The sequence below is a fragment of the Vidua macroura genome, chromosome 29 (genome assembly GCF_024509145.1).
Source record: "Vidua macroura isolate BioBank_ID:100142 chromosome 29, ASM2450914v1, whole genome shotgun sequence".
NCBI classification, from domain to species: Eukaryota; Metazoa; Chordata; class Aves; order Passeriformes; family Viduidae; genus Vidua; species Vidua macroura.
In genome coordinates, this window is record NC_071599.1 from 469,222 (window position 1) to 726,573 (window position 257,352).

Genomic DNA, 257,352 nt, shown 5'->3' on the forward strand with positions numbered 1-257,352 from the left:
CGTGGGGACGAGACGTGACCTCGCTTCCTTCCCCTTCATCCAAAGAGCTGCCAGCCAGGGGAGCGGTGGCCACAGCAGCCAGTGACAGCCAGTCCACATGGCTGGGGACAGCGGGATGGCCAGGAAGGTGACGCTGCTCCTGTGGGGTGAGTGCCCCGGGCACAGGTGTGACAGCCCAGGGATGGGCCCTGGTGAGGCAGAGACCAGTGGGGAGGGGGCACAGAGGGGCTGCGGGGTCCCCTGAGGTCCCCAAGGCCAGCAGTGCCAGTCCATGGGAGTTTGGTGTGACTGGGGATGTAGGATGGCTTTGGGGCCAGGAAGAGGGGGCAGGAATGTGGGGATGGGGATGTGGGGATAGGTATGTGGGGACTAGCACCTTTGGGCTCAGGTAGTTCTGGGCATGGGGACAAGGGAACTGGGATGCAGGGACAGAAGGGGACAAGAAGGGTGAGAATGTGGCCATGGGATATCCAAACAATCAAGGATATGTCGCAGACCCAAGCTGCCCCCACCTCAAACCTGTGCTTCCCTGACAGTCCCAAGAGCACCCTACAAACTCACATCAGGAACCTGGGCTGCTGCGTTTGGTTTCACAAGGTTGATATCTCTCATTTGTGAGCAGGGCCCGGCACTCTCCCTGGGGCGTCAGGCCCCGAGTGTCCTTTTGCCTCCTCCATTTCCAAATGGTGCAGGATTTCTCCGAGACCCAATCTGCCACCCCCAAATACTCAGGGGATTTTTTTGGTACTGAATGCCTCTTGGAAACTGACTGTACAAAGCTTGGCGCTTGATTTCTTCTGTGCTGGATTTCTCTTCGAGAAAGCTGCCAGCATGTAACCCTTACACCAACCACTTCGCTGGGCCCAGAAATCACAACCTTCAGACCAGCAGCGTGGGACCCTGCCCACTACCCCTCCACTGGCACCTTTCCAAAGCATTGCACTACATTCCAGTAATACTCCGCATTTCCAGCGGGCAGCCTGCCTGACCCTCATCCTGACACTAAATATGCAGTAAGGAATTCTAAAATAGCCCTTAGGAAGGTGTAACAATATCCTAAAAGACACCAGAAAAGTCCTAAAAAGCCTTAAAAAATCCCTAAATATTCCTAATAGTCCTGCAAAAAAACTCAAGGAAACCTGCTCAGCCTCCAAACCCTTCCTGTTGCTCTCTAGCCCACAGATGTCATCCCTACCTTTCTCCAGGGGGTCCTGTTGTCCTCTGAGGGTTCTGTCGTTGTCCTGGTGTGAGGGTCGCTGCCTTGTCCCAGCGGGAGGGTTCCGGTGTGCTCTCGCTGTTAGGGTTGCTGTTTGGTGCTGCTGCTGGCAGGGGTGAAAAGGGAAAAGGCTCTTGTTAGGGGGGCTGCTTAGGCTGAGGTTAGGGCTGGGGGGAGAGGTGGTGTACCTGTACCTTAACTTGCCTCCTAAGCTGTACCCTGTAGCCCTGATCTCCACTGCACTGTCCAGCCCTCAAGCCCTCATCCTTTACCCCTCAACCCCTCCCTCTGCCCCCCAGCCCTCAGGCTCTGTGTGTCACCCTCGAGCCCCCCCTTTGCCCCTCAAGTCCCCTCTCAGCTGCCCCTCAGCTCCTGTGTGCCACCCTTAATCCCTCTCCTTTGCCCCTCAGCCCCCAGCTTCTCTGTGTCATGCTCCAGCTGCCCCTGCCCCCCTCAGCATCTCTCTGTCACCCACTGTCCCCTCTCCCTGTGCCTCCCTCAGCTCCCAGCCTCTGTCACCCTCAAGCCCCCACAGCACCCCTCAAGCTGCCCCTCAGCCTCTATGTGCCGTGCCATGAAAAGACCCGAAAAAAACATAAAAATTCCCTAAAAAACCTTCATCTTCAAAATGTCCTAAAAGCCCCACAAAAACATAAAAATACCTCAGAATACCCTTAAAATACAATTAAAAATACCCTACTTTAAAAAAAAACCCTAAAACACACTTAAATATCCTTAAAGAACCTTTAAATAAATCCCTAAATATTCCTAAAAGAGCTCTAAAAATACCCCAAAAATCCTTAAAATGCCCTGATAAGACCCTAAAAAAACCTAAAAGTTCCCTCAAAAGACCTAAAAAAACCCTAGTCCTAAGAGTCCTCCACATACCCTCAATAGTCCTAAAAAAGCCCTAAAATTTTTTTAGTAGTCCTAAAAAAGCCCCAAGAACACCCAAAAAAAACCCCTTAAAATTCTAATTAGTAGTAAGAAAGCCTTTAAAATACCCTAAAAAAAAATCTTTTAAAAGCCCTGAAAAAGCCCTAAAAGTATCCTAAATATTCTCAGAAAATTCCTAAAAAGCTCCTGTAAAAAAAACCCTAAAATATCCTTTAAAAGCTCTAAAAAAAAAAAACCTAAAAAAGTGCTCAGTCCCCAACCTCTACCAGTCACTCTCTAGCCAGCAAATATCATCCCTACCTTTTCATTAGGGTCACTGCCTGCAGCTGCTGGGAGGGTTCTGGGGCTGTCCCAGCAGTACGGTTGCTGCCTGCAGCTGCTGTTGAGGAACACTGGTGTTCTAGGGGTGTGTTTAGGGTGAGCTTAGGGTTGGGGTGAGGGCTGCTGCTGTACCCTAACCCTTCCTGGTACCCCGTGCCCTGTCCTTTGTACCCCTAACCCTCAGTGTCAGCTCTCCACCTGTCAAGCCCCCCCTCTTTGCCCCTCAGCCCGCAATGTCTGTGTGTCACCCCAAGCCCCCCGACACTGTCCTGTGGCCCCCTAACCTCCACCGTGCACTCTCCACCTGGGTAGGGGTGGGTTTAAGGGTGGGGTTAAGGGTGCTGTGAGGGCTGGTTCACCTGTCACCCTCAGGCACCCCCCACTTTGTCCCTCAGGACAGCCCCTGCCTCTCAGCCTCCTTGTCCCACCCTCAGGTTCCCACCGCAGCCTCTCAGCGTCTCTGTGCCACCCTGGAGCCCCCCTTTTTAACTCCTAAAGACCCCTTCTGCCTCTCAGCTGCCCCCATGTGCTGTGTCACCCTCCAGCCCCCTCCCCTCAGCCCCAGGTGCCTTTGTGACACCGCGCGGCCCACAGACGCCGTCCCTGCCTGTTTTCTTTGGGTCTTGTCCTGCTGCGAGGGCCGCACTATCCCCACGAGTCCGGGCTCCCATGTCCTGCTGCAGGGAGTCACACCTGGGGCATGGGAGGAGTGAGGGATGGGGCAGGGGCGGGATGGGGAGGGGTGAAGGGTGGAGAGAGACTGGGGAAGGGGTGGGCTGGAAGGACAAGTAGGGGTGAGGGGTGGAGACCAAGAAACAGCAGAACAGGGCAGGGGGGAAGAGGGACATTTGGAGGGGGCATTCCACATATCCCAGACCAAAGCTGCAGCAAAATACAATTTTGGTTACCAGGGCAATGCCAAACACCACCTGCAAACTGACATCAGGAACCTGGGCTGGCCATTTTTCTTTCCCAGGGAAAAGGGCCGATCTTTGTCTCCAGGGGCCTGTGGCCCTGAGTGGCCGGACACCTCCAAAAAATCCAAACAACAAAGGATATGTTCCAGACCCAAGCTGCCCCCACCTCAAACCTGTGCTGCCCTGACAGTCCCAAAGGAATCCTACAAACTGACATCAGGAACCTGGGCTGGCCACTTTTCTTTCCCAGGGAAAAGCACCCCACAGGGTGCTCCAACGAGCCCCAGACTCACCAGCAGCACCCATTTCCTGAGAGCTGCTGGTAGCTCCAGCACCCCCCATCTTCCACGGTTCCCCCCTTCCTCCAGGACCCCCATTGCTCCCCAATTTTCCCCATTGTTCCCCATTTCCCCCATTGCTCCCCAATTTCCCCCATTGTTCCCCATTTCCCCCATTGCTCCCAATTTCCCCCATTGCCCCCTATTTCCCCCCATTTCCCCCACTACTCCCCAGTTTCCCCCATTGTTCCCCATTTCCCCCATTGTTCCCCATTTCCCCCATTGTTCCCCATTTCCCCCATTGCTCCCCAATTTCCCCCATTGTTCCCATTTTCCCTCATTTCCCCCATTTCCCCCATTGTTCCCCATTTCCCCCATTGCTCCTCAATTTCCCTCAGTGCTCCCTCATTTTTCCATAGTTCCCCATTCCCCCATTGCTCCTCAATTTCCCCCATTGCTCCCCATTTCCCCCACTGCTCCCTCATTTCCCCATAGTTCCCCATTCCCCCATTGCTCCCCATTTCTCCCCAGGGCCCCCATCGCCCCCCCCGTGTTGCAAACCCCTCCGAGGTGGCGGTTAAAGAACCGTTCTCGGCGGGGCCGTGAGGGTTCGGTAACGGCCCCAACGACCCCAACGAGCCCCGGGGCTCCGAGGCCGCCCTTAGGAACGACCCCGCGGCTTTCCCGGAGTGTTTGCCTCCCTGGTTTGTAACTAAGCGGGGCCGGCCGTGCACGGCAGCTCCCGGGGGCAGCGGTCAACTCCCGATCGCCGATTCCCGAGGGATTCATCCCCGATTCCAGAGGAATTCATTTATTCCTAAATTTCGGGGATTCCCTCCCCCCCACACCAGGACCGCTAGGGGGAGCCCGCGCGGGCGGCGCGCGCAGGAAGTGACGTCACGCGGCGGCGCGCGCCGGGCTCTGCTCCGGTTCCCCGGGACCGGCGGCGGTGAGTGAGGAGGGGCGGCCGGGGCTGAGGGGAAAGGGAGGCCTGTGAGCATCTGTGAGCGGGTGGTCTGGACGGACCGGGCTGGCAGAGGATGAGGGGGAAGCGGTGTGGGGTGCTGAGGGGACCTGGCGGGGCTCTGAGGGAACCGAGGGGGCTGTGAGGGGACATTGAGGCAGGGGAAGGTGGGAGAGGGTGGGGAAGCTGCCATGATCTCCCTCCCTTCCCTCTCCAACCTCACCTTTCTCCCCTGGCCTGGTGTAACCTCAGGTGCGGCAGAGATGGATTCCCAGGACATCGAGGAGCTGCAGCAGGAGGTGATGGAGGAGCTGGGAATCTCCATGGAGGAGCTCCAGGAAATTATCGACAAAGAAGTGGAGAACTCGGAGTGGGTGAGGCAGCGGAAGCAGCAGCTGGAGGAGCTGGAGCAGTGCATGAGGCACAAGGAGGACGAGGTGGCCCACGTTGACCAGCTCATTGACGATGCCGTGAGGTGTGTGGGCCTGGAGTGAGGCGGGATTCCGAGGTGGGGGATGTGGGGGGCCGCTCCCGTTCCCTTCAGGGCAGATGCATGGTGTGGGTGGTTAATGAGGCACGCTGGCAACTTTCCCCCCAAGGCTTTTAGACCCTTCCTGTAGGTGCTTCCCTCAGTGGCCAGGGGTAGTTCATCGCTGCAGAATTCGGGAGGCACAGCTGGTTTCCCTCCCCCAGGGCCATGGACAAGTGCGAGACGCTGGCCAAGGAGCTGTACTCCATGATGGGCCTGCCATACCGGGAGAGCAGCTCCGAGGACGAGGCGCCGGTGGCCACGGAAGTGATCGAGATCCCGGACGAGGAGGACGACGACGTCATGAGCGTGGACTCGGGCTGGAAGCGCAGTTCAGTGTCCCCAGCAGGGCCAGGGGAGGGCTGGGGATAAGGGAATGCTCTTAGCTCATGGGGAGCATCTGCCAGATCCTGTTGGTGTCCCAGAATCCCTGGAGTCCCAGACTGGGATTTCGCTCTTTTCCCACCTGCCTCACTGTTGTCCCCATCAAATAATCCCACGTGAGGCTGAGGAAAAGCCTTGTCTGGCTGGATTTCCTGGCAGGGATTTGGGATGGGCACTTTTCCTTTTTCCCTCTGCTTTCTGGATTTTTTCCCACAAAAAAGGGTTTTAAATTACTGTTTTCTCTTCACTCACAGGCAGCAGCAATCCTAGAATCTCCAGGGATCAGAGTCTGGTGAGTGGGGAGGCCCTGGCTAGAGATGTTTCCTCATGTGGGGTTTTCCTGAGACACAATGTTGTGCTAGGTGCAAAATACCAAAAGTTTTTCTGTGTTTGCCTTCTCTTTCCTCCAGCTGCGGGAAGCAATGGCTGCCATGAGGAAATCTGCCCGTGATGTTGCAAAATTCATGGATGCTGTAAACAAGAAAACGAACTTGCAGGAAGCACAGAAAGGTGTGGGAGCTTCCAGGGGCTGTGTGCCCTGGCCTTGAGCCTTTTCTTCCCAAAATGGGAAAACAAAGATCTGCTTTCCCTGCTGGAAATCTCCATTCATATTTATTGATCCCAAGCTGCTATTTTAATTTAGGGTATATTGGTTCTGAACGCCTGCTTTTTTTCCAAGTTGTTTCCATTTAGTAAAAAGGAGGCACTTGGGCTGCCTGAGGGGAAGGAAAGCAGGAATTCTTCTTCCAGAACTGAGCTTCCAGCTGTGTGCCAAGAAGGGAGCTTTGGGTGATTTAGGACTGACTTTCTGCTGTTGTTCCTTGGTAGATGCACAACCCCCTCAGGAATCTCCTGGCACTGCCCAGCCCGTCACTGTCCCTGCAGCCCCTAGCAATGATCTCAACACTGATGGGGACCTCAAAGTGGGCATGAGGATTTTGGGGAAAAAAAGAACCAAGACGTGGCACAAGGGGACGTTGATTGCCATCCAGACGGTCGGTATGTGCCGCGCACGGGGCTTTCCTGGGATTTTCGGTGGGAAACCTGGATTAGAAGGTGTCAGAGCACCTGTAAGGAATTGTGGGAGCAACACACCTCCACTGCTTCACCCTCCAAATTAAATCCTGAAAGGCTTTGAAGTGAATTCTGAGTTAATTCTGAATAAACGGATCTCAGAGCGACCCAGAGCGTTGGACTTCTGCTGTGAAACCATGTGGCTTTTGTTTATTTTCCCCTTTATTTATCTCCTGCTTGCCTTAAAATGTCTTTCCAGGTGCTGGCAAGAAATACAAAGTGAAATTTGATAATAAAGGAAAGAGTTTGCTCTCGGGCAACCACATTGCCTACGATTACCACCCATCTGCCGAGAGGCACCACGTGGGCAGGAGGGTGGTGGCCAGGTACAAGGATGGCAATCAGATGTGGCTCTATGCTGGGATCGTGGCTGAGACCCCCAACGTGAAGAATAAAGACAGGTATTCCTTATTTCCCATGGTCACACGCCCCCATCTCTGCTTTTTTTGTTTTAGGCCAAAAAAATAAAAGGGTTTATTTGAATACCCTTATTTATTTGAATACCCTTCAGGTGCTGAATTGAGCCCTCCCCAGGAATGCAATTCTGACTTTCTTCACCTCTCTTATCTCTGAAAACTCAGGGTGGAGCTTCCACTCTTGCTCATGGCCCTGAGTCAGGAATTAGATCTGCTAATTTATTCAAATTATCATCCAAATATTGAGTCTGGGCTCCTTGAGGCATGAAACAGTGGAAGGAAATAGGAGCCCTGGGAGGGTAGAGTGGCAGCGGTGATGCCAAAGCTCTTCAGGAGGAGAAAGAGCAGGTTTGGAGCAGCTTTTTTGGGAATAAAAAAAGGGCAAGGCTGCTCTGATCTATTAAAATGAAGGTTTGTGGTTTTCCTGAAGTGACTGATAAGGGATTTAATCCCCCTGGATCTGATGTCAATTGTGTTGGATTTTATCTGATTCGTTTAATAACTGAAAATGAACTGAATTTGATACTCAAATTGCAACTTTTCTCCTGGTTGTCATGCTGATCCCCCATCCTGCAGCTTTTGTACAGCTCCAGGACTTGGAGTCATTACTCAGAGGCACTAAGTGGGTGCCTTATCCATCTTCCCTGCAGAAACCAGCAGCAATTAAGCATTTTCTCTTCCTTTGTCTCCCTTTCCTGGGGCACAGAGGGGATTTGGAGCAGAGGAAAAGGGCCTGGCTGTTTGAGCAGCCATGGAGAGCACAGGGAGCGCTTGGAGCTCTTCATTCTGTCCTCACCCAGGACTGGGCTGTCTCCAGGAGGAGCAGGAAAGGTTCTCCACTTCCATTCCATGGTGTGAGGAGTGTTCTCTTCAGCTCCCATTCCTAATTCCTATTTGTTTTCCAGGTTCCTGATCTTCTTTGACGATGGCTACGCGTCGTACGTGAAGGAGTGGGAGCTGTACCCGGTCTGCCGGCCACGTGAGTCATCCCTGTTCCTCCTGGCCTGCAGAGCTTTTGGGTCTTTGGTAGAGCCTGGGTTCAAAAAAGGGCGTGTCCCTTGTGGTGCTGAGCCTGAAGACATCTGAAATCTTGGTTTATTGCCAGGGTGCGTTCAGGATGCCCCATCACCAACATTCCAGCCCTTGGAATCACCCCTTGATTGACCTTAGTAAAAATGCACCTGGGATATTCTAAAAAAAAAAAAAAAAAAAAAAAAACCAAAAAAAAAAAAAAAAAAAAAAAAAACAAAAAAAAACAAAACAAAAAAAAAAAACTAAATGTTCTCTCTGTTTTGTCCTATTCCTTTTTTCCCTTGTGTCCCTTTCCAAACAGTGAAAAAGGCCTGGGAAGACATTGAGGATGTTTCCTGTCGGGATTTCATTGAGGAATACATCACTGCCTATCCCAACCGGCCCATGGTACTGCTGAAGAATGGGCAGCTGATCAAAACTGAGTGGGAAGGGACCTGGTGGAAATCCAGAGTGGAAGAAGTGGATGGAAGTCTGGTGAAAATCCTTTTCCTGGTAGGAATTTCCCTTCTCCCATTAGGATTAAATTTGAGGCTGGGGATCTGATCAGCTGTTTTCCTTGCTAATCATGGAAATATTGAGGTTGGAAGAACCTCTGAGATCTTGGAGTCTGAGGCCCTGAACCATGTACCCAAGTGCCACATCCACAGGGGTTTTGGACATTCCAGGGACAGTGACTCCACCACTGCCCTGGTCAGCCTGCCAGGGCATGAACACCCTTTCCAGGAAGAAATTTTCCCTGATACCTGATAAGAGATTCCAACATAAATAATTCTATTTGACAATTTATTGTCTGTTCTGACTGCTGTTTGTCAATCCTCATTGTTGTCTCCTTGTGCTCTCTCTATGTCTCACTCCAGGAAGCTCTCCCCATGGGAAGTGCAAGTGTTTCCTTCTCGTTCCCACAAGAGGACAAACGTTGTGAGTGGATTTACCGAGGTTCCACACGCCTCGAGCCCATGTTCAGCATGAAAACTTCCACAGCTTCCACCCAGGAAAAGAAGCAAAGTGGGCAAACCAGGACTCGTCCCAATGTTGGTTGGTGGCATCTTTTATTTTAATTTAGATCCTGGGATTTAACTAGAGGGTGGTTTGGGTTTGATGGGTTTTTTAGCAGAATTCCTGGAGATTTCAGGATTCTAGGTTTTGGTTTTTTTCTTTTTTCTGACAGGAGATATCATATTTCCAGCAAGTCTTTTCCCCTGGCACAGGAGATTTATATTTCCAGGGGTTGTGTCCTTTGGCATAGGAGATTTAGATTTCCAGTGGGATTTTTTTTCCTGGAATAATGCCACAAAACCAAACTGCACTTGGGTGAAGTGACCAGAATTTTTGGGGGAGTTGCTGTGCTATGAGCTCGGTGATGATCCACCATTAATCCCAAATACCTCTGTTTTTGTTCCTTCCAGGAACAAGTCAGTGTCTTGGGGCCCATACAGCCAACTTGGGATAACATTAGAGATTTTTCCTGTTGACTCTCTGGTTTTTCACCTTCCCCACCAGGTGCTGTGAGGAGCAAGGGCCCTGTGGTCCAGTACACCCAGGATTTAGCAGGAACTGGTCCCCAGTACAAGGCTCCAGAGCCAGCTGCACGTCCCACGTCTCCTCAGCCTGCGGAGATGGAGTAAGTACCAGAGCCACCTCCAGCACCTTCTACCTCTTTGCTTATCTCCAGCACTCAGCTCTCTCAGGCATCACCTTTTCTGTGCAGAGGAATCCTCAGGTGCAGGTGTCCTCCATGGCTTTAGCCATGATTTTGGGGGAAAACTTTTACCTAAAGCTGCTGGATGAATAACTGGGGGCGGGAGCTGAGAGCCAACACTCCCCGAGCCAAATATTCCTCCTCAGGGGTAAAGCTTCGCACTTGCCTTTCCAAATTAGACCTTTGCTCTTTCTCTTCCTAAAATCTGAATTGCTCCCTCGTGTCACGATCCAGGCGCTGGCCCCCGGCTGCCTTGTGTCCCTCCACTTGGACTGACCTGCTCGCTGACCTCGCTGGGAATTCGGGATCAGTGGTCGGTCCCGGTGGGCACGGAGCAATCCACGGCCAAGCCGCTGCCAGGGGCCCAAGGGGGACATTCCCGGAGCTGCAGGCTGAAGGAGGCCTGGAGGAAGGAGGAACTCGGCTTGGTGATGAAGGGAGTGTGTTGGAGGACACCAGGGAACCTGGGAATGTGCTTGGGGACTTTTTAGGGGAGGGAGAGGCTCTCCCCGTTCATTTTTGCCAGCATTGTGGATTTCCCATCCGGATTTACGGCCGCCTGGCCCCATGCCAGCACATCTTCTGCTCTGACTGTGCCCTGCTAGTGGGGCACGAGGGAGGCAGGACATGTCCCAGGTGTGAGCAACCTGTGCAGGAGGTCAATCTTTACTCCCCACAGGCTCTCCAGGTGTAGCAGCAGCTCAAACCCCACCTGCCCCAGCTGGGGGTCTTGGTGGCTCCTCTCCAAGCAGCAGTGCAATATCACTCAATTTACTCCTGGAAATGCTCCCTCTGTGCTGGTCTGACCAGGATTTGGGAGGGGAAGCCACAAGAACATCACGTTTTCCGTAATGCCAGAGAGATCGTGGATGCTGAAGGAGGTCCTGGAATGCACAGCTGGGCCCCCAGCCCTGCAGGTCCCCCATGTGCAGGGAAGAGCTGGGCTGGGACTGGGACACGCCAGGACCATGGGCAGTGTCACAACACGAAGACAACCAAGCTGGACCTGCAGCCCCACGTGTCATCACCCAGTCCTTTCCCATTCAGGCCTTGCAGTGCTTTACAAGGAATTTTTTCCCTCTTGGGCTTGGCTTTAGGACATGGTTTTTGTGCAGCTGCTTCCCTGCCCTTAAATCCCAACTGCCCCTGAACAGAGGCAGGAGGCAGCCAGGCCTGGCCGTGTCCATGCTGATCCCAGGGATTCTGCGGGGTTCAAACACTTGGATTTCAGATTATTAAAACTAAGAACAGTCTCCTCACTCTGATGTCTTGTTTCCTCTGAGGAAAGCCTGGGTTTCTCCCCTCTCTTTCAAGTTCTTCTCGGTGTTGTCACCACTTCTGACTGCTTTAAGCCCATTTTTCCTCTTGCTCTTTTTGAGGTGTGTTTGAACACTTTGCTTTCAGGCAGCTGTTGGCAGAAACCCTCACCCCTTCCTCCTCTCTTTGTCTCCTCCCTTTGTCCCCAATAACTTCACTGTTTTTCCTCTTCAGCAGCTGGTTTGGTGTAGTTTTCTGTTTTATTGATGTAAATCAGTTGAAAACCTCCTGGAATGGTTTGGAAACCTGCAGTTGATTGAAAACCCCTGAAATGGGTTGAGAACCTGTTTTTTTAAGAGCCCCTACTAGCTCTTTCATCAGGGATGTTATTACATTCACTTGCACAATCTTGTCTTGTTCCTTAGTCCTTGCAAGAGAATTCTCTGGGTTTGTTCCTCCCACTCAGGCCTGGTTGAGTTTATGGAAACTCTAGTTTCTGCTAATCCAGGGGTTTCTTCATGGCCTGGTTTGTCCAGCTTCCTGGGATTAAGGCCTTGGGCATCCTTGTTACCCTTGCCTCATTTCAAAATCAGAAGTCACTTGGAGCTGTAGCTGAGTTCTGAAATTCAGAGTGGTTGTGGGATTGCTGTAGCAGAAATAGCCAGAAATGGGCTGATTTTCACACTTACTAGGAAAAAAAAACACTGCTAGGATTCTTCTGTGTTTCTGAATTCCGTGGGGCAATGTTATTTTGATTCCATGTTGCTTTTCCATATTCCAAATCAGCTTCTTCCCTCCTGCAGATGCTCCGACACCCAGCTGGCCCAGGGCAGAAAGCAGGTGGCCAAGAAAAGCACTTCCTTCCGTCCTGGCTCCGTGGGCTCCGGGCATTCGTCCCCATCCTCCCCTGTCCTCGGGGACACCCCGTTGGCCGGGAGGACCCTCCCAGCCCCGCAGCACCGGTGAGCAGAGCTCTGGCTGGGACACATCTGTGAGTCCTCCCATCTGGGATGTTGGGACACATGTGGGGCCTGTGTGTGCTGGTGGGTTTCTGGTGGGGATTCAGCAGCTCACATCGTGGAGTGGTGGAATCACTGAGGCTGGAAAAGCCTCTGAGTTCATGGAGTCTCCCTCAGCACTGCCAAAGCCACCACAGAGCCATGTCCCCAAGTGCCACATCCACTTGTGTTCTGAGCACTTAGAGGGATTGTGACTTCACCACCTTCCAAAGCCTGACCACCCAGGTCCTGCTGGTCACACTGTGTCCGGTCTAAGCCAGGTGCTGTTGCCCACCTGGCCTCGTGTCCAACCTCTGTTCACCCGCACAGCCCTTCCTTAACCCCGTCTCTCCTCTCTCCCCACAGCGCCCCCAGCAGCGGCCCCTCTCAGCCCTTCCACGGGATGATGGACCGCGTTCCCAACGAGCCATCCTACCGCGCCCCGCTGGAGAAGCTCTTCTACCTGCCCCACGTGTGCAGCTACGCCTGCCTGTCGCGGGTGCGGCCCATGCGCAGCGACCAGTACCGCAGCCGGAACCCGCTGCTCATCCCGCTGCTCTACGACTTCCGACGCATGACGGCGCGGCGCCGCGTCAACCGCAAGATGGGCTTCCACGTGCTCTACAAAACGCCCTGCGGGCTCTGCCTGCGCTCCATGCACGAGATCGAGCGCTACCTCTTCGAGACGGACTGCGACTTCCTGTTCCTGGAGATGTTCTGCCTGGATCCCTACGTGCTGGTGGATCGCAAGTTCCAGCCCTACAAGCCCTACTACTACATCGCTGACATCACCAAGGGCAAGGAGGACGTGCCCCTGTCCTGCGTCAACGAGATCGACAACACGCCGCCCCCGCAGGTGGCCTACAGCAAGGAGAGGATCCCCGGGAAAGGGGTGTACATCAACACCAGCTGGGAATTCCTCGTGGGCTGTGACTGCAAGGACGGCTGCAGGGACAAGTAGGTGACTGCTCCTGGGTGAGGGGGACAGCACTGTGGGGCTGTGTGCGGTGCCCAGGGAACACCCCGAGGTGGATCTGCTCTGGGATTTAAATCCATGCAGGTCAGTCCATTGAGGGTTTCGTGGTTTGGGTTGGGAGGGACATTAAAAATCACCCAGTTCCAACTGCTGACATGGGCAGGGACACCTTCTGCTATCCCAGGTTGCTCCAACCTGGCCTTGGATACTTCCAGGGATGAGAAATCCACAGCTTCTCTTGGAATGGAGTGGAATCAAACCACTTCTCTTGGTTTGACTCCAAGTCAAACCCTTTGTGCCCATCTCTGCCTAAAGATGTGATTTATTTTCCTGTCTCCAGACTGATCTCGTGGGTTTTTCTGTGTCTCTCTGCAGATCCAGGTGTGCCTGTCACCAGCTGACCATCCAGGCGAGCGGCTGCACCCCTGGAGGGCAAATCAACCCCAACTCAGGCTACCAGCACAAGCGGCTGGAGGAATGTCTCCCAACAGGGTGAGCAGAACCCTCACAAGCACCAGCCCCAGATCCATTGAGAGGGAATTGATTCTGGGTATCCCAGTGTGACCACCTGCCTCTGGTCTTGGTTCTTCTGCCAATTGTGGAATGGTTTGGGTTGGAAGGGCCTTGAGGATCATCCAGAACATGGGTTGCTCCAAGCCTGGTCCTCTGCAATCTCTGTGCATAACCCCAGCACTGCCAACAGCCGCAGACTTTGGGATGTTTCTTTATCCTGGAAGTTGTCACCCTTCTCCTTTCTTCCAGTGTTTACGAGTGCAACAAGAGGTGCAAGTGCAACGTGAACATGTGCACCAACCGCCTGGTCCAGCACGGCCTCCAGGTGCGGCTGCAGCTCTTCAAGACTCAGAACAAAGGTTGGGGCATTCGCTGCCTCGATGACATCGCCAAGGGCTCCTTTGTCTGCATCTACGCAGGTGGGAGCTCACCTGGCACGTGGAAACCTCTTCTGTGGAAAGAGGGGTAGCCAGAGATGGGAATGGATCTGGGGAAGGGGTTGGAGCACAGGGAGAAGGGTCTGGAGAACTCCTGAGGAAGCTGGGGGGACTTATCCTGGAGAAAAGAAGGCTCAGGCAGGACCTTTTGGCACTCTCCAACACCCTGCGAAGGTTTAAGTTGGACATTCAGGAAAATTTCATCCTGGGAAGGGCAGTCAGGCACTGGCAAGGCTGTCCAAGGAGGTGGTAGAGTCCCTATCCCTGAAACTGCTCAAAAGCATGTGGATGTGGCAATTGGGGACATGGCTCAGTGGTGGCCTTGGCAGTCCTGGAGGGAACAGTGGGACTCAGACGCTCTTCCAACCTCAATGATTCCATGATTCCAACGTGCAGCAGAAGGGGTGTAAAGCTCCTGCCATGCCCATTTTGGGGACTGGAGGGTGAAAGCTGAACTTGCCCAATGCTGCAAGAACCCTTGTTGTGGCAGTGCCAGTGTCACAAGACATCCCCCGGGCTGTCCTTGAGGTGACCCAACCCCAGCCCTGCTTCCTGTGCTCAGCAAACCGGCCGGGCCCGGCACAGCCCACGAGATGTAGAAGTTGCACTGGGGTTGCGTTGGCTCTGGAACGGAGCCACCCACAGGCACAGCCAGAGCCTCTGTGCTCTTCCAGCCCTTCCAAGGCTCTGCTTGAGCTGCTCTGTAGAGATTTCTGGGCTGAAAATCTTGATTTTAGCTCAACCACAAGCTTCAGGGTTTTGCTGCATCAAGAAACAGGGTTATGTTGTCTTTTCCCAGCCCAACTTTGGAATAAAGTGGTGTCATCCCTGTTTTCTCCTCCAAAGTGAGCTTTGGAGAGGATAAATGAGAAAACTCACCCTTTGTTTTCTGCCCCCCCCCCCCAGGAAAAATCCTCACGGATGACTTTGCTGACAAAGAGGGGCTGGAGATGGGTGACGAGTACTTTGCCAACTTGGACCACATCGAGAGCGTGGAGAACTTCAAGGAGGGCTATGAGAGCGATGCCAAGTGCTCCTCGGACAACAGCGGCGTGGACCTCAAGGATGACGATGACGACGACGAGAACACGGGCACGGAGGAACTGGAGGAATCCAATGAGGACAGCTCCGACGACAACTTCTGCAAGGACGAGAACTTCAGCACGAGCTCGGTGCTGCGCAGTTACGCCACGCGCCGGCAGACGCGTGGCCAGCGCGACCACGGCCTCTCGGAGACGGCCTCCAAGGACTCGGGGCTCATGCGGCCCCTGGGCCACGACGAGCCCGCCACGGCCCCCCCCTGCAAGCTGCCTGTGTCTGAGGAGATCTCCAAGAACAAAGTGGCCTCATGGCTGAGCTCCAACAGCGAGGGCTTCCAGGACAGTGAATCCTCATCGTTCAGGATGGGCGAAGGGGGAGAAGCCAAGGCTGTGAAGATGGAGATCCCTGCAGAGAGGGAGAAGGGCTGTGCTTCCACACGGGGAGATCTGAACGGAGAGGCAAAGGCAGCCAAGAAGGAGGTGAGGGAGAGATGACGGAACAGGAGAGTTAAAAGCAGGGAGGTGCTCCTGCTCCAGTGGCTTTTCTCCCTATACAGCACATCCAGGGGGACTGTGGGGCTGTTGGATGTCCTTGTGCTCAGCTCCCCTGGCTTCTCTGGTGGGTCAGGGAGGTGCTTTTCCTCTCCCAGGGAGGGAGTTTGTGGCACAAGAGGCTGCAGAAGTCACTTGATGCGAGCAGAGCTGAACATCCTCCTGCCTGGGGACCTGAGGGACATGGCTGGGGAGAGCAGGGACATGGAGGTGGTCCCTGTCCACCCTCTGCTCCAAGGGGGGCACTTGGAGTCCGCCAGGGAGGGGCATCTCCATGCTGGGTGTCACTGGATGTCACACTGAGTGTGGGGACAGGCAGCCTCTCTCTCCTGAGCTGGCATTTTGGGGAACAATTCCATAGAAAGGTTGGAGTGCTCGAGAAGGGAGAGATTCCAATCATCTGTGCTTCTCCCCTCTGCAGGAACCTGAAGAATCAACCAAAACTCCTGGGTAAGATTCCTTAAATCACTCTTTCTTGTCCTGTGGCACAATTTCCACCTGGCCTGTGGGCAGTTTCCCTGGAGATCCATGTGTGACCTGCTCTTGTTGTCCCAACCCTGCAGGCTGAGCAGCTTGGGAAGGAGGTATGGCTACAACCCCTGCCCACCCAGGCTGGAGGGGATCCGCAGGCCGGTGAGTGGGACGGTGCTCCTGCAGAGCCGCCGGCAGTCCCTGGCCCCGCCACCCTCCTCAGAGGTGAGCAGGACCCCCAGGCTGGAGGAGCCTCCCCCAAACCCCTTCCATAGCAACCTTATTTTGGGTTATTTTCTGCCTTTGGTTCCCAGTTGAGCACAGGGGGTTGTGGTTGTAGTTGTGATTTCTTGGAGGGCAGTCAATTTCCTTTGGATTTTTGGAGTCTTTTGTGGATCTGAACAATCAAAAAAAAGAGGAGAGTGTGGGATTTGGGTCAGAATTTGGCACCTTGGTTTGCACACCTGGGACCCATTGTTTGGTAGAGCCATCTGCAGGAAGCCATCCTGGTGAACTATCCTTGTTTTCTGGGGACTTCTCCCTTTTGAGCACCTAGTGCTCCAGTTCTGCTCAAGCAGAACTCAGCAGCCCCCCAAAATCCCACAGGTGTTCCAAACACTGACCTGTGGGATTTGGTGCCCAGAGGGGGGATCCTCTTCCAAAGGGTAGGAACAGAGGGAGTGAGCTGGAGGAGAGCACCATATTCCTGGGGAAAAGGGAGGCTGGGATGCACTCCAGGAGCTGTTCCTGTCCCCAGAATGTGCTGATGGTGTCAAGCAGCACCGACAGTGATGAGGAGCACAGGGCAGGGCAGGCCCCGGGCACCGCCAACGACAGCGACGACATCCAGACCATTTCCTCAGGATCCGAGGAGGAGGAAGGGGAGGACAAGAAAAATCCATCATCTGGGTCAGGTGAGAGGAGATGAGGGCTGAGGGTGAGAAGTTTTGGTTGGAAGGGCTCGTGAGGCTGTAGCAGCTGCTCCTGCTGTGTCCCACAGCTGAGGTTGGAACCTTCCCCATGTGTTTGGCAAGACAAAACTGCAAAATCTGCTCTTCAAAGCCAGCTATTTTTGGGTATTGTAAGAAAAAGCAACAGTGAGGCTTACAGTGGGTCTGCAGGCTGGGCTGGGTTGATTCCAGAAGCCATCCTAGAGCGGTGTTTTGGCTCTGAGGGGTTTGCCACCTCTTGAGTGGAGCAGCAGGGTCGAGGACAGCACTGCCCCACATTCCTCTGCTGGAAGGTCCCATCTCATGGCAGGTCCCGTGAAGAGACAGGTGGCTGTGAAATCCACCCGAGGCTTCGCCCTGAAGTCTACCCACGGCATCGCCATCAAATCCACACCGCTGGCAGCGGCCGACAAGGGCGAGAGCGCGGGGCCCGTTCGCCGCAGCACGCGGCAGTTCTACGACGGGGAGGAGAACTGCTACATCATCGACGCCAAGCTCGAGGGCAACCTGGGCCGCTACCTCAACGTGAGTGGGCCACAGGCTGTCTGCTGAGTGGGGCTGTTCCTCCCCAAGACTAGGGAGAAGCGGGAAAAAAGGAGGTTTGGGAGGATGATGCACCTTCCTGAGTGAAAGAGCAGCTGCTCTGGCCTGGTGGGAGCAGGAATGGCCCCATCAGTCCTTCCAGAGCCTGTTACCTTTGAGTGTGGATCTTATGACTCACCCTGGGCGTGCAGCCTGTTCCAGCAGGATTCCGCTGGATGCAGCGGGCAGACCAGGAATGCTGCTTGTTTATAAAGGCTGTGTTCAGTGCTGGCAGCTCGGCCTCCCTGCCCAGGCAGCAGCTCAGGCTCTTCCCTGTGTTGCCATTACAGCACAGCTGCACCCCAAATCTCTTCGTGCAGAACGTCTTCGTGGACACCCATGACCTTCGCTTCCCTTGGGTCGCCTTCTTCGCCAGCAAGTGAGTCCTGGAGTGCTGGGAGGGGCTGAGGATTCCTGGGCTTTGGTGGGACCTGGCTCCATGGCCAGGGCTGGGTGTTCTGCTCCTGGAAACTCCGTTCCCAGTTTCCCATCATTCCTGTGCAGAGAAAATCTTGGTGGCAGGTGAAATCCTCTCTTGTGCTGGAAATCTTGGTGTGATTTCTACCAGTTTTAGACCTTCCCAAAGTGCAGAGTGAGGCATGGAGCAGCCAATTTCTCTTCTTGTTTTACTCCCAAATCTTTGAGTCGTGGTGAATCCCTGCCGTGTGCCTCCCTGCTCCTCCAGTGAATCCTCACGGGAATGATTCATTAGGGAACTTTATCCCTTTCTCCCTGGCTGCCTCAGCCTCGTCCTGGAGCGCTCAACACTACAGCAATCCAATTTCTCCTCTTTTCTGGAATAGTCTCCTCACCCATCCTGTGTGTTTTTTTTTCCTTCCCAGGCGGATCCGAGCCGGCACGGAGCTGACCTGGGATTACAACTACGAGGTCGGCAGCGTGGAGGGAAAGGAGCTGCTGTGCTGCTGCGGGGCCATTGACTGCCGCGGCCGGCTGCTCTGAGCCACCCCTGCTCCCAGCAGCTCCCACTCCTCCAGAGGCCTGGTGCTCACTTTCCCTCAGTGAGGGTAAAGTTTCTTCTCAAGAGGTTCTTAGTTCTCCCGTTCACCTGGAAAATCAGATGGACACGGAGCAGGAACGGACTCTGGCTGTGCTGGGGGGTGATTCCCAGCCCCTGGGCTTCTCCCACCTTCCAGAGGCTCCAGTTATCCCACAAGACAACAGGCTCTCTCAAGGAATGAGCTTTTCCTGCTCTCTTCCATCTTTCCACCAAATGTAAGGCACAAACCTCCTTTTTCCAGCTGCAAGCACTTCCCCAGTATTCCCGGGAAGTGCTTCCCAGTTGGGACTTGAGGCCTTGAAAGTGAGAGGGAGGATGGTGGAAAGAATCCCTGGAAGACTGGACCAATCGGGATTTATAGAACTCAAGCAACAAAAGACAAAAAGTATCTGTCTTCACCTGTGAGCTGTAAAGAATGTTTTAGTTGCTAAAAAGCAATAAATGTGCATTTTTCTATTAAAAACAACCTACCCCGATCTTGAGACACAGCAAAGAGCCCTGAAAAAGCAGGGTTGAATTGCTGCCGTCCTCCTTGTTTCTGTGGGGCTTGCAGGAAAAATGCCAGACGAGGATGGGCCCAGGCAAAGGGATAAGGAGCTCCCACATTTTCACCTTTCCTCAAAACAAACACTCCTTAAAGCTTCCACTTGGGAAAATTATGGAGGAATGGGTTGGGATTTTTTTGAGGGAGCAGATCCGGTGCCTCTCCCCCATTTCCAACCTTCCCAGAATGTCACAGAGAGCCCCAAGCTTGGCTCAAACTCCTGCAGGGAAGTGGCAGCTGGGACAGCCCCAAACTGGCTTTGGGTACCTGGGCAGGGGACGGAGGAAGCGGCGCCAGCCCTGTCCGGCTGCTGGACACGAATTCACATGGAAAATCACCGGGCTCTGGCAGCCACAGGTGTGGGGCTTGGGTTTCTTTTTTGTTTGGGGGCAGGAAGGAGGGAAGGCACCAGGGCAGATCCAAAGGGTTCAAAAGAACCACTCTTGAGAACTAGAAAAGAGGTGAGGTTTGACAAACTGGGATCAAGTCTCACATTGTTGATGGGGAAAAGCCCAATCTGGGGGGTGGTGGAGTCGATTCCAACCATCCCAGCCCCCCACAACCAACACCAGCCCATTCAAGGCAGCCCTGCACAAGAGAGGCTTGTTGGGTTTTTTCCTGCTAAATAACCTTTTTTTTTTTTTTTCTTTGTAAAATAAAACCTTTCTGGGGCCTCCTGGAGCTCCAGTTGCATCCTGAGCGTCCACCTGAATGGAGGCTTTGTCATCCCAGCGGGGCTGCAACTCCTCAGGGAACCCAAACCCACGCTCCAGCCTGGCCTTGAAGACTTGGAGAACTTTTAGGAGAAAAAAAAGATATAAAAACCATCAAAATCCTCAACTCTGACCATTTTTAGCACTGCCTAAGGGAACTATGTCAAAATAACTGCCCACCCAAGGGCTGTTGTGCCACTCACAGAATATGCTCAAATCCTGTAATTTTTTTTTTACCCAAGTTTATTAGTTTTTTAACTTTTAATATATTTAACCTTTTAATTTTTTAAAAAAAAGGAAAAAAAAACCAAAAAAAACCAAGAACAACAAAACACGTTTTGGTCTGACATTGGTTAATGGTCCTTTTCCCCCCCCACCCTCCATGCTGGGAGGTCTCACAGCATCCTGGGGGATGCAGGAGACTGAGCCAAGCCCGGCTCCTTCTGTCTTCCAAATAAATAGAAAGGAAAAAAATAAAAAGGAAATATCAGTTGGAAATTTGTCCTGTTACAGCTGGGAGAGGCCATGGAGAGGGAGAGACTCAAAATCCATTTACCGAAGAGAAATGAGAGAGGATTAAACTCTGTGAGACACAAGGAGTGACTCAGCCCCGCAGCTTCCTTCCCCCAAGTACTTCCATAGTGTCATCCCATCATTTCGGCACTGAAACACCCAGGAATTCCCTGCTCCTCCCTCCCAGTTCGGTGGAGCAGGGGCTGAGCCGGCTTTTCCAGCCGGACACAGGTCAGGGAAAGGGGTTTTTCCCCTCCCTCCGGTGAAGGAATGGTTGGGAAAGTAGGAATAACACAGATCCCGGCAAGGGGCTGGGGCCGAGCTCTTTGGCCAGAGCCAGTCCGAGGGGCTGCGGGGCGGGAAGGAGCCGCCCCGGAGGGATGGGAGCCACCCCGGTGGGGTCCCCGCCTGTCCCGGGGAACCGCAGTGGATTAAGGCAGCAGGTGAGAGGTGGAAGGGCACCAGCAGTGAGTGTGAGGCAGAGCTGCGGCCCCGCTCCGTAGGGGCTGGGCCTGGCAGGCGCTCCGGGGTCCCGGTGTGGAGCGGCCAGAGGGGCCGGGCCGGTGGCAGGAGGTGGCAGCTCTCGGGTCCGGGGCACTCAGTCGGTTTTGCGGTGGTTGTTGTTGAGGACAGGGTGGCCATTGGAGAGGGGCCCGTTCTTGGCCACCTCCTCCTCCTCTGAGTTGTCCGTCTCCTCACGGTCACTCCGCTCATCCTCCACCACCTGTGGGCAGAAGGAAAAGGGGGTTCAGGCAGAAGACCCCCATTTTCCTGTGGTGCCTCAGTTTCCCTATTGCAACCACAGTGGTTTCTCCCCGAGGGCTCTCTGGGATCTGGGGGTCTCCCCTGCAAAGCCCCATCCTCCATCCACCCTGAGTGGGTCCTTCCCCCTTGATGTCCCCACGGCCCCCTCTCACCTTTCCAGTTATGAACTTCTGGGCCATGCGGATGATGAGGTAGGCCCAGAAGATGTGCAGCAACTGCAGCACCACCATCATGAAGTTGAAGAAGTAGTAGCCAAAGAAGGCGGGGTAGAGATCCAGCGGGTAAAACACCGTGCAGTGCATGATCCTGCCAGGAAAAGCCACTCCTGTCACCGGCAGAACCAGCATCCCACCCCCCGTGAGACTCACCCAGCCTCTGCCTCAGTTTCCCCCATTCCCCAGCGGAGCTCACCAGAAGGGCAGGATGACCAGGCGGGTGATGATGAAGACAGCGGCAAAGACGATGAAGATATTGTTGCAGGTGTTCCTCCATCCGGCGTAGTTGAACATCTTGGCAGACTGAGGGGGCAGAGGGGGTGAGCTGGGGAGGGGGCACAGGATGGGGGACCTGGTGACAAAAGGGGAGGGGGGGACACACCAACCTCCAGCAGATAATCCGAGGAGTCGTGTAGGGCCATGATGAGTGTCCCAGCACGGGTGTAGTTGGCAAACCAGGAGAAGCTGATGAGGATGATGGTGGCCACATGGTGGATGATTTGCTCTTTGAAGTCCTGTGCCCAAAAGCAAAGGGGAGCTCAGCAATGGGGGGGTTACAGCAGCTCCCATCCCATAGCCCCTGTGTCCCCCCACATCCTCCCAGCTGCTCCCTCCTGCCCACCACGAGGGTGAAGAAAACCCTGCCAAGATGTCCCAGTGTCTCCCACCCCCTCCCAGAGCCCCCACCTTGCGCTTGACATCGGAGGCGATGCTGAAGAGCAGGGACCAGTAGAAGGAGAGCTCGATCATGTAGTACCAGTACTGCGAGGGCAGTATGCTCTGGGAGCAAGGGACAGGTTGGAGGGGTCCTCTGTGTCCCCCAAAAGGGTTTGGTCCCCCTCTGTGGGCACCATCTGGGTGCCCTGAGGACCCCCAAACCCTCAGGGGTGCCAAGAGACCCTCCTGCACGCCCAGTTCCCACTGCTGATCCTGGTGCTCAGGAAAAGCCATGGGCTGGCAGCTGGGATGGGGTCCGTGCTCACCTGGATGGGATATCCCTTCCACACCTCCCGGAGGTCATAGAACCAGGGTTTCTGCAAGATCGGGAGGGGGAGACACAGGAGTCAGAGGGGCCAGGGGAGTTGGGGGAGCACGGGAGGGGGGGCAATACTCACATCAACTATGACAGCCATGCCAGCAATGAAAGCAATAAGGTAAAAGGTGAATCTCCAACTGGAAAAAGGAAGCAGACGGTCCTCAGACGGGCATCGGGGAGCAGGAGGGAGGAGGACAGACCCACTGGCCCCGGATCCCGCATCTCCCACCCTCTTCCAGGCAGCTCCTGTCCAAGCTGAGACGTCCAGAGCGCCCCCGGGTGGACGGACAGTGACACCAGGCAGGAAGGGGGGTCTCACCTGGCCTCCCGGAATTTCTTGAGCAGGCTGGGCCGGTCCTGGTTGCGGCGGCGGCGGAACCAGCGCTCGACCTGGCGCACGGTACAGCCGCTCTTCTTGGAGAGCATCTCCACGTCGGCCTGGGTACACCAGGGCAGCCCCGCTGTGTCACACAGCCCTGGCCCTGCCACCCTCACCCCCCACCCCAGGCACCTCTGGGGACCCTCACCTGCTTGGGGTGCTTGGTGGTGGCAGCATAAAACTTCTCCAGCACTGCATTGGGGGTGGCTTTTAACCGGACCTTCTCCTTGACATTCAGGAGCCCAGCCAGGGGGGTGGCCACGTACCTGGGGAAGGAGTTGGGGACATACACGTCCCCATTCCTGTCACCTGGATGATTTGGTCCCATCAAAGCCACACAGTGACCCACAACCACTCAGTGCCTTGGTCTCCCCATCCTGCTGCGCCTCCTCCAGGGTGGGTTTTGCCACAGGGGAGCCCCCTGGGTCCCTCTGTCACGGGCTGTCCCCACTCTGTTGAAAAGTGGCCCCCCCTTCTCTTGCCATCCCAACAAAGCCGGGTCTGTTCCCATTGTTTGCCCAACAAATTGCTCCCTAAAGGCCGTGTTTGTGCAGGAACGGGGAGCACGTGGGTTTGTGGGGGGGGGGATCAGGACCCCCAGCTCGGCTGAGCACAAGGTGCCACATCCCAGTGATCAGCCACAGCCCCCAGGGCACAGGGAGAGCCAGGTCAGGGGCTCAGGATCCGTCCCCACCCCCAGGGAAGGGACTCACGTCTCAAAGAGGTGCCGGACAATGAGGAAGAGGAAGGCCAAGGGGAGGGTGATGTACAGGTCAGAGGCTTTGGCATAGACTCGCCCATCCCGGTCCTCCAGGTCAGCCCAGGTGAGGTTTGCCGGGAGCCAGAGCCGTTCCCACCAGAAATAGCTGTACAAGGTCTGAAACATGCTGAGGGGAGGGAAAGGGGGAGAGGTGAGGGGGGCATCTCCGAGGAGACGGCTGATCCCACCCTGGCCTGTCTCCCACACCCCAGGCACCCCAATTTCCACCTCGGCTCCCAGGGAGGCCCCGGTGAAATCCCCGTCGTAGCGGCCGGTGCTCGGCTCAGGCACCGAGGGACTTTGCTCCCTGCAGCCCGGAGGTCAGAGGGTGATCATTAACAGGGGCCCCAGTCCCGCTTCCAACCGGCAGCCTGGATCCCTGGAACCAGCCCGAGGGAAGAGCTGGGCTCCCGCCTCCCCAGCCACACCGGGATCGCAACCCCGGCACTGCAGCGGGACCAGGAGCAGGGAAAAACCCCCGACTTCGGTTTCCTTCCCGAGAGCCGTGTGCGCATGCCACGGCTGATCCAAACCCGATTCCCGGTGGGAAACGGAGGCACGCAGCCCACCGCCAGCCTTGCGAGGCCAGGCACAGCACCAGCCGTGCGGGATTAGGGATTTGCTGGCGACACAATGAGCACCTTTGTGCCTTAAAAAGGCCCCGGACGGGCCCCGGCAGGGGAAGCGGGAGAGGCGCCCCTCGCCGCGGGGTCAGCGCATCCCGACTCCCCGTCCCTTTCCACCGGCCGCTTTTGGGGAGCTCCGCGGCGTCGGGATGGGGTCTGTTGGGATCCCAACCCCCGGGCAAGCGAATCCCCAACACGGCGCAGGGATTGCGGCGAGGGCCGGGGCGGCTTCGCTCCGCTGGGGGAGGAAGAGGAACCACCGTGGCCGGTTTCGCAAGGGCAGGCGGGAGGGACGTGCCGCAATTCCCGACTCCCGCGGCCGTGCCGCGGGCAGGTAACGGGAGGGGAGCGTGGGAGGACGGGGTGAGGCTCCGGTCAGGGCCGGCAGCTCCTTCTCCCCCGGGGCACCGGCAGCACAGCGCGATGTCCCGGCACCGCGGACACCGAGCCGGTGGAGGAGGGGGCACCGCCAGGCCGGACGCTTCCCCAGAGGTGATTTTTGCACTGATCCTGCTGGAAACCGGCAAAGCCCTGACGTTTTCAAGTCGTGGACAGAAAAACGGGACCGGGAGGGATCCGGGCCCGGGGGCTGCGCGCCCTACCGGGTCGGGGGGCGGCGACCCCGGCGGGGCCCGAGGCCGCTGTGGGCCCTCGCTGCGGCCCCGGGGGGGCCCGCCTCCGCCCGGCCCCGCCCGGGCAGCCCCGGGGGGCCCTGCCGGACCCTGGCCGAGGGCGGATCGAGGCCCGGGATGGCTCCGGTGCGCGCCCAACGCCCGCAGAAAGGCCCGGCCGCGGCCCTGGCGCGCGGGCGGGGGGGGCGAGCGGGAACCATCCCGCGGCCCCCTCTGGGCGGCCCCTCCCGCAGCGAGGAGGCCCCACTGGCCCCGGCCGCACTCACCCGCAGGCGCCGCCGGAGCCCTCACGGAGACGCCGCTCGGAGCCCTCACGGAGCCGCCGCTCGCCCCCTCCGTCCCGCGCGCGCCCCGCGCCAGGCAGCGGCGGCAGTGACGTCACCGCAACCCGGGAGTGGCGTCACCGCAACGCCGCGGGGAGCGGCGCCCGCCGTGGGGCGGGGCGGGGCCCAGGCGTGAGCAATCAACCGCCGAGACGGGATCCGTGCACCCCCTATAGACCCCGGAGTGCCCCATATGGAGCCCCTATAGACAGCCCTAAATGTGCCCCATATACCCCCCCCATAGACCCCGGGGTGCTCCATATCCACCCCCTATAGACACCCCTATATGTGCCCCATATATACCCTACACACAGCCCCCTGTGTGCCCTGTACACCCCACATACACATCCCTATGCCCCCCAATATGTGTGCTCCATCCACACCCCATGTGTACCCCCTTATACGTCCCTCTGCACACCCTTGTGCAGGCCCTGCGCCCCCACACACCCCTGTACAGCCCCGTGTGTGCCCCTGGCTCCCCCAAACCCCCCACACACCCCTGTACAGCCCCGTGTGTGTCCCTGGCTCCCCCAAACCCCACACACACCCCTGTACAGCCCACTGTGTGCCCCTGGCTCCCCCAAACCCCACCCGCGCCCCATTTCTGTCCCTGGCTCCCCCAAACCCCACACACACCCCTGTACAGCCCCGTGTGTGCCCCTGGCTCCCCCAAACCTCACCCGCGCCCCATTTCTGCCCCTATGGACCCCCACAGACCCCACCCGCGCCTGTCGCCGCCTGGCGGCCGCGCCGCGCCACTGCACCCCACGGAGGCGACCCCAAACTGGCGGAGGAACCGTGACCCCAAACCCCCCAAATCCGCGTGTCTGTGGAGCGCAGAAGCCCCCACTGGTGTCAGGGTGCCAGATCGGTGTGCAGGGGGACAAGTCCTTTACTTGCCAAGGGCTAAGGCCACATTTTGAACAGGGGGGTGCCCATGTCCCCGTCGGCACGTCCACCCGTGTCTCAGAGCACGGACTGAGGTGTGGGAACCCCCATGAGGGGGTTCCCCCTGAGTGGGACCCCCCTGTGTTAAGGCCACTGGGAAGTTTGGGGTGGTCCTGACGGTGGCCTCAGATGGTCACCCCTCATCCGTGTGTCCACTCCAGCCCACAGAGACCCCCGAGGATCTCCCTTGGGGACGCAGAGTGGGGACCTGGGGGGGCTGCGGGTGTGGGGACCCCATGGGCACGAGGTGCTACAGGAGGGTGCAGTCCAAATCCGGCCTCTGCCGCTGCCGCCGCTCTCCAGCCGGACGCCCGCCCGCCTGCAGGGACAGGGCTGAGCTGTGGGGGGACCCGCAGAGACCCCCCACACCCCCCTCAGGGCCATCAGCACCCCCTGGAGTGGGGGTTACCTCTGCTGGGAGCAGCTGAGGAGGAGCAGGATGAGGATGAGGATGAGGATGAGGATGGTGCTGCTGGTACTCCTCGTGCTGCAGCTGCCGTGCCAGCTCCAGGTCGCTGAGCACGGAGGGGGTGTCCAGCCCCTGCTGCAGGGACAGGGCCACCATGTAATCCTGGCAGGAGCACAAAGAAGGGGGGGAGTCAGCACCTGCGGGATCCCCCGTGGAGCCAGGACAGCACTCAGGTGTCCCCCACTGCCACCGTTCATCCCCCACCTGGTCCACTTGTCTCTGCTGCAGCCGGTGGTCCGGGGGGGCCACGGTGGCCCCCTCCTTGCCCAGTGGGTGGCTGAGGTGGAACTCAGCGTCACAGAAGCAGCTGTCCCCGTCCACGCTGTGCAGGCTCTCCCACACCACCCGCTCCTCATGTAGGAAGCCCTGGTCCGTCACCAGCAGGTAAAGGTGGCCCTGGGCAGAAGGGACAGGGGACAGTCAGCCCCGGTGGGCATCCTGTGGGGGGGGCCCAGCGGGGTCTGGTGCTGCACCTTGTGCTTGGTCATGGTGCTGAAGTGGTTGTTGCGGAAGAAGACACCGAGCTCGCCCTCGCGGGCATGGGCCGTGAGCTCGCATAGCCCGTGGAACGTCAGCTGCGACGCCGTGGACTCCAGGAAGTGCTCGGCCACCAGCCCTGTGGGGACAGCAGGGCCGTGGCGGAGCCAGGGGTACCCAGCTGTGCCCCCCCAGGGACCACGGGCAGGGACCAGGGGCGTTACCTTCGCTCACCAGGCCGGAGTCGCTGGCGTGTTTGCAGGTGATGATCTTCTCCACCAGCTGGTTGTAGCTGAGCTTGCCCACGGCCTGGACCTGCTCTGGGCTCTGTGGGATGGAAGGGGCAGGGGGTGAGCTCCTGGTGGGCATGGAGGGGGTCTGCGAGGGAAGGGACCATCCAGTGCAACCTACTGCCGTGGCCAGAGGAGTCAACCACTGGCTGAGGTTCAAAACCCCATCCCAAACATCACAGAGGGCTTTGGGTTGGGAATTTCTGGGATCATCTGGATGCCCCCAACCAGGACACCTCCTGCTAGACCAGGCTCCTCCAAGCCCCACCCAACCTGGCCTTGAGCACTCCCGGGGTTGAGAAATCCATCCTCAGCTGGGTCACCTTGGCCAGGACGAGCCCCAGCTCCTCACAGCAGAGTTCTCCAGCCCTGGGATCACTTCTGTGGCCCCACAGAAGCCACCAGCCAGGCAGGGGGGGTTCACCTGGGGGTCCACCAGCCAGCCGTGGTAGAGTGGGATGTTGAGGAGGTCGAAGACGATGCACTCGGGGGTGTACTCGAAATCTGAGACCCCTGTGAACCTCACGTTGACATCCAGCCCCGTCGATAGCTTCGGCAGGACCGTCATGGTGTCACTGATGTTCTGGGAGATAGCAGAAACACGGGGTGGGGGTCGCTCCTGAAGGTGCCACCCCAAACCCTGCAGTCAGCCGAGCTCCCCGGATGATGGGGTTGGATGTTCTGGGGTTGCTCCTCACCTGCTGGAAGTTCAGCTGCAGCCCCTCCGAGGTGTCCCGGGGTTGGGTGGCCAGGATGCAATTCCCTGCAAGGCAGTGGCGTCACCCCAGCCCCAGCACTGGGGCGGGAATGTGGGGGGTCCCAAGTGGACCCCCCACCCCATTCCTGGTGCCAGAGCAGGGCTGCGGGGTCCCCACTCACCCAAGTGTGCCATCAGCTCCTCAGCCGTGATCACCTCCTTCTGCGGGGGCAGCTTCACCTGGGAGCAGCCAGAGGAGGCTGAGGACCCTCCCCGGGACACTTCCCCTTGGGATTTGGGGCCCCCCCAGAGCCCCCCCAGCCCCCACTTGCCTTCCACTGCAGGAGGAGGATGTTGATGATGGCCAGGAGCGGGCAGGGCCCGTTCTCGCTCTGAGTCACCATGGGCGTCCGCTCCCCTTTCCAGCGGATCCACTTCACGCAGTAAAAATCCTCGGCCCGGGCAGGGGGCTGGGCCCGGGGGGGCTCGGCCACGGCTCCCGGGACGGGCTGGGGGGCAGCAGCCGCCGGGGACCCCTCCTCCTGCAGGGGCTGCTCCTCGGGGGAGTTTCCCGGGGGTCCCTCGGGGCCGGACACCCCTTCCCGCTGCCCGGATCGACCTCCGACACCTTCCCCAGCCGGGGCAGGGCTCTCCCGGCCGGTACCGGGGCTTCTGTCCCCTGCACCAGGAATTCCGTCACCAGTACCAGGAATTGCGTCACCAGCGCTGGGAATTGCGTCCCCAACACCGGGAATTCTGTCACCAGTACCAGGAATTCCGTCACCAGTACCGAGAATTCCGTCCCCAACACCGGGAATCATGCCCTCAATACCGGGAATCGCGTCCCCAACATCGGGAATTCCGTCACCAAGACTGGGGCTTCCGTCCCCAGCACTGGGAATTGTGCCCCCAGCACCGGGGATTATGAACCCAATACTGGGGATTCCGTCCCCGGCATTGGGAATTGCATCCCCAGCACCCGGAATTCTGTCAACAATATCGGGAATTCCGTCCCCAGCATCGGGAATTGCATCCCCAACATTGGGAATTGCGTCCCCAGCATCGGGAATCACATCCCCAACATCGGGATTTCCGTCCCCAACATTGGGAATTCCGTCCCCAGCACCGGGAATTCTGTCCCCACCCACACCCTCCTGCGGGGGCTGGGGGGTCCCCTCCTGCTCCATGGGACCCTCCAGCGCTGCTCCGGCTCTGATCAGGCTCCTAGGAATGCTCCGGCTCTGTCCAGGAGCAGCCGCATCCCAAACCTCAGCCTTAGGAGGGAAAATTAGGGTATTTCAGGAAAATACAGATATACAGATACACACACACACACACACACACACACACATATATATATATATATATATAAAATTTTATATAATTTTATATATATATAATTTTTAAATATATACATATAGATATTAAAATATTAAATAGATATATAAATGTGTGTATGTATATATATTTTTATATATGTCTATATATGTATATGTGTAAACATATATATGTATATACTTATGTATATATTATTTCTATATAAGTAATATATATTTTATATATTTGTAATAATTTATAAATTTATTTCTAGATATTACATTTATATGTAATTATATATGTATATATGTATTACATGTCTATGTAATTAATGCATTACATTACATTTTAAATATTTGTATTATTTATATATTTATTATTTATTTATAGATTTCTATATTTGTGCATATATATATTTTTATATGTGTATTGATGTATATATATGTATATGTATTTTATATATGTGTATATATGTATATATATATGTATTTATAATTTCTTATATGTATATATATATGAATAATGTATATATTTATATATGTGTATATAAAAATATACATATATACATATAAATATGCATATGTATATATACATATGCGTGTGTATATATGTCTATATATGTATATATATATCTATATGTGTATGTATATGTATATATGTATATTTTAGTCCAATTTGGCTCATCTAGGTGAGATTTTTTTTTTTGTCCCCCATTTCTTTACGGTGGCTTTGAAATTGTCTGGAGCTTTGGAAGATCCGTGGCTTTACCAGCCAAGAAAATTGGAAATTTGGCCTTTAAACGGACAAAGGAATTTGAAATTTTTGGCTTTTAAGCCGGGAAGAGGTTTGGAAAATCAAGAAAATTGCCAAATTCCACTTTCAAAGCCTGGGTTTCCAGCCCTGGCTGCCCCAGCAGCCCTCAGCTCACCAGGAATCTTCTGAGCCCCTAAATCCTGCCACAGCTGGGGTCTTGGGCCCTCTGGAAACCCCTGTGAACAAACAAACAAACAAACAAACATTAAATAATATAAATAATAGAAATTAATAATTGAAATAATCAATATAAATTAAATAATAAAAATTCTTTCTATAAATATAAAGAACATACATATAAATATATTTTAAATATAAATATATGATATATAGATATATTAAAATTTTATATAAATATAAATTAAATAATATCAATTAAATAATGTAAATAAATGTTTAAAATAAGCAAATAAATAAATAAGCATAGGTGAATAAAATAATATAGACAATAAATACTCATGATAGGGGGTTGACCTGATAAATAAGGTCGTAAATTCATAAATAAATTCAAGAAATAAATACCAGGAAAACGTTTGGATAGGGAAGCAAATGCATAAATAAATAGGGTTGATAATTAGATAACAGACATATAAACTTATTTGTTATAACTGGCAGACTGACACTAAATACTAAACAAATAAAATAGAAACTGGCATGAAATTCAATAAAATGACACGAACCAAGATCTGAAACGAGGAAGTGATAATGAAATGAAATTAAATTAAATGAAATTAAATTAAATATACAATAAAATTAAATATAATAAAATAAATAATTAAATTAAATAGAATATAATTAAATTAAATATAATAAAATTAATTTTAAAAAAGAATAAAAGGAAATAGAATAGAATAGAATAGAACAGAATAGAATAGAATAAAATTAAACATAAAAATAAAATAAAATATAATAAAATATAATTAAATTAAATTTTAAAATATAATAAATAAAATAAAATAAACCAAAATAAAATAAAATAAAATAAAATAAACCAAAATAAAATAAAATGCAGTGCCATCGAACAGGCACAAGGGAAGGCGAATTTCAATTCGCACCCTCGGCTACGCCCCGAGCCCGTGGCGGGACCGGCCGGCCCGGGGGTCCCGGGGCGTGGCCGCCCCTCGGTGTCCCCGCCCGGGGTCCCGCCTGCTGCCTTTCCCTGTTTGTCCTTCCTTTTGCTCCCCTAATCCTTGTTTTTCCTTCTTTATCCCTTGTTTTTCCTCCTTTTTCCCTCTTTATTCCTTGTTTATTCTCCTTTTCCCTCTTTATTCCTTGTTTATCCTCCTTTTCCCTTCTTTATTCCGTATTTATGCCCCTTTTTCCTGGCATTTCCTTCTTTTTTCCCCTCCTTCTCCCTTTCTTTTCTACCTTTCCCTTCTTTTTTCCTCCTCTTCCCCTTATTTTTCCACTTTATCCCTCCTTTTTAACCCTTTTAAAACCTCCCTTTACCTTTTTTCCTGTTTTTTTTTCCTTCTTCTTGCCTCCTTTAATCCCTTTTCCTTCTTTTTCTTTCTTCTTCCTTCTTTTTTCTCCCGCTTTTCCCTCTGTTCCCCTTCTGTTTTCCTCTTTAATCCTCTTTTTTTTTTTAATTCCTCCGCGCTCCTCTTTCGCTTCTCTCGTCTTCCTTCTCCCCTTTTCCTTTTTGTTTTTTTTTTAATTTTTTTTTACCTGCCCTTTCTTTTATCCTCTTCCCGTCTCTTTTTTTTTTTTTTTTTTTTGTCCCTTTTTTTCTTCTTTTTTCCTCTTTTTTTCCCTGTTTTCCCCCCTTTTTCCCCGGCTTCGTACGGGCCTGTTTTCCACCTCGCTCCGTGGGAAGGCGGATTTAGGGCGGGGGGAGGAGGAGGAAGAGGAGGAGGGGAGGAGGAAGAAGACGATTAAAGCTGTAATTTTGGGGGTGCAGTAAAATTTGGGGGGGGCTGTCACCCCTGCAGGGGGGGTGGGGGTTGGGGCGTGCCGGGTTTTGGGGGTCGCAGCAGAGTTTGGGGATGGCAGCGAGGGTTGGGCGGGGGGGGTATCTGGGGTTCCGGAGGGGTCACGGGAAGGTTTTGGGGTGGAAAAAGGGGATTTGGGGTCCCCCACAACCCCCCCAACGCGGGGGATGCCGGGAAGGGCCCCGCCCCCTCCCCAGCGGCCCCTGCGGCGCGGGGGGAGGGGCGGGACGGGCTGGACTGGGACGGGCTGGGGTCATACTGGGCTGGTCTGGGCTGGACTGGGATTGTCTGAGCTTATACTGGGCTGTACTGGGGTGGCTTGGATTTGTACTGGATTGTGCTGGGCCCTACGTGGCCGTACTGGGTCGTACTGGATTGTACTGGGTTATAGTGGGCTGTACTGGGTTATAGTGGGTTGTACTGGTTTATACTGGGCTGCACTGGGTTATACTGGGCCATACTAAGTTATATTGGGGTTTATACTGGGCTGTTCTGGGTTATACTGGGGTAGTACTGGGCCATACCAGGCCATACTGGGTTGTACCGGGCTGCACTGAGTTGTAGTGGGCTGTACTGGGTTCTACTGGGGTTCTGCTGGCCCGTACTGGGTTCTACTGGGTTCTATTGGCCCGTACTGGGGTTCTGCTGGCCCGTACTGGGTTCTACTGGGTTCTATTGGCCCGTACTGGGGTTCTGCTGGCCCGTACTGGGTTCTACTGGGGTTCTGGTGGCCCGTACTGGGTTATACTGGGGCCGTACCAGCGCCTCGGGCCGTGGATCGGTGCCGGCATGGAGCGGTTCGTGGCGGGGAACCGGGCGGCTCTGCAGGTACGGGGGCTGGGCCGGGGGGAATGGGGGCGGCCAGGCCCCCCCCTGACCTGGGGAATTGGGGTGCAGGGGGGAATTTGGGTGTAGGGAAATGGGGTGCAGGGGGGAGTTGGGGTATAGGGAAATTTGGGTGTAGGGCGGAAATTTGGGTGCAGGGAAATGGGGGTGCATGGGGGGATTGGGGTGTAGGGAAATGGGGGTGTAGGGCGGAAATTTGGGTGCAGGGGGGGAACTGGGATGCAGGGAAATGGGGGTGCAGGGCGGGAATTGGGAGTGCAGGGAATTGGGGGTGCAAGAGGGGAAATGGGGTGCAGGGGGGAATTGGGGTGCAGGGAAATGGACGTGGGCGGGAATTGGAGTGCAGGGTGGGAATTCAGGGTGCAGGGGACGAATTGGGGTGCAGGGAAATTGGGGTGCAGGGGGAGATGAGCGCCTCATGGATTGGGGTGCCGAGGGCAGCAGAGGGGCCAGGAAAGTGGGGTGCCCACAGGGAATGGGGGGTCGGGGTGCCCGCGGAATGGGCTGGGTGCCCACAGGGCTGATAGCCCCAAGTGTGGTGCTCCGTGTGAGGTGGTACAGCCGCACCAGGGACACCCCAAAATGTTTGCCAGTCCTCTGCTGCAGCCCCAGCCCAGACCTGCCAAGGGGGTTTGGGCTGCAGCTGCTCTCTCGGGACTTTTTTGGGTTTTTTTTTCCCCCTCAGAAATTATCGAATCTGGGTTATGGCAGCAGAGAATTGTCCCAAAAATCTGGGCCTGGGGACGGGGCTGCTCCCAGGGCATGACAGGGGCGGGGCAGTGACATGTTTTGCCTGCTGCTGCAGGCAAGCAAAAAGAGGGGTGAAACATCACGTTTTGGGGTGACAACCAGCCCCAAACTCTAGAACAAATGGGTTAAAGCACTCAGTGCTCCCAGGGCTGCGGGGCTGGCACAGTCCCTGGCCTCACCTGGTGGCTCAGGTGAGTTTTCCTGGTACGCTGACACCCCTCACTTCACACCCGCACCCCAAACCCCTGAGGTGGGTCCCAGCCAGGCCGGAAGCTGTGGGTGACACCTGTGATGAGCGGCTCCAGGGACACTGATGAGGGCAAGGGAGCAGTTTTGGAGGTTTTTGGAGGACAGGATCACGTTGCTGCTGTGCCTGACGCCGCCCATCCCCGCAGGATCACATCTGGCAGCACCGGGAGATCCACGTGGTGATGGGCAACGAGGCCTGCGACCTGGACTCCACCGTCTCAGCGCTGGCCCTGGCCTATTTCCTCGCCCAGGTGAGGCTCGGTCACTAGCCCGGGGACCACCAGCGGCCTGGGGGGACGCCTCACTGGGTGTGACACCCCCCCCCCCACCCCGCCACAGACCTCCCCAGCTCCCAAAGCTGCCTTTGTGCCGGTGCTGAACATCCCCCGTGCTGACTTCGCGCTCCGGACGGAGACGACGTTCCTGCTGCGGGATCGGGGAATCCCGGCCGCCTCCCTCATCTTTCGGGATGAGATCGACCTGGGGGGGCTGCACCACGCTGGGCTACTCTCCCTGACGCTGGTTGATCACCACGTCCTGCCCCGGTGAGCCGAGGGGTGGGGGTGGCACAGTGGGGACAGCCAGGGCCACCAGCCCAGAGCCTCGGTTGATTTTCCCACCCAGGGTGGGTGAAATTGATTCATTTCTGGGGAGTTTTCAGGGGGGGGAAAAAGGAATATGGGGGTTCCCAGGCTCTGGCGGGGTGACCCTTCCCGTTGCCCACCAGTGCCGACGCTGCCCTGGAAGAGGCTGTGGTGGAGGTCGTGGACCACCGGCCGCTGGAGCGGGACTGTGGTCCCCCGTGCCGGGTGACCGTGGAGCCCGTGGGCTCCTGTGCCACGCTGGTGACCGAGCGGATCCTGCAGGGCCCCCCGGGCGTGCTGGACAGAACCACGGCCGCGCTGCTGCACGGTGAGCATGGAGTGGGGTCCTGGCTGAGCCCCGGCCCCGGGGATGGTGACAGCACGGCCCCACTCGTCCCCGCAGGCACCATCCTGCTGGACTGCATCAACCTGAGCCCAGCTGCGGGCAAGGTGACACCCAGGGACGTGACCTGCGTGTCCCTGCTTGAGGAGAGGTTCCCGGAGTTGCCGGCCCGTGATGCCGTGTTCGGAGCCCTGCAGGCGGCCAAGTTTGACGTCACAGGTGTGTGTGCCAGGGCAGTGACACCCAGCTGTGTCCCCCCTCTCCTCGGGGACAGGAAGGTGCCCTGAGCCTCATCCCCTGGCCACCTCCCAGGGCTGACGACAGAGCAGATGCTGCGGAAGGACCTCAAAGTCCTCTCCAATGACAAGGCGGTCATTGCCATCAGCGGTGTCTTTGAGGATCTGGAAGTGAGACTTGGGGGTGAGGGGGAAACTGAGGTAGGGAGTGGCACACTGGGGACATCACAGTGACGCCGAGACCCCTCCCCTCTGTCCAGACGTTCCTGCTCCGGCCTGGCTTGCTGCAGGACCTGGAGGCTTTCTGCCAGGCCCGTGGCTATGCGGGGCTGGTGGCCATGACCGTGTCCTTTAACGAACGCCATGAGCCCACCCGGAAACTTGCGGTCTACAGCCCGCAGGAGCCCCTCCGCAGCACGGTGAGTTAGGGGGCCAGGCTCAGGCATCTCCCAGCTGTGCTTTGCCCCAGAACCTCCCATTTTTGGGGATGCTGGGCAGGTCCCAGCCCCACACTCGCTCCCCCGCAGCTGTGCCTGGCACTGGAGGAGGCGACGACGCCGTCACTGTTCCTGCGGCCGCTGCCGAGCCCCTGGCCCTGCGTGGCCACCTACGCCCAGGGCAACAGCGTGGCCGCTCGCAAGAAGGTGCTGCCCATCCTGCGGGCAGCGCTGGGGGGCCTGGGGGCTGCCGAGGGCCCCGAGGAGGAGGTGGTGCCCCCACCCACCCCCATGAACAGCCTGGTGGAGGAGTGTCCCCTGGCACAGGCTGTGCCCCCGCTGTGTCCCCAGGATGTCCTGGAGCGGGTCAGCCGCATCGCAGTGGGGCAGCCCCCCAGCTCCCCGAAATAGCAGCAGGCACGTCGTGGCTTTTTGAGGTGTGGATGAGAAGTTGGGGTCCCTGAGCAGGCCCCCGGTGGGGTGCCTGGGTGTGGAGGGGGGGGGTTGCAGCTGCCTTTGTTAGAGCTCAGCTCCTGGTCCTTGTCGTGGTTTGTCCCCCCCAATGGCTCCCTGTGCCCCAGTGGTCCCCAGGGTGGGTTTTTGGGGATGCCACGGGCAGTAGTTGCACCTCCTTAATGAAGGCGTTGGGGTGGAGGAGTTAATGAGTTCTTGATGCTCTTCCTTCCTTGGGGGGCAGCGGGGGGCCCCAGAGGGTGGGTCCGGACATGCAGCCATCCAGAACTGTCACTGTTTTCCAAGGATTAAATTTCCCTTTTCTTCCAGTTTTGGCTCTTGGGATTTTATTCTGGGACAGGGTGCTGCCCCACTCGAGCTGGGGGTGCACCCCCTCTTTCCCTGGGGTGTAATCCCCTCTAGAGTGGGTCAGAGGAACATTTTGGGGTGTCCAAGGAGGGGGTGTCAGTGCAGCCACACTCCCGAGTCCAGCCCAGCCAGGAGGAAACTGGTTGTGCCATAAAATGCCGTGGCCTCTGCCTGCTGTGAGTATCAGTGGGCTCTGCTTTTCCCTGTGGATTTGGCTGCTCTGGGAGCAGAGGAGGGAGCAAGGAGCCTGGAGTAGCTTGTGCACCCACCCCTTGGGCCAGCACAAGGCATTTATTTCAAGGGTGGTATGTTTTTTCCCAAAAACCCCTGACCTGAGCGTGACACAGGGCTGGAAAAGCCCGGCTGCCACTGGAGCATCGCCGGAGCACAGGGCAGGGGAAAGGCTCTGTCACCCAGCACATGCTATTTAATATTTAATCCTGGCGCTAATTAAACTATGTACACCCGCGCCTGAATTCCGGAGCCCTTCTCGGGTCAGGCCCTGTCCGGCCTTGGGGACAATCCCGGGTGGAGGGGACCCCGCCATGGTCCTGCCCGAGGCCACGGAGGCTGCTCAGGTGGGTTTTGGAGCTTAAAAATAAGAAGAGATCCTAAAAAAAAGGAGGGAGGTGGGAGTTTGGCGGTGGTGGGAATGCCGGCTGGAGGCACTGTGGGCTCGGTGACGCTGAGACACCTGAGCATTGGGGCTGGATCCTGGTTTGGCACCGAAGCATCAGGGTTTAATCCCGGTTTTGCTCCGAAGAATTGGGGTTTAATCCCGGTTTGACATCGAATCCTGGTTTGACACCAGAACATCTTGGGTTTAATTCTGGTTTGGCACCAGAATATCAGGGCTTAATCCTGGTTTTGCTCCTCTGTGATGTTCTGGGAGGCATCAAATCTGCCTCTGCACCATGACTGATTCCCTGGGGAACTGAGGCACCACCATGCAGCCCATGGGAGACACAGGAGTGGGAAAAGGGAAAACTGGGAGGATTTGGGACACCTGGGCTGCGCCTGGCAGCTCCTGGCATGTTTCAGGGGGGTGGCTGTGTCCTTTCCAGGCGGGGCAGGAGATGGGGGCTGCTGTCCCTGCTCCCTCCCCATGTCACTGGCCAGGGCCTCTGGGAAGGAGGGATTTTCCAGAGGGACGACGACCCAAAGTCACCGGGAGCTGGGTGAGGATGGTGCTGCATAAATACCGCAGGGTTAAAGCACTCGAGGTCGGCTTCTCCTCCAGCGGGGGGGGATCAGGCAGTTCAAGTTTGGGCTGAAAAAGCCAGGAATCTGCAAAATCCAAGAGGATGGGTTATGGGAGCACCCAAGTGGTGGCTTGGTTGGGTGTTCCTTCAGAGGTGGTAGCTCTGAGGGGATGCTGCGGGTGCCATGGCCTGGTACTCACACGCTACAACACATGGGAGTTGCTCCACTGTCGCTCCCGGCCCCCCTTGGACCTCATCTCCTGGACAGCACCAGTCTGCAGAGAGGACCTGTCACCCACCTGTGCCACCCCCTCACCCCACCAGGAGACCCAGCCCCCCAAAACAACACCCACCACCCCACCCTGAGACCCAGCACCCCAAAACAGCACCCACCACCCAACCCTGAGACCCAGAAGCCCAAAACAACACCCCACCCAACCCTGAGACCCAGCAGCCCAAAACAACACCCACCACCCAACCCTGAGACCCAGCACCCCAAAAGCAACATCCATCACCCAGCTGTGAGACTCTACCACCTCAAAACCAACACCTACCACCCCAAAATCACCACCTGTCACCCAACCCTGAGCCCCAGCCCCCCACCAAGCCCCCCCACAGCATGGGGTACCATGGGCAGCCCCTCTCCTGCAGCCATGTCTCCAGAGCCGATGTGTGTCAGGTGCACGAAGTTCATGGGCTCCCCGATCATGGAGCGGTCAATCCGTCTCCTCCTTTTCTTCTGCAACGGGAAGAAGGCCATCAGCCCCTGCTGACCCCATGGCTCTGCCCGAAATGGCTGCATGGGAGGTACTCACGGGCTGGGGCTTCTCCACGACGCAGCAGCCCAGCTTGTGCCAGAAGTCGCTCATGCTCGCGGTGGTGGCAGCCAGCGTCCCCCCGTGCTGGCACAGCTGCCGGGACCCCTGTGCAGGGTCACTCCATGGGGACACCTGGTCGGGGCAGCACAGCCTGCAGAGGAGCAGCTGGCTGTGAGTGGGAAGGGAGAGTGATGCTTCCAGGCCTGACCTCCCCGAATTAATCCTAAAGCAACTTCCCATCAACCAACAAAAAGCAGCAGAGAGCCCCCAGCAGACCCCTGAGGTCACACACTGACCACCCAAGGGGACACCCATCATTGCAAGGAGATCCCCAAGGAGTCCCAGAGATCAGAGATATACACAGAGACCCCCAGAGTTGTCCCCATGGCCAGGGCTGGATCCAGCCCTGGGCCTTGTCCCCCGCTCCAGGGCAGGACACAGCTGAAGGATGCTGCGGCAGGATGGGGGGGATAGAGGCAGCCATGGCAAATCCCAACTCCCTGAGCCAGGCAGCTATAAATATCCCGGCCTTTCCGAAAAGGGGCTAGAGCCTGAGCTCTTCCGCTCCAGCTTTTGAAGAGCAGACGGGGGAGAAATAAACTGGGACTAGTGGGATTTTATCCCAAACTCCCATGGTACTGCCTGGGGTGGGCAAGGAGGTGTGGAAAGGGGGGGTTCACCCCCAAAATGGGGGCTTCCCCTCATGCCAAGGAGAGACGACTCCTTTGCCGCAAAAGCACCCGGCGGCACCCAGGGAACTCACCCGCCCACGAGGGGCCGTGGCCTGAGCTCAGCCCGGTACCAGCCACGGGAGAGCCCCCACGCCAGCGGCACGGCCGGACGGAGCCGCGGCACGGCCGATGGGTGCCGGACCCCACCGCTCCGGCAAACACGACAAGTTCCTTCCTCTGCCCCTGCGCCGGTGACGCCGGATGGACCAAAGTCCGGCCGCACTTCCTGCTCCTGGCGGGGAGGAGCGGGGCCGCGGGGCAGCCCCCCAAGACGGGGGGCTCCGAGCCGAGCCTCGGCACGGCCCCCATCCACGGCACCATCAGCCACGATATGGCCCCAAGGACCTCACGGAATCACCCTGCAACCGGGCATTCCCGTGCACCCGTGGGGTGGGTGCCCCCTGCGCCAGGCTGGCACAGCCAGAGGACCCCCGTGTTCCCCGTCCCCGTCCCCCAGCGAGCCCCTCCTCGAGCCCGGACGCCGGGAACGGGCAGGCTGTGACACGTCCCGGTCGGTGCACACTGGCTCCGTGCCTACGCCGTGCCCCCTGCCAATCGCGGCCTCTCCCCTCGGTTGCGGGGCAGATGAGGAGGGGGGCTGCGTTTCCTTCCCAGCCTGATTTCCTTAAGAAACGCGGCCCCGGACGGCGCTGGGATCTGGCGGTGCAGCGGCGGGGCCTTGCTGGGGAGGTGCCCCCCGAACTCAGCACTGCAGCCGCTGCTGGGGCGCTGCGAGAGCCTCCGTGGGGAGCTCGGCCAAGGACGAGCCACCAGTGAAACCTCCAGGGTTCGCACGGCCACGACCCCCTGCCCGCACCCCTCCGTCCCCCAAAGCCCCTCCGGCACCCGCCAGGGCCTCACGTCCTCGAAAGGGCGACGGCGGGGCCGGCTCCGGCTTGCTGCCCCGGCTCCGGGCGGTTCTTGTCGGGCCCCGATCCCCGCTCTGAGGGGTCGCACGCCCCCCGCACCCCCTCAGCCACCCCTGCGATGACCCGTGCCTGGGCTCAGCCCACCTGGGCAGCTCGGTGGGCCCGGGCAGGGTGGCTTTGGGCCCGGCCCTGCCGGCACAAGCAAAATGACTTCCCGGTTGGGAAACCACCGCTGGGCTCTACGTCACCGGCGGGCTCCGGGCAGGGGGGTCCGCTCCGAGCCCCCCAGCACTGGGGTCACCCACTGCCAGGGTACCCGCTGGGGTCTCCCGAAGCTCGGAGGGAAGGCCAGCGTGTGGGGACAGGGGTGGACGGGGTGAGAGTCCTGGGGTGCCCCGTCTGCGGGCCCGGGACCCCGGGACGGTGCGGCAAAGTGGGACTTTACAAGAGACGGTCCCGGCTGCGACCCCCGGGGCAGCGGCTGCTCCGCGGGGCTCCGTGCAGTTAGCGGGTCCCAGCAGGGTTCGGGACCCCGGGGGTCCTGGTAGGGTTGGTGGGACCCGGCAGGCCTTGGGACCCCGGTGGTCCCGGTGGGGCTGGGGAGACCCGGGAGCGCTGCGGATCCCGGCAGGATTCCCCGGTTGCAACCAGCGAGCTGCAAGGGGGGTCGTCCCGCCGCCCCGCTCCCGTTCCGGTGCCGATCCCGGTGCCCTCTCCGCCTTCCTACGGCGGTTCCGGGGGCCCTTCCGAGGGGTCGCACCCCGCGGGGGCCGGCCGGTTCCCGTCCCGGTGACGGCCCCATTACCTGTCCCGGCGCGGGAGCGGGTCCCGGTGCCGGTGTCCGGCTCGCAGCCCCACGCGTGACTCGGAAGTCCAGGTCCCGGTCCCGCTGCTGGTGTCCGGCTGGCAGCGGCCCCAAGCGTGGCCCGGGAGTGCAGGTCCCGATCCCTGTGCGAGCCCCGCTCCCGGTGCTGGTGCCGGTCCCGGTGCCCCGCTCGCAGCCCAGGCGTGGCTCGGGGGTCCTGGTCCCGGTGCGGGTTCCGGTGCCGGTGCTCGCAGCCCCAAGCGTGGCCAGGAGGTGCCGGTGCCGGTGCTCCGCTCGCAGCCCCAGGCGTGGCCCGGTGCGGACGCGGCGCAGCTCCCACCGCCCGGCGCGGCTCGGCCCGGCCCGGCCCCGGTACAGCGCCCTCCCCGGGCACCGCCAGCACTGCGGGGCCGCGGGCCCGGGTCCCGGTAGGAATGGGGACTGGGGTCCCGGTAGGAATGGGGGTCCCGGTAGGAATGGGGGTTCTGGTAGGATGGGAACACGGAGACTCCCGGTAGGAACGGCGCTTGGGGTTGGTTTCCAGGAGTGCTGGGGGAATCCCAGGAGACCAGGTAGGGCTGGGGGTGTCCAGCAAGACTGGGGTCCCCAGCAAGTCCCGGTTATGCTCCTATTTGCTCCCGAGCCTCATGCCCGCTTTTTCTATGGCTACACCAGAGCCCGTGGGGCACCCAAAGACGTGGGACCCCCCGCGCCACTCTGCAGCCAATGTTGAGTGGTTTCACCATTTCCAGCTCGGTGCCCTTCTGCTTGCACAACATCTGGTGGGCTGCTGCCACCACCACAGTCCTGCCACTGCCACCACACAGGAGACACCCCTGTGTGAGCCTCAGAGTGTCCCTTCCTGTGTCAGCCCCCAAATCCCAAAATCCCAACCATCCCCACTGCTCCCACTCTAGAAATCCTGAACAAGGCAGCACTGTCCCCACTCAGTTGGGTCTCTGTCCCACGCCTGTCCCCAGCCATCGTGTGGCCCTGGCTGATAATACCTCAAGTGTTTGTGACCTCATTTCAGCTGAAGAGCCCTTTTTTTTTTTTTTTTTGGGGGTGTTTGTGCTGCCAGAGGACACTGTCCCCCTTGCAGCCCTCCCAAAACTGCGGAGCTCAGAGCAGTGCCCTCGTTGCTACGTCCCCTTGGGGGTTCAGCCCCAGGTCCTTTCTCAGAGAGGGACATCACAGTCTATGAGCTGTCAGGTGACAAGACCCCAAAGAGCAAGGAGATGGGTGACATCCAGCTTCTTATGAGGTTGCTCAGCCAAACTTCACCCCATGTCCCCGGAGACCCCCCAAAACACAGCAGCTCAACCCCTTGGAGGGATCAGCATCCTCCAAAGGGCTCCCAGATGGAATTTTCCCTGTGCTGAGTGCTGCAGGGGCCCAGCTGAGACCAAGGGTATATTTTGGAGCAGGAACTTGGGATCCTCTTTGCCCATTTGCTGGGAGGAGGAGGAGGAGGAGGAGGAGGAGGAGGAGGAGGAGGAGGCGGCAGAAATAGTGTGGCTGAAAGCTGAGCACTGGCAGAACAGCTTGGCACCATCAGAAATGAGCTCCATGCAGGGAACAGGGAGGAAAATAAAGAAAACCCCTAAAGCACTAAAAGAATGTTGATCTCACGCAAGCCCAGGGAGAGGAGGGCAAGGTCTGCCCTCAGCCTCTCAGGTAGATGGATGTGGCCTCTGCCCCCAAAAAAGGGTGTTTGGGGTCTCAGTGGTGCTGGGGCAGGGAGATTCCCTGCTCTGAGGGGTTGCATCGGGGTTTTCTTTGTTGCACCTCCAACACCTGGTGTCAGCTGTGGGGGAAAGTGGGCTGTGAGGTGCCCCCACTCACCCTGGTGAAGCCCCCCCTCAGCCCTGGCAGTGATTGATGCCAGTTTTGGGTGTCTCCTTCTATTTCTAGTTCCATGTCTGGCTTCGGCCACAAAGCTGGGATATTTTTGCCAAGTGGCCTTAGGACCAAATATCCTCAGTCTCAGATTTAAAAAAAAAAAAAAAAAATTTTTTTTTTTTTTGGGGGGGGGGGGTTCTTTGAGCCAAATTTCCCTGTGTTTGACCTGCACAGTGCCCTCCCAAAGTTTGGGGGTACCACAGCACCCTGTATCTTCACATGCACGTAAAATAAATATTTCCCAGCTTCTTGCAGACCGAAAATTATTCCCCCCAACACGGAGCTGAAGGCTTCAGGAGTGAACCGGGAGTGGCTGCAGGTTTAATATATCCTCGGCTTGGGGGTCCAGCGCGCAGGATCCCCCCCCTCGCCGCGCCTCCGCCCCTGCCGTCCTCCTCCTCCCCGGCGCGGGTGGGAGCCGCTGACTCATCTGCCATCATCATCCTCCCCCCCGCACGAGGAAGGGCAATTCGAGGGGCTGCATTGCAGACCCAACCGAGCCGGCAGACAAAAGCGACGCTGCTCCGCCCGCGGCTCACCGGCACAAAGAGCCCGGCCGGCACCGAGCTCACGGCTCCAGGCACCGCCCGCCCTCCGCAGGTAAGGGATGCGAGCCCGGGAGGATGCTCAGCGGGAGGATGCTTTTTTATTCCGGGAAGGATTTGGGTGGAGAGGGGGGGGGTGTTGGAATTTCTTTTTGATGGGGGGAAATGAGCCACAGCCAGCGGGGATTTAAGTGGAGAAAGGTGGTTTTGCTTCCATGGGATGAGCAGAGCACATTGAGACCGTGGGAAATGCTCTTTTTTAGGGGTGACAAGCGACACGAGAGGGTTTTTTTTTCCCCACATTCATTCCCTTTTATTGGATATTTTATTATTTTACTTGTTACTAAACTCTCTTTTCCCCTGTCTTGTCACTAAAATCCAATTTTTCACCATTTGGAGCTTAAAAATCCATGTCCGCAACACCCATCACCATTAATAATTCTCTGCTGTTGTGCTGCAAAAAACTCACGGATAGATCCCTAGGGATGGACCCCCCCAGGGATAAATTCCCCAGGAAGAGCCTATTTTAAAGTCCTGTGGCTCAGTTTACCCGGCGGGGGTGACACAGGAGCCTTTCACAGCCTCTGAGTGACATCCAGAACCTTAAATTTAGCAGCTGACCAGCCCTCATCGCACAGACAGGGCACGATCCAAAGAATGCCTGAATCATCCTCGAGAATTCTGATTCCCGAGATTTAAGACAGGGAATCAGCGGGGAAATAAGGATGGTTTGGGTTAGTCTGCTTTTTTTTTTCCCCACCTCCGGTGCCAGTCGAGGAGGTGAATGACACAACCCTGCCGGGGAGAAGCCAGGCAGTGACTCAGCTGCCACCGCCAAGAAGCTGATCCACGTCTTGTCCTGCTCTTTCCCAATTTTTGGTGGATCGGGGTGGGGCTGCAGTGGGGGGAATTCTGCAGCAGGGACGGATGGATGGCACTGCAGGGATGGGTGGGGTGTGGTGGGAATGCCGGGCGAGGCTCCTTCCAGCCCTTTCTAGAGGGTTCGGTCATGGGAGGGAGGGATGGGGTGGGATCGGGGGGGAGGGGGCTGCACAGGGACCCCCTCCTCACTGCCCACTCCACGGGGATTTGGCACAGGGAAAGGTGTGGAGGTGTGGAAAAAGGGTTTGTTTGGGTGCTGCTCTCCCACCTCTGCTCCCCAGAGCTGGCAGGATGGGTTTCAGGAGGAGCAGTTGGGAAGGGGATAATCCCCACCCTGCCCTCCCCTCCTGTGCTGCCTGGATGGGGAAACTGAGGCACGGCGTGACAAATCCCTTGGGCCCCTTCCGAATTACGGTGCAGAGAAGGGTGTGGATAAAACTGGCAGAGCCCAAGCCTGCAGTTAGACACAGCCTAGAGTCAAACCTCAACAACGCCATGCTCTCCTCCACCATAAACTCCTTTTTAGGGGATTATCCCCTTTTTAGGGGATTATCCTACGGGGCAGGGTCAACATGGCAACACCTGAGATTTCTGGCCACTTTGCGGGCAACTCCTGTGTCTTTGGTAGAGCTTTTCTCTTCCTCTTCTTTCCCCTCATGCCCTTCACAGCCTGAAAATGCTGGACACCATCAGCAGCCAGTACGACTCCTTCATCTACTGGAGGATGCCGATCCCACGGCTGGACATGGCCGAGCTGGAGGGGCTGGGGCTCGCAGACATGGCCCTCTACAAGCCCAAGGGAGGGCTGGCCAAGCTCGGGGACCAGGGCAGCCAGGACCTCTCCCAAGAAGAGGACAGTCTGCTGCAGTTCAACAGCTTTAACTTCTGGCGAGCTCCCATTGCCAGCATCAGCTCCTTAGATTTCGATTTAATCTGAAGCCCTCCCTGCCCCTCCTCACCCCCCTGCTCTCTCTTTTTCCGCCAGCCATGCCAGGATTTGGTTTTGTTGTCAGTTTGGAGGCTGTTGGGTTGGGGTTTTTTTGTTGGTGGTTTGTTTTTTTTGCCATTCCTCACTCACTCAGCGGTTCACCGCGGCCTCGATGGTGATGGGCTCCCTGAAAATCTCCAACCCCTCTCCCTATTTTCCTCCTGGAATCACAACGGTGCCAGTAACAGCACTGGGGGCAAACATGAGGGGAGGGGGCAGAAACAGCCCCCCTCATTGCCCCTCTCTGTTCCCAGAGGGTTTGGGAGGTGCCACCCCCCCTGTGTCAGCGTGACCATGGCTGTCCCCACCCTGTGTGACAATTTCTCAGCTCATTTCCCATGTGCTTTTTTAAGATACTTATTAGTGCAATGAAGAGCAATGGGAATCGCCCTCGTTTTGCAGAAAGCATCGACCCTCTGTGCTCCCCAGGCCCAATTTCTCAAAATTCTGCTTCGTCCCTTAACCTTCCCCTCAGGGATGCAAGGTGGAAGAGGCAGAGATGTGCCCAAGATATCTTGAGAAAAAGAATCACTTTGAGCCTTGTGGTGTGAGCCCAAGCAGAAAAAAATATGTCCAGGAGGGTAAATAGACATGGAAATGTTCTGACCTTGCTTAGTGAGGTCAAGGCTGGGTGTTTATTGCCCCAAATTTGATTTTTTCATCCTTTTTTTATGCCCCACGTGGTTTATTCCCGGTGCAACTCCTGACTGGGACAGATGCTGGGTACATTGTGGGGTTTGGAAAGGTAATGGGGCAGAGCTGAAAGATGGATCTTACCCCCAGATGAAAATATTTCAGGTTTTCCACCCACTTAATCAAACCCTTTAAAAGCAACAACAAACAACGCTGCATTCATTCAAGTAGAAGCCTTGAGTTTTCTCTGGGGAGATTTTCACCTGCTGAGGTTTACTTCTGAGCATCAGCTTAAAATTGGGGTAAAAAAAACCCAACCTGGAATAATTTTTGGCTTTTAAACAGGGGTTTTTTTTGTTTGTTTGTTTGTTCTGGGTTTTTTTTTTTTGCTTTTTTTTTGGTTTTTTTTTTTTTTTCTTCCCCAGGATTGTTTTCTGGGATTGATTTGTCTTCTTGAATGTGCTTTTTTTGGAGTTTGATTGGGATTAAGTGATGTGAAGCATCCCAAAATCATCCTGAGAGTTGCGGGGGTACATGGCTGAGGCAGCACTTAAAAAGTGCCAGAAATAGGCAAAAAATTGGAAAAATCTGCATTCTACTATGAAAATTGGATGCAGCTCTCCTGTAATCGGCAGAAATAATCAAGTGTGCTTATTTTGAACCATCTGTGTAAAACCAGAGACGAAAAATGTAAACTCTCCTCTGCAGAGCTGCTTGACTTCTTGTGTTCCCAGCTAGGAAAACCTGCCAGAGTAGTATTTATTATGAAACTTTAAATAAAATCCGTTCAAAACATACACAGTCCTGTGGACATGTAGACTGACATCAAGGTCTTTAGCATTAAAATGTCTCAAATCTCTTCATGGTGAGCTAGGAACTCACCCCCGTGTCTTCGCACATGCTGTGGAAGACTTAAGCGTGGAAAAACTAAGCCTAAAAGATTATTATAAGCACATTAAAGATATTATTTACACTTCGGCTTTTCCAAGCCTCGCAGGAAAACACCCCAGAGAAGAAATAGGCCCCAGAGCTCCAATTTTACCTCAAAAAAATGACTTTTTGGGCAAGTCAAGGGTAACACACCTTGGAGAGGGCGGTTTGGCAGCCTGAGGGGAGCTAAATCCTGGACTGGAAGGCACTCAGAGGTGACCGATATGCCCAACCTGTTGAAACACATACATCTAAACACAAATATATTTACAAACCCTGAACATGAAAGTTCCAAAACACATCTAAACCACCCCCCCTCAGCGAGGCACCGCCGCCATTTTATACTTGGCGCAAAAACGCCTCTGCCGGATCTAACTCCAGGGACCCGTCACGGCGCGCCAATCCCACTGATTGATATCCTTCCGCCAGAGGAAAACACTCCCCTGCCAGACCTCTCCCGACGGCCTCAGGGCGGGAAGGACGACGGAGAAAGGAAGGAGAAATCCCCGCATTCCGCACAGTTCCCGCTGTGACACAGCGATTGCGGGGCCAGCCCGGTCTTTCTGCGCCGCTCCGGAGGACTCTTTTGTCGAAGGTCCTATATCCTTCCGCCTCCTCACGGGCTCGCCGCCGGGGCCGCCATTTTGTGAGGCGGCGGCGGGAGGGGTGGCGGCGGGAGGGGCGGGGCGGGGCGGGGCAGGCACCGGCCCGGGAGGGGCCGAGGCGCCGTGGCGCCGTTAGGGAGGCCGGGACCGCTGGGGCGAGGGCGATCCTCGTGAGGGGCTCTGGGGACCCCTGTGAGGGGAAGGGCTGCGATCTTGGAGGTCTGAGGAAGGAGGACCCCTGTGAGGCGTTCAGAGGACTCCCAGTGAGAGAATGGTCTGGGCGACCCTCTGAGAGGGGCGATCTTGGGGGTCTGAGGAGGTGGGACCCCCGTGTGGTGGATGCTCGCCCAGAGAACAAATCCCATCACAAACATCCCATCTCGCCCTTCATTCTTAACACCGCGGCGAGTTCTCAATCTCTTCCCTTTAGCAAACGCCAAAACCACCTCAGGTAAGGTCTTAGGGGACCTCGAGTGTGAAAACCTTGGGAAAAAAAAAAAGTAAGATTGCTCTCCAGTAGAGGGCAGATGGGTATTTAGGAAAGTAAAAGTGCTGAAATGTAGCCAAACACGCCCAGCTGGTGCTTCCTGCCCCTGAATGTTTTAACTAGGCGAGGTAAGGGAGGAGGATCCTACTCCTGGTGTAAATAAAGGTGGTTCCAGTGCGTGTGGCTACTCGTGGGCCTGGCCAGGCCCTGCTCCAGGTCTGGAGAAAATGGATTTGGCTGATTGCAACAGAGGAATAATGAGAATTCCTGCCTGTGCCAAATCCTGAGAGTGGAACCGTGTTGCTTTGCTCTTTACCGCCAGTGTTGAGTGTTTTGCTTGGTGTAAACACTGAGTAAGGAAATTCCTGGGTAAGCAGGTCTAAGGATGTGTAGGTTACTCCTTATTTATTCTATCCCATATTAGATGGGAATAAATAGATTTCCCGTTGTTCCTTGAGCCTTATTTTTGGCTTATTTTTATTATTTAGCTTGGTTCTAAGTGCAAATTCTTTTTGAGTAATCCCAGTTTTTCTAATAACTCATCAGGTCAATTTTGTGTATTTGGGGAAACCCAAACTGCTGTTTCTCTGCAATCTTGAGGCTGCTGAAAAGTTTTGGGAAGCTTTTTGGCCTCATCCTGCAAACACTTCTGCGTGTGAGTAATTCTTCGGTTAAGTGGGACTGTTCACCTTTGTGAATGTTTGCGTAGTAATCAGAGAGTACTTTTGAAATCCCAGATCCTGCCATTCCCACCCAGAAAGGGCTCAGGAACAGCCCTGTCTGCTGCTCTGAGAGGTGAATTTTGTATTTCCCACGAGATGGCATCAGCAACCACTTTAATCGTAACAAAACCATTTAATTTAACACTTCCAGATAAAGACTTTTCTCGTCTCTTTTCCGTTTTTTAAACGGGAACAAGGATCTTAGCTGGGCTAAAGGGGAATCTGGTTACAAGGTGCTGAAAACTCCAGGCTTGGGCTGTTTTCACCTGCCAACCCAAGTATTCTGTGAAACAAAGCTGATAAACTTGCTAAATCAGGTAAAAGAGAGAGAAAAATCAGATTGCAAGGGTTAAATGAGCAGAACTTTAGGTGAACTTCCCTCTGTGTGCCTATAATCTGTTGATCTATGCCGGGGCTGAGGAACAGGATCTCTTTTTTTCCCCTTTTAAAGAGGAATTGTGGGTTCTCTGCACTGAGCTTGCGCCCATTTAGGTAATTTCCTGTCCCATTCTTACGGAGTCTGCATTGAATAGGAGCTACTATGGTCAATTGCAGGAAGAAACATTGTTTTTGGGGCTGAGAAGGCTTGTTTATCTCATTTCAGTCAATATCTCATTGGAGTGAGCGTGCTTTTTGGGTGATTGATTGATTGATTTAATCCCAGTTCAAACTTAATTAAAGAAACACTGATGGATACCAATAGAAAGAACTTAAGTCTTATTAAATTTTAAATGAATCACCATGTCTGATGTTGCAGCCCTTGATGTGCTTTAACAGTTATTTTAAAAAATAAATAATAAAAATGGAAACCTACTGCTGCAGAAATGAATTGACTGGTACATACAAACCTGGATAAATAGTTCAGACTGAAATTGTCTCAAATGTTTCCCGTCCCCATGTTGAGGCTCTGACAACTCCTTACAGAAAGGTTTGTGTTGGTTTGTTTTTTTTTTTTTTTATCATCTTTTATGCTGTTTGACCTTTAATTAACTTTGAATTTAGGAATTTGATAAAATGGAAGTTTATCTAATCCCCTCACTTCTCAATTCCGTTCTCTTCCCCAAAGCTAAGCATTTTTTTTTCCTGGAGTCTAGAGACAAGTAATTTAAATTCTTGAAGCTGCTGGTACCACAGCACTGATTTGTTGACCCGTGGTGCTCAAGTGTTTTCCTCTCTGGCACCCACCACAGGTCAGGTCCCAGTTTCCTGCACTGGGAGCAGGATGCAGCCAAGGGAAGGGGCAGGGAAGGAAGCTTAGCAGAGCCAGGGCTGCTGAACTGCTGCCTCCGATTCCAGGGCTTTTAATTTGTGTGCTGGTCCTTATTAATGTGCACAAAATAAAATTATTAAGGCTGGAAAACACCTCCGAGATCATCAATCCAACCTTCAAATGGACTTGGTGATCTTGGAGGTTGTTTGGGCCTTCCAACTACTCTGGGTTTACCCTGAAAACTTTGTTTTGCTGAGCTGTAGGGGTGTTATTTTCTTTCTCCTGCTAAAACCTACTGTATTCCCACATTGTTTTCCATAATCCCAGGAGTCTCAAGCCACACACTCAAGCCTTTCCCTTCAGTTTCTATTCAAGGAAGAGAGTAGGAAACCCTGTCTCTTTTCTCTGGTGTTTGCTTTATTTCCCAGGGTAAGAGGGAGGAAGTGGTGGAAGCAGAAGCTGTGGATTGTGCCACCCGAGTGCCACTGTGCCCAGAGCCACCTGTCCCTGCCAGCCTCTGGCAGCAAGGTGAGGAGCAGCCAGGTTCAATTCCAGAAGGAAAACATTCCAGCTCCTGTGAGCCTGTGGGGCACCGTGGGGTCTGAGGGCCGAGTGTCCGTGGGGCTTCTGTTGGCGCCACTTAAACCACGCTGGAATATTTTGGGTTTTTTCCTGGAAACCCAACGCCCTCAGGAGGAGAAATGCCAAGTTGGCCATTGTCTCTTTGGTAGAGACTTTTCCTTTATCCCGTGGGGATCGTCCCAGTCTGGGAGTAAATCATCCAACCGATGAAACTCCAACCTGTTACTCCATCATTTCTCTAAAACTTCATACTGGGCCATTAATATCAGCCTCAGTCCACCTTGTCCTCCCATTAAACTGCCCGGGGCACTGTAATCTCGTTATTTTATGAGGCAGATACAAATGGTGTTCAGCAAAGCAGGGCACAGCTCCAGAGCTCTGTTTTGTTTCCTCAAGGGATGTCATTCCCCAGCCTTGCCTACTACCGCCAATTCTTCCAGCGTGTCCCAGGGATACTCGATTATTTGGATTAACTTCGGGGCAGGAAAAGAGGATTAGGAAGCAGAGGAGCTCTTTAATGCATGCACGGAGATGGGTTACATCAGTTCTGTCTGTTTACAGACTTGCCCTGCTGAAAAACAATTTTCTAAAGCTGTTAATTATTCTGTATTATTTGCCAAATTACTACAAATCATTCCTGGCTTGGGACCCGCCAGGAAGACAAAGGGGAAACTGTTTAGGTGGTGCTACCTTCAGTCGCTCACATGAGCTTTCTTCTCCCTGCTTGGCCAAACTCTGCCTTCCCAAAGTAAAAACTCATGTTTACAGATTTAAAATATTCATTCTCTGGAAATTTGCAGCTCTTGCATGTGCTTAAAGCTGCTTGGGAGCTTAGAGATGGGAATTATCCAGGAGAGCTTTCTACTCCTTTCTGGGCTGGGAGTTCCATTACTGAGGCATCAAAATGATACTTTTTTTTCCTTTTTAAGATGAAAATTTTTGACTTTGGATTCTGTCAGCCCCATTGGGGTGAAATACTCGGGTATTTCAGACTTGGAATTGCCTCCTCCTAAGAGGCAAGGAGTGGAACAAAGAGTGGGTGACTCCAAGGAACACAAGGTGGATACTCCTGGCTGGAGCAGAGCTGAGCCCAGGGGTCTCTCTGTGACAAACCTGGAGCTCAGGGGTTTTACTGGGATGATTTAGGATTCCCATAATCCTAAATCCAGGTCTCAGCAACAAAGCAGGAATGGCTCCTCATCCCTCTTTCAGGAGGAAAAATGTTTTTCTCATTTCCCTCCCAACTTTTCGTCACTGGTAAATGATATATTTTCCTTGCACCTTGGTTCCACCTCTTTCCAACCTTTGAAATTCATTCAGGTAGGATCTCAGTTACCTTCCCACATTTCCCTACGTGGTGTGGGAAGTACCACCAGCTTGGATCCACCTAATGACACTGTCACCTCCTAATCCTGGCATTTAGAAAGGAAAATTCCTTTTTTTTCCTCTCTTTTTGGTCAAATCCGGGGCTGCTCCTGCAGTGCCCCCTCCAGCCTCCACTCCTTGTCATGCCAAAAAGTTCTTTGAAACCTTGACCTGCAGAGATCTGAAGCTTTTCCACAAAATTCCACCCAGCCAGGTGATCTGATGGCTTATTCTGGGATGTCAATACCTGCATTGTTGGGAATGGGAAGAAATCCCAGCGTGCCAAAGCAGCTGGATTAGTGCTGAGCTGCCTGGGAATTCCAGCCTGAACACAGACGTTGTGCAAGGACCTGCAAATCCCAGGGACCAGATCTGGAATGGCAACAAAGATATTCTCTTGGTGTGTTGCTTTAAACATTTACAGAGGTGTAGAAGGGATTTTTCCCTTTTATCCATCATTTTCTTCTCCCAAAATTGTTAATTTTTTGATTGAGGCAACATCGAATGTTTGTCACATGGAGCATCTCACACTCTCAGGGAAACCATCCTCCATCCTTCACCTGTTTGTTTCAGGAAGAAAACACCCGAAATAAAAATTCCCTGGTTTTACAATATTTAGGCAAATATTCTACTTTCCACACTGGCCAGTGGTGTAAACTGGTGGCACATGGAAATCCAGATATGGCAGTCTGGGAGTCTGCTTGTCTTTGGAGATACAGATGTCACTTTTTTAAACTAAAATTTCTATTTTTAAAGAACTAAAACTTTTCTTAACATGGAGCTGATCTGTATTGTGCCTTCCCCACTGCTACCCTCAGTTATTGCCATCCTTCTCCCCAAAACAGGTGATTTTGCCAAAAAATCCCTTCAGCTGGGAAAAAAACTTCCCCTTTGGAAGAGGAAATGAAAAATAAAAAGTCCGTAGGGCTCATGGGAACTGGTTTGGGTTATTTTTGGAGGAAATAAAGCTCAGGACGTTGTCACCTTTTGGAGGGGAATCCCCTGATTTAATTTCTGGAAATATCCATGTACCAAAACTGAGGAGGATTTGATCTCTGCCTGGAATTCACACCCAGCTCTTCCACAGAAAAACAACAGGAGCTTTTTCAGCCAAAAGCAGCATTTTTTTGGTCAGTAAATTCCCTCCCACGGGAGCCCAGGCCGGGCCGTGCCGTGTCAGGGCTTTTCCTGCCCGCACCTCCTCCGGCTTCGTGCCGTTCCCGAGCCTGGCATTGCATCTGTGCCTGCATGGGCTGGAGAACCTTGTCTGTCTGCCCTCTCATGAGCACAGTTTGGGGTTAATTAGCACACTTTGGGGTTAATTGGACACGTGTTCCCCTCCTGTCGGCTGTGAGTGGTTTCAGTTATCCCAAATCTGGCTGTGATGAGCGGGGAAGGCCACAGAAAGCCCAACTCTGACCTCTGCAGACACCCAGGAAGGGGGAGCACAGACCTGGGGAGTCGGGCTGAGCGTGGGGCACCCTCCCTTCCACTTCCATCCCCTCCTCGGGGCAAATCTAATAATTTGATCACCTTTATCACATTGTTTTGATCACCTTTATCCCATTTTTATCTTTGGACCTTTATCACATTGTTTTGATCACTGAAGAAATCGGTGACAGACTCCCTGAGTGCTGGGACAAGAACACAAAGGCTTGCCCCCCCACCCTTTTCTACCAAGGGAAAATGCTTTGGAATGCAGAAATTTCAACATTTATGCTCATTTTTTGTTCAGTATTTTTTATTAAAATCCTGTGCCACTGTTGCGGTGCCCTGGCCCAGCCCTGGTCCTACACAGTAGGATGGGCTGGGCCATGTGTCCCCCTTCCTGGTGTCCCCAAGGGGGGTGACAGCAGCTCCCATCCCCCCCCCCCCCCAACAGAAAATAAATTAGAAATAATAAAAAAAAAGCAAAACCAGGGGGATGGGAGACATGGAAACCTTGTCACTGGATTGGGGACACGGGGATCCCTCTCACCCTGCTGGGGGCTGTCCTGGTGACATGGGGATGAGAGCTGGGGCAGTGGGGACCGTGCACCCCGGGGAAGGTGACAGCTCGGGGTCCCCCCAAGCTGCGGTTGGGATGTCCCGGGAGGGTGTCAGGGCCGCCCCGGGGCTGCGGGCAGCAGCAGTGGCTTGGGGAGCACGGGGGGCTTCATGGACAGGGAGCGCTCCAGGGCGCCGGGCCGGGGTCCCCAGGGTGTCCCCCCCGGTGTCCCCAGCGAGTGCATGCGGGTGAGGCCCCGCGCCGGCCCGGGGGGGCTCACGGGGGTCCCCCCCAGCGAGTGGCTCTGTGCCAGCGGCCGCCGCGGAGCCGGGGGGCTGTCGGGGGGCACGTCCAGGCGCACCGGGGCCCGGTCGTGGGGGCCGAAGGGGGGTCCGGGGCCCGCGGCACGGGGCAGCACCCGGTTAGCGAAGGAGCCGGTGCCCGGCGGGGTCACGGGCCTCGCCGAGCCCCCGTGCAGCCGCTGCACCTCCTCCCGGGCCGCCCTGCCCGGGGGCCCCGGCCCGGGGGGCTCCGCGGGGCCCAGCGCGGCGCTGTGGCCGCGCCGGGGCTCCCGGTCCCGGGGTGCCCGGGCCGGGGGCAGCGCGGGGGGCTCGGGCTCGGGGCAGTCCCGCAAGGCGCCGGCCCCGCCCTGCGGCGGCAGCGCGGGGTACAGGCGGGGGACGGGCGGCTGGGCCGAGGTCCGAGGGGAGCACGGCGGCTCCGGGGGGGCCTTGGGGACGGCGGGGCGCTGGCAGCAGGTGGCCACCAGCCCGGTGGCCAGCGCGCCCAGGGCGAAGGCGCCCAGCACGCAGCCCACGAGCACCGCCACCGGCACGGTCGCTTCGGCCCCCGGCCCGGGGTGCCGCACCCCTGCGGGACCACCCGTCAGCCCGGTGCCAGCGGGAGGGCCGATACCCCCCCAGAGACCCCCTGGTCCCGCTCACACTCCTGGGGTTCTCCCTCCCGGAGTCCTCCCATCCCTGGGGTCCCCCCTCATCTCTCTCCTGTTCCTGGGGTCCCTCCTGGTTCCTGGGATCCCCCCACCCCAGGGTCCTTCTCCTTCCCTGTGGTCCCTCTTCCACCCTTGGGATCTTTATCCTACCCCTGGGGTCCCTCTTCTGTTCCTGGGGTCTCGTACTTGTCTCCGGCATCCTCCCAACTCCGCAGTCCCTCTCCAGTCCTTGGTGCCCCCTTCCCCAAACCCTGGGGCTCCCTCCCACCCCTGGGACACCCCTCCCTGGTCCCCAGGGTCCCTCCCCAGGGTCCCCAGACAATGTCACTGACCGTGGGCCAGGTCTCCATCCTCGTCACTGTCCCCTGCAGCCCCTGTGAGAGCAGAGCAGGGTCAGGCCAGGCCCCCCTGTGTTCTTTGGAGCCACCCGTGTCCCCTCCACGTCTTCCCCATCCTCTGGCATCACCCACGTGTGCCAGAGCCACCCCAGTGTCACCGTGGTACCACCTGCATCCCCCCATGACCTCGTGTCTCCAGACATCCCCAAACATTCACAGTGTCCCCCATGTTCCCCCACTTCACCTTGGCAGGTCCCGCTGATCCCGAGGGATCCCTCCATGTCCTGCTGGAAGCCACTCCTGGGACACAGAGGGGACATCACTGTGTGTTCCCGCACACGGGGCAGGGCCCCAGGAGGTCGGGGATGGGAGGGACACTCACGGAAGGTCCTCGGAGAAGGGGATGCAGCCCCTGGAGGGCAGCCAGACACAGTAGGGGTCTCGGGCAGCCAGGCAGCTCCTGCGGGGACACGGGGATGCAGCTGCCATCCGTGTCCCTGTGCCCGTGTGTGCCCCTGTCCCCTCCCCTACCCTTGTGCCCTTGGACACTTCCATGACCTTGCACATCCTTGTGTCCCTCACTCATGCCCTTGCACACTCTCCTGCCTTTGCACGTTCCCATTCCCTTGCACATCCTCGTTCCCTCGCGCCCCTGTTCCCTCACCCCCTGCACCCCGAGCGCCCGCACGGCCCCGAGCGCCCGCACAGCCCCACTCACCCTCGGCAGGAGCCGTGGCGGCTGCAGCGGCTCAGGGGCAGCCGCAGCAGGCACCCGGCAAAGGCCACGATGAGCTCCCGGCCCGGCAGGTGCAGCTCCAGCCCCAACACCCGGCTGGGGACCTTGGCGCCCCGTGGGCTGCGGCACCTGCACCCGAGAGCACCCGGGGTCAGCACAGCCCCCCCCTGACACCCCCAAACCCCCACAGCACTCACAGCCCCACAGTGCCCAAGAGCCCCCCAGCACCACCAGCTCCCACAGTGCCCTGAACCCACCCCCCAGACCCCCCAAGCACCCCCAACCCCTCAGTGCCCACCAGCTCCCCAGCACTCCCAGTACCCATGGCCCCCACAAGCCCCCAGCCCTCTCCAGCATCCCCCGAGATCCTCAGACCCCAGCCCTGGGCACCCCATGCCTGCCCCTCACCGCCCAGGGTCGTAGAGGCTGATCTCCTCCAGCAGCAGTGTCTTGGCACTGCTGTCCTTGCTGTCCCCCAGCTCTCGGGTGTCCCCCGGTGCTGCAGTGCCCCCGGGGGGCTGCATGGCCTCGGGGTGCTGTGCAGCTGCCAGGACCTTCAGCAGCCGCCCATCCTCGGCACCCAGGAACAGCACAGTCTGGTTCCCACGGGGCCCCACGCCCGTGTCCACGGCCAGCTGGGTCAGCCTGTGGCAGGACATGGCCTCGCAAAGCCAGGCTGGGGCTGGGCTTTGCTTGGGGGCTTTCTGCACCCTCCCGTGGCCCCACACACCCTTCACAGGAGCCTTGGACAAGGACCATCCCCACCCTGCTGCACCCTCAGCCCGTGCACACCCTGAACCTCCTCACATCGGTTATTCCCCATGGCCACTCCATGGCCACTCCATCCACAAGTCCATCCCACCCCCGAGGCCACCCTGTCCCCGAGGCCACCCTGTCCCTGCACCTGGTGCCGGTGTGGGTGAAGAGGGGCCGCCCGCCCGCGGGGCTCACAGCGCCGTGCAGCAGCGGGTGCTCCTTGGCAAACACCAGCGTCTCGTCAGGGAAGTCCCCGGAGGTGACAACACCAGCAGCAGGTCCCATCCCGGCACAACTGCCCGGCCTGCGGCACAGCCGGTGTGGGGACACGGTGTCTGCGGCACCCGGGGGTGTCTCGGTGTGGGGTGGGGGCTACCTGGACTGGTACCTGGGTTGAGGGACCCTGTCCTCTGGCACTGAGGTCCAGGTGGCCCCACGGGGCTCGGCAAAGGGACCCTCGAACGACCGCTCCACGTCTGCCAGGTAGAAGGCGCAGACGGCCGAGCCAGGGATGCTGCGGTGACAGCAGGGGGGGACAGAATGGCTTTGGTTTGACCAGGGCTCCTCCATGTCCCAGGTGTGTCCCCATGCTCTGTTTCCTTGTGTGCTGCCCCTCTGTGTCCCCACGTCCCCATTTGAATCCATCCCCATGTCACCAGCACCCTGTCCCCACATCCCCATGTCCCTATGACCCCATATCCCCATGTCCTCACATCCCCACATCCCCACATCCCCACATCCCCATATCCCCATATCCCCATGTCCCCACGTCCCATGTCCCCACATCCCCACATCCCCATGTTCCTGCCTGTTGGGTTGGGTGCCAAAGAGGGCGAGAACAGCGGGGCGCCCATGCAGGGTCTGGGGAGGTGTCACGGCCTCCAGGACATCGAAGTAGAAGACGGTGTCCCCAGGGACAGAGCACTGCAGCCGCACCTTCAGGAAAGACGTCCAGCGCCGCTCCAGCACCCGCGGGGAACCACCGTGGTCATTGCGGCACACCCGGGCCACCCGGGCCACCAACACCTGCACAGGAACCCGGGTCAGCACCTGGACACCTGAGGTCAGCACCTGGACACCCTCAGGGTCACCACCCAGGGGACCTGGGCACCTCTGGGCATAGGTGCTGTCCCTTCAGGCACCTCAGGCTGGCACCCAGGGGGTACCCACAGGCCTGACACCATGGTGAGGGGCTCAGGCATCTCCCCTGCCTCGACCCCCCCCGGCTGCTCCCCCTGTGCCCCCCATCCCGGCACCCACCTTGCCCAGGGCACTGAGCTCCACTGCCACCTCCCTGAAGAAGAAGTAGACGTAGGGGCCGTAGGGCAGCACCTGGACAAAGTGGGGTTCTGGGGGGGCCAGGGGAGGTTGGAGGGACCATCAGCCCCCGCCACCTCCTGTCCTTGTCCCACACCCTTGTGCTCAGCCCCTCCCCTGGATCCTGCCCCCCTGTACCCCCCACATTGCAGCCCTGCATCCCCAACCCCATCCCCACATCCCCCTGCCCCACTCTGCCGCACCCCTCCACACCTGTAACCCCCACCCCACACCCTCCTACACCCCTGTACCCCCATCCCATCCCCACAGACCCCCACAGACACCCTGTACCCCCATCCCATCCCCACAGACCCCCCACTTTGGGGTACCCTGCAGCCAGCGGGAGCTGTATTTGAGGGTGCGCAGGGGAGCCTGCCCGGGGCTCAGGCTGCGGTAGATCACGGCATCACTCGCCTGGAAATCGGCCACCGTGGCCGAGTACAGGCTGCCATCTGCGGGGGGGGGAACACGGGGTCACCCCTGTGCCCCTCCTGCCACTACCGTGTCCCCCCGCCTGCCCAGCACCCACCGACAAAGAGGGCGACGATGCTTTGCTTGGCGTCAAAGGGGCACCGGGCCTGGCCACTGACCTCGTCACCCTGCTGTGCCAGGCTGCTTACCTGGGGGGGGGACACGCCCAGAGGCCGTGAGACCCCCCCCAATACTCAGCACTCCCTTATGCCATCCCCAGCCCCAACACAGATTTGGCTGAGAACCTCCACGCTCATCACACATCTGGGAACTGCCCTGCTGGGGCTGAGACCCCCCAGTTCATCACCCCCAGCAGGCTGCGAGCCCCCCTCACCCCGGGGTTCCCCAGCCCCGGGGTTTCCCCACCTGGTAGGTGCGGCACAGGGGGCTGAAGGCGTTGGTGCCACAGGCCAGGAGGGTCTCGGCATCACGGGGCACCAGCACCCGGATGTAGTTGTGACACTCGTCCTGTGGGGGGGACAACAGGGGGACCCCGGCGTCACCACCTTCTCATACCCTGAGCCCTTTCTGCCCCACCCCTTGTACCTTCAAACCCCGCACCCTAAACTCCTGCACCCCAAATCCCCGCATTCTCAACACCGCTGCCACCCCTTGTAACCTTCGACACCCTCTCACCTGCCGCCGGCCCCGCATGGCGCAGTTCTCCCTGTCCTGCGTCTCCCAGGTGAGGTGCTGCCAGGTGAGACAGCCCGGGGGGTGGGTGGGTGGGCACAGGGAGCCTCGCCCTGTGTTGCCCCCCTTGTCCCTAGGGTCGCTGTCCCCGTCCCCCTTACCCGCTCCGGGTACAGCGTCCCCTTGTCCTGACGCAGGTCGAAGGCGTAGATGTGGTCCCTGAGGGGAGGCGGTGAGTGTGCAAGGGGACACGGGGGTGTGCAAGGGGACACGGGGACAACACGCCAGTCACGCGCACGGGGGACTGCAGGGTCACGCATGGGGGGAAGGAACAGGGGGAAGGAACAAGCACTGACAAGCGCGTACGAGTGTGCAAATCCTTGCACAAGCACAGATGAGGATGCTCAAGCACGGACGCGCAGGGGAGCCGTGTCCTGGCACACGCGAGTGTGCACCGGCGGGCCCGGTTGCGCTCACCGGGCAGCCACGAAGAGTGTCCCGTTGAGCCGCAGCATCCGCTGGAAGTCGAGGCCGAGCCGGGCCGTGCCGTTGTCCCCCCGGAGCCCCCCGAAGCGCGGGTACGCGGCGGTGACTGCGGACCGGGGGGACACGGTGAGACCCCGCCAGCCCCGAGCCCCCGGGCGCCCCCCGAACCCCGCTCACCTGCCAGCCCCACGGTGCTGCGAGCCACCAGGTCCCGCGGGAAGGGCTGGGCGGGGGTCCCGGCGAGGAGGACGAGGACGAGGACGAGGGGCAGCAGGACCCCCGACATCGCGGGTGGGGCTGAGAGCGACCCCCCCGCCCCGCCCCGGGCTGCGAGAGGGGGGAAACTGAAGCGCAGGGATGGGGGCGGAGGGGGGACAGTGTGGGGACAGTGTTCCCAGTGTCCCCAGTCCTCGCGGTGCTGCCCATTACCCCTTCCCAGTGTCCGTACTGCCCCTGCTCCAATGTTCCTGTCCCAAAGTCCCCAGGACCCCCGTCCCAGTGCTCCCAGTGCTCCGGGAGCTGCCGCCAACAGTGCCGGGACATTTCCCCCAGCACAGGAGCGCAGCCCCAGTGCCCCATTGTCCCAGCACCCCAAAACATCCCCCAACACCCCGACATCGCTCTCACAGCGCCCCAAAACACCCCCCAACACCCCAGCACCCTCACAACAGTCAGCGTCCCACCCAAAGCCCTAAAATACCCCAACCCCCCCCAACACGACACTCCATGGCCCCATACAGCACCCCACAACACCCAACCTACACCCCAAAGCCACCCTAAACCCACCCTGTCCCAACTCTCCACCACTCCCTGCCCCAACATCCCCCAACCCCCGCCCCTCCCGACCCCTCGGCGCTCGGTACCGGCTCCGCTCCCCGCTCGGTCCCGAGCGGCTCCGCCCCGGAACGGGCCGGGACCGGGCACCGGCCGGAGCGGGGCCGGGGGCGGGACCGGGGACCCCCGTGGGACTCCACGGCCCCCGCCGCGGGACTCCCCCCGCGGCCACCCTATAGATAGGCGTTAATCCCCGTTAATGAGATGATCCTCATTAACTGCCGAGGGGTGGGGGGGGTTTGCACGCGCGTGTGCGCGGGCACGGCTGTGACCCCCCCCTCCCCCTTGTCGGTGCGCGCTCCCGCGTGCAGCTGTCGGCGTGAGACCCCCCCCCCCGCACACGCGTGTGCGGTGTGGCGGCCACCCGTGTGTCCCCCCTCTCTCCCCAGAGCGGTGACCTGTCACCTGCACCAAAGTGTGGCCACTTGCCTCGCCCAAGTGGCGACCGAGAGCTACTGGGAGTTACTGGGACATACTGGGAACTGCCCCCGATGTCCCGCTCAGGCTCCGGTTCCCAAGTGTTATCGGCTGCTCCGGGGCGCAGAGGGGACCCCTGGGGACATGTCAGGGGTGGAGGACGCTGGGGACACCCCGAGACTCGCGGGGGGGGGGGGGGGGGGGGTGCCGGGGGTCCCGAGGGGGCGGGCAGGGGGTGACACCTGCTGGCATGGCCTGGAACGGCACCGCTCGGGGACCGAAGGGGGCGATGTCCCCGGACCGATGGTGGCAGCCCTGGGGACACCGCGGTGTCCCCGGAGTGTTGATCGCGTCCCCCTGAGGGGTGGCAGCATCCCCAGGGGTAGCCACGGCAGGTGACAGTGTGGCCAGTGCGGGAACGCGGAGGACATGGACACACATGGGGACACAGCGGGCATGCACAAGACAAACGAAGACACACACAGGACAAGGGGGGGACACACGCAGGACACGGGGGACACACAGAGCACGGGGGACACACAGGGCACGGACACACAGAGGACACAGGACCACAGGACGCATGGCGACAGAGACAGGACGTGGGCATGCAGCACACAGGGCGACATGGGACATGGCAACACAAAGGGCGCACACAGGACACACGGGGGACACACGCAGCACACGGGGGACACAGAACTGTCCCCGCTCTCCGGTCATCGCCCGTGGGCGGGGCCTTTCCCGGTGGCCCTGCAGGGGGCGCAATCGCCGGCGCGGGTGAGGTCCCGCCCCCGGAACGCGTCAGGCCCCGCCCCTTCTTATAGAGGCCCCGCCCCCGACATGGCGAGCGCGCGCGTGCTCGTGCACGCGCGGCGCGCGGGGGCGGGGGGGGCGGCGGCGTTCGGGCAGGTCCGGGGGGGGGACCGGGGGGGATTGGGGGGGATTGGGGACGGTGAGGGGGCTGGGGACTATGGGGGAATGGGGGGGGCCACAGTGCAGGGGAGGGGGAGCGGCCGCTGCAGCGTCGAGGCCGTCGCGGTGCGGTGACGGCGGCCGCGGTGTCCCCGCAGAGTGTCACCGGCGTGTTCTGCCCCGCGCACATGGACGTGGCCCTGGTGAGCTGCGGGCTGGAGCACGGCCACTTCCTCATCTCCGATGTCCCCTTCCCCGGCTCCACCGTTACCGTCCTCAAGGTGCGCGGGGCCACCAGCCCCGGTGTTTCCCCGGGTGCCACCGCGTCCCCCCGGGGAGCCACCGCACCCCTGATGTCCCCTGTCCCCGCAGAGACCCCCCTTCTGCCCCGCCAAGCTGGGAGGGGCCACGCCGGGTGACCGGGAGGGACAGCCGGGGGTGGCCGCAGCAGTGGCCGTGCTGCTGGAGGCTGCCTGCGGCCACGTCCTGCTGACCCGCCGAGCCACGACCCTGCGCCACTTCCCCAACGTTTGGGTGCCACCAGGTGAGTGCGAGGACGGGGGACAGGAGCTCTGAGGTCACCTGACCCCTCACTCAGGTGGGGGCAGGTGTTTTGGGGTCCTCTGACCCCTGTCCCCCCACACAGGTGGGCACTTGGAGCCAGGAGAAGAGGTGAGGTGATACCGTGGGGAGGGCAGGGGGTGCCCAGGTGAGTACGGGGACACAGGTATCCCCTGACACCCCGAACCCCCAGCTGGTAGCCGCAGGGCTGCGGGAACTGGCCGAGGAGACAGGGCTGCACCTGGAGCCCGGGACCTTCTCGTGGAACCTGCTGGGCCTCTGGGAGGTAATGACCACCCCGCACCCGGGGTTGGGCAGGGGGTGACATCCCCAGGTGTCCACCCTGCCCCACGGTTCACCCCTGCTCCCCACAGTCCCTGTTCCCCCCCTCACTCAGCTGGGGGCCACCGCGCTGCCACCACATCGTCGCCTACTTGGGGCTGCGCTCGGCCGAGCCCCGACAGCAGCTGCAGGTGGGGGGCACCTCCATGGGTGGGGCCCCTCCATGGGTGGGGGGCACCTCCATGGGTGGGGGCACCTCCGAGGGGGTCCCTCCATGGGTGGGGGGCCCCTCTTGGTGTTGCAGTCCCTCTCTGGAGGTGGGTCTCTCTGAGGGTGGGGGTCCCTCCATGGCTGGGGTGTCCCCCCTGAGGTTGGGGTCCCTCCAAGGTTGGAGGTCCCTATCGAGGTTGGGGTTCCCCCCCCATGGGGGTCCCTCCCTCCACGGGGATCCATGCCCAGGCCCGGTTGTGTCTGAGCCCGTGTGAGGTCAGTGCCGTGGCCTGGCTGGAGCCTCCAGTCCTGGAGGCCATCGCTGCCACCGAGGATGGAGCCGAGGGATCGAGATCATCCCCTGGAGAGCTGCCGGCCACTGTGGGGTGAGACACCCTTGGCACCGTGGGGACAGCGACACGAGGCTGGGAAACACCTGGGGCTGTCCAGCCTCCTCATGGCCCCATCCCTGACCCCGTTCCCTGTCCCAGGATCACAGAGCTGAGCGCCCACGGCTTCCGGAGCTCCCAGATTCCCACCGGGATCCTCCTGCGTCGGGCCCCAGCCCACGGCCCCGACCTGGAGCGCGTCAGCACTGGCACCAAATTCGCGCTGGGGAGGTGGCGGGCAGGGCCCGGCCAGGGGCAGCAGAAATAAATTTCCAGCAGGATCCCAGTCCGTGTCGGAGTGGGGCCGTGGAGACGCCAGGAATGGGTTTCTGTGGTTTCAGGTGGATTCCAGGGGAATGGAGCAGGGATGGGGGCACGGAATGGGACACGGAGTGGGAGCCACGCCACGCGTGTGCCGCAGTTTCCCAGTTTAATGCCACGGCCCCGCTCCCGCCTCGGCCCGCAGGATTCGCAGCAGCGCGGCGTGGACACCCTCGTCCATGAATCCCTGTGGAGGAGGAAGTGTGGCTTTTCCCGGGATCCCACCTGGGTGCCCGGCACCCAAAACTGTGCCCCCACCCCCCCCCAGAGACCCGGGGCCAGGGAGTCCCACCTGGGCAGCCTGGAGAAGGTGGCTCCGGTACACGGCCACGGTGTCCCGGTGCTGCTTCTGCTGGACCTGGGAGGGCACAGGGTGACACTGGGTGACTCAGAGTGACAAGAATTACAAAGGGTGACACGGTGTGACACCGGGCGCTGTCCCCACCTCCAGCTGGAGCTGGAGCCGGGCGCTCCGGCCCCGCAGCCCCAACACCTCGGCCGAGAGTTTCTCCGTCTCCGCCAGCAGCTGCTTCAGCTGGTGGGGGGGCAAAGTCAGGGTCAGATTTGGGGGACTGGTGGGGGGGAGCCCCCTTGGTCCCTGTCAGCCCTCAAGGTCCCGCTCAGTTCCCCCCTCACTCCCCGAGGTCCCCCCAAATGGGCCTGGGAGATGGAATAGGATGAGGATAGGGATGGGAAGGGGATGGGGATGCAGATGATCATGGGAACAACGGTGGGAAAGGGATGATGATGACGATGATGATGATGATGATGATGATGATGATGATGGAAAGAGGACTGGGAAGGGGATGGGGATGGGAGGGACGTGGGGATGGATATAGGAAGAAGAGGAAGATGGGAAGGGGTCGGCAGTGAGGACGAGGATGGAAGGAGGATGATGACGGGAATGGGACTGGTGCTGGGAAGGTCCCGTCCCTGTTCCCAGCCTGTCCCTCACCTTCTCGTCCTTGTCGCGGCAGGCGCGCTCCAGCCGAGCTGCGCGTTCCCGCAGCGCTGCCAGGCTGCGCTCCAGCCCCTCCGCCGTCTCCCGCAGCTCCCGCTCCCGCCCAGCCGCCCGCGCCTCGGCCGCCGCCGCCGCCTCCCGCCACCGCTCCACCTCAGACCCCGATGGGACATCGGCGGTGCCGCGCTCTGGGCCCTGCGGCACGTCGGCACCCACCGCCACTCCCCGTTCTGCCGGTATCCCGCCCTCCCCGTCGCTCCCGGGAGTTTCTCCGGCCTCTCCCTCCATCTCCGTGATGAGCTGCAGGGCCTCGTGCTGGGACCGCACCAGCGCGTCTAGCCGCCGGTGCAGGTCCCGGAGAATTCCGGCCCCGGCGTCGCCTCCCGCCTCCTGCACCCGCGCTCCCACCCCGTCCCGCAGCGCCCGCAGCTCCCGGCGCAGCCGCCATGCCTCGTCCCTCTTCCCCGGATCCCGCAGCTCCCGCAGCTCCTGCTGCAGCCGCTCCCGCTCCCGGCCCAGCCGCGCCAGCTCCACCAGGAGCTTCCCGTTGCCCTCCCGCAGCTCCAGCAGCTCCTTCTCCATTCTCCCGCCCTCCCTCGGGATCTCCTCCCGGCTCTTCCCGCCCGGAGCCGTCTCCGTGCCGTTCACCATGCACTGGCACACTGCCGCCGGCTCCCGCCGGAGCTTTTCCAGGAGGATTTGGGATCCCTGGAGCATCCTGGCATGGATCTGGTCCTGGTGGTCCAGCGCTTGCTCCAGCCCTGCCGCCAGCTGCTCCCAGGCAGCCGCGCTCCAGCGCACAGCCTCGTCCCGGAGGGAATCCTCTGCTTCCCGACGCAGCTCCTGGCTCCGGGAGAAGGCGCCAGCCTTCGCTTGCCGCATTTTGGAGCACTCCTCTCCCAGCCAGGCCAGGAACGGGATCAGCACCGGAGCCTCGGCGCTGCCTTGTCCTCCTTCCCACTCTTCGTCCCTCGTCCTCTTCCTCAGCTCTGCCACGCGCCGGGCCAGGAGCTCCAGGCAGGCGCCGTCATCCTCCTCATCCTCACCCGTATCCCGTCCCGGCAGGAGCCGCACGAGCTCCCGCAGCCGCCGCCGGATGCCCTCGGCGGCTTCCTCCAGCCACTGGCATTCCAGAGTCTTCCTCGCCAACTCCTCCCGCAGCCGCCGAGCAGCGCGTCCCTCCCGCTGCTCCTCAGCCTCCTCCTCCTCACCCAGGATTCCCACCTGTCCAGCACCATTCTCTGCTGGAGGGAAAAACACAATCCCCTTTTCCCAATTTTCCCCTATTTTTTCCAATTTCCCTCCGTTGTTTTCCCATTTCCCCTCCATTTTTTCCTTTTTTTGGAGGGGCTCGAGGAGGTCTCACCTCTCCTCCTGCAGTGCGGGACCTTCTGGAGAGCCCAGCTTGGGGCCTTCCTGGTGACATTCCCAGTGACATTCCCAGTGTCCTTGTCCCTCTTGTGGCCCTGCAGCAGCTCGGCCACTTCCAGGCTGCTGTGAGCCAGGGCCAGCTCCAGCGCTGTCCTGAGCCGGGGATGTGACACAGAGGACACGGGGACACAAGGAAACAGTGAACAATGGCAGGGGGTGGCACACCAGTGGCAAGATGGCACCGTGACACAGCAACACGGTGGCACAGGTGACCCCCATCCCTTCCCCACAGTGGTGACACACTTGGGGACACCACAGACCGGTGACAGGACATCCCAGTGTCCCCAGTGTCCCCTGTCACCCACCTGCCATCCCTGTCGACCAGCCCGGGCTCGGCCCCACGCCGCAGGAGCTGGGCACAAACGGCCACGTGGTTGCCCTGTGCTGCCAGCATCAGGGGGGTCTGGCCATGCTGGGGGGGACATGTGGGGTGACCATCAACCCTTGCTGTCCCCTGTCACCTCCTGCTGTCCCCCTGTCCCCACTCACAGTGTCGGGGACATCCAGTGGGGCCTCGTGGTCGCAGAGCAGGAGGACGCTGGAGGCGCAGCCCGAGGAGGCTACAGGGGGGCGGTGTCACTGCAGGGCCTCTGGGGGACCTCTGGTGTCCCCCACGTCCCGGGGCGTCCCCATGTCCCCCCCCTCACCGGCCCAGTGCAGCGGAGTCCGGTTCTGCCCATCCACATGGCGCTCGTTGGCTCCGTGCTGGGGGGACAGCAGGAAGGGAACGGGAATGGCACTGGCACCGCCATCCCAGCCCTGTTCCCATCCTCATCCTTGTCTTTGTCCCCATCCCCACCTCCATCCTCATCCTCCTCTGCATCCCCATCTGTGTCCTTATCCCTGTCTCTATCCTGATCTCCATCCCTGTTTTCTCCCCCAGCTCCATCCCATTCCAGTTCCCATTCCCATCCCATTCCAATTCCTGTTCCCATCCCATTCCAATTCCCACTGCCATCCCATTCCCATTCCTCTCCCATCCATTCCAGTTCCCATTCCCATCCCATTCCAGTTCCCATTCCCATCCTGTTCCCATCCCATCCCAATTCCCACTCCCATCCCGTTCTCATCCCACTCCCACCTTGTTCCCACCCCTCTCCGTACCTGCAGCAGCACCTTCACGCACTGGGGCTGACAGGCGATGGTAGCCAAGTGCAGGGCGGTGCTGCCTGTGGGGACAGGACAGGTGCTGGGGACATCCCCAGGGGAGACCCCACTCCCCTAAGGGACACCCCCAGGGGACACCCCGCTCCATCAGGGGACACCCCCACCTTGGGGACACTCCCCAGGGTGCTCCCAGGGGTCCCTGCCTTGGGGTGCAGGTCTGGACTCCTCCAGAGGTGACACAGGGACCTGCCTGGGTGTCCCCAGGTTCTCCCCAAGGTGTCCCCAAGGTGTCCCTACCGTCATCGTTCGTCTCGTTGACGGGGGCTCCGTGCTCCAGCAGCAGCGTCAGGCACTCGGTGAGACCCCCGGCCGCGGCCAGGTGGAGCCTGGGGGGCGAGAGGTGGCCGTGACCCCTGTGGCCCCCCCCCGGACCCACCGAGCCCTCCCCGTGTCCCCCCGGGGGTGACATACGCGGACTGTCCCCTGGCGTTGAGCTTGGCGGGGCGGGCTGCCTTTCGGGCGGCCAGCGTGGCCACCCGGGCCACGTCCCCACGTGTCACCGCTTCCAGGAGCTTCTGGTCCTGCCGCGTCCAGCTCTCCATCTGCGGGGGGGTGGGACCCCAAATCCAGCACAGGACCCCAAACCCTGGATGGGACCCCCCACCCCGCGACAGGACCCCCCAGTGTGGGTCCCCCCCACGCATCTCCTGCCTCAGTTTCCCCACCCCTTGGGGTTCCGTGAGGGATGCCGGATCCCCGGAGGGGGCGGAGGGGCTGGAGCGTGTCCCGGCCTGTGCCCGCCCGGCTGGTTTGGCGAGTGCCACCGAGCCGGGCTGGGCTCCAGCGTGGCACCGGGCGGGGGTGGCACCGGTACCGGGACCAGGGACTGGAAACGAGACGAGGGACCGGGACCAGGGTCTGGGAACGGGAACCGGGACTAGGACTGGGAGCAGGGATGGGCTGAGGGACCTGCAGCGGGGCTGGGGGCTGGATTCGGGTCAAGATTGGGGCTGGGATTGGGGTTGGAGGCTGGGAATGGGGCTCGGATTGCAGGTGGCATCGGGACCAGCATCAGAACTGGGATTGGGATTGGGGCTGGGACAGGAATTGCAGCCAGGATCGGGACCAGCATTGGCGCTGGGAGTGGAATTACATCTGGGAGCTGGATTGGGGTCGGGACTGAGGCAGCATCGGGGCTGGCACTAGGGGCAGTCGCAGTCCGCAGCGGGCTGGGATCAGGGCGGGCATCGGGATTGGGATCGGGATTGGGATCGCAGCCGGCACGGGTCCCCTGTTCCCTCCGGGGACTCACCGTCACCTGCGAGCTGGAGCAGGAGAACATCCTCTTCATGGCCGGGACCCCCGGCACCCCCGCCGCGGAAGCTCCCGGTCCCCCGACCCCCTCCTCGCTGCGGGACCCCCGGGAGCCGCCGCTTCGGGGCCGCGTCCTCCGCCCGCCCCGCCCCGCCCCGCGCCCGGTCCCACACCCGGCCAGGCGGGTCCGGCACCGCCCCGGGAACGGCCCCACCCTGCGGGTGCGCCCCAAACCCGGCCCCATCGCCCCCCGGCCCAGACCCCCCCCGGCTGAAGGACCCCCCCCCCACCACCGACTGAGACCCCGGACGCTCAGTGCAGGGCTGAGACCCCCGGCTGAGATCCCACCCTCACTGCACTGATGAGAGACTCCCGTCCCAGCCGGCCCATACCTCCCCCCCATCCCCTTCATTTTGGCTCCAAACTCTTCATTTTCAGGATTTTCCAAATTTTTTTTTTTTTTTTTTTAATATTTTTCATTTCTTTTGTCCTTTGTTTTTACAGTTAATCCGCGGGGACCCCATCCCTCCCCGCCCCACCCTTGGGCAGCCCCCCGACACCATGGGGGGGGGGTCACTGTCACCGCTGACCCAGGAACGGGAGGTTCACCCCCCTCCCGGGTCACCTCCTGCACCCCAAAACATCCAAATAAATAAATAAATCCCAGCGGGAAGAGGAGGGACACAATGTCACCCCTGCCCCCCCCCCGGGCTGGAGTAGGGGAGGGGGCGACTGGACCCCCCCATTCCCATAAGGCTCCCGTGGGAATAGCAGCATCCCCATCCCGCTTTTCCCAATGCTCCCGGCAGCTGGATCCAGCCCCCGGCGTGTCCTGGGGGGAATCGTGGGGGGCTGGGGGGGCTGCGGGGGTCCCTAACTGTCCCCGTCGCCCTCCTTCAGCTCCTGGCTGTTCTCCACCTCCTCGGGAATATCCTGCATCCTCAGGAAATCTACGGAAAAAACTCCAGGTTAACGCCCCCGCCCAAAATAAAATCGGGACCCCATGGTGGGATCTGTACCCCCCGCTCAAATCAGGGACCCACCTCGGGGGCTGGCGGGGGGGGAGTGGCGGCTCCCCAAGCCCCCCTCGTCCTCCAGGAGCACGTCCAGGGAGTCCTCACCCTCCTGCAGCCGTTCGGGGTCGGTTCCCCGGAATTCCAGCTCGTCCCGAGGGCTGGGGAAGGCGGGGGGGTGGTACGGGAGGCCGGGGGGGGGGCTGCCGTGGCTCAGCTGCCGGGTGGGAACAGAGATGGGGGGTCAGGCCCGAGCCCCTGCGCCCCCCACTCGTGTCACAGCCACCCCATCCCTCCCTCCCCGGGCCGTGCCGAGCCCGCCCACTCCCGGTGCCCCCGGTACCCCCGTGCTCACCTGCGGGGGGGTGAAGCTCAGGTACAGTGCGTCCCCGGCCGGGAGGCTCCTGCGCCGGGGCTCCGCCGCCCGCCGGCCCCGCGGCCCCGCCGGCGCACCCCGCGCCTCCTGCAGCTCCCGTTCCAACCGGGACCGCTCCCGTTCGCTGTCCCGCAGCCGCGACTCCAGCGCCGCCGCCTCCTGCGCCCGCTCCTGGCACAGCTGCCGGCAGCGGCTCAGCTCCTCCTGCACCAGCCCGTGCTGCCGCTGCAGCAGCGCCAGCTCCGCCCCGGGGCCCGGCTCCGCGCCCCCGGTTACCGGCACGGCCGGCTGGGAGCCCCGGCGGGGCCGCGGCCGCTGCAGCCCCTCCGGCAGCTGCAGCTCCAGCAGCACCTCCTGGTGGGTCAGCTGGACCTGCGGGGGGAGCGGGGTCAGGGGCACACGGGAGTGGGGGGAAAGGGGGAAAAGAGGATAAAAAAAGGGGGAAAAAAGGGGGAATAGGGCAAAAGGGAGCAGGGGGCAATGAGGGGAAAGAGGGGAATGGGAAGGGGACAAAGGGGGGAAAAGGGGGAGAAAGAGGACAGGGAGTAGGATGGATTTGGGCAGGGGTACCCCCTCGTCCCCGCTCCCTGTCCCCCTGTCCCACCTGGAGCCGCAGCAGGAGCCCGTACAGGTTCACCAGGCGCTGGTTGATCTCCTGTGTGGGACAAGATTTGAGGGGGGGGGGTGAACCCCGAATGCCACATCGGGGGGGGACACTGAGGCACCGTGGGGTGGGCACCATGCCCCACCCCAAAACCCTTTCCTCACCTCCTGGGATCCCCTCGGCGGGACCTGGTTCCCATTCCCGTCCTGCAGAGAGAGTGCAGGGACATTGAGGGTCCCAGTGTGGGCCGTGGGTCCCCAGCTGTCCCCCTGTGCCCCCTCCCCAACTCACCCGCTGCCCAGCATCTGGATCCACCCGGAATTCCAAGGAGCCATTGATGCTGCCGGAGTCACCGTCTGCAGGGGAAGGGTGGGTGAGCCCCAAGGGGGTCCCGGGGGTCCCCCCCAACCTAGCAAGCCCTCCCCGTGTTATCCCCTTACTGCTGGCGCTGGGGCTGGTGCAGCTCTCGGCCTCGGGGGGGTTGTTCTGGTTCTGATCCCGATCCCGGGTGCATCCCGTGAAAATCTCCTTCAGGCACTCCACTGTGGGGGAAAGGGCAGTGTGAGTCCTGCCTCAGTTTCCCCATCCTGAGCATCTCTATCCTGGAGCATCCCAGAACATCTGGGAGCATCTGGAAGTCTCCATTCCACCCCAGAACACCCCGTACCTCCCCTTCTCACCCTGGATCACCCCATCCCGGAGCTCCCGTACCTTCCCGGATGGCGTCGTGCAGCAGCACGTCCCCGCGGGGTCCCCGGGCGGGGTCCCCTGGGAAGGGGGTCCCGCGGGGGGCTGGGGTGGGCTCGGAGCAGCCGCTGCCCAGCGCCAGCATGTCGGCAAAAATCCCAACCTTGTCCTCCAGCAGTGCCGCGATCTGACGGTCCTGCTGCTCCATCCGCTCTGGAGAGGGGCAGTGGGAATTGGGGGTCAGCGGGAATGGGGTGGGGTGGGATGGGATCCATGGGATGGGATGGGATAAGTGGGATGGGATGGGATGGGGTGGGATCCATGGGATGGGATGGGATCCATGGAATGAGATGGGATCGATGGGATGGGATACACAGGATGGGATGGGGTGGGATGGGATGGGATGGGATGGGATGGAAGGAACAGGGATGAGCCCCCACCTTTCAGCTTCCGCAAAGACGCTTCAGTCTCCGTCTCAATCAGGGGAAAATCCTGGCGGCTTGGACAGCTGGGAGGGCCAGGATTGGGGGGGGGGGGTCAGAGCCAGGACCCCCCCAGCCCCACCACCCCACACCCATCCCCTTCTCCCCTCCAGATCCAAGCACCACCACCACCCACCCTGTAACCATGGGCCCCCCAGTGATTTCCAGACATCCTGGGGGTTTCCCGGCTGTCCCCAAATTCCCGAGGACACTCACAGGCTGACGGCCTGCTGAATGACCTTCATCCAGTGGTTGCGGTCATCCCGGGAAGCCGCGTGCACCTCGTACATCTCGGGCGGGGCCGCGCTGATCAGGAACATCCCCTTCTCCTGGTTGGCAATGTCCCGCACGATCAGGTTTTGCAGGGAGATGACAGCCGGCTTGTCCTGCAGGATTGGGGAGCACCAGGAATGGGGAATGATGCTCCAGAGCACCAGTGAGGGTGGGGATGAGGAGGGGGCAGCTCACCAGCATGGGGAAGGTGTATTTCTGGTCCTTCTCTTGCAGGAACACCAGCACGTCCGTCATCAGCAGCACCAGGACGTCTGGGATGAGCCGGGGTGAGTGGGGGGGTTCACCTTGCTGAGCACCCCCCGAGTCCCAGGGCTGACCCCAAATTCAGCCATGGCAAAGAGGGGCTCTGCCAGCATCCTGCTCCACGGGCATCCCCTATCTCTTGGGACCTCCATTCCATGACAGCTTCCCCAGTATCCCCCACTCTCTGGACGTCCCCCAATCCCTTTTTTTCCCCCCCACTTCCCACCTTTGAAGCGGCCAGCCGCCGTTTTCCAGAGCATCCCCCCGCTGTGCACCAGCTTCCTGCGGAGCAGCTCGTCCCTCCCGAAGGCTCCGGGGTGGTTGTCCCAGAGCAGCGGCACCTTGGCGCGGGGATCCACGCGCCGGAAAACGTCCCAGAGGCGCCCGCGGAGCTCCCACGCGTGAACCTCCTCGTCCACGGCCGAGAGCAGCTCCTTCACCAACCGCAGCGCCCGCGACAGGTCCGCGCAGTCCCCTTCGTTGTCTGCGAGCCGGGGAGGGGAGGGAAGCTAGAATTCCAGCCCCGCCCCACAACGCGCCGGGTCCCAGCCCCTTCCCACCCACCCCGGTACCTTTGGAATTCTTAAGGATGCGCTCGATGAGCACTGGGTACTTGGTGATGCGCTGCGTCACCAGCAGGATGCACTCGGGGACGCCGTGGCGGCGGAGGAGGGGGGACCGTGTCACCCGCTGGGGGACAGGGGGGACACATTGTCAGCAGGGCCCCCCAAAAGCAGAGACCCCCCCCTCCATCAGTGACCCCCCCAAAGCAGAGACCCCCAGAGCTCAGTGAGGGAGGGACACAAGTTGGGGAAACTGAGGCACAGAGCTGAAAGAAGGGTTTTCCACTGGGGCACAAAGCCTGGAACGCGCAGGGGGACCCCAACCCCCATCCCGGGGCTCCCTGCAGAGGATGGAGACCTCGATCCCCAGCCTGGGGTCCCCACGGAGCCCACCCGGATGAACTGCTGGAAGCGCTTGTCCCGGGCCAGCAGGTCCTTGTACTCCTTGAGTGCCTTGGTGTGCTTGCTGCAGAACTCGGCGTAGGCTTTGCGCAGCTGCTCCGCGCTCGGGCCCGAGAACTTGGCGGCGGGAACGACCAGGGGACATCAGTGAGTGCGTCCCCCCCTGCCATCCCTGGGCATCCCCACTCCAAAGCGTCCTGGTTTCCTGGTAACCCATTCTCTGTCTCCCAGGTCCCCCGCTATCCCCATAACCCCCAAAACCCTCATCCCCCTGTATCCCATCCCCCATATCCTGATTTTCCAGTCCCCCTGCCCATCTGGGTGACGAGGATGTTGGCATCCCCACTCCAAAGCATTCTGGTTTCCTGGTAACCCATTCTTTGTTTCCCAGGTCCCCTGCTATCCCCCTATCCCCCAAAAGCCTCATCCCCCTGTATCCCATCCCCCATATCCTGATTTTCCGGTCCCCCTGCCCACCTGGGTGACGAGGATGTCACCGAGGCGGTCGATGACGAAGTTCTTGTTGCTGTCCTGGGCCAGCGATTCCCGGCGCCGCTCCAGGAGCTGGGCCAGGAAGCGCTCGTGGATGTGGCTGAGCTCATCAAGGCAGGGGAAGATGCGCTGGACGGTGCCGGGGTCCAGCTGCAGCTCCTCCAGCATCGCCCTGCGGAACAGGGCGCCCATGATCTTCAGCGTCCGCACGTGGTGCAGCTCCGTCTGCATCAGCTCTGCGGGGGCATGGCGCGGTCACCACGGGGACAGGGACACAGCCCAGGGACAGGGACAGCACCCCCAGGAACAGGGCCACACCCTCAGGGACAGGGACACAGCCCAGGGACAGGGACAGCACCCCCAGGGACAGGAACAGCACCCTAGCAAAAGCACAGAGGGAGCAGGACCCCAGGGACAGCCCCCCAGCCTGGCCCTGTGTCCTCATGACTGCATCCCTGTCCCTGCATCCTCTGTCCTGTCCCTTTGTCCCCATTCCCGCTTCTCCAGGCTCTTCCTGTGTCCCCTGTCCTGTCCCCATGTCCTCCATCTCTGCATCCCCATCCTCGCGTCTGCCCCACCCTGTATCCCTCTCCTGTCCTCACATTCCCCGTGCCTTTATCCCTGACCTGCATCCCTGTGTCCCATGCCTGACCCCGTGTCCCCTGTCCCCATGTCCCCTCACCGTAGATGACATCCTGTCGCTTCATGACGTCCATGCGGTGCTGCTGCAGGAAGCTGTTATCCACTGCCAGGCTCCAGGAATCCGCCTCGAACTCCTTCCCATCCGCCTCCAAATCGCTCAGCAGCTGGCTCAGGATGACGTCAGGGCCTGCAGGTGACATTGGTGGGATATGGGGTCCCCGTGTGCCCCCACCCCCGCCGCGTCCTCGCATCCCTGCAGTGTCTCCACCTTCATCAATCAATGACTCCACCGAGAGCGTCCGGTTGCGCATGTTGAGGGAATCCGTGGACTGGGACAGGATCCGCCGGATGCCCAGGGGAGAGTCATCGTTGAACGTCCTGGGGGAAGGGGTGGGACGTGATGGGGATGCTGGGGACACCCCCGGATTCCCCTGTCCCCCTTGTTTCCTGCCCTTACCCCGAGATGTTGGTGGTGGAGACGCTCTTGGAGAGGGACAAGGAGGGGCGGCCACGGCGGGGCCCCAGCAGTGTCTGCCGGAAGCTCTCCGAGGGGTAGATGGCAGAATTGGGGCGCTCCCGGGTGACATCTGGGGGGGGGGACAGCGGGGGGTCGGTGTTGGGACCCCCCTGTCACCCCCCCAGGCTGTGCAGGGATGAAGGGAAGGGAAGGGAAGGGAAGGGAAGGGAAGGGAAGGGAAGGGAAGGGAAGGGAAGGGAAGGGAAGGGAAGGGAAGGGAAGGGAAGGGAAGGGAAGGGAAGGGAAGGGAAGGGAAGGGAAGGGAAGGGAAGGGAAGGGAAGGGAAGGGAAGGGAAGGGAAGGGAAGGGAAGGGAAGGGAAGGGAAGCTCCCCCCACTCACTCTTGTTGCGCAGGGACACCGACTGCAGGGCTGAGCTGTTCTTCAGCAGTGCCGCCTTCTGCTGCTGCGGGGGAGCGGAAGCGTCACTGTCCTCGCGTGTCCCCAATTCCCGCATCCCCCCCTTCCTTCCCTCATTCCCCACGAATCCCTCACCCGCTCGTGTCACTGCGCTCACCTTCTGCTTCACTTTGGTGCAGTTGGGCAGGGTGTCCTTGCAGCGGTTGTGGATGGTGACATTGCAGGCTGGGGGACACAGAGAGTTGACGGAGAGGCCACGGGGACCCTCCTGCCACCCCTCCTCCTCCCCCGGATCCTGGCAGAGCGACGGGAGCAGATGTGGTGGGAATGCGGGTGGATGCGGATCTCCCGGAGCTGCAGCTGCCAGGGAGCAGCTGCCCCAACCCCGAGGGCACTGCGCCAGACCAGGGCCACCAGCACCAGCCCAGGGCCACCAGTGCCAGGGAGTTGGGATGTGCCAGCGTGGAGAAACCATCTCCTGCTCCAGGCAACAAACCCAGCAGGAACTGGGCTCTGGGAACGGGCACTGTGGTGCCCATGTGGCAAAGCCACTGGGGAAAAGGCACCCCAGAAAAGGCATCTTGGAAAAGCCACTGTGGCACAGTCATCCTGGCAAGGCCACCCCAAAAAAAAGCCATGCCAAAAAAGCCGCCCTGACAAAGCCACTGCGGCAAATCCAATCTGGCAAAGCCACCCCAGCAATTCCGCCCCAGCAAAGCCACCCCAAAAAAAGTCATCCCAAAAAAAGCCTCCTCAGAAAAGCCACTGCGGCAAAGCCACCCCGGCAAAGCCGCCATGGAAAAGCCATCCCAGAAAAAGCCACCCTGGCAACTCCACGCTGGAAAAGTCACTGCAGCAATGCCACCCTGGCCAAGCCACCACAGAAATGTCATCCTGGCAAAGCCACCATGAGAAAGCCACCCCAGAAAATCCATCCTAGCAATTCTATTCCACCAATTCCACCCTGGCAAAGCCACCCCACCAATTCCACCCTGGCAAAGCCACTGCAGCAAAGCCACCCCAGAAATTCCATCCTGGAAAAGCCACCCTGGCATTTCTACCCTGACAGAGCCAACCTGGAAAAGCCATCCCATCATATTTACCCCAGCCCTGCCACCCTGGCAAAACCATGATGGAAAAGACACCCCAGAGGAGCCATCCCAAAAAAACCACTGCAGCAATGCTACCCTGGCAACTCCACTCTGGAAAAGCCACTCTGGCAAAGCCACCCCATCAAATTCACCCTGGCAAAGCCACCCCATCAAATCCTGCCCTGGAAAAGCCAACCTGGCAAACCACCCCATCAAACCCACCCTGGCAATGCCATCCCAGCAATGCCACCCTGGCAAAGCCACTGCAGCAAAGCCACTGTAGCAATCCTGCCGTGGAAAAGCCAACCTGGCAAAGCCACCCCATCAAACCTACCCTGTCAAAGCCACCCCAGCGATGTCACCGTGTCACCCTTGCCCTGGCACATTCCCCATGGCAAATTGCCCCTGGCAACCCCCTGGGGGCACATCCAGCTGGAATATCCCTCCCAGATCCCTCCCGGATCCCCACCAGGCACTCACTGGGGCACACGAGCGCTTCCTTGGCTGTGATGCTCTTGTTGCAGGCGAAGCACATGGTCATGCCAGACACGGAGATGGTGGTGAAGAGGTGCCCGTTGGTGTAACGCGCGTCCTTCTCCTTGCCCTCCTTCATCCTCTCCTTGTCCTTGCCCTGCCCGGACAGCGGCACCGGACGCCTGACGGGGCTGCGGCACCGCGGCCGCCCCGCGGCTGCCCCCGCCGGCCTTGGGACGCGGCTCATGGCTGCGGGGAGCCGGGCGGGCTGCGGGAGAGGCCGGTCCCCCGCGGCTCCCGGGGGGTCGCTGGGGAGCCCAGAGGACGGGGAGAGACCACCCCGCTCCCTGCGCTCGCTGCCGCTTCCCAGCATCCCATCTCCACGGCAACCGGAGGCTGCGGGAGAGATTCCCCCCCGCCCCGGCACGGCCCCCCCGGCATCAGCCCCAATGGGGACGGGGTGCGGGGGCGCAGCCAGGGGGTGACGCTGCCCCGTGGGGGTTGGGGACATCGTCCTGCACCCCTCACCACCTATTTTTAGACAATCCGGGGGGTTTCACCCTTTTTGCCCCACAAAACGGGGGGGGTCGGGAGCCAGCTGAGCTCCCACGGGGATGGTCTGGGGTGGGGGGTGGTTTGGCTTGGGTTTCCCCCACGGAAATGGGGAGCGAGTCGGTGTCACCCCGAGTGTCCCCGTGCTCGTTCGGACCCCCCCTCCCCGTACCCCCACGGGCACAGAGAGGCCTTTGTGCCCCCCCTCAACACCCCCGTGGCCCCGGCTGTGCCTGGCACCGGCGGGTCAGGGCACTTGGGGCGCCAACCAACTGCCGCCCAAAACGGCTGCGCTTTGGGACCCCCCAGTTCCCCTTCCCACTCCCCCATCCCGATGCCGAAGGGGGTCCTGGTGTCCGTCCCTGCTCCCGACCCCCCCCCCCCGAGGGCTGGAGAGAGGCTGAGGGGCTCCCGGGGGGAGCCTGGAGGGGAGAGAGGGAGGGGAGGAAGAACAGGGACAGGAGTGGGACCCCATGGGCACCTTTGGGACCCCGCAGATCAGGAGAGGGATCCCTCGGAGCGGGACTGAGACACCAGTGGGACCCCCCAGTGACGGGGATCGGGACCCCAGTGTCACCCCGCGTCCCCGGGGGGCGCGGGGGGCTCACCCGCTCTCGGCTCAGGGGTCCCTCCGCCTCCCCGTCCACCGGGAACGGGGCGCAGGAGCAGCAGCACATCCCGGACCCCTCGAGCCCCGGCGCCCCCCCGACCCCGGCGGCGCCTCCGGCCGCGACATCGGCAGCAACATCCGCCCCGCGCGCGATTGTTCCCGCCCGCTTGTTTGTTTTCCTTTGATTTTCCCTTTTTCTCCGCCGGTTTTGTTTGTTTTTCTTTTATTTTCCTCCGTTTTTTTATGATTTCTTTTATTTTCTTTTTTCTTTCCCTCCCTTTATTTACTTGCTTTTATTTTTCTTTCATTTTTTGCTTTTTGCTTTGCTTCCCTTTTATTCTTTTTGCCCTTTCCCCCCTATTTTTCCCTTTCCTTCCCTCCACTTTCTTTCCTTTATCTTTCTGCTTTTCTTTCCTTTTCCACCCCGATTTTCTTCCCTCTTTTATCATTCTCCCCTTTTTTCCACCTTCCCCCTTTTTTACTGGTTTTCCTTTTTTATGCTTATTTCCCCCTTCTTACTGCATTTTCCTTTTTAGCTGATTTTCCATCTTTACTGCGTTCCCCTCTCTTTTTCCCCCTGTTAATTTTCCCTCTATTACATCCTATCTTCCTTTTTTCTCTGCTTTTTTCCCCACCAATTTTTAATCTCTATTTTTTTTTTTTAGGACCGTTTTTCTCCTTTTTCCCCCTGACTTTTTTCCCCTGTTTCCCCGCTTTTCTCCCTTGCAGATTTCCGTGTTTTCCTCCCTGTTTTGGGCCCCCCCCCCCCGCCGCGAAGGAAACAGAATCGCGCCAGACAAAAGCGGGAGCCGCCGCCGCTTCCTGCCCGCCCCAACCCTCGTCCGGCCCGGGACCCCCCCGACCAAAACCCTCAGGGGAGGGGGGGGTCACACCCGCACAACCCCAAAAATCACCCTGGGAGAATTTTGGGGGGGTCCCGCATCCCCCCTTCTGCAGGGTGGGGGGAACCACCGCAAATTTGGGAGGGTCTGAGTGCACCCCACGCGGGACACGAACCCCTAAAAACCCCGGGGGGGGAAGAGGAGCGGCCGCGCCCCTCCCGCGCCCCGCAAAACCCCCGAGCAGTGGAGACCCAAACACAAAGACCCCCCCCTCCTCCCCCAGAACCCCAACCCCGCCGCACAAACCGGGGTGCCGGGACACGCGGCTGCTCCTTGCGGGGAATTTTGGGGTCCCCGCACTTCCGACCCCCCCCTCACCCCCCCTCCGGCGCTGGGGGCGGAGGAAGTTTCAGCGCTTTAAATAGAGACGGGGGTTTTTGGGTTCCTGTTCCGGCCCGGAGCCCCTCCGCACCCGAAAACTCCGCGCGGAGCTCGGGAAGAGTTTTTGGGGTGCTGTCAGACCCTTCGCGGCCACCCCCACCCTAAAAGCGGCATGGGGCGTGAAGGGGGGAGCCCCCACCCCAAAACCCACAGAGCTTTGAGTGAGCTGAACCCCGAAACGGCGTCACGGAGCTGCCGGGGAGGAGACTTCTCCTTTTTGGGGGCAGTTCTCCAGTTTTCGGGGACGGTCCCCCCGCTTTTTGGGGACAGCCCCCCCCTCCTGCCGCCCCGGCGGCGAACAAAGCCGAGGCAACAAAGACCCCGCTGGGCCGGGACGGGAAACACCGGGGGACTCCCAGCAGTGCCTACCCCCCCAAAAAAAACCACCCCCAGTCCCCTTGAACCCCAATTTGCCCCCTCGGAGGTTTGAAGCCCTCGGATTTAGGGGCGCAGCTGCGGAGGGGAGATCTGGGCTAGCGGGACGCCCCTGAGCTGTTTTGGGGGGCTCCGGCGAGGGTGGGGGGGGGTCGCTGCCAGGACCCTCGCCCCAAAGGCAGGTGGGGATCCCCCCGGAAAGCCGCGGGGGTGGCGAGGAAAAGGGGGGGTCCCCGAATGTCCCCTCCCAGACGGGGTCCCACTGCCTTTGGGGATCCCTTGGGGGCTGCCCCCTCCGCGGGGGGTATTACCCCGACCCCCCGACACCTCCCCGGCCCTGGGTGGGGCGAAAACGCCTCGGACGAAACTTTCTTTAAACAAAAAACCACCATTTCCCCCCCGCCCCGGGCGGCGCGGGGACCAACAGCCACTTCCCCCTTGCACAAAACCACCCCCGGCCCCCCTCAAAACCGCCCCCTCAGCCCCCCCAAACCGCCCCCTGTGCTCCCCAAACCCCATTCCGGGGTGGGGCACCTCCCACCCCCCCCCCCCCCCCCCGCTGCCCGCAGGGATCAACTCAGAGCATCCAAGCGCGGTCGGGGCGGGGGGAGCGGTGGCTCCGGGGTCCCGCCCTCCCCCCAAAAGTCCCCGTTTTGGGGTAAACTGAGGTCCCGGGGGGGGCACAGAGCATTGCCCCCCCCGCAGCACGGCCTTGCCCGAGCACGGCGGGCACACAAAGCCCCGCGGGTCCCCCCCGCCGAGCCCCCCCCGCCCAGCGTTTCGCCACGCCGGCATTGCCACATGCTCGGGCCCCCCCCCCCGCACCCCCGGTCACGGGGGTCGGAGCCGCGGACACGCTCCCGGAGCTCCCCGTGCCTCAGTTTCCCCATCCCCGAACTCCCCGCCGGGCTTTGTCTCCATGAAAAGCGATAAAATTGAGGTGGTGTAGGGGGGGTCCCTAAAATTTCTTCCCCTGCCCGACAGGAGGGGAAGGCGACTTCCTCATCCTCATCATCGCGTCACCCGGAGCTTCGGCCCCGGCGGAAAGGAGGATGAGGAAGAGTCGGGGCGAAGTTTGGGGCGGCGGAGAAGTTGGGGGGGGACACCCGGGGGTCCCCGTAGCTGCGGAGGGGGAGGGGTGCGGGCAGGGGGTCCTTGCACCAGCCAGCACCCCCCGATGCACAATGGGGAGCAGCTGGGGGGGCCCTTCCCCCCTCCCCGCCCTCCGCCCCCTTCGATCGGGATCCCCGAAGCGCGTAACCCCCCCCCAAAACACCCCGAGCATCGCCCCCCAAAAACCCCCAAATCCCCGCGGCCGCCTGGGGCAGGGCCCCCCAAATCGGCCTTAGGGATGGGGTGACCCCTCCCTCCCCCCCAAACAGGATCAGGGAGGGAAGAGCCCCCACCCCAAGACGGGCTGGAAAAGGGGGGGGACCCCCCTCGGGGGGGCTGCGCTCGCCGGGACCCACCTTGGCGCGATCGCTCCTGGTTCGCGACAGCGACTCGATACGGGACATAATCCAGGGAGCGCTCCCGGCTCCCTCGCGGTGCTCCCGGTGCCCTCCCGGTGCCCTCCCGGTGCCTCCCGGCTCTTTCCCGGTCCCTCCCGGTGCTCCCGGTCCCTGTCGGTCCCGCCCTCCCGGGGGCGGGTCGCGCCGCCCGCCGGCCTCGTGCTGCCCGCGGGGCCTTTGTTCGCGCGGGGTCCCCGGGGCCGGCCGGGAGCCCAGGGATCCAGCCGGGATCCAGCCGGGATCGGCACCCCGGAGTCACCCCGGGATCGGCATCCCCCGGGATCGGCACCACGCCCTCCTCCGGCATCGGCTCCCAAGAATCCCGAGGGATCAGAGTCTGGACTGACCCCAGCTCTGACCACCGCGCCAAGGGATCTGCAATCCAGCATCCCGAGGGATCTGTGTCCTAACATCCTGAGGGATCCGTGTTCCAGCATCCCGAGGGATCTGTGTCCCAGCATCCCAAGGGATCAGCCCCTGCAGCCACACCAGATCGGCATCCCTCGGGATTGGTCCCCAGACTCATCCCTGATCACTGCCCAGCATCCCTTGGAATCGCTCCCTGGAGTCACCTCGGACCATGCAGAGCATCCCTCGGGATCGCCCCTCGGAGCCCCCCCTGCTCTGGCCCCAGCAGCCCGGATGTGGCCCCAAGTCCAGCCCTTCCTCTCTCATGCCTCAGTTTCCCCCCTCACACAGTCCCTGGAAACCTCTGAGCTTTGGGAACATCCCTGTCCCATCCCCGTGCGGCACCAGGACTGGAATCCCAAAAGGAAGCAGCAAATCCCAAATGGAATTCCACCCCTCCCAAAGCCCCTGAGCCCTGCAAACCCCAAAGCGCCGTTTTGGGGGTGACACCAATCCCAAACCTGCTCTCCTCCATTTTGGGGCTTTTAGCTCCCAACTGCAGCAAATCCAGGCTGGATCCTTCCCGGGAGAGCCCCTCCACGGGTGCTGCTGCTTCCCTGGGGATGGAAAGTTGGGATAAAGGTGCTATTTCAGGAAAATGTTGCATTTCCCCGGTAAAACAGCGGCTTGGGAGAGGCCCTGGCAGCGGGAGCGGGGCTGGTGTCACTCTGTTGAACATTAACTCCACCACGATAAGCCAGGATTTATCAGATCAGTCCCGCTCCCGGTCTGAGATAACACTCCCGGTGCCAGCTGTGGCTTTTTGGGGATCCCAAAGTCCCCAAGTGTCACCTGGGGAGCCTAAGGACAAAGCCACTCCCCACAGTTCCGGGATGCAAAGGAATTAAATGTCCTTTTATCCCGCATTTCCCATCCCGGCGGCTCCAAGGGGACGGGGACAGGAGCGACACCTCCAGCGCTGGGATTAATGAATAACCAGGAAAAGGCTGCGGTGCACTTGGAGAGGCGTCACCGTTCTCGGCTGCCTCGGTTTCCCTGTGGAAAACAGCGACCGTGGAAGGGGAACTCCACAAATCCCCTGGGAGAGGGATGGGATGCACCATTGGGAGGGTGGGATGGCCTTTCCCGGGGAAAAGTTGGGATCCCGGAAAACATCCACCGTGCCAAGGCCAGGATGGGAGCAGATCCCTGGGAGCAGATCCCTGGAAGACTGGGCCTCATTTCTGACTCATTCCCACCTCATTCCCGACTCATTCCCGGCTCCTTCCCGGGCTGCCAAGGCTGGATTTTAATTAAACTGCGCATTTTAATTAACTCCTGGTCACCAAAGTGGAATCAAAGCCTCGGGGGCCCCCGGAGCTGGGGGTGGGGGAGGACGTGGTCAGACTCCCCCTTTCACCCACATTCCCGATCCTCATTTCCTCCCAGACACACCCGGGGCCGGGACTCGCTTCTCCTCTCCCCTTCCCGGCCGTTCCCCCAAAACAGCCCAAAAACCACCGGAGGAAACCCCCGGAGAGGCCTCCGGATGCACCGGGGAGACCGAGGTGGGGGGTCCGGCGGTGCTTCCCACGTGGATCCGCACGGGAAAATCCCATGGAGGCCGAGGGGAAGCCGTGAGAACGGGGTGGGGGTGGGGGGGTTCCGGTCACAGGGGACCCCCGGAGTCACCCCAGCACCGGCCCCTCGGCAGAACCTCCCACCGGGAATCCCCGGTACCGGATCTGGGGACTCCGCAGCCCCCCCGGATGCCCTGGGCTCAGAGGGTGACGCGGGGACCCCCCAGGACCCCGGGGGTAGCCGTTCCCACGGGTGAAGCCCCTCAAAGGGGATTATTGTTTCTTTTATTGTTTCTTCTGCCGAAATAGCCGTTTCGGGAAGAATTATTTCTCCACGTCCCGCTGACCGATCCCTTCCCGCCCCTATCCCCATCCCGAAACGGAACCGGAGCCCCCCCCCCAACCCAGCTCACCCCGACTTCCAGGCGCCTTTTCCCTACAAAACCCCAAACAAATAATCAAGTAATCCTAATAAACATCCCAGCGAATGCCGGATTTCAGCCCGTTCCGGCCCTGCTGCGATGCTGGGATGAGGCTAGGGCCATCCCGCCGGGCGGTTCCGGATGCCGCGGCTGCTCCAGGCGGGATTTGGAGCCGTGGGGGGACGCGGGACCCCCCCAGATGGGAACAGCTGGCGGCTAATCCGGCGGGAAGAGCGGGAGGAGGAGCGGGAGGAGGAGGTCAGGGATTAACGGCTCCGCATGGCGGCAAATCGGGGCCGCCCCGGGGGGGCCGAGTGAGGTTTGGCCCCCCAAAACCGGGCTGGGATGGCAGCCACGGGGACAAAGCTATCGCCGGCTGTTGTGTCCCCTCGTGCCTCAGTTTCTCCTCCTGAGCCTCCCGAAACGGGGGTGTGGAAGAGGGGACCCCCCGCGACACCCCCCCCCCGAATTACCAAAGCGTCTCAGGAACAAGCGGGAGATGGGAAACTGAGGCATGGGAGGGGAAGGAGGAGGAGGAAAACATTCCCGAGGAAGAGACGGCCGCAGGAAAGGCTGGGATGGGGCGGGGGGGGGATCCGCTCGGGATCCCTTCCCTGAGCACACCCCGCGTTTTCCTCTCTTTTAGATCGCGAAATCTGGCAAAGAGCGAGCGACGGAGCCGGGCGGGAGACGGGAAACTGAGGCACGGCGGAGCATCCATGAACGCATCCCGTTATCCCGTTGTCCCGTTGTCCCGCCGCGCCCGCGGAGCCGATCCCGCCCCGCTCCCGTTTTTCCCTACCTTTGTCTTCCCGGTCATCCTGCGGATGAAGCTGAGGGTCCTATCCAGGGGGGTCCCTTCCCGGCCAGGGGGGGTCCCCGCCTCCCCCGCCAGCCGCTCGCGGCTCCCGGCGCTGCAGGAGGAGGATCCCGCTGGACAATCCCGCTCTGTCCCCGCCGGGAACGGGGAGGAGCGTGCGTGTCCCCTCCCCGCTGCCACCACAGAGCCCCCTCTGTCCCCTCTCCCCAGCCCCCTCTGTCCCCTTCCGCTCCCCCCCCCACCGTGTCTCTGCCCCCCCATTTGGGGAGCGGGGAGGGGGTCCTGGGTTTGGGGGGGTCCTCCCTGCCCTGGGGGGTCCTGGTTCCTTGGGGACACCCTCGGAGGGGGACAAAGCGCCCTTGGAGGGGCCAAATCACCCCCGGGGGGGGGGACAAAAGCCACCCTTGGAAGGGAACAAACCCTCCTTGGAGAGGACAAATTCCCCCTGAAGGGGACAAATCCCCACTGGAGGGGACAAATCCCCACTGCGGGGGACAAGCCACCCTCGGAGATAAATCACCCTCAGGGGGGACAAGATGCCCTCGCACGGGAACAAATCACCTTCAGAGGGGGACGAGCCACCTTTGAAGGGGGAAAAGCCCCATCCAGCGTGTCCCCATCCCTGTTCCTGTCCCCAAACCCTGTCCCTGTCCCTGCGGGGCTCTCGGCGTGACGATTCCCGGGAACAGCCGCCCTAATGAGGACGGGAATGGGCTGTGACAGGCGCGGGGAGGGGACAGGACACTGCGGGGCCAGGCAGGGGGACAGGACAGAGAGGGGACACGAGGGGACTCACCCGCTGAGCAGGCTCTGCTGGGAGGCGAACGGGGGAATTTCGGCAGCTGGAAAAGGGAAAAGGAATTTTAAAAAAGGGTCGCGAGGAGCTGCCGGGGGTGGGAGGGGGGTGATAATTAACAGCGGTGGCAGCGCCATCGATTTTGGGTCGTTAGCGGGGAGGTCGGAGCGGGGACAGCGCCGGGGGACACGAGGGTCCCGCGGGGGACAGACTCACCCTCCTCGCCGGGGACACTGGCGATGACACCGAGCGACGCGGATTTGAAGCGGGACCAGCCCCGGGAGCGGGGCCCGGCCCGAGGCGCCGGGAGCCTCCGCGCGTCCTCCTGCCAGTGGGGACAGCGACAGTGGCACCGCCACCCTCAGCGGCCCCGTCAGGGTCCCTCCCCGACATCGGTCCCCAAAAGGAAGCTGCTCCCAGGGGACAGGGCTGGGAAGGAGCGTCCTGGTCCCAAAGAGACTCCGGACGGTGGCAAAGCCAATCGTGGTGATGGCAAAACCACCCAGGATGATGGCAAAGGTGCAAGGACAATGACAAGGCCACCAGGACAGTGGCAAAGCCACTCAAGATGATGACAAAGTCTCTCAGGACAATGGCAAAGTCACTCTGGGCAGCAGCAAAGCACCAGGACAATGACAAAGCCACCTGGGATGATGGCAAAGCCACCCAAAGTGATGACAGGCTCGCCCCAAATGGTGGCAAAGCCACTCAGGGTGATGACAAAACCACTTGGGGTGATGACAAAGCCACCAGGACGATGACAAAGCCACCCAGCATGGATGGCAAAGCCACCAGCATGCGACTTTCTCGCAATGCTCCCCTCCCCGGCATCCCCTGTCCCCTCCCCCAGCTCAGGTGGGCGGCAGGTGACCCCGGGGTGACAGGAGGGTCCCACCTGTGCCCGCCTCACATCGGCCTCGTCCTCCTCGTCCTGCGAGAGCAGCGAGTCCAGCTCGTCGTTGCTGTGCACCAGGGGGGCTCTCCGGGGGTCCCGGTGGCGCCGGCAGAGGCCCCCCAGCTGCTCCGAGCTGGAGCCGAGCTCGGGGCTCCCGCTGGGGGGGGGACACGGGGACCATCAGCTGAGGGGACACCCCCAAACCAGGACTGGTCCCCGAGGGGCGAGCAGGGACTTCGGGGTGTCCCTACAGAGGCAGGGATGCACGGGGGATCCCAATCCCCCAGTTTGGGGGGCTCGGGGACACAGGAAGATCCCCGAGCCCGCTGAATTTGGGGGTCGGGGTTGGGGGGGGTGGTGACACGGGGTTCCCCCTTACCTGAGCTGGTCGTAGCCTGGAATTCCCCGCGGGTCCTTCCCCGGCTCCCAGCTGTGCCGGCGGAAAGGGTCCAGGGAGCTCCGAAGCGTCCCAGATCTCCGCAGGGACACCCTGGGGATTCGCTCTTCCTCCTCCTCCTCCTCATCCCAGGCCGTGCCAGGCTCCAGGACGGACACACAGCGGCGCCTCGGGGGCGGGAGCCCCGCGGGGACCCCCCCGCAGGGCTCTGGGGTGACTTGGGGGGGCTCCAGGACGTGGGGGGGCTCCCGGTGCCGCTCAGGGCCAGACGCTGTGGGAAGGGGGCGCGGAGGGGCCGGGGGAGGGGCCCAGCCCAGCCGGGAGATGAATTTGGGGGGGGGGTCTCAGCTGAGCCCTGCTCCCCCCTCCGGAGCAGGGAGACATTCCCGTTCCCGGCCGTGTCCCCGCAGCGCCGGAGGGTCCGCAACACCCGCGGGGGACCGCGACATTCAATCCCCGCCCCCCTTCCCCACCGAGGCTGAGCTCTCCTGGTTACTCATTAAACTGCCAGGAATTTGGTTGGGATGAGAGCAGCTGGGAAGGGGGATGTGGAGTGGGAATGGGAATGAGAATGGGGAAAGGTGTGGGAATGGGAGTGGGAATGGGATTGGGATTGGGATTGGGATTGGGATTGGGAATGGGAATGAGAATGGGACTGGGACTGGGAATGGCAATGGGATCAGGAACGGGAACGGGAACGGGAATGGGAATGGGAACGAGAATGAGAATGGGAAAGGGATTGGGATTGTGAATGGGAATGGGATTGGGAATGGGAACAGGAAAGGGATTGGGAATAGGACCCCCCGCCCCAGGGAAACCCCGCAAGGATGTGGCTCATCTGAGCCCCCAGATTCCCACCTCCTGAGAGGAGGGATAAACCCCCCTGGAGTGGGGAGAGGGGGCCCAGGGGGCTTTAGAGGGACCGGGGGATCTGGGATGGGATCTTGGATGGGACCTGGGGTGGATTTGGGATGGGAACACGGCGAGGTTTGGGATGGGATCTGAGATGCGATCTGAGTGGGTTTTGGGGTGGGATCTGAGATGGGATCTGGGGGATTTCAGCCCCTAAAAGGCCACATGAGACTGGGAAACCCTTGGGAATACTGACCCCCTCCCCCTCCCAAAATCCCGACATCCTCTGAGAACCCCAACATTCCTCCCAGAAGCCCGACACCCCCTGAGCATCCCGAGCCGGCTACTCCTGCTGGGATCCCCTCCTCGCCCCAGTGCAGGTGGATCCCGGGCTGCTCCCGGTGGATCCCCCCGATCCCCGTGCCCCAACCCAGTCTCACATTCCCCAAATCCCGACAGCATTCCCGGGCTAGCACATCCTGCCCCAGCCCTGGCCAGACTCACCCCGCAGGGGACAGGGAGAGGACTGGGATGAGCTGGGATGAGCTCAGCCGTTTTCCTGTTTTTACATTCCCAGCCCAGTCAGCTGATTAAAAAAAAAAAAAAAAAAAATAAAATCGCTTTCCTTTGTGGATCTGCCCTTGGATCTGCCGGGGATCAGCCACAAACGTGGAATAATAAATATGGAAGCATAAAAAAAAAATGAGGAGCGGAGCGTGGCCATCACTCCAGGGGCAGCTCCCACAGGAAAACCACAGGCACGGCTCTTCCCGAGAACCCGCCAGGCCCCAGCAGAGTTTGGGGCTCATCCAGGTGCACAAAAGTAACTGGGATGTGCAGGAGCTTCCCAGAACCTGGTGGGAATCTCAGGATGCGAATCCAAGCTCTGGGGCAGGGAAAGGGAAATCCTGCAGCAGCTCCCCCCAAATCCCGATCCTAGGGGCAGCCCCCGAAATGTTGGTGGAGAGTGGCCGGGAGTGGCGGGTTTGGATCCCGAACGGGATGCGGGAGCAGTGGGATGACGGCGGACGGGGAATTTCGGGAGCTGCTCCGGGCTGGCAACGGCCAAACTCATGCCCGGGGTGAGGTGGGGTGCGCCGGGGTCGCTGTCCCCAGTCCCGGGGGAGGGGACCGTGGGGACCCATCCCGCCCTTCCCAGCGGCTCCGTGGGGCCGGCCAGGATTCCCGCCGGGAGCGGCGGCTCCGGAGGAGGCGGCTCGGAGCCGTTCCGTGGCCGGAGGTGTTCGGAGCCGGGGGTGACGCGGAAAGGGGGGGGGGGGCAGCGGCCGCCCAGGATCGGCCGGCACCGTCGGGGAACAACCGGCGGGGGATCCCCATCCAGGGGCGGTGGGAATGGCCCCCGCGGCCGGGACACGGCGCCGGAGGGACGAGGGACCGGCTCGAGGGCCGTGACCTCGCGGGGACCGCGGGGGGACGGGGACGCCCTCGCCGCGTCCCGTTGGAGCATCCGGGACACCGGGGAAGGGGCTGGGTGCTGGCCCTGGGGTGGCCTCGGAGGTGACAGTGGGGCCGAGGGGCTCAGGGAGGACCCTGGGGGGCTCGGGCCGTCCCGAGGTCACCCCGGGTCACCCCGGACCTACCTGCGGGTGATGGGGGAGGTGAGAGCTCCGCACAACCCGGAAATCCCCAATTCCCGAGGTGCCGGCCCTGCGATTCCCGACTCCCAGCCCGGAGATTCCCGGTTCCCGGGGTCCCAGCCCTGCGCCCCCTCCCCCTCCCTCTCCTCTCCCGCACTCCAAACAAACCAGGAGTCACTTGGCGAACCAGATCCTTTTCCCTGTTAACCCTTTTCCCGCAGATCCGGGGTGCCGCTCCCATTCCCCAAATCCGGAACCGCTCCCTCTTCCCCCCTCCCCCACAGCCCTCGGCACCCCCCGATTCCCTTTCCCAGCGGTTTTCAGGGATGAGGAACAGCCCCCACATCCCCCTCGGGTTCAAACTGCCCCTTCCTGACTCCCGGAGATCCTTCCCATGGGATTTATGGATAATTCAGCTCGGCACCCCCAAAGCACCGCAGGGCAGGGCTCCTTCGCCTCAGTTTCCCTGCCAGATGACTCTGCACCTCAGTTTCCCTGCCTCAAAGGCAAGAATTCCCACTATTCCCACTATTCCAACCCGCTGCCGGCAGAACCCTGCATCCATGGGGCTGAACCCCAAATCCAGGGGACTGCCCCCACATCCCCACCTTGTCCCGGTTCCAGACGGATCACACACCTTGGACAATCCCAGCACGGCCAGATCCAGGCGGGATTTCATGTCCTGGGAAAAACCAGCATGGAACGAGTCGATCCCGGCTGGATCGGCTCCATCCCGCTCCGGAGGCACCTGCGGGCCCTCAGCACCCCCGGTGGGGGAAGCAATTCCCACCTACCAGGAATATCCGGGAGCATGGAAAAGCTCCGGGAGCGCGGAAAGCTCCCACAGCCTCAGCCGGTGTGTCCCGGAGCCGTCCCCGCCAGCAGAAATGCCAGGAAAATCCCAAATTCCCCCCGCCCCAGAGCCAAACTCGGACTCCGTCTCCCTGCTGGATATTCCTGGGGGTTTGTCCCGCCGGGAATGTGTTTGTTTAAACAAACGGGCGGAACCGGGACCTTTGCGCAGGATTCGGGAGGTGCCGGGAGGTGCCAGGAGGTGACACCTCCTGGGACCCGGCGGCGGCTCCGAGCCCTGCCCACTCCCGAAGCTTTTCCAGGGATTTCGTCGGGAAATCCCTATTCCAGGGATTTTTTTTTTTTTTTCCCCAGGGCAGGGAATGAGCCTTTTCTCAGGTTTTTGGGTTAAATTTTGGCTCCGCGCTTCCTGGTTGCGCGGGTCCGCCCCGGAGACCTCCCCGCGCGGTGCTTGTGTGCATAAACCTTTGGAATTAGGGTGGAATTTGGGAAGTTGGGGCTTAAATTCCTGAATGGAGGCGGGAATGGGGTCTTTGGGTCCTTGCCAAGCCAAGCTGTGATTCCATGGCCGGACAAAAACTCCTTCCAAGGAGCCGTGATCCCGAGATGCCAGAAATATTCCAGGTGGAGTCAGTGATCTCTGAGGTCTTTTCCAGCCTAAATCATTCCATGATTTCCAATGGGATTCTGGAATTGGCTCCTCCTCACCAGGGTGCCCTCGGAGGTCTCATCCTGCCCGATCCCACAGCTCCACCTCCCGAAATCCAGGACCAACATTCTTGGTGCCAGGATTTGGGATACAACAGGGACAACTCCTTTTCCCAACAAAACCTGCCCTAAACCCCAACCCAGCTGCTGGGAATGAGCCACCCTCGCCCTTTCTTCCAGCTCTAAATCCCATGGGAGTGGCACCAAGAGCTGGATCCCGACAGGATAATCCTTACCCCTCATCCTGGTGAGGAGATTCCCAGCACTCCGATCCTCCCGGCACCTCGGATCCCACCGGCAAGGGAGGGGTGGGACCCGGGGGTGAGGAATTCCAGCCCCGGGCCGTTGTTCAGGGACAAAGGAACACTGTTCCCTCGGGATCTCCATCCACCAACACGGAATTCTTGGCTGTGGGATGACCAGAGCCACCAAATATTGGATTTTTTGGGGGGATTATCTCCAAACATTTGCGCCCAAATATCAGAATTTTGAGGCAGCGAAATGCAATCTTTTATTTGCCATGGAATATCCACAATTCCAGCAGTGTCACATGGAGGGAAATCGATGTCCGGCATCGCAGCAGCTCCGGAGGGAGGAACCCATGATCCCTGTGATCCCTGAGGTCCTGGTACCTGATCCAAATGATCCCTGTGATCCCTGAGGTCCCTGTGGTCCTGGCACCTGATCCCTGTGATCCAAATGATCCTGGTACCCCATCCCAATGATCCCTGTGATCCTGGCACCCGATCCCCCTGTGATCCTTGTACCTGATCCCAATGATCATGGTGATCCCAGTGATCCCTGTGATCCTGGCACCAGATCAAAATGATCCATGTGATCCTGGTAACTGATCCCAAGGATCCCTGTGATCCCTGAGGTCCTGGTACCCAATCCCAATGATCCCTGAGGTCCTGGTACCTGATCCCAATGATCCCTGTGATCCTGGCACCCGATCCCTGTGATCCTTGTACCCGATCCCTGTGATCCATGTGATCCTGGTACCAGATCCCAATGATCCCTGTGATCCCAGTACCTGATCCCTGCTGTCCCTGTGGCAAATCCCTGCAGGAATTGCCATTCCACTCCCAAACCCCCAAATTTCCGCCCCCCCCCAAAAGAATTCCCTGGATGCCTATCAACGACATTCCCACTTCCCACGCCCAGGATCCCCTCCCAGCCCATGGATCCAATCACCGGACGATGCCCACGGTGCTGGGAAACGACCCTGGAAGAGGAGGAATCCCTGCTGGGATGGAATCCATGGAAAACTGGAGCTTTGGGATGGTGTCTGGAGGGCAGGTCTGGCTAAATCAGCGGGTAGGAGGCGTAGCTGGCGATGCCGCAGAGGTTGGAGGCGTTCCGGGCCATGCGGATGTATCCCGCGTCTCCGAAGTGCACACCCCAGCTTTGGGAACAGGGAAAATCCTTGTTTTTAAAGGAGAAGGTGCCCCAGTCCTGGGATTCATGGAACCATTCGGGTTGGAAAAGCCCTCGGAAATCACAAAGTACAACTGTCCCCGAGGCTGCCGAGGCCACCATGGGACCGTGTCCCCAAGTGCCACATCCACACGGATTTGGGCAGCTCCAAACATAAAATCATGGAATTTTGGAGTGGGTTGGGTTGGAATGGACCTTATGGATCATCGTTCTAATCCTCCCATGGGCCAAGAAGCACCTGGACAAGGCCCTGAGGGACAAGGTGGGAGTTTGAGGCTGTCCACGGCTGGGAATTGGACTCTGATCCTTGTGGGTCCCCTCCAGCCAGGAATGTTCCAGAATTCCCTGTGGATGCCCAGGGTTTACCTGTTCTTCACCAGCCAATATTCTTTGTTTTCCAGGGAGCCATATCCCACCACCAGCACCCCATGGTTCACCTCCTGTGAGCACTGGGGGTCGTCGAACACCCCTAGGGAGGGAGAAAACCCAGAATTCCAACCGAGCCCAGCCTCCCTCCAGGAATTCACCACCAGCCTCCCAAATCCCACCCGAATTCCCAAGGATTCCTCTCAACAAGGAAGGCGAAAGAAAGGAAGAAGGTGGATTTGGAAGAGCCCTAAAGACCTCAAGACCATCCCACTCCAGCCTCCCTCCGGGAATTAACCCCCAAATTCCTGAATTCCACCCAATCCGGAGCCCTCACCAGAGCGGTACAGGAAGAAGCTGGGCCGGGTGGCGTCGATGGCCACGGCCACAGGGCCCACGGTAGCCACGGCGTCCCTGAGTGCGGCCTCGTCACCCTCGGGCAGCTCCAGGAACCGGGAGCAGGAGGCGGCACGGGCTGAGGCATTGTAGTGGCACGTCCCGTTCTGCTGGGAAATGGGAATGAACCAGGAAATGGGAACAAAATGGGAAACGGGAATGAACCAGGAAACGGGAATGAGCTGGGAAACAGGAATGCGCCAAGAAATGGGAACGAGCCGGAAAACAGGAACGAGACGGGAAACGGGAACCAGCCAGGGAACAGAAATGATATGGGAAACGGAAATGAGCCAGGAAATGGGAATGAGCCAAGAAACGGGAACCAGCCGGGAAAGAGGAACCAGTTGGGAAATGGGAATGAGCAAGAAACGAGAATGAGCTGGGAAACAGGAACCAGCTGGGAAACGGGAGCGAACAGGGAAACAGGAGTGAACTGGGAAACGGGAATGAGCCAGGAGTGGAACGAGCCAAGAAATGGGAATGAGCTGGGATACGGGAATGAGCCGGGAAACGGGAATGAGCCAGTAGGATCCAGAGCGTTCCCAGACCCCCAGAGCCGCATCTGAGCCCTGCCTTCCCTGTCCTTGGTTTGTTTCCCACAGGATTTTCCACCCTTTTTCCTCAAAAACATCACTCCAACCCCATCCTGGGGTTGGTTCGCCTTCCCAATTCCAACTAAATCCAGCACAAGCCTCCATCCTCATCCTCCTCTTCCCTGGAGCCTCCATCCTCATCCTCCCTATCCACAGATGCTTCTCATTCCCTCCAGACCCCAGGAACAGCAGCTTTTCATTCTGTAGCTCCACGTTTGGAGAGTTAAATCCCACTTTTTCTTGGATCAAGCTGTTGTTGCTCTGACCCCATTTCCTGGGATCGTGTTTTCAGGAGGCTCTTGACCCATTTTTCCCTCCCCTCCAGCTTGTTGCCTAAGAAATGGTGAAATAACCAGGTAGGAATTCCAGCTCCTGGTACAGTCACTCCCCTCCAAATAATCCCAAGGTTCCTGGGATGGGTTTGGATCCTGAGGTGCCACCAGGAAACCGGGACAGGGGGAATCGGCTGGGAGAGGAGGAAGGAAAGCAGGAACAGGGCGGGGTTTCCATGTGTTTTCCTGGAAAAGAGGTTTTCCAAGCACTTCCCAGGCCCACCTGAGCCGTGTAGGGATAGGACTCCTCGGACTCGATGCCGCCGTTGTCGATGATGTACTGGAATGCGCCCGTCATGAACCCCCCAGCACAGCCCTTGTTCCCGTACATCCCGGAGCAATCCACCAAATTCTGGGCGCTCAGGGACACCAAATTCCCAGTTTTCAGCTTCACCTGCGCTTCCAGCGCTCCCACGGCGCTGAAGGCCCAGCAGGATCCACAGGCGCCCTGGGAAGAAGCCGGGAGAGGCTCAGGAGCTGCCCCAGGGAGTTACCGGGAGGCTCCCAGGGCGAGGCTCACCTGGTTCTTCACCTCGGTCACGCAGCCCTTGTCCCGCCAGTCCAGCGCCTCCGGGATGTCACCGACTGGGCGGAATTTTGCTTGGAATGCAGAATTCTGACGGGGACGAGGACGGATCTGGAGCCTCGTCAGCGAAGCCGCCACCTCTTCGCTGGTCTGGTGGGAAGGAAAATCCCAGCGGGTGATTCCTGCTCTCTGTGAGCCCCACCTGAGGGTGTTGGGGGTACAGTGGGAATTCTGAGGTGGAATTGGCTTTGGGGGATCCTCAACTCCTTGTTTTTCCATGTTTTCATCAGAAAAGGAAAAGCTCAGCTCTAGCTCCCCAAATCCCTGGAAGCTGGGTCATAACCCTCCCCCCCCACAAATTTGGGATACAGAAGAGGGATGATCCATAAATATCCCAAACGACCACCCCAGCTCCCCTGCCCCAAATCCCACCCCAAGGAGTTCTTTTCTCACAGAATTCCAGAGCAGCCTGTCCCTGGCTGCTGGATCCCACCGAGATGGGCTGAAGGGGATGTCAGGAGTTTTCCCACCCTGGATCCACCAAAATCCTGATTCAGTCGCCCTCCGGGGCAATTCCAGAGGGCTGGAACCCGCTCCCAGCACCCACCATGTCCCCCAGGTGGTTCATCCCCAGCGTGTAGGAGTGGAGCCCCAGGGAGTGCTCCAGGTTGTGGAGTGTCACCAGCCACAGGTTCTTCTCCCACGTTAGGCGACGGAGCGAATCCTCCTGGAATTCCAGCGGGGCTCCGTGAGAGCCGGGCCGGCCCCTCCGGAGCCATCCCGCCCCAGTTCATCCCAGTAAAAGCTGTTGGGAGCCCCAGCTGGGTCATCCCTGGGGACGCTTGGAAGCGCCATTGGATCTTCTCCAACTGGTGGTCACCCCCCAGGAGAGCCCCAGAAAATCCTGGGATATTCCCAGCTCCCCCCTGTGCCATTCCCACCTGGGGCTGATATTTCTTCCCGTAGGATTTTTTCCAGAGCTCCCAGTGCTGGTCCAGCGCAGGGTCGGGGTGTCCCAGTGCCAGCACCAGCAGGGCCAGGAGGGCGACGGGAGCCAGTGGCTCCATCCTGGGATTCGGAGTGGGAGCCGAGGGTTTGGAGCTGGGGTTGACCCCTCAGTGACAAATCCGGTCTGGGCAGGGAGGTGACAACACCTCGGTGACCTGGTGATGCCACCGGCCCGCCCGGACATGCATCCCAAAATTCCCTGCAGGGGAGAATCCGGGAGCCAGCCCCGTGTCCATGAGGACAGGCCAGGACACATCTGAGCCACCCTGGCACATGCTGGGACAAATCCATGCCCAAAAATCCCCAAATTCCCCGGTTTTATCCAACAGCTGCCCTCCAGGAGCGACAATCCCACAATCCAGGCAGAGGTCCGGGATAAGAAAGACCCCAAATCCCCCATAAATCCGCTTGTCCCGGAGTTTTACTTCCTCAAAGTGCTCCTGGGGCGGGGATTGAAACATGAAAGCCACTCAAATTACCTCCAGAAGCTGCTCCGGGGTGACTCCGACCTCTGGCGGCAGCAGGGGGGGCTGGGGAGGGGGATCCGGGTTCGGATCCGCGGCGTTCCCAGCGCAGGAACTCCGGGATTTGAGGCACTCGGCAGTGGCGCCACGAGGAGAAATCACGAGACAGGAAATGAGGGATTGAGGAACCGAAACTCCGATTTCGATTTCGCTTTAGATCTGAGGGGCCAGCTGGGCTGGAGCCTCCGGAAAGCAGCTGGACAGGGAGGGGGCTCGTCCTTCCAGCGCCCCAAAAATCCGGGGTGAGGCTCCCACGAGAGCCTCAGAATGGATTTTGGGAGTTCCAGGTGGGAATGGGGAGAGCTGAGCCCCCAGTTCACCCCAGCCCTGATTCCCACCAGACCCAGATCTGGGGAAAACATCCCGGTTATTCCCTCCCAGAGGGGAGAAGAGGGATGGGAAGAGGATCCATGTTAGGATCAAAGCGCAGATATTCCCAGTTCTTCCAGTTAAACCACAGAGAGTCCACGTGGAATTCCCAATCGAGCCCAGCTGGAGCATCCCAAAGGTCTCCAGGACAGGAAGGTTTGTCCCACCCAGGGTGGTGGTGGTGGCACCACCTGCACCCGGATTCCTCGGGAATGGTTTGGGAAGGGATGCCCTGCTGGATCTCCCACAGCTTTAACCCACTCCAGCCCCTCACAGGGAAGGAATTCCCTCCCCACGCCCCCAAACCCCGCTCTCCCCGCAGCCAAGAACCACAGCTGACCCATTTTGGGTATTTTATCCAAAATTTATTGGTGGGAAGCGGAGGGGGCTACAGGGACTGGGCGGAATTCCCGTCTGTCTCCATGGCATCCCGGCTCGCTCAGTGCTGCTTCCGTCGGAATGAGCAGCCTGGGTGGGGGAACAAACAAATCCTGGGAATGCTGCGGGGTCCCTGAATCCGTCTGGTATTGGGAATTCCACATCTCCCAACCCAAATTTGGGGGGAATTTCGCTGAAGGCTCCCAAAACAGGCTGAATTCCAAAATTCTACTGGGAGGGGGGGGGGAATCAGCCCACCCTGGGATCCCAAACCCCCCCACGCCAAGGAAGAACTAGCCCCTCCAGGGCTTCCAACTCCCTCCAGTGGGATCCTCAACCTCCCCATACCCCAAAGATTCCCAGATCCCCCAAACCCCTCCTTGCATGGCACCTCCCCATGGAGCAGCCCCGGATCCCTCCATCCCCCCCCACGATTCCCAAATCCCCCGGGATACCCACCCTCGGTGAGCCGGGCCTTGCCCCCCGTGGGCTGGCACAGCACCGTGGAGCAGCCCACGCAGAGCACCACGGTCTGGGCGTGGCTGAACACGGTGGTGATCTTGTAACAGCCTGCGGGGACAGCGGAGTCACCGGGGGGACACGGGCGGGGGGACACGGGCAGGGGGACCCCGAGGATACCGGGGGGTACCCGACACGCCGAGGGTACCGGGGGAAGACACGCAGGGACGCCACGACACGTGAGGGGACAAGGGGACACTGGAACGCGGGAAGGGACACAAAAGGGGACCCTGAGGCAGCGCAGGGGACATAGAGGGAGAGCCCGGCGGGACACGGGGAAGGACACGAAAAAACGTCGGGACATGAGGAAATAAACACGTGGCAAGGCGCCGGGACACAAGGAAGGGCAACAAGAGAGCGGGGACAACACCGGGACACACGAAGGGACACGGGGAAGGACCCTGGAAGGCCCTCGGTGCCCACCGGGGCACTTGACGTCCATGAAGTAGGAGTTGGGGCTCTGCACCAGCCGCTTCTTCTTGTGCTTGCGCTTCTCCTCCTCGGGAGACGGGTGCAACAGGTCCTTGGCGAGCTGCGGGGACACCGCCATCGGTCAGTCCTGGAGACACCGCGACCGCTCCCGCTACCCCCCCCACTCCGTCCCCTCACGCCGCTGCCGCCATGTTGGAGCACCCCCCCTTCGCTCTCCTCGCCTGCAGCGCTCCGCGCGCCCCCGGCCCCGCCGCCCTCCCTGCGCCTTCCCCGCGCCCTCCCGCCCCTCGCTGGCCCCGCCGGGCGCGGTCCCGCGGCGCCCGCGGGGGCGGCGGCGCCCGGGCAGGGTCGGGCCGCACTCACGGGCATGGCGGCGGCGGCGTGAGAGACCGGAAAGGGACGGGCTCAGCTCCGCGCCGCCATTTCCGCTGCGGGGCGGCCCCAGGGGCGGAAGTGGGGCGGTGCCGTTTTTGGACTATGAGGGAGGGTGTTGACGCCATATTGGGAAGGTCGCTCGCTTAGCCGCCTTTTGGGACGGTGATTAAAGTTTTGTCACCTCGGGGAAGGCGCGTCTCATGGCAGCCATTTGGGGCGGGCATTTCAGTTGTTGGAATTTGGGAAGGTGCCTCATGGTGGTTTCTGTTTCCGCTATTTTGGGAAGGTCCCCGCGTTGCCGCCATCTTGGGGAGGCCGTCAAGCGTCTGCCATTTTGGGGAGGTCACCTGCGCTGCTGCCTTCTCGGGGAGGTCGCGCTCGCGCCATTTTGGGAGTGGCACCTCGGATTCGTGACGTCAGGCTACCCTCGGCTGTGACGTCACTTGGGCGTGGCATCACGGCGGGAGGGCGGGGCCGCAGCCAGGCCCCACCCAGGAGGGGCCGGCCCGGTCCCGGTGGCGGCGGGCGGTGGCGGGGGCCATGGCCAAGGCCTACGACCACCTCTTCAAGCTGTTGCTGATCGGGGACAGCGGCGTGGGCAAGACTTGCCTCGTCATCCGCTTCGCCGAGGACAACTTCAGCAGCACCTACATCTCCACCATCGGTGAGTGGGAACCCCCCCCCGGGATCCCCCAACCGGGATTCACTGGGACCTCCCCTCTCCGAAATCCCCCCGGGACCCCTCCCAGATCTCTCCGCCCCGAGACTCCACCGGGACCCCCACCCTGGGACCCACCGGGACCCCCATTCTGGGATTCACCGGGACCCCGACCCCGGGACCCACCGGGACCCCCACCCTGGGACGCACCGGGACCCCCGTCCTGGCACTCAGCAAGAAGCCCCATCCAAAATCCCCAGGACCCCTCACCCTGGAACTCACCAGAAGCCCCTACTGGGACCCCGGTTCTTCCCAGGAACGTCCACCCCGGAATGCTCCGGGATTCCCCTCCCGGATTTTGCCCCCCCCCCCCCCCCCCCCCCCCATTTCCCGGGGAGCCAGATGGTTACTTGGAGCGCTGGGAGTACTGGGAGCAGTTCTGCTCCCCTGCTCCTCCCTTTCCCCCAGGGATCGACTTCAAGATCCGCACTGTGGATATCGATGGGAAGAAGATCAAGCTGCAGGTCTGGTGAGTTGGTGGAGGGGGGGGGGGGAGGGGGGGGGGAGGGTGGGGGACCCCCCAAATTTCCCCCAAAATCCCCAAAACCACCCTATTTCCACAGGGACACGGCGGGACAGGAGCGCTTCAAAACCATCACCACGGCCTATTACCGTGGAGCCGTGGTACGGGGAGGGGGCTGCAGCCCGGGATGAGGCTCCAGGGGCGAGGACCCCACCCCAAAACCGCGGGCAGGGGGTCCCGACCCCCCCCCCTGACCCCCGATTCCCCCAGGGCATCGTCCTGGTGTACGACATCACTGACGAGAAATCCTTTGAGAACATCCAGAACTGGATGAAAAGCATCAAGGAGGTGGGTGGGGGGATTCCGGGGGTCGCGGGGGGGGGGGTGGCGGGCGGGGGTCGCGACGGTCCTGCCCGTGTTTTTCCCCCCATTCTCCCCTCCCCAGAACGCCTCGGCCGGGGTCGAGCGGCTCCTCCTCGGCAACAAGTGCGACATGGAGGGGAGGCGGAAAGTGCAGCGGGATGCAGCCGAGAAGGTGGGCGAGGGTTCGGGGGGTGCTGGGGGAGCCTGTGGGGGGGTCCATGGGGCTGGGACTGGGGGGGCTCTGTGGGGTGGGGGTGTCCGGGGGTGGCTCTAGGGCTGGGGGGCTCTGGGGACACTCTGGAGGAGTCTGTGGGGCTGGGACTGGGGGGGCTCTATGGGAATGGGGGGGTCGCAGGAGGGTTGGGGGGGTTAGTGTGATTGGGGGGGTCACAGGGGGCTGGAGGGGCTACGTGGGGATCACAGGGGGGGTCGTGGTCGCTCAGCTGGCGAAGGAACACGGGATTCGCTTCTTCGAGACCAGCGCCAAGTCCAGCGAGAACGTGGAGGAGGTGAGGGGGGACCCCAGGCCTGGGGGAGCTGCACTCCCAGGTTTGGCGGGACAGGGGGGGTCCCTCCTTCCTCCTGGGGGGTCCTCGGGCACTGCCCCCCCGCCTGAGCAGCCCCTGTCCCCCCAGGCCTTCCACACACTGGCTCGGGACATCCTGCACAAATCCTTCCGGAAAGCTGTGAGTGGGGCTGGGATTTTGGGGGCGGGGTGGCCAGGCCAGGGACCCCCTGCGCCCCCCTGAACCCCTCCTCTCTTCGCAGCCCCCCGGCAGCAGCAGCAGGGCCCTGCTGGAGCCTGGCCCCCCCCGGAAGGCCGGTGGGAGATGCTCCCTGGGATAGGGGCTCAGGACCTCCCCGAGACCCCCGGGGCAGCGCGGGCGCCTCTCCGGAGGGATCTGGGGGGGAGTTCGGGGGGATTTGGGGCTGCCCCCCTCTCTCCTTGTGCCATAAAGCCCCGCTGTGCCTTGTCCTGGCTCCAGAGTCTGTTTCACGGGGGTTTGGAGGGGACGGAACGGGGTCGGGATCGCGGTCCGGATCGGGACCGGGATCAGGATTGGAGTCGGGACCGGGACCGGGATTGGGACCGGGATCGGGATCGGGACTGGGATGGGGATTGCGATCGGGATCGGGATCGGGACCGGGATCGGGACGAGCAGCGGCGAGGCCGCGCCCAATCCACGCCCACAACACCAAACTTGGATAACTATCACGCCCACCCTCAGAGCCACGCCCCATCTCGATCCCATATCCACTCCCCTAATTAAATCAAGCTACGCCCGTTACGGCCAAACCACGCCGCTTTATGGCCTTCGAGTCACGCCCCTCTCTCCCATTGGCTGAGCCCGGCGCCCCCAGCCGGGCCCCACCCTCCCCTTCCCGGCACCCCCGACACTTCCAACATGGCGGCGCCGCGGTCGCGGCGGGGCCGGGCCCGGTAGTTTCCAGAGGATCGCGGGGGTTCCTGGGGCTTTCCGGCGGATCCCGGCGCCCCGATGGGGCCCGGCGGCCTCACGGTGCTGCTGGCGGTGCTGAGCGCGGTGCCGGGCGGGCTGCGGTGAGCGGGGACCGGGGCAGACCTGGGGGGTGAGAGGGACGGGCCCGGTGCGGGGCCCTCACGGCAGCTCCTCTGTGCCCACAGCCCGGCGGCGGCGGCGGCGAGCGAGGAACGGCCCGGTGAGCAGGGCCCTCACGGCGTTTGGGACGGTCCCGGGGGGCTCGGACCGGGGTGTGGGGGCTCTGTCCAGTCCCGGGGGCTCGGACCGGTGTACATCCGGGTCTGGGAGGCTCGAGACGGAGGGTTCTGTCCGCTAGCCGGGGTCTTGGTCCCGGTCTGGGGCTCTGTCCGGTGCCGGGGCGCTGGTCCCGGTCTGGGGCTCTGTCCGGTGCCGGGGCGCTCCTGGCCGGTTGCCCGGTAACGCGATCCCCCCGCAGCGAGCCCCGCGGTGGCCACGCCGTGCTGGCGAGTGGAGCAGTTCATGGTTGCCCAGGAGTGCACGCGGTGCTCCGGCTTCGAGATGGTGAGTGCGGGTGCCCAGGGCGGCTGCGGGGGTTGGGGTTCCCCCCTTGGCCCGGGGCGTGTCTCTCCCCGACCGATCCCTCCATCCCCCCGTTGGCAGAAGACGATCCCGGCCTGCGGCCCCACCGGCTTCATCGAGAAGATCAACTGCGCCTCGTCCCACCGGGATGAGTACAAGAGGTGGGGCTGGGAACTCCCGGGAATCGGGGCCGGGAATTCCTGTGGGATTGGAGCTGGGAAGTCCCGGGGAATTGGGGCTGGGAATTCCTGTGGGATCGGGGCTGGGAACTCTGGGGGATCAGGGCTAGGAAATCCCATGAGATTGGGGCTGGGAATACCTGTGGGATCGGGGCTGGGAAATCCTGTGGGATCCAGCTGCAAACTCCCAGGGGATTGGGACTGGGAACTCCCAGGGGATCAGGACTGGGAATTCCAGGGGGATTGGGACTGGGAATTCCCAGGGGATTGGGGCTGGGAAATCCTGTGGGACTGGGAACTCCCGGGGGATCAGGGCTAAGTCATTCTTGGGGGATTGGGGCTGCTAACTCTGTGGGATCGGGGTTGGTCACTCCCGGGGGATCAGGGTTGGGAATTCCCAGGGGATGGGGCCAGGAATTCCCAGGTGATCAGGCATTCCCTCGGGCTGTGCTGCGCAGCTGCCGCTCGGCCGCGCTGGAGGCACAGCGGTTCTGGCGCTTCGTGGGCTCCGCTCTGGGCGTGGCAGCCGCGGCGGCGGCGCTCGTGGTGTTGCGGCAGCGCGTGCTGGACCGGCGGGCACTGGAGAAGGTCCGCAAGCAGATTGAGTCCATTTAGCCAGAGGCTCCCGAGGGCTGGGAGCCGGGAATTCCGCTCGCCCAGAGTGGCGGGAGGAGGGGCAGCCTCTGCTTTGCTGCCCGGACCTGGAGTCCTGCTGGGATCTGCCTTGGGAGAGCATCCTGGGGATCCCCCGGAGCGGGATGTGGAATAAATCCTGGTCACTGCTCCGGAGTGATGCTGAGTTCATCCTTTGGGGGGAATCCCTGTCACCCCCCCAGCACTGGGATCTGCTCTGGGATCATCCAGGGTGTCTTCAGGGTCCCACTCCAGGAGAGGGATGTGGAATAAATCCTGGTCATCGTTCCTGGAGTGATGCTGTGTTTGTGTCCTGGGCGGGGGTCCCTGTTTCCTCCAGCACTGGGATCTACCCTGGGAGCATGCTGAGAATCCCCAGGAACCCAGCCCAGGAGTGAAATGTGGAATAAATCCTGAGTGATGTGGCTGGAGCAGCAGTGGGATGTTTGTCCTTTGGGGGGGTTCCCCCCATTCCCACCCCCCAGCATTCCATGGGGTGCAAACAGAGTGTGGGTTTATTCTGGAGTGTTCCCCCATCCTGAGGTCTCCCGGTCACATCTCATCCCCGTGTCCATGTGTCATGTCCTGCCTGGAGGAACTGGTGCCTGGATCCTTCTGGGGGGCGGGAATCCCATCCCCAGGCTCCCCCCCGGCTCCATCCTCCACACCGGATCCCGGCTCTGTCCCCAACATCCAGGGTGGGAACGGGGATTCTCCGGCCGTTCCCAGGTCCCGCCGCGACAGGGTCAGGATGTTCCTGGAGGTCACTGCGGGAGTAGGGACTGGGATGGGCGGTGCTGGGGCGGGCGGGGGGCTGTCCCCACCCCCGTCCCGGCGCTCCCGTTACCTCCGGTGGGCCCGAGGCTGTCCCTGCTGCCGCCCCGGTGGAACGGGCTGGAGCTGGGGAGCAGGATCAGCCCCAGCGACAGGAGCAGGATCTGGGGGAGGGATGGGAGCCGTGAGCCCTGGAGCGGGGCCGTGGCACCCAGGAGGGTCCCGGGAGGGTCCCAGAGGGGCCGTACCAGGACACAGGTGCCGGTCTGTGCGGGCTTGGTGGATGTTTCCTTGATGAGTGCCTGGAGCTGCCGCAGGAGAGACCTGCAGGAACAGGGGTGAGCTCCGTGCCCCTCCTGGTGCCCCCTTCCCAGCTCCGTGCCCATCCCAGAGCCCCCCGTGCCCACCCCGTGCTCACCCGTTACTATTCTCCAGCTCCTGGATCTTTTTCCGCAGCTCCTGGTTCAGCGCCGAGCACGCGGCTGCCCTGCCCGGACAGAGACGGGGACAGTGACCGGCAAGGGGACACAGCTGGGCCCGTCGGGATAACCGGAACGTCAGGATAAGGGGAACGCCGGCCCCACCTGCTCTCCAGCTCGTCCAGGTATTCCTTCTTCCTCCGCCGGCTGTCCTGCGCTGACTGCTTGTTCCGGATCTTTCTCCGCACCTTCTTCAGGAGCCGCTCCTCGGCCTGGGGCACGGGGGGGGTCACTCCTGTCCCCCCCCGGTCCCCCCGAGCCCCCATGTCCCTGCACACACCTGGGTGAGGGGCAGGTCCCCAGGCAGGGTCACCCCCTCCTGCGCCAACAGCCGCTTCTCCTCCTCCGTCAGCCGGAGCTGCAGGACAGAGATGGACTGGAGGGACTGGGGCGAACTGGGGGGGTCCGGGAGTAAACTGGGGGGGTCCAGAGGTGAACTGGGGGGGTCCTGCAGTGAACTGGGGGGGTCCGGGGATGAACTGGGGGGGTCCTGCAGTGAACTGGGGGGGTCCGGGGATGAACTGGGGGGGTCCTGCAGTGAACTGGGGAGTCCGGGGATGAATTGGGGGGGTCCGGAGGTGAACTGGGGGGTCCGGAGGTGAACTGGGAGGGTCCGGGGGTGAACTGGCAGTGCGGGGACTCACCGTGGGCTGGGGGTCGGGGTGAGGGGACAGCTGGATACCGGGGAACAGCGAGGGGTACAGGGGTGCGCTGAGGTCACAGACCACCTCCAGCAGCACCGGGGGGGGCTCCGGGCTGGTGCCGAGACCGCAGGCGATGTCGGGGTTCACCGTCAGCCTCAGCAGCTCCTCGGCTCCGCTGCCCTGCGGGGATACCGGGCCGGGGGACACGTGACGGGATCCCCGGGACATCCCTGTGTCCCCGTGAGGGTCCTGCCCACCCGCGCCTCTCCCACCCGCACTCACATCATCCTCGGGGAGCGTCAAGGGCTGGAAGCTGAGTACCTGCACCGGGAGCGAGGGGGGATCCGGGAAGAGCCCGTCCGGCTCCCGGAGCTCCGGTGCCTCCATTGGGGCTCCCTGGGGAACCCCCTGCGGGATCCCTCGTGCCCCGACGCCCGGGGATGAACCCCCTACGCCCCCTCCTTGGGATCCCCTGGTCCCCGGTGGTGCCGCCGCCTCCGCCCGGTGCCGGCGCTGGGCACCAGGATCTCCGGGATCCCGGGGAATCCAGCCAAGTCCCGCCCCGTGCCGGGAAGGGCTGGGATCATCCCTCCCCCAGCGGGGCTCGGGGCTCCGGCCGCCCTACCGGGGCACCGAGGCACCGGGGTGGGGGCTGCGGCTGCCCCGGTACCGCGTCCCGGAGGGTCTCGCGGGGGAACCGGGAACGGGGTCGGGCCTGGGGCGGCTCCGTTGCGGTCGCGGGTGGCTCTGGAACGGAGCCGGTGCCACCCTCACCCCCGGTACTGGAGTTCGGGGTGGAGGAACGGGGGGAATGCCCCCGGTAACGGGTTCCGGGAGCGCAGGAACGGGGAGATCCTGCCGGTAACGGCGTCCAAGGAGTGGCACAGCGGGGACCCGGAGGATTCCCCCGCCCCGCCCGGACACGTGCGCGCTCCCGGGGCCGCGGGGCCGCGCGGGCACCGCTCGCTCCCCATTGGCTGCGCCGCACGTCAATCAGTGACGCCACCGGGGATTCCGCGTCACTATTGGCTGGGTTGGCGGGGCCGGAGCCGCCCCCCGGAGTTCCCGGGACGCGGTTGGGATGCGGCGGCCGGTGAGTGCGGGGCGGCGGGGGCAGCGGGGGGTCCCGGCCTCGGTCCCTGTCCGCCCTGACCCTGATTCCGATCCTCGTCCCGGAAAAGCCGATCCCGGCCCTTATTTCCCGATTCCCGCTCGGTTGGTCCCGGTTCGCAATCCCGGTTCTCGATCCTCGTCCTAGTCCCGGTCCTTGATCCCCACTGCGGTCGCGGTCCCCGGTCGCGGTCCTCGACCTCTAACGCGCTCTGTGGTCCCCAGTTCCCCATCCCGGTCCTTGATTCCGGTCCCGGTCCTTGTTTCCACTCCGGTCCCTCCCCGCCGCCCTGTCCGTGTCCCGGGGCCCCCGGGCGGGGGGGTCGGCACCGGGTGAGTCACCGGGGCCGGGCGTGCGGCTCTGACCGGCCCGTCCCGTTGCAGCCCCGCTTCCCGGGGATGCGGAGCGCGGCTCGGAGCTTCCCCGGTGGCGGGCGCTGAGCTCCGGGAGCACGATGGACACCGGGATCGGGGCCTCGCTGGCCTGGAGCCCCGGGGCGGCCTCGCAGCCCCCGCCCGGGCTGGGGGTGAAGTTGGGGTCGCTGGTTCTGTTGCTGCTGCTGCCCCTCGCCTGCGGCCTCACACCCCTCTGGTGCTTCCGACAGCCCCCCGGTACCGGGAATGAGGGGGTCTGGGGGGAGTCTGAGGGGTTCGGGGGATCTCGGGAAATGGGGGACGCAGGGGTTTGAAGGGGTCTGAGGGGTTTTGGGGGTGTGGGGGATCCCTGAGAGGATGGTGGTTTCGGGGGAGTCTGAGGTGCTGGGGGAGTCGTGGGTGTCTGGGGCATTCCGAGGGCTCCTGGAGTTTGGGGGGTCTCAGGGTTCCCGGGGGTCCTGGGGAGTCTGGGGGTGTCCCGAGGGTCTGGAACAGGCTGGGACCAGGGCTGTCCCCACCTCAGGGCTGTCCCCAAGGGGCCTGTCAGGGTGCAGGGATGAGGGGGGGGGTCTCTTTGGGGTCTCAGCCCCGCAGTTTCCCCCCCCAGACCCCCGCAGCCCCGTGCTCAGCCTTGTGAGCTGCTTCTCGGGCGGTGTTTTCATGGGCACCTTCCTGCTCGACCTCCTGCCTGACTACCTGGGCAGCATCGCTGCGGCACTAGAGGGGCTGCGCATCACGGTGAGACCCCTGTCCCTGTCCCCACGGGTGTCCCTGTCCCCGGGATCGGGGTCAGCAGGTCCGGCTGTTGGGAAAGGGGCTGGAGGGGAGGGGATGGCTGGGATGGGGACAGGGGGGGATGGACGGTGAGAAAGGGACAAGGACAGTGGACGGACAGTGCAGGGGGGACAGTGAGAATGGGGCGCTGAGGATATTGAGGATGGGGAAGGACTGAGGGGCTGGGGCAACAGAGAAGGGACAGCAGGGCCAGACCGGTGCCAGCGGAGCAGCTGGAATGGTGACAACGTCCCCCGGAATGGTGACAACGTCCCCCAGCGGCACTGGGAGCCCCTTGTGTCCCACATGACGCATGGAAAGATCCTCATCTGCCCACAGCTTCCCCTTGGCACTGACTCCCCCCTTCCCGCAGCTGCAGTTCCCCCTGTCGGAGTTCATCCTGGCCATGGGCTTCTTCCTGGTGCTGGTGCTGGAGCAGGTGACGCTGGCGCAGCGTGAGCTGGCCGAGCCTCCCGAGGAGACGCGGGCACTGCTGCCCAATGGCTCCATCCAGGCCACAGCGCCCGGAGGCTCGGTGGGCTCGCCGGTGCCAGCGTCCGGTGGCCCCGGGGCGCTGCGTGCCGGGGCGCTGGCGCTGGCTCTGGCACTGCACGCAGTGCTGGAGGGGCTGGCGCTGGGGCTGCGCGAGGGCGATGCGGCCGCGCTGCGCGTGCTGCTGGCGCTGCTGCTGCACAAGGGCGCCGTGGCCTTCGGCCTCTCGCTGGAGCTGCTGCGGAGCCGCCTGCGCCCGCCCGCCGTGGCGTCGTGCCTCGTGCTGCTGGCCCTCATGTCCCCGCTGGGCGTCGGGGTGGGCACGGTGCTGGCGGCGGGCGCGGGGCCGCGGCAGCGCCTGTGCCGGGCCGTGCTGGAGGGCCTGGCGGCCGGCACCTTCCTCTTCGTCACCTTCCTGGAGATTCTGCCCCAGGAGTTGGGGGTGCCCCAAAATCGCATCCCCAAGGTCATCTTGATCCTTGCTGGCTTCGCGCTGGTCAGCGCCATCCTCTTCGTCAAGGGGTGAGATCCGCCAGCCCGGGATCCGCAGCCTGGCCTCCGAGAATCCCGTGGAATTCATGTATCCCCCCGCCCGCATCCTCTTTTTCGAAGTGCCAAAGTGCCTCTCCCGTCTCTGTGCCTCAGTTTCCCTGTCTAAACTGTCCTCTTTCTCAAGGGGAGACCCCGCCTGGCCCGGGATCCCCCGTTCTTGCTCCTGGAATTCCTGTCCCACCCTGCACGCCCTGTTCCGAAGTGCCAAAGTGCCTCTCTCAGCGCCGTGCCTCAGTTTCCCCATCTGCACAAGGGATCGGTGCTGTGACCCCCCCACACCCCGCTCAGGACCCTGGGAGGGGGTGAGTGTCCCCCCCATAACCATAAGTGCCCTTACGGACTCCCCCGGATTTGGGGGTGTTGGATGAAGCAAATAAAGAACTCAACCCAAAAGTGCTGCCTCTGCCTGGGGAGGGTGGGATGGAATTTGGGGTGTGTGTTGCAGTGTCCCCCGCTTCCCCCCCGCCCAAGATATATGGGCTGGGGGAGTCTGGTTCCCCCTGATTTTGGGTTGGGAGGGAGGGTGTCTGCTCTGTTCCCGGGCTTGGGGCGGGGGTGACCCCGCTGTAGCCCCAGAGCCCCGCCATTTCAGAGCCCCTCCATCCCCGTTCGCCCCATTCCACTCACGGCCGCAGACCACGCCCCTTACAGTGGCCACGCCCCTCTCGCTGCGCGCTGCTCTCAGGGATTTGTAGTCCCCACCTCCCTCACGGCTCAGTATCTCGTAACCCGGCGCCTCCGTTTCCCAGCACTCCCTGCGTAGCGCCCGCACAGACCGCTGGGAGTCGTAGTCCAAACACCTAGAACACCCTGCTGTTGGCTCTGCCTGCTGAACTACAGATCCCGGCGTGCCGCGCGGCGGCGGCGGCGGCGGAGCGGCGGAGCGGGGAAGATGGCGGCGGCGGGCGCGGGGGCCGGGCCCGGGCCCGGGCCCGGCGCGGGACCCTCGGCCGGCGCCGGTGCGTCCAACCCGCGCAAGTTCAGCGAGAAGATCGCACTGCAGAAGCAGCGGCAGGCGGAAGAGACCGCGGCCTTCGAGGAGGTCATGATGGAGATCTGCTCCACACGGGTGAGGACGGGCCGCCGCGCCGGATGCGCCTCGGGGCGGGGGGGGCCGGGGCGGAGGGGCCGTGAGGGGCTGGGGGGGACCGGGGCTGAGGGGCTGGGGGGCCGGAGGAATCATGAGGGGCTGAGTGGGGTCTTGAGGAACTGGCGGGGGCCGTGATTTGGGGGGGGGGTCGTAAGGGGACGCGGGGGCGAGGGTGTGGGGGGGTTGGAGGGGTCGTGATGGGATGGGGGGGCGTGAGGGATTTGGGGAGGGGATTAGAGGGCACTAGGGAGGCTGCAAAGATGTTGGGGCGGCGTTTGAGGGCTCGAGGGGTGCTCTGAAGAATTTGGGTTGGGGGTAGAAGGGTCCGGGAGGGCTCTGAAGGGTTTGGGGGTGTTGGAGGCGGCTGTGAGGATTTTGGGGAGGGGATTAGCGGAGTTCAGGGGGGCTCCCGGTGGATCCCGGCGTGTCCCGTGTGCCGGCGCGGCTTCCAAGCGCAGCTCCAGGAATTGGGGTGGGAAAAGGATCCTTAATCCCTCGGATCCCACCCCACGTCCCCTCCGCAAAGCTCCGGGCTCTGTCCCTGTCCCCGGGAACCCTCGGGATCCCGGGAGATGCTCGGGTTGAGCTCGTTTGGACCTGGGCAAGGCAGGGAGGCGCTCCCGGGATGGGATCTGGGATAAATCCCACTCGGCAGCTCCGGAAAGGGCGAATGCTGGCCCCGAGGGATCTCAGGGAATCGGGAAGGCCGGGAATGCCCCAGATGTGCTTTCCTAGGCAGGGAAAGCATGGTCAGGAATTGCCTCCCGGAACCTGTGGGAATTTCGTGTCCGCCGTCCCGGGGTTTGGTGGAATTTGGTCCTTCCCAGCAAAACTGCAGGATGGAGGAGTGTGGAACCCGGAGCGACACGGAGAGGCTCCTCCAGGGGATGGGGGCAGCTCTGGGCCTGGGAAGATCCAGGGAATACCCAGCAGAGCTTTAAAAACCGGGAATTTTTGGCTTGGAGAGCCCCGTGGCTCCCGGCTCTGCGGGGACCCGGGATCTGGGATGTCCCTGTGACAGTGACATCCATGGAGAGTTTGGGGATGGGCTGGACCTTTCTGTCCCTTCCTGGGGAGTTTAGGAATGGGGTGGAGCATCCCTGGAGAGTTTGGGAATGGGCCAGATCCTCTGCCGTGCTTCCATCCCCGGGGATTTTGGGAAGCCTCTGCCGTGTTTGCAGAGCAAACAGCTGGTTAATGTGCAGTGGGACTGTCCTGATCCCTGCCTGGAACCATTCCTCCGGGAATTCACTCCCTGATCCCTCTCTGGGATGGCTCCTCTGGGAATTCCTTCCCTCATCCCTGGTTCCTGCGGGCTCCGTTCCCTGCGTGTGGCATCCGCAGCCCCCCAGTCTTTGCTCCGTGGTTCCTGGAGTTTTTCCCGGCTGTTTCGGAGCTGCTCCCAGATTCCAGGCTCCCGCAGGGATCCTGGCTCGGAGCTCGGTGCTCCATCCCAAGACCTTAAGCCCCAGCGCAGCTCCGGGCGCTAATCCCGCCAGCTGCTGCCTAAATCTCCTGGTTTGTTGGGTTGTTTTCCTTGCTTTTCCCTCTGGATCTGGATTTCCGTGGTTTTGCGCTCAGGAATTTGGTGTTTCCCATTTCTCAGCTGGTTTTTGGGCTTCAGCTTCTCTTTCCCTGGGACTTCTCCAGGCGCTGAGGAGCAACAGCTCTTGGGACCCCCAGGGACCCACAGCTCAAGAGGGAAAGGGGATTTGCAGGGGTTTAGCCCAGGAAAATGCTTCCTCCCTGTGGCTTTGATCAGGGGAACTCTGCTCCGTCAGGATGGGGGGATTGGGCCATGCCCTGGTGCTGGAGGGGTGGTGGGGGCCGTTCACTTTCCCAGGAATCCCGGGTGTTTTCGGGGATCCCGTTATCTCCCGCCGTGCTTTGCTGTGACTCCTTCCCCCGGCCTTGAGTCCTGCTCTGCGCTGGAATCTCCGGGATGGCCTTGGCGTGGATGAGGTGGAAAATCCCTCTGGATCCATGGGGATGGGCTGAACCCGGAGCCTGTTCGGGACAGGGGAGACGCAGGGGCTTCCAGACTCAGCCTCTGCTCCAGGAATGTGGAACAGGGATCCCCTCTTGTGATCCTGACCCTCATCCGTCCCGCTCTGGAGCGCCTGTGGATGCGGGGAGGGGCCGGATCCGATGTGTCCCCGCTGTGGGGAGCGATGTGTGTGGGAAGGGGAGTCTGGGTGTCCCAGGGTTTGTGACACCCCAAGACCCCCCCCTTGACATGTCCCCCCCTGTGTCCCCCCAGCTGCAGGCGCAGAAGCTGCGTCTGGCCCACAGCCGGGGGCCCTTCTACAGCGGCTCCCTGCCCAACGTCAACCAGATCGGCACTGGGGTTCCCGAATTCCAGGTGACTCCACGGCAGCATTGGGGCCCTGGGGATGGACGGGAACAAAGGGGTGTTCCCCAATCCCTTCACCCACTCCCACGACTCAAGGGGGAGCTTTCCCGGGTGGGCTCACCTGTTCCCCCTCTCCGCAGGGCCCGTCGCCGCTGGATTCCACGCGGAGCACGCGGCACCACGGGCTGGTGGAGCGCGTCCAGCGGGACCCACGCCGGATGATGTCCCCCCTGCGCCGCTACGTCCGGCAGATATCCTTTGTCCCGTGTCCCCAGCACTGTCCCCGGTGTTCCTGCCCTTCCCCGCGGGATTCGGGAGCTCCCCGTGTGCTCCTTAACGTGCCCCCCACATCGACAGCTCTCCCTATGGACCCACGTACCTGTCGCCTCCACCTGAGCCCAGCTGGAGGAGGTAATTCCCTGCTTTCCCTGGATCCCGAGTGCTCATTCCCATCCTGTTCCCATCCCGGAGGTTTGGGAGTGGAAGAGGCTCTGGCACAGGCACCATTCCTGGGAACTGGGATGGAGGGAGAGGGGTGGGGGAAGCTCCTGCCTCTCAGATTTTGGGATTGTCCCACAAAGTGGGGGTTTGAGGAGGAATTTCATCCAGGAAGAGGGGTCTGGCTGAGGGCAATCCCCAGGGATGGACAGGTGACAAGTCCGAGCTCCAGCTCTGTCCCTGGAGTGTCTCTGTTCCAGTATGGGGCGTGACAGCTGTGTCCCTGTCCCCATCCCATCCCCCTGCCATTCCCAGCCCTTCCATGTCAGGGAATGGGGTCGTGGATTACTGAGGGGTGCCCTGCCTCCCCCTTGGCTCCTTCCCCACCCCACTGCCTCCCTTGATCCCACTTTCTCCCTTCTCAGGACCATGCCCTGGAGCAATTTCCCCATGGAAAAAGGACACTTATTCCGGCTGCCGTCAGCTCTCAACAGGTAATGGATGGATTTATTCCGTTTTCTCCTTCTTCCCAAGCTGGGGTCCAGCCCTTCCTAGGGACCCCTGCAGAGGAGATGGCTCTGGGGACCCCTGGAGAGGCCCCGGGACCCCCCTGGGGAGGAGGTGGCCCCCGACTCCCCCTTGGGGCCCCCCGCTGGAGGGGTCCCCTGTGCCACAGCTGAACAATGTCCCTCTTCGTCACTCGTCCCAGCGGCCTTTTCCCAACCCTTCCCTGCCATCGTCAGCCTTGGAACAACTCATTGGGAACACCCTGGGTGCCCCCAGCCCCTAAAGAGTGCCCAGGGTGGTCCCATTGTCCCCCCACGCCGGAGGAGACGGGAGTGGAGCCGGTCTGGGTGCACAGGGAGAGGGATTCCCCGTGGGGAGGGGGCACAGGAATGGCAGGGGGGGCTGTCAGTGGAGTGGATCTGAGCCTGGATCCAGGTGGTTCTTCCCGTTTCCAGGACGAATTCCGACTCGGCGCTGCACACGAGCGTGATGAACCCCGCGCCCCAGGACGCCTACCTGGGCCCCTCGCAGGCCGGGCCCCCCCCCGGCCGCCGCGCTGGTGAGCTCCCCCCACACCCCCTGGGGGCTCTGGGGGGGTTCCAGGGCAGCCCCCTCCCCTTTGTGCTCCCCTGACCCTTCTGCTCCCCCACAGGTTTCCTGGACGGGGACTCGGATAGCAAAGGTGAGCATGCCACCCAGCTGTGTCCCCAGGTCCTCTCTGTGCCAGGGGGGGGCTCTGATGTCCACCCCTCTGTGTCCCCTCCTCCCACTGACCCCCTGTCTCCTTCCCAGTGTTTCTTTTCCAAGTGCCTCCCATTGAAGAGAACTTCGACGACAGCAAGCACTCGCTGAAGCCCTGGGACACCAAGAAGGTGGGTGGGGATGTCCCCGTGTGTCCCCCACTTTGTGTCCCCCAGCCCTGTGGCCTGGCCTGGCCTCATTCCCGTACTTTGATCCCACAGCTCTCGTCCTCCTCGGCCCGGCCACGCTCCTGTGAGGTCCCGGGAATCCAGTGAGTGCTGGGAGGGGCTGGGATGGGGAGGGGGATCCCAGGGAGGGGCTGGAGGTAGGAAAGGGGGATGTTTGGAAGCAGGTGGCTACTGGGGAGGGGCTGGAGCTGGGTAGGGGACACTGGGCAAGGGCTGCTGGGGGAGGCAGCCCCGCTTCTGCCCTGACCCTGTCTCTCCCCCCTTCCCCAGCATATTCCCATCCCCGGATCAACCTGCCAACGTGCCCCTCATGCCCTCGGCCCTCAACACGGGGGGGTCCCTGCCCGACCTGACCACGCTGCACTTCCCGTCCCCCCTGCCCACCCCCTTGGACCCTGAGGAGGCCCCATACCCCCCCCTGAGCGGGGGCAGCAGCACCTCCAACCTGGCCACCACCATGACCCACCTGGGCATCAGCGGCACTGGCAGCGTCGGGCTGGGCTATGACCCCCCAGGTGAGCCAAGACCCCCTCCCTGCACCGGGGGCACACAGAGGGGCCAGAGAGGATCCCAAAGATGGGAACTGGTGTGGGGGACGCGGGGAGCCTTGGCCAGCGTCCAACAAAGATGGGGACACAAAGACCCGACCCCCCCCCCCCCCAGGAGGTGTCCTGGGGTGGCTGTGGCAGCAGTCGGCAGCTCCAGGAATCCCAGTCTGGGTTGGAGCCTCGGCAGTCTGGGAGTGGGGTGGGGATGGGGTCCGATGGATCTGGGGCTCCTATGGGTGTGTGGGCGGAGCCCAGCTCCCGCCCTGTTGCCCTACGGGGTTCAATGGCATTGTGGGTCCTGTGGGGGCCTGGGGGAGCCCGGCTCTCATTCCCTGGGGTCTGATGGTGTCAGGGGTCTCGCAGGGGTCTGGGAGGAGCCCATCTCCCACCCCGGTGCCCCCTCACGCCGCTGTCCCCCTGCCCGGGGTGTGTGTCCGTCCCTGTGTCCGTCTCCATCGTTTTGGTCGCTCTGTCCCCCTCCATCCCCCTCCATCCCCCGGGAGCCCCACCCGGGCTGTCCCGGGGCTCGGGGCCGTGCCGGGGTAACGGTGCTCTCTGTTTTTGTCCCCACAGGACTCCCCTCACCTCTGCAGAGCTCCCTGAGTAACCCGTCCCTGCAGTCCTCCCTGAGCAATCCCAACCTCCAGGCCTCCCTGCGCAGCCCCTCACTCCAGGCCTCCCTTAGCAACCCCTCGCTCCAGTCCTCCCACAGCAGCTCCTCTATCCCCTCCTCTCTCTCCAACCAGTCCCTGCCTTCCTCCCTGTCCTCCTCGCTCTCCAACCCCTCGCTGCCCACGTCCCCCCGCAGCCAGCCCCTCCAGTCCTCACCCAGCAACCCCAGCCTGCCCTCGGGGCTGGGGGGCTCCTTCGCGGCCACCTCGCCACGCCGGCGGGTCCCGCTCAGCCCCCTGTCCCTGCCCGTGGCCGGCGACTGCAGACGGCAGCACCCCAAACAGTTCTCACCAACAATGTCACCCACATTGTCCTCCATCACCCAGGTACGCATCGTCCCCACGCTCCAGCGCCGCCGCCTCCTCTTCCTTGGCCTCTTCCTTGTCCTTTTCCTCCTTTCCCCTTCCTTCTCCTCCTCCTTGTCCCCTTCCTCCTCGTCCTCTTCCCCGTCCTCCTTCTTCTCGTCCTTCTTGTGTTCCTCTTCTTTGTTTTCTTTTTCTTCCTTCTCTTTCTCCTCTTCCCCATCCTTGTCCTTGTCTTGGACCTCATCATTGTCATCTGCCTCGTCTTCATCCTCCTCTTTGTCCTGCTTGTTCTCAACCTCCTCTTCCTCGCCCTCCTCTTCTTTCCCCTCCTCTTGCCCTTCACTTCTCGTCTCATTTCCATCCTCATCTCACCCACACCCCAGGGCCCCCCTTCACGCCCACCCCCTCCCCATGCTCAGGGCCATTGGGGGGGGACCCCCGAGTCCCTTCCAGGCCCCCCTCCCCTAAGAGGGGACCCCGGCCCACCCTGGGTCCGGGTGCAGCCGTGGCTGAGTTTGGGGGTCTCAGGGACGGCTCCTGCTGCCTGTGCCAGGGGGGCTGGGGGAGCCCCCCACCCTCGGGGGGGGCCACGCTGACCCCCCCATCCTCTCCCCACTGTCTCTGCAGGGCGTCCCCCTGGACACCAGCAAGCTGCCGGTGGAGCAGCGGCTCCCGCCCTACTCCTACGGACAGCCAGGAATGCTGCTGGGCTCCCAGGCCCCCCCGCGGGCCCCCGCGCCCCCCCCGCGCCCCTACAACCCTCCCTACGCCCCCGGCACCGCCCTGGGGCAGCCCCTGGCACAACCCCCCAGCGACTTCGGCCTGGGCAGCGTGAGTGGGGGCACGAGGGGGTGTGGGGACGGGGACGCGTCAGGAAGGTCCTTTGGGGGGGGGGGGCGGGATATGGGGTCAGGGGACCCTGCATGGGGGACATGGGGGTGGAGACCCTCTGGGTGGGTCACCAGGGGAGAGAGATGGGGGCAGGGGACCCTCCGTGGGGGTCTCCTCATGTGTCCCTCCCCACAGCTGGAGCAGTTCGGGATCGGGGAGAGCCCCCCCGGCAACAGCGGAGGGTTCCCCGAGGAGTTGGGGGCCCTGAGTTACCCCCCGAGCGAGGGGGGCTACGACCCCCCCGGCCTGAACCGCCCAAACCTGAGCAACTGCAGCCGCCACGGCCCCATCCCCAACATCATCTTCACAGGTGGGGGCTCCGTGGGGTGTCCTGGGGGAGCTGGGGGGGGTCTCTGGGGTGTCACGGGTGGGTGGGTGGGTGGGCTGGAGGCTCTGTGGGGTGGCACAAGGGCTGGGCTGGGCTGGGGGGGCCGGAGCATCACGGGAGGTGGGCTGAGGGTTTGGCATGATGCCATGGGGGGTGTTTGGCCCTGGGGTCTCCACAGGTCATCCCGGGGCATGCTGACCCCGGTGTCCCCTCCCCCCCCGCCCTTCCCCGCAGGCGACTCCCCCCCGGGGCTGTCGAAGGAGATCACGACGGCGCTGGCGGGGGTCCCGGGCTTCGAGGTGGAGGGGGGGTCCCTGGGGGGACTGGGGGGGCTGGAGGAGGAGCTGCGCATCGAGCCCCTGACGCTGGACGGGCTGAGCATGCTGAGCGACCCCTGCGCGCTGCTCACCGACCCCGCCGTCGAGGACTCCTTCCGCTCCGACCGCCTCCAGTGAGCCCGGGGGTGCCCCGGCTCCGCGCCCCCCCCCGCCATCCCCGCCCCCGGGGCCACCCCCCGGCCCCGCCGCCCCCTGCGCTCCCGCTGAAACGCCGGGAAAGGCCTGGGAAAGCTCCGGGAGAACCCCGGGAAAGGCGGGCATGGGCTGCCATGCCCGCGCCCCAAACCCGGCTGGAGGGAGCTGCGGCTGCCCCGGGCGGGGGGCGAGCGCCGCGACCCCCCCCAGTCCCTGCCTGCAGACCCCAGCGTCGCTGTTCTCCCGGGAAAACTCTGGGAAAAGTGGGCAGGGAGCTCCGTCCGGGCGGTGCCGGCCCCCATGGACCCTCCAAACTGGCTGTCAAGGGCTCTGACTGCCTCCAGTGAGCCCGGGGGGGCCCCGTGCCGCGCCCCCCCCCCCCCCCCCAAAAATTCCCACTCCGGGACTGCCCCTCGGCCACACCAGTCGCTGTCATGCTGGGAAAATCCTGGGAAGAGTGGGGAGGGGGTTCCAGCCACGGCTGTCAAGGGCTCCTCCTGCTCCATCTGACTCCAACGAGGCTGGGGGGGGGGTCCCCAGCACCCCCAGGTTCCCCCCCCCCAGCTCCCACCAGGCCCTGTTCTCCAGGAAAACCCCGGGACCACCTTGGAGTGGGGAAAATTGGGTGGGGGGGAGACAATCCAGGCACCCTGTGCCCCCCCAAAACAAGCCTGGGGGGTTCCACCCAGCACCCCTCCCCTAATTCCCACCCCCAGACCCGACCAGGCACCGTTCTCCTGGGAAAACCCTGGGAAAATCGGGGGGGGGGGGGGGCAATCCAGGCACCCCCATACCCCGGCAGAGGGGTCCCGGCCCCCCCCCCGGGGTGGCTGTACATAACCCCGTAGGTAGAGACCCCCGGGGGGGCTGGGGGGGGGGCTGCTTCTGCCTTTACTTTTATCATTTTTCCGGCTAATCATCATGTTTAAGGAGAAATCCCGCTCCCCCCCACAATATGTACCCCCAGCCCGCCCCCCCCCCCCCCCAAATTACCCAGCTGCCGGGGATGTGTAGAAAGCACTTGTAACTTTGCCCCGCCCCCCCAAAATTGCCCCCCCGGGGGAGCACGGTGGGGGCCCGTCCGCGGGTGGGGGGCCCTGGGCCCCCCCTGGAGGGAGCCAGAGTGATTTATTATTATTATTATTTTTTAAAATATATTCTATGTTAATTAAATCCCCCCCCTGCTGGCGTGTGGTTGATTTTGGGGGGGTTAAAAGGGGGGGGTTCAGCCCCTGCCAGGCCCTTGGGGTCACTTAGTGGGGAGGGAACAAGGGGGTCCCTTAATGGGGAAGGGGGCAAAAGGGGTCTCATTTTGGGGGGGCAGATAGGATCCCTTACACGGGGGGGGGGGGGTGAAAAAATGGGATCCCCCACTTTCCTTGGGGGCTCCTTGAGTTTCCTGGGGCGGGTTGGAGGGGTCTCTTAAGGGTCCTGGCAGTTTCTTTGGGATCTGGGGGCTTCTGAGGATCCGGAGGGTCCCGGGGGGGCGGCGGTGGGTCCCGGTACCGAGAGTCCTCCGCGCCGGCAGGGGGCGCTGTTGCGGGCGGGGGCCGGGCGGGGCGCGCGGTCGCGGCCCAGCGGCGCCCAAAGACGCGGCCCCGGCCCGGCCCGGCCCGGCCCGGCCCGCAGGTACCGGGCGGGGGGCACCCGGGGGGGCCGAGCTGGGGGTCCCGCGGGGCTGCGGGAGCTGCGGGGCCGGGTTTGGGGCCTGCGAAGCCGAGGGCCGCCTGTGGGGCCGGTGTGGGGGAGTCACCGGGGGGGACACGGGGATGCGGACCCCGCCGGGGGGGCCCACCGGGGCGGCCTTGGGGATGGGGAACCCTCCGGAGGGACACGGGGACAGAGGATCCTCCGGGTTACCGGGCGGGACACGGGGATGGGGGACCCTCCCCGGCCCTCCGCAGGAGGTGACCCCCCAGCCAGGGGCTGTCACTGTCCCCAGGGGGGGTCTGACCTCCCCTTCTGAGGGGCTGTCACTGCTCCCAGGCGGTTGTGACCCCTCGGTCCGGGGACCGTGACCTCCTTACCGGGGGCCAGGGCCCTTCCGGGGTCACGGTGCCGGCCCCGTGGCCCTGCAGGGTGTCCGCGGTGGGGTCGCGGCTGTGTCGCCCCCGCGGTGTGCGGGGCCCGGGGTGACGTGGGCAGCCGGGGCCTGGCTCCCGCTTCCTTCCCCTTTCCTGCTCGCCCCCGTTCTCCGGCTGCCGCCGCTCCAGGGCCTCCCCGCGGGCAAGCCGGGGGTGCCGCAGGCAGCGAGCGGGGCTGGGGATACTACGGGGGCTCTGGGGACAGGGGGGACATTGGGCACGGGGCGTGCTGCTGGGGCTGGGGGTGCTGGGGACAAAGGGGGGGGCACAGGAAGGGACCAGCTCCCCAAAGCAGGGGCGCAGCCCCAAACCGGAGGTGCCGCAGGGTGGGGGTCCTTCCTCCGAGCACTGCCGAGGGGACCTGCCCGTCTGGAAGGTCTGGGGGGCTCCCCGTGTCCCGCGGCGTGACCGGAAACCTCCTCCCTTCCCGTGCCCCGGGGCAGCGGCGGGGCCGGCGGCGCGGCGGGGGTGGTGGCACGGCCCGTGTCCCCGCAGATGCTGTGACAGCCATGTCGGACGAGAAGCCCCCCCAGCTCGTGGATTACTTCGTGGTGGCCGGGCTGGCGGAGGCGTCGCGGGCGCTAGAGGAGGAGCAGCAGCCGCGGCCGGCGCGGCCCGGGGAGCCCATCACGGACGTAGCCGTGATCATCCGCTCGCAGGGCGAGGAGGTGCCCCAGGGCTTCACCTGCATCGAGACCAGCACGTCGGGCCACCCCGTGGACCTCAACGCGGGGCTGCTCAACAACCCCCAGATGTTCCTGTGCTACAAACGCGGGAGGGACAAACCCCCCCTGATCGAGCTGGGGTGAGCGGGGAGGGACCCGAGTCCTGCTCTGGGTCACAGTAGCCCCGTGGGGTGGCCCCAGGCTGGGGAAAGAGTTTGGGAAGCTGGGAAAGAACCCGGAGGTGCCGCTGACAGCTCCTGGGGTTCCCCTCACCCCTCTCCCCTCTCAGGGTGCACTATGAGGGCAAGGACCGCCCGAAGCCGGGCTACCAGATCCTGGACACGACCCCCTACAGCCGCTCAGCCAACCTGGCCTCGGGGTCCCCGGGCCACCAGCGCACGTTCCTGACGTTCCGGCGCGCGGCCGAGCCCCCCGGCCACCACACGCTGGGGGTCACTGACATCTGCCTGGTGATGCCCAGCAAGGGCGAGAGCACCCCCCACACCTTCTGCCGCGTGGACAAAAACCTCAACACCAGCATGGTGGGTTTTTGGGGGGTGCTTCTTGTCCCCCCCCCGGTGGTGCCCAGCCCCTGCTGACCCCCAAAACCTCCTTGCAGTGGGGCCCCGCATTGTTCCTGTGCTACAAGATCGCCGTGGCCAAGGACAACACTCTGGTCTATGAGGCAGGTGGGGAGCTCGGGATGAGGGTTCTGGGTCCTCCCAGGGGAGCCAGAGTTGCTTATTGTCGTTATTTAAAAAAAATATTTTCTGTGCTGATTAACCTCCTCCAGCTGGTACAGGGCTGATTTGGGGGAGGTGCAGGAGCCCCTGGGTCTCCTCAGGGGGATTTGGGGAGCACAAGGTGGGGCCCTTCAGCTGCCCCAGCACCCCTTGGGGGGGCCTTGCCAGGCTTTTGGGACTGGAGTCACTTACTAGGGAGGGGGGACAATGGGGTCCCTTACTGGGGTGACAATGGGGTCCATTACTGGGGTGGCCGTGGGGTCTCTTCCTGGGGGTTGGGGGCAATTGGATTTTCATTTGGGGGGAAATTTTGAGGGCTGGTTTTGCAGAGCTGTGGGCACTCACCTGGCTGCCCCCTCCTCACTGGGGTGGGTGAGATGACCTGGGGGGGCTGATCCCGGTGTCCATGTGTCTGGGTGTCCGTGTGTCCATGCAGGGCTGCTGAGCCGCTACCCCGAGCAGGACAGTGAGTCCTTCCCACTGCCCGAGTCGGTGCCCGTGTTCTGCCTGCCCATGGGGGCCACCATCGAGAGCTGGCCCGTGGGCACCAAATACCCCTTGCCCGTCTTCTCCACCTTCGTCCTCACCGGCGCCTCGGGGGACAAGGCACGGCAGGACGGGGGGTCAGGGGGTGTGGGATGGGGTCCCCAGTGCCGTGGGAGGGGTGGGTTCCCGGATCTCAGCACCTCGTGGGACCGGGATCCCTCTGCCAAGGATTCCCAGTGCTGTGGGACAGGGATCGCTGTGCCAGGGGTTCCCATCCCTCATGGGACAGGGATTGTTGTGCCAGGGGTTCCCACGGCTGTGGGACCGAGATCCCTGTGCCAGGGGTTCTCAGTGCTGTGGGACCGGGATCCCAGTGCCAGGGGTTCCCATCCCTCATGGCACAGGGATCCCAGTGCCCGGGGTGCCCTGACAGCCATGCCCCGCAGGTGTATGGCGCCGCTATCCAGTTCCATGAGGCGTTCCCGCGGGAGCGGCTGTCGGAGGCGCAGGCGCTGCGCCTGGGGCTGCTCAGCGTGGTGGACCGGCGGCCAGTGCCCGGGCGCTCCCTGCACACCCGCAAGAGCATCTGCGTCCTGTCCCACTGGCCCTTCTTCGACGTCTTCCGCAAGTTCCTCATGTTCATCTACCGCTACTCCATCTCGGGCCCCCACGTGCTGCCCCTGGAGACGTGAGCGCGGAGAAGGGGGGGCTCCGGGGGGGCAGGGGCCCGCGGTCCTCGCCCCGCTGACGGGGCCACTCCGCCCGCAGGCACATCTCCCACTTCATGCACAACGTGCCCTTCCCGTCCCCGCAGCGCCCGCGGATCCTGGTCCAGGTGGGTCACCTGGTGGGGGGGGACTCACAGCGACCCCCAGCGCAGCGCAGCGTGTCCCTGTGTCCCCCACCACGCCTCCGTGTCCCCGCAGATGTCCCCGTACGACAGCCTGCTGCTGTGCCGGCCCGTGTCCTCCCCGCTGCCCCTCAGGTAGGACTGGGATGCTGGTGTGGGGGGAACGGGTGGGGAGGGGGCCGTGGGTGACCAGGTGATGTCGCCGCCCGCAGCGGGGCCAGTTTCCTGACGCTGCTGCAGAACCTGGGCCCCGACAATGCGGTGGCACTGCTGGTGGCCGTCCTCACCGAGCAGAAGCTGCTCATCCACTCCCTGCGCCCCGACGTCCTGACCAGCGTGGGCGAAGCCCTGGTGGCAGTGAGTGACTGCGGGGACACCGTGGGGACGCGCTGCCGCGGGGCTGGGGACCCGCCGTGCTGGGGATCCTGGTCCCACAGTGCCGGGCAGCTGTGGCACTGGGGATCGCCACCCCCTCAGCACTGGGGATCCCTGTCCTGCGGCATTGGGAGCGCTGATCCCGTAGCGCTGGGGACCTGCTGTGGAGATCTCCATGCCATGGTGCTGGGGATCCCTGTTTCGTGGTGCTGGGGACTCTCGTGCTGAGGACCCCGATCCACAGGACTGGCAGTCCCGGTCCCGTGCCATCGGTGATCCCGGTCCTACAGCTCTGGAGACCCTACCCCGCGGCGCTGGGCCCCCCGTCCCGCCTGGCGGGGGTCCTGCGGCGCTGACCACCCTCATCCTGTCCCCAGATGATCTTCCCCCTGCGCTGGCAGTGCCCCTACATCCCGCTGTGCCCACTGGCGCTGGCTGACGTGCTGTGTGCCCCCGTGCCCTTCATTGTAGGCATCCACTCCAGCTACTTCGACCTCTACGAGCCCCCACGTGATGTCATCTTCATCGACCTGGACACCAACACCATTTTCCAGTGAGTATCCCCCGGGCTGGGGGTGGGTGGGCCGTGCCGACGGTCCCGGAGGGAGTCCCAGGGGGTCCCGCCCTGCCCTTGTGCCTGTGCCCCCAGGAGTGAGGAGCGGAAGCTGCTGTCGCCGCGTGCGCTGCCCCGCAGGCCCTGCAAGGTGCTGCTGGCCTCGCTGCACAGCCTGTCCCAGCAGCTGGATGAATGTGAGTGGGGATCCTGGGGGTGTGCTGGGGGGCTCCAGGGCATCCCGGGGGGTTTTGGGGTCACCACATCCCCCACCTCTACTGTTATCATGGAGTTCTCCAAATTGGGAGTGACCCACTGGGGTCAAAGCCCATGCTGAAATGCCCCCCCCTTGCCTGGGAGCATTTTCCAAGTGGGATCAGAGCTGTGGCTTCATTCCCTCATTCCCTGGGCGTTGCTGCCCAACTGGCCCCACCCTGGGGGGACTCATCCGGCTGGTGCCAATGCCGTCCCGTCCGTGTCCCCGCAGTGCTGAGCGCGCCGGGCGAGGAGGAGCCGCCGGAGCTGGTGCTGAGCGACGCGGAGGCCGCAGGCGCGCGCCGGGCGCAGCTGGAGCTGGAGGCGCGGGCGGCCTTCCTGCGCTTCATGGCCTGTGCCCTGCGCGGCTACCGCTCCTTCCTGCGCCCCATCGCCCCTGCGCCCTCCCCGGCCGGCCGCCGACGCCGGCAGCCTCTTCGCTCTCCAGGGTGCGTGGGGGACGGGGTGGGTGGCGTGGGAGTGAAGCCGAGGGTGTGTCCCTATGAGTTCTGTCCTGTCCTGTTCTAGTTGTGTCTCATCTTCACCCAGTCCCATTTTGTGCATCCCGTTCTGTGCATCCCGTCCTGTGCATCCCATCCCACCCCATCCCACCCCATGGATCCCATCCCATCCCATGGATCCCATCCTGTGCATCCCATCCCATCCCATCCCATCCCATCCCATCCCATCCCATCCCATCCCATCCCATCCCATCCCATCCTGTGCATCCCACCCCATGGATCCCATCCCATCCCATGGATCCCATCCTGTGCATCCCATCCTGTGCATCCCACCCCATCCCACCCCAATGACCCCATCCCCTTGTCCCCTTGTCCCCGTGTCCCGCAGGGTTCCTGCGCTCCCGGGAACGGGCGTACCAGCGCTTCTATGGGCAGCTGCTGCGCACGCAGCTCTTCACGCAGTTCATCGAGGACTGCTCCTTCGCCAGTGACCGCGAGCCCTGCCTCGAGTTCTTCGACACCTGCGTCGACAAGGTGTCCTTGTGTCCCCTGCATGTGTCCCCTGTGTGTCCCTCACTCCCTGCCTTGAGTTCCTCACACCTGTGTCCACAAGGTGTGTCCCTGTGTCCCCTCCGCGTGTCCCTTCTGTGTCTCTTACTCCCCTCCTCGAATTCCTCACACCTGTGTCCACAAGCTGTGTCCATTTGTCCCTGCCGTGCCCCCGGTGACTCCGCCGCCCCTCCCCAGGTGCAGGTGGACCTGGAGAAGCCCGAGGACACGCCCCTGATGGAGCTGGATGACCCCCGTGGTGGGGAGCACACGGTGTTCATCACCCCCCCGGAGCAGCCGGCGGGGCCGGATGGAGCCGAGCCCCCCGCACGCTACAGGTGAGACCCCTGGGCCCTCCCTGCGTCTCCCCCTCCCCAAACCCCCCTCACCCGTGCCCCCCCCCCCCCCCCCCAGGTATGACGGGTTCCCCACGCTGCGCCCGGAGCTGCTGGAGCCCCCCAGGGACCCGCTGGTGGCCCAGCTGTGCCAGGCCCGGAGCAGTGCCCCGAGCAGCCCCGCCCCACGCCGCACCAAGCAGGTGAGGCACAGCACCTGGGCATGGCTGCCTGTGACACCTGGACAGGTGCCCAGGTGGGACAACACGTGGCTGAGTGTCCCCATGAGCTGTGACACCTGGGCAGGTGCCCAGATGGCACAACACTTGCACAGGTGTCGACAGCTGGACGGGTGCGCACCTGGGCACGGTGCTGAGGAGCTCAGCTCCCATTCCCTGACTCTCCCTCGTCCCCGGTGTCCCCAGGAGATGAAGGTGGCCCAGCGGGTGGCCCAGAAGTCTTCGGCGGTGCCAGAGCTTTGGGCACGGTGCCTGCTGGGCCACTGCTACGGGCTCTGGTTCCTGTACCTGCCCACCCACGTGCGCGCCGCCCCCGCCAAGCTCCACGCGCTCCAGCTCGCCTATGACGTCCTGCGCAAGATGGAGCAGCACAAGGTGGTGCTGCCCGACGAGGTGGGTCAGGTCCTGCTCCACATCCTCCTGGGAAAGGGGATCTGCTGCTGGAATGGAGGTGCTGGAGTCACCGGGCCTGGAGGTGTGCAGGGAACGGCCGGTGCTGTGTCCAGTTCTCAGGGCAGGAGGGACATGGAGGGGCTGGAGCACGTCCAGAGAAGGAGAAGGGGCTGGAGCAGCAGGAGAAGGGAATGGAGAGCTCCTGAGGGAGCTGGGAAGGGGCTCAGCCTGGAGAAAAGAAGGCTCAGGGGGGACCTTGTGGCTCTGCACAACTCCTGACAGGAGGGGACAGCTGGGGGGCTGCTCCCAGGGAACAGAGGAGAGGGAACGGCCTCAGGCCAGGCCAGGGGAGGCTCAGGGTGGATATTTGGGAAAATTCCTCTTGGAAAGGGCGGACAGGCCTTGGAAGGGGCTGCCCAGAGAGGTTTGGAGTGGCCACCCCTGGATGTTGCTCTGGGTGACCAGGTGGGGATTGGGCACAGGTGGGTCCTGTGGTCAGGGACCACCACTCTGTGGTCCTGGGGCTCTTTGCCCCCTGGCTAACTGTGGGGTTCCGTGGCTGGAGCAGTGGCCGGGGTGCCCCAGGCTGACGTGGAGGTGTCCCCCCAGGTGTGTTACCGCATCCTGATGCAGCTCTGCGGGCAGTACGGGGAGCCCGTGCTGTCCGTGCGCGTCCTGCTCGAGATGAAACGCGCTGGCATCGTCCCCAACACTGTCACCTATGGCTACTACAACAAGGTGACCCCGAGGGGCTGCCCGTGAGGTGGGGAGGTCCTGGTGGTGGGGGGGGGGGGGTCCCCTGGCCACTCCTGACCCCCCCCAACCCGCCCTGTGTTCCCCTGGCAGGCGGTGCTGGAGAGCAAGTGGCCGGCGGGGACCCAGGGCGGGCGGCTGCGCTGGGCCAAGCTGAGGAACGTGGTGCTGGGGGCGGCGCAGTTCCGGCAGCCCCTGCGGCAGCGGGAACGCCGGAGCGCCGGCGGAGACCCCCCGGGTGAGGGGCGTGGGGGGAATGGGGGGATGTCGTCACCCCCTCTGGGTCCCCTCGCAGGTGATCGAGCCCCTCCGAGTATCTCGGGGGTTTGGGGGAGACCCCCGTGATTGTCCCCTCCTGCCAGGGCCTGAACCCCCCTGGGGTGGGGGAGTGTTATGGGGGTCGAGGAGGGGCTAACCCAGGTTGGGGGGGTGTTATGGGGGTCCATGGGGGGCTAACCAAGGTTGGGGGTTTTATGGGGGTCGAGGGGGGGCTAACCAAGGTTAACCAAGTAGAAACTAGAGAAAACGATATTTTTTAAACTGTATGAATTCGTTAACCTAACACATCTAAACCACAGGAATATAAAACTTTAGTCAGTACTAGTACAACAGTACACAGTAATGCCATCAGGATCCGTAAGAACAAAATCTGTTTCTATTACTAGTGTAACAAGAAGATCACAAAATTTCGCTTCAGTAAAAGCTAAAGTGAGCTAAAAATGAGTAAAAAAAAGGAGTAAAAATGAGTAAAAAACACACTCTTTTGTAACTAGCCCCAAAACCCCCATACATTTTAAGCATAAACTTCAAAAGTTTATGCTTGAAAGTAGGTATTTCAAAGTAGGTATTTCAAACACCCAAAAAAACTCAAGTAAGCATTTAAAATAACTACTATAAAACCAAAAGACTCCAAACAATTGAACAACTCACCTAGACTATCAGAAAACCCACCTGCAGTAAGACTCTTGAAAGCAGAGCAACTACAATTACCAATTACCACCTCGACAATACATCAACAGTACTGAACAGATCAAAACACCTTAATCCCCACTCACAAAATAACGGGGGGGGGTGTTATTGGGGGGGGGGGCTGCTGTCCCTGACCCCTCTGTCCCCCGCAGATGACCGGGTCCCCCCCACCCCGCGCCCCCCTCTGCAGCGCCAGACCACCTGGGCGGGTCGGAGCCTCCGGGACCCTGCCCCGGCGCCGCGGCTAGTGAAGAGCGGCAGCCTCAGTTTCCCCGGCACCGCCCGGGGCGAGGGGGCGGCCCGGGAGAGGCCGGGGGAGCCCCCTTTGCTCCCCGCGACCCCCACCCCGCCGCCCCCCCCGCCCGCGGGGCCCACCCGGCTCGGCCGACGGGAGCCTCTCGGACATCGCCACGGACGACAGCGGCGGGGACGAGGGTCCGGCCGGGGGTCCCGGGGGGGGTCCCGGCGGGGCGACCCCGCGCCGGGGGCTGGCGGCCAAGCTGCAGCAGTTGCTGTCGCCCGGCAAGCGGCCCCCCTCGCGGCCCGCAGAGCCCCCCCGGGAGCCCGGGGCACGCCGGGGGTCGGAGCAGCGGGACGGGGACCCCTCCTCACGCCGCAGCCCCGCCGAGAGCCTGCTGCGGCCCCGGGAGCGCCCCGAGTCCACGGCGTCGGAGGTAGCGGGGCTCCGGTTGTCACTGTGTGTTGCTGTCCTGTCTGTCCCTCTGTCCCCCCACGTGACCGCCGTGTCCCCCCCGCCCAGAGCTCCGTGTCCCTGGGCAGTGAACTGGACCTGTCTGATGCCTCGGGGGGCAGCACCGGGGCCCCCAAATCCACAGAGCCCTGCATGGATGGGGCAGCGGGGACAGAGCCCCCCGCCCTGGAGGTGAGAAACGGGGGGGGGGCACAGGGGTTTGGGGGGGCAGAGCTCACGTCTGGGGGGCAGAGCTCAGGTTTGGGGGGCAGAGCCCAGCTCGGGCCCGAGTGACCGGTGTCCCCCAGGTGCTGCTGTCCAGCTGCTCGCGCTGCCCGGGCTGTGCAGGGCTCGTGTTCGACGAGGAGCTCATGGCCGGCTGGACCTCGGACGACTCCAACCTCAACACCTCCTGCCCCTTCTGCTCACGCTCCTTCGTGCCCTTCCTGAGCATCGAGATCCGCGACTTCCGACGGCCCCCCAGGTGCCACCCTTGGGGACCCCCCCGGGGACACCCCCAGACAACCTCAGGGACCCCCATCCCCTGCCTTCCCGATGTCCCCGAGGTGTCCCCGATGCCCCTCTTTGCTCCCCTCTTTCCATCCACCCTTTGGGGGGTTCCCCAGTGCCCCCCATTCCCGTGACCCCCCCCCCCCCGTCTTTCCTGCAGCCCCCCCGGGGCCGGCCCGGTGCCCCCCTCCCCGCAGGGGCCGGTGCTCAGCGACCGCCGGCGCTGCCTCGAGCTGGATGAGACCCCCGAGCTCTGCAACGGCTGCGCCGACACCCCGGTACCGGGGGGACGCCGGAGTGGGGGGCTGGGAACAGGGAGGGGGGCTCCCTCACCCCTGAAATTTGGGCTTGGGAGAGTCCCAGACAGAATTTGAGGGCACCGGCGGTCCCTGACGGTGCTTTGGTGGTTCTGGGCTGGGCAGGGGGTCCCTCAGCACCACAGTTTGGGGGTCCCAAGTGCCAGTGAATTCCAGGGCTGGGCAGGGGGTGTCCCCCCCACTCTTAATTTGGGGGTTCCAAGTGTGTCCCCCCCATTCCCAGGTCCCAGTGCATTGCAGGGCTGGGCAGGGGGGTCCCTCATCACCACAATTTGGGGGTTCCCCCCGTTCTCAGGTCCCGGTACATTCCAGGCCTGGGCAGGGGATCCCTCAGCACCACAATTTGGGGGTCCCCATCCATTCCCAGGTCCTGGTGCATTCCAAGGCTGGTCAGGGGGTTCCTCAGCACCACAATTTGGGGGGTCCCAAGTCCCAGTGAATTTCCCCCTCTAATTTGGGGGTCCCAAGTGTGTCCCCCTCATTCCCAGGTCCTGGTGCCTTGCAGGGCTGGGCCGGGAGTCCCTCAGCACCACAATTTGGGGGTCCCAAGTCCCAGTGAATTCCAGGGCTGGGCAGGGGGTGTCCCCTTCCTTTAATTCGGGGGTCCCAAGTGTGTCCCCCCCCTGCACAGCCCCCGGGGCGCCAGGAGCGCGTGGCCTTCGCCTACCTGAGCCCGCTGGTGCTGCGCAAGGAGCTGGAGAGCCTGGTGGAGAACGAGGGCGGGGAGCTGCTGGCGCGCCCCGAGCTCGTGGACAGCCACCCCATCATCTTCTGGAACCTCGTGTGGTACTTCCAGCGCCTGGCCCTGCCCAGCAACCTCCCCCTGCTGCTGCTGGGCTCCCAGCACGCCCCCCGCGACCCCCAGGTGGGTTTTGGGGGTGCTGCCAGGGGCTGGGGGTGGATCTGGGGGGGTCGTTCCCGGTGCTGAGCCCCCCTCCCCACCCTGTCCTGCAGCCCTCCGAGCCGTCCCGTGTGCGCGTGCGGCTCCTGTGGGATGTGCTGAGCCCTGACCCCGAGAGCTGCCCCCCGCTCTACATCCTCTGGAGGCTGCACAGTGAGGGGGGAGAGGGGATGGGACTGGGGTGGGGGAGTGGGGATGTGGGACTGGGGGATGGGATTGGAGATATGGGATTGGGAATGTGGGAATGGGGATGAGATTGGGGGGTAGGATTGGGGATATGGGATTGGGGATATGGGATTGGGGGTATGGGATTGGGAATGTGGGATTTGGGATATGGGATTGGGGGATGGGATTGAGGGGATGGGATTGGGGATGTGGGATTGGGGGATGGGGGATTGGGGATTTGGGGACACTGGGGTCACTCTGGGGTCACTCTTTGGGGTCCCCCAGGTAACGTCCCCCCACGGCTGCACCCCTGGGGCCCCCCAGCCCCCCCATTCTCGCTGACCTTCCTCGAGGCCCTGCTGAGCCACGTGGGGCTCAACGAGGTGCACAAAGCCATCGGGCTCTTCCTGGAGACCCTGGCGGCGCCCGGAGCCCCCCGGACCCTGCACAGGTACAGACAGACCCCCCCAAATCCCCCCCCAAATCCCCCCAAAATCCCCTCATGGCTCCTCCTCCAGGAGCATCTACCGGGAGCTGCTGTTCCTGACGCTGGCGGCACTGGGCCGGGAGCACACCGACATCGGTGAGGGGGGCTGGGGGGCTCAGGGGGGGCTCAGGGGGCACCTGGGGAGGCTGGGGGCTCGGGGGGGCAGGGAGGGGGCACAGAGGGTTCCCCCAGTGGGTCTGGGGGGAACCATGGGGGTTCAGGGGGCTCAGAGGGACACGGGGTCTCAGTGTGTGGTTGGGGGGGGACACGGGGATCCAGGGGGCTCAGGGAGCACCTGGGGGGGTTCAGGGGGGCTCAGGGTATGTTCAGGGGGTCCAGAGGGGGCTCAGGGGACACCTGGGGGTTCAGGGGGCTCAGGGGGGGACACGGGGGGCTCAGAGTGTGTTTGGGGGGACACGGGGGGGCTCAGGCGGACACAGGGGGTGGCACAGAGGGACACGGTGGCTCTGGGGGGAACCACGGGGGTTCAGAAGGACACGGGGGGCTCAGGGGGCTTGGGGGGGACACGGGGGGCTCAGGGTGTGTTCGGGGGGGGGCACACGGGGGTCCAGGGGACACTGAGGGTCTGGGGGAACTCTGGGCTGAGCCCCTGCCCTGCCCCCCCAGCCGCCTTTGACCGCCGGTACCGCTCGGCGCTGGGGAAGCTGGGGGGGGCCCTGGGCCGGGACGAGCTGCGGCGGCGGCGGGCGCAGCCCCCCAGCGCCAAAGCCTCTGACTGCCGCCGCACCTTCGGGGCGCCCCCCGAGTGCTGAGCACCGAGAGACCCCCCCCGGGCCAGACAGCGGGAAAAGAGACCCCCGGGAACCCCCCCAAATGCACCGGGGTAGGAGGAAAACACCTCAGTGTTATATAGGAGCTCCCCAAGGGGACCCCAAAGTGCAACAGGGAATCCCCGAGTGTTGGGGGAGGGCTGAGATGGGGAAGGGACCCCCCAAGACCCCCCTCAAATGCTCCAAGGTGGGGAAGGGACCCCCAGGATCCCCCTCAAATGTGCCGGGGGGGAGGAAAACCCCCCAGTATTAGATAGGAGCTTCCCAGGGGACCCCAAAGTGCGACAGGGACCCCCTGAGTATTGGGGGAGGGCTGAGATGGGGAAGGGAACCCCAAGACCCACCTCAAATGCTCCAAGGTGGGGAGAAGGGACCCCCCCCGCAATCGCCAGGCTCACGACGGGTTTTATATGTCAGTGTTAATATATTTTTATTTATTTATTCAGCCCCCAGAGTGAGAGCGCGGGTGGGACGGGCAGGGGCGGCTCTGGGGGGGTTCCTCCTCCTCATTTCTGCCTCGGTTCTCACCCCGGGGGGGGGTTGGGGGTGTTTTTCCCCCTCCCTCAGTTGGTGCCAGGGCAGCTGCGGGGGAGTCTGGGTTTGTCCCCCCCGGGCGGGTTTGGTGGCCATTGGGGGGGGTTCGGGGCCGCCCCCTCCCCTTGCACTGTGCAATAGCAGCCCCCGCCCCAGGGGCCTGTAAATAAAAGCTGCTGCGGTATTTTCCTCGCTGCCTCCAGGACGGTTTTTCTTCCTGGGGAGGTTCTGAGGGTGCGGAGACCCCCGGGCGCGGCGGCGGGGGGGAGGTGAGGCCGGGTCCGCCATCTTGGACCCTGGCACGGCCCGGGCGCTGCCCTCAGGCCGCCATCTTGGAGCCTGGCACAGGCCATGAGGCCTCGCGGCCGCCGGGCCCCTCGCGCTGCCGCCTCGCCGGGCATGGAGAGGGCTCTGCCCGGTGCCCCCGGAGCCGGGATTCCCCCCCAGAGCCACGCGCGGCCTCGCACCGGCGCCACGTGGGGCGGAACCGGGCCGGTGATGGACCTGGGGCCGGTACGGCGGCCGCGAGGGGCCAAAACTCCCCCGCGGGCCGGGGGAAGAAGTCGCGCGCCGCCACCGCGCGCCGCTGGCGGTACCCGGATGTTCAGGCTCGGGGACCCATTAAAGGCGCCCCGCGGGGAAGCTCGGCGCGTTTCCATTGGTGCAGCGGGACGTCAATCTTTGCTGAGTCAGCCAATAGACTCTGGGAGGCGGGTTAAAAGCGGATTTCAGCGATTCGATTGGTGAGAATTCCTGCCAGTCTGGACGCCGCACCAATGGGCGTCGCGGCTGGGGTCGGGAGGCGGGGCGGGCGCGGCGGCGGCGGCGGCCAATCAGCGGCATTGTTTGTGGTGGTGCCGGTTGCGCTCGGCGGCGGCCGCGTCTGCTCCGCCCGCCCGGCCCGGGACCCCCGGGACCCCCCGGGACCCCCCGGGACCCGCCGGGATCCGCCGGGAATCCACCGGGAGACGCCGTGAGACGCCGGGAACCCGCCGCGACCCCCCGCGACCCCCGAGCCAGGTGAGGCCCGCGGGGGCGGCGGGGCCGGGCCCGGCGGGGGCGGGGCAGGGCCTGGCGGAGGGGGGGGGGCGAGAGCCGGGGGATGGGGGGGGATTTGGGGGCGCTGAGGGGCGATCTGGGGGGGGCTGCGAGCAGCAGGCAGAGCCCGCGGGGTTGCGGGCGGTCTGGGCTGTGCCTTGGGGGCGCAGAGCTCGGGTTTGGGGGGCAGAGCCCGAGGGGTTGGGCGGCGGCAGAGCGCGGGTTTAGGGGAGCAGAGCTCGGGTTTGGGGGAGAGATTTGGGGGAGCAGAACTCGGGGATTTCGGGAAGCAGAGCTCGGGTTTGGGGGAGAGATTTGGGGGAGCAGAGCTCGGATTTGGTGGAGCACAGCTCGGGAATTTGGGGGAGAGATTTGGGGGAGCAGAGCCCAGGAATTTGGGGGAGCAAAGCACAGGGATTCTGGGGGGCAGAGCCCAGGGATTTGGGGGAGCAGAGCTCGGGTTTGGGGGAGCAGAGCTCAAGGATTTGGGGGAGCAGAGCTCGGGGATTTGGGGGAGCAAAGCTCGCGTTAGGGGGAGCAGAGCTCCGGGATTTTGGGGAGCAGAGCTCAGATTTGGGGGAGCAAAGCACAGGGCTTTTTGGGGAGCAGAGCCGAGTGATTTTGGGGAGCAAAGCTCAGATTTGGGGGAGCAGAGCTGAGAGATTTGGGGGAGCAAAGCACAGGGATTTTGGGGGGCAGAGCTCAGGGACTTTGGGGTGGCAGATCTCAGGGATTTTGGGGTAGCAGAGCTCCGGGATTTTGGGGAGCAGAGCTCAGGTTCGGGGGTAGAGCTCAGATTTTGGGGAGCAGAGCTGAAGGATTTTGGGGGTGAGCCCGGGAGGTTTGGGGAGCGCCGGGGAATCCCCCGGGAAAACGGGGGAGGGGCGGGGCGGCCCGTGGGGTTCCCGATGGGATTTAGGGGGGCGGATGCCGGGAACCTCCTGGATCGACCCCCTGCGAGCCCCCCTTTGTTTCCTGCCGTCTGCGCCGGGATTCGGGAGCGGTTCCCGATCCTTTCCGCGCCGTTTCCCCATTCCCCGCTGGAAGCGGCTCCTGGCCTCATCCAGGATTTCCGCCCCGCGGGATTCTCCCTCTTTTCCTGCTGCCCCCCCCCATCACTTCCCGGTGCTGCTTCCCCAGCTCAAAGCCAGCAGGGAAACTTTGCCATCCCTGGAATAAGCAGGAGGCTCCGGCGATGCCCCGCGGGCACTGCCCGCGCCCCTTCCCGGTTTTTGGGTGGGATTGGGATGAAAACACTGCACTGACGTGGGGGTGGGGGCATGGACCCTTCCTCACCCACATCTGGGGAGTTGGATCCTCTCCCAGGAGGAGATCCGAGAGGATTTCTCCTCCCAAGGATGAGGATTTCTGCTGCCGAGGAGAATCCTTCCCCAGATTCCCAAAATTGAGGCGTTTGGGCGCTTTCCCCTCCCCTTGGAGCCTGGAAAAGGGATCTGTGATGGCGGGGGGAGGGGGTGGTTTGCCGGGAAGAGAGGAGGAGGAGGAGATTTGGGAATCTGGGAGCAGTGAGGAAGAGCGGCGGCGTACAGATGTGCCGGGATCAATTGGCTTTTCCAAAGCGCTTCTGATCTTCTTTTAAATTTTATTTAATTTTATTTTATTTTTAATATCCATTTGATTTTCTGGAGCTTCCTCAGCCGCTGCCGGGCGGGAGGAGGAGGAGGAGGAGGAAGGGGGAGCACGGGAATGGGAACAGCCTCCTCCTGGCAGGAGTGTGGGAGGATTTGACTCCTGTTCCTCGGTGCTCCCGGGTGGGGGATGGGGCTGATCGCAGAGGCAGCCGTGGGTTTTTTTGAGAATTTCAGGGGTTTTAAGGATTGGGGGGTGCCCACTCTGGGAGACCCTGGCACATCCCAGGATTTGGGACATCCATGACGCCGCAGTTGGTGTTGGGGTGAAACGGAGCTGGTGTATCCATCCCTAGGGAGTGCCTGCCAGAGATCCAGGATGGAATTCTGTCGGAGCCGCTGGGATCCATCCGAGGGCTCCGTGCCATGGCTCTGATCCTTTGGGATCTTGGTGCCACCTTCTCCTGGCGCCTTTCCCGGTCACGAGGCCGGTGCTGATGGGAGCATCCATCCATCTTCCAGCGTCCTCTTCTTGGAGCATCCTGCCTCCCCTCAGGTGTTCCTGGGACAGGAATACCTGCTTGGCAGGATTTATCCCACTCAGGATCTTCTTGGAAGCACCTTCCCCTCTAATGTCATGTCCCAAGGGGGGTCGGGATCCACCGCTCAGGAGAGGAATTTCCCAGATCCCTTCGCTCGCCGTGCCAGGATCTGAGGAAAATCAGTCACTTCAGCTTTTTCCTGATTATTTCCCAGTTCATTGACAGTTTTCCATGCTTGGCTCTTCCCTATCCAATAGCAAAATGCTCCTTGTTCCATCAGTGTTCCTGGTGGAAGTCTGTGGGTTTGGGTTTCACACAGATCTTGGAATTCTGCTCCGTAGTCCTGGGGAGTGCAGCCACGGACAGCTGGGGTTGTGTTTGCCGTGGGTTTTGTTGGTGCTTTAGGCTCTTTTCCAGGTTTTTAGGGATATTCTGCATTTTGCAGCATCTCGGGATGGGACGTGTTGGGAAGCACCCACATTTCTCTGCAGGAATTCCTTCCCAATATCCCACCTAAATCTCCCCTTTCCCAACTTCAAGCCATTCCCACTTCTCCTGCCACTCCATGTCCTTGTCCCTCACAGCCCTCGGAGCCTCTTTGGCTACTGGAAGATGCTCCAAGGTCTCCCTGGATATTCCCTTTTCCAGGCTGGGTAATCCCAGCTCTCCCAGCCTGGCTCCATAGCAAGGCTCCTTCTCCAATGGTTTTAACAGCTCCAGATGCTCCTTCCAGCAGGACACAGGGAACGTTCAAGGATATCCCGGCCCATTCCTGATAAGGAGCTGCCCTGTTGTGTCATCACCAGATGGAATCTGGGCACCGCTCCCCATCCTGCTGGTTCTGGGTTTTTGGGCACCTCGGTGCTGTTGCAGAGCTGGAGGAGCTCATCCCGATCCATGGGAAGTGGGTCAGGAAGAGGCTGCAGCGCTGGGCTCGGTTCTTTTTTATTCCCCGTGAATTTCCCGTGAACGCAGCGCTTCCTGGCGCTGGCGGATTCGGGATGAGCGGGATGGGCTGGGGGAATGGGATCACTCCCCCCTTCAGATCCCAGTGTTGCGTCTCTGCCCCTTGGACAGGGAATCTTACCCAGGCATTTGGGATGGTGGTATCTGGAATATGCCTGAAATCCCTCTGAAGAGCAGCACCAGCCTTTGGAATCCGGAGGGTGTTGGGAGCGGCACTTCCAAGCCTAAAATTAGCCCCGAGGAGGCCGGGTTTTATTTCCATGGATCCTTACTGCATCCATGTTCTCCCATCCCTGCCCCATAGATTCCACTCGGTGAGGTTTGAGTGTGGATTTTGGGGCTGAATCCTGAAATTGTCCCATTTTGGAATCCCGACGGAATCCGCGCCAGTTCCGTGGGTGATGGAAGGGTTGGATTTGTGTGCGTTTTCCACGCCTGGTGTGTTCTTCCCAATAAAATTTGGGCTTCATTTTCATGGAGTCTCAGAAGATGGATGCATGAATCCTGGTATTTTTTGGGATGAGACTGGGCCAAAGCCGTGTGTCCCTGTGGGAAGGGGAGGCTGCTCCTTGCCATCCATCCCAGGATCCAGTTTTGGTTTCTCAGTCGGTTGCAAGCAAGAAAAGTTCTCCAGAATCCACCTGAAGTTCCCCAGACTCCAGGACCAGACCTCCAGGTGTGCTCCCCAAATCCCGGTTTTTAGGGAGGGCCTGGCTGGAAAACCTGCTCGGGCTGTTCCCCGCAGGATCCATGGCCCCCAGGGAATTTTAAGGTCGATGCTCCGAGGATTCGTCCAGGTTGGGTCCTTGGCTGAAGGAAGGGTTGGGAATCTTGGCTGTTCCCAGTTTGCTCCCAGTTCCAACCCACCTCAAGGATGAGAGGTGCAGGTGGAGAAGCTCCTCCCGTATCCATGAGGAATTTCCCTGCTCCTCAAGCACATCCCAATATCTGCCCTGTGCTGCCTCCACAGTGGGGACTTGTGAGAGAAAAGGCGGCAATCGGAGTGATGCAGAATTCCAGGGAATTCCCAAATGATCCTGTGGTCCTTCTTGAGTAACTCCAAACTTGGTGGATTTTCCTCTTTATTAAATCCTGGATTCCAATTAAGTCTTGGAGCCTTGGCAAATTCCAACACCTCCTTGTGCGATGGGGGCATTCCCAAGGCTGGTTGGTTGTTCCTTACAAGAATTCCTGCAAATCCTGCCTTGGAGTCACCGGAGCATTTGGAATGACCCTGCCGTGGGCTGGAAGAGCGGGAAGACTCCCAGGCCTGGTTTTCCAATGGAAAGATTGAGGAAATCCCAGAACCCAACTCACTGGTTTTACCTGGAAGTGCTGCACTGGGAAGTTGGAGCTGCTGGATGTGGGTGGGAATGGCACCACTGTCCATTGGGATAGCGCTGGGATGGGAATCCCGAATTCCCATCAGGCAAAGGACACGTTCTGGAGGGATTAATCCCAGCTGGGGTTGGGATGAATCCATAGGAATAGAATCATGCATTCCCACGTTCCTGGGGTCGCATCCTGGCAATCCTTCGGCCACGTTGAGTTTGTGGTGGAACCTCCTTGAGCAATGCCTTCCCTGGAGATCAGCCGGCTTTGGATTCCCATTGGATGGCAATTTGGGGGAAAATCATCCTTTTCCCTGCTTAATCATCCTCCAGTTTTCCTGGAATCTCTTCCTGAGTACGTGGTGTCGGCCTGAGGCCAGATAGGGATGGCGCCGATGCCGGGTGCTGTCGGTTTAGGAGAAGGGAGTTGGATCCAGGAATTCTCTGTTTTGGGGGAGATGCACCAGCGGGGAAAATCCAGGAATCCTTTGGATTTGGGATAAAAGGAGCTCTGGTCGGACACTTCCTCAAAGACCTTTTCAGCCTGGAAACAGAAGCTCCCAGGGAATGGATCCATAGGGGAAAACCCCCAAATCCAATTAAATGAAGTTTTAGCTCTTCCTTTGCCTATCCTGGCTGGGAATATCCATTGGAAAGGTTGGAGCAGTGGGATGGCAGCCAGGGCAGGAGCAGGGATGGGAGGGATCAACCTCCCTGAGTGTGCTGGGAAGGATTCCATCCCTTCCCGAATCCCCAACCAGCAAAAACAGGGATGGAAGGGCCCGAGGAGGAGGGGGAGGATGGAAACAGCCTGGAATGGTCCTGAAAAAACAGGGAATGGAGAAATAAAGGAACTTGCTGCTCTCCTGTGCCCTCTGCATTTTCCATGGACACAGCCTGGAATAAATCATTCCAGGGCCCATCCCACCCCCTCATTAGCTGATAAATCCATGGAAACGAGCATGCAATTAAAGCTAATTAATCCTTTCCCCCTTTGGAAACCAAATTGTTCCATTTTATCTAATAAAGAGAAACTGGGGGTTCCAGTGCTGGAGTGCTACGGAATTCCCAGACTCCCACACCTCAGGGCTAGAATAAAGCCATGGATTTTGGGGATTATGGGATTATCGCGGTGTTTTGGGGGAATCTGTCACCTTCCATCCGCTCCAAGCCCTGTCTAGCCTGGCCTTGAGCACTTCCAGGGATGGGGCAGCCTCAGATTCCTGGGATAACCTCTGCCAGGGCCTCCCCACCCTCATAGGGAGTGCTGGAATAAGGGTAAGGATATTCCTTTGGCTAAGGAATTCCAAATATCCAGCCTCAATCTGCTGTGTTTTAGTTTAAAACCGTGTTTTCCATCTCCTGGCTTCTCCATCCCTGGGATTCTCCATCTTCTGGATTCTCTATCCCTGGGATTCTCCATCTCCTGGGCTCTCCATCCCTGGGATTCTCCATCCCTGGCATTCTCCGTCTCCCAGCTTCTCCATGTGGTGAACGCTCCAAGCACTCGTTAATTCCTTAAGAAGGCCCCAGACTTGTCCCCATCCTATTCCTGTTACTCCCTCCTTGGGACACACTCAGCCCCAGAGTGGGAATTGGGCACCTCTGGAATTGGGCTGGACCAGCTCAGATGCTTCAGGAGGTTCGGGACAGCCAGAATCCTGCAGGATCCTCCTCCAGGGCCAGCCCCGCAGCTGGCATCTCCCAGCCCCTCCTGACCGGGGGTTCTCCAGCATTCCTTGGCATCTTCACGGAATTCTGGGCATCTCCTCAGGCATCTTCACCTGCTCATCTTTGCCGGGACCCTTTGGCATCTTCCTTGCGTCCCTCAGCGTCTCCTCCATGCCTTCCTTTGGTCTCTTTGCCAGGATTTTGGCATCTTCATTGACATCCCTCGGTGTCTTCCTGGCACATTCCTCAGCATCTTCTCCAGCATCTTCATCAACATCCTTGGGCAAGTTCCCTGGGATCCCTCGGCACATTCCCTGGGATCCCTCTGCTCATTCCAGGATCCCTCTGCTCATTCCCTGGGATCCCTCGGCACATTCTGGGATCCCTCTGCACATTCCTGGACCCCTCTGCCCATTCTGGGATCTCTCGGCTCATTCCTGGATCCCTCTGCCCATTCTGGGATCCCTCGGCTCCTTCCCAGATCCATTGGCTCATTCCCGGATCTCTTGGCTCATTCTGGGATCCCTTTACACATTCCCTGGGATCCCTCGGCACATTCCCAGATCCCTCGGCATCCTCTCCCTTCCAGCGGCTCCACCGCTGGATCCAACCTCTGGCCGCGGTTTTTTTTTTGGGAACGGGAGGGGTGGATCCCAGATCCAGGCGGCAGCGTCGCGGCCCCAACCCTCCTTTTTGGGAGGGAAACAGTTAAAATTCCAGGGGAGAGAAGGAGCTTCCATGAATGAAGACAAAGTTTGGCGGGGGGCCAGGAGCGGGGGGAGGGGGAGCGGGGAGGGGGCGGCCGTGCCAGCGCCGAAATCCCAGGAAAAATTAACCCCCCCCAAAATCCAGAACCACTTCCACATCGGGAGGTGCCAAACCGGTCGCGACCGGAATAATTTTTTTTTTCTTTCTTCTTTTTTTTTTGGGGGGGGGGGAGGGGGTTAAATTTTTTTTTTCATTCAAAAAAAATTTTTTTTTTTAATTCCCTTTTTTTTTCCCTCCCTTCTCTTTTTCCCTGCCCCGCGAGGCATCATGGGAAAAAAAGTCAGCATCCCCCCTTTTCTTTTGTTTAATAAAACAGAACGCGCATGATTGGCAGGGAAGGGCCCGCTCGGAGCGCGGCTCCGGCTCCGGCTGCGGCTGCGGCTCCGCGGGCGATGGAGCGCGGGGCCCTCGCCGGCCCCGGCCGCCTCCCGCCGCTCCCGGGCCCCCCCGCGCTGCCCCCTCGTTTTCCTGGCAACTCCAGGCAGCGGGAATATTGTACCTGTAAGTATCCGTGTGAGACCATCCCGGGTTTTTGTCGGGAATTCAGACCGGACAAAAGGGGGGCTCTTTTACGGATGAGCGGAGCTGCTTTTTCTGTTCACTGCTGCTTTTTTTTTTTTTTTTATTATTATTGTTTTATTTTTTGGGAATGTCTCGAGGGAGTGTTTTAAGGAGAAAACGAGCACTGGTGCTGGGATTTGCTGTCAGAGTCGATCCGTGATTCCCTTCTCCCTTCCCTCCCCCTCCTTCCCCACCTCATCCATGCTCCCACCATCGCTATTCCTCCGGAATGCTCCAATCCCACCCTCCCCGGCGCTGACTGGAGAGGTGACAAAAATACCGGGAATAACCATGCCTTGGATCGATGTCACACCCCCCCTGCCCACCCCCCTTCCCGGTGGTGATGGATTTAATTATCGATTGGGTTATTAATTGGTGATCGATGGCCTGCTGGAGCCGGAGCGGCCGCACAAAGGCAGCTCCCGCAGTCGAGGAAATCGGGAAGCGTTATATAAGGAAGCCTGGGAAGTCTGCGTCATCCCGGATGGGGAGGGGGCCGGGGCTGGGCGCTCCCTCCCCCCCCCACCTTCCATCCCATCATTTTTTATCGGATTTTATTTTCCTGGAGCGTTTTCCAGCTGGCTTTTCCCAAAACAGGCCGTCCCAGCCAGATCCCCTGGAATTTTTTTTATCTGTCTTTCAGACTTTGTGGAGTTTTTGGGTCTTTTCCCCCCCATTTCAGGGCATGAAGCAGCTTCTGGAATTCCCACTCTCCTCCCACATCCCAAAAATCCTGGGGTGGGACGAGGTGTGAGGCCCGTCGTGCCGGACACGCCACCGGCATTTCCTGCTCCCAAGAAATGGAGTTGGACAAGAGCACAAACTTAGGAGGGAAGGGAAGCACTTTTTGGGAGGGAGGATTTTCTTCCTTTCCTGCTTTTCCTGCTTCCCATTGTTAGTTTTGTACTTGACCCAGAGTTGCAGAATCTGGGGACATCCCGAGCGGGTGGTGGCGATCCGGAATCTGGGAGATCCAGGGTCTGGGAGATCCGGAATCAGGGAGATCCAGAGTCTGGGAGATCCAGAATCGGGGGGATCCAGGGTCTGGCACTGGCGTGTCAGAGCAGGGACAGCTGTCCCCACGTTGGGATTCAGGAGCAGCAGAACTCCTGGAGCAGTTTGCTCCGTAGGAATTCCCACTCTGCCACATCCTGGTGCCCGCTCCCATCCTGACCCTTCCATTTGTCTTCCCAAATCTTTCGTTGTATTCCCGTTCCGTTTCCCTCCCGGGAGCAGCCGTGTGGGTTCTGGGGTGGCTCCGGGGCCGTTCTTAGGGCTTTTCTGGTGTTGCTTTAAACCCGGTGCTCCTCCTGCTCCGGAGAAAATCTCCACGAGCCACCCTCAGCCTCCCTTACCTGCCTCAGAATTCCTGCACGGAGCCGGGCGTTCCTTGGGATTCCTGGCCACGTCCCCGGAGCAGCAGGATTGGGAGCAGTGTGGTTTTTGTTCAGCCGTGGAGCCTTTTTCCCTTCCCTTTCCAGCGGCGTTCCTGGATCCCGCTCCGGACCCCACTCCTGGCCACCAAGCCGTTAAATCCTAATTACCTTTTTAGGTTATTATCCTTTTCCTGGCGTTCCTTGGGAATGCTCGCCCTGGGAGCCAGCCATTTTGTGTTCTGTGCCGGAACGCGATTTACGATGCCGACGTCGGGATGTGCCGAGCCCAGATGGAATCGGAGCCGCCTCGTGCTGGGCTCCGGGAAGCCCCCAGAGCAGGATTGCAGCCAGACGGCTCCAGATGAGGAGCCAGCCCTGTGGATTTCCCATGGGATCACCAGGGCTTGACACGGGATCCTGGGATTCAGGGGGGGGTCGGGCAGCGGGAGCGCACCCAGGTGAGCTGCAAGAGTTGGATCTCACTGGTTCCTGCTCCCTGATCCCGGGAAAACAGGATTTTAATCGGATTTGAACGGGTTTTGTTCTGTCAATCTCACATCCAAGTGATGCCCTGGGTTTGGAGCCTCTTGGAGCACCTTGGCTCTGGGGATGGATGCCCTGTGGAGCGTTAGGGGTCACGCTGGGTTTGGATTCTGGGTCTCTCCTGGGATTAATTCTGGCATTCCAGCCCCAAATGGAAATTGGGGGATGCTCTGATTCCCCTGAGCCCGCTGCAGGTGCCTCTTCCTGGGAATACCCCAGGCTTCCTAAGGAGCAGAGCAGGTGCTGGGTTGGTTTATCCCTGGTTTCTCATCCTCTCTCCCATGGATCCCAGGGATCCACCTCAGCTCCAGCGGAATTCCAGCGCTGCTGAAGTGGGGTTGGGAAACCGGAGGGGGCTGGGGAAACCTGGGGGCATGTGGATCCCTCGTGGGGGATCAGGGATCACTCCTTGTGGATCAGGGATTGTTCCTGGCGGATCAGGGATCGTTCCCGGTGCTGGATCAGGAATTACAACCCCTCCATGAGCTCCAGAGGCTCCGAGGCTGGGAATTGGGGCTGGAAGACCAACATGGGGATTGACCCAATGGAAAACCCTCCGAGAAGGCTGGGAAGGGGCTGGGACCTCCCTGGGTAAAACTCCGGCTGGAATGAACTCCTGGTGCTGCCAAGTCTTGGTTCTGGATTCCATCGGGTAAATCTCGGGATATTTTCCCTCCTGGCTGCATCTCTCCCTGGATATTCCCACTTCTTCCTGGAATATTCCTTCTTTTGGCCCAACTCACTGGTTCCAGCCTTTCAAATCCTCCCGCTGAGGAGGTTTTTTTTTTTTTTTTTTTTTGGTTGGATTTTTTTCCCTGTGGGCACCACATCCAATATCCATGGAAAACGGGGAGCTGCTTTGTTTGTCTGTGAACGCCAAACCCGTCCTGCCAGGCCCTTCGGAGCAGGAAAAGCGCCTGGAGCCAGCGGAACGTGCCGAGGAGCACGTGGTGTCGGAGCAGCATCCCCACGGAGAATTGGGAATCGCCGTCGGGACGGAGCGAGGCCGTGTCCGGCACACTGGGATTCCTGGAAAGCATTCCAAGGCCAGTCCAGCCGACCCTGCTCATCCCACTTTGGCAGCTTCTGGAATTTTGGCTCTGCCCCGGCTCCAGGTTCCTGTTTCCAGGCACTCAGGGAAGGTGCTCCCAGGGATGATCCCAGTCGGAGGCACACCATGGATTTAGCTCCTGTTTTCCATGAGTTTTGCCACCATTTGGGAATTTGGTTCCATTGAGGAGGATTTTTTTAGGTGAAGCTGAAGGGAGAGGCCGAGGCTGTTCCCTGGGATGTGCCAGATCCCCGGGGGCTGTGCCGGAGGAGGGTGGCGGGGCCAGATGATCCGGTTTGGGATGTGCCGAGACCGGAGCGGGGCCAGCACGGAGCCTCCCGCCTCTCCGACCTCCAGATCAATTCCTGGGATTGGAATCATTCCTGCTCTTTGCTGCGGATTTCTGGATGGAATCAGGAGCTCTCCCCTGGCTTTCCCAGTGCCCTGGAAATTCCCAGTGGATCCTCCCCTTCCCCCTCCAGCCAAAGGGCCCCATTCAATACTGAATCCGAAGCCTAATTTAATTTTTATTGGTTCTGGCTGAGCCTGGAAAACCTCTGGAGTGGATTAAATAGTGGTGGGCCCCATTCCCGGTAACAGCACTTTGGATTTGTTTGGAATGCCAGAGGGGAAGGCGTTGGGAGCCCTTGAGACCACCTTGGTGATGGAGCAGGGACTGGGGGGGGTCTCTGGAATTCCTGTGGGATCCTTCCACCCCTGGAGAGGACGAGCAGGAAGTTGGTCCAGGAGATCCTGGATCTCCCTGCTGGATCCCAGCTCCATGCTTGGTTCAGGTATCCCTGGGGAGCTCTTATCCCATGGGATGTTGGTCCTGTAGACCTCTCCCTCCTTCTCCTCCTCTCTCCTTCCCGGGAGCAGCCGTGAGCCCGTTCCTGGCTGCGCTCCCGCAATCCTGGTGTGCTCCCAGCGGCTCCAGCCGCAGCACTGGGCGTGGCTCCGAGCGCTCCCGGGGTGTCTGGAACATCCCCGATCCCCCCGGGGTCACTCCTGCGGGACGGGGGCGGGAGCAGCTCCCGCGGCCTGTCCCGGCTTGCCGGGCTAAATTTGGGAGACGTGTGGAGAGACGGGATGAGCAGGTAGGGAAGAGCCCTCGGTGCTCCCTTGGAGGCTCTGTCCAGCTTTTTTTCAGATCATATTTGGGATTTCCGTCCGTTTTTCTGCTGCCCTCCCCTGCTCCTGCTGTCTCCAGTGGGAGCTGAACTCGTGTGCCGATGGACGGATGCATCATTCCAGGGATTTGTACCCGAGCCATAGCCTCCTCCTGGAGGGAGTTTGGCTCAGGGGAAGCTTTATCCCGAGAATGACTCGAAGCTAGGTCCACGCAGGTGTGGAGCAGCTTCAGGTGCCCAGGATCCGGCCGCTCTGAGCAGGGACACTTTCTGTTCCCTGCGGAGCAAGGAATTCCTGATGTTCCCGAGCCGGCCACATGGAATTCCCACCTATTCCCCAGGTGTTTGTCCTGGTCCCTGGCCCTGCTCCGCAGGGAAAGGCCTCGCCCAGCTGGTTTGCAGGTGGAGCTCCCGTGGCTCTTTGTTGTTGGAGCTGGTTCCTTATCAGCCTGGGAGCAGGATTGGGATGGGATTGGGATGGGCTCTGTGGCTCCCGCCTGTTTTCCTGCACCTGGAGCTGAGGCGGGGGAGCCAGAGAGGTGGGAGGGCGGGGATGGACCTGCCCAAGCCTCCATCCCCAGAGCTGCTGAGCATTCCTGCCTGGAAAACCACGCGGTGGGGGATTTCCTGGTGTTCCAGGGCTCCTGAGGGGGTTCATCCCAGCTCCCCTTCCTTGCTGAGCCGCATCCATGGGGTTTAATCCCAAAGGAGGGATTGTGCTGCCATTCCCAGGAATTTCAGGGCCTTTTGGAGGGGGAAACTTCTCACCTGAATGGGGACTGGGAAGTCGGAGCTCTGTGAGGAGATCGGAGCTCTCTGAGGCGTTGGAGCTCCATGAGGAGATCGGAGCTCTCCAAGAGGTCGGAGCTCTGTAAGGAGATGAGAGATCTCCAAGGTGTTGGAGCTCCGTGAGGAGATTGGAGCTCTCTGAGGAAGCCGAGCTGAGCTCGGGGGGGGATCCTGGGGAGGGATTCACTGGGATCCTTGGCACTGACAGTGTCCCTGTCCCTGTCCCTCAGGATGGACCGGATGACGGAGGACGCGCTGCGCCTGAACCTGCTCAAGCGGAGCCTGGAGCCAGCGGAGGAGCGCGAGGACGTCCTGGCCAAGCGGCTCAAGATGGAGGGACACGAGGCCATGGAGAGGCTGAAGATGCTAGCACTACTCAAGCGCAAGGACCTGGCGGGGCTGGAGGTGCCCCACGAGCTCCCGGTGAAGCCGGATGGGATCAAGGGCTACGAGGAGAAGCTCAACGGGAGCCTGCGGCCCCACGGGGATGGGCGGAGCGCGGCCCGGCCGGGCAAGGAGAACATCAACGACGAGCCCGTGGATATGAGCGCCAGAAGGAGGTGGGTGCCAGGAATTCCGGGGTCTGGCGGGGTGGGAGGAGCCGGTTTGGGAATTAAATGGGATTTGGGAGGTCCTGGAGAGCCTGTTCTGGTGAGGCTGAGAGATGGGGAGGGACCTGGGAACAGTGGGATGACAGGGAATGGCTTCCCACAGACAGAGGGCAGGTAGGATAGCGGGAGGGAATCAGAAATTGTTCCCTGTGAGGGTGGCATAGGATGTCCTGGGATTTGTGGATTTCTCATCCCTGGAAGTGTCCGAGGCCAGGCTGGATGAGGCTTGGAGCAGCCTGGGATAGTGGGAGGTGTCCCTGAAGGGTCCTGCTCCGAGTGTGGAGTTGTGGGCTGCATCCTGGGCGGAATTCCTTGGGTATTGTGCAATATGAGGTTACCCAGTGGGTCATCAGCATGGCACATGGATACTTGGATCAGGAAATCAGCCCTGGAAAGAGGTGGGAATATTCCACTCTGAGTTGAGAAGTGAGACTGGGAATGTCTCATATTCCTGGATTTTCCTTGGGAATGTGCTCCACCTCTCCTCACCTCTGCCTGCCTCCCTCGCCGTGGCTCCTCCTCCAGCGATTCTGTTGGAGTTCTGCTCTTCCCTGGACAAAGGAAATCCGACAGTTGGTGATTCCTCATGGATGGGTCCATTTTCCCTCTTGGATTTGGACTCTGGCTCTGCCTTATTCCCCTGGTGGAATGTCAGTAATCCAGCCTGGATGTACCCAGATGCTCCTGCAGAATTATCCCCAGGAGCTGTAGGACAGCCCTCATCCAGGAAAGTGCCATCCAGATTTGCCAGCCCAGTTTGGAACTCCTGGGATGCAGCCTGCTTTGCCTGGATGTGCTCCCACTGGTTCCTTCTCCTCAGGATGCTCTGGAATTTCTCTGCTGGAGCAGGGGCAGCTCCGTGCCCCAGTGCTTCGGATTATCCACAAAAACAGCTGGAATGTTTGGAAGATGAAGGCAATCCCAGCTCTGAGCATCTTCCCACCCTCGGAGCAGCCAAACCTGGGAGCTGGGATTCGGCTCTGGGCTCCCTCCTGGGTGTTCAGAGCTCACAGTTTGGGATGAGATATTCCATGGTCTCCCCTCACTCCAGGGACCTTCCAGGGAGCCGGAATTACCTCTGAGCAGGATTATCCCACAGTTTTCCAAGGCTCTCCAGCAGCAGGAATGAAATCCAGGGTAGTAAAGGGCTTTTCTTGGAGTCTCCTTCCCCGGGATGATCCCGCCTGGATACTGCTGGACTCCACCACTGATTTTTGGTTTATTTCTTTTCCCTGCTGCTCCTTTGGTGTCCCAGTCCCGGTGATGGATCAGTTAGATATTCGTGCAGGTTTTCCTTTATGGAATGAGCTTCTCCAATAGATTTGGGTTGGGATAGGCTTGGAGTGGTGCCGTTAATGGAGGAGGCTCAGCCCCTTTTCCACCGCAGTGAGGACGAGCAATTCCAGGCTGGAGTATCCCTGCCATTCCCTCCCATCCCAGCACCAGGACACGCTCCTGATTCCCACCTGATTCCCAGGTGGGATTTGCATCCTGGAGGGGGACCTGGGGGTGAGGGAGTGCTTTTGAGGGAGCCCTTCCCTCCTGGTGTCCATGGGAGCCGTGCTGCTCCGGATCCATGATGGAATGAGGGGGGTTCTGCTCCCAAAATCCCACATTTCTGGCTCAGTGGAGCTCCCCAAGCCCCAAATTCCTGGTTCACCGGGATTCCTTTCCCCCCTGCAGTGACCAGGACCGGGGCCGGTTGACCCCATCCCCAGACATCATTGTCCTGTCAGACAACGAGGCCTCCAGTCCCCGCTCCAGCTCCCGCATGGAGGAGCGGCTCAAGGCGGCCAACTTGGAGATGTTCAAGGTGAGGGAACGGGAATTCTGTCCCGGGAAAGGCACGGGGTGAGGGGGGGTGTGAAGGATTTAGGGTGTTTCTCAGCAAATTCCAGGTGCAGCCCCCCCAGGTTCTTGCACCTGTGGCCCAAATTCCCGCTTGGATTCAGCTTCCCCCCGTCTCCCTTGCTCACGCTGTGCCCGGTGTCTGGCGTTTTCCAGGGGAAAAGCCTGGAGGAGCGGCAGCAGCTGATCAAGCAGCTCCGGGACGAGCTGCGGCTGGAGGAGGCCCGGCTGGTGCTCCTGAAGAAGCTGCGGCAGAGCCAACTCCAGAAGGAAAACGTGGTGCAGAAGGTGAAGGATGGGCATGGGCGGGATAACAGGGAAGGGGTGGACACGGAGCCTCCACTCTACCTGTGGGATTCCGTCACTGATCCCCACTCTGAGAAGACAAACCCACAGCTCTGCCCCTGGATTCCCACTCTGAATGCTCATCCTGGGTCTCCTTCCTGCCCCCCCAGACTCCCGTTGTCCAGAACGCCGCGTCCATCGTGCAGCCATCCCCCACCCACGTGGGGCAGCAGGGCCTGTCCAAGATCCCCTCCCGGCCCGGAGCTCAGGGGGTGGAGCCACAGAATTTAAGGACATTACAGGTGAGCATTCCCGTTTTTCCTGGAAAATGCTGATTTCGGTGGGTGCACAAAGAGCTGAGGGGCTTTTTCCAAGAGGCGGGGGAATTCCCTCAGTTCCTTGGGGTTGGATTTGGGTTTGTCAGGAATTAGACTCAGTGATCCTTGTGGAGCTGGATGTTCCATGATCCTCTGAATGTCTGGTGTCCCAGCTGGAGTGGGATGAGGATGGTGGAAATTCTCCAAGGCCTGCAGCTTTCCTACTGCTCCCAAAGGAAAAGCCCCTGGAAGTGTTTGCTCCATGGATTTCTGCCTCTCTCCTTGACCACGGAGGAATTCCAGCCTCCCACAGGAAATAAGGATGTGCCAGCTTGAGCTGGGGAAAGGGCCAAAATCCTGTAAAATCCAGGACAGTCTGGGGAAAAGCGAGGGATTTGGGGCATTAGAGGTTAACTGGGATTCTGGATAAGTGGGAATTCGTGGATGAGGGAATTTTGTTACTGGGCTCAGGGAGCGCTGGGAGGGATGGCTGGGGCTGTTCTGTGGGATCTGATTCCCTGATTCCATGTGGATTCCCTGGCAGGGCCACAGCGTGATCCGCTCGGCCGCCAGCTCAGCCCTGCCCCACATGTTGATGTCCCAGCGCGTCATCGCCCCCAGCCCCGCCCAGCTCCAGGGCCAGCGCGGGCCCCAGAAACCCGGCCTGGTCCGCAGTTCCACGCCCGGGATGAGCCCTGCCATCAACTACCAGCCGGTGGGTCACTGGTTTGAACTGCCTGGGTACTGATTTGGACTGGTTTTCACTGGTTTGGGCTGCCTGGGCACTGGTTTGGGCTGGTTGGGCACTGGTTTGGGCTGCCTGGGCACTGGTTTAGGCTGGTTGGGCACTGTTTTGGACTGCCTGGACACTGGTTTGGACTGCCTGGGCACTGGTTGGTACCAGTTTGCACCCGTTTTTTACCGGTTTGTACCGGTTTGGGCCAGTCGGAGCTGGTTCAGCACTGGTTTGAGCACTGGTTTGTACCAGTCTGCACTGGTTTGGACTGGTTTCCACGACCTCCACCCCAAAACCACCCCTGCTTACACCTCCCCTCCACAATTCCCAGGACTCCCCAGCCCTTGTGCCCCCCCTGACAGCTCCTGGCACTCCGAGGGCTGCCCGGCCCCTGCTCTGTGAGCCCGGTGCTCCCAGCAATCCCAAATTCCCATCCTAATCCCAAATTCCCTCCCAGCAATCCCCAATTCCTGCCCTAACCCCATCTCCTCCGCAGCAATCCGGCTCCTCGGTGCCGTGCCAGCGCTCGTCGTCCTCCGCCATCTACATGAACCTCGCGTCCCACATGCAGCCGGGCTCGGTGGCCCGCGTGTCCTCCCCTCTCCCCAGCCCCAGCGCTCTCTCTGACGCCGCCAATTCCCAGGCTGCCGCCAAGCTGGCGCTCCGGAAGCAGCTGGAGAAGACGCTCCTGGAGATTCCGCCGCCGAAGCCGCCAGCGCCGCTTCTGCACTTCCTGCCCAGCGCGGCCAACAGCGAGTTCATCTACATGGTGGGGCTGGAGGAGGTGGTGCAGAGCGTCATCGACAGCCAAGGTCATTGTCCAGGCTCATCCCGAGGATTCCGGGCAGTTCAGCCTCTGATTCTTGGCATTTCGGGATGAAGTTGTGGGGTTTAGGGCAAAGTTGTGGGATATGGGGGGTGCGTGGAAGGGTTTTAGAAGGAGGTGGTGGGGAAGCTGTGGAATTTTGGGGTGGGTTCAAAGGTTTTTAACAGGTTTGGAGGATTTCAGGTCAAATTTGTGAGATTTTAAGACCAAATTTTCAGGATTTTGGCCGATTCGCCAAAAACTTCAGTATTTCCGCCCAGTTTTTTGTGATTTCAGTCGGAATTTTTAGGATTTCAGCCCGACGTTGTGCTCTGGCTGGGTGCTGAGGCGGGGGGGGGCTGTGTGGCTGTGTTCCAGGGAAGAGCGCCCCGGCAGTGCCGCGCGTGGAGCCGTTTGTGTGCGCACAGTGCCGCACGGATTTCACGCCGCACTGGAAGCAGGAGAAGGGCGGGCGGATCCTGTGCGAGCAGTGCCAGACCTCCAACCAGAAGAAGGCACTCAAGGCCGAGCACACGAATCGCCTCAAGAACGCCTTCGTCAAGGCCCTGCAGCAGGAGCAGGTGGGGAGCGCCTGGCACGGCCCCTTCCAGTTGGCTCATCCCATCCCAAACCATCCCAAACCACCCTGTCCCATCCCATTCCATTATCCCCATCCTATTCCGGCCCATTGATCCCATCCCATGGATCCCATCCCATTGTTCCCATGGATCCCATCCCATTGATTCCAGCCCATTGTTCCCATGGATCCCATCCCATTGTTCCCATTGATCCTATCCCATTGTTCCCATTGATCCTATCCCATTGTTCCCATTGATCCCATCCCTTTATTCCCATTGATCCCATCCCATGGATCCCATTGATTCATCCCATTGATTCCATCCCATTATTCCCATTGATCCCATCCCATTGATTCTATGCCATGGATCCCATTGTTCCCATGGATCCCATCCCGCTCATCCAATCACCAGCCAGGTTGGCATTCCCAAGGAATTGAGCGGGATGGCATTCCCATGGGATTTGAATGGAATGGTATTCCCAAGGGAATTCAATGGGATGGCATTCCCATGGGAATTGAGCAGGGTTGCATTCCTGAGGAACTGAGTGGGGTGGTATTCCCATGGGCATTGATGGGATGGCATTCCCATGGGCATTGATGGATAGCATTCCCATGGGCATTGATGGGTGGCATTCCCATGGGATTGCAGAGGTGGCATTCCCCTGGGCATTCATGGGATGGCATTCCTATGGGGTTGTGTGGGTGGCATTCCTGTGGGATTGAGCGGATGGCATTCCCATGGGCTTGAGCGGATGTCATTCCCGTGGGCATTGATGGGTGGCATTCCCGAGGCACGATCCGAGCGGTGTTCCCGCAGGAGATCGAGCAGCGGCTGCAGCAGCAGGCAGCCCTGTCGCCCACGGCCGCGCCCGCTGTGCCCAGCGTCGGCAAACAGGATGGGATCCTGCGGCACCACACACTCCGGCAGGTGGGAGAGCGGGATAATGGGGATAACGGGATGGTGGCATCGCGGGGTGGCACCATCCCAACGCTTCCCCCGTGTCCGGTCCCGCAGGCCCCGCAGCCCCAGAGCAGCCTCCAGCGCGGAATTCCCACCTCCGCCCGCTCCATGCTCTCCAACTTCGCCCAGGCCCCGCAGCTCTCCGTGGCTGGAGGGCTCCTGGGAATGCCAGGTATGGCCCCACTCCCTTGGCATGGGGTGGGAATGGGGGTGGGATGAGTGGGACAGGCATGGGATGGGATGGGATGGGATGGGATGGGATGAGATGGGATGGGATGGGATGTACAGGATGGGATGGGATGTACAGGATGGGATGGGATAGGATGAGATGGGATCCATGGGATGGGATGGGATGGGATGGGATGGGATGGGATGGGATGGGATGGGATCCATGGCATGGGATCCATGGCATGGGATGGGACAGCTCAGGCCACGCCCACTGGATTTCAGGGCAGAATTTGGGAATTCCCACCCTGTACCAGCCCTGTTCTGGCCCTTCCTCCCCCGTGGGGGTTCCAGGGTGGTGGGATCGGTGGGATCCATAGGGTCTGTGGGATCACTGGGGTCCATGGGATCAGTGGGGTCCATGGGATCTGTGAGGTCTGTGGGATCCGTGGGGTCTATGGGATTGGCGGGATCTGTGGGAGGATCCGTGGGATCCGCCCGGTGCCGGAGGATCCGCGCTTTCCCCCAGGAGTGAACATTGCATACCTGAACGCCGGCATTGGGGGCCACAAAGCATCGAGCCTGGCGGACCGGCAGCGGGAATATCTGCTGGATATGATCCCGCCCCGCTCCATATCCCAGTCCATCAGCGGACAGAAATAGCCCCGGCTGCCCCCACCCTCCCGCCGGGCCGTGCCGGGCCGCGCTGGTGCCTCCGCTCCTGGGGAGAACAGACCACGAGAACCCAAGAGAAACAAACAGAAAACGTGGGAAAAAAAACAAAAACAAAAACAGACAAAACAAACATTTCAAATGGCGACCTGTCCCCATTCCCAGCCCGAAATTCCTTTGGTTTTCCAGGCCGGGAGTCGCTCCCCGCGCGGCCGGAGCAGCCCCGGCCCCGCCGCTCGTTTTGTAATGCCGCCGCTTTCTCCTTGTGTTGTGGGTTGTTTTTGGCCCCCTTTTTTCCTTATTTTTCCCCCCCCGCCTCCCTTCGCTCCATGGATGGTTAAAGCTTTTTTCTCCCTTTTCCAGAGACTTTGGCAAGGGCACCTTCCCCAATTCCCTGGGGGAGGATTTTGGTGGGGGGCAGCCTGTGCTGATTCCGGGGGGATTTGGGGGGCGCCTGCTGGGGGGAGGCACTGATCCCGGGGGGATGAATCCCCTTCGGGTCTGATCCCGGGGTGTCACCTCCCCCTGGCCCCGATCCTGGGGGGCCTCGTCCCCCTCGGCTCTGCAGGAGGATCCCGCAGACGCCGGCCCCAAGCCCTCGGCTCCGATCCCGATGTCCCCCGGGGGGTGACAGACGCTGCCAGACCCACCCCAGGAACCCCTCGGGGGTCCCTCAATGTCCCCAAGGATCCCTCGAGGTGCCCCCTTCGGGGATGTCCCCGCTGTCCCTTGTCCCCACGGTGGGGGGGACGCGGTGGCTCCAGAGCGGACAGCGGAGCGAAGGCACGGCCAGGGCGGGTGAGTGTCCCCTGAGCTGTCCCCAGAGCTGTCCCCACACGTGTCCCCGGTCCCTGCATGCTCCAGAGGCACGCTCGCCCCTCCCTGTCCCCTCTGTCACCCGCGGGTGGCACCAGGGTCACCAATGGCACCTGTGTCCCCCAGGGACAGTGGAGGGGGTCCCTGGGGGTGACAGGGGTGGCACCGTGGGGGTGGGATCTTTGATGTCCCCTCTGTCCCCGGGGGTGGCACTGGCTGGGCGGGGTCTCGGTGTCCCCTGGGGGTGTCGAGGACAACCCAAAGCAAGAAAATGAGCCGCGAGAAAATCTCAATTTGCACTTCAGCCTTCCCTTCCTTTCCCTTCCCTCCCCTCCCCCTCCCTCTCCCTCTCCCCCTTCCCATTTTTCTGTGCTTTCCATGAATTTTGCCAATTCTCTTTTCCCTGACTTTCCCCCATTCCCGCTCCTCTCGTGCAATTCCCAAGCGCCGCCTCCCTCAATTCGCGGGGGGGGGGGGGGGGGGGGACGGGATCCCAACCCACCCCTGATCGCCCCTCTCCAGCCCCCTTCCTAAAATTCAATGAGCACTTACCCCGGGGGGGGTGGGACTCCCAAAATCCCCCCCCCCGAGGCAAAGGAAAGTTGGGGTTTACTCTGATTTTTAGGGGGGTGGGGGTTAGTGGGGTTTTATATCCAGGAAAGGGGAATTTTGGGGTGTTTTCTTTGGCTTTGACCATTTCCAGCTGCTCCCCGCCCCCCCCATTTTCACCTTTCAATTCCCCCCTCCCCAAAATCCTCCCCCCCCCACCTCCCCTTATCTCACCCCGGGAGCACTTTGACAAATCGGGTTTTTGGGGCTAAAAACTGATTTTTTGGGTTATTTTAGGGGTTTCTTTTATTTTGGGGTGGGGTCATTCCCTCTCCACCCCGTGGGGGTCCCCCCCTAAGTGCCACTGTCCCCCCCCCCACCCCAAATCCAGGGCCCCTGGGCTGAGTTTCAATGAGAAAACAAATTTTAAAACCTAAAAAAAGGGATTTTCACCCATAAAAATGGTGAAAACCTGGAAAAAAAAAATCCCAAACCCAAGTGCAATAGACGGGGGGGGAGGGGGCCCGGGGGGGCCGAACTCTTGGTGCTATAAATGAAATTCGGGGGGGGGCGACAGCCCTGTCACCCCTCCCTGGGGGGTCTCAGCCCCGGGGGGCTGCGGGCAGTTCCCCCCCCCCCCCCCCCCCCCAAAAAATGATCCCGGGCAGTTCCCACCCCCCAAAAAAACGACCCCAAACCCCTTCCCCGGGGTCCTGGGCAGTTCCCACCCCCTCCCGGAATTGATCCCCCCCACCCAAAAAGTGATTCCCAGGATTTGGGGTGTGGGGGGGACATTCCCAAAATGACCCCAAACCTTTCCCGGGCTCCTGAGCAATTTCGACCCCCCCCCCCGACCCCGAAAAAATAAAAAAAATCCCCCCCATCCCAAAAATGCCCCCAAACCCTTCCTGGGATCCCAGGCAGTTCCCCTCACCCTCCCCTCACCCCAATCCCAGAATTCCAGGGGGATTTGGATCCATGTCCAGCCTCCTCCCCCCAGCATAGGTTTATCCCTATTTTTATTATTATTATTATTATAATTATTATTATTTTTGGCTTGCCCCCCCCCCACTGCCGCCCCCAGGGCTGTGATATCCCAGAAAATTCCCTTTTTTTATTCCCCCTGCCCTCCCCCTGCTCCAAACTTTGAGGATTTTTCCTGCTTTTTTTCCAGCTAGGGGTAGATCCGCTTGTGAAAATGCTTTTTTGGGGTTTCTGTTTTGGGGGAGGGGGGGTTTTTTTTTGGTTCCTCCAAAGGCATATCCCATTCCCATCCCGAATTCCCACCTGAATTCCCCCATCCTGCCCCGTTTTGCTTCCGCTCTCGCTGCCGATATAACCAGGACTCATCCATGTATATAAAACTGAGCTGTTCTTGACACATTAAAAGGTGAAAAGAAAAAGAGAAAAAAAAAAAAAGGACAAAAAAAGGTTAAAAAAAGAAAAATCCACTAAAAAAAAAAACAACCAGACAAAACAAAAAAAACCTGAAAACCTGTACATTGTGTAGGAAAACAAAAAAAAAGCAGAAAAAAAGGGGAAAAAAGCCACAAAAAAAAAAAAAAAAAAAAAAAAAAGAAGAAAAAAACCCAACAAAACAAAACAAAAAAAAATAATAATAATAATGGAAAAACCGGCAAAAATTCCCGGGTGTTGTGGAAGTGTCACGTCCGTGTCGTGTGACCTCGTGTGTGTGACATGAACCGTGCAAGGAGGGGGGGCCGGGGGGGCTCCGGGCTCCGGGAGCCCCGGCCCCACTCCCCGAATTCTGTGCCTTTCACACGGGGCGGCACCGGGACCCCCGGGGGGGGCCGAGATCCCTGTTCCTGTATTTGCACTGTTTTTATTCTGGATTGGCTTCCCGACAATACACGGCTCCAACAACCCCGGCTGCGCCTCTTCCTCTCCCCAAAATCCCCCGCGGGGCCGGCACGGGGCGGGAAATTCGGGATGGGGGTGTGGGGATGGGGGGGGGGGTGGGTGGGACGAAATTCCAGCATTTCAGCCCAAAATTCCAGCATTTCAGCAAAAAATACCCAGGATTTTAGCAAAAAAAAAAAAATCCACCCTGAAATTCCAGGATTTCAACCCAAAATTCCAGCATTTCAGCCCAAAATTCCAGGTTCTTAGCAAAAAAATCCAGCCTGAAATTCCAGGATTTCAACCCAAAATTCCAGCTCAAAATTCCAGGATTTTAGGAAAAAATCCAGCCTGAAATTCCAGGATCTCAGCCAAAGAAATCCAGGATTTCAGCCCAAAATTCCAGATTTTAGTCTGAAATTTCAGCCAAAAATGCCAGGATTTCAGGCCTAAAATCTAGCCCAAAATTCCAGGATCTCAGCCCAAAATTCCAGGATTTTAGCAAAAAAAATCCAAGATTTCGGCCCAAAATTCCAGGATTTCAGTCTGAACCATTGGTTTCCACTCTCCGTTTTCAGGATTTCACACCCAGGGTTTTATTTCCCAGCCAAATGTGGGGATTTTGCTAAAATTTCCAGCATTTCAGCCCAGTTTGTGCATCAGGAAAAAAAAAAAAAATCAGTATTTGAGGCCAAATTTCAGGCCAGAATTGTGGATTTTGGTCCCGGTTTCCGGGATTTTAGGCCAAATTTCTGCGTTTCTGATCCCAATTTGCAGCATTTCAGTGCCCAGCTCCTGCATTTGGGCCAAACTTTTAGGATTTGGGGGATTTGGGCCCCATTCGCAGGATTTTCATTCCCATTTCCACTGCTCAAGCCAAATTTTGGGGATTTTGGCCCCCGATCTGTTGGGTTTGGTCCGAATTTGGATGATTTCAGCCCCAGATTTTCAGGATTTTGGACCCCAATTTTGGGCTTGGGGGGGGTGGAAATGGGGTTTTTTTTGCACAAATTTAAGGGGTTTTCCCAATTTTTTCCCTGTTTTCCATCGGGTTTGAGCTCGGGCTGATGGCGAAGTGGGGTGGAGGGGGGAGTGAGGATCCCCCAATTTTTGGAGAAAGGCTTCAAAATAAAATAAATTAAAACTTTAGCCCTCAGTAATAATTATTTAATTAAGAGAGGAATCGTTTGGCAAATTGGGAGGGGGCGACCTCAAATCCAAATAGGGCCCCTCAAATTCCCTCCCCCGCAAAAAACCTCCAGGACATGGGGACATGGCTTTGGTGTCCCTGTCCCCAATCTGGGGGTGGCAGGGACCAGATTTGCTACAAAAGAGTTTTATTTGCCAAAAAAAGTCCCCAAAATGGGGATTTTTTGTGTACAAAGAGCCCCCGGGGTGGGGGGGGGAGGCACCGGCGGCTGGGGGGGGGGACAGGGTGGGAGGGACAGGGATCCCCGAGATGGGACACGGGCTTGGGGGGGGACGTGAGGAGCTGGGAGGTGCTTGGGGACATGGGGGGGGGGGGACACGGAGGGGACAGGATGGACTTGGGGACCCCCAGGATGAATTTTGGGACCCCTGGATGGACTTGGGGACCCCCCGGATGGATTTTGGGACCCCCGGATGGACTTGGGGACCCCCGGGATGGATTTTGGGACCCTCGGGGTGGACACGGGGTGCTCAGGCACGGCAGGACGGACGCGGGGGACCCCCCCCCAGGACACACCCGGGGACCTCCAGGACACCCGTGGGGGCACAGAATGGACACGGGACCCCCGGGATGGATTTTGTGACCCTCGGGGTGGATTTTGGGACCCCCAGAATGGACACGGGGTCCCCCGGGATGGACAAGGGGACCCCAGGATGGATTTTGGGACCCACGGGATGGATTTTGGGACCCTCGGGGTGGATTTTGGGACTCCCGAGATGGACACGGGACCCCCGTGTCCGCCGCTGCCGGGGCTGGGCCCGGGCCCGGGGCGCTCTGGATGGGCTCAGATGCGGATCTGCCCATCCCGGAGCCGCTGCCAGCGCTCGGCGTCCAGCGGGACGAAGGCTCGGGTGGCCTCGTCCAGCACGAAGAGCGGCTCCGGCACCAGCGCGGGGTCGCAGCCGTCCCGTGCCAGCCGCACCTTCTGCTGCTTGAAGGTCTCCGTCATCTCCAGCCGCTCCTGGGGGCCCAGCGGGAATTGGGGACCCCCCGGGACCCCCGAGCACCCCCCAAAAATCCAGCATTTCAGCCCAAAATTCGAACATTTCAGCCCAAAGTCCCATGATTTTAGCCCGAAATCCCAGCATTTGAGCACAAAAATCCAGGTTTTTAGCCCAAAATTACAGGATTGCAGCAAAAAAAATTCCAGGATTTCAGCCCGAAATTCCAGCCCAAAATCCCAGGATTTTAGTCCGAAATTCCAGCTCAAAATTCTAGGATTTCAGCCTGAAATTTCAGGATTTTGGCTCAAAATCCCAGGATTCCAGCCCAAAATTCCAGCATTTCAGCCAAAAAATCCAGGATTTTAACCCGAAATCCCAGGATTTTCAGCCCAAAATCCAGGGATTTTAGTCCGAAATTTCAGCCTGAAATCCCAGGATTTTCAGCCCAAAATCCCGGGATTTTCAGCCCAAAATCCCAGGATTTCCCCGTTACCTGAAGGCGGAGGAAGCGCGGCCGCGCGTATGGCGGGAGCAGCTGCTCCAGGTGCCGGTAGAGGCCGGGACCGTCCAGGGAGCGGCCGGGACGCAGAACGAGCGCGGCCATCCCGGCACGGCCCTCGTGGCCTGTGGGCGAGGGGATACTTGGGGACACCGCGGGGCTGGCAGGGGGACCCAGGAGGCGGCGCCGGGGCCAGCGGTACCTGGGACGGTGACGCCGTAAACGGTGGCTTCCTGCAGGGACTCGTGGGCCAGCAGCGCCTCGGCCACCTCCGTGGTGGCCACGTTCTCGCCTTTCCACCTGGGAGGGGACGGGGAGGAGCAGGATGGGGATGAGACCCCGCCCAGAATGTTCCACGGGGCTGAGACAAGCCCAGAACGTTTCCTAGGGCTGAGCCCCCCGGCCATGCAGGGAGGGGGCTCTGGGGGTGCCCCCGGCCCGGGAGGGGGCTCGGGTACCTGAAGGTGTCCCCAATGCGGTCCCGGAAGCGCACAAACTGCTCCTCGTCCTGCTCCACCAGGTCCCCGGTGTTGAAGAACTCGTCCCCCTCGGCGAAGACGCCACGGAGCAGCTTCTGCTCCGACAGCTCCCGGCTGCCGGCGTAGCCCAGGAACGGCGTCCGGCGCGTCACTGGGGCAATCAGCAGCCCCGTTTCACCTGCGGCAATGGGGACGGTGACGGGGGCGCCCTGGGCACCCCCCGGTGCCGCCCTGCGCCTGCTCCTCACCCGTCCTGGCACGGATGCAGCGTCCGGCCTTGTCCCGTTCCGGCGCTCCGGCCGCAACGTCGTAACGAACGACCTCAAAGGGCGAGAAGAGCTGGGGAGAGGGGCGGGGTGGGGGTCAGTGCCTGGGCTGGAGAGAGTTGGGGGCGCAGCCCCCCGTCCCCAGCACCCCAGACCTTGTAGATGAAGCTGCAGCGCCCCACGGCCCCCGGCGTGCCAGTGTAGTTGAAGAGGGTGACGTTGCCCTCGCTCATCCCGTACGTCTCAACGATGCGCACGGGCCCGAAGCGCTGCTGGAAGCTCCGCCAGACGTCAGGGCGGAGGCCGCTGCCCACCGCCAGCCTCAGCCTGTGCTGCCGCTCCCCAGGGCGCTGCGGGGCCACCGTCAGCTCCGGGGGTGCCCCCCGGGACCCCCCTCGCCCAGCGCCCCTCCCTGACCTGGGGCTGGTTCACCAGGTACCGGCACAGCTCCCCGATGTACTGGAAGACGGTGACGCCCTCGGCGCGGCAGTCGTCCCAGAACTGGCTGGCTGAGAACTTCTCCTTCAGCACACACGTGGCCCCTGCGGGATGGAGAGCGGAGGGATCAGCCCCAAAACGTCCCCGGAATCCCCCCCGGGGCCCCGTCCCTGCTCACCGATGCCGAGGCAGCCGACGATGCCCAGCAGGGACCCAGCCATGTGGTAGAGGGGCAGCGCCAGGTACACGACGTCCTGGCTGGAGGCTCCCACTAGCTCGTAGAAGCTCAGGCACATGATGGACTTGAGGTGGGACACGCGAGCGGCTTTGGGGAGGCCTGGAAGGGGAAAACAGAGTTGAGCCCCTCCCTAGGCTCAAACAGAACCCCCCAGACCCCCGGTGCCGGCCCCACCGGTGGTGCCCGAGGTGAAGATGTAGAGGCAGGTGTCGTTCATGTCCTCGGGCTCCCACACGTCCTCGGGCTCCAGCTCCTCGGAGGCCGCGTCCAGCAGCTCTTGCAGCGCCACGACGCCGGGCGGGTACGGCCCCGCTCCCAGCACCCACACGGCCACGCCGTCCTCCCGCAGGCTGGGCAGGAGCGGCTCCACCGACCCGAACAGGTCTGGGGGAACGGCACCTTGTGGGGACCACCCCGCCGGCCCCGGTGCCACCACCCCACCCCCGGTGCCGCACGTGCCACCCACCCCTTGTCCCCCTCGTCCCCAGTCCCGCCCCGTTCTTTATTCCCCTGGTCCCACTCCGGCTACCCGTCCTCTCATCCCCCCGGTCTCACCTCCGTCCCCGTTATACCCCGGGATCTCCCCACTCCGCGGCCCCATCACCCCCCCGGTTACCCCCGTTTCCCCGGTGCCTTTCCCCCGGCATTCCTCGGTCCCCTCCCGCTCCCCTCAGTGTTCCCCCGGTCTCACCGTCCGCCACCAGCAGCGCCCGCGCCCCACAGCCGCGCAGGCAGTGCCGGAGCCCCGCGGGGCGCAGCGCCGTGCCCAGGAAGGCCGGGCGGGCCCCGAGCGCCGCCAGCCCGAACCATCCCCACACGAAGCGGGGCTCGTTGCCCACCAGCAGCCCCACGGTGTCCCCGGGCCGCGGCGGGGCCCGCAGCGCCCGCAGCGCGTTCGCCACCCGCGCCACGCTCCGCGCCGCCCGCCCCAGCGGCTCCGCGCCCGCCCGGCCCCGCAGGAACGGCCGCGCCGGGGCCGCCCGGGCGGCGCGGAGGAACCGGGAAGCCACGCTCCCCCCGGGGCCGCCCCGCGCCCGCCGCCGGACTCGCAGCGCCCGCAGCGCGAACGCCAGGTCGGCCCAGAGGTGCGGCCGCAGCCGCCGCTGCAGCGCCAGCAGCGCCCCCAGCACCCCCGCGGCCAGTGGCCCCCCCGGGAGCCCCGCCAGGAGCGCCCCCAGGACCCCCAGCGCCCCCAGCCCCAGCGCCGCCGCCAGCGCCATCGCCCGCGCCCGCCTCAGGGGCGGGGCGGGGCGGACACGCCCACCTTGACCACGCCCTCCGACCGCGCCCATCTTGGCCACGCCCGCTCTGGCCGCGCCCCCCTCCCAAACCCCGACCCCTCTGCCAAGCCCAACCCCGCCCCCACAATGTCACCTCTGTCCCCACCCCGGCCCCGTGGTCCCCCCGGCACGGTGCCCATTGTCCCCTCCCCATTGTCCCCTCTTGTCCCCCCACTGTCCCCTTTCTGTCCCCCCTTTCTGCCCCCTCTCTGTCCCTCCTCTGTCCCCCACCTCTGTTCCCTTTATGTCTCCTTTCTGTCCCCTGTTCTCCCTCTGTCTCCTCTCTTTCCCCCCCTGTCCCCTCTCTGCCCCCCACCTCTGTCCCCTTTATGTCCCCTCTCTGTCCCCATCTCTGTCCCCTCCGAGGCCTCCCCGCTCCCTCCCTGTCCCAGATTCCCCTGCCTCGGGGGGGTCTGGCAATGTCACCGTCCCCGGGGGAGCCACGTGCCCCGGCCAGGCCACACCGGGGGGAGGGGGGGGGGGGGGGGGGGACACACACGGCCCCCGCCCTCCCCCCCCGCCACAAATTGGGGCCGTTTGGTACAAAACAGGAAGGTTTTTATTGCTGCTTTTCTTAAAAACATTTAAAAACGCTGAGGGGGTGGGGGGGCTGAGCAGGACCCCCCCCAAATCCTGCTGGCCACGGGTGATGACCCCCCCCAGGACCCCGGGGGGCTGGACCCCCTGTCCCCCCCTCCCCAAATCATCCTGGAGCAGCGACTCATTTCACCCTTTATTTACATTTCTGGAGGAAAATGGAGGTGGGGGTCCCCCCCTTCCCCACACCTGTGTCCCCTAGGAGGGACCCCCACCCACACTGGGGGAGGGGGGACACTGCGACCGCTCCCCACGTGGTGAAAATAGGGGAGGGGTCCCAAGGGTGTGGCGGGAGCCGGGGGGGCCCCAAGCCCAGGGATTTTCTGGCACCGGTTTGGGGGGGGCTCCCCGAGACGGGGGAGGGGTCCCCAATGTTGGGGGGGTCCCAGCCCTCAGTCACTGTCCGAGCCCACGGCGGAGGAGCCTTTCCTTTTCCTCTTGGCCGGTTTGGGTTTGGTGTCCTCTTCCTCCTGCAGGGACGGGGACGGGGGGGGGGGTCACCGCAGCCACCTCGGGGTTTTGGGGACCCCAGGGGGGTTCTGAGGGGGGGGCTCTCACCGAGGCGCTGCTGGAGCCCGACTCCTCCTCGTTGTTGGGGGGCTGCGCGGCGTTCTTGCGGCTGCGGGGGCTGGCCAGCGCCGTGGCTTTCCGGCGGCTCTTGGGGGGTTTGCTGGAGGAATCCTCGTATTCCTCAGCCAGGGAGAAGAGGTCGGAGAACCTGGAGGGGAGCAGAGGGGCTCAGGGGGGGTTTGGGGGGTCCCCTGGATGGGAGGGGAGGCAGGAGGAGGGAGGGCGGGGGTCTCACTTCATCTTGTGGGCCTCGTCGCAGCTGGCCTGGACGTGCTGCAGCGCCTGCAGGATCGGGGTCTGGCTGAAAACTGGGAGAGAGGAGGGAATGGGGTGGGAATGGGGTCAGGGGAGCGCCCCCGATCCCAAATCCCGCAGCCCAGACCCCCCCCAGAGGCACCCACAGTTCTGCTTGGTGTTGGTGAGGTTGAGGCGGAGGTTGTCCAGGTGCTCCAGGATCTGCTCCAGGGTCAGCTGGGCCAGCTTGCTGCTGGAGCTGCGCAGGCTGCGGGGAAAGGGATCCCAAAAAACAGGGTGAGAGCCCAGAAATGGGGATGAGACCCCAGAAAAATGGGGGTGAGACCTCAAAAAACAGGGATGAGACCCCAAAAATGGGGATGAAACCTCAAAGAACAGGGGTGAGATCTCAAAAAATGGGGATGAGACCCCAAAAATAGGGATGAGAGCTCAAAAAATGGGGGTGAGACCCCCAAGCCCCCCACCCCAGACCTCTGGCATTTTTGGGGCAGGTGAGAAAAACCTCCCCAAATCCTTCAGGAGGGAATTCCCAGGAATCAGGGAGCAGAATTCCAGCACTCCCAGACCTCTGGTGCTTGTGGGGCAGGGAGAAAAAAAACCCCAAATCCTTTAGGGTGTGAATTCTGTGAGAATGGGGTACAGGGGAGAAAAAACCCCAGTCCCTTAGGGAGGGAATTCCCAGGATTCAGGGACCATAATTCCCAGGATTCAGGACCAGAATTCCCAGGATTCAGGGACAGAATTCCCAGGATTCAGGGATTACAGGATTCCCAACCTCTGGCGCTTGCGGGGCAGGCTGTTGTTCTTGATCAGCAGGGCCTTGATGTGCTCGCCCAGGAGGTCGTCGTGCCGCAGCCCCCAGTGCCGCAGGATGCTGGTGGTGAACTGGTCCTCGGGGTGGCACGGCCGGCTCAGCACCATCTTCACCATCTCCTCGCTGGGCCTGGGCACGGCGGGCACGGGCAGGAAACCCCTCGGGACCCCCGGGAGAGCCCCCCAGATCCCTGGGACCCCCGGCACAGCCCCCCGGGACCCCCGGGAAAGCCCCCGGAGCGGGCACAGGCAGGAAACCCCCTGGGACCCTTGGAAAAACCCCCTGGGACCCCCAGGAGAGCCCCCCAGATCCCCCCCCCCCCAGCGGGGCCAGCGCGGCCCCACGACGTGGGGACAGCCCAGAGACCCCCAGAGCACTGCAGTGTCCCCAAGTCCCCTCAGTGTCCCCCAAAGCCCCCCTGTGCCCCCTAGATCCCCCCGGCGCTCACTTCTCCCTGCGGAGCTGCAGCAGGAGGCAGGACAGGGCCTCAGGGTGCTCTGCAAGGGGGGAAGGACAGGACAGTAATGTCACTGGGAGTGTCACTGGGAATGTCACCTGGGGATGTCAACCAGGAATGCCCCCCGTGTCTCCCCTGGGAATGTCCCCAGCAGTGTCCCCATGTACCCAGCCGTGTCTCAGCAGTCTCCCAGCCATGTCCCAGTGTCCTCATGTCCCCAACCATGTCCCCAGCCATGTCCCCAGTCGTGTCCCCAGCCGTGTCCCCAGCGGTGTCCCCAGCCGTGTCCCCAGCCGTGTCCCCATGTCCCCAGCTGTGTCCCCAGCCGTGTCCCCATGTCCCCAGCCGTGTCCCCAGCCGTGCCCCGCTCACCGCGGTACTTGAGGTGCTGCAGGATGGGGATGATGGTCTCCAGGGGGATGTTGTGCGCCAGGAAGAGCTGCCAGGTGCAGTACTGCTCAAAGGTCTCCCAGTCCAGGCTCTGAACTGGGACCGGGGAGGGGAGAGACAGAGGGACAGAGGGGACAGGGGGACAGAAGGACAGGGAGACAGAGGGGATAGGGGGACAGAGGGATGGGGGACAGGGGGACAGAGGGACAGAGGGGACAGAGGGACAGGGGGGACAGAGGGGACAGAGGGGACAGAGGGAGAGGGGGACAGGGGGGATGGCAGGGATGGATAATGGGGACAATGGTGTTAACAGGGATAATGGGGATTGGGATAACAGGGATAGTGGGGATGGATAACGGGGACAATGGGGACAATGGAGACAATGGGATAGTGGGGATGGGTAACGGGGACAATGGGGTTCACAGGGATAATGGGGATTGGGATAACAGGGATAATCGGGATGGATAAGGGGGACAATGGGATAATGGGGTTAACAAGGACAGTAGGGATGGATAAAGGGGACAGTGGGGTTAACAGGGATCTGTGCCAGCCCCTTCCCAAGCTCTGAGGACCCCCAAACCTGCCCGGGGTCCCCCCACCCCTCTGCGCACTGGGAATGGGGACAGAGCCCTGTCCCAGGCAGGGGCTATGGGGACAGACTTAATGAGGCTCCCTAATTAACGGGCTTATCCCGCTGCTCCCAAAGCTGATCAGGGAGAACGGGATTTGCTCTGGAAACACCGAGGGACCCCACGGAGAGGCTCTGGAGCCGGGGCAGATTTGGGGATTTTCCCCATTCCCTGCCTGGCACGGCGGGAGCTGCCGGGAATGGCACCCACGGGAGGGCAGGGGGGCACAGGGATAAATCCCAAAATCCGCCTTGGGGCCGCGATCCTTTTGTGCCCGTGGGGAATTCAGCCCCAGGGATCTTCCTATGGATTTGGGGCAGGATTTGGGGGCTGCTCACCCCTGTTCCCATGGGAATGTCACTCACTGAGGATGTTCAGCACAGAGTCCTTGCGGAACATGACAAGGTTTCCCATCATCACGTGGCACACGAGCTCCTGAAGCTGGGGTGGGGGGACAGGGAATGGGGTCAGGGGGGGCTCTGAGGAGCCTCCCCCAGGCAGGATCCAGCGGGAAAAATGCCAGCACCATCCCTGGGATGGGAGCTGGGGTAGGGGGGCTTCCCACTCCCACTCTGCCTCCCCTCCTCCCTGACCCTCTGGAGATCCCACAGGATCCTCTGGAGCTCTACAGGGAAGCACCTGGAGGACGCCAGGAAGGAATGGCAGCAGGGAGGGGAAGGAAAAGCTCCGGGGCAGGGTCAGGAGCCGCCAACCCTTGGGATTTGGGAGCATCCCAGCCCGGAGCTCCCTGGCACAGCATTCCCGGCCCGGGAAGGGCAGGAGGGGCCGGGAACGCCGCGGGGCCCGGGGTTATCAGCACATCCAGAGCCTGCTCCAGACATTCCAGAGGTGCCCCCGCGCCCCCACGGCTATTTCTGGCTTCTCATGGCAACTCTGGAGCGGGGGAAAATTCCTGCCGGGAGCCTCAGCCAGGGCAAGGCAGAGCCAGCGGGATCCCCCCGGGCAAAGAGGGGCTCATTAGGGGTAATTAGCGCTGATTGCCCAGGAAATCGCTCTGCGGGAGATCCCTTGGAAGCAGCAGCTCGGGATCAACCTTTGGACACAGCAGGAGAGCCGCGTGGAGCTTTTGGGGCTCATTCCAGTGAGGATTAGGGGAACCGGAGCCCGAGGGTGGATCATTTTGGGGTTAAATCTCCCGGGAATGGCGCAGAGGGGCCAGGAAGGGGCCGGGAATGCCCTGGAAAGGGTCGGGAATGGCCGGGAAAGGGTTGGGAATGGCCGGGAATGGCCGGGAAGGATCCCCCGTACCTGGAAGGAGTCGATGACAGCCACGATCATGTTGAGCAGCTCCCCGCTCCGCAGGGTCTCATCCGGAAACTGGGAACACAGAAAACACGGGCAAGGTTCCCAGAGAGCCCTCCCAAAAACTCGGATCCCCACGGAAAAGCTCCGACAGCGGGAGGCAGCCGTCAGCCAGCCCCGAGTGCCTGGAATTCCCTGTTGTGCTTCTCCTCCTGGCTCTGGAATTCCCTGTTCTCCCTCTCCTTCCGGTTCTGGAATTCCCCATTCTCCCTCTCCTCCCAGCTCTGGAATTCCTTTTTCTCCCTCTCCTACCACCTCTGGAACCCTGGGACAGATCGTGGGATGTGGGGAACAGCGGGACCCTGCCCTGACATGGATCCTGGGATTTGGGGTCAGTGTGGGAACAGTGGGACATGGATGGATCCCGGGATCGGGGGTCAGTGTCAGGAACACCCTGGGACGGATCCTGGGATTTGGGGTCAGCGTGGGGATTCTGTGGATTTAGAGAGAATTTTTGGGGATTCTCTGCTGTAGCACACCTGGGACAGGGCTCAGGACACATCTGGGATGGGCTTGGGACACACCTGGGACGGGATTTGGGGCACCCCTGGGATGGGATTTGGGGCACACATGGGACGGGCCCTGGGGCACCCCTGGGATGGGATTTGGGGCACCCCTGGGATGGGATTTGGGGAACCCCTGGGACAGGACCTGGGGCACCCCTGGGATGGGATTTGAGGCACCCCTGGAATGGGATTTGGGGCACGCCTGGGATGGGACCCGGGGCACACTTGGAATGGGATTTGGGGCACACCTGGGATGGGATTTGGAGCACCCCTGGGATGGGATTTGGGGCACACATGGGGCAGGACCTGGGGCACCCCTGGGATGGGATTTGGGGCACCCCTGGGATGGGATTTGGGGCACCCCTGGCACTCGGGGCTGACCCAAGCAGGAGCCCGGGCGCACGCGGGCAGGTGAGGCCTTACCTCGGTGTAGATGGAGGGCGTGAGGAAGCAGAGCAGGCGCACGTCGTCCTCCTGGCACGCCTTCATGTCCATCATCAGGCAGGTGTGCAGCTCGCCCAGCTGTGTGGCCTGGGCGAACGACTCGTACAGCCCCATCCTGCCCAGCGCCGCCTTGCTGGGGACACAGCGCAGCTGGCACGGCTGGCACAGCTGGCGCACACCTGGCACAGCTGGAGCACAGCTGGAGCACAGCTGGAACAGCTGGTGCACAGCTGGCACAAGTGAGCTATGCCACGACTGGGGACAGGGACAGGCACAGGCAGGGGAGGGGCCCAGGTAGGAAGAAGGTGCCCAGGTGAGAGGGTGTGGTCCAGGTGAGGGGGAGGAGTCACATGAGGGTGGGGCCCAGGTGAGGGGGAGGAGCCACAGGAGGGAGGAGCCACAGGAGAGTGGGGCCCAGGTGAGGGGGAGGAGCCACAGGAGGGAGGAGCCACAGGAGGGTGGGGCCCAGGTGAGGGAGGTGTCCAGATGAGAGGGAGGAGCCACAGGAGGGAGGGAGGAGCCACATGAGGGCAGGGCCCAGGTGAGGGGGAGGAGCCACATGAGGGCAGGGCCCAGGTGAGGGGGAGGAGCCACAGGAGGGCAGGGCCCAGGTGGCCCCGGGGGTCTCACCTGGCCCTCAGGTAGTACAGCAGGTGGTATCCGATCTTGGGCTGCTTCTGGTAGAGCTCGGAGAGCAGGTCCAGCAGCAGCGAGAAGCCGCTGTTGTCCTCCTGCATCTGGCACAGGTTCCTTGGGAAGAGCAGGAATGTTGGTAGGATAACAGCTCCTGAGGCACCTCCCACTCCCCAAAATCCCAAAAAAACCCCTGGTTTCCCACTGGAAATATGACAAAGGGAAGTGGGAAACTCTTTGGGATTTTGGGATCGGCACTGAGTGGGCGAGCCCAGAATTCCCGAGGATTTTTTGGGAACGTACCGGAAGATCAGGTACAGGGGCTTCCCCACGGACTCCTCCAGGGACCTGGGGACAGACGGACACTCTGAGCTCTCAGGGCACCCGCGCTCCGGGTTTTGCCAGGAATGGCATGGGAACAGCCCTGGATCCATCCAGGTTTTCCCAGGAATGGCACAGGAACAGCCCTGGGGAACAGCCCTGGATCCCCCTGGGTTTTTCCAGGAATGGGAACAGCCCCAAATCCCTCTGGATTCTCCCAGGAACTGGAGCAGCTGTGGCCCCCGTGGCCGCAGATCCTGCAGCAGCCCCAGCTCCCTGGGGGAGGAGCTGGCTGGGGTGAGGCCAGCAGAACCTTCCCAGGGAAGCTGTTTCCAAACCAGGAATGTTTCCCTGGGAATATTCCCCCCATTCCAAGGGGGATCCCGAGCCCTTACTCCTCCGTGATCTCCTCCGGCAGCACCTCCCCGCGGAAGTGAGCCTTGAACAGCTCCTGCAGGCATGAGGCGAGCACTGAGAGCTGCTCCGAGTCGAAATCCTCCTGGGAAAGGCACGGGAAGGGGGGAAAGGAGGAGCTCAGACCCTGCCTGGCACAGGGAAGGGACGCCGGGCTGCTCCGGAGGGGATTCCAGCACCAGGGATCCCCAATCCCTGCCAGGGATCCCAGATAATTCCCACCAATCCCAGACCACTCCCAGATCTCTGACATCAATCCCAGATCCACTCCCAGCAATCCCAGATCATTCCCAGCAAACCCTGATCACTCCCAGCAATCCCAGACCACTCCCAGATCTCTGTCACCAATCCCAGATAATTCCCAGCAATCCCAGACCCACTCCCAGCAATCCCAGATCTCTGCCAGCAGCTGCTGGGGACATTTGGGCACGGGGAACAGGGACACGGAGCAGGGATGGATCCATGGATGGAGCTGCCCAGGCTCTGAAGTGGATCCCAAACGGATCTGGTGTCCCCAGGCCCCCAGGGGCAGAGGTGATCCCAAATCCTGCCCAGGATGGATCCCAAATCCTGCCCAGGATGGATCCCAAATCCCAGCTGGAATGGATTACAAAACCTGCCCAGGACGGATCCCAAATCCCAGCCAGGACGGATCCTGAATCCTGACAGGGATGGATCCCAAATCCTGCCTGGGGTGGATCCCAAATCCCGCCCGCCCCCGGCTCCATTACCTCCAGGACCTGATCCACGATTTCCTGCATGACCTCGCACTGCGCCTCCGTGTCACTGCAGCACCACAGGGACAGGAAATCCTGTTACTGGGAGCACTGGGAGAGCGGGGATGGGCTCGGGGCTGCTTTTGGGGGAGGCCCAGGTGTGCAGATCCCAGGGTGGGATGAATTCCGGGATTTTAAGGGCACGTAAAGCCAGGAATTCCATGGAATTGCTGGGGCTGAGCTCTGTCCAACCTCCCCTGGGCGCTGGGAACTGAGGGTGGAGGTGAGAGCTCCAAGGCTCTCCTCCAGTTCCCTTTTCCTGCAGGAATTCCCTCTCCATGGGGACAAACCACGGGGCTGAAGGAGCTCTGGGAGCCCTGGAGACATCCATGGGAATGGGAATGGGAAGAAGGGCAATGGCCCCACCTGCCCTTCTGCAGCTGCAGCACTTTGTCCTTCAGGGACTCGTCCAGCTGCTCCAGGAACGGGGTGATGTCCACGGGCTCCTCCACGATGGATTCCTTGATCGGATGGAACCTGAACTCCCTCTTCTTCCCTGAAATTCAGGAAGCCCCAGTGGAATGAGGGATTTTCTTCCTTCCCAGCAATCCCTGTCCTGGATCCTTCTCCCCCCTTGGAGCCCGGATAAAGGTTGAAATGTCTGGGATCGTGGTCCCTGCTCAGTCCCCGTTCCCAAACCTGACCCTCCAACATTCCCAAGGTGTCTCCAAGGAGGCACAATTTGGGATTGGGATTCCGAGGCTCCCAGGCCACATCCTCTGCCCCATCCCAGGCCTGTGGGCACTTCCCACTGCTGGGAAAACACCCTGGCACAGCGGGAATCCCACAAGGATCCCACCAGTGAGGCTCCAGAGGGGGAGCAGAGGGGATCAGGGTGAGACCAGTTGGGATCTGAGGCTGGAAAAGTGCTCTGAGCTCCTGGGAACGGCCAGGAGATGGAACAAACCCTTCCCACTGGGATGTGGGATTTGGGAATCAGCCCCTCCACACCCTCCCTGCAGGAGGAAACCTGGGATCTCCCAGCGGGATCAGCTCCTGGGCAAGGGGCTTTGAGGGAATTGTGCTGACAGACGGGAATTCTGCGGTGTGGTGGGAGCTGTGTGTCCCACCAGGGGAATTCCAGGAGCTCCCTCACCTTTGCTGCTCAGCTCCTCCTCGTCATCGCTGAAGGCGGCCTCGGCGTTGTCATAGCAACCGTCATCCTTCTCCAGGTGATTCTCCATCTCCAAGGGAACCGGCTCCTCGATTTTCACTGGGAGCACAAATGGAGCCAGGTGAGGCCTCTGCCATGGCCTCTCCCAAAAAAAAGCTCCGGGAAAGGGCTGCAGGTGCTTTGGGAAGGGGTCCTGGGCAGCAGAGGGGACGCTGGAGTGACCACAATTCCTGAAATCCCATTTGAATTCCCTAAACTCCCAGCCCTGCTCTCCCTGGAGCCTCGCCCCACCCATCCAGCCACTGCTGCTGGAGGAATTCCTTGGAAAACTCCCTCAGAGGATCTGCCAGGAGCCCCCCCATTCCCTACCTTCGATGGGGGGCGAGGGAGAGCTGCAGAATTCTGGGAATTTCTCCCTGAGCATGGCCCGGAGCTCCTTGTCCAGCTTGGGGTTGTCGAAGAGCGGGGCCAGGTGCCTGCAAGGGATGGGACAGGGATCAGCTGGAGCTGGGATGGGGCCTCATCCCCATGGGAATGCTGGGGGCTCCTCCCCGGGCCAGGGTTTGTCACCTGCAGCTCCCTGGGATGCCACCAGAACACGGGAGTGGGACAAAGGGCTGGAATTCCTGGGAGGAATTCCGGGAAATCCCAATCCCCTCACCACCCCATCCATTTTCCCTCACGGGGCAGCCCCCAGGACACAACCCTGGCTGCTCCCAAGGTTTCATGGATAACAGCATGGGCTCAGAGCTCTGGGAGTGACCCAGGGGAGCAGGGGGCAGCTGTGTCCACATTGGGAATTCAGGAAAAACGTGGGAAAACCCGGGGCTCTTACGCCAGGACTCGCTTCTCCACGATGTGGGTGAGGGAGTTGAACACGCCCTGCCGGACGTGGGCTTCCAGAGGGGGGTAGAAATTGGGAATGATCTGGAAGAAATCAAGGGTGGAGAGTGGGGTTAGGGGTCTGCAAGCAGGAGGAAATCCCTGCCAGGGGCAGGAAATTCCAGAATGCTCGGCTCTGTCCAGGCTTTTGCTCCTGGGATTCCACCCTGGAGCCCAGGACATGCCAGGAACCTTCCCCCAGTCCTGCTGCCAGGAGCAGCCAGTTGGGACTGGGAGGGAGGGATGCAGCTCCAGGCCCTTCCCAGAAACACCCCCAGCCCTCCCTGGGACCCTATTCCTGGATCCAGCAGCTCCTGGCACTGCTTCCCTGCCCTGGCATGGGACAGGGATCATTCTGGATCATTCCCTGACACTCTGATCCCCACTGGGGGACGGGGCTGGGCCAGAATTCCATGAGGAACTTCAAGGAACAATCCAGAAGGTTTTTTCCTCCGCCACCCTGGCAGGGTTTGCTGGCAGCGCTGCCTTCCCACCAGTAACAGACGACACACAGCCCCAAAGTTCCAGGAACACTCGGGATTTTTCCCACCAAGTGCTGGGGATGATTTGGCAGGGAAGGGAAAATCCCTCCTTGATTTGGGATGAGGATGGGAGCTTCAGCTGACTCTGGAACCCAGAGGGATGCACTGGGAGGGGGGGTGAAATCCCAGGGGAGATCTTTTTGGGTGGGATTTGTGGAGCCCAGCAGGTCCCTCTCTCTCTCTCTCTCCCCCCGCCCCAGCTTTCCCCATCCCCAGAAATTCCCTGGGGAAGGAGGGGCACTCACCCGGCACATGAAATCCAGCAGCGTGGCCGTGATGGCCGGGTGGGGCTTCATGGAGTGGTGCATGACCAGGATGGCAGGCTCTGGGGGGAGGGAACAAGCTGAGAGACCCCCAGAGACCCCAGATCCCTGCCGAGGGATCCATGGGATCCATGGGGTGGGATCCAGGGGCTGAGGGGCAGCCGGGTCCAGAGCTGCCCGAGGGTCACACGCAACGACCCCATATCCCACCCCAGGGTCCCACCCCATATGGTGGATCCCCATGGATACCACCCCCAGGAACTGCCCATGGATCCCACCCCAAGGCAGATCCTCATGGATCCCACTCCCAGGAACACCCCAGGATTCCATCCCATGGTGGATCCCCATGGATCCCATCCCATAGTGGATCTCCATGGATCCCACTCCCAGGAACACCTCATGGATCCCATCCCAAGGCAGATCACCATGGATCCCTCCCCAAGAACTGCCCATGGATCCCATCCCATGGTGGATCCCCATGGATCCCACCCCAAGGTGGATCCCCATGGATCCCACTCCAGGAACTGCCCATGGATCCCATCCCCAGGAAGATCCCCACGGATCCCACCCCAGGATCCCATCCCCAGGCAGATCCCGGGGATCCCACGGCGGGCAGGCCCCACACACCGATGTTCATGATGCTGTCCTTCTCGGGGTTGAAGAAGAGCCAATCGTAGAACAGCGCCAGCTTGGCGTTGGAAGCGGCGACGTTTGACTGCAGGAGACCGATAAACCCCAAATTATTCCACAAAGACAACGCCCAGATCCCTCCAAGATTCCCTCAAGATTCCTTGAGATCCCTCCAAGAACCCCCTGTGATCCCATCCCGTGCCCTGGTTTTGGGATGTTCCCATTCCCAGCCCATCCCACACCCTGATTTTTGGGCTCTCCCTGCTCCCAGCCCACCCTGTGCCCTGTTCTTAGGATGTTCCTGCTCCCAGCCCATCCCATGCCCCATTTTTGGGATGTTCCCATTCCCATGCCCCATTTTTGGGATGTTCCCATTCCCACACTCTGTTTTTGGGCTCTCCCTGTTCCCAGCCCACCCCATGCCCCATTTTTGGGATGTTCCAACTCCTATGACTCGTTTTTAGGATATTCCCATTCCCTTGCCCCATTTTTGGGATGTTCCAATTCCCATGCCCCGTTTTCGGGGTCTCCCTACTCCCGGCCTACCCCGTGCCTGTTTCAGGGCACCCATTTTGGGGTGCCCATTTTGGGCTGCCTGTTCTGGGTACACATTTCAGGGCGCCCATTTTGGACTGCCCACTTCAGGGTACACATTTCAGGGTGCCTGTTCTGGGGTGCCCATTTCAGGGTGCCCGTTTTGGACTGCCCGTTTCAGGGTGCCCATTTTGGACTGCCCGTTTCAGGGTGCCCATTTCAAGATGCCCATTTTGGGGTGCCTGCGGGCGCTGACCGTGCAGGTGGTGAGCAGCCAGCCGATGATGGCCCAGCGGGGCAGGATGTCGGAGCTGAGCACCTCGTTGGAGGGGTGCACCACGCCGCAGATGTAGCGGATCAGGTCGCAGCGCAGGGATTGGCTGTCGGGCGTGGACAGGTACTGCCGCTGGAACCAGTCCTGGTAGCGCTTCTGCTGCCCGAAACGCACCTGGGGACACAACAGGGTTGGCAGTGGGGACAGGGACAGGGCTGGCAGTGGGGACACTCAGGACCCTGAGGGACATGGGACAGGGCTGGCAGTGGGGACATGGACAGGGCTGGAAATGGGTACAGGGACAAGGCTGGAAATGGAGACAGGTAGGACCCCAAAGGACACGGGACAGGGCTGGAAATGGGGACACGGACAAGGCTGGCAGTGGGGACATGCAGGATCCTGAGCCAGTGGGATTTGGGAGGGAATCCATTGGGAATTTGAGATGGAACCCATTGGGATTTCAGGAAGGAATCCAGGGGGAATTTGGAAGGGAACCCATCATTAATTTGGGAGGGAACTCACTGGGATATTGGGAGGGAATCCATTGGGAATTTCGGATGGAACCCATTGGGAATTCAGGAGGGAACCCAGGGGGAATTTGGGGATGGAATCCAGGGTGAATTTGGGGATGGAATCCAGGGGGAATCCGAAAGGCAACCCAGGGAGAATTTGGGATGGAATCCAGGGGGAACTGGGGATGGAATCCAGGGGGAATTACCCGTGAGGTCATGAAGAGCAGCTTGGTCTCCATGTCAGGGGTGAGGCGGCACGCCAGGAACTTGCGGGAGGTCCTGGACTGCAGGAGCTGCAGCACACCTGGGGAGGGACAGGCAACGGGATTTTGGTGGGAAAAGGGCTCCAACACATCCTGAGGAGTTTCCCTGAGCAGCATCTGAGGTGTTTAAGAGAATTTAACCGGGCCCCAGAGGGGTGGGAATACTTCCAAGCCCCATTTCCCTGGAATTGCTTCATGCAGAACCTGCTGGGAAGCGCCCAGAGAAGGGAACAATTTATAGGAATATCATTAATGTTAATAAAGCTGGTGAATCCATCACTCTTCCTATAGAACGAGGCTACTGGGAGGAATTAAATCCCATGGAAGTGCCACTTGCTGCAACTCCTGGAATTCCTGCTTTTTATGGAGCTTCTCCAGGCTCTGCTCAGCCACTTCAGAGTTTGGGCTCACCTTTTAAATCAATTAAGGGAAGTAGCTCTGATTATCCCGGAATTGCAGACTGGTTTGGGTTGGAATCACCCAGAGATTACCCAATCCACAAATAGGGACAATTCCCACTGGATCAGGCTGTTCCAACCCAGCTTGGAACAATTCCAGGGAGGAGAAACTACGGGAGTGTGGAGCCCAAAAGGAGCAGCACCATTTAAGGATCCCACGAGGTTTTCTGGGATGGGTCAGGCCTGGATGCCTCCGAGGCCTCTGCAGCATTGGAAAATCCCTGGGAAACGGTGCTGGGTGAGCACAGGGAATGTTCCAGGCCTGGTACCTGTGAACTGGGAGCTGAGCACCTGCGGGTTGTGCAGGATGTCCTTCCAGAGCTGCTCGAACTCTGGGATCCGCGCCACGTTCTGCAGCAGCCGCACCAGGTCCCGGCCGATCATGAAACAATCCATGAACTGGGGAAAAAATATGTGGAATTCACAGGAAAATGCTGGTCGCAGCAGGGGGATGGGAGCAGGGAAGGGAGGAACGCTCGGTGCTGCCGTCTCCCTGGGCACGTTCTGCTTCATTCCCCGCTGGAAGGCGCAGGTTGGGATAGGAGGGGGGACAGGCAGGGAAGGTTGGAAGCTATTTTGGAATGTTCTCCCTCCCAAAGCAAACAATCAGCCCATAAATCCCATAAATCTGCCACCTTCCCCCCAGTGCTGCAGCCAGATCCTGGCACTGAGCAGGCGGTGCTGGGAGCTGGGGGAGGATGGGGAAGGATGGAGGATTTGGGATAAATCCCAGCTCTGGGGGGGTTCTCCTGCTCCATCCAGAGCCAAACGAGGCCTGGAGCTGCTGCCGTGCCCCCATCCCAAACTGCCCTTCCCAGGGGAACAGGATCCCAGCCCAATCCACTCCCCTGCTCCTGGAGCAGGGAGATGCAGGATCCCAATCCCAATCCCATTCCCATGCACTCACCCTCTCCTGGAGCAGGGATATGCAGGATCCCAATCCCATTCCCACTCCCAATCCCAATCCCACTCCCACTCCCAATCCACTCACCCTCTCCTGGAGCAGGGAGATGCAGAATCCCATTCCCAATCCCATCCTATTCCCAATCCAATTCCACTCGCATTCCCATCCCATTCCCACCCCACTCACCCTCTCCCGGAGCAGGGAGATGCAGAATCCCATTCCCAATCTCATCCTATTCCCAATTCCATTCCCAATCCAATCCCAATTCCATTCCCAATTCCAATCCCAATCCAATCCCATTCCCATCCCATTCCCACTGCACTCACCCTCTCCCGGAGCAGAGAGACGCAGAACTCCACCTCCTTCTGGCGCAGCGCCTGCAGCGCGGCCGTGCCATGGTGGTCCACGATGAGCCTCAGGTAGGTGTACACGGCCATGGCCACCAGCAGGCTGCTCTTCAGCACCCACTCCCTGAAAACCCCAAATCCGCCCCAAAATCAGCGCAGCCCCCAGCGGGATGGACCCCCCCGGGCACCGGGGTTTTTTTGTGGGATCGGGGTTTGGGAACGCCGGGAACGGGCCAGCAGCAATGCTGGGAACGGGTTGGTGTCACCTGGAAGCATCAGGGTGTCAGCAAAGGTGTTAATTAATGAGTGTGTTAATTGGGGGATGTGTTAATTAATAACGATATTAAATAATAAAGATATTAAATTATGTCTTTGTGGGATCGGGGTTTGGGAAGGGAACGCCAGGAACAGGCCAGCAGCAAAGGTGGGAACAGGTTGGTCTCACCTGGAACCATCAGAGTGTCAGCAAAGGTGTTAATTAATGAGTGTGTTAATTGGGGGATGTGTTAATTAATAAAGATATTAAATGATATATTTGTGGGATCGGGGTTTGGGAACCCCGGGAATGGCGGGGAACGGCGGGAACCCCAGTTTGGGAATGCCGGGAACGGGCCAGCAGCAAAGGTGGGACCAGGCTGGTGTGTATTAATTGGGGAATGGGTTAATTAATGAAGATAATAAATAATAAAGATTTCAAATGATACAGATATTAATTGATAAATATATTGGTGACAAAGGTAGAATTGATAGACATTGGAAAATCCACCCCAAGTGGCTCCTGCTGGCTCTGGGAACAACAATCCCAGGATAAATCCAGCTGGATAAAGGCTGAGACACAGGGAAATCGTGGATTTTAGGGAATTTGCTCCATGGGGCAATCATGGATTTTAGGGAATCTGCTGCTATTCCAGCTTGGAGCAAAGCTCCTCCCAACCCTGCCTCGGGAATCCTGAAGCCAGGAATTCTGTGGATCCTTGCTGGCCAGCCTGGGATGAGCTTCCCAGATGGCCAAACCCGGAGCAGGAGCTGCCCAAACACAGGAAACTTTTCGGGCAATCAACTCCAGGCCGCTGCTCCCAAAGGAAAACCTCCCCCACGGCTCGGGAAGCTCGGGAAGGAAACATTCCCGGGATGCTGGTCCCGAGCCACGCACGCTCCTCAGCCCTGCAGAGGGATTTGGGGGGGATCTGGGGAGGATTTGGGGATGTTCAAGCTGCAGGAAGAGCTGGGAATTCCCAGTTTGGGAACGTGGGAAGGGCAGGAAGGTGTCCCACACTCGGCCTGGGGGGGGATTCCTGGCCATACCTTTGCTCCGTCAGGATCTCCAGGACGTTCTCTGCCAGCCAGATGTTCTTGGCAGTCACGTCCCCACCTGGAAAAACGGCAGGGAAAAACAGCTGGATTTGGCAGTGGGATGGAACAGAGGGATGGAGCAGAGGGATTTGGAGATGGATGGAGCAGTGGGATGGAGCAGTGGGATTTGGCAGAGGGATTTGTCAGTGGGATGGCTGGGAAAACCAAGAAAAACCAGGGAGAACCAGTGGGATTTGGCAGCTGGATGGAGCAGAGGGATGGAGCAGTGGGATTTGGGCACCCATCCTACACTCCCAGAGAGGCTCCCCACGGAATCTGCTCCATGTCTGAGCCCCCCACAAGTCCAGAACATTCCCAGGGATGGCTCTGAGGGATCGAGGGAACCGGGAGAAGAGCTGTGGAGGCAGCGGGGATCCCGCTGGAGGCAGGATGGGATGGGAAGCAGCAGCTGGAATGGGAAATACTGGAATACTGGTGGCTGCTGAGGCTCCCAGAGGGGAAGAGCACCGGGGGAAATGCCCAAACTCGGGAATGAGGGCCAGGTGTCCCCTTGGAGAAGGGCTGGAGCATGGAGACCAGGGAGAACCTGGGAGAACCAAGGAAAACCAGGGAGAACCATGAAAAACCATGGAGAACCAGGGAGAACCTGGGAAAACCAGAAAAAAAACTGGGAAAACCAGGGAGAACCTGGGAGAGGCAGGGAAAAATCTGGGAGAACCATGAAAAAACAGGGAGAACCAGGGAGAACCTGGGAAAACCATGGAGAACTAAGGAAAACCAGGGAGAATCAGGAAGAACCATGAAAAACCATGGAAAACCAGGGAAAACCTGGGAGAACCAGGGAGAACCATGAAAAACCAGGGAAAACCACGGAGAACCTGGGAGAACAAGGGAAAACCAGGGAGAACCAGCAGGTCCAGAGAATGGGATGGCAGTGAAGGGCGTGGAGCGTGAGCCAGAGGGGCCCTGCAGGGGAGAAGTGGCCCAGGGGACACTGGGCCTTTCCCAGGGACGCCTTTTCCAGGGCTTTTCCAACTGCTCAGCACTCCCTCCCTCCCAGCATTTCCCACCCCAAACGTGACACCGGGGGACAGGAGGACAGAATTCCTGCTCCGTAGATGTCAGCCCCGGCCCCGGGAACACGGAAGAGGCTCCGGAAAGGCGTGAGCAGGGCTGGCTCCGAGGGGCTTCCCGAGGGATGAGCGGTGACCCCGGGGCTGCCAGCCCGGCTCTGCTGCCCCCGGTGATCCCGGTGATGCTGGTGATCCTGGGAAAAGCCAGGAGCAACAGGAAGCACAGCACTTCCTGCCTGCTGCAGCCTCTGCCAGGAGCCTCCCAGCTCCGGCTGAGCCACGGGAGGATCATCCCGGGGAGATTTCCTGCCTGGAGAGGATCCGGGGACAGATCCTGCAGGATCCTGCTGGGATCCGGCTCCATGGGATCCGAGCGAGGGACAGACCCTGGGGTTGGATCTGTGGGGGTCCCAGCTGGGGACAGATTTGGGGACAGAGCCTGGTGGGCCCTGCCAGGCTCAGGCTGGGATCTGGCCATGCCCAGAGGGATCCCAGCTTGGATCTGGGAATGCTCCTGAGGATTCCCGGCTCAGATCCGGGGAATTCCTGGCTCAGATCTGGGGGATTCCCAGCTCAGATCCCGAGAATTCCCAGCTGAGATCCCAAGGATTCCTGGCTCAGATCCCAAGGATTCCCAGCTCAGATCTGGGGGATTCCCAGCTCAGATTCTGAGAATTCCCAGATCAGATCCCGAGGATTCCCAGCAATTCCCAGCTCAGATCCCGAGGATTCCCAGCTCAGATCCTGAGAATTCCCGGCTCAGATCCGGGGGATTCCCTGCTCAAATCCCAAGGATTCCCAGCCCAGATCCCAAGGATTCCCAGCAATTCCCAGCCCACATCCCAGCATTCCTGCCTCAGATCCCGAGAATTCCCAGCTCAGATCCAGGAGATTCCTGGCTCAGATCCTGAGAATTCCCTGCTCAAATCCCAAGGATTCCCAGCCTAGATCCCAGTGTTCCTGGCTCACCCGCGATCTGCTTCATGAAGGTCATGCAGACTCCATCAGCTCCCAGCACTCCGCTCTTCACCAGCTCCCGGAGCAGCCACACCAGCTGGGCATGGAGATTTCGGGATCAGAGCCACCCACGGCCCCATCCCCACTCCTCCCTCCCGCCCTCAGTGCTGGGACAGGGGATTCCAGGAGATTCCAGGTGGGATAGGAGATTTGAGGTGGGACAGGAGATTCTGGGTGGGACATGAGGTGCCAGGAGGGACACGAGGTGCCAGGAGATGCCAGGTGGGACAGGAGATTCCAAGAGATTCTAGGTGGGACAGGAGATTCCAGATGGAACAGGGGATTCCAGATGGAACAGGGGATTCAAAGAGATTCCAAGTGGGACAGGAGATGTCAGGAGATTCCAGGTGGGACAGGGGATGTCAGGAGATTCCAGGTGGGACAGGATATTTGGAGTGGGACAGGAGATTCCAGGTGGGACAGGAGACTCCAGGGATCCCTGACCTGGGTCCTGCAGGTGTCCTGCAGCTTCAGGTACTTCTCCATGAGGATGTGGTTGATCTTGTTGAGGACGATGTTCATCCCATCCCGGCTCACCAGCGCCAGGTCCCGGTAGCACTGAGTGGGGAAAAGAGGGAAAACACATCCTGAGCAGGGAATGGACGGCAAATCCACAAATTTCGGGGATAAAACCAGCCCAGGAGGAATGTTTGGGATGTGTGGGGTCCTTGCTGGCAGGAAACTCGAGGGAAGGGCTGGATTTGTGGGATTTCTCCTGCCATTCCCTGGCAGATCCACAGGGAAAGCCTGGAAAAGTGGGAATGAACCCCCCCTGGGAGGAAAACAGGGAATGTCACCAGCACAGATGGCACAGATGGAAAAATCCCCCAGGGGGAGAAGCTGAATTCCTCCATTTCTGCCAGGCTGGCACAATCCAGGGGCTCCTCCCTGCCCTGGGTGGTTAATTAACACTGAGTGATTAATGGAGGATCCAAATGAGGGGCCAGGGAGAGCAAACAGCCCTGGGGGGGTTGGGATGGACAGAGAGGGATGGCAGGGAAAGCTGGGATCATCCCTGGGCTCCCATCCGGAGTAATCACAGCTGGAGGAGGAGGAGGAGGAGCTGAGGGCAGCTGGAGCCAGCTGGGGGCAGCTTTGGGGGTCCCTGTGCCCAGGTTTGGGGCACATTTTAGGGCAGATTTTGGGGTCCCTGTGCCGAGTTTTGGGGCAGATTTTGGTCCCTGTGCCAAATTTTGGGTCCCTGTGCCCAGTTTTGGGGCAGGTTTTGGTCTTTTGGTCCCTGTGCCAAGTTTTGGGGCAGATTTAGGTCCCTATGTTGAGTTTTGGGGCAGATTTTGGGGTCCTTGTGCCCAGTTTTGGACCACATTGTGGTCTTTTAGTCCCAGTGCCCAGTTTTGGGGCAGATTTTAGGGCAGATTTTGGGGTCCCTGTGCTGAGTTTTGGGGCAGATTTTGGTCTCTGTGCCAAATTTTGGGTCCCCGTGCAAAGCTTTGGGGCAGATTTAGGTCCCTGTGCCAAGTTTTGGGGCACATTTTGGGGCACATTTTGGTCCCTGTGCCCAGTTTTGGGGCAGATTTTGGTCTTTTGGTCCCTGTGCCGAATTTTGGGGCAGATTTATGTCCCTATGTTGAGTTTTGGGGCAGATTTTGGTCCCTGTGCCAAATTTTGGGTGCCTGTGCCCAGTTTTGGGGCAGATTTTGGGGTCCCTGTTCCAAGTTTTGGGGCAGATTTTGGGGTCCTGGAGGGGTCCTTGGGCAGGTTTAGGGTCTCTAGGCCAGGCTTTGGGAATTTGGTTTTTCCCAGCTCAGCAGATCCTAGGAATCCACCAAGACCTCTCAGGGTGGGGAGTGTGGGAGCTCCTCGGGCAGGGAAGGGTTAACCCAAGCCCAAATCCCAAATCCCAGCTCCCAGCAGGAATCAGGAATCCCTGGCCAGGCTCCCTGGCTCCAGCAGAGCCTGGCAGATGCAATTATCCCAATTATCCCAATTAATTATTCCCTTGGAAAAGTGCCGTGCCCCGGGGAGCAGCCAAGGCAGAATCCTCCCTTTTCCAGAGGAAAATTCCACAGGAATCCATGGAAAAATCCCCTCCAGAGGGGTGGGATTGTCCCAACCTTTCCTTCCAGCTGTGGCAGCCCCTGGAGGGGTCATTCCATGGGGAGAAGGGGTCACCCTTTGGAAAAGCAGCTCTGGAAAAGCAGGAAGAGCCTTCCCGGCCTCGGGAACAGATCCTGGCAGGATTCAGCCTTTCCAGGGCTCTCTGGGAAGGAGCTGGGAATGCTCAGGTGGATCCAAGGAAAAAAATCAGATTCCCACCAGCACCAGCAGCAGGAGGATTCCCAGGAAAAGTGGGGTTTTGATTCCATTAAAGCCTGGATTTGCTCCCAAAGCTGGGATTCTGATCCAGGATGTGGAATTAATTGAGCTGGGAATTCGTTTTCCCTGGAGCTGAGCATGTTCCTCCCCCAAGGGATGAATTCCAGGAGCATCCACGCATGGCTTCCCTGAGAAAAACCCATTCCAGGCCTCCCAAGGCAAGGGAAAAATCTGGGAAAAGCCCTGCCAGACCCTTGGAAAAACTGGGATCTGCCTGCCAGGGAACAAACCCAAGGAATTCCTGGCGAGGGAGGCAGCCTGAGCTCCCCGCTCCCCACGGATCCTGGGATGTTCCAGGGCAGGGCTGGGCACCCAGGGAATTCCAGGCAGGGAAATTCCCAAATTCCCTCCCTTTTCCAGGTTTTTCCTCACCTTCTGTGCCTGGGTTGGGTCAGTCAGGACGAGGGTGAAGAGCCCCAGGCAGATTTCCTCGTGCTGGGGGGTCCCTTTGCAGATCTGCAGGGGGGGAAAATCCAAAAATCCAGGTGAATTCCAGCTGGGATTGGAGGGGAAGGGAAGGAAAAATCCCCCCCTCAAATCCCTGGATCATCCCTGGGAATCTGAGACGCCCCAGGAGCTCCTGGGGTTTATCTTAAATCCAAAATCCAGGTGAATTCCAGCTGGGATTTGAGGGAATTCCAGGCTCCAGGAGGGAATTCCAGGATCAAGGAGGGAATTTTGGGATTGCAGGAGGGAATTCCAGGAGCCAGGAGGGAATTTTGGGTCTCCAAGAGGCAATTTCAGGCTCCAGGAGGGAATTTTGGGGCTCCAGGAGGAAATTCCAGGATTCCAAGAGGGAATTTTGGGCTCAAGGAGGGAATTTTGGTATCCAGGAGGGAATTCCAGGACTCCAGGAGGGAATTCCAGGACCCCAAGAGAAATTTGGGGATCCAAGAGGGAATTTTGGGAATCCAAGAGGGAATTTTGGGAATCCAAGAGGGAATTTCAGGCTCCAGGAGGGAATTTTGGGATCCAGGAAGGAATTCCAGGATTCTAGGAGGGAATTTTGGGGCTCCAGGAGGGAATTTTGGGGCTCACGTGGGCGTTGAGGGCGTCGTTGGCCTCGCGCTCCGAGAGCCCGCTGGTCAGAGAGGTCACGATCCCAACACAGCGCTCCAGCCTCTGGAAAAACGGGGAAAACGGGGAAAAACGGGGGGAAAATGGGGAAAAGTGAGAAAAATGGGGGGGAAAATGGGAAAAATGGGGAAAACGGGGGGGGAAATGGGGAAAAATGGGGAAAAACGGGGGAAAAAAATGGGGAAAAGTGAGAAAAACGGGGGGGAAATGGGGAAAAATGGGGAAAAGTGGGGAAAATGGGGGGAAAATGGGGAAATGGGGGGAAATGGGGGGAAATGAGGAAAGCGGGGGGGAAATGGGGAAAATGGGGAAAAACGGGGGGGAAATGGGGAAAAGTGAGAAAAACGGGGGAAAATGGGGAAAAATGGGGGAAAATTGGGGAAAATGGGGAAAAGTGAGAAAAATGGGGGGCAAAATGGGGAAAAACAGGAAAATTGGGGGAAACGGGGGGAAAAACAGGGAAAAGTGAGAAAAAGTGGGGGAACCGGGGCAAAATTACAGAAAAAAAAAGTGGGGGAAATGGGGAAAAATTAGGGAAAAAGGGGAAAAAAGGGGGAAAGAGGAGGGAAAGAGGGTGAAAAATTAGGGAAAATTAGGGAAAATTGAGGGAAATGGGGAGGGAATGGGGGAATAAGGTGGGAAATGGGAGAAAACGGGGGGCAATTGGGGAAAAACTGGGAAAAATGGGGGAAAACCGGGAAAAACTCCACAGGGATTTGGAGAATTTTGGGGATTTAGGGGGATTTGGGGAATTTGGGGACTGGAAGAATTTGGGGGATTTGGGCAATTTGGAGAATTTGGGGGATTTTGGGAGGATTTGGGGAGAATTTGGAGAATCTGAAGAACTGGGGGAATTTGGAGAATTTGGGAGGATTTGGGACCAGGAGAATTCCAGGGAAGGTGTGTGTCCTGTTATCCCTGTTATCCCCGCTTATCCCGGTGTTCCCGGTTATTCCGGTGTTCCCGGTGATCCCGGTGTTCCCTCACCTCCTCCAGCTCATCCTTGGAGTCCAGCAGCGAGCACAGCAGCAGCTTCCCGCCCGCCGCCGCCCCCGCCTTGCCTTTGGCGAGCTCCATGGCCCGGGAGGGGCCCCGGGAGCGGCCCCGGGAGCGGCACCGGGAGGGGGCGGCCCCTCCCCGGGGGCTCTGACCGGAGACCCCCCCCTCGCGGGGGCCCGGGCGCCCCCTCCCAGCTCGGCCCGGCGGGATCGGGGGCGATCCCCGGCAATTCCGCGCTCGGGAGCCGCGGTGGGGGCGGTGATGGGGGGATCGGGGCGATGGCGGCTCCCCCGGAGGAGGCGGGGACAGGCCCGCGGAAGGTCCCGGTTGGGGTAACGGCGGCGGAGCGGCCCCGGGGACACCGGGGGGTTGCGGGGCGGTGAGGAGGGGGCGGTGCGGGAGGCGGGTCCCGGTGAGGGGGGTCCCGGGCCCGCTGGGTCCGGGCCGGGGGGAGGCGGCGGCGGCCGGAAGTTACCGGAGAGCGACGGAGGCGCTCGGCCGGAAGCGGAAGCGCCGCTCGGGAGGAAGGTCCCGCCCTTTTCGCAGCCGTGAACCAATGGGAGCGGCGGGATGGGCTTGAGTGACAGCTCGAGGGGCGTTGCTTGAGGGGCGGGGCAAAGGGGGAGGTTCAGCCAATGGTGAGGAGGGAGCGGGGCCTGTGCTGCGAGGAGGCTCCGCCCACCCGCGCCTGTGGGGGAAACCCCGGGAACCCCCCGGGAACTCCCCCGGGAACCCCCCGGGAACCCCCCGGGAACCTCTCAAGACCACCCCAGGAACCCCGAACTCACCGGGGAACCCCCCGGGAACAGCCCGGGAATGCCCTGGGAACCCCCAAGGAACCCCGAACCCCCCGGGAACCTCTCAGGAACCCCCCGGGAACCTGCCGGGAACTCCAAACCCACCGGGAGCCTCCGGGAACCCCTCTGGAACCCCCCGGGAACCCACCGGGAACCCCTCTGGAACCCCCCGGGAACTCCAAAATGACCGGGAATTCCCCGGGAATCCCCCGGGAACCCCTTGGGAACCCCTCAAGAACCACCCAGGGACTTCCCGGGATACCCGGGAACCCACCGGGAACCGCGAACCCACCGGGGAAACCCCCAGGAACCTGCCAGGAACCTCCCGGGAACTCCAAACCCACCGGAAACCTCCGGGACCCCCCCGGACCCCCGGGATGTGACTCACCGGGACCCCCCCAGCCCCCCCCGCGTTCCCGCAGCCGCACGGAGAGCCCCGAGCGCGTCCGCAGCAGCTTTATTACAAAAACGGCGGCTCCGGGGACGCCCCCGGCCCCCCCGGACCCCTCCCAGTGCCCCCGGGGGTCCCTCCGGAGCCACTTCGGGGGGTTGGCGATCCGGGGGTGCCCCCGCTCCGTGGCCGTGGTGCCCCGCGGTCTCCGGGTGCGGGTTTTGGGGCGCGGGTTTTGGGGTCAGCCCCGGGTGCTGCTCCCGCGCTCCCCCAGCAGCCAGTAGGTCCTGAGCTTGCCCTTGCCCTGCGGGGGGGGATTGGGGGTACGCCGGGGTGCGGGGGAGTCCCCTTTGGGGAGGCACTGGGGGGGTTTGGGGCAGTTTGGGGGGTATCAGGGCAGTTTGGGGGTGGGTTGGGGGTGGTTGGAACAGTTTGGGGGGTATCAGGACAGTTTGGGGGGGTTTGGGGCAGTTTGGGGGTATCAGGGCAGTTTGGGGGTGGGTTGGGGGTGGTTGGAACAGTTTGGGGGGTATCAGGACAGTTTGGGGGGGTTTGGGGCAGTTTGGGGGGGTATCAGGGCAGTTTTAGGGGGGTGTCAGGGCAGTTTGGGGGGTATTGGGGCAGTTTAGGGGGCATCAGGGCGGTTTGGGGTCAGGGCACTTTGGGGGGGTATTGCGGCAATTTGGGGGGGTCAGGGCGGTTTGGGGTTGGGGCATTTTGGGTTCAGGGCAGTTTGGGGGGGTTTGGGGCAGTTTGGAGGGGATCAGGACTCACCTTCATCTCCACATCTCCCCGCAGCTCCAGCTCGAAGCACCCGAATTCCTCCAGCACGGCCTTGGTGACCCCCGAGATGTGGATCTTCAGGGCTGGGGCGGGGTGGCACCCTGAGCACCCCCGGGGTGTCCCCAGGGTGTCCCCGGGCTGTCCCCAGCCCCCCGTGCTCACCCTCTCCGTTGGACTCCATGCGCGAGGCCGTGTTGACGGTGTCCCCGAACAGGCAGTACCGCGGCATCTTCAGCCCCACCACCCCTGCACACACCGGGCCTGCGGACCACCCGCGGCTGTCACCCCTGTGTCACAGCTGTGCCCTGAGGTGCCACTGTCCCCCTGTGCCACCCTGGGTCAGGGGGTGCCCAGCCCCCATCCGCTCTGGCTGTGTCCCTGTCCCTGTATCCATCTCTGTCCCCGTCTCTGAACACGTTCCCATTCCTGTTCCCATACTCGTTCCCGTCCCCGTCTCCATTCCCATTCCCATTCCTGTTCCCACCCGTGTGGATGCCGATGCCCATTCCCGTTCCCATTCCCGTTCCCACTGGTGTGGATGCCAATGCACATTCCCATTCCCATTCCTGTTCCCGTTCCCATTCTTGTTCCCATTTCCGTTCCTGTTCCCATTCCCGTTCCCATTCCCGTCCCCATTCCCGTTCCCATTCCCATTCTCGTTCCCATTCACGTTCCCGTCCCCATTCCTGTCCCCATTCCCGTCCCCATTCCCGTTCCCGTTCCCACCCGTGTGGATGCCAATGCGCAGCTCCAGCTGCTGCTGGGGCCGGTGGCGGATGCGGAAGGAGCGCACGGCATCCAGCAGGGCCAGCGCCATCCTGGCCACTTCCCGCGCGTGCAGCTTCCCGTTGCGCACCGGCAGCCCCGACACTACCATGTAGGCGTCGCCAATGGTCTCCACCTGTGGGAGAGCGGGAATTCCGGGAATTCCTCAGGGAAAGGCCTCGGGAAGGGAGGTCTGGAGTGCCCAGCCTGGGGATGACCCAGGAATGCCCAGAGGTGGCACTTGGGGCAACATCTGGGGTGGGGATGGGGCTCTGTGGGCTGAGGGGGCTTTTCCTGCTGCAGTGATCCTGGCATTCTGGGGTTTTGAGATTCTGGGGTTTTGGGATTCTGGGATTTGGGGATTCTGTTATGCTTGGATTCTGTAATTCTGGGGGTTTTGGGATTCTGGGGTATTGGGATTCTGGGATTTGGGGATTTGGGAATTCTGTTGTGCTCGGATTCTCTAATTCTGGGGTTTTGGGTTATTGGGATTCTGGGGTATTTGGATTCTGGAATATTAGCATTCCAGGAAACTGAAGCTCTGGAACTCTTGGGTTCTGGGATTTTGTGGTTCTGGGATTCCCTGATTCTGGATTTCTGGTATTTTCTGATTCTGGAATTCCGTGACACCTACTGGGGACATGCCAAGAGCATCCAGCGTGTCCAACACGTCCCTGTGTGCCTACACCTGTCCCCCCATGTCCCCAGGTGTCCCCCCTCACCTTGTAGACGTCGAAGTTGTCGATGATGGCGTCGAAGCAGGTGTAGAGGTCATTGAGCAGCGTCACCACCTGCATGGGGGTGCTCTGGGCCGACAGCGCCGTGAACCCCACGATGTCGCTGAAGTAGATGGTGACGCTGTCGAACGCCTCTGCCTGCACCGTCTCCCCCCGCTTGAGCTGCTCCGCCACCGAGCTGGGGGACAGCGGCGGGTGGGGGGTCAGGGCAGGCACAGCCCCCGGAGGTGCCCCCCAGGACCCTCCCGGAGCTCACTGGGGCAGGATCTGGTAGAGCAGGGCCTCGGCCTTGCGCTTCTCCTCCAGGTAGGCCTGGGTGCGCTCCTCCACCAGCTCCTCCAGGTTGTTGGCGTATTGCTCCATGCGGGACAGGAGGTTGTCCAGGATGTTGGTGCTGCTCTCCCTGCGGGAACAGGGTCACCTCCCGCCCATGGACCCTTTTCAGGGGTCACCTCCCACCCATGGACCCTTTTTGGGGGTCACCTCCCACTCAGGACCCTCCCTGGGGTCACCTCCCACCTGGGGACCCTCCCTGAGGGTCACCGCTCACCCGGAGATCCTTTCTGGGAGTCACCTCCCACCCAAAGATCCTCTCTGGATGTCACCCCTCATCCAGGGACCCTTCCTAGGGGTCACCGCCCACTCTGGGACCCTCTCTGGAGGCCACCCTTCACCCAGGGACCCTTTCTGGCCCGCGGGTTGGGGTCCACAGTGGCACCTGTTGAACTTGCGGAGCTGGACCTTGATCTGGTTGAAGTCGGGGCGCTCCAGGACGTCCTCGGCCCAGCAGTGCTGCATCAGCTGCCCCAGCTCCTCCAGGTGACAGCCGACGTTGGCCGAGGGCCGGAAGCTGGGCCGCTCCCCGCTCTTCACCCGCTCGATGATCTCTGCGGGGTTGGGGACCCGTCACGGAGGGCAGCACCCACAAGGACTCACCAGCGGGTCCAGGAAGCCATCCGTGGGTCCAAACACCCGTTGGCCAGTCCAGGAACTCATCAGAAGGTCCAAGAACTCATCAACGGGTCCAAAACCCCATCCATGGGTCCAAAAACCCATTGACCAGTCCAGGAACTCATCAGAAGGTTCAAGAACCCATCACCTGGTCCAAGAACTCATCACCTGGTCCAAGAACCCATCACTGGTTCCAACCATCCACACACATCCAAGAACGGACCAATGGATCATCCAAGAACCCACCAATGGTTCCAACCACCCATCCACACCTCCAGACCCCACCAGCCAGTCTGGCCACCCCCCAGCAGGTCCCTGCTGACCTTTGGGGCTGAGGTCCATCCCCTCCACGTAGAAGACGCCGCTGCGCAGGGCGATCTCCTGCAGGATGATGCCAAAGCTGTAGACGTCGCCCTTCTGTGTCCCCCGCGCCGGTGGCTCCTCCATGCGCAGCAGCTCCGGCGCCGTCCACAGCTTCTCTGCGGCACCGGGGATGGGGTCAGGCCAGGGGACACTCAGGGGACACTCGGGGGACACTCGGGGGATGTGGGGGGTTCTCACTGGCGAAGAGCGCATGGGTGTCATCACTGTCGGGGGCCACGCGGAAGCTCTCCAGCCCGTAGTCGGTGATCTTGAGCACAAAGCGTGAGTCCACCACGCAGTTGGAGGACTTGAGGTTCCCGTGGGAGACGATGACCCCGTTGTGCAGGAATTGCATCCCCTGCAGGTGCAGAGAGAGCTTGGACACGGCCGGACCCCGGTGAGCCGTGGGGTGGGGGGAGACCTGTGTGGTCAGGGAGACCTGTGGGGTGGGGGAGATCTGTGGGGTGGGGGATTCCTGTGGGATGGAGATCCTTGTGGGATGGGGGATTCCTGTGGGATAGGGGATTCCTGTGGGATGAGGGACCCCTGTGGGATGGGGGACCCCCACAGTTTGGGGAACCTCCCAGGAGCATCACCGATACCTTGACAATGTCATGGGTGAGGGAGTAGCGGAACATCCAGTCCAGCGTGATGCTCTCATTCTCCAGGATGTCCTGGGGACACGGGGGTGAGGGGCGGCCCCGGGCCGGGGGTCCCGGTCCCGGTGCAGCCCCAGGAGGGTCCCGGTCCCGGTCCCGGCGCAGCCCCGGGAAGGTCCTGGCTGTACCTGGAGGCTCCCGCGCGGGCAGTACTCGGTCAGGATGCAGATGTTGGGCGGGTCGGTGCAGGCGCCGACGAACCGCGTCAGGTGCTCGTTCTGCACATCCCGCATCTACCGGGGACAGCGTGGGGGGGTGGGCCGGGGTCCCGCCGTGTCATCACCCCCCCACCCCGGCCCGGGGCCTCCCCCTGGGGTCACCCACGTACGTGTTTCAGCTCAAAGCGGACCTTGCGCGTCAGCTCGATGCGTTTGCGGTTCACGTGCTTCACGGCCACCAGGTTCCCCTGGGGGGACACGGAGGGGTGGGGACACGGCAGGTGGGAACACGGCGGGTGGGTGTCCCCCCCTGCTCCCCCGCCCCCCCTACCTTGTAATAGGCGGTCTTGGCGTACACCTGGAACTGCCCCTCCGCGGTCATCAGCGAGCCGTAGTTGGAGCCCCTCTGTGCGCGGGGTGTGGGGTGAGCCCGGGCACCCCAATCCTCCTGTCCCACGACCCCGAGCAGGGCTGTGGGGTGATCCCGGTCCCCACGATCCCCGGTCTCTGAGCTCCGGGGTGACCCCAGATCCCACGATCCCCGGGCCCTGAGCGGGACTGCGGGATGACCCCAGTCCCCACAGTCCCCAGTTCCTGAGCTGTGGGGTGACTCCGGTCCCCATGATCCCCGGGCCCTGAGTGGGGCTGTGGCGTGACCCCGGCCCCCACGATCCCTGGTCCCCATGGTCCCCGAGCCCTGAGCTGTGGCGTGACCCCGGCCCCCACAATCCCTGGTCCCTGAGCTGTGGGGTGACACCAGTTCCCGGTCCCTGAGCAGGGATATGGGGCAACCCCTGTCCCCCGTCCCCGAGCGGGTCCGGGGCGTGACATCGGTCTCTGATCCCCAAGAGGGGCCATGGGGTGACCCCGGCCCCACTCCCCGCGCTCCCCCCGGTGCCCCCGGTGCCCACCAGGGACAGGGTGAGTTTGCTGCCGGCGCTGCGCAGATGTTTCTCCAGGCTGCTCATCTGCAAATCCTCCCAGCGCACCCGCCACAGCTCGGCCGCCAGCTCCTTCTCCAGCTGCAGCTTCCTGCGCCCGTGGGGGGGCTCATGAGACCCTGGCCCGTGCCCCCCCGCCCTGCCCTGGGGTCCCCACTCACCCCGCAGCCCTGCACCTGTAGATGAAGAAGGAGGTGACGGTGATGGCCGCGAGGATCAGGCTGACCACGAGGGACAGGATCTCCAGCGTGGACAGCGAGGCTACTGGGGAGAGGAGGGAGTGGTCAGGGCCCGGGGGGGGGGCCGGGCGGGGGTCTCGCGGCTCCCCCCCCCCACCTTTGCCGCACTGGGAGTCGGTGTCCTCGAAGCCGCAGGGAGGGACATCGGACGGGACCGCGTTCCCCGGCCAGTGGATCTCTCGCCCCGGCACCATCTGGATCTTCTTGGTGGTGCCGTTGTAGTTGGCCACGATCTTTGGGATGGGGGGGGGACAAGGAATGATTGGAGGGAAGCCCCCGGGCCCCCCCCGGGCCCGGCTGCCCCCGTGCCGGGGCTCACCTGGAAGTTTCCCTGCTCAGGATCCATGTCCCACAGGGAGTAGTCGCTCTCCCGGTCCCCCTGCTCGTCGATCTTCAGGAAGCCGGTGACACCTGGGGAGGGAGGGTGAGGGGCTGGGGCGGGGGGCTTCGAGGGGGGCTCTGATCCCCAAATATCAACCTGGGAGTGGGGCTGGCGGGGGGACTGGCAGGCGGCACCGGGCTGGGAGGGGGACGGGGCTGGGGACAAGGAGACGATGGGACAGGACGAGGAGGGGTTGGGCTGGGTCTCACCGTAGAAGGTGCGGTTCCACATCTGGCGGGTGATGGCCGAGGCATCGCTGACGGAGCCGCCGCGCTCCAGGGTCTCATTGAGGGCCTGGGCGTAGAGCAGGACCCCGTCGTGAAAGGCGGCGGCGATGAAATTCATCTGGGGACACGGGGACAGCTCAGGGGACAGGACACAGCTGGGGGTCCCCGTCCCCGGATCCATCCCGTGTCCCCCAGCAGCTCCAGCTCAATCCGGTGTCCCCATATTCCATTGTCCCGTTGTCCTCAGCTCCATCCCGTGACCCCCAGCTCCTCCAGCCCCACCCTGGGCTCTCCTTGTCCCCAGGTGTCCCCCGCCCAGTGTCCCCCCCCTGCCGCGGCTCCAGCAGTGTCCCACCAGTCCGTCCTTCATGGAGAAGTTGAAGTGGTCCCGTGCCTCCTCCTTGAGCCGCTCTAGGAAGGGCTGGTACTCGGGGTTCTCGGGCTCCTTGTAGGTGATGATGGTGACAGCCTGGCACGGGGACAGGGGCTGGAGGGGCTGGACGGACCCACCTGGAGCCATCTGTGCCCACCTGGGTGTGCCCCTGTGCCCACCTGGGCATGTCCCTGCGGCCTGGGGCTATCTGTGCCTGCCTGGGACTGTCCCTGTGCCCACCTGGAGCCATCTGTGCCCCCCTGTGTGTGTCCCTGACCCTCTGGAGCCATCTGTGCCCACCCGGGTGTGTCCCCGTGTCCACCTGGGCATGTCTGTGCCAGCCTGGGGCCATCTGGGCCCGCCTGGGCGTGTCCCTGCCCACCTGGGGCTATCTGTGCCCACCTGGGCGTGCCCCCGTGCCCACCCCGCTCACCTGGAAGGCACGGCGGGCGCGGGCGTCGTGCGGGTCCCCGCGGTGCCAGGGCCGCCGGGGCTCGGGGAAGCGCTGGCCCTGCAGGCTGGCCCCGAACGTGTCGATGTAGAAGAAGGCGAAGTCGCCGCCAGTGAGCCCCTCGTGCTCCGCCTGCAGCATCAGCTCCCGCAGTGTGTCCGGGGCGCAGCACACGTACACGACTGGGGGGACACGGCCCTTGGAGCGCAGGACCTCTGGCAGCCCCGAGACCCCAGCCCCACATCCCAGGGGTCTCTGGTGATTGTGTGACATGGGCTGGTGACCCCAACACACCTGGGAGACCCTTGGAGACCCCAGCCCCATATCCCGGGGGTCCCTGGTTACTCTGTGACATGGCCCCAAGACCCCCAACATGCCTGGAAGACCCTGGAGACCCCAGCCCCACATCCTGGGGGTCCCTGGTTATTGTGTGACACAGCCCTGAGACCCCCAACACCCTTGGGAGACCCCAGCCCCACATCCCGGGAGTCCCTGGTTATTGTGTGACACAGCCCTGAGACCCCTAACAGCCCTGGAGACCCCAGCCCCACATCCCAGGTGTCCCTGGTTATTGTGTGACATGGGCTGGTGACCCCAACACACCTGGGAGACCCCTGGAGACCCCAGCCCCATATCCCGGGGGTCCCTGGTTACTCTGTGACATGGCCTCAAGACCCCCAACATGCCTGGAAGACCCTGGAGACCCCAGCCCCACATCCTGGGGGTCCCTGGTTATTGTGTGACACAGCCCTGAGACCCCCAACACCCTTGGGAGACCCCAGCCCCACATCCCGGGAGTCCCTGGTTATTGTGTGACACAGCCCTGAGACCCCCAACACCCCTGGAGACCCCAGCCCCGCATCCCGGGGGTCCCTGGCCGTTGCGTGACATGGGAATGGGTCGCGGTGCCCCCGGGGCGGGGGGTCCCGACCCCGCTGCCGGCCCCCCGTGCCCTGCCTGGCGCTGCCCTCGGCGCCAGGCCGAGGTTTCCTGTTTTCCTGACTCCGTTTCCTCTGCCCCGCGGCCCTGATGGATTCCCGGCGACACCGTGACCCCGGGGGTGCCGCTGGGTCCCCGCCACGGCCCCTCCCGCCGTGCCACCCCCGGGGGCCCAAAACGCGCCCCCGAGTTTGAGCAGCCGGGGCTCCCGGTGCCAGCCGGGGCTGGAGCAGCGCCATGGAACGGGACCGAGCCAGCCCGGGACACTGGGACAGGTGACAACGCCCAGAGACCCTGATGAGACACGGAGTGGGGAGAGGTGCAGGGGTCCGGACGGTCAGCGTGGGGCAGGGGCAGTGTGGGGGACATGTGTGTGCGGCTGTGACAGACGTGGGCTGCCACGAACAACGGTGAACAACAGTGAACAGCCATGAACAGCTGTAAACAACCATAAACCACCATGAACAACCATAAACAACCGCAAACAGCCATGAACAGCCATGAATAGCCGTGAACAACCATAAACAACCATGAACAGCTGTGAACAACCATAAACAACCACAGAAAAACATGAACAACCGTAAACAACCATGAACAGCCATGCACAGCCATGAATAGCCATGAACAACCGTAAACAACCACGAACAGCCATGAACAGCCATGAACAGCTGTGAACAACCATAAACAACCACAAAAAACCATGAACAGCCGTGAACAACCATGAACAACTATGTACAACCATGAACAGCCATGAACAACCGTGAACAACCCTGAACAGCTGTGAACAACTGTACACAGCCATGAACAACCATGAACAGCCTTGAATAACCATGTACAGGCATGAACAACCATGACCAACTGTGTGCTGTGATGAACAACCATGACCAACTGTGAACAGCTGTGAAACAACCATGAACAGGCATGAACAACCAGAAACAACCGTGTGCTGCCATGAACAACTGTGTACAGCCATAAACAACCATGAACAAACATGAACAGTCATGTACAGCCATGAACAGCCATGCACAACCATGAACAGCCATGAACAGCCGTGTACAACCATGAACAACCATGAACAGCCATGAACAACCATGAACAGCCATGAACAGCCGTGTACAACCATGAACAGCCATGTACAACCATGAACAGCCGTGCACAACCATGAACAGCCATGAACAGTCATGTACAGCCATGAACAGCCGTGCACAACCATGAACAGCCGTGCACAGCTGCGAACACCCACAAAACCCCCGTGCAAAGCTCTGCCCAGCCCTCTCCGGCCCCAAAAACCTCGGCACAGCCATGAATAACCACGGAATCCCCGCATGAAGTTCGTGCATGGCCGGGCACGGCTGCAAACACCCCCACAAAGCCGTGCCCGGCTGTGCCCGGCCACCTGCGGAGCGCCTGTGAAAGCCCCATGTGAAACCGGGCACGGCTGGGCATGGCCAGGAGTGCCCGTGGCCAGCTGTAGGCACCCCCTGTAAAGTTGTGCACAGCCATGTATGGCCATGAACACCCGGGCACAGGCGTGCCAAGCCTGGCACACCCACGGGCACCGGCGTGGGGCTGGGCACTGCCATGTGGGGCTGGGCACTGCCGTGTGGGGCTGGCATTCCCGTGTGTGGTGTGCACACACGTATGGGGCTGGCACTCCCGTGTGGGGCTGGGCACTCCCGTGTGGGGCTGGGCACTGCCGTGTGTGGGGCTGGCACTCCCGTGTGGGGCTGGGCACTGCCGTGTGTAAGTCTGGCACTCCCGTGTGGGGCCAGGCACACCCGTGTGGGGCTGGGCACCGCCGTGTGTGGGGCTGGCACTCCCGTATGGGGCCGGGCACTCTCGTGTGTTGGGCTGGCACTCCCGTGTGGGGCCGTGCGCCGCCCTGTCCCCGTCCCCCCGCCCCGCTGGCCCCGTCCCCGGCACTCACTGCGCCCCTTCGCCTTGATCTCCTGGATGATGAAGGAGAAGTTGCCGCCGTCGCGGAACACGACGTCCATGACCGTGAGGTTGCGCAGGGTGGGCAGCTGGACGTACAAGCCCTCGGCGGCGAAGTAGTAGGGCCGGTCGTCCACCCGCTCGTCCCAGTAGACCAGCAGCGCCCGCCGCGTCCAGTTGAAGCGCCGGTGCAGCTGCACGCCCAGTTCGCCCAGTTTGCGGTGGCTGGGGCCGGCACGGGTGGTCAAGCCGAACTCCTCGCTCTTGTCGTCGAAGCCGTGGGCTTCGGCCCCCGCCGTGACCAGCGGCAGCTGCCAGTGGCTGGTGAACCGGGCCACCGGCGCCGCCGAGTAGACGCACCCCGGCCCCAAAAACGCCGCGGGGTGATGGGCGAGCCGCAGGTCCACGGCCACCAGCGGCGCGGCCATTTCCGAGCAGACCCCGTGGCGATCCTCGCTGTTGCCGAACACCCACCCGAGGGTGAAGCCGGGCAGCAAATCCCGCCGGGAATTCACGGCGGCCGCGGCCAAGCGCACGGCGGGTCCCACGCGCGGCCAAGCCCACGGGTAGGTGAGGTTGTGCTGGGGCAGCACCACGGCGAGGGTCAGCGGGGCCGGGGCCGTCACCGCGCCCGGGACCAGGGCCAGGAGCGGGGCCAGGAGCGGGGCCAGCACCGCCAGCATCGCCCACGGACGGAGAGTGGCTTCCCCCCCCCGCCCCGCGGCGGGGCTGAGCCCTTGCTCGCCCCCCCCACTGGTGACACAAAGGGCCGTTATCATCCACACCAAGCTTAACTCCTTCCTGCCCGCTCCCCCCACGGCATTCCAGCCGGGATGGGCGGCGGATGGGGCCGCCCGCTGGTGGGTGGGGACATTCCCACCCGTGGGGCGGTGGGACGGGGCTTGGGGCTTGGGGCGATGTGCGGAGTCTGTCCCCTCCGTGCGTTGAGTCCCGGCGGCCGCCGCCACCCACGTGCCGCTGCTGACCCGGTCACGCGTGGGGCGCTGAGACACGAGAAACTCATTAGGGAGCAGGGGACGTCCCGACCCACGGACCCCACGCTGTCCCCACGCAGCTCCGGAGCCTTCGCGCAGCCCTGGGGGACCCGAGGGGGCTCGGACACGTCTGGCCCCCCACCTCCGTGGGAGGTTCTGCCCCGTGGAGGGGTCACGGCAGCCCCACGGCAGCGGGGGTGTGACCCCGGAGGTGCCACTCGGGGGTTGCGCGGCTGCCGGGGACACTGGCAGCGCTCGGGGGACACGCGCGGATGGGGACACGGCCAGAGGTTGGGGACACGCGCGGATGGGGACACACACAGGGGGACGCACTTGGTTGCGGGGGCGCGCGCAACGGTCCGGCCGCGTCGCGCCCGCAGCTCCCGGGGCCGCGCGCGTGGCGCTCGGGGACGCGGGTGGGGTGACACCCGTGACCCCAAGCGGTAACCGCACGCTGCCGCTGCCGGCTCGGCGCGCGGGACAAGCCTGGGCAAAGCATTAGGGAGCGCTAAGAAATCAACGCAGCAAATAAGAAACGTTAAGGAGCAAAGCAAACCTCGCGCGGAGTCAAGTGGAAGGGGGGGAAAAAAAACAAAAAGCGCTGCTAGCAGAGGATGGTTTCGATCCATCGACCTCTGGGTTATGGGCCCAGCACGCTCCCGCTGCGCCACTCTGCTACTGTTTTACCCCTGCCGCCGGGCACCTTATGGCCGCGGCGCGCGCCATTCATGGGCCCCGCGCTCTCCATTCATGGGTTCCGCGCCCCCTCCAGCGGCTGCCCGGCGCGCGCCGCCATTGGCCGCTTCCCGCTCTGATTGATGCGCCGCTTCACCAATGGCTGCTGGTGGAGCGCCCGCGAGGGGCGGGTGGGGGGAGAGCAACGGCCAATGAACGGGCGGGTTGCTGCGGGGTCTGCGAGCGGCGCTTCATTGTCGGGAGCGGCGGCGACATGAGGTGGGGACAGCGGCTCTGGCACTGGGGCGACCGGCGGGATCCCGGGTTTAGGGGAGGAAGGGGGGAAGTGGAAGGAGAACCGGGAGCGGGAGGGACCACGGGGACCGTGGGGGGAGCGGCACCGGGGAGAGACCGGGACTGGGGGGGCCCCGGGACCGGGGAGACACCTGGAGCGGGGCGGAAGAACGGGAAAAGAGCGGCGGGAGCGGGGCGAACAACCGGGGGGATCAGGGCCAAGGGGGACCGGCAGTGGGGGAGACCAGCACCGAAACCGGGGATGGGGGACCGGGGAGGGACCGGGGAGCACCGGGAGGGCCGGGGCCCCCCGTCAGCGCCGCTCCCGTTCTCTCCCCGCAGGGGCGATCGAGGCCGCGGCCGCGGCGGCCGCTTCGGTTCCAGGCGAGTCCCGGGGCCGGTCCGGTGCTACTGTAGGGGCCCGGGGGGCCGGCTCCCTGCATGTCGCGACAGGACCGTGTCGTGACAGGGCGGGAGGTGGGGGGGTCTGGGGCCGCAGGGAATGAATTGGGGTTTTCTCTGCCCTGTAGGTTCCGGCCCTTTGTGCCCCACATCCCCTTCGACTTCTATGTCGTGAGTAACCCCCGCCCCCAGGGCGATTCCCGGGAATTTTCGGGGACTTTTCCCGGTTTAACGACCCCCCACCCCTCATCCCTGATTTGTGGGGGTTGGGTTCTCGTGGTGTGGCTGAACTGAAGGAATTCCCTAAAAACGCTGGTGGTTGAGTAAAAAAGCCCCACTAGAGGATTTTTCTCCTGTTGGAAATGGGATAACGGGGCCCAGTTGAGGAATAATGACACAAATCGCTCCAGGATTGGGGTTTTTGGGATTGTAACAGGTAAATCCTTGGAGTGAGGTTTCTCCCCCCTTCTCAGGGTGATGCCAATCCCCTCAGCTGTTCACATACCTGTTTCCCACCTTTCCCACGAGGAAATCATTCCCTCTTCCCAAATTCCCTGAGTTTCTGCCCTCTGCACAGGTGACTCCAAGGCCCTGTGGCTGCACATAACCGGGGGTTTAATGAGTTAATTTAATAAGTCCTTTAATAGACTTCATAAAACCCTCTGGGGGTGCACAGGTGGGAGCTGCTGCACACCTGTGCAGCTCCTGGAGGCTGACAGAAGCATGGAGGATGAGATCCCGGTGGGAATTCTGTCCCTTTCCAGTGTGAGATGGCTTTTCCCCGCGTCAAGCCCGCGGCGGACGAGACGGCCTTCAGCGAGGCCCTGCTCAAGAGGAACCAGGACCTGGCTCCCACTGCTGCCGAGCAGGTGCTGTGCCCAAAATTCCCCCAGCTCCTCAGGATGGGGCTTGGGGAATCCAAAGTTTTTCAGGAGTGGCCTAAAAATTAGTTAGTTGCCTGGAATAAGCACTCTGGGGGGGGAGTGGTTTGGAGAATAACATGGATTCTGTGCTCGGCAGATGGGATTGTTCCCGGATAACCCTGTCCTGTTCCTTCCCAGGCTTCCATCCTGTCCCTGGTGACCAAGATCAACAATGTCATCGACAATTTGATTGTGGCACCGGGAACGTTTGAAGTGGTGAGTGCAGACATTGGGGAAGGAGCTCCATGGGTGAGGCCCAGAGTGGTGGGACTGGAAAATGGGAGGGTGCTCCTGGCTCAGGGCGGGTTAAGGCTCAATGCTGACCCCCCAAATGCGGCATGTGGGTTGATTCCGGGGATTTGGGTTGTTTTTTCCGCCAGCAAATCGAGGAGGTTCGCCAGGTGGGCTCTTATAAGAAGGGGACGATGACGACGGGGCACAACGTGGCGGATCTGGTGGTGATCCTGAAGATCCTGCCCACCTGTGAGTGCTACCTGGGCGGCATCACAGCGGCCCTTGGCACCAAGCCTCGCTCCGACCCTTCTCCTCCTCCTTTTCCTTCTCCTTTTTCCCAGTGGAAGCCGTAGCAGCCTTGGGGAACAAGGTGGTGGAGAGCCTGCGGGCACAGGACCCCAGCGAAGGTGAGGCCGCGCTCTGGAGCGGCGAGGCGCAGAGATCCGTGGAGATTCCCGGCCCCTCCACGCGCAATTCCTGCTCTTTCCCTGCAGTCCTGACCATGCTGACCAACGAGACCGGCTTCGAGATCAGCTCGGCCGACGCCACGGTGAAGATCCTGATCACCACGGTGCCACCCAACCTGCGCAAGCTGGACCCGGAGCTGCACTGTGAGCGCCCAGCCATGCCTCCCGCCCGGAGCCGCCGTGGTGCCCGGGGCCGCCTGGGAAAACCGGGAATTTCTGCTTCTTGCAGTGGACATCAAGGTGCTGCAGAGCGCCCTGGCTGCCATCCGGCACGCACGGTGGTTCGAGGAGAACGCCTCGCAGTCCACGTGAGTCCGGTGCCCGCAGAGCCGGGGCTGGATCCAGGTCCTCATTCTGGGTCCAAATCCTCGTTCTGAATCCAAATCCTCGTTCTGGATCCAAATCCTCGTTCGGATCCAGATTCTCATTCTGGATCCAAGTCCCTGTTCCCAAAAACACGAAGAGCAATCTCAGTGTGGGACTGAGCCTCTTCCTGCCTCTGCTGCAGGGTGAAGGTCCTGATCCGGCTGCTCAAGGACCTGAGGATTCGCTTCCCTGGCTTCGAGCCGCTCACGCCCTGGATCCTGGACCTGCTGGTGGGGTCACTGATGCGGTGCTGATCCCGATCCCGGCAGGAGTTGGGATTCTTGCCCCAGGCTGGGATTCTTCTGTTCTTCCTGCCCTAATTCCTGCTCCTTTTCTCTGCAGGGGCACTACGCCGTGATGAACAATCCCACCCGGCAGCCCCTGGCCCTCAACATCGCCTACAGGTCTGCGGCATGGCTTCCCTCACAGAAATTCCCATTGTTTTCCTGATAAAACCATTGGAATCTCACAGGCTGACTGGGAGATAAATCCAGCCCATCCAGCTGGGATCTCCTGGTGGAGTTTTTGCTGGAAGAATCCAGTTTTTAACCCAGAACGTCCCTGTGCAGGCGCTGCCTCCAGATCCTGGCGGCCGGGCTCTTCCTGCCCGGCTCTGTCGGCATCACGGATCCGTGCGAGAGCGGCAACTTCCGCGTGCACACAGTGATGACACTGGAGCAGCAGGTGAGGAGGGGGTCCCTGAAGGGCAGGGGACTCGGGGAGGGGTCACTGACCCCACACTGACCCGTCCCCGTCCCCAGGACATGGTGTGCTACACTGCCCAGACCCTCGTGCGCATCCTCTCCCACGGAGGGTACCGGAAAATCCTGGGACAGGAGGGTGACGCCAGCTGTGAGTGGGGCTGGGGGGTGCCCAGGTGGCGACGGGGCTGGGGTCCCTGAGCGGGTGCCCAGCGTCACCTCTTGGGGCAGACCTGGCCTCCGAGATGTCCACGTGGGATGGGGTGATCGTGACGCCGTCGGAGAAGGCGTACGAAAAACCTCCGGAGAAGAAAGAAGGGGAAGAGGAGGAGGAAAACCAGGAAGAGCCGGCGGCGGGCGAGGAGGAGGAGAGCATGGAGACGCAGGAGTGACACCTGTGCTGCCCGGAGCAGGTGAGGGGACACCAGCCGAGGGACACCTGGGGGTCAGAGCCCCTCCTTGGTCACCTGACGTGTCCCTGTCCCTTGTCCCTGTTTTGTACGTTGCACATTAAAGTTGTTCCCCCTTTCCAGCGTGTCTTGCTTGTTCAGGTCCATGTGGGACAGATGGGAATGAGGCAGGTGGAGCAGCAGGAGAATGATCCAAGACTTGAAGGAGCCACCTGGGGCTGCCCAGACCCCACTTGGGGCAGCCCAAATCCCCCCTGGGCCTCCCCAGTTCCACCTGGGGGAGTCCAAATCCAACCTGGAGGTGCCCAGACCCCCCAGGCAGCACCTGCCTGGCTCTGTTGTCCCCAAAGCCCCTCAGGGACGTGGGAGCATCACAAATTCTCAGTCACTTTTATTCCAGCACCCACAAATCCGGGAATACGGCTTGGAGCGTCCCGGGTCCCTCAGCTGCAGGTGATGGGGGACATCCCCTCAATTCCTGAGCTGGGATAAACAGGGATTCCTGCTCCCCTGGCTGGTCACCTGCTCCCCTGGCTGGTCACTTGCCCTGGTAGCCCCCGGCCTCCAGCATGGCCCTCCTCCGCACCGTCTCCTTGGCCACGCTGTGATTCAGCCTCCGCAGCCGCTCCTGGACACGGCAAAAGTCACCTGTCAGCATCTGGGGGGGGCTCTGGGACCCCCAAAACCCCTGTGCCCCCTCACCTGGGCGTTCTGCAGGATGTTGTTAACCAGCACCACGCGGCGCCGGGCGTTCAGCAGCTTCTTCACGTAGGGGTCGAGGTCCAGCGCCACTTTCTGGTCCTCGTTGATGCGGCAGAGCTCTGGGGAGGGGTTTGGGTGAGCCCCCTGTGCCCTCACGCTGAGGGGGACAGGGGTGACCCCCCCCGGCTTTGGCTCACCTGTGGCCAGGCTGTCGATGTGCTCCCGCAGCTCCACCTGGCTCTCCCTGTGGAAGGGGGACAGGTAAAACCCTGGATCCACACCCCAAATCCACCTCTACATCCCCAATATGGAACCCAGCACCCCCCAGCCACCAACCCCAAGAACTGCCCACCTCACGTACCCCCAAAGCCCTTCAGCCCCAAAATTCGCCCTCACGTACCCCCAAAGCCCTTCAGGCCCAGAACTCGCCCTCACGTACCCCCAAAGCCCCATAAAACTGCCCTCCCCGGCTCTACCTGCCCCTCAGCCTTGCAGCCCGGCCCGCCGCGCCCCGCCCCGCCCCGCCCTGCCCCGCTGCCGGCCGCTCTCCGTGGCTGGACCTGACGCTGTGTACGTGGCGGTCGAGTTGTCGCACCGCGGGCCGCAGGAACTGCAGGAGCCCCTCAGCAAAGAGCTCCCGCGCCCCGGGGCCGCTCCCCGCCGCCATCTTGGCCCACAGGCGCCGCGGGGGCTGCTGGGAAACTGAGTCCGCGGGGAGAGGGAGAGGCCGTTTCCGGTGCGCGCCGCGGGGGCTGGTGGGAAATGTAGTCCCAACGTGCAAGGGCACAGCTGGATGCACATCTGGAAACTCATCTGGCGGCACATCTGCAGCGCTGAGCGGCCGTCAAAGGCGCCGGCACAATCAGGCCAGAGATTCCAACCCCATCCATTAAATAATGGTTAAAAACAACATGGTGTTGGTCCTTTCACCTTGTTGTTTCGGCTTTTAAATTTTTTTTTTTGTTTGTTTATTTTCATACAAAAGTTAAAGCAGGAGGTGAAAATCAGCGCTGAGGGCCGCACCACACCCAGGCCACAAACACCCATCCATTAAATAACCGTTAAACCAACACATTTTTGGTCATTTTGCTTCATTTTTTCTTTTTTGCCTTTTTTTTTTTCCTCTTTTTTGGCCGCTCCTTCCTGGAGTCAGGCGTGGGCATCGGGCAGGGCGTGCAGGACGTGGTCGAGCAGCTGCAGGGCACGGTGCAGGTGCACCTCGATCCAGCAGGGCGTGCAGGTGATGCTGGCCCGGGGGTAGTCAGGCCCCCAGCCCTTGACGAAGCTCAGCCTAACGAGGCACAGGCGCCGCAGGTCGTCCACGCCGAGCCCCGCGGCCACCGACAGCCCTGGGGGGGGTGGCACGGTCAGCACGGGGGTCCCAGCCCGCCCTGTGGGCAGCGGGGGGGGGCGTCACGGGGGTCCTGTCACCGCTGTGGTCACTCACCGATGGCCGGGGCAATGCCACCCACCGAGCCAGGCCCAGGGAGGCTGCCGGCCACAGCGGCGGCCTGGGCAGTGGCTGCAGCCTGGGCAGTGGCCGCCTGCTGCTGCATCTGCCGGTGGCACTGGCGCAGGTCAAATACCTGGGGGGACATGGGGGGCACCCCTGAGCAGGGTGGCTTTGGGGTGAGGGGTACCCCGGGGCCCACCTCTGCGTGCTCATGGGGGTCCCCCCATCCCTGGGGTCCTTCCACTCCTAAAATCTGGGCCCAGAACTCCCCCCAGCCCTCCTGGGCAAACCCCTGAGCAGGGGTGGGGGTACCTCGGCAACCCCTTGGGGGTGCCCGTGGGGGTCCCTCCATCCCTGGGGTCCTTCCACTGCCTAGAACCCCCTAAAATCTGGGCCCAGAACTCCTGGGGGGACACGAGGGGACCCCTGAGCAGGGGTGGGGGTACTTCGGGGCCCCCCTCAGCATGCCCATGGGGGTTCCCCCATCCCTGGGGTCCTTCCACTCCTAAAATCTGGTCCCAGAACTCCCCCCAGCCCTCCTGGGGACCCCCGGGGAGCCCGACCTTGATGTGTGCTCCGGGGTACACCTTGTGCACAGCATCCCCGGGGGCTCTGCCCGCCTCCCTGTCCAGGTAGAAGCTCTGCACGAACACGGCGTGGTCGCTGCGGCAGCGCATCCACACGTCTCCCTCTCCTCGCCGCTCCAGCTGCACGCCCTTCCCGATGTGCAGCCTGGCCGAGAGCCTCAGCACGGACCCCCCAGACCCCCCCTGGTCCACCTGCCCAGGCCAGGCCCCAGCTTCTCCCTGTTTTGCCCTGATTTTCCCTCATGTTCCTCACTTCCACCCTGATTATCCCCCCCTTCTGCCCTAGTTTTCCCTCCTGGCCCCCTCTTCTCCCCATTTCCCCCCTTTCTCCTGATTTTTCCCCTTTTCCTCCTCCTGCCCTGACTATCCCCCCTTTCCCCCACATCCCCGTTCCTCCCTGTTTATCCCCAACCCCCCCACCCTGATTACCCCCCTTTTGCCCCCCATCCTTCACCCTCACAGCCCCTGTGCCCCCCTGCCCCATTACTCCCCACCCTCCCCCGTGCCCCCCATTCCCCCCGACCCACTGTGCCCCCAGTGCCCCCCTCACCTCCTGCGCCCTCTGACCCACTGAGCCCCCCATGTCCACCGTGCCCCCTGCCCCATTACTCCCCACTCTCCACCCTCTGACCCATCGAGCCCCCCGTGCCCTCCATGCCCCACTGTGTCGCCCATGCCCCCCTGACGCCCTGTGCCTCCTGACCCACCAAGCCCCCATGGCCCTTGACCCACTGTGCCCCACTGACTCCCCATGCCCCCCCGATCCCCCATGCCCCCCATGCCCCCTCTGACCCCCCGTGCCCCCTGACCCACCGTGCCCTCTCGCTGGCCGCGCAGCGCTGCACGTTGGAGAGCTGCCCCAGGCAGAAGCGGGCACCCCCCGAGGGGTCCACGTAGCCGTCCACCACCACGGAGGGGCAGCTCGAGGGCACCTTGAAGATCTCCCCCACCTGCACATCCTGCTCGAAGTAGGCAATGGAGCACCAGAATTCCGGGCCTGGAAGGGAGCACATGGGATTTTTTGGGGGGGGGAGGGTCACGGCACCCATGGGTGCTAAGGAGGGAGGGGGGCACTCACCAGGGTGGGTGGACATGGGGGGCTGGAGCACGGGGGGCCCTGGGAGGGGCAGAGAGGGGGTCAGCACCCTGAGGATCCCCCCCCCCAGCCCTCGCTCAGTGCCCCCCAAACCTACAGCAGTGGTTGGGGTGGTGCTGGGGGGGCTGGGGGTGGCTCTGGCTGCTGGGATGTTGTAGTGGGGGGGCCTGCGACCCCCCCAAACTTGGGGTGTAGATGGTGGCACTGGTCCAGCTCAGCGGTGAACCTGCAGGGGGGGACACAGGGGGACATAAGGACGGTCCCACCAAGGGGGTCAGGGGGCAGTGGGGTACCCCCATACTCACTGTGGTGGGGTGGTTTGGGGTACCCGTTCTGCGGGGGGGGCTGTGCTGGGGGGCCCTCGGGGTGGGCCAAGGGGTCCTGGGGGGTCACTGTGGGGGAATATGGGAACAGGGGGGTCATGGGTGGTCATTGCAGGGTGGGGGGCTCAGGGTGATGCCCCCAAACCCTCGCAGGGTCAGGGCTAAGGGGGGGGGGGTCTCACCTTGGGGCACCATGGGGAGCGCAGGGTAGGTCCGGGGCACACGGGGGGGCTCAGGGGGCCGCCGGGGGGGCAGCGCTCGGTGGGGCCGGGTGGGGGGCTCGGCCCCCGGCTCCCGACGGGCCGGCAGCTCCATCTGCACACAGTCATGGACAAACTCCTCCTTCACCGGGCGCGGGGGGGGCACTGGGGAGGGCGGGGGACACACACCGGAGACCATGGGGGGATACGGGGACCCGCTGCGGGGGGCTGGGCTGGCTCCGGGGTGGCTCCCCGCCGGCTCCGGGCCGGGGTCTCACCTGTGCTCTGGATGCTCAGACCTGCGGGAGAGGGGGGGGGGGATTAGGGGTGCCGGTGACGCCCCCTTGGGAACCGCCCAACCGGGGGTCCCGGCTCACCGCTGTCGGGGGTCCCCACGCGCTCGTAGTGGTAGGGGTTGACACAGACGCTGTCGCACTTGAGGTCGAAGGCGAATTGGCAGAATTGGACGGGTTTCAGCTCGTTCTTGTGCAGGTCGGGCCAGCGCCAGAGCCGGGCGTAGATGACGTGGGGGAACCCCTTCCTGCCGGCCACCTGCGGGGAGCGGGGGGGGGGACACAAAGGGGGAATGAGGAGATGTGCCCCCCTCCCCGGGATCCCCTCCAGCCCCCGCAGCACGGGGCTGGCGCCAGGCCGGGGGTCCCCCCCGCGCCTCCCGGCTCCAGACATAACAAACTCCCCGTCCCTCCCCGATCCCCCCCGGCCCGAGGCTGCCAGACACTGACTCACCGGGCAGGGCGGCGCGGGGCACGCCGCGGAGGGGAGGGGGATGCGGCCAGGGGACCCAGCCACTCCCACAGCGTACGGAGGGGGCTCATGGGGCACCCAGGACCCCCAAACTTAGGGTGGGTTTACAGGGGGTGTCACGGGTCGCTTGTGTCCCCTCCCAGCCCGGGGGGTCCCCACGAGGGGCGGCCACGCCGAGCCCCCATGCCGGTGGTACCTGGAGCCGCCCGTCCAGGGTGCGCTGCACGGTGACACACTGGCCGGGCTGGGCTCCTCCAGAGGTGACAGCGGCCACGAGCGCGTCCAGCTCGTCCCTCTTCTCCTTCAGCTTCCTGAGCAGGCTCTGGATGGCGCGGCGGGCGAAGGCCTCGCTGTCCCCTCCCTGCCGGTGGCACAGCAGGCTGTGCACGATGCCGGGGCCGCTGTCACTGCCCAGGGACATGGCGCTGCGTCCCTGCAAGGCACGGCGTGTCCCCGCGTGTCACCCTGCTGCAGGGCATACCGAGCCGCGTGCTGGCACGAGGGACGTGTGTGGCACCGGGAAGGTGGCACTCTCCAGGTGACAAAGCCATCTGTCACCCAAAGCCTGGCTTCCGTGGTCCCTGGCTGATCGCACGACCCGAGTCCCAGAGTTTGTCCCCAGCTTGGGGAAGAGGTGAGGTGACGGGACACACTTGGGGTGTCCCCAGCTCCCCATAGCAGCAGAGCCACAGCTGGTGGTGGCACCCTGGCATCAGGCTCGGGGACAGCGGTGTCCCCAGCGCCTGGCAGGGAGCAGGGCTGTGTCCGTGCCCGGTGCCACGGGGACAGACCAGCTCCCGCTGCCGCCGCCGAGGCCAGACTAAACAGAGCCCAGCCTGGCGCCGCTCCTTAACCCCTCTCTCTCCCTGGCTTCTCCCTTTCCTGCCTCCCTGCCAGACCCTGCTCACGCCAGAGCCTGGATGCAGCGCTCCAGAGCTTTGGAAAATCCTTGGGATGGCGGCAGACACAACAAACCGCTGGTCCCTGCTCCTTATCTGGGACTGTGAGGGAGCCTGGCTGTCCTGCCAGCACCCTCCACGTGTCCCCCTGTGCCGAGCTCCTCCAAGATGCCATCTCGGTATTGGGGGCACTTCCAGGGATGCTGGAGGGACCCCATGGAGCCCCCCGTGGTGGGGGTGCGACCCTCAGCCCCCCGCTAGGCTCTGGGGTTCATCCCGGGGATCTCATCCCGGCTGCTGCCTCAATGCCAGCATTCCCTGCTCCCTGCCCATTCTCTGCCTCATGTTTCGGGGCTAAAAGCAGTGGAAGAGGGGACCTGGGGTCCTGCTCCCCCCAGGAGCTGCATCCCAAGGCTGCTCCAGGAAAGCCTGGAAGGGTCAGAGCCATCTCCGTCCCTCTGCAGAGCTCAGCCCGCTCTGGTTTTGGGGGAAGCTGGGGTGACCAGTGGGGCCAGACCTGGCCCCATCCTCACCCCGCATCGCCCTGCCAGGAGAACTCCCGGCTGATCCCTGTCCCGAGCCCCAAAGCCCGTCCCACAGGGATGCTCCTGGCACACCACGGGGCACGGGAAGGTGACAGGGATGGCGCAGGGGGTTTGAGGGGCGACGGGCTTCAAGGAGGGGACACAGTAGGGACCCCCAGGGGACCGATGATGGCTCAGGCTCTACTCACCTCCACTGCCCCCGGCTGCCGTCACTCGCGGCCCGGCTCCCGCCGCATCTCCTCCAGCTCACGGTGGTGCTGCCGTGCCTGCAGCCCCCTGCTTTTCCCTCAGCCGTTCCCTCAGCCCCCCTGCCCTTTTCTCCCTCCCTCAGCCCTTCCCTCAGCCCCTTCCTCCTGCCCTCAGCCTCCTCCTCCTGACCTCAACCCTTTCCCTCAGCCTCCCTCACCTCCCCCCAGCCCTCTCCTCCTCCTCCCAACCCTCTCCTCCTCCTCCCGGCCCTCTCCCCGGTCCCGTTCCCGCTCCCTCAGCCCTTTCCCAACTCCGTCCCTACAATAACAAAAGGAGCGGCCGGAGCGCGTGAGGCGCCGCCGCGCCGCAGCCAATGGCAGCGCCCGTGACAGCCGGGCCGCGCCCCGCCAGCCAATCGCAGCCGCGCTTTCACGGCGCGAGCCCCCAGACGGGCCCCGCCCCCGGCGCCGCCGGGCCCCGCTCCCTCCGGGAGCGCCGCGGGTCCCGACCCCGGTCATCCGAGAGGCCCGGTGCTGGTTATCCCCCGGGAACACTGCGGATCCCAGCCCCGGTCATCCCCCGGGAACGCCGCACCGGGAAGGAAGCAGGAGTTGGTGGATTCTCTCTTCCTTCTGCCCCTGCGGAGTAAACTGAGGAAAATCCCATTTCCAGAGAAAAACCCCACACACAGCTTTGGGAATTCTCTCTCCTTTAAGTAACCAGAAATGCAAGACTCCAAGGGAACAGGAAAACTTAAAGCGTGGAAGGGGTGGGTGATCAAAGCACAGACCTTTTAGTCACACTGGGTTTTAAAAATTCATCAGTTTTTTTGGATGGGGTTTGGAGCCTGTTCTGGAAAAGAGGCATTTTCACTTCACTGTCCTGGCTGAGTTTTCTGTCCCTGCCTCTCATTTCTTTAAACAAATGCTTGAACCACACAGAAACACGGCGCCAAAAGAACTCAAACTTCAACCCCTCAAAATCCACTAAAACAGGGAAGTTCTCCACCTGCCCCAACCCCACAGGGATTTTTGGTGCAGAACCAAAGGATCTGTGAGGAGAACAGCAGCCAAATTCAGGCTCTTCCTGCAGGGAAGGTGGTTAAACTGAACTCCAGCAGGGAACATGGACATTCCAAAACATACATGGGCTGATCCCAAATATCCAATAAACCCATCCCAAAACTCAACCAGAGAGCTACAGAGGCACACAGGGATCTGGTCCCCAAGCCACGGATGCATCCCTGGTGCTGCCAGCAGTAGATTCTCCATGGCAGATCCATCCCATCCGGGAAAAGCAACCAAGAAGATCCCCTCCAAAAGAACAATCCAAAAAAAGTTTAATACAACAGAGAGTATCAAAACATCGAAGAACACACTAAATCTGAATTCTCCATCGGGGATTCCCCCCGCAGCTCCCGACGGAACGAGCCCCCCTCCCCCGGCAGTCCCGGCCCCTCAGTCGGTGGCCTCGGGATCCGTCTGTGCCATGTACGCGTCCAGCTCGGCGTCCAGGTGTCCCTTGGTCTTGGACATGTAGGCGTCCAGCTGGTTGTCCAGCTGCTCCTTGGTGAGAGCGGGGCGTGCCGAGCCTCTGCCGCGGCCCCGGCCTCTGCCACGCCCGCCGAAGCCGCCCCGGCCTCGCCCGGCCATGCCGCGCCCTGCCCGGGAACAAAACACTTGTCACCGCCTGCGTCCCGGGATTTCCCACCCTGTGGATGACCACAGGGGTGTCTGACTCGTGGATACACTCCCAGCTCCTTCTCGTTCCTCGGAGCAATGAGGAGCTTCCTGAGAATTCCTCAATGCCAGCCTAACACCGACATCTGGTTGCTGCGTTTCCCCTCCCAACCCCTGCTGAGCTTCAGTTTTAAAAATAACCAAGTCTTGGATAAACGGTTTGAATTCCAGGCTTGGAGTTCTTGGGGCTGCAGGTTCCAAGCCCCAGCCTTAGCCAGGACAGAAGGATCCCAGCTGAATTATTCCTGTTATTCCCAGGCCCGGGCACTCACCTCTGCCACCGATCCCTCCCCGGCCCATGGCGCCCCGGCCCAGGCCGCCTCTTCCCGGGCCACCGCGGCCCCTGATCCCGCCTCTCCGCAGGCCCATCCGGGGGGCGATCCCTCTCCCGCCGCGCAGCAGGCCTTGACCTTCAGTGGAGAAGCCAGAAAAGCGGGATTTCAGCCCGCGGAACGGCGTGCAAGGGGATGGAGCGGGGATGGCGGTGGACTGACCTCGGAGCGCAACCCCTCCTCGGATCATGGCCCGGGCGCCGCGGCCCCGCAGGGCCCCCCGGGGCATCCCCCGCTGGCCCAAGGCCAGCCCCCGGCCCCCCAGGGCTCCGCGGGCCAGCGTCCCTGCCGGCCGGCCCAGCCGTGCCTGGATGTTGCTCTTCCCGAGGCGTTGCTTCAAGCTCTTCTGGAAGAGAAGATTTGGGAGGGACAGGAGTCATGCAGCAATCTGGGATTGGGGACACAGGAGGGACACAGTGCTCGCAATGGAGGGGTTGTGCCTGGAGTCCAGGCCTGCATTCCCAATCAGTCAGCATGGGAGCCGGTCCCGCTGCTCCTCGGGGAAAAACCACCACAGCAGCGGCTACCGAGGGAGGGTGGGATTTTAGGGGCTGTCGCTGCCGTGGGACTGCGAGGTGAAGCACTCGGCAGCTCCCTGACCCAGGGATGAGCCATTTCTCTGGAAAAATAGAGAGGAGACATCAACAGCCAGCACCCAACGCCCCCACACCAACGCCGACAACCAGGGAATGACAACGCGTTACCAATCTGAGGTAAAAAGCCAAAATTTTCTGCAAGTCCCTCCCAGGTACCTCATTTTTAGGATCATGGAATGCTCTGAGTTGGGAGGGATCCATCAGGATCATCCAGGCCAACTCCTGCCCCTGCATAGACACCCCAAAATCCACCCTGTGCATCCCTGGGAATGGTGTCCTGGAGCTCTGGCAACATTGAGGCTGTGCCCATTCCCTAGGGAAGCTGGGCAGTGCCCAGCACCCTCTGGGGGAAGAGCCTTTCCCTGATCTCCAACCTGAGCACAGCTCCAGCCACTCCCTGGATCCTGTTCCTGTCCCAGGGAGCAGAGATTTGAGCTGCAGATCCCCGAGTCTCCCCTCAGGCTTCTCTGCTCCAGCTGGACACACCAAGTGCCCTCAGCCACTTCAGACCCTTCTCCATCCTCATGTCTCTCCTCTGGACACTCTCCAACACCTTTTTTACACAATCCCACAAGTCTCCAGGTTGGAAAAGACCTCCCAGACTACTGAATCCCCACCTTGTGCCCAGCCCAGGGCACTGAGCGCCACATCCAGGCCTTGCCTGGACATCTCCAGGGGTGGCAACTCCAAAATTCCCTGGCCAGCCCCTGCCAAAGCCTGACAACCCTTCCTAGGAAAAAAATTCCTCCAACCTGACCCTCCTGTCAGGGAGATGTGGAGAGCCAGAGGGTCCCTCCACGAGCCTCCTTTCTTCCAGTAGCTCCCCACACTCACCCTCCATCCCCTTTCCTTCTCTGGCCTCTTTCTCTTTCCAGAGAAGCTTTTTCCACATCCTGCAAGGCCGAAATCCCTTTTCCTCTCACCTGTTTGAGCTTCAGAGCGGCCTGCACAGACGGTCTGTTCTCCATCTGCTGGGCCAGACGTCTGTTTCGAGCGCTGGCCAGCTGCTGCTGCTGCATGGTGGCCCGGATATTCACCGGCATCGGCTGTTTGTTCTTCAGCATGTTAGTGAAGCTTCAAGGTCGAATAAAACGGGGTTTAATTAAAGCTTAAAACACACAATTATCGGCATTTCACGGTGCTCGAGTGGGGCTCCAGCTCCCATGAACCTTATGCAAAGAGTGGCACTTATGGGATTACGGATCCCTCGCTGGCCGCGAGGCCCGGAGAGGCAGGAATGAGGTGGAAGTTTTCAGTGGGAATGAGAAAGCTGGAGGTTAGTGGGTTTAGAGATGGCAGAAGGGGTGACAACCAGCAGGAAGCGGGGATGGTCGTGACAGGAGGGGGAGAAACAGGACAGCAAAAGCCAAATCAACCCCCAAAAAAATCTGGGAAAAAGAGTCAAAATTCCAGGCCAGGAGGAAGGTTGGGATGAAGCCGTACTCAGCGTCCTCCAGCGCCAGGTTGGAAGTGATCATCTTAAAGCCTTTTCCAACCTCAGGAGTTCCATGATTCTACAAAATTCCACCACCCTGAGCATCTCCTGAATGCCACCCAACTGCTCTCCTGGAATCAGGCCACTTGATAATTTACGTGGTGTTTTTATTTCTCCATGGAAGAGCAAACACGCAGTGAGATGGTAAATAAAGCTCCTCAGCAGCACCCCAGCAGCTTCCTGGGAGCTGGCGAACAAAACCCACCCCCTAAAAACGAGGGGTTTGGGCTGACAGGGAGGGAAGGAGGCAGCAAGGTGTCCCTGAGCTCAGGCCACACCTCCCTGCAGCACAGCCGGAGCAGAAGCTGCCCCATGGCAGCGTGTTTAACCCCAAAATGCTCAGTGGGAGAGCAGGACACCCGTTAGTCATCACAGAGGAGCCACATGTGGAAAAACCCAGCGGAATGACCCACGGGAAGAGCTCGAGGACAGAGAGAGATGGAGGTGAAGCGAAGCTGTTGCCTCTTACAAGGCCCAGAAGGGCCTTCGGGCCGGTTCCGGGGCCGCTGCCGGCCTCTTACAGGGCCCACCGGGGCAGGTGGGACCCTCGGGCGCGGCAGCAGAGCCAAAATACCAATGTCAAAACATGTGGGAGAGACAGGGAGGGTGTGAGGTTGGTCTCTGCTCTTACAACACATCCCACCGGATTTACGAGGCGAATCAACACTAAAGACACGGAGAAATCCCTCCGGGATTTTTGGCCCTTTTAACCTTGCGTGCCGCAGGGGTCGGAGGGTAAGGCGGGTGTGTGGAGGCACCCGCTCGCTCGACGAGGTTAAAAGAGGGCGGAAACCACGGTGGGTTTTTGGATTTTGGATAGTGAGAATTAAGTAAAAAAAAAAAAATTATATGATTTCTTAGGAGCTGAAGGTGCCGTTGGCTTCCTCACCGCTCGTTCAGAGACATCTTGGTGGTGCTCTTTAGCACGACCTTCGGTGCTGACTGTGCAGCCATCTTCAGAGAATCTGCAAAACAGGCCCCAAAAGGGAAAATTTAGGCATTTGTTACATGTTTATACCACTAAATACTAAAAACCCCTTCCATTCTGCCTCCTTGGGTGGAGGGAATCAAGATTAGGGCAGGTTATGTGTAATATATTCTTTTTTTTCCAGTGATTTTTAGCCCTCTGCCAGAATTTTTCCATTTTGATTCTGGGACTTTTAATCCTCTCCCAGTTTCAATAAATCAGGGAGTTCCTTTATTTGTCCCTTACCAAAAAATTATCTTTTTACAGTGAATGCTTCAGCAATATTAGGAGGAAGAATACAAAAATCCAGGAGCAGGATGGCAACCAAATGCCACCTTCGGAGCAAAGATGCAAAACAGAACCCAAGACATCAAATTAAAACAATTATTATGCATTTACATGATTAAACATTGAAAAACTTCTGTTCTCTGTGTAGAGAACTAAGAGTGAGGCAAGTTATAGGTATTGTATTTATGCATTTTTAATGTTTTCTAGCCCTCTACCAGGTTTAATAAAAATGGGGGTTATTTTAATTTACCTTTAGTAAAAATTTATCTTTTTACAGTGAATACCTTATCGGTTTTTTGAGTAGCAACATAAAAATCCAGCTGTAAATAGCATCCAAATGCCTTTAGCACATTGACACCTCCACATCTCCCGTGTTCTTAACATGACCAAGGTGCAAATCCCAATTTTAAGGGCACGGGGAATAAAACTGGGAATAAAAATCTTAGATGATGCTACACAGCATCGTATCCTTTAAAAACATCGAGGTTCCACCTCCCTCAGGGCAGGGATTTAAATCCCCCCCCCCCAGTGCTGGATGCTACAGAAACACGCTGGGTTCCAACCCCTGAGCTCTGCAGATCGATTTATTAATTTAATTTATAATTAGCAGCAAATTTAACGGGTGGATGACGGCCGGGATGCGCTCACTCTGTAATACCCTCAAAAAACCGCTTTATTGAGAGGATTTACACCCAGAAACGGAGACAACAGAAAGCCTTATTCCTGTTTTAAATTAATATTAATAATTTTATTTTAATATACAGCGGCTTTTCCATTTTGAAGTGGTTTTTAAAGCGTTTTTCTTCCTGAGGAAAAAAAAACAAACCAAAACAAAAAAACAACCGCTCCGGCCCCCTCAGGCTCGGCTTCGGAGCCCGGTCAGGGGAAAAGCCCCGACCCTGAGGGGGCTCCCCCGGGCTATGAGGAGACCATGAGGGGGCCATGAAGGGACTCCCCGGGCCTTCAGGAGCGCCCCCCCGGCGCCCCGCCCCCGCGCAGCCGGGCCGGTCACTCACCGAAACACACGGTCGCCAGGTCTCCGGTGGCTCCGGCGGGCGGGCGGGTGAGTGCGGGGCCGGTGTGGGGCCGGCGCGGGGCCGGGGCTGGCGCTGAGCTCCGCCCGCTCCCGCCGTCGCCGCCGCTTCTCCCTCAGCCTCCCGCGACAAAATGGCGCCGGCGCCGCTCCCGCCCCCGCCGAAATGGCGGCCGCGCTCTCGGCCACGCCCACTGCTGCGCGAGCCCCCCCTCGAGGGGGCGGTGGTTGGTGGAGCCGCGGAGGGGGCGGGGAAAGGGGCGGGACGGAGGGAGAGGCGGGAACGTTCTGGCGGGAGTCGGGGTGGAGTCCCCGTGGCGTCATAGAGAGTGGTGTCGTCATGGAACCGTGATGGAATCGTCATGGAACCGTCACGGAGCCATGGGACGAGGGAGTCGTGGGGTCAAGGAACCGTGGAGTCACGGAGCCGTGGAATCACGGAGTCTCGTGGTGCTGGAATCCCCGAGTCCCAGGGAATTGTGGAATTGCCATGGAATCGTCATAGAATCTTGGAATTATGGAATCACAAAATACTCCGTCATGGAATCGTATAGGATCCAGGTGTTTGGGAGTTGTGGAGCTGGAAGGGGTCTGTAAGAACTGTGGAGTGCCCTGCCCAGGATGCTCCCAGTGTCCCACCATGACCCTGGGAACACTGTCCAGCTGCTCCTTGACCCCTTTCCCGTGCCCCTTTCCCGATGTCCATCCCAGCCCGGGCAGGGCCGATCCCGAGCCGGGATGGCAAGCGGATGATGGCGCTGGTGGCCCTGGTGGGGCCCTTGGCCACCGTCCCATCCCAGTGGGCTGGGAGATCCCAACCGGTTCCTCCAGCCCCGCGGGCGCCGTGCCGGCACCTCCAGAGCCACCTGCAGCGAGTCCCAGCCTGTCACCCCCTTCCCAAATCCTGGTGCTCCCGCATCCCACACCCCGACACCGGCGGGGATCCCCCGCCCCGGGGTCACCTTGCCCCGGGCGCTCGGGGTGGATCCCAGGGTGGATCCCAGGGTGGAGCCAGGGCTGTCTCCAGGCACTTGGGGTGACCCAGGGTGGCTTTTCCCTGTGACCCCAGACTGGGATATTCCCAGGGGGACAGGGCAGGAATCCCGAGCAGGAATGAAGGAAGGAGCTGACAAAACATTGGGCAGGGTCGGTGCCTTTATTGTGCAGCTGGATCCCAGTGGGATCCCCTGGGAATGCTGAGGGGGTGAGCTGGGGGGTGGCGGGGGGGGGGCTCTGGATTTTGGGAGCCCACGTCCTGCTGTGGCAGGAGGGGGGTCAGGCGTTCTCCCAGAAGAAGTTGTTGCAGGCCACGGTCAGGGCGGCCACCAGGACCACAAATTCCTGGAAATCCACCTCCCCATCGCCGTTCTCATCCAGGTCCTGCATGATCTTCTCCACGGCCCCTGCGTCCTTCTGGGTCTGGGGGGGGGGGCACAGGGTGAGCCCTGGGGCTGGGCAGCCCCCGGGGAATGGGGAAAGGGAGACCCCTGCACCCCAGACTGGTCCCAGTTACCTCCAGGAAACATCCCAGCTCGCTCTGCAGCAGCTCCTTGAGCTCCTTCTTGCTCAGCTTGTACTTGTCCCCCTCCTTGCCCGAGTAGTGGTGGAACACATTGATCAGGGTCTCCATGGCCCCTTCCAGCTGCGATCCCATGGCTGCGGCTGTGGGACCCCCAGCATGTCACCCACCAGCCCCCCTGTCTCGGTGCCACCCCCAGATGTCACCCACCCCCCGGCCGTGGTCCCCCTGGGCAGGACTGGGGGGTTCCCAGGGGCTGGGCGGGGAGGTTTGGCAGGGGGGACAGAGACACCTGTGCTCACCTGAGCTCCCCGTGCTCCGAGTGCGCCCGCCCGGCCTGGCCGGGCACGTTAAATAAGCTCCAAGCCCCCTCCCTCCGGGAGGATCCGATACCGGGGCTGGACAGCCCGGCTGGCACCGCCGGCCAGCCCCGCGGGGGCCGGGCGTGGGGGGCACAACCCCCGAGGTGGCCGCGGGCAGAGCCCGCGGGCACGGCCGGGGTGACAGCGTCACTTCACGGGGGGCTCCCCGTGCCACCCCCTCGCGCCCCTCGCCGCCCACCCGGGATGCGGAAAAAATCGGGGACATTGGGACGCTTGGGACGGGCACCGGGGTCCCTCGCTGCGGTCAGTGCCCGGGGACCCTCGGGTGACCGCGGTGGCCACGCCGTGACCCCGCGGGGGCACCGGCGGCATCCCCCATCTGTCAGCACCGCGGGGCCGGATCCGTGGCCAGCCCCGCTCCCGGGGCTGATGAAGGGATCCGGTGTCCTCGGAGCGGCCACGGGAGCCAGCGGGGCCCGGGGGGAGCCGCGGGGGCTATCGGGTGACTCCACGGGGCCCCCCGCGCGCTCAAAGGGCTCTTGTCCGGCTGAAAAGGCCCCACAATGCCGAGCCCGACGTTGCTCCAGCAACGCCTCGGCCAAGAAACCGGACTCCGAGCCGGCCCGGGTGATGCTGATAATCCCGCGGATCCCGTTACCGGGCCCCGGATCTGCGTGGGATGGAGCCCGCAGCCTCCCCGGCTCCGGCATCCCCGGGGAGATCAGCCCCCAAATTCCTCAGCCCCCAAATTCCTCAGCCCCCCAAATTCCTCAGGCCTCAAATTTCTCATCCCCAAATTCGTGATCCCCCAGATTCGTGATCCCCCAAATTCGTAATCCCCCAAATTCCTGATCCCCCAAATTCCTCAACCCTCAAATTCCTCAGCCCCCAAATTATTCAGTCCCCAAATTCCTGATTCCTCAAATTCCTCATCCCCCAAATTTCTGATCCCCCAAATTCCTCAGCCCCCAAAAGCTTCAGCCCCCATATTCCTCAGGCCTCAAATTTCTCATCCCCCAAATTCCTGTTCCCCAAAATTCCTCAGCTCCCAAATTTCTCAGCCCCCAAATTCCTTAGCCCCCAAATGCTTCAGCCCCCCTCTCTGGGACCCACCCCTCCAGGAGTTGGGACCCCCTCAAACAGGAGCTGCATTTTCAGCAGGGCCGGGTGGTGCTGGGCTCCTCACGCCTGGTTCCAGCCCTAATTTGGGGCTAATTACATCCTGCTGCCTCTGCTCCCACCTCCTGCACTTCCTGTCCCCGCGGCTGAGGATGGGCCCTGCCTGGGCACCCCAAAAGCGGTGGTCCTGTGGGGCCAACCCCCCTCCCCACTGCCCTGGGAATGGGGAAACTGGGGCATCCTGGATGGATGCGGGGGGGGGGGTCCCCAAACAGAGGAGGGGTCCCAGCTGGAATTGTGAGTCCCAGAGGGCAGCGGGGATCCCAAAGGGCAGCTCAGGATCTGCTTCCCAGCAGGACACGGCTCCATTCCTGGGGCTCCGGGAGGGGTTGGATCCCGAGATCCCGAGCCTGGGGATGGGGGCACTGGGAGGGGCCCCGTGGCACTCACTCGCAGTGTCCCCGTCCCCTGAGTGGTTCGGCAGCGGGCAGGACTCTGGGAAAGCCCAGAAACGTCACTGGGCCAGCAGCTGCTCGTGACAGGAACGGGCATTGCCCAAAAATAACCCCGACCCCACTCCCTGCCAGGGGACAGGGCCAGGACTGCCTGGCAGTGGCACAGCCGGAGCGTCCGAGCGCTCCCGAGGGACAGCAGGACCCCCAAACCCTTCGGGACAGCAGCACTGGGGTGCCCCAGGGTGAACCCCAACACTGGGGGGGTCCAGGGGGGATCCTGGGGGGTCTCAGACCCTGAGGCCGGGGCAGAGCACGCCCAGCATGGCTGGCAGATTCCCAGGACAAGCTCTGGGAAGCGGGAGCAGCGAGGGACATGCCAGGAGCTTTACACACAGCTTGGAACAGGTTTCAGCCACTGCGACTCCCCTGCTCCACTTTGACCCAGCTAAACCAGTTGCTCCAGTTCCCGGTGCTGGGCTAGGCCGATCTTGTCTCCCCATCCCATCCCAAAAGAGGCTTTTCCATCCCCGGGGTTTGGAGAGGGAGGAGCTGCAGTGGCTGGGCTGGGGACACTGTGGTGGCTCTGGGCACCTGCTGTGGGCCCCACGGTCCCCTCCAGCGAGCCCCGATGGGGCCAGCAGGGGCCACTGCTGGGCTGGTCACCGTGGTGGCCATGGTGACCATCCTTAGTTGGGGTTCCCAAGCCAGACAGGTTGTGGAGAGCCGCAGGACCAGGATGTGGAAGTGGACACTGACCCCCTGCACATGGTCACCCTGTCACACAGGGTCCTGTGGTCTTATATGGCCCAAGTCCCTGTCTGATCCCATCCCTGACCCTATATGGCCCAAGTTCCTACACGGTCCCTGATCCTATATGGCCCAAGTCCCTATATAATCCTGTCCCTATATGGCCCAATTCCCTATATGGTCCTGTCCCTATGTGGCCCAAGTTCCCACACGGTCCCTGACCCTGTGTGTCCCCCGTCCCTGTCCCTACACGGCTTCAGTCCCTCCATGGTCCCAGTCCCTCTATGCTCCCAGTCTCAGTCCCTTTATGGTCCCCTCCTGGCCATACCGGGGTCCTCGAGGCCGGGTCACCACCCGCTGCCCATGGGGACGGTCCTGAGGGGGATCCCAGGCTGATAAAAGACCTGGAGGTGCCTTTACCGTGTCCCCTCCTGTTGTGGGGTCACTGCTGCATCTGCCCCTTCCTCACCCCATCCTGGCTCCCCAAATTCCAGGGCCAGGGAGTCATGGGCCCGCCTGGCTGCGGGGCCAGTGATTCACCCCAAACCTGTCCCGGTCCCTGCTGGGCCTGACTCACCCGGCGCTTTCCCAAGAGACCATCCCGGTACCCTGACGTGGGGCTCGGTGAACGTCCCAGCCCCGTCCCCCCGTCATCCCGGGGCCGGATGGGGCTGCAGGAAGCCAATTCCTGCCCCGTGAGCTGGTGTGACGGCTGTGGGGTGGGGACAGGGCCACCCCGTGCCTGTGGGAGCCTCCCCGTTCCTGCCCCTGCGTCAGGGCTCAGCACAAACCGGGCCGGTGACGTTGTGCTGGGGACCCCCCTGCCCTCGGCCCCCAAAACACCGCTGGGGCTTTGGGACCCCAAATTCCCACGTGTGGCCCTGGGGGGGCTGCTTGCTGCAGCCTTGTTGTTTGTTACAGCCGTGGGTGAGGTTGGGGACATCGGGGACAGTCCTGAGGCCGTGTCCGGGGTCCCCTCAGGGTGTTAGGCGCAGCTCGGGGTCCCCGTGGGAATGGGGGTGCCACCGGGAGCTGCTCCGTCTCCCCGGTGGACACGTGCCAGGGCTGCCATGTTAGAAATAGCCACTGATTAAAGGGGAGCGCTGGGGCTGTTCCAACCCCCTAATTAATTTGGATTAATTAATTTTTACAGAGCCCACTATTAATAGGGATGATGTCATAGGCGGCTGAGTCACAACTCTCACTCGGTGCGGGCCGAGCCGGGCCCTGGGTTGGTGACACTGCCGGAGCCGGGATGTGACAGGGATGGCACCGGAATGTGACCAGGGCTCTGGGGTCACCTCCGTGTCCCAGCCCTGCAAGGAGGGAGCTGGGGGGTGATACCTGCCCTGCACCCCCGGAACGGGGCTCAAAGTTTGGATTCAATCATCTCGGAGGTCTTTTCTAATCAAAACGATCCCGGCGATGTTTCTGTGCAAGGTCCCGTTGATGCTCCAGCCCCGGGCCATTCTCTGCCCGCGGTCCCCTCCTGTCCCCACAGGAGGTCCCCGTGCGGCGCCGCTGAGGCCGCGGCGAGTTAAGGCCGAGCTTGGTCCGGTGCCCGGGCGGGGAGGGAGCAGAGGACGGAGGGACGGACGGACGGACGGACGGCGGCGCCCGGGCGGTGACTGCGCGTCCGTCCGGCCGCATCAGGAAACTCAACACCGGCGCGGGGGGGACAAAGGCTGCGCTGTCCCCTCCTGCGGCGCGGCTATAAAACCTCCTGAGACCTCCCCAAACCTCCCGAACCCCTCGAAACCTCCCGGGGGCCACGACCTGCCCGCAGCCAGGGGGTAAGTGGGGCATCGCTCCCCGCAGCTCCGGCCGCACCCCGGCCACGGCAGCGGCGCTGGGGACCCCTGATGTCCCCCTGTCCCCTCCCCGTGTCCCCGCTCCGGGGCCGGGCGGCAGCGGCATCATCACGGGGACCCGCTGCCCCTCGCCGTGGTCCTGCACAAGCCCCGGGACCCTAACCCTGAGCCCTGCGGGGCTGAACTGAGCCCTCGCTGGGCTGGGGAGGAGGCGAGGGTCCCCCCTTGGGACACGCCTCTGCTTCCGACCCTCTCTGGGCTCCTGTCCCTGCAGCCCCGGGCTAGCGGCGTGTCCAGTGCCATGGCCGCGGCCGAGGTGCCCGAGACGACCGAGCCGACCGAGCTGACCGAGCTGGAGGCGGCCATCGAGCGCATCGTCACCGTGTTTGTCACCTTCGCCGCCAAGGAGGGCAAGAAGGGGACGCTGACGGCCGGGGAGTTCAAGGAGTTGGTGCGGCTCCAGCTGCCCAACCTGATGAAGGTGAGGGGAGCAGCAGCAGCATCGCGGGGTCCCCGGGGGTCCCCCTGAACCGTGGGGGCTGCTCTCGGTCCCCCCGGGGTTTGCAGTCGGGAGCAACCCCTGCTCCCCTCGTGCCCGTCCCTCTCTCTGGGGGCTGACAAGTGGCCGAGCCTCCCTGGCGGGTGCTGCCCGCAGAACGTGCCCTCCCTGGAGGAGAAGATGAGCGAGCTGGACGTGAACAACGACGAGGAGCTGAGATTTGGCGAGTACTGGCGGCTGATTGGGGAGCTGGCCAAAGCCGTGCGGAGGGACAAAGCGGGGAAGAAGTGACGGGGCCACTGCGGGGACTCGGCCGACGTGCGGCAAATAAAAGAGGTTTCCCTGAGCCTGAGCATCGCTGCTGTTCTTGGTGGGGGGCTCCTGATTTGAGCCCCCATCTCGTCCTCTCCCGTGGTGGCCGCGCTGGGGACCGGCCCGGCCCCGGGGTGCTGGCTTGGGGTCACTCCGTGGCTCCGGGCACCCCGTGATGGACAGGGCCATTCCCAAATTGCCCTTGTGCTGGTCTGGCTTTTGGGGTGCCACCCTGCGCCCCACAAACACCTTCCTGCCGCGCTGGGGGGTGCGTGGGGGGCAGAGCTGTGGCTGTGGCCGGGGTGGGGCTCGGGAGATCTCCGGCAGCGATGCCGCGCTGGCCACGGTGGCCACCAGCTCCATGGCATCAATGCCCGTCCTCTGCAGGGTCTTGGGTAGCACGGGGTGACACATCCACCAGCACATCCCGGCTGGGGAATATCCCCATTCCTAGCGTTCAGCTCCTGAATCCCGGCTCTGCTGGCTGGTGAAATCGCGCTCTGGGCAAGCAGCCGGGCCCGGTGCCGTTCCCACGGCGTGCTGGGCCCGCTCGGATGGGGAACCGTCAGTGTGGCCGGGAAGGAGGCGTTTCCCGGCCCCACGCTGGCGCCGGGCCAGGCTCCCAAATGAGACGCCTTGCACCACGGAGCTCCCACTCACACCTCCCCGGTATAAAACCCCGGCCCGCCGCAGCCCGCGCACACCTGGGACAGCCCGTGCTGCAGGTAAGTGGCCCGGCCGCCCCACGGCACGGGGGTCTGCTCCCCCCACGGGCCCCTCTGCTCCTACGCTTGGCCCTGCTACGACTTGCGAGGACGCCGGGGACGTGTCCCGGCAGCTCCGGCGCCGCATCCCGGGGCTCCTTCCTCGCCCTCCGCTCGGGGATGAGGAGGAGTCCTGGCGCTGGAGGAGGGGAAGCTCCCCCCGAGCCGAGAGCTGAGCTTGGCTTCCTTCCCCCGCCAGCTCCCCCGGACCCTGCGGCAGAGGAGAGACCCCCGGAGAGAGAGAGAGAGAGAGAGAGAGAGAGAGACCCCCGAGGAGCCGCGAGCAGCAGGATGGGCCAGTGCAACTGCCGCAAGAAGCGCAAGGTCCGGCGGGGACACCGCGGCACCGGGACCCCCGGCGGGGCGGGGGTGACCCCGCACGGCCCCGGCCTCGGAGCCCTGTGCGCAGCGTGACTCAGAGCGCCCCGGAGGAGCCGGGGGCTGCTCTGGGGTTTGGCAGCTCTGGGCATGGGTGCTGCGGAGCCGCTTGAAAGCTCGGGGAAGCAGGCAGCTCCGTCTGCTCCCGCGGATCGACCTTCGGGAGCCGCCCGCGCTCCTTGCAGCCTCTCCAAAGATGCCCAACGGCAGCAAAGCTCCTGCTCTCCTCGGCTTTCAAACGGGAGGTGCCCACCCCGCAGCCCTTTGCACCTGTGGAGGATTTGGGGCGCGGGGCTGAGGCTCTGGAGGTTGTCAGGCTCTGCCCAGTGGGCATCGCTGGCTGTGGTTTCACGGCGTTCCGAGGGGAAGCCGCAGATTTGAGTGAATCACCGTCGTTTCCCTTAAACGGAGCCGCACGAGCGGCCGGGAGTGATCGGGAGTGACCGGGAGCGGGGGTCGGGCTGTTCTGCGCCCCCCACACCGCCGGGCACGGGCTCTGCGAGGTGGGAGAGGGGCTCCACGGAGCCCCACGCCGGCGCCACCGCGGGCACTGACTCACGCTGCCATCGCCACTCGTGCGGAGGAGAGGAAGAACCAGTCGGGACGGGCCCGTGCGCCGGGGGTGGCGAGAGACGCCGGGGTGGCTGAGCCTGGCGGCCCCCGGGCGGGGACAGCGCGTCTGGGGGTTGACAGCTCGGGGGGACAGGCGACGGCAGCTGGAGGGGCTGTCACAGCCGGGCAGAGCAGCTGTGGAGGGGTGCAACAGCTGGATGTGGGGGTGCAACATCAGTACGGTCTCACATCTGGGCGCAGTGCTCTGGAAGCCGCGTGGAGACTGCGGGCAGGGGGGGCTCACAGCTGGATGGGGAGGTGTCACAGCTGGACGGGAGGGTGCCTCACATCTGCACAGGCGGGCCAGGTGCTGACGAGGAGATTTATGCCGTGCTTGTGGAGGGATGAAATGTTTGCTCGGGGAACGTCCCACCTGCTTGGGGCTTGTCCTGTCCTACCCCCCACGGCATGTCCCACCCCTCCGGGGAGCTGTCCCACCCCTCCGGGGAGCTCGCTCACCCTCTGTCCCCCCCGCAGGACTGCCAGGAGCTCACGGACGTGGAACGGGCCATCGAGACCGTCATCAGCCAGTTCCACTGCTACGCAGTGAAGGGGCAGAAGGAGTACCTGACCCCCAACGAGATGCAGGAGCTGGTGGTGCAGAAGCTGCCGCACCTGGGCAAGGTGAGGGCAGAGCCTGGGGGTGGGCAGGAGGAACTGGGGGGGCCCTGGCTGCTGGTGGGACCCCCCAGCTCCATCACGTGTTCTCTCTGCAGTGCGTGGGACCCCTGGAAGAGAAGATCGAATGCATGGGAGACCCTAACGAGGCCAAGCTGGAGTTCGGAGAGTACTGGGACATGATGGGGGATGCGGCCAAGGGCTGCCGGAGGAAGTAGAGGGTGGTGGGGGACGGGAAGGCGCCCGAGGCCTCAGGCTCTGCTCCTGGAAGCGCGAGAGGCCGCTAGGCCCGGGGGATACGCCTGGGAAAAAGTGACCTCACTCCTGCCGGAGGATTCCCCCTCCCCGGCTCCATCCCTGCCCTCCTCGGCTCTCCTTCCCGTCAGGATCGCTCCCTTCCCACCCCCAGCTCTGCCCCGTGCCCGGGGGGCACGGGGGGGGGGGGTTCCTGGCCCCGGAGCCGCCTCTCTCCGTGCGCCTCCACCCCCGGGCTCGTCCCACCTCCGGCCCCCGAAACCCTCCGGGTGCAGCTCCCCCAGCCCCGGAGCATCGCAGCGAGAGGAGCTCGGCTCCTTTCCCCCAACCCCCCTCGGATGTGGGGGCTTGTCCCCCCAGCCCCGTGCCCTGTCACCCTGTGGCACCTCCGGGGGCAGCCCGGGCTCCCCCGCAGCTGCGGGTGGGTGCACGCGGCCCGGGAGCCTTCCCTGCCGTTCCCTCCCGGTTTTTGGGGGGGCTATTCCGGGATGTGCTGCCCTCCCGGTGCTCCCCACCCGCAGGGATTCCGGCCCTCAGCCGGGCACGGGGCCGGGGCGGGTTGGGATCAGCTTGGGCCGCTCGCAACCATTTTTGTATAAATTAATAAAGGAAAACACTGGGAAAAAAAAACCCCCAAAAAAAAAAAAAAAAAACCCCAAACAAACCGACCAGGATGGGGTGACCTTGTTTGTCTTTGGCGGGAGAGGGGGAGTGGGGGGCGAGGGGGGGCTGCAGCGGTTGTGGGTTGGGGTGATCACTTTGGGGTGTGCAGAGGATGGGGGTGCAGGAGAGGCTGGGGGGGTGCAGGGGGTGCAGGGGATGCTGGGGGGGTGCAAGGGATGCTGCAGGGGTTATGGGGATGCTGCAGAGGTGCAGGGGGTGCAGGGGATGCTTTGGGGGTTCAGAGATGCTGTGGGGGTTCAGGAGATGCTGCAGGGGTGCAGGGGATGCAGGGGCTGTTGCAGGGGTGCAGGGAGTGCAGAGGTGCAGGGGGTGCAGGAGATGCTGTGGGGGTTCAGAGGATGCTGTGGGGGTGCAGGAGATGCTGCAAGGGTGCAGGGGATGCTGGGGCAGTGCAGGAGATGCTGTGGGGGTTCAGAGGATTCTGTGGGGCGTGCAGGGGGTGCTGCAGGGGTGTGTGACCCCTGTGGACATCTCAGGGCTCTCCACACCCCCAATTCCCAGGTGCCTGCTGGTCCCCGTTGTGGGGACCCCACAGACAGAGCCAGGGCCGTGCTCTGGGGACGCAGCTCCTGGGCTGGAGGGAGCTCAGGGGAGACCCCAAAATCCTAGGAGACCCCAAAATCCAGGGCTTGGAAAGCCCCAAGGGCTGCGAGGCCATGTGGGGAGAACGTGGGATTTGGGTGCAACTACAGCAAATTGCGGAAGAGTAAATGACACAAAGCTGCGGCTCATGGAGAGTGAGGAAACAGGATGGAGGACCCAGTTTTCCCACTTTTCCTTTGCCATCCAGGCCCTTCCCACCGAGCTCCACCTCCTGGAGGAGGCTGTGGGCACCCCAGAAACGCAGTGGGGACCCTAAAAAGGAGTATCTAAAAAGGGAGAAGGCGTGGGCGCCTCAGCAGCACCCGGGTCACCTCGAGAGGGAGAAAAGCAAAGCCAAAAGTGCTCCCAAGCTCGGATGAGGTGATAAGAGGTGATAAGAGCCGGGGCTGGGCTGGGGACAGGTCCTGCAGCTCCGGCATCGCGGCTCGGCCACAGGCAGCCTCTGTCTGCTCTCTCGGGCTGGATTTCACAACGGGAATGACTATTTATTGTCCCTTGCCTGGAAATAAATACATGGGAATTAAGCAGAAAGGTGTGGCGTGGTAATTGGAGACAGGAAATGTGTCAGGTTGAGGTGATGGAGGGGAAAGGGGAGCCGGGGCTCCCCAGTCCTCTGCCCTGCACCCGGCTGGGAATGTGGGGACTCCTGGCTGTGCCTGGTGTGACACTGAGGGCAATTCCTGCGACGTGAGCCAGCCCTGGGTGAGTCTCTGGCGTATCTGGAATGTTCTGGAGGTGACAGGAGCAGCTCAGCCTGCCCTGGGACAGCCCCTCGGTGAGGACACCACACTGGGATGCCCATCCCGGAGGTCACCAAAGACCCCAAATCCAGCTCTTGGCCCCTCTGGAAATGCTCCCGTGGTGCTGGAGACATCAAACACATCCCAGCCCTTCATCCGGGGTGCTGGATCAGGGGGGACCCCGACCTCCCCGGGGTCCAAAGGGCTGGGAATGGTGCTGGGCCGGGCCGGGCCAGTTGGTGGCTGCTCGGGGCACACGCACACACCCTGGATGCCTTGTAAAAATAAGGGCCTGGATGTGGTTGTGACATCTGCCAGGGGAGCAGAGCGATGAAAGGCCGTGATTCAGGTGTGAGCTGTTTGCCTGCAGGCTCCGGGAGGGATTCCCACCCTCCTGGGATGTTGCATCAACACCACGACACCAGAGCATCTCGGCCCAGAACAGGTTTGCTTCCTCCCGACCGAGATTAGGAAGAGACCGGGGCGGGGGGAGAGCAGGGATGACACGTTTTTTCCGGGATGGGAGCTCCAGAGGTGCTGGGAGCAGGTCAGAAATCTCCTCCTGCTTTGCATCCTCAGATGTGCCCTCCCCGATAAGGCCGGGATCTGATCTCGGCATCGGATCGCTCCGGGAGACACCAGGCCTGCAATTTGCAGGGGTAATTAATTATGGATGGGACTTCAACAGCCCAGCTCCCAGCTGGGAAGAGCCTCATCCATCCCAGTGCAGCCAGAGATGTCTGAGTGCTGCACAGGGCCCCAAACCTGTGCCAGCCTCTTCAACCCACCAGAATGAGTGGTTTTGGCTCAAATAAAGGATTTTATTTGCCCCAAACCTGTGTCAGCCCCTTGCACCCACCAGAACAAGTGGGTTTGGCTCAAATAAAGGATTTTATTTGCTCCAAACTGATGCCAGCCCCTTGCACCCACCAGAAAACTCATTTTGGCTCAAATAAAGGATTTTATTTGCCCCAAAACTGTGCCAGCCTCTTCAATCCATCAGAATGAGTGGTTTTGGCTCAAATAAAGGATTTTATTTGCCCCAAACCTGTGTCAGCCCCTTGCACCCACCAGAACGAGTGGTTTTGGCTCAAATAAAGGATTTTATTTGCCCCAAACCTGTGCCAGCCTCTTCAACCCACCAGAACGAGTGGTTTTGGCTCAAATAAAGGATTTTATTTGCAACAAAACCATGTCAGCCCCTTGCACCCATCAGAACAAGTGATTTTAGCTCAATAAAGGATTTTATTTGTTCCAAAACCTGTTTCAACCCCTTGCACCCACCAGAAAAAGTGATTTTGGCTCAATGAAGGATTTTATTTGCCCCCGGTGCCTGGGGTGGGTTGGAGCTGGGATGGGTGGATTTCCAAACCCCAGGATCAGGTGGGAATTCTGTGCTGGGAGCCCTCGGCCCTGTGCCTCCCGTAGGGCCTTTTGGGGTGTTCTCCACTCCCATGCCGTCACCCCAAACCCCAAAGGTGTCCAGCAGCCCCCGGGAAGAGCCAGAGCCGCTGCGGGTCCCTGCTCGCTCTAACCCGTCCCAGTGTTGCAACCCCCAAGGAGCCATTTCCCAGGTGAGCCCCGGTCTGGGAACGCCCTGGGAACGTCAGGGAGGGGTGGGAGCCTCCTTAAAAACCCGGCTGGGCCGGCGGGATGGGTGCAAGGTAAGGAGAGAGCAGCGACATCGACTGCGAGGCCACAGCGGTGACAGACGGACACAGCGGGACCCCCAGGAGGATGCAGGTGGGGCTCCCGGGGAATTCCCGTTCCCCCGGCGTGAGGAACCTGGCCTCGGGAGCCTCGGGCTGAATATTTGACTGGGAAGAGCCCTGGGATGTCTGGCTACAGGTTGGGAGGTGGAAATTCCTGGAATCCTTCGGCAGATCCGGGAGCGGGCCCGGCTGGAGGGACCAGCCAGGGTCACCGGCGGGGGGGAACCGGGACGAGCCGGGGTGTCCGGGAGGGGATCAGCAGCACCCACGGACCGTCCTTGCCGCTGGAGAGCTCGGCTTGGGGCTGCCAGTGGGGTCTGGCTCCTGAAAAAATGGGATTTCCCAGTGGAAAAGGGGATTTGCTAGTGGAAATGGGGGATTTCCCAGTGGAAATGGGCGATTTACTGGTGGAAAAGGGGAAAAGGGGGATTTGCTGGTGGAAATGGGAGATCAGTCAGTGGAAAAGGGGGGTTTGCCAGTGGAAAAAGAGGATTTACCGGTGGAAAGGGGGATTTGCCAGTGGAAAGGGGGATTTGCTGGTGCAAAAAGGGGATTTACTGGTGGAAAAGGGGATTTACTGGTAGAAAAGGGGATTTGCCAGTGGAAAAGGGGGATTTCCAGTGGAAAAGGAGGATTTGCTGGTGGAAAAGGGGGATTTGCCGGCGGGGATGCCGGGCAGGGGGCAAGCAGTGCTGGGGCCATGTGTGCCTCTCTGTCCCCACTCTGGGCACTGGTGAGCAGGCAAGGAAGGAGAGGGAGAGGGGGAAGAAGCGGTGGGACCGCGGTGGTGGCAGTGGAGCTGCTGGAGAGCCCTATCGCACCCAGCTGGCTCTGTGTCTCACCCCAGCGCCGGTGTGCCCTCGTCCCAGCGTGGCACCAGTGTCCTCATGTCCCACTGTGGCACCAGCGTGCCACCCGGCGAGTGTCCCCGTGCCCGCAGCTGGCCCCGGGGCTGTGCCGTGAGTCAGCGGCGGAGCAGCAGCTGCGGTGCCCCAAGGACGGGCTGGGTCTGCTGGCAGGGCACAGGTGACACCGATGTCACCCCGGGCGAGGGCAGGGGGAGACGAGGGGGGCTTTGGTCCCGCTGCTGCCAAATCCCTTCGGTTCCTGAAGGGGCTGGAGCTGGAATCCCTGCTTTGGGACAGCCCCAAAGCCACCCCGGTGCCACAATCCTGAGAGCTGGGGACAGTCCCCAGCCCTGGGGTGACGGAGTGAGCCCATCACAGCAACAGGGATGGCTTGGGAGGACACAGGGCCACGCTGAGGCACGTGGGGACAAGGACAAGAGTGTGGCTGAGCCTGGTGTCACCTCCCTGGGGCTGGACTGGGGAGGATCAGGGTGAGGAGAGGGGACAGGAGCCAAGTTGTGGCACGGAGCAGGTCCTGTCTGCTCCCAGAGAGAGCAGCCGGGCTGGGGACACCCTCTGATGATGTCCCCAGAGTGGGGACAGTGCTGGGGCCACCCCTCAGCACTCCAAGGCCCCACGTGGCAGTCGCTGTGGCGGTCGCTGTCGTCCCCTGGGCTGGACTAAACCCGTGTGGAATCAAAGGGACCAACCGAGCCCAGCTGTCCCCACTCCCGGCCACCGACGGGGCAGGAAAGAGCCAAGTCCGGCCAAGGTGACGCAGTTTCCGTGCCCTCGTTGCTGGGACGTGACGGGGCCCATCCTGCTGGGCCCATCCATAGGAAGGAGCTTCCTGGCTGGGGACAGGAGGGACACCCGGAGCAGCCAGGAGGGGACCCTGGGCCGTGGGGCCGCCCTAGGCCGGGCTCGGGGGGGGGCTCGGCAGGCCGGGACCTGCCCCGCCGGGCTGTTCCCGGAGCCGTGAAGCAACAGGAGGGCTGGCTGGTAATTCCTGCCCCTGCGCCGCCGCCGCTCGGCTCCCAGCCCCATTCCTCCCTAATGAGCCCTGGGAACGCGCGGCCGCGGCCCTGGCGCTGCTCAGCCCCGCGGGCCCGGGGCCGCAATCACCGGCCGGCCCACGCGCGGGGGCGGTGGCCCCGGGGGGCGGGCGGGGCGGGCACAGGTGGCACCGAGGAGTTCCGGGCTGGTGCAGGTGGCACCGAGGATTTTGGGGGGCCATGCGGGGAGATGAGAACCCCACCAGTCCCGCGGGCCGCTTGCCTTCCCGCGGGGATGGTTTTTAACCTGCCGAGGGGGGAGAGGGTTGCGGTGGAGACCCCCGAGCGATGGCTGCGGGGAGGGTCTCACCCGACTCCCGACCCCGCAGGGAACCATGGCCGAGTGCACGGAGCTGGAATGGGCCGTGCAGGTGCTGGTGAACAACTTCGACAAGTACTCGAGCCGCTGCTGCTGCTGCAAGAACCCGCGGCGTATCAGCAAGAAGGATTTTCGGAAGATGCTGAGCCGCGAGCTCAACCACATGCTGACGGTGAGCCCGGGGGCCGCGGGGCCGGGGTCCCGCGGGCTGTCACCGCCCCGAGTCCGGCCTGAGCGGCTCCGCTCTCCCCGCAGGACACCGGGAACCGCCGCGCCGCCGACAAGCTCATCTGCGACCTGGATGAGAACAAGGACGGGCGCATCAGCTTCGAGGAGTACTGGACCTTGATAGGCGGCATCGCCAGCCCCATCGCGCAGATCATCCGCCAGCAGGAGCAGAGTGTCAAACACACCAAGTAGCCGCTGCTGGACCCTGCCGGAGCCACTCCCGCTCCTCCACGACCCCCGCTTTGTGTCCGCCCCGAGCCTCCGGGATCCCCCCCCGCGTTCCCACGAGCGGGATGCGGCTGGGACGGGCAGGCCCCGGGGGTGGGATTTGGGGTGCGAGGCCGTCGCAGCCTTGGGGGGCTCCTCCTTCTTGCCGTGCCCCCCTCCTCTTCCACAGGGAGCGGAGGGAGAGGCTCTCCCTGCTCTGGGACGGGAATTCTGTCTGTCCTCAGCCCTCCGCTGGCAGAAATCCCATCACGAGCAGCACCTCCTCTGCCCTTGGGGCTCCCCCCCAAACTGGGGGGGGGGGTCTCCTTGGGCAAAGGGTGCTTTTTCCCCCCTTCCCGAGCTGGTGAAGGCGCTGCCGTGCCCGGGGCTCGGGGAGCGGCGCGGTCCCGGCCGGGTGCCACCACTGTGGTTATTTATTGCAGCAATAAAGTTCGGAGGAGCAGCGGGTGTCGCTCAGGCTTTGCCGTCGCGGAGGGCCCGGGGTGGGGGCTGAGGGAGGGGGTCCGCCCTGTCCCCGCCCGCCCCCGAGCGGCCACGCCTCGCCTGGGCTGGCGACAAGGCCAGTTCTTGTCGCCCCGGAGCCACCACGGGGTGTCAGCAGACACCGCGGCCGCCCCGACCCCACCCCAGCCTAGGGCACGGGGTGGTGGCCGCTGCCACGTTTGTCACTGGAGGCCTCTCCACGTCCCCATGGGGGAACCACAGCCGCACATCCGCGGCTGCCCCGACCCCAATTCCTGTCCCGGCACATCGCACGCCCCCCACCCGCGATGGGGACAAAGCTCCGCGGGACCCCCGGGCTGGGCAGGGCCGGGCTCCCGGTGCTCTGCAGGACGCCCGGGCCGCCAGCTCTGCCTTTTCCTGGGGATTTTCCACCGGGAAGGGACTGAGCCGTGGCCCTGCGAGCGCGGTGGGGGCCCCCGAGCACCCCCACGCTGAGGCACGGGGGTGGGACCGGGAACCGGGACCGGTGGAACCGGGACTCCCCCGGCTCTGAGCCCCTCCCGCAGCCCCCCAAAGCAGCCGCGGGCTCCGGTGCGAAGCAGAAGCGGGGTGTCCCGTGGGAGCGGGCGGGGCTGGGCTGAGTCACGGCCGAGGAATCCCCGCGGGGCGAGGCCCGGCCGTGACTCAGCCCGGGGGGTGCGGGGCGAGCCGGGCTGGGCCGGGCGCGGCTCCCGGCGGCTCCTCCGGGACCCGGGAGATCCGTGCTGGACCCCCGGGGGTCTCTCCGCGAGGGACCCTCCTCGGGGCGGGGACAGCCAAGCCCCAGGGTCCCAAAGGGAAACAATTCCGGGAATTCCTCCCGCTCGTGTCCCTTTCCCAGCCCTGGCACTGGGGGTGGTGGGGGCAGGGAAGGTCTTGTTTTCCCTCAAAGGGGACGCCCCCGTGTAGGATCGCAGAGAATTTGGGGGTGGGGGGTTCCCTGTGGGGGTGGGACAGCACTAAGTGTCCTGGGGGTACCGGGGTCCCCCACAAAGCTGGCACGGGGCAGTTTTGGGGTGGCCTGGTGAGCCAGGGGACGGTGCCAGGGCCCCGAGGGGTGCCTGGCACCCCGCACCTCCGGGTGCTGGGGATCTCACAGCTCGTTAATGGGATCACAGCTCATTAATGGGATAACACCTCGTTAATGGGATCACAGCTCGTTAATTGGATCACACAGCTCATTAATGGGATCACAGCTTGTTAATGGGATCACACACCTCATTAATGGGATCACAGCTCATTATTGGGATCACAGCAATTGTTAATGGGATCACAAGCTCATTAATGGGATCACATCTTGTTATTGGGATCACAAGCTCATTAATGGGAACACAGCTCATTAATGGGATCACACAGCTCATTAATGGGATCAGATCACACACCTCATTAATGGGATCACAAGCTCATTAATGGGATCACACAGCTCGTTAATGGGATCACAAGCTCATTAATGGGAACACAGCTCATTAATGGTATCACACAGCTCATTAATGGGATCACACAGCTCGTTAATGTGATCACAAGCTCATTAATGGGATCACATCTCGTTAATGGGATCACAAGCTCATTAATGGGATCACATCTCGTTAATGGGATCACACACCTCGTTAGGCAAAAATGAGGCGCGGGCGAAACCGCGGGCTCGGAGCGGCCGGGAGCGCCCGGGGGCTCGGCGCTGCCCGGGCAGTGCCACCCCTGCCGGGCTATAAATGCGCGCCGTGCCCCGCTGCCGCATCCCGAGCTCTGGGGAGCCGATCTGCGCTGAGCCGGTGAGTCCCCGCTCCCCTTCCCCCCGGAGCACCCCAAAAGCTGCTCTCCGGACGGGCAGAGGCTGATGCCAGCCCCGCTGTGCCCGCAGGCTGGCGATGGCGTGTCCCCTGGAGCAGGCCATGGCCATCATGGTCACCACCTTCCACAAGTACTCGGCCAAGGAGGGCGACAAGTTCAAGCTCAGCAAGGCGGAACTCAAGGAGCTGCTCAACAAGGAGCTGCCCGTCTTCGGCAGTGTGAGTGGCCGCGGGGACGTCCCCGGTGTCCCCCCGGTGTCCCCACGGTGTCCCTCGAACCAGCCCCTCGTCTTTCTCCCGGGCCAGGGGGGGGTCTCTGATGTTCCCCGGGTGGAACCTGATGGATCCATCCCTCAGCGATGGAAAAAGCCCTGGGGAAGGGGAGGGACGAGGCCCCGAGGGGCTCAGCCCCAAAAGGAAGGAAATTCCTTTTCCCAAAGGAAATTTGGCTTTTTTTTTTTAAACCCGCAGAAATATTTTGTTTGGTGAAGGAAATCACGCTCCAATTTCCATTTTTTTTTAAATAATTTTTTTTTAACCCCCGCTTCCCTTTCTTGGCTTGTGGTTTCAACTGGGAGGTGAATTTTTTTTTTTTTTGCCAAATTTTTCCACATCCCGGAGGCACTTTGGGTAATTTGGGCACTGCCCAGCTCACCCACCTGCAGCTGCCAGCTCACTCTCCTTGCAGAGACCAAGGAAAAACCCTCCCCGAGGCAGAGGAGGGGAGAGGGGCAACCCCTCACCCCAAATCCTCCCCCCAAACCCTCTCCCCATGCAGAAACAAATGGACGAGGCAGAGTTCAAGCGGCTCATGAACGACCTGGACCACAACAAGGACAGCGAGGTGGATTTTAAGGAGTATGTTTGTTTCCTGGCCTGCATCACCATGGGCTTCAACGAGTTCTTCAAGGACGACCCCAGCAAGCACCAGCGCAGGAAGTGACCCCTCGAGTGACCCCTCAAGTGACCTCTCGAGTGACCCTTCAAGTGACCCTTCAAGTGACCTCTCAAGTGACCCCTCAAGTGACCCCTTCCTGTGTCTATCCCAGCCCTGAGTGGCTTTCAATAAAAGCTTTTCCCCAATCCTGGCTGAGTTCTGGGGTTCTCTTCAGGTTCTTTCTCATCCTGGCTGAGTTCTGGGGGTTCTGTTCAGATTTTTCTGATCCTGGCTGAGTTCTGGGGTTCTCTTCAGTCTCTCCCCAATCCTGGCTGAGTTCTGGGGTTCTGTTCAGACTCTCCCCAATCCTGGCTGAGTTCTGGGGTTCTGTTCAGACTCTCCCCAATCCTGGCTGAGTTCTAGGGTTCTGTTCAGGTTCTCCCCCAATCCTGGCCACCTCCTGGGCTCTGTGGCCACAAGCAGCGGGCCCAGGGTGACTCACACCTTCCTCCAGCTCCGTGGGATTTTCCACAGCACGGCTCAGCCCCAGGAAGTTTTTTTTTTGAGAAATTTGAGCGAAATCAGCTCTTGGATGTCCCTCCTGAATGTTCTGGCTGGCTCGGGGAGGGTTCAGGGGTGGGCATGAGGTGCCCTGGGTGCCACCAGGCTTGGGGCCACACCAAGCCTGGGCAAGGCACAACAGCCAGGTGGCCACAATCCCCTGGGTCGGGGCTGGCATTGGGGAGTCGCGGGGCTCCCCCCTGCAGCAGCTCTGGGCAGGTCGGGGCTGGTTTGGGAAAAGTCCCTTGGCTGCTCTCTGCCTTTCCAGAGAAATAATCCCGACTGGGAAAACCCCCACAGAGCACGACAGAGCCTGTCCCCAAAGCCCCCAGGTCCTCCCCGAGCCCCCTCGGGTCCCTCCAAGAGCTCCAAACTTTCCCCTGCCCCTTCTCAGACCCTTTATAAAGAAACCCCGGCGTTTCTGCCCCTCCTGGCAATTCCCCCAAATTTCCAGTCGCTGATGGGGTGGCGAGGCTCAGCTTTGGGGGTTTCTTCTGCCAAAATGTAAAGACCCCCCCCGATCTGGGCTTTGGTGAATTTCCCACTCCCCTGAGCGTTGGAACAGCCGCACTTTCGTCCCCGTTTTTGGTTACTGTACCCAGCTGAGGGGGCTGGGAGACGCTCGGGGGTTTTGCCAGGCCTGGCCCAGGGCTGGGGGTTGGGCAGTGCCGGTTCCCGGGCCACGCCGCCACCGGAATAGCTCCGTTACACAACGGGGCCTTGCGACGCGCCGCCCTCGCCGTTAGGAAACACAAATCGCTGCCAGGCGACTGGAAAAGAGGAAAAAAAACCAAACCAAACCAAACCAAAACAAACCCTCGGCACAACCCCCGGCTCGGGCGAACCCCGCTGGGTGCCGGCCGAACCTCGGGATGCTGCCAGGGTGGCACCGGGCACCGGCGGGACGCGGTGCCCACCGGGACATTCCGAATCCCGAGGGATTCTCCCGGCCCGGGTGGTCCCTGGGCAGCCCCAGGGGCACATTTTGCTCCTCCTAACCCAAACCAGTCCCTTGGCAGGGCGGGCCGGGGGAGCTCCGGGTTTTTTTCCTTTCTCCTCCTTTTCTCCTTTTCCAGCCGTGGCCGGGCGGGCTCGGGAGCGTCGCTGCCTCCCCGGCCGGGTGCGGCCCGGGCGGGGCTATAAATGCCAGGGCCTGAGACTGGCTCCTCTTCCGCCCTGCCCGTCCTCCTGTGTCCCGCCTGAGCTCTCGGTGAGTTGGTTTCCCCCCTCTCTTCCCACTCCAAATGTTCTCCAGATGTTCCCGAGGCGCGGCTGCCCCACCACCCTGCGGGGCCCTGGCAGAGGTTCCTGCTGCAGGTGCCGAGCTGAGAATGTGGATTTCACCTGCGAGGGCTGGGAAAGCACCTGAGCCCCTTCCCTGCCCCTTCCCCCCCTGTTCTGGGGCTGCCCAGCCCGGCCGGAGCGGGAGGGTGGAGCCGGGGAGGGAACGGCGCATCCCGGGACGTGCCGGGGCCTGGCAGGGGCCGTTCCCCCGGCACGGGGGGCGCCTGGGGACGCCGAACTCCTCTGTCCCCTCCCCGTGTCGCCAGGCTTGCCGCTGTCGCCATGGCGTGTCCCTTGGAGCAGGCGCTGGCCGTGGTGGTCGCCACCTTCCACAAGTACTCGGGCAACGAGGGCGACAAGTACAAGCTCAACAAGACCGAGCTCAAGGAGCTGCTCACCAAGGAGCTGCCGAGCTTCAGCGTGAGTGCCGGGGCATCCCGGGCTTCGAGGACGTGCAAACCCCGATTTTAACCCCCCCTTCCCCCCCCCCCCCCCCCCCCCCTTTCCCCGGGCAGAAGCAAACCAGCGAGGCGAGTTTACAGAAGCTGATGAGCAGTCTGGACTGCAACAGCGACAACGAAGTGGACTTCCAGGAGTACGTGACCTTCCTGGCCTGCATGGCCATGATGTGCAACGACTTCTTCCAGGACCTCCCGGACAAGATGCCGCGCAGGAAGTGAGGGCAGGGCCCGGCACCGCCCCGGGACCCTCTCGTGGTCCTCTCGATGCCATTTCAATAAATCTCCTTTCAAACGAAGCGTTTTGCCTCGGGGGTCTCTCTGCCCGAGCTGGGGGAAGCCGGGGGCGATGGAGGCTGGTTCTGGTTCTGGTTCTGGTTCTGCCTCTGCCTCTGCCTCTGCCCGGGGGTTGATGCTGCGTTCCCCGAGGCCTCTCGAACCTCCCCCGGCGGCAGCCACGTCGGGCTGAGTCAGCCCTGCCCGGCCTCTCCTTCCCTGGAGCTGCTGACATCCCGCAGGGATGCGGGAACAGCTCTGAGCTGGAATTGTGCCCGTTCGGCTCTGTCGCTCACCTGCCTCACCCGCGTTTGTCGCGATTGTCCCCTCCCCACCGGCCGCGTTCCTGCCCGGGGTGCGGCTGTGCGGAGCAGCCACTTCCCGGTGCTCCGGGCCAGCCCGGCCCTGCCGCTCCGTTCCTCCTCCGGTGCCCTTTCCCCTGGCAATGAAAAGCTTTGTCTTGCTCCGGGCTCCAGATGTGCCACACTCCCCTTCCAGATGTGCCTGTGCCCCCTCCATCATCTTCATGCTCAGCTCCTGGGTGCTCCCAGGTGCCACAAAGGGACAAGGAGGAGAGGGAATGGCCTCAGGCTGTGCCAGGGGAGCGTCAGGGTGGATAGTTGGGAAAATTCCTCTTGGAAAGGGCGGCCAGGCCTTGGAAGGGGCTGCCCAGGGAGGTTTGGAGTGGCCACCCCTGGAGGTGTCCGAGGAAGGCCTGGACGTTGGTCTGGGTGAGTGTGGGGGGGTTGGGCACAGCTTGGACTTGGCGATCTCAGAGTTTTTCCAACCTCCGGGATCCTGGGATTTTAAGATTTAGGGAAAAAAAGGTCTCCATCCCTCCAGAGTCAGTGAGCCCACAGAGAACTGGGCTCCACCGCCCCGGCACCCCTGGTAGGAACCCCAAAATCCCAGACCTCACCTGTTGGTTGTCTGAGGGTGGAATGATGCTGCCCAAACGGATCCACCCTCAATTCATCCCCCCTCACAGGGATCCACCCTGAATTCATCCTCACTGTCAGAGATGCACCCTAAATTCACCCCCCCTGTCAGGGATCCATCCTGAATTTATCCTCACTGTCAGGGATCCCCATGAATTAATCCCCCCTCACAGGGATCCACCCTGAATTCATCCTCAGTGTCAGGGATCCACCCTAAATTCATCCCCCCTTGCAGGGATCCCCATGAATTCATCCCCACTGTCAGGCATCCACCTTAAATTAATCCCCACTGTCAGGGATCCCCCCTGAATTCATCCCCCCTCACAGGGATCCACCACCAGGTGGCTCAGCCACCCCCATGGCACACAGGTGGCCTTGTCCCCCTCCTGTCCCCATGGCACTCACCTGTCCCTGTCCCCATCCCCAGGTGCCCCAGCCACGCCCTCTGCCATCCCCAGGCCTGTCTGAACCCGTGTCCCCGTCGTGTCACCCGTGTCCCTCTGCCCGGCCCACGCATGTCCCCTTCCCGTTGAGGACGCACCCGTCCCTGTCCCAAAACCTGTCCCTTTGTCCCCCTCTTTTGCAATTTTGGGGTTTTCTGGCACCGGTTCCGGGATTTGGAGGCTGGCAGGGAGATGTTTCACCAGCGTTGTCATCATCACTTCCCAAAAGCCTTCATCACCAGCTCAGGGCTGGACTCGGGGTGGAGGCTCCTCACCAGCCCCCTCCAGCCACTTGGGGTTCTGCAGCTCATTCTGGCCACTGGGAACACTGGGGGGGCTCCACTGGGAACACTGGGGGGGGCCCCAAGCCTGGGGGACAGCTGGGGGTGGGCGGCATTTGCCAATGCCCTGGGTTATCCTCGGGCAGTGATTCCAGCTGCCGGGAAGTGGCGCCTCCTAGGAGCGGCTGGCAGAGCTCCAGGTGGCAGGGCTGTGCCCAGGAGTGACTCCCTGGATCCAGGGGGAATGTCCTCCTGGAGGGGGGGGAATGTGCTGCCCACCCCTGGCACCTGGGAAGTGAATTGGTGGAGAATTTTCAAAGCCTGACGAAATGAAATTGAAGTTTTTCAAATGCCTCTCAGTTGCCCCATCTGTGAGTCAGAAAAAGGATTAACCCGAGACCTGTCCAGCAGCCAAATTCACCAAAAACATCAGTGACAAAGCACATCCCCACTGGGAAAAAACCGCTGGAGACCCCCACCCAGAAAAATTCCTCTTCCATCATCTCCACCGAACACTTGGGGAACCTTCCACAAAATCTCCTGCGCCATTGCTGACCGCCGATGTCATTTTTGGTGTTTCCTTGTTTTGCCCGATGAGTCTGGGGCTTCCCCTCCCTCGATAACAGTTCCTGGATGGGGCGAGGAATCCGAAATCCTCACCTGGGCGTGCTGCGCTGCCTTGCACAACTCCTGGGGTGACCGCCCCGACGGCAACCGAGGCTGGCGCAGCTGGCAGCTCAGGGAGGGTATAAAAGGTGCCGTCCCCAGCTCAGCACCACCCGATCCTCCTGCTCCTCTCGTCCCTCTGCAGAGCCCAGACCTCCTCCAAAGGTGAGCAGCTCCTCCCAGGCACCGCGGGATGAGCGGCCGCTCCCGGTGCTCAGGTTCCGTTTGGCCGGTCCCGGTTCTCGGGTTCTGAACTGCAGAACGACTCAAACATTTCATGGTTTGGGACATGGTTTGGGATGTTTTGCTCTTTGTCCCTTCCCAGCAGGATGAAAACCGACCTGGAGCTGGCGCTGGAATGCGCCGTCAACGTCTACCACCAGTACGCGGTGCAGCGCCCCATGGACGATTACCTGAGCAAGAACGAGTTTTCCAGGCTGCTCAAGGAGACGGCCGAGCCCTTCCTGCGGAACACGGTGCCGGTGAGAGCCCGGAGCCGTGGGGTGGGTGGGAAGGGGTCTGGGAGATCCTCTCATTCCGGGGATGTTGGGCACCTCCCGCCGGATTGGGGTGCTCAGAGCTCATCCTTGGGCGCTTCCAGTTATCCAGGGATCCTTCTGGGTCACAGAGTCACAGAGTCACTGGGTTGGAAGAGACCTTCAAGATGATGGAGTCCAATCCAGCCCCAACAGCTCAACTCAACCCTGGCACCCAGTGCCACATCCAGGCTTTGTTTAAACAGCTCCAGGGATGGTGATTCCACCACCTCCCCTGGGCAGGCCACTCCAGAACTTTATCTTGGGAGCTTCCCAAAGGGAGGGAGGGTTTTTTGGGGTTCAGCCCTGGCTGGGTGAGCCTCGTGCCACAGCTGGGGGTGGGCAGGGTGACCCCGAGCTGACTGTGCTCCCCCACAGCCCAACACAAGCACGGACAGCTACATCCAGCAGCTCTTCACCAAAGCCGATGCCAACCATGATGGCCGCCTCAAGTTCACCGAGTTTCTGACCACGTTGAGCCTTGTGGCCATCGATGCCCACAACAGGTCCCACGAGGGCCCTGGTGATGGCCATGGCCACGGCCATGACCACGGGCATGGGCACGACCATGGGCATGGGCATGACCACGGGCATGGGCACGACCATGGCCACCGCCGCTGAAACGGAGACATCGCCCATGGTGGCCATGCCACGGGACTCTGCGTCCCCCCAGGAGCCTCAGCCCTTGCCTGTAACCAAACCTTTGTCACCTGCTTCTACTTGGTGGCATTGAAATAAAATCTCTTCCTTTGAGCACCAAACCCATCCATGTTCCGTGTCCTGGGGTCTCCCCTGGGGAGGGGGTGAAACCCAGATTGAATGGGAGAAGCAACGGGGAGGGGAGAGTGGCACGGGGGGACATTGGTCTGGGCAGGGAGAGGGGCCAGGACAAGGTATTGGGGGGTCTCCAATGGGCAGGACAGGCTGAGGGGGCTCCTGGAGGGTGTCAGATGCCAGGGTGAAGCTCCAGGAGGTGCCAGAGGTGAAACACAGCTGGGGGGGGGGGGGTGTGTCCTTCCTCAGGTCTCCTTCCGCAGCCCTGGAACTGGGGGTGCAACATCCTGGAGGTGCCACACTCCGAAGATGCCGCATCCCAGGGACACCAGATCCCGAGGGTGTCACATCCTGGGGGTGCCAGATCCCAAGGCTGCCACATCTTGGGGGTGCCACACTCCGAAGGTGCCACATCCCAGGGACACCAGATCCCAAGGGTGTCACATCCTGGGGGTGCTGCATTCCGGGGGTGCCACTTCCCAGTTGTGTGTGAGATGTTTTGTGACCCCCCCCCAAAACAACCCAGCAGCCCCAGCAGAGCAAAGAACGAGGCTGAGGGGCTCCGGGGGCTCCGTCCTGGGTGCTGCTCAGAGGAGTGGCTGCTCTGCAGAACGAGTCAAACATTTCATGGTTTGGGCCACATCCCCTAGGTCACCACACACCCAAAAGCCACCGTGGGCTCCTGGGGGCTGAAACAGGAGGGGAGAAGAGCTCCTGGATCCATCAGTGAGGGGACACTGAGGGGGAAATTCCTGGGCTCAGGAGGCTCCAACACCAGCCCAAACCCGGAGCTTGTTCCGGGTGAAACCAGGGGGGTTTGGGTGGTTAGTTGGTGACACAGGACAGCTCTGAATTTGGGGAGCCACCCTTGTCCCTTGAGGGAAATGTCACCCACTGCCACTGCCGTGTCACTTGGGCATCGCTGCCCTTGCAGGGCTGGGCATCACCAGCTGCTCCCCCACAGGTTTTAGGGAAAAACTGGGAAAATTCAGAACTGCACGAGAGCATCAGACAATTTCCCTGACAGCTGGGGGTCGAGGATGCAATTTGGGATGGGTGACCCTCCAGTTTGGGATGGGTAACACTCCAATTTGGGATGGGTGACACTCCAGTTGGGATGGGTGACACTCCAATTTGGGATCCCAATTTGAGATGCGTGACCATCCAGTTTGGGATCCCAGTTTGGGATGGGTGATACTCCAATTTCGGGATGGGTGACACTCCAGTTTGGGATCCTTATTTGGGATGGGTGACACTCTGCAAGGAGCGGGTGGGAAACAAAAGGAGCAATAAAGTGAGTCAGGGATGCGGGAATAAATCCGTGCAATGCCCCGGGGACACAGGAGCATCCTCAAACAGGAACGGGCACCTCCAGTTCTGCTGGTCCTTCTCTCCTCCTCCTGCCCATTGTCTGATTTTAAATCTTCTCATTGTCTGATTTTAAATTTCCTCATTGTCTCATTTTAAATGTCCTCATTGTCTGCTCATTGTCTCTGACATGGGTGACACAGAGGTGACATTTGGCATGTGGCAACATGTGGCATTTCCTGCACCAGCCAGAAAAGACCCTGGCCTTGGGTTTTCTCCTGGTTTTGTGCCCAGTTTCCTCCAGAAAATCTCTGGAGCGAGAGCAGAGGTCTGCTACAAGTAGAAAACAATGGAAAATATTCTGGAAAACAAGTTATAAAATACAGACACTGCTTTGTCTTGGGCAGTGTCCAACCAGTTGGGCTTGTAGAAAAGAGAAATTGCATTAAAAACTCACCTAGGGGACAAACTTATCTCTGTTTCCATGCGGAACAGCCCAATATTTGCTCCTACAGCAGAAGGAAAATGTGCAAATTTTTCGCTGTGTTGCAAAACTCCCCAAGTTTTGGCAACTTCTGCTCGGATGGCCTTGCCCTTGACATCGAGGTATAACAAAGCTGAGGTTTTTCCCTTCCCTGAGCCCTGTCAGAGGTGATGGAGGGGGCAAGGACAACATTTCCAAAGCCTGGTGGGTGCAACCAGGAACTAGAGTGGAGGAATGAGGTTGGGAGGGGCTCAGGGTTCCCACCTGGCAATTTCCAGGTGCGGGAAATGTGAACTCAAGCCAATGCTTGTGGCAGGTGTGTCACCAGCTCTGATGAAAGAGGACCTCAGGCAGGTATAAAAGGGCTGCTCCAGGCTCCTGGGTCACACCGACGGATCCATCCACTGCAAACCCTCCTCGGAGACCAAGGTGAGTAGGACAAGAATGGTCCTTGCAGGGAAAAGGATGAGGGAGAAGCAGTTTGGGATCCACCAGCTCAGGGCAATAGGTTCTCCTTGGGGTAGAGCGGGAGGTCGGTTTGGGTTGGAAAATGAGGACAAATTAATGGGATTTTGGTGCCATCTTTGGTGGAGGCACCACTAATTCTGTGCCCTCTGCCCTAAATGCCTGTGCTGGTGGTGCCCCGCTGGCCTGACCCTGCTCCCCTCACCTGAAAAAGGTCCCCAGGTTTGTTGGAACAATCTGCTTCCTTGGCAAAGCCAAACTGGAGCCATAACCCAGCAAAATCCCGAAATCTCCTCATTTTCTGCCCCACACCAAGGAGCTGCAGGTGGCCCTGGGCTCAGGTGCAGCTCAGGGATCCCAAACTGGAGTGTTACGCATCCCAAACTGGAGTGTCACCCATCCCAAATTGGGATCCCAAACTGGAGTGTCACCCATCCCAAATTGGGATCCCAAATTGAAGTGTTACCCATCCCAAACTGGAGGGTCACCCATCCCAAACTGGGATCCCAAATTGGAGTGTTACCCATCCCAAATCGCATCCTCATCCCCCAGCCGATTTTTGGCCCCTCTCACGGCTTCGAGGTTTGTCCCCAGCCCCTGCAGGTCCCTCCGGAGCTCAGCCATGTCCACCAGCACCCACAGCCACGCTGGGAGCCAGCAGTTCCCGGGGAACTGCACCTTGGAGAAGGCCCTGAAGACCATGGTGGACGTGTTCCACCAGTACAGCATTCGCCAGGGCCAGATCGACCTCCTGAGCCTCGGCGAGTTCAGGACGCTGCTGACGGAGAATGCGCCGTCCTTCCTGGCGACCTGTGTGAGTGCCTGAGGGACAATCACAGGGATGGGGCTCCTGGGGGACGGGGGCCCTGGGGGGGGGTTTCCATCACACCCAGTTTGGGGTCACCCCTGCTCTTCCTCCTGCTGTGTGTGGTGTTGGAAATTGAATCAAACACACACATCGCTGCAGAGCCCAGCGATGCAATTTGTGATTATTCTGATTTTTGCAAGGCTCAATCGAAAGATTCCACATATGTGATGCTGGAAATCAAATCAAACACAAACCTGAACAGCCCAGGGATGCAATTTGTGATTCTTCTGATTTTTGCAAGGCCCAATCCAAAGATTGTCTTTTCGATGGCAGATAAATTGTTGTGGAGTCTTTGTCAGCAATCTCGCTCTGGCTCTGATTACGATCCAAGCTGTCGTTTCTAATGTTGTAAAAATTGGTTTTGGAGATCTGTAGGATGAGAAAATCCATTTGATTTTCAGCAGAGGATCCCTCTTTGAGGTGTCCCATTGAAATATGAGACCATAAAATTGCATTTTTTCTCCTAAAGCTGCAAGAAGAAACGACTGTGGCATCGATGTGCTAGTCTTTGTTGGAGGGCCTCAGCAACTTTCTCAACTTTCTCCCAGCTGTGAGGGTTCTGGGAGATCTGATGTTGCAGTCTCCTCTCAATGAGTTGAAAAGTGGTGCAAGTCCATCCTTGGTGATTCTGAAAACTGGCCTTGTCCAATTGATTTCTCCTAAAAACCGCTTTGTCCCCGGCAGCAGGGGTTTGGGACAAAATCCTTGGGACAAATCCTTTGGAACAAAATCAGGCCACCGTCCCACCTTGGAACCCCCTGTCCCACCCCCCTCATCCCCCTGGCACCTTCAGGGTGATCAAAGCCACCCAAATTAAACCTCTGGGGTTTATTAAATTAAATTAAACCTCTAGGGTTTAATTTGGGACTAAGGGCCAGGTAGGGGAGGTTTGGGACATCCCGCAGCTTCCAAACCCTTCCCAGGGCAGGGAAGGGGGTGGAGCCAGGGATGTGACCCCTCCTTTGTGTCCCCAAATTCAGAACAGGAACCAGGCTGGCTACTTGGACAAGCTCTTCCAGGAGACCGACCTGAACAAGGACAAGGAGCTGAGCTTTGAGGAGTTCACCATCGTGCTCAGCAAGCTGGCCGACGACGCCCATCGCATCAGCCACGGCTCCGACCGCTGCGGGCCGGACAAGGACTGAGCCTGGCGTGGAAAACGGGAGAGGGAACCTTTGGGAATTGGGCTCTGGCTGCTCCCTGCCTGCCTGGAACAGCCCCTGGAACGGACCCTCCAATTTGATCCTAATTTGGGATGGGTGACCCTCCAATTTGGCATAATGGCACAATAAAGCATCACTTGAAGTTCTCGGAGCCTTTCCTGTCTCCTCATCCATCCCGGGGGTGGGAGGAGGGACAGCTGGGGGTGGCTGGGGTCATCTGCAGCCGTGGTTTTGTTGAGGAAGGATGGTTTTGTTGGGAAAAATCCTCATGAAGCACAAAATGTTCCCAGTGCCCGAAATCCTGTGGTTTGGGATGTTGGGATTTCAGGATGTGTTTATGATGATTTTCTGCCGTTCTGGGAGAGACGTGGAGTCCAGACGCTTCCATATCCCAACACTGCAATATCCCAACATCCCAAATCCTGGATCTCAGGCACTGGGAATGCTCTGCTTGATGGTGATTTGGGAAGCTGGGGTATTGGGGTGTTGGGATATGGACCCTAGGGGGACAAAACAGCTGCTCTGCCCACACCAGCCACTCTCCTGCCCCTAAAAGTGTGTTTTGAAAGAATTTTACAACTCCAACCTTGGGGTGTCCCTGCGGGCACCTCCCAGCAGATCCTGAGCTGCTCCTGCTCCACTCCATGGATCCCTGGCCAAGCCCGGGCCTTGGGGACAGCTGGACAGGGAGGTTGCCCTGCAAGAGCCACCAAAGGGGTGCCAGCACCCGTCCCTGTAACCCTTAGCACCGCCACTTGGACCTCATTCTAAAAAACCCCAAAATTCTACTTTTTCACCCTGTGTTAACTCAACTACCACACTACTCAACCCTTGTGGCTCATAATTCCTCACACAAAGTTGGCAGCTTTTTCCACGGGCTCAAATCGAAGCCACAGGTGTTTTTGACTTCGTGCCAAGGTCTCCAAGCCCCTGCCAGGGTCTCGAGACAGCCAGGGCAGCCAGAGGGATGTCCTGGGCTCCAACACCCGCGCACCTCAGTGCCTGCAGTGACCACCCACACCTGGGGGTCACCCCTGGCTCAGGCCACCATTCCATCTTGGAACCCCCTGTCCCCCACCCTCATCCCCCTGGCACCTCCAGGCTGATCAAAGCCACACAAGGAGGTTTCCTGAAATTGCACCAATCCTGGACGCCCCGGACGTTGTGAAACATCCCCGAGGTGCCCGGATGTCCTGTTCTGCAGCAGAACCCGCTCATTGTGAAAGCAGAGCGCCCCAGCAGCCAGGGCTGGGGGCTGGGGGTGGAATCCCAGCATCCTGGGCTCCTTTCACTTGGGAAAGGCCTCCAAGATCAAGTCCAACCCGTGATCTGGTCACCCAGTGTCGCCCTGATTTTTAAAAGTGTTAAGTTTTTTTTTATAGTTCTTTTGAAAGTTTTAAAGTTCTTACAAAACTTCTTTAGCCTTCTGATAATGTTTACAGATTTAAGAGTCAGAGTTCCCACACAATTTCATGTGGAAATAGAATAGTTTACATATTTCTCTGTAAATAGAGAGAAATGATTGATTGATCTTTGGACCAGTGTGGTTGGAGAGATGGTAATTCCATCCTCCAATCCATGGTCACCTTTAAAATTCTATAAACACCAGATGTTTGAATAAAACTGGGTCTTTTTCTCTTTTGAACTTCCCAAACTTCTGTGTACTCATTGTGTGTCCAATAGCAACAGTCCAGCCCTTCCTTGGACACCTCCAGGGATGGGGACTCCAAACCTCCATGGCCTGGTCGCCCTTTCCAGGAGGAAATTCCTGCTGAAATTCCTGCTCCTTGCTGGTGTTTCCCTGCGCATATTGAAAATGCAGGTGAACCCGGTGGGAAGAAATGCTGATGTCTGACTTCAGTTCAGAAGGCTGAATGATTTCTTTATTATAACTATGCTATAATTCATTAATAAACTATTTAATGGAGATACTAAAACTACAAACCTACTTTTTCTGACTCCCATATCTAACCCACTCACAACTCGTGACCCTCTCTGAGAGTCCAGACACAGGTGGATTGGATTGGCCATCAGGCTCAAACAATCCTCTCCAGGATCCAATCAAGCAATCAACCCAGGTGAGCATTTCTCCAAGCACACTCCACATGGGAAAAACAAGGAGCAGAAATAGAAATTGTTTTCTCTTTCTTTCCTCTGTGCTCCTCTATGAAAAAATCCTGAAAGAAAGAAGAATGTGCCTGTGACACATGCCAGCTCCTCTGGAGCTCCTGAAATCGCCCCAGGCCTTGTTTTGGCCTCCACTTTGTGCCCGAGACCAACCCGAGCTGGGCAGGTTAAACAAAGCCCAGAGGAGCGTGCTGAGTCAGCAGGCAGCTCATTTGAATGAGGGAACGCTGGAAGATCTTGTTTTGCTCCCAAACTTGGCAGCTCGGAGCTGCCAGGGCCTCTGCCATGCCGAGAAACAGCAACACAAAAAAGCCACAAAGCCAGGAGAGAGCCCTGGAAAGAGAAATCCAAATGCTCCTTTCAGCCACACCTGGGCTCTGCAGCTCAGGGTGTTGCTTTGATTTTTAAAAGTTTTAAGTTTTCTTTTATAGTTCTTTTGAACATTTTAAATTTTTTAAAAAACATCTTTAGCCTTCTGATAATGTTTCCATATTTGAGAGTCAGAGTTCCCACACAATTTCATGTAGAAATAGAATAGTTTACATATTTCTCTGTAAATAGAGAGAAATGATTGATTGATTTTTGGACTGGTGCGGTTGGAGAGGTGGCAATTCCATCCTCCAATCCACGGTTACTTTTGGAATCATATAAATACCAGATGTTTGAATAAAACTTGCTCTTTTTCTCTTTTGAACTTCCCAAGCTTCTGTCCAATAGCGACATCAGGGCACACCTGGGGTGGGGACAAGCCACCCTTGGCACGGATGGAACGGAGCTCCTGGAGCTGTGTCAGGCTGGGAACACGCCCAGATCATCTTTCATGGGTGCCGCAGGCAGGGGACGGTCCCGGTGCCACCTGTGCCCCGCTGTCACACAGCCAGGAGCGGGTGGCACTCGGCTTGGTGATTTTGGAGGTTTTTGCCAAGCTCAGGGATCGTGGGATGCATCAGGGTGGGGACATTTTGGGGACGAGCAGGGCAGGAACGGCGCCATGGGTGCCCTTCACCCCCTGGCATCAGAAAACAGCCCTGGAAAGGAGGAAAATGTGGGAAAATCCCAAAGGAATTTTTTTTTTTCCCCAGAGCTGGTGAAGAATCCCAGCAGGTGAAGGGACAGGGCCACCCCCGTGGCCACCTGAGCCTGTGACACCCCGAGCTTGCGGGAAAAGCCACAGAACCCCTTTTGGGGAACTTCCCGGAGCCTTGAGCAACGCCAGGGGCGTTGTGAGGCCAGCCTGGAACGGGACAGGGACGTTTCACAATGGGCCAAGGCCCTGCTATAAGAGACCCCGGGGTGGCACCTGGCCCCGCGCCCGCCCCAGGGGACCTCGCTGTGGTGACAAGATGAGCAAGGCAAGTGCGGGGGGCATTGAGGGTGTCCGTGCTCTTTTCCAGGTCATCCGAGGTGTGAGGATCCTCAGGGAGCTTCTCTTGGTCTCAACCCCGCGTCCTGGCGGAGCAGAACCATCTTCCCCGCTCGTGAGGAGAGAGGTTTCCTCCTGCAAGAGCTTCCCGACCACCAAAGAGGCTGCTGGACATCAGATCTAGTGCTCTGTGTCCCCACAGAGCATTTTTGGGGTGTTCTAACCTGCTCTGTGTCCCCACAGAGCGTTTTTAGGGTGTTCTAACCTGCTCTGTGCCCCACTGAGGGTTTTTGGGGTGTTCTAACCTGCTCTGTGCCCCGCTGAGGGTTTTTGGGGTGTTGTCACCTGCTCTGTGTTTTTGGGGTGTTATCAGCTGCTCTGGTTGGTTTATCAGCAGAGCCAGGCTTAGACCAGGCCCATTTTGGGCACAAATCAGCTCTGAGCTCTCATTTGTTGCTTCACGGAGGCTGCGAGGTCCTTCAGCCTCCTTGGAGAAAACCCCAACAGCTCCAAAAAGGAACATTCCCCCCCACAAAAAAAGAAAGGCTGGACCCAACTTGGTCATCCCAGATTTTCCTGGACCTTTGGTGTGACCGTTTCTCCTGCAGGCCCAGCAGAGCCAGGAGCCGCTGTCGGAGCTGGAGAAGGCCATGGACGTCATCATCGATGTCTTCCACCAGTACTCGCGGCGGGAGGGCGACAGGGACACCCTGACCAAGAAGGAGCTCAAGCTGCTGATTGAGAAGCAGCTGGCCAATTACCTGAAGGTGAGGGGCTAGATCCCAGGGCCTGGATGTCACCAGGGTTTGGGTTCCTGCTCTGCTCTCCCGCCCAACCACCCCGTCCCAAATGTTCTGCGTGAAGGAACCCTCACAGCTCTCCTCCCCTCATCCCCTTCTCTGCAAAAACCAGATTTCTCTGCCCGAAATCTCCTTTTCCCCCTGGAAGCCACACCAAAAACTCTCCCTATTGAAAATGCAGGTGAACCCGGTGGGAAGAAATGCTGATGTCTGACTCCTGTTCAGAAGGCTGAATGATTTCTTTATTATAACTATACTATAATTCATTAATATGCTATTTAATGGAGATACTAAAACTACAAACCTACTTTTCTAACTCCCATATCTAACCCACTCACAACTCGTGACCCTCTCTGAGAGTCCAGACACGGGTGGATTGGTTTGGCCATCAGGCTCAAACAATCCTCTCCAGGATCCAATCAAGCAATCAACCCAGGTGAACAATTCTCCAAGCACATTCCACATGGGAAAAACAAGGAGCAGAAATAGAAATTGTTTTCTCTTTCTTCTCTCTGTGCTTCCTTATGAAAAAATTCTGACAGAGAGAGAATTGTGCTTACCACATCTCCCCAAATCCCATTTTCGTTTGGAACTCACCTCCCTAAAAACCAAGGCGATGTTTTTTCCACCCGGGGGATGGGGGGAGAAACGAGGGGATTTTGCCCTCACCTCGCCCCCTCCTCCTTCGCAGCACGTGAAGAACAAGGCCACCATCGACCAGATCATGAAGGACCTGGACGTCAACAAGGACGCCCAGATCAGCTTTGGGGAGATGATGCTGCTGGTCACCCGTGTCACCTGCGCCACCCACGAGCACCTGCACGAGGTGGAGGACCACCAGCACCACCACCAGCACCAGCACCACCACTGAGCTCCTTCTCTCCCCTCGGAGGAGTCCTGGAGCTTGGAGAAGGTTCCAGAGCTGAACCGGGCCTTAAATCCTCCTTCCTCCCCTTCCTCCTCCTCTTTCTCCCAGCACCGTCATTTTGCTGCCAAATAAAGATTTCCAAAGCTCTCCATGGGTTTTCCTGGGATTTTCTCTCCTAAATCCACCTTTAGGACAGGTTGCAGGTTCCCAGGGGTGGGGTGGGTGTTCCAGAGGCTGGGATTGCACCAGGATTTGTCAGATTTTTGCATTTCCAACTGGAACAAAACCCCGTATTTTGGCCTCAAAACTCTGCACAGGTGCCCCAAGCTTGAGCTGTGGTGTTGGGCAGGAGCTGGGAGGAATGATGGGGAAGGATGAGCTCAATTTTCTGCAGGAAAACCCTTTTTAGGGCATTTTTGCTCCACAGATGGTGGTGGACAAATTAAGTTTTGGGCAGCTGAGCTCTGTGTGGACAAGAACGGGAAACAACCCAAATCCCTCACTCAGAACAGCCCAAATTTGCACCAAAAAGGTTCATTTGTTAAAAATCAGCTGTTTCCAGAGGGAAAAGCTGGCTGGGAACATCGATGTGGCTTCCCAGGCTCTGGATTCCCAAACCACTTTTGGGGCAGGAAAAGCACCAGAGCTGATTTCCCAAGGGTGACTCAAAGCCCTGAAACCGCCCAGCTGCGGGAAGGAACCTTCCAGAAGCTTCCCCAAAGCAGCAGAGCTGAAGCAAGACACAATTAACACAAGACTTCCCCAGGTTTGCTTCACCCCCAGGTTGCTTCAGCTTCCTCTGAACCAGGTTTTGACACCCAAAATGTTAAATTCCTCCTAATGGGGGCAAATCTGCTGCAGGAATAGGTTCCCTCAGATCTGTGCCCCAAAACAGGTCGGGGTTAAGCCTAAAACTGAACCTAACCCTAAACCTAACCCTAACCCTAACCTTAACCCTAACCCAAATCCCTCCTAACAGGGGCAAATCTGCGGCAGGAATAGATCGTGTGCCCCAAAATAGGCCAGGGTTAACCCTAAAACTGAACCTAACCCTAAACCCAGACCTAAACCTAACCCTAACCGCAAACCTAACCCAAACCCGAACCCTAACCCTAAACCCAGACCTAAACCTAACCCTAACCGCAAACCTAACCCAAACCCGAACCCTAACCCTAAGCACTGCACTCAAAATAGGCCAGGGTTGACCCTAAACGTGACCAAAACCGTAAACCTAAACCCAAACCTAAACCTAAACTTAAATCTACCCCTAACCACAAACCTAAACCCAGTCCTAAATCTAACACTAACCCTAACACTATCCCTAAAATTGACCTTGACCCTAACCTTAATCCAAACCTAACCCTAACCACAAAACTAACCCGAACTCCAACCCCAAACCCTAACCCTAAACCTACATCTAACCCAAAAACCTAAACCCAACCATAAATCTAACCCTTACCTTAACACTAACCCTAAAACTGACCCTGACCATAAACCTAACCCCAAACCTAACACTAAACCTAACCCTAATCCCAATCCTGACCCTAACCCTAACCCTAACCTGATTGTTATTGCAACATTGTTATTACAATAATGAGATTGTTATTATAATAATCAATACATACAAATTAATGTAAATTTATGTAAATTTTATGCAATTTTTTTGGTGGTAACGTTTTTTTTAGCTAAGGTGTAAAACCACCCCGCAGCTTTGGGGTCTCTGGAGCAGGAGAAGCCTCCACATCCCATGGGGGTTCATAAATTTACACTTTACTCATTGGTCAGGCGAGACAAAGAAAGTGTTCATTGGAACAGGCAGCTGCAGGTTTCTATTTTCTCTTATTTTCTCTTATTTTCTCTTTTTTTTTCTTATTTTCTCTTATTTTCTCTTATTTTCTCTTATTTTCTCTTATTTTCTCTTTATTTCTTATTTTCTCTTATACTTTTTGTCTTGGTTTCTCCGTCAACGACCTTGGCAGAAAATCCTTTCGGGGTGAACACGGATCCTCTCCTCAAACTTCTCTCTGCCTCGCAGAAATCGCTGTAAAACCTCTCCCACAAACCCCCAAATCCTCAGGGATCCTCTCATCCTGAGCTCAACTCCCCGATCCTGGAGATGTTTTCCAGCCCTAGAAGATTCCGGGATCCGGAGGCGAGGACCGGGCTCCTGCTGCCACCTGGTGGGATGTGACATGGCGAGGATGCGACACTTGGAGAGGCCACCAGGACCTGCCTGAGCTCGCCAAGGACGCTGCGACCACCCCGACCCCCCGTCCTGCCCTCCCCGCTCCTCCTCCAGCGCTGAAATAAATCGGATTATTTGGATTTATGTGTCGGAATTTTGGGCCGAGCTGTTGGTGTGAGACCACCCACCCATTTTCAAATGTCCCAAATTCCTCTCTCGTCCCCTAAATGTCCTTGGAGTGGCCCCGGCAGCTCCTCACCCCTCCCGAAGCTCAGGTACCGACCCCAAAGTTGTTCCCAGAGCCACCCACAAACACAACCCTAGCGCTGGCTGTCTCTGCGGGGTCGGTGCTCAGCAATCTGCCAAGGCTGTGCCCCAAAAGTCTGTGGGGTCAAAGGTGCTGCTGCCTGTGACCGTCCCAAACCCAGCCCCGAAGGGAATCCCCGCCCTGGGGCTCCCCCAAAAGCTCCGGGGGTCCCCAAAGAGGGAGAGCCGCCAGGGCTGATGAAGCTTCCCCAAAAAGCAGCCAGGGGCCTGCAGGGACTTGCTGCCTCTTGCCTCACTCTGCTGGGGAAGGAAAATTGTAATCGAGCCCGTGGCCTGATCCCATTTCCAACCCACCGCTGGCGGTGGCACCGGGGGACGTGGGTGGCTCTGCCAGCCCCTCCTATCCCAGCCACGGGGAGATGCCGAGCGAGATCTGCTCCTATCTGGAGATCTCGGCCGGTGCCGGAGATGCTGCAAGCGGCACGCCCTGGGCAGGGGGAGGGCTCCGCAGAGCCCCGCGGCTCCTCCGGGGGACGAAGGAGCTGGGCTGGGAGTGGCCTCGGCCCCCGAGCCCTTCCCGAGTCCTGGGGATGGGTCAGAGCCTGGGCCCAGTTCCATCGGGGCAGGATCAGAGCCTGAGCCCAGATCCATCGGGGCAGGATCAGAGCCTGGGCACAGATCCATCGGGGCAGGATAAGAGCCTGGTCCTGGCTCTGTTGGGGCAGGATCAGAGCCTGGGCCCAGATCCATTGGGGCAGGATAAGAGCCTGGTCCTGGCTCTGTTGGGGCAGGATCAGAGCCTGGGCCCAGATCCATCAGGGCAGGATCAGAACCTGGGCACAGTTCCATTGGGACAGGATCAGAGCCTGGTCCTGGCTCTGTTGGGGCAGGATCAGAGCCTGGGCCCAGATCCATCAGGGCAGGATCAGAACCTGGGCACAGTTCCATTGGGACAGGATCAGAGCCTGAGCCCAGATCCATCGGGGCAGGATCAGAGCTTGAGTCCAGTCCCATCGGGGCAGGATCTGAGCCTGGTCCTGGTCCTGGCTCTGTTGGGGCAGGATCAGAGCCTGGGCACAGATCCATCAAGGCAGGATCAGAGCTTGAGTCCAGTTCCATCGGGTTATGATCAGAGCCTGACCCTGGTCATGGCTCCAACAGAGCCTGACCATGGGCACAGCTCCATTGGGGCAGGATCAGAGCCTGGTCCTGGCTCTGTTGGGGCAGGATCACATCCTGAGCCCAGATCCATCAGGGCAGGATCACATCCTGAGCCCAGATCCATCAGGGCAGGATCACATGGCGATCTCGGGTGTCCCTGGGTGTCCCCACAGTGCCACCACTGCCCTGCCTGCTCAGGGCTCCTGCTCCTTTCTCACCACAGCAGCCCCAGCTTTGCTGCCCTTGCCTGAGCTGGGCCAAGGTGCCTCCAGTCTAGGCCCAGTGACATTTGGGACAGCCTAAAAATAAGATTAAACCCCCTTTTCCTGCAGCAATTCTTCTGGTCTGTGACATTTTCTAAACTTTGCCCGTGAACTCACAAACGCCTTGGGTTGTAGAGGAAAAAAAAAAACCCATTTAGGGGATGTGAAATGCAGAGTTTTACGTAGGAAGGGAACTTTTCTGGGCATCCAAGGAGGTGCAGAGCCCTTTGTTCCTGACCTACATACACCTCTCCAGGTGTGCTGTAAACATCCTCGGAGCAGCAGAATAATGAGGGAGGCTCCCCTGGGAAGAGGCAGCCAGAGAACAGGACTGACCGGAAGGAATCCTCTCCTCCTCCCACTCCCGAGCCCTCCCGGAGCTGCTCCGAGCTGCTCCCACCACTCCCACCCCGGCCCCGGCGGATGCAGGTGAGTCTCTGCCGCTTCTTTTCGGCTTTGAAATGAGCTTTTGTGTTTCCTTGGAACTGGTTTTACCTGGCAGGGCTCAGCTCTGGCAGCAGCAGGACGGGATCAGCTCCCAGGCAGGAGGCTGGATGCACTTTCTGCACCTGCAGGAGCTGATTCATTCACCCCACAAGTGCCCGGGTGCTTACAGGGAGCAGCTTCCCTTTAATTGAACCAGGGAAAGTGGAGAAATGAAGGGAATCAAGGGGAAAGTCCTCAGAGAAGCTGGGAAAGAAAAAGTTTCTTTTTATCTCTGGTGAAATCGAATGCAGGAAGGCTGAGGTAGGATGTTTGGGATTTTTGGAAGGGATATTTGGGATTTTTGGAAGGGATATTTGGGATTTTTGGAAGGGATATTTGGGATTTTTTGGAAGGGATATTTGGGATTTTTGGAAGGGATATTTGGGATTTTTGGAAGGGATATTTGGGATTATTGGAAGGGATTTTCCTGTCACCCTGACATGGCTGTGGCCTCAGGTTCTGCTCCTCTCCAGGACTGGAGCCATGTCCAGGCTCATCAAAGCCATCACTGACATGATGCAGAGTTCCCAGGGCAGCCCCAGGAAGGGCAGGAAATCGGAGACCTTCAGCAGAAGCGAGTTCAAGAAGCTGATCCAGCAGGAATTCGTTCCTGTCAAGGTAAGAGCAGGGGCTGGAGGGGAAAAAGCGGGTGGGAAAGGGATGTAGAATTGTTGGAGCGAGTCCAGAATTTGATAAAGGGACTGGAGCCCTTCCCTGATGGATCCAGGCTGGGAATGTTGGGAATGTTGAGCCTGTGGAGACCCCAGAGTCCCTCCAGGATCTGCAGGGGCTCCAGGAAAGCTGGAGAGGGACTTTTCCTCAGGAACTGCAGGGACAGGACACGGGGAATGGGGTCAGGGGGGTATGATGGACACCCACAGCTGGGAACTCCCGAAATTCGGGAATTTGGGGAACCCAAAATTTGGGATGTGAGAGTGGCCTGCCCTGGGGATGCTGCACCCACCGGGGGAGTCGTTCCTGCTGTCACCACAGCCCCCTCTGCCCTCTGGGGTATTTCGGGCTGGCCGGGGGGGTTGGGGGGTCTGCAGCAGCCACCCCACACCCTGGGCTGGGCTGGGGTCTCTTCACTCTTGGGGTTTTTTCCCCGCGGAGCTCCCCTGCCCCCTTCCCTTTTCCCGCAGGGAACAGGAGGCCGAGGGCGTGGAAGGGGCAGCTCCAGCTGTGCCCCAGGCTCTGCAGCCCTGGCAGGGGGTTTGGGCATCCTCCAGCCCTGGCTGCTGCTCAGGCTGAGGGCTCGGAGGGGCTGACGGAGTCGTGTCCCCTCAGAGGTCCCCGAGCAGCAAGTACAGAGCCATCCCCCGGCCCTCGGAGCCCGACACGGAGCCCATGAACAAGGAGAGGGCTCCCACCAAGCCCTGCGTCTACTGAGGGCTCTCTGCTGCTCCTGGCACGTGGAGGGGGCAGGTAAGGGACAGCAGGGAGATGTCACCCGTGGGACACCTCCTAGGGTGGGGACAGAGCCGTCTCTGGTGTCACCCCGGGGTGACGAGGGTCATCAGTCCAGTGGGGAGGGTGGGATGGAGCAGGAGCTGAGCTCTGCTGGGTATTTAATCAGCTCTAATTAAACTTGCGCAGTAATTAGGCACCAATCAGTGCCAAGCAGAGCGGGCTGGAGGGAGGGACTCGAGTCCTGCCAGGTTTTGGGGTGGCCATGGGTGAACCCCGCCATGCGTTTTCCTCCCTTTCTGTAGGATCCCTGGATTGCTCCGGTGCTGGGATCTCCTTCCAGGCTTTCCCTGCTTCTCCTTCCAGGCCAGGCACATCCTGGGACAAGTGAGGACCATGCCCAGCTCCACCAATTTACCTCCATGAGGCAAAAATATCCCCAGGTCTCCTTCGGTCCCGACGCTCCAGCGGTGCCTCCTTGGGATGCTTTAAAAATGCAGCTTTGAAGGCTTGTGTGTGTGTGTGGGGGGGGTGGTTTGGGGCAGATTTTCTCCTTTTTTTTCTGATAAAAAGCAAAAATCTCAACCCTGCTGAAATCTCAACCCCTTCACCCCGGTTATTGATGGGGTGAAAGTGAAAAAATCCCTGGTTAATAGGGCTGGGATAAGCAGGGTAATTATTTGAGTCAGCACGTACAGCAATAACGAGCCCAAAGTGGCAATTCCTGGCGGAAAATTAAAGGTTCGTTGTTGGGAGCTCATCTCCAGCTCATTTGAAGTCGACAGCAAAATTCCCACGGGTTTTTGGGGGGATGGACACACCAAAAATGCACCTCAGCTGCAGCCAATCCTTCAGCTCTGGCTGAGGGGGCTCATTGTGGTTTTCACTGAGATCTTTCTGCACTGTAAATATCCCAAAGACGTTTTTTCCCGGCTTATTTTTCCTCTTCCCACATAAACGGTTGAACACCACAAAAACCCAATAAAAACTGTCCAACCTGGTGCCTGCCTGGATTTTAGGAGCCTCCCGAGGCAGGAGGGTGCTCAAAGCTGTGCTGGGGAAGCTCCGTTGGGTCAGGAGAGGCTTGGGAAGCCCTGGGGGTCTGGGGGGCTGTGGGGTCCAGCAGGAGACGCTCTGGGGAGAGGTTTTTGGGATTTCTGCAAGATTGAGATCCCCCAGGGATGGTCCCCCAGGGATGATCCACAGCCACCAGAGCATTCTGAGGGTTCAGGGGTAACGCAGCTCTGGCACAAACCCTGCATCAAATCCATCCCGATCCTCCCAGTGGCACGGAAAACACGGGTGAGAAGTTTGGAATCAGCGATCTCAGAGGTCTTTCCCAACCTCTCCCATCCTGTGACTCTGAGTTTAGGGAAACACCAACGCCAGAGGGATTTAGGGAATGTGACTCTCCAGGAGGGCGCCGGGGAGGCTTTGGGAGCCCCGGGGAGGTGGGAGGGTGCTGGATTGTCAGAGCCCAGGACATCCCTCTGGCTGCCCTGGCTGTCTCGAGACCCTGGCAGGGGGCTCGGAGACCTTGGCACGAAGTCAAAAACACCTGTGGCTTCCATTTTAGCCCGTGGGAAAAGCTGCCAACTTTGTGTGAGGAATTACAAGCCACAAGGGTTTGAGTAGTGTGGTAGTTGAGTTAACAGAGGGTGAAAAAGTAGAATTTTGGTGTTTTTAGAATGGGGTTGAGGGGGTACAAGATGGAGGGATTTGGGCGTGTCCTGGCCTTCTTCTCCTTCTTCTTGCCCTCCATGTCTTGGTGTGATGGTGATTGAAGAGAGAAACTTCTGGGCTTTTGTCCTTTTTAAGGAGACAAAGGGTAATTTTTTACTCCATCAACAGGGGGCACATCCCTACACAGGGGTGGGAGCAGCTCTGTAGGGGCTGTCCCTCCTTTTTCCGGGAAATGAGACAGCTCGGTGTCACTGATCTGTCACTCCAACCCCGATTCCCGAACTGTGTTTACAGCTCCCTGACTCACCACGATGGATATTGCTCCGTCTTTATCTGTTTCCTGTGCCACGGCAGCTGCTAATTTCCAGCCTCACCTGCCTGCAGTGGGAAAACCCGTGAGTGCCTGCTTCTCCAAAAGTTCCTCTGCTCGGGCTTTGCTTGGTAAAATTAAGCCCAGGTTTAATTATAGCCCCTTCTGCTCCCAGAGCTTAATCCATGCTCTGGAGCTGGCACCAGACAAAGCCAGGAATGATCTGGGTAAAAAAGAGGGGAAAGTGGTTTTTTCTTCTCCATGAGATCCCAGCCCTAAAACCCCATCCTGGCTCTGGAGAACCTCCCAGCCCTAAAACCCCATCCTGGGCTGCCTCTCTGGCTCTGGAGAGCCTCCCAGCCCTAAAACCCCATCCTGGGCTGCCTCTCTGGCTCTGGAGAACTTCTCAACCCTAAAACCCCATCCTGGGCTGCCTCTCTGGCTCTGGAGAACATCCCAGCCCTAAAACCCCATCCTGTCTCTGGAGAACATCCCAGCCCTAAAACCCCATCATGGGCTGCATCCCTGGCTCCGGAGCGTAAGGAAACACTGACACCAGAGGGATTTATGGAATGTGACTCTTTATTGGGCACAGCCCAGGCAGCACAAGCCCGGCCCTTGCCAGGCTCCGGAGGGCACCGGGGAAGCTTTGGGAGCCCCGGGGAGGTGGGAGGGAGCTGGTGCCGGCTTGGCCTCTGCTGCTGGGACAAGGCGAGGGCCACGCTGTCACTTCATCTTCTGCTGGGGCATCTGCAGCACCTGCTGCTGCTGCTGCTGGCCCTGCATCTGCGGCTTCCCGTGGCAGCCACCACCTCCCGAGCTGTGACAGCCGCCACCCCCCGAGCTGTGACAGCCGCCACCTCCCGAGCTGTGACAGCCGCCACCCCCCGAGCTGTGACAGCCGCCGGAGCTGCCCCCAGAGCTGTGACAGCCCCCGGAGCTGCCCCCGGAGCTGTGGCAGCCGCCACCCCCCGAGCTGTGGCAGCCGCCGCTGCTCTGGCGCTGCTGCCGGTGGCACTGGTCCTTGTCCTGGCGGGAGCACATGGTGCTGTGCTGGGTGACCTGTGGAGACACAGCAGCTGGCAGGGGCTTTTCCTTTCTGCTCCTGCCCTTCCAAGCAAGAGGAATCCGGGTGTTCCTTTTCCCAGTCTCAGCCAGATCCCATATTTCTCTTTAAAGCTTGCACTGGATCCTTTTCCCCCCTGGCATTGTCCCCCAAGGCGTTGGGGACACCCAAGCCATACTTGGCTTTCCAAAGCCAGACCCAGCACCCCAAACCCTCCCTCCACATCCCCATCTCTGCTCCCTCTGAACCCCTGGGCTCCCTCCTCATCCAGCCCAGAACAAATCCCAGCCCTGTTCCAGGTGTGGGGATCCAAACTCACCCTCCCCACCTGAAGGTTCTGGAGCCCCCCAGCTCTTACCTGAGCTGCTGGTGCAGGAAGAGATGAGGAAAGATGAGAGGGAATGAGGCTTTTGGGGACAGGAGCACTTTTATACCCTCTCTGCACACCCCACCTGGAGAAGCCCCTCCCTGTCCCACAGCTCTGCCCGTTCATTTAATTCGTCGGTGGCTTTTTTTTTTTTTATTTTTTTGCCTCCCCATTCCTCGGGCTCCTGGGGTGACTCACCTGATCCATGCTGGGATTGCCTCTCCTTCTAGGTCGCCCTTCCTGTCCACAGAACTTTAATTGCCGGCTCTGCCTGCGCGGGGCTGGGCTGGGGGAGCCGTGTGGGTGGCCCTGGTTTCCTCAGCTCGGGTTTAGTGTTGATCACACCCCGGGAGTGCTTTGGGTTCAGGGGGAGATGGTGTCTCATCCCCAAACCACAACTTCCCTCCAGAATGTCCTGAGGTTCTCTGGGCCTGCAACTCCACTAAAAACGGAGATGGGCCTGGAAGTACCAAAAACAGCTTTGGGAAAGGAGAAAACTCTGCTTTAGCAGGAATTTCCTCCGTGCTGAGCACTGGTGAGGGGAACTGTGTCCAGCTCTGGTCTCACATGGCAAGAAGGGCTGGAGTGGGTCCAGAGAAGGGAACGGAGCTGGGGAAGGGGCTGGAGAGCTCCTGAGGGAGCTGGAGGGGCCCAGCCTGGAGAAAAGGGGGCTCAGGGGAAATTTCTGGCTCTGCAGAACTCCCTGACAGGAGGCTCAGGTTGGAATCGGGAGGATTTTCTTTCCTGGAAAGGGCGGCCAGGCCTTGGAAAGGATTTGGAGTCGCCATCCCTGGAGGTGTCCAAGGAAGGCATGGCCATGACCCTCTGGGCTGGGGACAAGGTGGGGATTGGGCACAGCTTGGACTTGATGGCCTTGGGGGGCTTTTCCAGCCTCAGGGATTTGGGGATTTGCCTGGAATCACCGTTGGCTTGTTCCTCTTAGAACTGATCAAAACACGATGGGGCAATGAGGAAACTCCAACATTTCCTGCCGTTGCCGCGAGGACCACAAGCAGCTGGAATTCTTATTTTTGGAAGGAATAAGCCCTGCCCTGGGTAATGATCCAGGATTAGCAAGGTGATTAATTATGTGGTTGAGTCTCAGCCTGGGAATAATTCTGGAACAGCCATGCCATGGTTTTATTCCAGGTGAGCAGAGGAGGAGGAGGAGGAGGAGGAGGAAGAGGAGGAAGAGGAGGAGGAGGAGGAGGAGGAGGGGAGGAGGAGGAGGAAGAGGAGAGATCCCACAGGAGCCCTCGGTCACACACAGCTGTGGGCAACTGGCAGACTGGCAGACCCCCGGGACTTTCTCCAGAGCTGCAGGAACACCCTTTTTGCATTTCCCCTGATCCCCAATTAGCTCCTAATTGGCCAGCAAATCCCGGTGCTGTTCCGACAGGAGAGCTCATGAGAGGTGATAATTTGGGATACTCCCTGTACCTTTCTGCTGCGTGGGCTGGGAATTCTTTAGGACCATGGAGATTGTTTGGCTCTTTTCTGTCACTGCTTATGGAAGACATTGCAATCTTTAAACAGGAAGCAAAAAAGGGCTGAAATCTGGATCTTCCCATCTGGGAGCTGCTGTGGTTTTGTTGGTGTGAAAAGGCTTGGAAAACACTGGGTGGAAAATATTTCCCTTCCTCCCGAGCTCTCCTACCTTTGATTTGTCTTTGTTTACATTGATTTTATGGTCACCACAGGGAGATGGACACTGAGTGGTTCCTGCCATCCAAAACCCATCCACATTTGCTGCTACCCAAAACAGAGGATTTTGGGAAAGGTGGGAGGACAGGGCAGGTGAAGCAACCAGGTGAGCAGCCTGAAGCATCTTTTGTGTTGCTAAACTTCTGCCACAATCTAGAACAGTGTCAGGACAAACTGTGCCTGGGTTTGGTCGCTGCTCCTCAATTGGGTTTTGTTCTGGCCTCAGCAGAAATGTGGTCAATGACCTCTGGGGGAAAAAAACACTCGAAGGAATTTTTGGCTGTGTTCATTTCCTCGTGTTTTAATTGCTTTGAGTTTGTTAACAATGGGCACCTCTACATTTTGTGGTTGGCCACCTTAATGTGCCTTGGAAACAGGTTTTGAACTGGGGGGCTCAAGGCAAACCCCAGACTGGGACAAGAAGCCTTCCTGAGCCATCCCTGCTCCAAAACCAGGGAGTGAGCTGCTGCCTGCACCCTTTTCAGCAATGCCAGAAATTTCTGATCCCCCTGATGCGCCCTGACGCACTGGAGAACAATCTTATCACGGTAACATCCATTTCATGAATGGCAATACCAGAGCAATAAATTACCCAATTCGTTTTAATTACAAGCTGAGAAGAAATTTAGCATCTCGTTGTGTAACGATGGAGCAACTCCCATGGCTCAACCCAGAGCTCTGGCAAGGCTGGGCAGAGCGTTTCTAGAAAGGCTCGCTCGGGGTTTGCCACCAGCACATGGAGGTACCTCCCCCAGGGGCGGCGTCTTGGGGCCAAGCAGCAAAAAAAAAAAGGTTTTTTTTTGTCTATAGGTTTTAATCCCTGCTCTGGAGCTGGCACTGCATAAAGCCAGGAATGATCTGGGTAAAAAAGCCCTAAAACCCCATCCTGGCTCTGGAGAACCTCCCAGCCCTAAAACCCCATCCTGGCTCTGGAGAACCTCCCAGCCCTAAAACCCCATCCTGGCTCTGGAGAACCTCCCAGCCCTAAAACCCCATCCTGGCTCTGGAGAACATCCCAGGTTTTTTTGGCTCGAAACCTCTCGGAAATGATGGATTATGGCGGCTCAAATGTAGTCACAGACTGATCCAGACACAACTGTGCCAGCGTGAGCAAAGCATTTATTTCAGCACCCACAGAGAAGCTCAGGACAGGTTACAGGAATCACCAGGGGAGGGGGAGGACACGTTGTCCTTGGAAATTGCTGGGCATGTGCAAAGCTTTCCAAACATGGATCCAGGGCATTCCTGTGG

The 257,352-nt window shown here is 60.8% G+C and overlaps 36 protein-coding genes, 1 long non-coding RNA gene and 1 other non-coding gene across 76 annotated transcripts; 19 read left to right on the forward strand and 19 right to left on the reverse strand.

Annotated features, from left to right (window-relative positions):
* Positions 1–4,240: 4,240 nt before the first annotated feature.
* On the forward strand, positions 4,241–18,997 carry SETDB1 (SET domain bifurcated histone lysine methyltransferase 1). 4 transcript variants are annotated; one of them, XM_054001366.1, is made up of 23 exons: positions 4,246–4,333; positions 4,481–4,578; positions 4,846–5,068; positions 5,287–5,453; positions 5,761–5,798; positions 5,917–6,016; positions 6,335–6,505; positions 6,780–6,981; positions 7,902–7,975; positions 8,330–8,520; positions 8,886–9,063; positions 9,529–9,649; positions 11,788–11,946; positions 12,349–12,939; positions 13,334–13,450; positions 13,721–13,890; positions 14,815–15,428; positions 15,922–15,950; positions 16,064–16,196; positions 16,729–16,885; positions 17,232–17,446; positions 17,794–17,882; positions 18,346–18,997. In XM_054001366.1, the coding sequence occupies exons 3-23, from the start codon at positions 4,857–4,859 to the stop codon at positions 18,461–18,463; spliced, it is 3,846 nt and encodes a 1,281-aa protein (XP_053857341.1). In that variant the 5' UTR covers positions 4,246–4,333; positions 4,481–4,578; positions 4,846–4,856; the 3' UTR covers positions 18,464–18,997. The 4 variants fall into 4 exon arrangements, with proteins under 4 accessions (XP_053857344.1, XP_053857341.1, XP_053857343.1 ...); XM_054001367.1 differs by lacking the exons at positions 4,246–4,333; positions 4,481–4,578 and adding an exon at positions 4,621–4,640; XM_054001368.1 differs by lacking the exon at positions 6,335–6,505 and having other exon boundaries at positions 4,246–4,578.
* Positions 18,998–19,989: 992 nt separating this feature from the next.
* Positions 19,990–25,118, reverse strand: CERS2 (ceramide synthase 2). 3 transcript variants are annotated; one of them, XM_054001373.1, is made up of 11 exons: positions 24,971–25,118; positions 23,400–23,573; positions 22,835–22,952; positions 22,627–22,745; positions 22,387–22,444; positions 22,255–22,305; positions 21,959–22,051; positions 21,658–21,786; positions 21,468–21,574; positions 21,209–21,362; positions 19,990–21,015 (listed from the first exon to the last, which is right to left on the reverse strand). In XM_054001373.1, the coding sequence occupies exons 2-11, from the start codon at positions 23,570–23,572 to the stop codon at positions 20,890–20,892; spliced, it is 1,128 nt and encodes a 375-aa protein (XP_053857348.1). In that variant the 5' UTR covers position 23,573; positions 24,971–25,118; the 3' UTR covers positions 19,990–20,889. The 3 variants fall into 3 exon arrangements, with proteins under 3 accessions (XP_053857348.1, XP_053857350.1, XP_053857349.1); XM_054001375.1 differs by lacking the exon at positions 24,971–25,118 and adding an exon at positions 24,675–24,745; XM_054001374.1 differs by lacking the exon at positions 24,971–25,118 and adding an exon at positions 23,675–23,761.
* A 783-nt stretch (positions 25,119–25,901) lies between these two features.
* Positions 25,902–32,002, reverse strand: MINDY1 (MINDY lysine 48 deubiquitinase 1). The gene is made up of 11 exons (XM_054001370.1): positions 31,488–32,002; positions 30,154–30,214; positions 28,241–29,182; positions 28,091–28,148; positions 27,910–27,974; positions 27,636–27,794; positions 27,146–27,248; positions 26,918–27,060; positions 26,649–26,840; positions 26,385–26,546; positions 25,902–26,294 (listed from the first exon to the last, which is right to left on the reverse strand). Exons 3-11 carry the CDS (start codon positions 29,093–29,095, stop codon positions 26,226–26,228), a joined length of 1,806 nt encoding a protein of 601 aa, XP_053857345.1. The 5' UTR covers positions 29,096–29,182; positions 30,154–30,214; positions 31,488–32,002; the 3' UTR covers positions 25,902–26,225.
* A 224-nt stretch (positions 32,003–32,226) lies between these two features.
* On the forward strand, positions 32,227–36,196 carry PRUNE1 (prune exopolyphosphatase 1). The gene is made up of 8 exons (XM_054001372.1): positions 32,227–32,797; positions 33,961–34,065; positions 34,154–34,359; positions 34,542–34,726; positions 34,802–34,960; positions 35,054–35,148; positions 35,238–35,396; positions 35,505–36,196. The coding sequence occupies exons 1-8, from the start codon at positions 32,759–32,761 to the stop codon at positions 35,823–35,825; spliced, it is 1,269 nt and encodes a 422-aa protein (XP_053857347.1). The 5' UTR covers positions 32,227–32,758; the 3' UTR covers positions 35,826–36,196.
* Positions 36,197–36,645: 449 nt separating this feature from the next.
* Positions 36,646–41,015, reverse strand: CDC42SE1 (CDC42 small effector 1). Of its 6 annotated transcripts, none has more exons than XM_054001382.1 (5): positions 40,662–41,015; positions 38,254–38,407; positions 38,067–38,177; positions 37,639–37,713; positions 36,646–37,523 (listed from the first exon to the last, which is right to left on the reverse strand). In XM_054001382.1, exons 2-4 carry the CDS (start codon positions 38,305–38,307, stop codon positions 37,642–37,644), a joined length of 237 nt encoding a protein of 78 aa, XP_053857357.1. In that variant the 5' UTR covers positions 38,308–38,407; positions 40,662–41,015; the 3' UTR covers positions 36,646–37,523; positions 37,639–37,641. The 6 variants fall into 6 exon arrangements, with proteins under 6 accessions (XP_053857357.1, XP_053857356.1, XP_053857358.1 ...); XM_054001381.1 differs by having other exon boundaries at positions 38,254–38,425; XM_054001383.1 differs by lacking the exon at positions 40,662–41,015 and adding an exon at positions 40,001–40,627.
* A 1,922-nt stretch (positions 41,016–42,937) lies between these two features.
* On the forward strand, positions 42,938–46,408 carry MLLT11 (MLLT11 transcription factor 7 cofactor). Its single transcript, XM_054001397.1, has 2 exons — positions 42,938–43,163; positions 44,660–46,408. The coding sequence occupies exon 2, from the start codon at positions 44,667–44,669 to the stop codon at positions 44,925–44,927; it is 261 nt and encodes an 86-aa protein (XP_053857372.1). The 5' UTR covers positions 42,938–43,163; positions 44,660–44,666; the 3' UTR covers positions 44,928–46,408.
* A 7,112-nt stretch (positions 46,409–53,520) lies between these two features.
* SEMA6C (semaphorin 6C) lies at positions 53,521–59,733 on the reverse strand. The gene is made up of 17 exons (XM_054001239.1): positions 59,366–59,733; positions 59,180–59,294; positions 58,864–58,921; positions 58,706–58,762; positions 58,436–58,537; positions 58,128–58,218; positions 57,928–58,050; positions 57,542–57,630; positions 57,090–57,307; positions 56,670–56,795; positions 56,430–56,585; positions 55,934–56,170; positions 55,508–55,654; positions 55,172–55,249; positions 55,034–55,089; positions 54,784–54,825; positions 53,521–54,369 (listed from the first exon to the last, which is right to left on the reverse strand). The coding sequence occupies exons 1-17, from the start codon at positions 59,472–59,474 to the stop codon at positions 53,612–53,614; spliced, it is 2,562 nt and encodes an 853-aa protein (XP_053857214.1). The 5' UTR covers positions 59,475–59,733; the 3' UTR covers positions 53,521–53,611.
* Positions 59,734–61,269: 1,536 nt separating this feature from the next.
* On the forward strand, positions 61,270–63,112 carry NUDT17 (nudix hydrolase 17). 4 transcript variants are annotated; one of them, XM_054001244.1, is made up of 8 exons: positions 61,270–61,345; positions 61,507–61,629; positions 61,721–61,892; positions 61,995–62,020; positions 62,103–62,195; positions 62,284–62,382; positions 62,579–62,787; positions 62,893–63,112. In XM_054001244.1, the coding sequence occupies exons 1-8, from the start codon at positions 61,277–61,279 to the stop codon at positions 63,056–63,058; spliced, it is 957 nt and encodes a 318-aa protein (XP_053857219.1). In that variant the 5' UTR covers positions 61,270–61,276; the 3' UTR covers positions 63,059–63,112. The 4 variants fall into 4 exon arrangements, with proteins under 4 accessions (XP_053857219.1, XP_053857220.1, XP_053857221.1 ...); XM_054001245.1 differs by having other exon boundaries at positions 62,651–62,787; XM_054001246.1 differs by having other exon boundaries at positions 61,507–61,551.
* Positions 63,113–63,193: 81 nt separating this feature from the next.
* On the reverse strand, positions 63,194–67,329 carry ANKRD35 (ankyrin repeat domain 35). 3 transcript variants are annotated; one of them, XM_054001241.1, is made up of 11 exons: positions 67,082–67,329; positions 66,908–66,996; positions 66,608–66,672; positions 66,151–66,208; positions 65,993–66,063; positions 65,809–65,915; positions 65,439–65,596; positions 64,067–65,313; positions 63,557–63,646; positions 63,404–63,469; positions 63,194–63,298 (listed from the first exon to the last, which is right to left on the reverse strand). In XM_054001241.1, the coding sequence occupies exons 1-11, from the start codon at positions 67,312–67,314 to the stop codon at positions 63,221–63,223; spliced, it is 2,262 nt and encodes a 753-aa protein (XP_053857216.1). In that variant the 5' UTR covers positions 67,315–67,329; the 3' UTR covers positions 63,194–63,220. The 3 variants fall into 3 exon arrangements, with proteins under 3 accessions (XP_053857216.1, XP_053857215.1, XP_053857217.1); XM_054001240.1 differs by having other exon boundaries at positions 64,067–65,316; XM_054001242.1 differs by lacking the exon at positions 63,557–63,646 and having other exon boundaries at positions 64,067–65,316.
* Positions 67,330–68,386: 1,057 nt separating this feature from the next.
* Positions 68,387–86,018, reverse strand: ARHGEF2 (Rho/Rac guanine nucleotide exchange factor 2). 5 transcript variants are annotated; one of them, XM_054001236.1, is made up of 26 exons: positions 85,735–86,018; positions 85,356–85,512; positions 84,677–84,785; positions 84,461–84,506; positions 83,647–83,758; positions 76,170–76,320; positions 74,756–74,823; positions 74,581–74,644; positions 74,180–74,309; positions 73,991–74,100; positions 73,763–73,909; positions 73,066–73,316; positions 72,580–72,705; positions 72,196–72,313; positions 71,850–72,107; positions 71,555–71,631; positions 71,303–71,472; positions 71,045–71,112; positions 70,629–70,817; positions 70,358–70,459; positions 70,209–70,273; positions 70,082–70,123; positions 69,918–69,968; positions 69,293–69,685; positions 68,968–69,154; positions 68,387–68,874 (listed from the first exon to the last, which is right to left on the reverse strand). In XM_054001236.1, exons 5-26 carry the CDS (start codon positions 83,662–83,664, stop codon positions 68,798–68,800), a joined length of 2,862 nt encoding a protein of 953 aa, XP_053857211.1. In that variant the 5' UTR covers positions 83,665–83,758; positions 84,461–84,506; positions 84,677–84,785; positions 85,356–85,512; positions 85,735–86,018; the 3' UTR covers positions 68,387–68,797. The 5 variants fall into 5 exon arrangements, with proteins under 5 accessions (XP_053857211.1, XP_053857213.1, XP_053857212.1 ...); XM_054001238.1 differs by lacking the exons at positions 83,647–83,758; positions 84,461–84,506; positions 84,677–84,785; positions 85,356–85,512; positions 85,735–86,018 and adding an exon at positions 80,453–80,546; XM_054001237.1 differs by lacking the exons at positions 83,647–83,758; positions 84,461–84,506; positions 84,677–84,785; positions 85,356–85,512; positions 85,735–86,018 and adding an exon at positions 77,324–77,534.
* A 1,035-nt stretch (positions 86,019–87,053) lies between these two features.
* Positions 87,054–89,135, reverse strand: LOC128820478 (uncharacterized). Its single transcript, XR_008440911.1, has 3 exons — positions 88,997–89,135; positions 88,811–88,884; positions 87,054–87,190 (listed from the first exon to the last, which is right to left on the reverse strand). It is a non-coding gene; the product is annotated as an uncharacterized LOC128820478 (long non-coding RNA).
* A 1,074-nt stretch (positions 89,136–90,209) lies between these two features.
* LOC128820469 (cathepsin S-like) lies at positions 90,210–94,952 on the reverse strand. 2 transcript variants are annotated; one of them, XR_008440909.1, is made up of 9 exons: positions 94,861–94,952; positions 94,315–94,505; positions 93,981–94,100; positions 93,368–93,523; positions 93,071–93,295; positions 91,864–92,029; positions 91,527–91,629; positions 90,673–91,128; positions 90,210–90,641 (listed from the first exon to the last, which is right to left on the reverse strand). XR_008440909.1 is itself a non-coding variant. In XM_054001243.1 (8 exons), the coding sequence occupies exons 2-8, from the start codon at positions 94,438–94,440 to the stop codon at positions 91,029–91,031; spliced, it is 996 nt and encodes a 331-aa protein (XP_053857218.1). In that variant the 5' UTR covers positions 94,441–94,505; positions 94,861–94,952; the 3' UTR covers positions 90,210–91,028. The 2 variants fall into 2 exon arrangements, 1 of the variants encoding a protein (XP_053857218.1); XM_054001243.1 differs by having other exon boundaries at positions 90,210–91,128.
* Positions 94,953–95,624: 672 nt separating this feature from the next.
* RPS27 (ribosomal protein S27) lies at positions 95,625–97,025 on the reverse strand. Its single transcript, XM_054001252.1, has 4 exons — positions 96,967–97,025; positions 96,595–96,703; positions 96,112–96,222; positions 95,625–95,742 (listed from the first exon to the last, which is right to left on the reverse strand). The coding sequence occupies exons 1-4, from the start codon at positions 96,970–96,972 to the stop codon at positions 95,714–95,716; spliced, it is 255 nt and encodes an 84-aa protein (XP_053857227.1). The 5' UTR covers positions 96,973–97,025; the 3' UTR covers positions 95,625–95,713.
* A 27-nt stretch (positions 97,026–97,052) lies between these two features.
* RAB13 (RAB13, member RAS oncogene family) lies at positions 97,053–99,496 on the forward strand. Its single transcript, XM_054001250.1, has 9 exons — positions 97,053–97,140; positions 97,265–97,642; positions 98,105–98,165; positions 98,260–98,320; positions 98,430–98,507; positions 98,605–98,694; positions 98,966–99,031; positions 99,158–99,208; positions 99,291–99,496. The coding sequence occupies exons 2-9, from the start codon at positions 97,519–97,521 to the stop codon at positions 99,366–99,368; spliced, it is 609 nt and encodes a 202-aa protein (XP_053857225.1). The 5' UTR covers positions 97,053–97,140; positions 97,265–97,518; the 3' UTR covers positions 99,369–99,496.
* A 90-nt stretch (positions 99,497–99,586) lies between these two features.
* JTB (jumping translocation breakpoint) lies at positions 99,587–101,664 on the forward strand. The gene is made up of 5 exons (XM_054001251.1): positions 99,587–100,083; positions 100,168–100,202; positions 100,461–100,546; positions 100,646–100,725; positions 101,202–101,664. Exons 1-5 carry the CDS (start codon positions 100,022–100,024, stop codon positions 101,356–101,358), a joined length of 420 nt encoding a protein of 139 aa, XP_053857226.1. The 5' UTR covers positions 99,587–100,021; the 3' UTR covers positions 101,359–101,664.
* Positions 101,665–101,873: 209 nt separating this feature from the next.
* CREB3L4 (cAMP responsive element binding protein 3 like 4) lies at positions 101,874–103,703 on the reverse strand. The gene is made up of 8 exons (XM_054001249.1): positions 103,556–103,703; positions 103,274–103,453; positions 102,910–102,987; positions 102,735–102,841; positions 102,569–102,637; positions 102,399–102,474; positions 102,224–102,314; positions 101,874–102,143 (listed from the first exon to the last, which is right to left on the reverse strand). The coding sequence occupies exons 1-8, from the start codon at positions 103,658–103,660 to the stop codon at positions 101,929–101,931; spliced, it is 921 nt and encodes a 306-aa protein (XP_053857224.1). The 5' UTR covers positions 103,661–103,703; the 3' UTR covers positions 101,874–101,928.
* Positions 103,704–103,942: 239 nt separating this feature from the next.
* SLC39A1 (solute carrier family 39 member 1) lies at positions 103,943–106,963 on the forward strand. The gene is made up of 4 exons (XM_054001248.1): positions 103,943–104,366; positions 104,768–104,995; positions 105,366–105,496; positions 105,906–106,963. The coding sequence occupies exons 2-4, from the start codon at positions 104,839–104,841 to the stop codon at positions 106,548–106,550; spliced, it is 933 nt and encodes a 310-aa protein (XP_053857223.1). The 5' UTR covers positions 103,943–104,366; positions 104,768–104,838; the 3' UTR covers positions 106,551–106,963.
* Positions 106,964–107,468: 505 nt separating this feature from the next.
* Positions 107,469–115,184, forward strand: CRTC2 (CREB regulated transcription coactivator 2). The gene is made up of 14 exons (XM_054000924.1): positions 107,469–107,645; positions 109,927–110,028; positions 110,160–110,270; positions 110,369–110,430; positions 110,883–110,951; positions 111,420–111,523; positions 111,617–111,646; positions 111,757–111,836; positions 111,927–111,976; positions 112,164–112,408; positions 113,015–113,439; positions 114,046–114,249; positions 114,445–114,619; positions 114,872–115,184. The coding sequence occupies exons 1-14, from the start codon at positions 107,469–107,471 to the stop codon at positions 115,090–115,092; spliced, it is 2,055 nt and encodes a 684-aa protein (XP_053856899.1). The 3' UTR covers positions 115,093–115,184.
* A 1,489-nt stretch (positions 115,185–116,673) lies between these two features.
* DENND4B (DENN domain containing 4B) lies at positions 116,674–129,405 on the forward strand. Its single transcript, XM_054000915.1, is given in 30 exon segments — positions 116,674–116,739; positions 117,690–117,999; positions 118,149–118,401; positions 118,479–118,548; positions 119,039–119,208; positions 119,535–119,776; positions 119,857–119,923; positions 120,015–120,073; positions 120,151–120,295; positions 120,691–120,866; positions 120,963–121,063; positions 121,354–121,529; positions 121,531–121,570; positions 121,971–122,116; positions 122,330–122,469; positions 122,546–122,669; positions 122,892–123,098; positions 123,708–123,836; positions 123,945–124,089; positions 124,973–125,160; positions 125,162–125,494; positions 125,581–125,703; positions 125,820–125,995; positions 126,182–126,299; positions 126,970–127,203; positions 127,293–127,392; positions 127,690–127,855; positions 127,923–127,987; positions 128,519–128,788; positions 128,963–129,405. Coding segments are annotated over 28 exon segments (4,335 nt in total). The 5' UTR covers positions 116,674–116,739; positions 117,690–117,703; the 3' UTR covers positions 128,665–128,788; positions 128,963–129,405.
* A 652-nt stretch (positions 129,406–130,057) lies between these two features.
* On the forward strand, positions 130,058–149,694 carry GATAD2B (GATA zinc finger domain containing 2B). 2 transcript variants are annotated; one of them, XM_054000916.1, is made up of 11 exons: positions 130,058–130,236; positions 142,802–143,131; positions 144,866–144,995; positions 145,187–145,318; positions 145,486–145,617; positions 146,177–146,347; positions 146,865–147,180; positions 147,552–147,754; positions 148,568–148,678; positions 148,766–148,883; positions 149,406–149,694. In XM_054000916.1, exons 2-11 carry the CDS (start codon positions 142,803–142,805, stop codon positions 149,537–149,539), a joined length of 1,776 nt encoding a protein of 591 aa, XP_053856891.1. In that variant the 5' UTR covers positions 130,058–130,236; position 142,802; the 3' UTR covers positions 149,540–149,694. The 2 variants fall into 2 exon arrangements, with proteins under 2 accessions (XP_053856891.1, XP_053856892.1); XM_054000917.1 differs by lacking the exon at positions 130,058–130,236 and adding an exon at positions 137,555–137,622.
* A 4,230-nt stretch (positions 149,695–153,924) lies between these two features.
* Positions 153,925–158,139, reverse strand: SLC27A3 (solute carrier family 27 member 3). The gene is made up of 11 exons (XM_054000925.1): positions 157,894–158,139; positions 157,539–157,782; positions 157,022–157,231; positions 156,788–156,946; positions 156,589–156,713; positions 156,327–156,521; positions 156,154–156,244; positions 155,885–156,083; positions 155,629–155,726; positions 155,421–155,551; positions 153,925–154,944 (listed from the first exon to the last, which is right to left on the reverse strand). Exons 1-11 carry the CDS (start codon positions 158,137–158,139, stop codon positions 154,768–154,770), a joined length of 1,875 nt encoding a protein of 624 aa, XP_053856900.1. The 3' UTR covers positions 153,925–154,767.
* Positions 158,140–158,847: 708 nt separating this feature from the next.
* INTS3 (integrator complex subunit 3) lies at positions 158,848–181,288 on the reverse strand. Its single transcript, XM_054001272.1, has 30 exons — positions 180,785–181,288; positions 179,759–179,842; positions 179,093–179,176; positions 176,828–176,941; positions 176,336–176,420; positions 174,285–174,351; positions 172,959–173,103; positions 171,998–172,127; positions 171,214–171,311; positions 170,478–170,669; positions 169,685–169,772; positions 169,040–169,119; positions 168,206–168,297; positions 167,740–167,846; positions 167,353–167,469; positions 166,623–166,752; positions 166,212–166,266; positions 165,462–165,565; positions 165,049–165,093; positions 164,743–164,862; positions 164,092–164,245; positions 163,109–163,177; positions 162,205–162,280; positions 161,193–161,306; positions 160,812–160,860; positions 160,325–160,492; positions 159,696–159,796; positions 159,530–159,602; positions 159,283–159,442; positions 158,848–159,194 (listed from the first exon to the last, which is right to left on the reverse strand). Exons 1-30 carry the CDS (start codon positions 180,872–180,874, stop codon positions 159,117–159,119), a joined length of 3,069 nt encoding a protein of 1,022 aa, XP_053857247.1. The 5' UTR covers positions 180,875–181,288; the 3' UTR covers positions 158,848–159,116.
* Positions 181,289–182,035: 747 nt separating this feature from the next.
* Positions 182,036–192,673, reverse strand: NPR1 (natriuretic peptide receptor 1). 5 transcript variants are annotated; one of them, XM_054001359.1, is made up of 21 exons: positions 191,880–192,666; positions 188,996–189,195; positions 188,545–188,658; positions 188,172–188,307; positions 187,900–187,991; positions 187,684–187,813; positions 187,518–187,602; positions 187,312–187,432; positions 186,732–186,806; positions 186,571–186,648; positions 186,371–186,475; positions 186,186–186,257; positions 185,782–185,941; positions 185,544–185,699; positions 184,988–185,156; positions 184,526–184,672; positions 184,255–184,447; positions 183,494–183,668; positions 182,930–183,028; positions 182,759–182,850; positions 182,036–182,288 (listed from the first exon to the last, which is right to left on the reverse strand). In XM_054001359.1, exons 1-21 carry the CDS (start codon positions 192,664–192,666, stop codon positions 182,226–182,228), a joined length of 3,249 nt encoding a protein of 1,082 aa, XP_053857334.1. In that variant the 3' UTR covers positions 182,036–182,225. The 5 variants fall into 5 exon arrangements, with proteins under 5 accessions (XP_053857334.1, XP_053857333.1, XP_053857332.1 ...); XM_054001358.1 differs by having other exon boundaries at positions 187,518–187,605; XM_054001357.1 differs by having other exon boundaries at positions 187,678–187,813.
* An 814-nt stretch (positions 192,674–193,487) lies between these two features.
* Positions 193,488–193,559, reverse strand: TRNAM-CAU (transfer RNA methionine (anticodon CAU)). The gene has a single exon. It is a non-coding gene; the product is annotated as a tRNA-Met (tRNA).
* Positions 193,560–193,771: 212 nt separating this feature from the next.
* On the forward strand, positions 193,772–197,474 carry ILF2 (interleukin enhancer binding factor 2). Its single transcript, XM_054001266.1, has 14 exons — positions 193,772–193,836; positions 194,194–194,235; positions 194,382–194,424; positions 195,018–195,122; positions 195,315–195,392; positions 195,557–195,659; positions 195,752–195,817; positions 195,905–196,021; positions 196,107–196,185; positions 196,386–196,473; positions 196,586–196,647; positions 196,813–196,927; positions 197,005–197,095; positions 197,176–197,474. The coding sequence occupies exons 1-14, from the start codon at positions 193,832–193,834 to the stop codon at positions 197,334–197,336; spliced, it is 1,155 nt and encodes a 384-aa protein (XP_053857241.1). The 5' UTR covers positions 193,772–193,831; the 3' UTR covers positions 197,337–197,474.
* Positions 197,475–197,728: 254 nt separating this feature from the next.
* Positions 197,729–198,757, reverse strand: SNAPIN (SNAP associated protein). Its single transcript, XM_054001267.1, has 4 exons — positions 198,617–198,757; positions 198,254–198,300; positions 198,057–198,175; positions 197,729–197,982 (listed from the first exon to the last, which is right to left on the reverse strand). Exons 1-4 carry the CDS (start codon positions 198,721–198,723, stop codon positions 197,893–197,895), a joined length of 363 nt encoding a protein of 120 aa, XP_053857242.1. The 5' UTR covers positions 198,724–198,757; the 3' UTR covers positions 197,729–197,892.
* A 228-nt stretch (positions 198,758–198,985) lies between these two features.
* On the reverse strand, positions 198,986–204,224 carry LOC128820489 (mothers against decapentaplegic homolog 4-like). Of its 4 annotated transcripts, XM_054001262.1 has the most exons (12): positions 204,113–204,224; positions 202,677–202,913; positions 202,093–202,267; positions 201,994–202,014; positions 201,698–201,880; positions 201,498–201,584; positions 201,290–201,418; positions 201,175–201,213; positions 200,910–201,093; positions 200,073–200,241; positions 199,504–199,642; positions 198,986–199,405 (listed from the first exon to the last, which is right to left on the reverse strand). In XM_054001262.1, the coding sequence occupies exons 2-12, from the start codon at positions 202,899–202,901 to the stop codon at positions 199,206–199,208; spliced, it is 1,551 nt and encodes a 516-aa protein (XP_053857237.1). In that variant the 5' UTR covers positions 202,902–202,913; positions 204,113–204,224; the 3' UTR covers positions 198,986–199,205. The 4 variants fall into 4 exon arrangements, with proteins under 4 accessions (XP_053857237.1, XP_053857238.1, XP_053857240.1 ...); XM_054001263.1 differs by lacking the exon at positions 201,175–201,213; XM_054001265.1 differs by lacking the exons at positions 201,498–201,584; positions 201,698–201,880; positions 201,994–202,014.
* A 1,211-nt stretch (positions 204,225–205,435) lies between these two features.
* CHTOP (chromatin target of PRMT1) lies at positions 205,436–210,734 on the reverse strand. 5 transcript variants are annotated; one of them, XM_054001347.1, is made up of 6 exons: positions 210,547–210,733; positions 209,165–209,240; positions 207,704–207,854; positions 206,347–206,527; positions 206,125–206,262; positions 205,436–205,773 (listed from the first exon to the last, which is right to left on the reverse strand). In XM_054001347.1, the coding sequence occupies exons 2-6, from the start codon at positions 209,227–209,229 to the stop codon at positions 205,571–205,573; spliced, it is 738 nt and encodes a 245-aa protein (XP_053857322.1). In that variant the 5' UTR covers positions 209,230–209,240; positions 210,547–210,733; the 3' UTR covers positions 205,436–205,570. The 5 variants fall into 5 exon arrangements, with proteins under 5 accessions (XP_053857322.1, XP_053857321.1, XP_053857320.1 ...); XM_054001346.1 differs by having other exon boundaries at positions 206,347–206,530; positions 210,547–210,731; XM_054001345.1 differs by having other exon boundaries at positions 206,125–206,527; positions 210,547–210,734.
* Positions 210,735–211,712: 978 nt separating this feature from the next.
* S100A1 (S100 calcium binding protein A1) lies at positions 211,713–216,271 on the reverse strand. 4 transcript variants are annotated; one of them, XM_054001392.1, is made up of 3 exons: positions 216,071–216,271; positions 212,077–212,225; positions 211,713–211,982 (listed from the first exon to the last, which is right to left on the reverse strand). In XM_054001392.1, exons 2-3 carry the CDS (start codon positions 212,215–212,217, stop codon positions 211,839–211,841), a joined length of 285 nt encoding a protein of 94 aa, XP_053857367.1. In that variant the 5' UTR covers positions 212,218–212,225; positions 216,071–216,271; the 3' UTR covers positions 211,713–211,838. The 4 variants fall into 4 exon arrangements, with proteins under 4 accessions (XP_053857367.1, XP_053857369.1, XP_053857368.1 ...); XM_054001394.1 differs by lacking the exon at positions 216,071–216,271 and adding an exon at positions 215,304–215,607; XM_054001393.1 differs by lacking the exon at positions 216,071–216,271 and adding an exon at positions 213,975–214,383.
* A 52-nt stretch (positions 216,272–216,323) lies between these two features.
* On the forward strand, positions 216,324–217,382 carry S100A13 (S100 calcium binding protein A13). 2 transcript variants are annotated; one of them, XM_054001395.1, is made up of 3 exons: positions 216,324–216,519; positions 216,812–217,018; positions 217,160–217,382. In XM_054001395.1, exons 2-3 carry the CDS (start codon positions 216,839–216,841, stop codon positions 217,325–217,327), a joined length of 348 nt encoding a protein of 115 aa, XP_053857370.1. In that variant the 5' UTR covers positions 216,324–216,519; positions 216,812–216,838; the 3' UTR covers positions 217,328–217,382. The 2 variants fall into 2 exon arrangements, with proteins under 2 accessions (XP_053857370.1, XP_053857371.1); XM_054001396.1 differs by having other exon boundaries at positions 216,333–216,519; positions 217,193–217,382.
* A 609-nt stretch (positions 217,383–217,991) lies between these two features.
* S100A14 (S100 calcium binding protein A14) lies at positions 217,992–220,605 on the forward strand. The gene is made up of 4 exons (XM_054001268.1): positions 217,992–218,073; positions 218,312–218,436; positions 219,580–219,726; positions 219,819–220,605. The coding sequence occupies exons 2-4, from the start codon at positions 218,404–218,406 to the stop codon at positions 219,936–219,938; spliced, it is 300 nt and encodes a 99-aa protein (XP_053857243.1). The 5' UTR covers positions 217,992–218,073; positions 218,312–218,403; the 3' UTR covers positions 219,939–220,605.
* A 3,050-nt stretch (positions 220,606–223,655) lies between these two features.
* S100A16 (S100 calcium binding protein A16) lies at positions 223,656–226,834 on the forward strand. Of its 2 annotated transcripts, none has more exons than XM_054001362.1 (3): positions 223,656–223,745; positions 225,947–226,108; positions 226,192–226,834. In XM_054001362.1, exons 1-3 carry the CDS (start codon positions 223,740–223,742, stop codon positions 226,354–226,356), a joined length of 333 nt encoding a protein of 110 aa, XP_053857337.1. In that variant the 5' UTR covers positions 223,656–223,739; the 3' UTR covers positions 226,357–226,834. The 2 variants fall into 2 exon arrangements, with proteins under 2 accessions (XP_053857337.1, XP_053857338.1); XM_054001363.1 differs by lacking the exon at positions 223,656–223,745 and adding an exon at positions 225,464–225,564.
* A 1,122-nt stretch (positions 226,835–227,956) lies between these two features.
* On the forward strand, positions 227,957–229,737 carry LOC128820585 (protein S100-A4-like). The gene is made up of 3 exons (XM_054001361.1): positions 227,957–228,644; positions 228,734–228,881; positions 229,441–229,737. Exons 1-3 carry the CDS (start codon positions 228,493–228,495, stop codon positions 229,603–229,605), a joined length of 465 nt encoding a protein of 154 aa, XP_053857336.1. The 5' UTR covers positions 227,957–228,492; the 3' UTR covers positions 229,606–229,737.
* Positions 229,738–231,204: 1,467 nt separating this feature from the next.
* Positions 231,205–232,141, forward strand: LOC128820587 (protein S100-A4-like). Its single transcript, XM_054001364.1, has 3 exons — positions 231,205–231,310; positions 231,651–231,804; positions 231,900–232,141. Exons 2-3 carry the CDS (start codon positions 231,667–231,669, stop codon positions 232,062–232,064), a joined length of 303 nt encoding a protein of 100 aa, XP_053857339.1. The 5' UTR covers positions 231,205–231,310; positions 231,651–231,666; the 3' UTR covers positions 232,065–232,141.
* Positions 232,142–234,566: 2,425 nt separating this feature from the next.
* On the forward strand, positions 234,567–235,743 carry LOC128820570 (protein S100-A9-like). 2 transcript variants are annotated; one of them, XM_054001343.1, is made up of 3 exons: positions 234,567–234,611; positions 234,775–234,928; positions 235,361–235,743. In XM_054001343.1, the coding sequence occupies exons 2-3, from the start codon at positions 234,776–234,778 to the stop codon at positions 235,601–235,603; spliced, it is 396 nt and encodes a 131-aa protein (XP_053857318.1). In that variant the 5' UTR covers positions 234,567–234,611; position 234,775; the 3' UTR covers positions 235,604–235,743. The 2 variants fall into 2 exon arrangements, with proteins under 2 accessions (XP_053857318.1, XP_053857317.1); XM_054001342.1 differs by having other exon boundaries at positions 234,572–234,611; positions 234,772–234,928.
* Positions 235,744–237,914: 2,171 nt separating this feature from the next.
* On the forward strand, positions 237,915–240,195 carry LOC128820500 (protein S100-A7A-like). The gene is made up of 3 exons (XM_054001276.1): positions 237,915–237,977; positions 238,608–238,827; positions 239,862–240,195. The coding sequence occupies exons 2-3, from the start codon at positions 238,636–238,638 to the stop codon at positions 240,024–240,026; spliced, it is 357 nt and encodes a 118-aa protein (XP_053857251.1). The 5' UTR covers positions 237,915–237,977; positions 238,608–238,635; the 3' UTR covers positions 240,027–240,195.
* A 3,256-nt stretch (positions 240,196–243,451) lies between these two features.
* On the forward strand, positions 243,452–245,351 carry LOC128820488 (protein MRP-126-like). The gene is made up of 3 exons (XM_054001261.1): positions 243,452–243,523; positions 244,143–244,301; positions 245,026–245,351. Exons 1-3 carry the CDS (start codon positions 243,515–243,517, stop codon positions 245,203–245,205), a joined length of 348 nt encoding a protein of 115 aa, XP_053857236.1. The 5' UTR covers positions 243,452–243,514; the 3' UTR covers positions 245,206–245,351.
* An 8,177-nt stretch (positions 245,352–253,528) lies between these two features.
* LOC128820576 (keratin-associated protein 5-4-like) lies at positions 253,529–254,439 on the reverse strand. Its single transcript, XM_054001350.1, has 2 exons — positions 254,389–254,439; positions 253,529–254,026 (listed from the first exon to the last, which is right to left on the reverse strand). The coding sequence occupies exon 2, from the start codon at positions 254,006–254,008 to the stop codon at positions 253,691–253,693; it is 318 nt and encodes a 105-aa protein (XP_053857325.1). The 5' UTR covers positions 254,009–254,026; positions 254,389–254,439; the 3' UTR covers positions 253,529–253,690.
* Positions 254,440–257,352: the final 2,913 nt, after the last annotated feature.

Bases quoted from the DNA above. Each gene is read 5' to 3' on its own strand.
- SETDB1 (XM_054001366.1), top strand. From the start codon at position 4,857: ATGGATTCCCAGGACATCGAGGAGCTGCAGCAGGAGGTGATGGAGGAG. The intron at 5,454-5,760 runs GTTCAGTGTCCC...CTTCACTCACAG, and splicing joins GGACTCGGGCTGGAAGCGCA to GCAGCAGCAATCCTAGAATC. The intron at 12,940-13,333 runs GTAGGTGACTGC...GTCTCTCTGCAG, and splicing joins AAGGACGGCTGCAGGGACAA to ATCCAGGTGTGCCTGTCACC.
- CERS2 (XM_054001373.1), bottom strand. From the start codon at position 23,572: ATGTTTCAGACCTTGTACAGCTATTTCTGGTGGGAACGGCTCTGGCTC. The intron at 22,445-22,626 runs GTGAGACCCCCC...TCCTTTTTCCAG, and splicing joins AAGAAATTCCGGGAGGCCAG to TTGGAGATTCACCTTTTACC. The intron at 21,016-21,208 runs GTGAGAGGGGGC...TTCTGCCCACAG, and splicing joins AGAAGTTCATAACTGGAAAG to GTGGTGGAGGATGAGCGGAG.
- MINDY1 (XM_054001370.1), bottom strand. From the start codon at position 29,095: ATGGAGCAGGAGGGGACCCCCCAGCCCCCGCAGGAGGGTGTGGGTGGG. The intron at 27,795-27,909 runs GTGAGGAGCAAC...GCTATCTCCCAG, and splicing joins TGCAGCTGAACTTCCAGCAG to AACATCAGTGACACCATGAC. The intron at 26,547-26,648 runs GTGGGGGATGAA...TGCTCCTGCCAG, and splicing joins AGCAGAGACAAGTGGACCAG to GATTACATGGTGGCCCTGTC.
- PRUNE1 (XM_054001372.1), top strand. From the start codon at position 32,759: ATGGAGCGGTTCGTGGCGGGGAACCGGGCGGCTCTGCAG. The intron at 34,066-34,153 runs GTGAGGCTCGGT...ACCCCGCCACAG, and splicing joins TGGCCTATTTCCTCGCCCAG to ACCTCCCCAGCTCCCAAAGC. The intron at 35,149-35,237 runs GTGAGACTTGGG...CCCTCTGTCCAG, and splicing joins GTGTCTTTGAGGATCTGGAA to ACGTTCCTGCTCCGGCCTGG.
- CDC42SE1 (XM_054001382.1), bottom strand. From the start codon at position 38,307: ATGAGCGACTTCTGGCACAAGCTGGGCTGCTGCGTCGTGGAGAAGCCC. The intron at 38,178-38,253 runs GTGAGTACCTCC...TTCCCGTTGCAG, and splicing joins TCGTGGAGAAGCCCCAGCCC to AAGAAAAGGAGGAGACGGAT. The intron at 37,714-38,066 runs GTACCCCATGCT...TCCTCTCTGCAG, and splicing joins CAGGAGAGGGGCTGCCCATG to ACTGGTGCTGTCCAGGAGAT.
- MLLT11 (XM_054001397.1), top strand. From the start codon at position 44,667: ATGCTGGACACCATCAGCAGCCAGTACGACTCCTTCATCTACTGGAGG.
- SEMA6C (XM_054001239.1), bottom strand. From the start codon at position 59,474: ATGTCGGGGGTCCTGCTGCCCCTCGTCCTCGTCCTCGTCCTCCTCGCC. The intron at 58,763-58,863 runs GTAAGGGGGACG...CTCACCTGGCAG, and splicing joins GGACGCTGTACCCGGAGCGG to CACCTCACCTGGGAGACGCA. The intron at 57,631-57,927 runs GTACCCCAAAGT...TGGCCCCCCCAG, and splicing joins CAGCTCCCGCTGGCTGCAGG to AACCCCACTTTGTCCAGGTG.
- NUDT17 (XM_054001244.1), top strand. From the start codon at position 61,277: ATGGCGAGCGCGCGCGTGCTCGTGCACGCGCGGCGCGCGGGGGCGGGG. The intron at 62,021-62,102 runs GTGAGGTGATAC...CCGAACCCCCAG, and splicing joins ACTTGGAGCCAGGAGAAGAG to CTGGTAGCCGCAGGGCTGCG. The intron at 62,196-62,283 runs GTAATGACCACC...TGCTCCCCACAG, and splicing joins ACCTGCTGGGCCTCTGGGAG to TCCCTGTTCCCCCCCTCACT.
- ANKRD35 (XM_054001240.1), bottom strand. From the start codon at position 67,314: ATGCGTGGGGGGGACCCACACTGGGGGGTCCTGTCGCGGGGTGGGGGG. The intron at 66,209-66,607 runs GTACGGAGAGGG...CTGTCCCCCCAG, and splicing joins GCGTGAAGGTGCTGCTGCAG to CACGGAGCCAACGAGCGCCA. The intron at 63,470-63,556 runs GTGGGGACAGCG...GTGCCCTCCCAG, and splicing joins GGCTCCAGCTCCAGCTGGAG to GTCCAGCAGAAGCAGCACCG.
- ARHGEF2 (XM_054001234.1), bottom strand. From the start codon at position 76,536: ATGCTGGGAAGCGGCAGCGAGCGCAGGGAGCGGGGTGGTCTCTCCCCG. The intron at 73,317-73,762 runs GTGAGGGGACAT...ATGCCCCCGCAG, and splicing joins GCGACAGGATGTCATCTACG to AGCTGATGCAGACGGAGCTG. The intron at 72,108-72,195 runs GTACCGGGGTGG...CCCGGCTCGCAG, and splicing joins CATCCTTAAGAATTCCAAAG to ACAACGAAGGGGACTGCGCG.
- LOC128820469 (XM_054001243.1), bottom strand. From the start codon at position 94,440: ATGGAGCCACTGGCTCCCGTCGCCCTCCTGGCCCTGCTGGTGCTGGCA. The intron at 93,524-93,980 runs GTGGGTGCTGGG...CCTTCCCACCAG, and splicing joins TGAACCACCTGGGGGACATG to ACCAGCGAAGAGGTGGCGGC. The intron at 91,630-91,863 runs GTGAGGGCTCCG...CTCCCTCCCTAG, and splicing joins CTTCTTCCTGTACCGCTCTG to GGGTGTTCGACGACCCCCAG.
- RPS27 (XM_054001252.1), bottom strand. The intron at 96,223-96,594 runs GTGGGCACCGAG...CTGTCCCCGCAG, and splicing joins CATGGACGTCAAGTGCCCCG to GCTGTTACAAGATCACCACC. The intron at 95,743-96,111 runs GTGGGTATCCCG...TCCCCCACCCAG, and splicing joins CAAGGCCCGGCTCACCGAGG to GCTGCTCATTCCGACGGAAG.
- RAB13 (XM_054001250.1), top strand. From the start codon at position 97,519: ATGGCCAAGGCCTACGACCACCTCTTCAAGCTGTTGCTGATCGGGGAC. The intron at 99,032-99,157 runs GTGAGGGGGGAC...CTGTCCCCCCAG, and splicing joins CCAGCGAGAACGTGGAGGAG to GCCTTCCACACACTGGCTCG. The intron at 99,209-99,290 runs GTGAGTGGGGCT...CTCTCTTCGCAG, and splicing joins ACAAATCCTTCCGGAAAGCT to CCCCCCGGCAGCAGCAGCAG.
- JTB (XM_054001251.1), top strand. From the start codon at position 100,022: ATGGGGCCCGGCGGCCTCACGGTGCTGCTGGCGGTGCTGAGCGCGGTG. The intron at 100,084-100,167 runs GTGAGCGGGGAC...CTGTGCCCACAG, and splicing joins GCGGTGCCGGGCGGGCTGCG to CCCGGCGGCGGCGGCGGCGA. The intron at 100,203-100,460 runs GTGAGCAGGGCC...ATCCCCCCGCAG, and splicing joins GGCGAGCGAGGAACGGCCCG to CGAGCCCCGCGGTGGCCACG.
- CREB3L4 (XM_054001249.1), bottom strand. From the start codon at position 103,660: ATGGAGGCACCGGAGCTCCGGGAGCCGGACGGGCTCTTCCCGGATCCC. The intron at 103,454-103,555 runs GTGAGTGCGGGT...GTATCCCCGCAG, and splicing joins TGACGCTCCCCGAGGATGAT to GGCAGCGGAGCCGAGGAGCT. The intron at 102,842-102,909 runs GTGTGTGCAGGG...CCCGTGCCCCAG, and splicing joins GGGACCTGCCCCTCACCCAG to GCCGAGGAGCGGCTCCTGAA.
- SLC39A1 (XM_054001248.1), top strand. From the start codon at position 104,839: ATGGACACCGGGATCGGGGCCTCGCTGGCCTGGAGCCCCGGGGCGGCC. The intron at 104,996-105,365 runs GTACCGGGAATG...TTCCCCCCCCAG, and splicing joins GTGCTTCCGACAGCCCCCCG to ACCCCCGCAGCCCCGTGCTC. The intron at 105,497-105,905 runs GTGAGACCCCTG...CCCTTCCCGCAG, and splicing joins TAGAGGGGCTGCGCATCACG to CTGCAGTTCCCCCTGTCGGA.
- CRTC2 (XM_054000924.1), top strand. From the start codon at position 107,469: ATGGCGGCGGCGGGCGCGGGGGCCGGGCCCGGGCCCGGGCCCGGCGCG. The intron at 111,524-111,616 runs GTGAGCTCCCCC...GCTCCCCCACAG, and splicing joins CCCCCCCGGCCGCCGCGCTG to GTTTCCTGGACGGGGACTCG. The intron at 112,409-113,014 runs GTGAGCCAAGAC...TTGTCCCCACAG, and splicing joins GCTGGGCTATGACCCCCCAG to GACTCCCCTCACCTCTGCAG.
- GATAD2B (XM_054000916.1), top strand. From the start codon at position 142,803: ATGGACCGGATGACGGAGGACGCGCTGCGCCTGAACCTGCTCAAGCGG. The intron at 145,618-146,176 runs GTGAGCATTCCC...ATTCCCTGGCAG, and splicing joins AGAATTTAAGGACATTACAG to GGCCACAGCGTGATCCGCTC. The intron at 148,884-149,405 runs GTATGGCCCCAC...GCTTTCCCCCAG, and splicing joins AGGGCTCCTGGGAATGCCAG to GAGTGAACATTGCATACCTG.
- SLC27A3 (XM_054000925.1), bottom strand. From the start codon at position 158,139: ATGGGCGCGGTCGGAGGGCGTGGTCAAGGTGGGCGTGTCCGCCCCGCC. The intron at 155,552-155,628 runs GTACCGCTGGCC...CCTCGCCCACAG, and splicing joins TTACGGCGTCACCGTCCCAG to GCCACGAGGGCCGTGCCGGG. The intron at 154,945-155,420 runs GTAACGGGGAAA...CTGGGCCCCCAG, and splicing joins CGCGCTTCCTCCGCCTTCAG to GAGCGGCTGGAGATGACGGA.
- INTS3 (XM_054001272.1), bottom strand. From the start codon at position 180,874: ATGGAGCTCGCCAAAGGCAAGGCGGGGGCGGCGGCGGGCGGGAAGCTG. The intron at 170,670-171,213 runs GTAATTCCCCCT...TTGTGTCCCCAG, and splicing joins TGCTCTTCATGACCTCACGG to GTGCGTTTCGGGCAGCAGAA. The intron at 159,797-160,324 runs GTTGGGAATCCT...CTTTCCCCGCAG, and splicing joins CTGCCCCGCAAGCGCCAGAG to CCTGCGCAGCTCCAGCAGCA.
- NPR1 (XM_054001356.1), bottom strand. From the start codon at position 192,666: ATGATAACGGCCCTTTGTGTCACCAGTGGGGGGGGCGAGCAAGGGCTC. The intron at 185,157-185,543 runs GTCAGCAGGGAC...CCAACCCCGCAG, and splicing joins GATGGACCTCAGCCCCAAAG to AGATCATCGAGCGGGTGAAG. The intron at 183,669-184,254 runs GTGAGGGGGGAC...GCTCTCCCACAG, and splicing joins ACAACTTCGACGTCTACAAG to GTGGAGACCATTGGCGACGC.
- ILF2 (XM_054001266.1), top strand. The intron at 194,425-195,017 runs GTGAGTAACCCC...GTCCCTTTCCAG, and splicing joins TCCCCTTCGACTTCTATGTC to TGTGAGATGGCTTTTCCCCG. The intron at 197,096-197,175 runs GTGAGTGGGGCT...CTCTTGGGGCAG, and splicing joins ACAGGAGGGTGACGCCAGCT to ACCTGGCCTCCGAGATGTCC.
- SNAPIN (XM_054001267.1), bottom strand. From the start codon at position 198,723: ATGGCGGCGGGGAGCGGCCCCGGGGCGCGGGAGCTCTTTGCTGAGGGG. The intron at 198,301-198,616 runs GTCCAGCCACGG...CCCCTTCCACAG, and splicing joins CGCCACGTACACAGCGTCAG to GGAGAGCCAGGTGGAGCTGC. The intron at 198,176-198,253 runs GTGAGCCAAAGC...ACCCCTCCCCAG, and splicing joins CATCGACAGCCTGGCCACAG to AGCTCTGCCGCATCAACGAG.
- LOC128820489 (XM_054001262.1), bottom strand. From the start codon at position 202,901: ATGTCCCTGGGCAGTGACAGCGGCCCCGGCATCGTGCACAGCCTGCTG. The intron at 202,015-202,092 runs GTGAGCCGGGAC...CCTCTCCCGCAG, and splicing joins CGTGGGGACCCCCGACAGCG to GTCTGAGCATCCAGAGCACA. The intron at 199,643-200,072 runs GTCGGGCTCCCC...ATGTCCCCCCAG, and splicing joins ACCCCGGAGCACACATCAAG to GTATTTGACCTGCGCCAGTG.
- CHTOP (XM_054001344.1), bottom strand. From the start codon at position 209,229: ATGGCTGCACAGTCAGCACCGAAGGTCGTGCTAAAGAGCACCACCAAG. The intron at 207,855-209,164 runs GTGAGGAAGCCA...TCGACCTTGAAG, and splicing joins AAGATGTCTCTGAACGAGCG to CTTCACTAACATGCTGAAGA. The intron at 205,774-206,124 runs GTGAGTGCCCGG...GTTCCCGGGCAG, and splicing joins GGGAGGGATCGGTGGCAGAG to GGCGCGGCATGGCCGGGCGA.
- S100A1 (XM_054001391.1), bottom strand. From the start codon at position 212,670: ATGTCCCCGATTTTTTCCGCATCCCGGGTGGGCGGCGAGGGGCGCGAG. The intron at 212,226-212,384 runs GTGAGCACAGGT...GGGGTCCCACAG, and splicing joins TCGGAGCACGGGGAGCTCAG to CCGCAGCCATGGGATCGCAG. The intron at 211,983-212,076 runs GTAACTGGGACC...CCCCCCCCCCAG, and splicing joins AGCTGGGATGTTTCCTGGAG to ACCCAGAAGGACGCAGGGGC.
- S100A13 (XM_054001395.1), top strand. From the start codon at position 216,839: ATGGCCGCGGCCGAGGTGCCCGAGACGACCGAGCCGACCGAGCTGACC. The intron at 217,019-217,159 runs GTGAGGGGAGCA...GGGGCTGACAAG, and splicing joins AGCTGCCCAACCTGATGAAG to TGGCCGAGCCTCCCTGGCGG.
- S100A14 (XM_054001268.1), top strand. From the start codon at position 218,404: ATGGGCCAGTGCAACTGCCGCAAGAAGCGCAAG. The intron at 218,437-219,579 runs GTCCGGCGGGGA...TCCCCCCCGCAG, and splicing joins ACTGCCGCAAGAAGCGCAAG to GACTGCCAGGAGCTCACGGA. The intron at 219,727-219,818 runs GTGAGGGCAGAG...TTCTCTCTGCAG, and splicing joins AGCTGCCGCACCTGGGCAAG to TGCGTGGGACCCCTGGAAGA.
- S100A16 (XM_054001362.1), top strand. The intron at 226,109-226,191 runs GTGAGCCCGGGG...CTCTCCCCGCAG, and splicing joins AGCTCAACCACATGCTGACG to GACACCGGGAACCGCCGCGC.
- LOC128820585 (XM_054001361.1), top strand. From the start codon at position 228,493: ATGAGGCGCGGGCGAAACCGCGGGCTCGGAGCGGCCGGGAGCGCCCGG. The intron at 228,645-228,733 runs GTGAGTCCCCGC...CTGTGCCCGCAG, and splicing joins AGCCGATCTGCGCTGAGCCG to GCTGGCGATGGCGTGTCCCC. The intron at 228,882-229,440 runs GTGAGTGGCCGC...CTCCCCATGCAG, and splicing joins AGCTGCCCGTCTTCGGCAGT to AAACAAATGGACGAGGCAGA.
- LOC128820587 (XM_054001364.1), top strand. From the start codon at position 231,667: ATGGCGTGTCCCTTGGAGCAGGCGCTGGCCGTGGTGGTCGCCACCTTC. The intron at 231,805-231,899 runs GTGAGTGCCGGG...TTCCCCGGGCAG, and splicing joins AGGAGCTGCCGAGCTTCAGC to AAGCAAACCAGCGAGGCGAG.
- LOC128820570 (XM_054001343.1), top strand. From the start codon at position 234,776: ATGAAAACCGACCTGGAGCTGGCGCTGGAATGCGCCGTCAACGTCTAC. The intron at 234,929-235,360 runs GTGAGAGCCCGG...GCTCCCCCACAG, and splicing joins TCCTGCGGAACACGGTGCCG to CCCAACACAAGCACGGACAG.
- LOC128820500 (XM_054001276.1), top strand. From the start codon at position 238,636: ATGTCCACCAGCACCCACAGCCACGCTGGGAGCCAGCAGTTCCCGGGG. The intron at 238,828-239,861 runs GTGAGTGCCTGA...CCCCAAATTCAG, and splicing joins CGTCCTTCCTGGCGACCTGT to AACAGGAACCAGGCTGGCTA.
- LOC128820488 (XM_054001261.1), top strand. The intron at 244,302-245,025 runs GTGAGGGGCTAG...CCTCCTTCGCAG, and splicing joins AGCTGGCCAATTACCTGAAG to CACGTGAAGAACAAGGCCAC.
- LOC128820576 (XM_054001350.1), bottom strand. From the start codon at position 254,008: ATGTGCTCCCGCCAGGACAAGGACCAGTGCCACCGGCAGCAGCGCCAG.